This window comes from Anser anser (genome assembly GCF_964211835.1).
Source record: "Anser anser genome assembly, chromosome: 6".
Lineage (NCBI taxonomy): Eukaryota > Metazoa > Chordata > Aves > Anseriformes > Anatidae > Anser > Anser anser.
Genome location: NC_139726.1, coordinates 40,332,144 through 40,557,048, shown reverse-complemented (window position 1 = coordinate 40,557,048; position 224,905 = coordinate 40,332,144). Strand labels below are relative to the sequence as shown.

General features: G+C 39.0%; 12 protein-coding genes and 1 long non-coding RNA gene across 59 annotated transcripts; 5 read left to right on the top strand and 8 right to left on the bottom strand.

Moving 5' to 3' along the window:
• Window positions 1-1,639: 1,639 nt before the first annotated feature.
• On the bottom strand, window positions 1,640-11,261 carry LOC310901935 (caspase-8-like). 2 transcript variants are annotated; one of them, XM_083842640.1, is made up of 9 exons: window positions 11,181-11,261; window positions 7,238-8,009; window positions 6,530-6,635; window positions 5,371-5,509; window positions 5,215-5,271; window positions 4,808-4,875; window positions 4,167-4,302; window positions 2,841-3,342; window positions 1,640-2,544 (listed from the first exon to the last, which is right to left on the bottom strand). In XM_083842640.1, the coding sequence occupies exons 2-9, from the start codon at window positions 7,540-7,542 to the stop codon at window positions 2,409-2,411; spliced, it is 1,449 nt and encodes a 482-aa protein (XP_083698766.1). In that variant the 5' UTR covers window positions 7,543-8,009; window positions 11,181-11,261; the 3' UTR covers window positions 1,640-2,408. The 2 variants fall into 2 exon arrangements, with proteins under 2 accessions (XP_083698766.1, XP_083698765.1); XM_083842639.1 differs by lacking the exon at window positions 11,181-11,261 and adding an exon at window positions 9,984-11,009.
• Window positions 11,262-12,562: 1,301 nt separating this feature from the next.
• LOC310901936 (caspase-8-like) lies at window positions 12,563-25,452 on the bottom strand. Of its 5 annotated transcripts, none has more exons than XM_083842644.1 (9): window positions 25,318-25,393; window positions 21,148-21,182; window positions 19,853-20,182; window positions 19,509-19,614; window positions 18,370-18,508; window positions 16,754-16,842; window positions 16,055-16,166; window positions 14,407-14,896; window positions 12,563-13,785 (listed from the first exon to the last, which is right to left on the bottom strand). In XM_083842644.1, exons 3-9 carry the CDS (start codon window positions 20,161-20,163, stop codon window positions 13,635-13,637), a joined length of 1,398 nt encoding a protein of 465 aa, XP_083698770.1. In that variant the 5' UTR covers window positions 20,164-20,182; window positions 21,148-21,182; window positions 25,318-25,393; the 3' UTR covers window positions 12,563-13,634. The 5 variants fall into 5 exon arrangements, with proteins under 5 accessions (XP_083698770.1, XP_083698768.1, XP_083698771.1 ...); XM_083842642.1 differs by lacking the exon at window positions 25,318-25,393 and adding an exon at window positions 22,040-23,749; XM_083842645.1 differs by lacking the exon at window positions 21,148-21,182 and having other exon boundaries at window positions 25,318-25,452.
• On the bottom strand, window positions 24,506-36,436 carry CASP10 (caspase 10). 2 transcript variants are annotated; one of them, XM_083842626.1, is made up of 11 exons: window positions 36,318-36,436; window positions 33,364-33,797; window positions 33,127-33,226; window positions 32,686-32,821; window positions 31,795-31,883; window positions 30,615-30,651; window positions 30,106-30,177; window positions 28,907-28,995; window positions 27,337-27,448; window positions 26,097-26,601; window positions 24,506-25,587 (listed from the first exon to the last, which is right to left on the bottom strand). In XM_083842626.1, exons 2-11 carry the CDS (start codon window positions 33,675-33,677, stop codon window positions 25,425-25,427), a joined length of 1,617 nt encoding a protein of 538 aa, XP_083698752.1. In that variant the 5' UTR covers window positions 33,678-33,797; window positions 36,318-36,436; the 3' UTR covers window positions 24,506-25,424. The 2 variants fall into 2 exon arrangements, with proteins under 2 accessions (XP_083698752.1, XP_083698751.1); XM_083842625.1 differs by having other exon boundaries at window positions 36,081-36,395.
• Window positions 36,437-41,400: 4,964 nt separating this feature from the next.
• Window positions 41,401-60,059, bottom strand: CFLAR (CASP8 and FADD like apoptosis regulator). 12 transcript variants are annotated; one of them, XM_083842631.1, is made up of 11 exons: window positions 59,102-60,059; window positions 56,105-56,248; window positions 53,680-54,111; window positions 52,741-52,846; window positions 51,396-51,531; window positions 51,131-51,228; window positions 50,001-50,052; window positions 49,281-49,330; window positions 48,033-48,111; window positions 43,151-43,664; window positions 41,401-42,230 (listed from the first exon to the last, which is right to left on the bottom strand). In XM_083842631.1, exons 3-11 carry the CDS (start codon window positions 53,973-53,975, stop codon window positions 42,092-42,094), a joined length of 1,470 nt encoding a protein of 489 aa, XP_083698757.1. In that variant the 5' UTR covers window positions 53,976-54,111; window positions 56,105-56,248; window positions 59,102-60,059; the 3' UTR covers window positions 41,401-42,091. The 12 variants fall into 12 exon arrangements, with proteins under 12 accessions (XP_083698757.1, XP_083698753.1, XP_083698755.1 ...); XM_083842627.1 differs by having other exon boundaries at window positions 59,162-60,059; XM_083842629.1 differs by having other exon boundaries at window positions 53,909-54,111; window positions 59,162-60,059.
• LOC310901945 lies at window positions 59,624-60,646 on the top strand. Its single transcript, XR_014586324.1, has 2 exons — window positions 59,624-59,758; window positions 60,053-60,646. It is a non-coding gene; the product is annotated as an uncharacterized lncRNA (long non-coding RNA).
• A 1,800-nt stretch (window positions 60,647-62,446) lies between these two features.
• NDUFB3 (NADH:ubiquinone oxidoreductase subunit B3) lies at window positions 62,447-68,042 on the bottom strand. 2 transcript variants are annotated; one of them, XM_083842679.1, is made up of 3 exons: window positions 67,912-68,042; window positions 64,570-64,705; window positions 62,447-62,709 (listed from the first exon to the last, which is right to left on the bottom strand). In XM_083842679.1, exons 2-3 carry the CDS (start codon window positions 64,701-64,703, stop codon window positions 62,553-62,555), a joined length of 291 nt encoding a protein of 96 aa, XP_083698805.1. In that variant the 5' UTR covers window positions 64,704-64,705; window positions 67,912-68,042; the 3' UTR covers window positions 62,447-62,552. The 2 variants fall into 2 exon arrangements, with proteins under 2 accessions (XP_083698805.1, XP_083698806.1); XM_083842680.1 differs by having other exon boundaries at window positions 67,916-68,033.
• On the top strand, window positions 68,024-125,537 carry HYCC2 (hyccin PI4KA lipid kinase complex subunit 2). Of its 11 annotated transcripts, none has more exons than XM_083842596.1 (16): window positions 68,089-68,162; window positions 68,581-68,624; window positions 71,624-71,800; window positions 72,105-72,280; window positions 89,172-89,273; window positions 92,533-92,611; window positions 93,626-93,727; window positions 99,382-99,561; window positions 101,503-101,583; window positions 102,169-102,284; window positions 103,135-103,230; window positions 106,090-106,206; window positions 106,901-106,988; window positions 111,393-111,552; window positions 112,736-112,903; window positions 117,530-125,537. In XM_083842596.1, the coding sequence occupies exons 6-16, from the start codon at window positions 92,561-92,563 to the stop codon at window positions 118,132-118,134; spliced, it is 1,764 nt and encodes a 587-aa protein (XP_083698722.1). In that variant the 5' UTR covers window positions 68,089-68,162; window positions 68,581-68,624; window positions 71,624-71,800; window positions 72,105-72,280; window positions 89,172-89,273; window positions 92,533-92,560; the 3' UTR covers window positions 118,135-125,537. The 11 variants fall into 11 exon arrangements, with proteins under 11 accessions (XP_083698724.1, XP_083698714.1, XP_083698715.1 ...); XM_083842594.1 differs by lacking the exon at window positions 68,089-68,162 and adding an exon at window positions 68,169-68,420 and having other exon boundaries at window positions 71,624-71,772; XM_083842593.1 differs by lacking the exon at window positions 68,089-68,162 and adding an exon at window positions 68,169-68,420.
• A 143-nt stretch (window positions 125,538-125,680) lies between these two features.
• Window positions 125,681-145,962, top strand: ORC2 (origin recognition complex subunit 2). Of its 3 annotated transcripts, XM_083842623.1 has the most exons (17): window positions 125,681-126,080; window positions 126,602-126,696; window positions 126,966-127,106; window positions 127,393-127,479; window positions 127,964-128,053; window positions 128,815-128,846; window positions 130,115-130,172; window positions 131,056-131,237; window positions 131,844-131,942; window positions 133,611-133,720; window positions 135,793-135,925; window positions 136,348-136,444; window positions 138,134-138,280; window positions 138,949-139,120; window positions 139,425-139,486; window positions 140,262-140,380; window positions 141,021-142,147. In XM_083842623.1, exons 2-17 carry the CDS (start codon window positions 126,621-126,623, stop codon window positions 141,105-141,107), a joined length of 1,692 nt encoding a protein of 563 aa, XP_083698749.1. In that variant the 5' UTR covers window positions 125,681-126,080; window positions 126,602-126,620; the 3' UTR covers window positions 141,108-142,147. The 3 variants fall into 3 exon arrangements, with proteins under 3 accessions (XP_083698749.1, XP_083698750.1, XP_083698748.1); XM_083842624.1 differs by lacking the exons at window positions 126,602-126,696; window positions 141,021-142,147 and adding an exon at window positions 145,823-145,962; XM_083842622.1 differs by lacking the exon at window positions 126,602-126,696.
• NIF3L1 (NGG1 interacting factor 3 like 1) lies at window positions 143,393-150,010 on the bottom strand. 5 transcript variants are annotated; one of them, XM_083842661.1, is made up of 7 exons: window positions 149,881-150,010; window positions 149,312-149,743; window positions 148,420-148,585; window positions 147,860-147,986; window positions 147,340-147,478; window positions 145,865-145,948; window positions 143,393-144,904 (listed from the first exon to the last, which is right to left on the bottom strand). In XM_083842661.1, exons 2-7 carry the CDS (start codon window positions 149,733-149,735, stop codon window positions 144,720-144,722), a joined length of 1,125 nt encoding a protein of 374 aa, XP_083698787.1. In that variant the 5' UTR covers window positions 149,736-149,743; window positions 149,881-150,010; the 3' UTR covers window positions 143,393-144,719. The 5 variants fall into 5 exon arrangements, with proteins under 5 accessions (XP_083698787.1, XP_083698791.1, XP_083698789.1 ...); XM_083842665.1 differs by having other exon boundaries at window positions 143,393-144,020; XM_083842663.1 differs by having other exon boundaries at window positions 143,393-143,731.
• PPIL3 (peptidylprolyl isomerase like 3) lies at window positions 149,888-157,181 on the top strand. 7 transcript variants are annotated; one of them, XM_083842666.1, is made up of 7 exons: window positions 149,888-149,979; window positions 150,886-150,933; window positions 152,163-152,237; window positions 153,743-153,836; window positions 154,459-154,526; window positions 154,983-155,101; window positions 156,768-157,181. In XM_083842666.1, exons 2-7 carry the CDS (start codon window positions 150,931-150,933, stop codon window positions 156,892-156,894), a joined length of 486 nt encoding a protein of 161 aa, XP_083698792.1. In that variant the 5' UTR covers window positions 149,888-149,979; window positions 150,886-150,930; the 3' UTR covers window positions 156,895-157,181. The 7 variants fall into 7 exon arrangements, with proteins under 7 accessions (XP_083698792.1, XP_083698796.1, XP_083698798.1 ...); XM_083842670.1 differs by having other exon boundaries at window positions 149,927-149,945; XM_083842672.1 differs by having other exon boundaries at window positions 149,937-149,979; window positions 152,163-152,311.
• A 168-nt stretch (window positions 157,182-157,349) lies between these two features.
• Window positions 157,350-171,989, top strand: CLK1 (CDC like kinase 1). 3 transcript variants are annotated; one of them, XM_083842586.1, is made up of 13 exons: window positions 160,006-160,428; window positions 161,674-161,831; window positions 162,031-162,262; window positions 163,332-163,422; window positions 163,844-163,910; window positions 165,490-165,606; window positions 166,464-166,630; window positions 166,704-166,798; window positions 166,898-167,027; window positions 167,384-167,466; window positions 167,961-168,040; window positions 171,425-171,515; window positions 171,602-171,989. In XM_083842586.1, the coding sequence occupies exons 1-13, from the start codon at window positions 160,021-160,023 to the stop codon at window positions 171,815-171,817; spliced, it is 1,935 nt and encodes a 644-aa protein (XP_083698712.1). In that variant the 5' UTR covers window positions 160,006-160,020; the 3' UTR covers window positions 171,818-171,989. The 3 variants fall into 3 exon arrangements, with proteins under 3 accessions (XP_083698713.1, XP_083698712.1, XP_083698711.1); XM_083842585.1 differs by having other exon boundaries at window positions 161,668-161,831; XM_083842587.1 differs by lacking the exons at window positions 160,006-160,428; window positions 162,031-162,262; window positions 163,332-163,422 and adding exons at window positions 157,350-157,470; window positions 159,353-159,498 and having other exon boundaries at window positions 161,668-161,831.
• A 201-nt stretch (window positions 171,990-172,190) lies between these two features.
• On the bottom strand, window positions 172,191-181,825 carry BZW1 (basic leucine zipper and W2 domains 1). Of its 2 annotated transcripts, none has more exons than XM_083842647.1 (12): window positions 181,513-181,825; window positions 181,043-181,113; window positions 179,047-179,223; window positions 177,262-177,356; window positions 176,945-177,010; window positions 176,559-176,694; window positions 175,866-175,975; window positions 175,579-175,749; window positions 175,143-175,289; window positions 174,656-174,794; window positions 173,727-173,849; window positions 172,191-173,480 (listed from the first exon to the last, which is right to left on the bottom strand). In XM_083842647.1, exons 2-12 carry the CDS (start codon window positions 181,101-181,103, stop codon window positions 173,449-173,451), a joined length of 1,257 nt encoding a protein of 418 aa, XP_083698773.1. In that variant the 5' UTR covers window positions 181,104-181,113; window positions 181,513-181,825; the 3' UTR covers window positions 172,191-173,448. The 2 variants fall into 2 exon arrangements, with proteins under 2 accessions (XP_083698773.1, XP_083698772.1); XM_083842646.1 differs by having other exon boundaries at window positions 181,517-181,669.
• Window positions 181,826-181,961: 136 nt separating this feature from the next.
• Window positions 181,962-196,031, bottom strand: LOC310901941 (aldehyde oxidase 1-like). 4 transcript variants are annotated; one of them, XM_083842676.1, is made up of 4 exons: window positions 193,055-196,031; window positions 189,540-189,716; window positions 187,394-187,419; window positions 181,962-183,286 (listed from the first exon to the last, which is right to left on the bottom strand). In XM_083842676.1, exons 2-4 carry the CDS (start codon window positions 189,711-189,713, stop codon window positions 183,217-183,219), a joined length of 270 nt encoding a protein of 89 aa, XP_083698802.1. In that variant the 5' UTR covers window positions 189,714-189,716; window positions 193,055-196,031; the 3' UTR covers window positions 181,962-183,216. The 4 variants fall into 4 exon arrangements, with proteins under 4 accessions (XP_083698802.1, XP_083698801.1, XP_083698799.1 ...); XM_083842675.1 differs by having other exon boundaries at window positions 189,540-196,031; XM_083842673.1 differs by lacking the exon at window positions 189,540-189,716 and having other exon boundaries at window positions 193,030-196,031.
• Between the last annotated feature and the right edge of the window lie 28,874 nt (window positions 196,032-224,905).

Sequence of the window (224,905 nt, the reverse complement as noted above, 5' to 3'; positions counted from 1 at the left end):
TATAAAGAAAAAAACCTGCTTTTTTCCCTTCCTTTTCCACAAAGAAAGCAAAATATCTACTGCAGAAGAGAAGCATCAAGCAGAACATTACATCAGTTGAAGAAAAACACCAGATAACTGCTCCTTGATGAAAATGTTATCCTGAGGCAAGTACAGAATTAGTGAGCAGAGACCTACGATAGTTAGCATGAAGTTAAAATACTCTAAAATCTGTAAATGTTTATTTTGCTGTGCGTGCTCTGGCCTATCAATGGCTGTACACTTGTCACTGCCTGGTGTGCCATCACAGTGGCAGGAGTGCCTCTAAGACCACACAATGTGTGTGCCTCAGCAACATGCACAGGCCCTTTGAAGCCTGTCCAGTGGTTGTCATCTAGCTTTACGTATTTACTACCATACCAGAAGCATTAGAAGTAGAGGTGATTTCCTTTTTCCTTCACGTGAGTAAGTGTAGTGAATAATTAGTCTGTGGAGCTGCAAGGATTCGTCGTGAATTAGCTAGATGGCAGTTGCTTTATAGCAGGAGACTAATTGTGGAAAAGATTGAAAACTTACAGACTTGACTTCTAAGTGAAGAATTGCTAACTGGATTCATTACTCGTTACATGAGGAGATTCATAGTAAGACCTTGGTTATGGCACGCATTAATCTTGCTGGAAATTTCACCCCTATTTTTACACCATGAAATCCTGAGTAACTATCTCCCTCAGCATAGCCAACTGTTTGCATTTGCTGTATCTTTTCCTTTTGATTCCCAAGGAAAAAGTTTCCTTTGTGAGCATGCTGTCAGTCAGACTCCTGAATTCAGAATCTCTTGGCTCACTTAAATTTTGTCCATATGTATAATCCATAGGACTAAAGAAGATCCAGCTTCACCTCTAAGGGAAAGGGAACAGTGTGAGTTCAGTAATTTGACTGTACCTGATCCCCACTGGGCTGATCTACAGTGTGACAAGCAGGGTAGTTAGAGTAGCAGGGGAGGTAGGGAGTCCAGGGTTCCAGCACAGAACTGGAAGTTGCTGAAGAACACAGGCATGATGAAGAGCACAGGTAAAGTGCTGAAAAGTACATGTGGATGAAAATCCACATTAACCAGGTCACATTAATTATTTTGCTAACAGAATAATATGCTTGTTTGCTTATAGTTTCTATTCAAGAAAAATAATTTGTTGGCTTCTCTTGGATTACATCTTTTTAGACATTTCCAAATAGCTTGTATGTAGAAGCTCGTCTATTAGTCCTTGCTTCAGCACAACTTTCAAGGGTTTCATGATGACTCCCTAAACAAGTATTAACAAGTATCTGGGAAAATTACTCCCAGAATTTGGAAGTTACTCCCAAATTTTCCTGCTTCTGTAACTGCTTGCTGCATTTGCCATTTAAGGTTCTCATTTTTATCAGTCAAGTATCACTCTACCCTTATCCTTACAGACACAAACTGTTAGCAAAGAACGAAGAAATATTCAGTACAGGAGACCAGGGAAGGACTTAGGCTCCTAAAATAGTCCCACTGAAGAGTTATCTGTTCAGCTAAATCATCACCTACGTTGATACAATTACTAACACTGAAATCTGTAACAAGGATGTAACTGAATGAACATCTCATGTGAAAAAAAAGTCAAAATCCGACAAAATAAAAGGAGTAAAAAAGCTTTAGCTTTTACTCAAAGCTTGTGAAAAATCCCTGTTCTGTGCACATACTAATCACAGAGGTAATATAGGCAATATAATGTTTCTAAAGAGCTGTTCACTTATCTAGTAAATTCTTCTTTTTCTACGCCTACAACTGTGACTCAAAGGTCAGCAAGGTAAGTGAACATCTTCAAGCATAAAGCTGCACCTGTGTAATTGATTTGAATGTAAAGATGTTAGGGGTAGAGAATACTCTGAAATGCAGGTCACAACTATGAACTGCTAAGTATGCTGGAGGACAAGTTCTTGACTTTTTCTTAAGGAATACCAAGACTCTAAACGATTTAAAGGGGGGGGGAAGAAAGTAACAAAACACACTGATGTGTGTATCCTGTAGAATCAGCAGCCCCCCCTTTTATTTTAGGAAAGTCAGTATAAAATACACAAGGCTTTATAACTGTTGTCTTCTTAAACTTGCATTTGCAATATATCTTAATAAAGAAACAGCAATTGTGGTACAGCTGAAAGGACCCTGAGTGTATTTTATGCTAGCTAACTACAAATTCAAGACCAGGTGAGATGCTCTCAGGTATAAAGTGTCATACAAATTAATACTAAGTTCTTAAGACTTTTGCTCCTTGTCTATTATCAATAAAAACATTTGCATTTGTGCTACCAGTAGACACTGAAAGTCTGTTATATTTAACCAAATTCTTAGCTGATACCACCTGTTTAAGGCTGCTGCAGCTCCTCTTGCTCTGCTGTTCTTTCTCAATTTAGTTGACAGGAAAGATGAGCTTTTTCCTCAGAGTGAAACTGGGCTGTGGCATCTGCTTCGCTGCATTCTGTTTGTCAATCTTTCTGCTCACCTCTTGATTCACGGCTGTCAGGATGGTGAGAATATCTTCTCCTCTGCAAAAATACATATTGTATTATAGCAGCATTTAACATCAGAAAACATACTGCATTCTCATATATCATAACCTATGCGAGTGCTAACAGCTTCAGTTTTAAAGAGGCTTCAAAGCAGTTAGGTAAGCCGCTTCAAACAATATAAATGGTGTTACTCTGTTCTAAATTGCTGTTGTCACTCTGAGCAAGCACTGCCACTGCATATCATCTACCACTGCACTCAAATCAAACTCTTGTAATTCAGAATTTAAAAAAATACAGTGTTGCCACAAAGTAGTTTATGGAAATACAGTTACCGAGGACAGCTGTTCTCCAAGTGCTGGCATAGTGACTGTATGTACCAGCTCCCCTGGCTTGAGCTTCTGTAGGAAACATAGTCTTGCAAGGTAGCCATGCCCAAGAGGAAGTCTGCCTCCGAGGGGATGCACTCGAGCTGAAATCTTGCATCTGTTTCTAGAGAAGAATCTTGCTCTCCAGAATCTGTTTCAATGGTTACACCTTTCTGGCGAGCATCACCTTGGCATGCCTGAACAAAGAAGACTTTTGGTTTTCCAGCAAGTGAGTGACAATTCTGCCCAGTGAAAGAAGTGGTCAGTTCCTGGATAGGTACTTCCTGTCCATCAACACCATATATAATGCCTTTTTTTCCATGAGAGAGAACACAGCAAACAAAACAGTCTTTGTCATTGTGATCTTTGCACCGGTAGATGTTCACAATCTTACGGATTTCTTCTGCAGTGAGGTCTTTATATTCTTCTATCTTAAAATGAAGGGTGCTGAAGACTTTGCTCAGAGCAGCTAGAAAGTAAACAGAAGGGTGATTAAAGCAGTCTTATAAAAACTGGACTCTTTTTGCAAATTATGTTTCTAGAGGAAGCCATTTATTTTAAATCCTGCTATACTACTATCCAGGTAGTTATACTCCTGCTCTGAAAATAATCTAGAAGTCTAATCACTAATCATATTTGTATCAAATTCCCTTAGCCCTCATTACAAGCCTTCCTTGTGATTTTGCTGTTTAGTATTGTCTTTGTATGGAAAAGTGCAGAACTAGCTGTTATCTCCCCAGCCAACTTTCAAAGCTAGTTTTTTCCTCTCACAACAGGTGTCAAACATTGCTATTGCTTTCCCCGAGAGTGGAGGCATTACATTTTTGGGTAATACCTGTGTCACAGAAGATTACTTGCACTCTGACTCTTGAATTAAGTTAAGAGTTCAATTCTATCAGCGAAGTCCTGCTGATGGATTTTATCTCTTGGTCTAGATAGCGCAAATATGCCCATTTCGAGGATCCTAGGACCTGCAATGAGCTACGCTACTCTTGCAGGACAGCCTGCTAAAATCAGGGCCACTGAATAGTGACATAAAAGAGTCCCTAAACTCCATGCCACCCACAAAACTTTTTTGTTTCCCTTTAAGCTGGATGTTAACTGAAATCCAAATTCTGGTTCTGCAGATTTTAGAAGTAGTATGCAACTCAGTCACTACAAGAAAAGTAGACTAGAAATGGAAGCTTGAACTTCAAACACCTAGTGCAGAATACGAAGTATTTCCTATTTTTAAGTCAGTCTACTCTCCCTGAAGTGAAGATATGCAAAGTCATCTTTTAATGTTCACTGTACCTGCATCCACATCTGTCCCATTCCGATCATTCATCTTTTTGAGTTCTGGGACTTCTTTCCTGGCTTTTGCAAAATTGTGATTATTCAGGATCAGGCATACTCCACGGGGTCGGCTGGTCATTTTGTAAGCTTCAAGCTGTTGGAAAGAGACTGCTTATGACTGCTTCTCAGCCCTTGCTTGTGGCACAGAGGGGTAAGGAGGCAACTGGCCTCACTGGGCAGCTCTCCCTGCACAGCTTTGCTCCCAGGATGTGGCAATTTGCTGCTCCACCGCCTCTGGGAGTCTTTGGTGCTGCACAACAGCACCCTGTCCCTCCAAGCCTTCATCATCATGCTCGGCCCACAAAGGGTGCTGCATTCACCCACTTTTCCAGGCCCAGTCATCCACCTACTGCATACTTCCTGGTATAACAAACTTGGCTTACCTTGCTACTTTACAAATGTTTTTTTTGTTGTTGTTTTAACACTGCAGCAGGTTCTGCCCATGACTTAGTATCAAAATAAGGGACACTACAGAGTGCATTTTTATTTTTCTAGACTGCGCCTTTAACAGGCTGTGCATATAAGAACTGTTTGCCTCCCAAAGGAATGATCTCTTCTGAGACAAAATTATGACATTTTTAAGACACGTACTGACTTACCTGGGAAAACTGATCACAACTGCCAGGAGAATCGTGTGCCACACATGACGCCCGCAATCTGGGACAGGCTGAATACACATAAAGAAAGTATGCGTAAGTAGAGAACATAACATTAGAGAAATAATTGAATCTCTGTTCCTATTCTCTATTCACAAGTACTTCCAAGAGTTAAACTGTTCTCTGAAAATACTGAACTGTGGTTGAATGACTGTTCTTGTTAGCTATAAACCACACCAAGAAAAATCACCTAAAAGGGAGTTAAAAGTACTGTGATGAGTTAGTAAACAGTTGCATATCTGATCACTTTTCCGAGAGGCACATGTGTAAAGAAGTGAGATGCAAGTGATGTAGAGGGTCCAAAAGCTAGAGAAAAGCAGAAGATTCGTTTTGGAAGGAGTTTCACTTACCTTCAGGGACTCCTGGGCTGCTCCTCTGTCCTTCTGTTACAAGCATCTCTTCTTCACCTGAAAAGCATTCATTATTAGTCCTGTAAGATACCTACGTGTCACTTCAAGAATAAAACTTGTGGGAAAGAGGCCTTGTTTTGTTTTGATTTAGTTTACCAAATTGGTTTAATTCATATTCTTCAATTTTCTTCAACAGGCTCTTGTCAATTTTTTCACAAAGAGTCTTCAGGACAGTAAGGTTGTCTTCTCCCAAAATCCCCTTCTTCTCCATCTCAGTGAAAACGTCGAGCATTGTCTGGGCAATCAGAAAGGTAGTTTGCTCTTAGGGCACATCCATGCTGCTACTGGGAAGGAAGCTGCAGCATGTGCATGTGCACCCAAGCCAGCCTGAATAAAAGCATCTTTTCAACATGCGTATTTCCCTCACACTGCTCAGAAATGCTGAGATCTAATCCAGGAGAGCTAATGGTGATCACACAGGAGGAAAAAAAAGTATCACTTTTATGACACCTTTCATTCAGCTGACTTACAGTGGCAATTTTTTGCACTCAGCTGAAACACAAGCATCACGCTAGTGACCAACTTCAGGCAGTGGCAACAATGGGTATAACCATGCAAGTACGGTATAAAGAGTTCTCTGAAGCAAGAGGGAACCTAAGGGACAGGAGCTCTTGCCTAACAGTGAGTGGCAGAGCACAGTGGTCACCCCATGGATTTACTATAACAGCTAACCACTCATTGGTCACAGTTTTTACTCTAAGAAAGAGGTAAGATTTTAAAAGAGTTGTCATTAGGCAGTCAGAATTGCAGGCTGATATAGTGTAACAGCAGCTGGATCTCTGTAAGTTAACTCCAAGCTCTTGGGTCTTAGCTCAGACAAGGATCTGCTGCCTAGATCTGTATTTTGAGTTTGGAAATAAACAGAACCAAAACATGAAGTAATAGCCACAGTGGGTGATTCTCTATGTTTGATACTGGCTTAGAAAGCAGCCAAAACAAAATCAGTCGGAAAAGATTAGTGAATGAGCTCAGCAGCCTTCTACGGATCAAAGCCACTGAGTCTCCCAGTCCCACGTGGAGCCTGGGCATGAAGGTGTCAAGCCTGTCCCAGGGCTGGCCCATGTCCTCTGGGCTGTAGGACTACTGCTAGAGCTACACGTTAATACTAGCACAGAACAAAAAGGGTCACCCTTTTCCTTATGGTCTTTTCAGTTTTAGTGACACTCATTCCCCACAGAGCAACCCAAATGCTACAATGCATTATAGTAATAATTTAAAAAAAAAAAAAAAAGAAAAGGATTAAAGCAATTCTTACAGTTTCAGGGCTTAGCTTGCATTTTGGTAATTCTTTCCCCAAAAGAAATTTGAAACACTTCATCTCCTCTTTTGTGATGTTTTCTGACAGCTGATAGAGCAGGTACCTAGAAAGAGCAGTGGAGGACATTGTTTCACCATGTTCCCTAGCACGCTCCTTAGCGCAGTTTGGCACGGTACTGTTCAACTGTCCCCTTAGTCTCCTCTGTGCTGCCTTCTCAAGCACATGGGCCCCTTTCTTCCTTTTTAGCGTGAGGGGATCTCAGTAACAGAACAGCCAAAAATCAAACCATTTCCAGCTGTAATTAAAAAGATCTGTGTTTTCCTAAAATCAAAACTGCACTGAGACTTTCTAGTACTGAGTACAGAGACAGTCACAGCCAGTCACTTACTACAGCCCACAGCCCTTGGGGGGGTAGGGGGGGGAAAGACCGTGATAAGCTGTGAACTATTTCAGAAAGGTGCAGCTTCGTTTTCTCCCTTCTAGGGGATAGAAATTTCTATTTTCTCTACTGCTTATACCTGCTTTCCCCTGGAAAGACGCAGGAGCTTGTGTATTTCCAAACCTTAGCCTGGTGTTCAACTCATCTGTAAAAAACTTACACTGACCCACCTGAGGTCAGTGGATCCCAGAGAGCAAGCTCCAGGGCCAGGCTCAGCCCACCACCACCCCAGGCCACCCGGTGAACCCATGCCACTAGCCACTCACCTGAACGGTGACACCCGTGCCCTGCCTGGGATCTGAAGCTCCCTCTCCATCACCTCTCGGCTGGAGCCCAGCTGGGCAGCCAAGAGGTCCATCCGATTGATCCGGTAGAGCAGCTCCCGCAGGAAGGCCAGGTCCCCTGCCTCGATCATGCCTTTCTCCAGCAGCGCCTGGAAGAAGGCCTTGGGCTCCTCAATGGCTTCCTGCTTCCTCACAGGGACGTGCTCCAAGCTGAGAAACTTCATAGCCGCCAGCTCAGCCCTGTCCAGCGCCTCGCTGATAGCATAGAGCTGTCTGGAGAACTCCATGGCCCAGTCAGGCCCAGGCCACAACCACTTCCTCACCACCGGCCTTCTCACCACTGCTGCTGTGCTTCCGTCTGCCACCGGGCATGGGAGGGAGGTGGCGCGTGGGCCACTGGGAGCTGTAGTTCTTTCTGGATTCCTAACTAGAAACTCCCCAGTTTAACTTAAAAGCTGTGTGCCTGCCAGAGAGGAGCTCTCTCAGACACACCTGAGGCCCACTCTGTTTGCAGTTATGGAGCACTATTTAAAAAGATAGAAACATTCTGAGGAAGCAGAAAATCCCTACCATACACTTGGCACAACTAGGTGGAGAGCGCAGGGTCTGGTTACCATCCACCAGAACTGACCTCCCATGAGCTCATCTCCTTGGGTGTCACTGCTGGGCAAGCTCTTCCCTTCAGCCTGGGAGCCACCATACCTCAGATTTCTTTTTCTTCCGTTGTCACGAAATACTAATACATCCCTCTTTACTGTTAGAAAACAAACAAAAACAAAAAACCAATACCAAATAGGTCTTCTTTTTCCAGCAGAAAAAGGATGTTTTCATACAACTTCAAACGTGTACTACTGACAGGAAAAGTGACTTTTACATAGCATGACTGATTTCATACTACATGCATAACACAACATGCTGCACACTGTTTCATATTAAAGCTGCCCCCTGCTTGTTTGAATTCTTCTCTTTTTGCTTCATAGAATTCATACATCCTCTCAGTGAAATCAGTAAGTGGAAATTGGTGGGGGAAGCAAATGAGAGCTCTACCTGCATTTTCAAGTACTTCATAAAAAAATACATGTTGAGCCCACTTGAAAACTAATTGCAGGAGTGACACTTCAGTGGTTAAAAATACAAAGATGAGTTTGCCAATAAAATATTTTCCCAAGCCATGCCATTATCTTCACATGTCTGAAGATATTTCTGAGATGAAAGAGTACATTCTTGAAAAAAAAAAATGAACTTGTGCAGGTCAGAAGCTCCCTCTGCCTGGGCATTTGCTGCAATCATACCTCTCTAATTTAAGGGCACTAACAATTCATCACCATTTTAACATGAACAGAAAGAAGCTCAGAATGCCACAAATGAACTTTCTCTTCACGAGCTGTTCCTAGGACACTGACAGGAAATACACACACACAGTTCAGGTGGTCAACTCTATACCCTAACAGGCACTGGCTGTTGAACCAGCTTCCCTCCGAGCCCTGAGGACTTTTAGCAACACACTTATAGGAGCACAGCACGATGGGGTGAGACCTTAAAATGCTACATAACCTCTGTTACATCTTCTGTAGCGTAGAGGGTATTTCGCAACAACGGAAGGGAGGAGATTTTATTAGATGGATTTTCATCCTTCTGAAATTGAACATTAACACCTTATCAGGAGAGCCACCCTCAAGCATCCACAGTCCCCAAAGAAATAAACAAGGTGTCAAACAAGATATGCACTGATTTAAAAACAGACAGACACCACACCACCCCACTCCCCCTAAAAAAAGGAAAAACATGTTTGGCAATATATTAAGCAGAAATATTTACATTATTATCGTAGAAGTCATTTATCAATGTACAAAGCACTACGCAAGATACTTGATTACAATATGTGTACAAGTTGGGTCACAGGTGGAAGTAACCTGAATGCAGCAAGATATTTTTATAACAGCCTATGAGCTAACATGCCCTCAAGTCATGTTAAAACAAGCTCTTTCTAGTAAATAGACTACAGGAGGTATGGATCCTTCTCTTTGCACTGATATGCCAGAACAAAGCAGGCCTAAACACAAAGTGGCTAGAGGAATATAAAACTAATGTAAAAGACCTAAGCCAAGCTCAGAAGCAATGTCCAGAATAACTTTCCATCTAGCTAGAAACGTATGACAGTTTGGAACCACAAAGCCCAGTCACATCAGGGGGCTGGGGAATTCCTGTAGCTGTCAATAATAGAACAGACAGAGCAATAAGTAAAGGCACGACTACAGAAAGGAAATACAGAAATGAGTATCTGGGAATTCCCAAAGATCTTAACTATATTTTTTAGCACACTGCACAAAAGCCACTTCAAACTAAACATGCTGTTATCTGTTCATAATTTGACACATCTCGAGCTGAAAAAAAAAGGCAGATCTGAGTAATTCCAGAGAACGTGTTCCCAAATTAGTTAGTAGGTCAGAATTAAAAAAGGCAGCAAGCACAGGCTGAACACTGAACATTTCCTGAGAAAAATCTAGCTCTGAACTCTCAGCTGCACAGCTGGATCTCCTAAATGTTGTGGATTTTATTTCCACTTCTCCTTAGACTTCAAGTCCCTGATCTTACGGACAACAGACACAGACAGCAGTTAAATCTAAAACAAAACAATCAAAACTCCCCAGTAGATTAACTAACTTTACACCACTTTGAAAACTTAAGAGCAAACCTTTATAGAGGTAGTGGGAAAACACATACTTACAGAAGCCCATGCAGTGGTAGAAAGCAGGCCATGATCTGAACACAGGCAGGCTCCGCACACGTACCACTAACCCATCCCAATAGTGGCAGATTACCAGGTGACCCTAAAATCTTTACAGCAGAGACAATGATAAACTTCCCATGGAAGGGGGGTGTACACAGCTCTCTGGGAAACTGATGTTAAACTGAACAAATAGGTAAGGAGATGCAAATTAAGAGGGCAGAGATTCATGCCTCCGAATAACATAGTTTCCGCATTCTGTCGTCTCCTACTCTTCTAAGCATTTCCCCTTTCAAACAACGTCACTCTGATCTTGCCTGCTTGCAACTTAAGCCTACAGGGTTTTAACTCATCAGCCTTGCTTTCCTGCCAACCTTCTGAGCCCACTTCCTGGTGTTAACGCTTCTACTGGCTGAAAGCAAAATACAGAGTTGTGTGCCAGTATTGTTTCAGCACAAAAGTCTGCCTCCCAGACAGGAGGTGAAGAAAAGGGAGGACAGACTGAATAATTATAGCTGAGTGCCTTCAGAAAGGAGACGTAATTGCCCCTCACCATTCTCCAAGTTGTGCTACAGAGGAAAAACAGTCAGAAAGCTGCAGAGCCTTCAAATTTCCTTCTTACCTTTCAGTTCGGGGGGGGGGGACAACAAATACATAGAAGAACATATCATCCACCCGGCTGCAGGCCTGTATGAGCATATTTTGCTCAACCCAAGAAGGAAAGTAGTTTTGTTGATCAGTGCATGAGTCACATAAAAATTCACAGCATAGCTGCTTCCTGAAATTACTTGTAACAATAATTGACAGACAGCCTCACCACAAACATGGCAAAGGAATTAACTAGATTATATCTGAGCCACAATCCAAGGATGGTATGAATCAAGGCTCCTAATTCTTCTTGCTGGGCCTGGATAGTGTGTCCAAGAACAGACAACGACCATTATTCTCTGCCACTACTCCTCATCTGTTTGTCCACGGTCACTTCTTTTCCCACTATCAATACATTAGTTTCCAACACATTTCCCCCCCCCCTTCATCCCGACCTCACTGCCCTTGCCCCTTCCCTGTTTAAAAAAAACATTGCAACAGTCTGTAGCACAAGCCAATGTTAAAAAAACATAGTTACACTTAAGTCTTCATTGCAATTATGTTTTTTGTACAAGCTAGTATTTATATCGTAAAGAAAGCTGAACTTACCTCAACACTGCGGAGACTGAAGGGTATCCTCAGTTTTAGAGGAGACAGCTGCACCAGTGAGTCATCAGGTTGCCTGAGACAAAGAACAATGTCTTCCTGAGCTAGCCAGACTAGCATAGAGAGGGGATTGTATGCGGCTAAGCCCAACACAAAGTATAAAAACTGCACAAGTGATTAAACAAACTGAAGAGAACAATGGGATTGAGTTGGTTCAAGCCACATATTCCTTCCTATCAACTAGAGACAGCCAGTGTCATAGCAGTGAGCATGTGGAGACTGGTGATGAGAATCTCACATTTGTATTGTATTCAACTTCAACTGTATAGTGCAACTGCTGTGTTATTTTCATGTTGTGATTTCAGTATATTGTTGTATCATTCAAAAAACCCATGTAACACCAAATATAACAAATAGGTAAATTTGATATTAGACATTAAACCCTCCTCATGTGGAGAGGGTTATTTTTTCACAGAAAAATATGAAGAAATGGAAATACCATGGATTCACAACTTAACTAACACCAGTGATATTTTCTCTCAATTGTACTGGAACAGCTGCCACCTTCCAGCAAGTTTCTCCCAGAGGAAGCAGTGATTTTATTTAAACAACATTTCCATGTCATAAAACAGCATTTACAAACTAACTTCATATTAAGGTCTCATTTATGAAAATGCTATAAAAATGTAATTAAATTGTTGCTGCATTTTTCCTAGATGGTTAACCAAATGTCATCCGTAGAGCTGTATCATAACATCTTCTATTAGCATTTGCCACAAACAGCACTCTCATTTACGTTGTGCTAGTAACGCCTATTTATGAAGCCTGTATGAACAGAGCTTTGACTCGAAGAACTGACATTCTCCCTTTTACTTGGAAGGTGAAAACCGGTAACTGAAGCAAAATGCTCCACATATTCTGTGGAATTAGAAATAAATAAAATTCTCACTTCTGGAAGACAAGCAGTAACGAATAAAGAACCATTGCATTACGTTTAAACACAGATCTCCAAAAAACACAAACTAAAAAAAAGCAGAAGTTACATATTGCCTCATATCCATCCTTTACCTTGTTACAAAGCTTAGAAGGGATGTGGCTGTTAGACTCCTGGGCAGCTCCCACACACCATGTACACATTGCTGAAGATGCAAGGTAAGCACATGGCATCAGCTGCCATTATCATGAATGTCCTGAATTTAATTTACTCTTTTCTACCATCTTTAATGAAAGGATAATGAAAGGATATCAATATGCCACACTCTCAGGGTGGCTGCCATTGCATGAGAGCAAAAGTAACTTCTTCAGCTGAAGAAGTTTGTTGTGTTTGTTGCACTGACTGTCCCTCAGTCAGCTCCTCTAAGAGAGAAACACACCACAACCAAGGGTGATGTGACAACCATCAGTATTTATTCCAACAGAGATTAAGAGCCCACAGGAAGTACAGACAGTTGCCAGGAGGGGACAGCATCTCAGAACTGTGCATCTAATGGAGTGGCACCTTCCTTCCAGTGGTCATCAGCCCTCCAAAACAGACTGCTCCCTAAGTGCTCTGTGAAGTAAAACAATTAGAATCCTTACTATTAAAAATCCTAACCAGCAGTGCTGTTCAGCCAAGTAAATTAGTAACGTAAGTAAGTCAAGTAAATTAGTAACGTAAAGCAAAACAAAATACTTGGAGGAAAACAATCAGACTTGTATCATCATCGTTTTTTTTTGGTCCTTCTGGACAGGGACATTATTTTCTGTGAATAACTATACAGTTTCCAGAAGAACTATACAGTTTCCAGAATTAGGCAATTACTCACTTCTGGGTACTTCCTTACATGATACAGTTACAACTTCACACAAGGTCTCTGAGAAGGGATCTGGTGCTCTGAATATACCTGGATTTCAAGGTCTTATTCTCTTTTAACAACAGATACAGAAACAATAGGTTAGAAATTTAGGTTAGAAATTAGGAGACATTTCTTCTCAGAAAGGGTAGTCAGGCATTGGAACATGTTGCCCCAGGAAGTGGTGGCATCACCATCCCTGGGGGTGTTCAAGGAAAGGGTTGGACCTGGTGCTTAGGGACATGGTTTAGTGGGTGACATTGGTAGTAGGGTGATGGTTGGACCAGATGATCTTGAAGGTCTTTTCCAACCTTAATGATTCTATGAACCTATGATTTTATGGTAGTTCTATTGGCAATTCCCCTAATACTTAAAAATCATACTGCTTGGAAATGCCTTCTCACTTGAAAGCAGGGCTGAAGTGATCCCAACTCCACTGCCTGAGCAGACTGCTAGTGATCCAAGTTCCAGAAGATTCATTAAACATGGGATCTGAAAAATTTGGGTCACACGGCCCCTTGCAGGACTGGGACTAACTACACAGATCTAGACAATTTCAGTTGCAACTTCTCTTGAATTCCCTGTGGAAGCCCATTCCAGAAGTTATTCTTAATCAAGTATATTCTTATTTTTCTGTTGACTGGCACTGTGGAATCTGGAAGATAAACTGCTTCCGCAGGGTTGATGTTATCTTTGGCATCTGCTTCCATCCATTTAATACTTTTCTTCCCACTTCCTTGTTCACTTCTGTCAGGATGGTTACAATATCCTTGCGGCTTGAACAAAAACAAAGAAAAGTTACATTAAAATACACAGTACTTGCTGCTAGGCCAAGGAGTTGATCTATGTTTGCTTCAGTGAAGTGAGATCTCAGGGAAGACTAGTATCTTCCCTTCACCTTGCCTGTCACTGAAATTGCACATGCCACTGTGAAACCACAGAATTCAGTACATCTGGGAGAATAAAAGCAACCTCCATGTAGGATCACTATACAAACAAACACACAGTCCTCTACTTTGGCTGCAGTCAGAATAGCACACTGAAATGAAACAGAACCTGATTTATGCATTCCCCAAGCCCTTTGAACATAATGAGAAAGTGATATCTGGAGAAAAAAAAAATCTATCTTCTAAATCAACTTTATGAGAGAGGCAACAATGAAAATTATGATTAAAGAATACTGATCTTCTGCCTGTGTATTCAACCAACAAACTGGCCTCTTATCAGGTGTCACTAGAAGAAAAATCCCTTATTACTCAAAAAATGTTAAAAAACATGCACATACATGAACACATTTATTTATTTGTAATGTTCCAGCATCGCACTCCTGAATCTACACCTGGATTAAGAATAGTACTTACAGCTGAATCTACACCTGGATTACAAATAGTACTTACAGTGGGCAAAGTAACTTCATCTTGTCACAGAGGCATTGAATGTAAACACTGCCAGTCTTTATACAGCGGTAGCACTCAAAGTCTTCCACAGTAGCCATGCCAACCAGAACATCAGCCTGGTCAGGAATGGAAGGCAGAGGGATAGCATCCATCTCGAGATGGCCAGAACAGTCTTCTTTTACTGTGACAGCTGGATGACCTACAGAGCCTTGGCAAGCCTGGATGAAAAACAGCTTGGGTTTGCCAGCAAGTGAAGGACAATTAGATCCACTGAAGCAGGTGAGTAAATCTTTAATATTTACGAACTCATGATCAGTGCCTTTTATTTTGTCTTTTTCACCATGTGAAAGAATGAAGCAAACAAAACAGTCCATGTTGCTATGGTCTTTTTTGCTGTACTCTTTAACTGTCTCATATATTTCTTTTGCTTTTAGATCCATGTGCTCAACTGTCTCAAACTGAAGCCACTTGAAGACCCTCTTCAGAGCCTCTGGGAAAGAAAGTCAGAAGGCACTTGGTAAACATAAACAGTGAAAAGGAAGATGCTGAAACATCAGGCTCTGTGTGGTAGAACAGGTATCACCAAAAGTGTTCAGATCCCACCAATAAATTCACTTGACTGCCTCTTAGCCTGCCAAGTCTAATTAGAAAATCACAAATGCCTAACTTATTTATTTATCTTTTAAATACAACTGGGTTCAACAACACGCTATCTAAAACAAACGCAGGTTTCAGATTATCCAATTAATCAGTACAGTTTAGTGAAGCTTACTTTTATTTAAGTAGTCTTTAACTGAACATTGCATAGAGATCTCAGATGGATAAGAACAACCCTTAGAAAGTTAAGGAAGACATAACTCTTCAGAATGATGATTTCTGCCATTCTTAAATGAAGTAGATGCCTCACTCTGTGAGACTGATTGACGCAGCAAGAATGAAGGCAGGGTAACCTGCTAACATGCTAGCAAGGACAGAGTACTACACAGACTTCCCAGCAAATATTGATTTAAGTGTTATGTAGGTGGAAAGTATCTGGGAAGCAAGAAACATGTAGACAGGCTGGATGGAGTTAAAAACAGTGATGTGTGCTTTCATGAAGCAGATTTTTAGTTTATTAAGATAAACAAATGACACTTGCAGGAAGACAGGCTTGAAGGAAATTTATAAAGCAGTAAAATAACTGCATTTATTTGAGCATTGTTGCAAACAAATGCCCATACTGACTAAACTGGAATGCTTTCTCAGCTGGCAACATGTCCAAGCTATACCCTCCAATCAGTAAGTTATGCAAACAAAACATTACAAGAATTTAAGGACTTAAAAGTGTTACTCTATGATAGGTAAAAATTAAAAGCAACCAAGAAGTGAAAAGGTAGATCATCAATCCCTCCTTCACTTTTCAGTAAATCTGACCAGTTAAGATGATGCTTTTTCACCTACAACAGCAAGATCTTCCTTCTTAAAGCCATCAGCTAAATTGTTGGAAGTGGTTTATTTTGAATTTCTACAGTTCTACGGTAGTTGTCACTCCAGTTACTCTGGAAGCAAAGGAAAGTGAAAGTGATCATTCTATAGGAAAGATTAGATAATTCTTTCAGAAGGTAATAAAAAAGAACACACTAGGAATTGGATTTAAAAAAATACTTACTTCCATCTTCTATTGTTCCTTCTCTGCTTTCACATGGATTTTTAAAATTGTGGTTATTAAGAATCACACAGTAGCCATGGGGGTTATTTTCCATCTTATATGATTCCACAAGCTGTAGAAACAAAGAAACCAGATTAAAAAAAGCAGTGCCAAACACCCTAAATCATGAGGGCAAAGGTACAAGAAAATAAAAAAGCTCAAAAGTACAAGTCAGCCCAGAGGGAAGGAAGTTGCTGGCTCTTCGTGAAACCCTCCTCTCTCTTTGTGGTTAGGATATGATTTTAGAATAGGAGAAAGTGAGTGTCCAGAAACACAAATTTGCACATGTGGAGGATAAGTTCCTGAACTGTACCATTCACTCAGAGTCCTGACTTTCTAGTGAGGTAGCAGATGCTGCAGGACCCTTCCCATCTATCCAGGATACTCCCGGACTGTCCTGGTTTTCATTATTTTTAAAACTGTTTTTCTTCCCATGACAGCTACTCTTTCCTTTCTTGTCTAAAAGGTTGCTGACAGCCAGGTCCTCACCAAAGGACAAGGCTTGATCTTGTTTTGAAAACAGGAATTCTTTCCAGGCCAACATATAAAGCCAGAATCCCTCCCTTTTAGCTCTTCCACCTGCTTAGTCTTAAAAAATTATGCTCCCTGCTCCCACCTGTTGGGCAAATACTTTAAAGGCAATCTTGAAGTATTCCTCACCAGGTGTGGTGTCCCACCCTCTGCTCCTTGTCCTGCTGGATGCAGAGACACACAGATTGGATAGCTGAGTTTTTCCTTAGAACCATTTTCTAAGAGGAAAATAAAAAGAACATTTTAGGAGTAAAAGGATAAATCTTCCACTTTGCATATTTCAAAACCAAAAAAAGAAAAGCTCAAGGAGTGAGGTGGAAGGTTTTTTTCACTATCACTGGTGAGGCTGGGCCATGAATGGGTTCCAGTATTGCAAACTGCCCGACAGTGAAGCCGTGCAGAGTGTCCCTTGGAACAAATGATACATTTGTGTTAAGACTGCGCAGCCCTAACCAGACATTCCCAAAATTACAGTTATTAAGTAAAAGCGGACCTCTGCGCTTGAGCACACACAGAAACTTGAGACTGGAGATGGCATATGCTGCATTCTCACAGTGACTGTACCTTGTTCCATTTCTTCTCTGTTCTTTTAGTGGTAGCAAGAGCCACATAACAGAAGTCTGAATGTGATGATCACCCCAAGCAAGCTATCCCTTAGCATCTCTACTATGGGATATATAAGTCAAAGAGGAGACCCATTTTTGTAGTACAGCCAGCTCATTTACTTCTGAGGCCCCTTCTCCAGAGGACTTTGTTTGGGTGGACACAGCAAAGAGACAGAACACCAGCATAACGAAGATCTCCTCAAAACACTAAAACACTGCTTTGAATACAACTGCCAGAAATAAGAGAAGAAATCAAACCCATAAGTCTGCACAGGGAAATAAAATCACAATACCCCTTTTACAAGTTACATAGATGTGCTCTTTTTCTGCTTATCAAGGGGGACAAAACATACCAATACTACTAAAAAGCCACTCCCCTGACACAGGGCTTGTTTATGCTAGCCTTCCTTGACAATTTTCTTTTGCTTTTGTAGCAACACAAGCATAAGCCAGCAGCAAAAAGATACGCCACAGGGAAAATAGTCGGTAACTCCATGGTTATATAGACATGTCTAAGGAAACACACATCCTGAGTCAACTGAAAAGAGGTTCTGGGGAAACATTTAGTAGATTCCCGTTTTGATGGTTGACACACCTTGTGTCCCAAAGAGTAAGGCCTGTATATGGTGTCACAAGCCACCACCTCAGCTGCAACAGCCCAGATATGAAAGTTCTTGACATTTCACATCTGATATAGAATGCTAATAGTTAAATTTTAGCCAAGTACCTGGTCTCCAGTGACTTCTCCTTCAAATAAGAAAAAAGAGCGTGCTAACAGAAAACAATGCTCAGAACCTCCCAAAACAAGTTTCCTCAAGCCCATTGTCTTTCTTTTTCAGCAGCTGAAAAGCTATAGTCCAAAACCAGCACTGCACTGCTTCCTTTGCACTTAAAGCAAAGATAAAGGAGAGGTAGACCACTTACAAAGGGCAGGATGTATTTCACAGAGAAGTACAAGAAGATATGATGTGATAGTGAAGAGGCAGAGAATATTGGAAACCACAGGTACCAAGACCTGTTCTGCCTATCCCAAGATATTGTAAGATGTCTCTTATCTCTGGACTCCTAAGATCCCAAGGATCGAGCCACAAAAAAATCACAAAACAGTTCTACTCTTAAACAGCTGATTAAATAGTTTACCTTTTGTTTTTTCTTCATAGATATCAATTCTTTTTTTTAGGTCAGCTCTAAATCCCTTTAATATATCCTTCAGAATTCTCAAGTCATCTTCTTTAATTATTCCATTTCTTTCCATTTCCACTAAGACATTCAACATTGACTGGTAAAACAAAAACACAGAATCCACTCATACAGTGACCTTCAATAACTGCAGTACCTGGCACTTCTGCAAAGAACAGAAGACGACATCTTCATTCCCAGAGACCTAAAGACCTAAGCTAAAGACCAATTTATTTTTGCTCCAAACTTCATTAACTGGAGAAACACATCACTAGAGTAAAGACTGGATTGGTAGAAATTGCCTACGGCTAAGTTATTCTGCTGTGTTTCAAAGTGCAAAGCACTTATGCAGTTAATTATATGACATCTTGTTGTGCCTCTGCATTCAGATGAATTGCTGTAAGCCACTTAGCTGCATGTTCTAATGCAGGAAATGTCTTCAGGGATGACTTTGTTTTTTAAAGCTGTTTAGTTCACCAAGTTGCAGGTAAATCCGCTAATTCTGCAGTAGGTGCCACAACACAAATAGAACTTTTAAGGAAGCTTCTTGGTAATACCAAGTGCCTTCATAGCACTGTTTGTTGTTTACAAAACGGATATTAAACTAGCTCACCAAACCTCCTAATCCTTCTGTGGGGAAGTTAACAAAATACTACTACATCAAATTACAATGAAGAAAAAAAATGTACCCAGTGACACACAAAAATTAGTGCTGGAACTCATGTTAGAACTCAATTTTCTATCTCCAAAACATTGTTTTTCTTCCAGCAAACATTACTTTTATTAGATACAGCGTGTGCACAAATGTCTTATAAATGCCAAGCAAAGAAGAAAGTAAGAGCATGATGAATTTTGCATGAAGAAAAGATAGGGAGACAGGTGGTGGAGGCTAAATGAGAAGAAGAGAGCAAAAAGGTCAGCGAAAAGATAAACTAAGAAAAAAGGGTCCTTTCTGTCACAGAGCACCTGTCAGCTAATATCAGAAATCTTTAAACAACAGAATTTTAGTGACAGCACACTGCTCTCTCCTTCCTCCCGTCTTACAAGTGGCAGACTCTGAGCTAGCCTTGCAAGAAACTTATCGAGGTCACTTTGCCTACAGCATTATCCTGGAGCTTGTTCTTTGGTATCTGTTTTTGCAGCAGGAATTTCACGCTGTTGACATCTTCTGGAGTTAAGTCCTCTGCAATTCCATACAGCAGCTGTCTGGCAATAAAGGATAGAAAAAGACTGATTAAGGAAGTTAGGAGAAGTAAACATGACAACTACACATTTGAACTTAGAAATGTGAAATGTGTCTCAAAACTCACAAGGGCAGGAAGTCATGCTGTAATAAATTCAATTATTCTGGGATATTCGTAAGATAACACTACAGAGAACAAGACAGCACACAACAGAACTGTCGTACATTTTGCATGCAAAGGTTTACTAATACTGTGCATACCTGTACGTTGACACCTTTGCCCTGCCTGGGATCTGAAGCTCCCTCTCCATCTCCTCTCGGCTGGAGCCCAGCTGGCCAGTCAAGAGGTCTATCCGATTGATCCGGTAGAGCAGCTCCTTCAAGAAGGACAGGTCCCCTACTTTGATCATGTCTTTCTCCTGAAGAACTTCAAAGAAAGCCTTGGGCTCCTTAATAGCTTCTTGTTTCCTCACAGGGACATGCTCCAAGCTGAGAAACTTCAGAGCCCCCAGTTCATCTGTGGCCAAAGCCTCAGAAATGTCAAAAAGAAGTTTGCGGAAGTCTGTACTCATTTCACGTCAGGATTTGGATCTAAACACAGAGAAAATTTAATTTGGTTTGTCAGTAACAGTAGTGAAACACCACGAATATAAAAGGTGTCATGTCATGTAGAATAGTCCAAAATAAATATATATAATCAAAAATACTTCAGTAGACAGATGCTGTCCTGCCACCATAACTTTGACACTTTTTTCTCTTGGTTCTCTGGACTTAATGGAGAGCATTGAAAACTGTGCATAAGTGAAATTGACAGAGAAAGTCACAGATTCTTCTTGCTTCCTATAGTGTGTCTCCACACCTGGATATACTGATGTATCAGATAAACAATCCTGGCAGGCTGCTGCCATTTCTTTTGGAGGTTTGACTCCATTTGAGAGCAACAGCCACTTACAGTCTGAAATACAGACTATGCAGTAAATAAGACTGCAAGGTTTTGCACCATAACAAAGATAAAGGTTTTACAGCCTACATGAGCAGAACTTCCCTAAGATAGCTGCCTTCTACTTTTCTTATACACTGCTTCTGACGTTGGTCAGTGTAACCAAAGCACCTCTCCCTGCTTTTGTTTATCTTCATAAAGTAAAATCTAATTTCAATCGGTAATGTTCAAATCAAATACAGATCATCACATCAACGTTTTCAAAAAGACCAGGGGAATTCTCGTCAGCAGTTCTGTTTCACTGAACATCAAATATCATCCTCCTTCTCCACCACTCACCACTCTATCAGCTTTAAAAATATTAAACTTGGCTTATGTAGCCAACTTTTGAGCACAATAGAAAATCAAAAAATAATTTCAAACCTGCAAAATTTTTGCGATTAGTATAGATGTGCCATCTACACAGTGTTTAAGCCTGTCTGTAAATACAGGAGCACACTAAGACAATGTTTAGCTGTGGTGTCTTCTTCCACTTCACTAAAATAAAGACACAACTGATAAAACAAGCAAACTGTTTCTTTTACACCATAAATAATAATAATTTTACTACACTTACATTGGAAGACAGGCTGGAGGACTGCTGAAACAACTCTGAAAAAAGTGAAAGACAACCATAGTTTCTGAAGTTCCAGGAAAAGTACTTGCTTTTGTACTATGGCCTGTATTGTCACATGACTTACAATAAGTAAGTTATATCAAAGCAATAAGCTGTGATCGTTATGCAGCAGTTTCTTTCTCCACTTACCACTGTTCCGGTTTCAGGAAATTATTACAGGGGTTGTAGGAAAAAACTGTAAACAAACCACAGAAGCAACCAGGTTTGCTTTTGTTTTAAGGGGACACACTAAGCAGCACAGCCAGGAACTCCTGGTATACGGCACAGCTCAGTACATTATGATTACTTACAAATCCCAATTAAAAGATGGTGGAGAGGCATGAATCAATTACATCTTCCCATTTAAAAATATCTCAGTCCCACTATCCTGCTGTGTCACTAGATCTTCCACATTCTAGCTCCATTCTCCAAAGTACAGCTCCAGCTCACCCAGCCTACTTTTAACAAGTCAAATATCAGTACCAGATTCAGTAGCAGTACTTGATGAATACAGGAAACCGAAAGGATAAACATCCCTTTGAAACATACTTTCCTGTTCACAAAATAATTTTAGTAATATTTAACTTTTGGCATTTTCACCCTCTTTATGCATAGAACTCTGCCTTCAATGGTAAAGTTCACAGTATGATTTGCTGGTCACCAGTATTCTCCTTGCAGCAGCAGACATATGAATAGTCAGCTACCAAACCTCTCTGTCCACGTCTGAAGCTCAAACTCAAGCATTATGAAGAGAGAGAGTTAGGAGAGCAGAAATATATTCAAATTTTGCAATTAAAACTACCTTCATTGATTTCAACCTATCTACCTTTATAAACTCAAAATTATAACATACCCTTCAACAGAATGAGGTATTCAAACTCCTTCCAAAAGGCACATGCTAATAACAGTTCAGAAAACGTGTCTGAGATTCACTGGCATGAGTCTTCCTTTTATCCAAAGGTTGGGAACAGCATCACAAGTGCTATCTGATCTTCAGGTCCCGAATGGTTCTGTCTCCAAGTCATCCCATGCCTCACTCTCTCTTCCTTTACTAGTTGTTCCGTGTCTTAACTGAACCAAGACTCCAGTTGCAGGTTTAAAGAGGAAACATGCTGTGATCACTACTGTGTGAAAAAGATCTGCAGACAAGACCAGGCCTGAGATGGCTCTTTCCAGACAGAGGCTTCTCCCGTCATGCAGCTGTTTCAGGGACAAGCCCTCCTGGCACTGTTCTTCCTGTTTGTCTTTACTGTTTCACTTCCTATTTCTTCCTCTATTGTCCTTCCCCAAACTATTCCTGTTCCTTTTTTAGTCTTTAGTCCCTTCAACTTCCCACAGCTCCCCTGCACCCGTTTTGTTCCTGTGGCTTCCCATAGAACTGTCTCAATGATCCAGCCAATTCTTTGTACAGCAGCCTACCAAAAATCCAGCACTCCCAGAAAGGCTGGCCTAGAGGAAGCAAAAATGCTGAGGCTACTGACTACTTAGCAACTGTAGTGACTGGCTGCTACTGGCAAAAGCCAGGATAAACAGCTCCTACAAAAATAAATAAATAAATAAATAAATCAGTATGGATAGGACTTGTGAATGTTACAAACTCTCATTTAAGATCATGATTTTCCAAAGACGCATCTTCCCCACAGGAAGACTCATTTTACACTACTTCCACTTCAATCTGTCTAAACAGGAATTGCACAAGTGACAACCCTTCTTTAATTCTGTAGGTGACAAGCATGCATATGTACACATGCTTCTGTATGCATCATCAAGTCCTTAAAGAAACCAACCACTTTTTGTTGGATTAGGCTGATTTCTTTGTAGCACAAGCTCTATATTCCTAGAGAGACACTGAAAGAGTACAACATGGACAGCAAGCAGTGATTAACATCTAAGCTGAGGGAACAGTGGGTGTTTTTTACCCAAGACTTTCAGACTGCTGTCTCACACCACAGGAGATCACGTGAAAACTTTAAAAACCTTGCTGAATGGCAGCTGTGGTTACAGTGCTAAGCCTTTCCTGCCTGCAGGCTTGTCCTGACAAAGTGCCACTGGGTGCACCCAAGTATTACAGCGTGCAGCCATATAATCACAAACCTCAACACAAACAAGCACAATTTTCACACTGGATACTACAAATCACGATACAGTAACCTGTGTGTGAACAAGCCTTATTATGAGCGAGGGAGACTTCACCAGTCTTTTATACTTCACAGTGTGGATCCCTCTCCCCAGGGAACTCATGGCAGAAGTCAGCTTAAACTCTTCCTGGCTGCGTTTATCCACCTACCGTTTAACTGGAGACTACTCATGCGGAGGTTCCTACAGAGAGAGCAAGAGAACATGATGATGTTCTCTGTCTAGCAAAATTAAGAATGAAACCAAGATCCCCCAAAACAAGGTCAAGATTGTTGTGTTTACTCTGTATTGATAAAATTCAATTGTTACCTAAACATACAAAAGAAGAGTGCACCAAGTCTGAATAGCAATTTTGAGCCAGACACTTCAATCTGTTAAGTTTGTTATATGTTCTACTAACAGACAAAACATTTTCTGTCTGTGGCACAAGTGTGACTTCAAGTGTACTTCAAGTGTAGCAGCGACAATAATTCATATGATATAGGATGCTACGGGTCACACACCTGTCAATTCATCATGATAAAAAGTAACTGACATGTTTTGGCAGATTGGCTGTATTTTAATGCTTTGGATGATGCAAAACTCCCTTCCTAAAAATCTTTTATACTGCAAACTAAAAATTGCTTCCAATAGCACTCAACTGTGCTATCTCAAATCTTAACCCTAAGTTTCAAGCTATTTTATGGCTAGCAAATGTAGAAAAAAATCAGTGTTTTGCTGAAACAAAGTTTCACTTCAGCTTAAACCCTGAAGCAGTTAAAATCCCATTGATTCATGCAGCCCAACAAAGCTAGAACACAAGGGAATGGCACAAAGCTGTGCTGGGAAGGTTCAGACTAGGTATTAGAAAGAATTTCTTTATCATGGTCAAACACTAGAGCAGAATTCCTAGACAGGCGGTTGATGCCGCATGCCTGTCAGTGTTCAATAGGCATTTGGACAATGCCCTCAGCTATATGCTTTAACTTTTGCTTAGCCCTGAAGTGGTCAGCCAGGTAAACAAGATGATCTTTGAAGGTCTCTTCCAACCAAACTATTCTATTCTATTGTATTCTTAAGTGCAGCAGGCAGGCAGAAACAAGGATAAACGTTAGCCCATTGCAAATGTTTTGTCTACCCAAGCTCTTAAAAAATATATATACATTTAATTCAGTAACAAAGAGGAGGACACAGATACACATAGTATCATAACAGAATAACATTATATTATTTCAGTTAATGCTAAAAAGTGCTGTTAAAAGCTTAATCAAGAAGGCAGCTTGTGTCCTTATACAGCTTTATTTTAGACCTTAAAATGAGAAATCAGAAAATGTAATGCTTTAAGTTAATCAATCTGATGAACATATGTAGATACACAGCTGAGTGCCATTATTTCACAGTGCATACCTGGTCTACCCTAACTTATTCCAAGAAGTGATGGAGAAGTGACAGTTCACAAGTTTTCACAGAGGGAGTTCTATAGCATTTTGGCTATACTCAATTTTGGAAACATACCACTGTACATGAGGTTCATGTTAGCTATTACATGGCATCAGTGAGCACTGCTGAACAAATTGCTGATTTCAAGAGTTACCTGCTTCTCCATAATGTTAAAAGTAATTTAAATTAGAGATGAACAAAATCCTTCTCTGTCTACTACTACTTAACCTTTCTCCTCTTATTCCCTCCTTTGTCCTTCTCTGTGAACAAAACTAGTGGTTTTAGAGGTAGGTTTAAAAATTGTTAGCATGCAAAATAAAACATGATGAGCCTAAACCTAACATCCTGGTTTAGATATATAAAGAATATATAGAAAGCTACACGTAACCCTTATGCTGACAGACGTACGCTTTTGTGTCTGCAGGCACAAAAATGTTTAACATGATAGAAACATGCTTCTCCCAACCTTGAAAACTCTGTGTATACATATGTTATTTAAATAGCTAGCACATGGATTGTATTAACTGTGTATCCTCACAGTTTCTTTTGGGGGAAAAAAGAAAAAAGAGGCCTTGCCTTGACACTAACAGCTCCTGAGAAGTCTGAGTAACTGCCTTAAACAGGCAGTGCAGTGAATTGCATTTAAATGAGATGTGATGACAAAAGTATGTATTTAAAAAGCCTCAATATTGCTGTGAAGGAGGAGGGTCTTTAGGTATAGGGAATATAAATTTTCTTCTTAAGGTATAAGCTGGCTGAGGCATCTGCTTCTTTGTCCCCCAGCGGTCAACACGCCTGCCCACATCTTCATTAACTTCTGTAAGAATGGACAAAATATCTTCACCCCTGCAGCCAAAAGGAAAGGAAAAAATAAGAAGAAAAAGATTTAATTATGAGCAGATGGTATTGTTTCTCCGTGTAACATCTCTCTGATCATCTAGAAGCTATAGTACAAACTTTTATAACATAAAAAGAAAAAACATCCTTTTCTCCAAATTTCCCTTCTTTTGATCTCATTTGAGTTCAAGCCTTGCTTGATTCAACTAGTAATGTAAAAGGATGTTACAATATTTTTATCTAAGAAACAGATGGCTAACAGAATATAGGTTGGAGATTCAGAGGTTTTGAGGTGGATTTTTTTTTTTTTTACAGTAAGCTCCACATCGTCCCAATAGTCTCTATGGTACTAGAGGTGTTAATGTAAATTTATCAAAGATGAGCGAACAAATCATCAGTTTAACTAATTTTGTCCATGGGCTGTTCCTATTTGAATATGACTTCAGAGAGAAAAAAGAAAAGGAGTGGGGAAGTTCCTCCCATATTTTCGAAGAAGAGCTAAGTAATTAAGTATTTACCTTGGTACCAACAACTGCAGCTTGCTGCACAGGGCCTGAATATACCAAGTACCCTGTTGAACATGCCGGAAAGAGGCATATCCATCAATTGTGGCCATGCCTAGGAGGAAGTCTGCCTCTTCAGGAATACTCTCAGAAGGAGAAAGGCTCTGTTGCGTAGAAGAGAAGTCAGGAATTCGTGCATCAGCTTCAACATAGACTGGACGCTGTATCTCTTTACCCTGGCAAGCTTGGATAAAGAATAATTTGGGTTTTTCAGCTAGCTGTGGACACTGTTTGGCAGTGAAGTAGGACATGATCATGCGGATTGATACAAGCTCTCCATCTTTCCCATAGATTGCTCCTGACTCTCCATGAGATAGAATACAACAAATGAAACAGTCCCTATCCTTGTGATCTTTCAATTGCTGCCACATTTCCATGAGTTCTTTAATCTGCTCAGACGTCTGATCTATGTAAGTCTTCACATCCAGACCAAGCCATGTGAATACTCTCTCTAGCTCCTCTGTAATTATTCAAAGAAAAAAGAAAAAATGAGGCAGTAGAAAACTATTTTAAGGTCACCATGCAAGCTAATCTTAACTGTGAAAGACCTCACACCCTGATACTTCTGCAGATTCATCCTTACACTAGTATCAAATAAAGGTTAACTGAGTAAGATGGCATCAGTTCAAACACTGTCACTGAATCTTTCCAGACAAGCTTCAGAACATACAATGACATTATAAAATGACACACTAAGTGAGCTCACAAATGAAACCTGAAAATATTAGGAATCCCCCCAGAGTTTCAGATTAGAAACTCTTTCAAAACCTTCCTCAGATCATTATTTCCAACTGCAGTTTTGACTATTATAGAGTTTAATAAACAAAAGATAAATAGAATGAATAGAATAAAAGAGTATGCATAGAGTTGATTAAAGAATTTTGCATTATATTATACAAAAATGTTGGTTTAGTTTTAATTCTTTTTTTACGGTTATAGATAAAGACTAAATAAAAAGGGATTCTAAAAATGATTTAAGAATGATCCAACTGTATGAGAAATTCAGTGGTTACTCAGCCTTTAGTTCTTCCCCCCAAGATATACAAGTGACATAATTTAACAAAATCAAAAATTTTACTGTTTAAAAATACTTACTAAAACATACACAATAACATCCAGAGCAGTACCAGACAAATCAACTTGCATGGTGAAATACAGAAACTAACCCTCCAAAAATCTCACTTCAGGAACTTACCAGCATCTTTAGAAGAACCCTTCCTCTCTTGAAGAACCCCATCAAATGTAACATTATTAATAACAATACAAAATCCTCTCTTTGGGCCATCCATTTTGTAACTTGATATCTTCTGTAGAAAGGAGAAGAAAAAAAGCTTACAGCCTCACCAAACTTCTTCAACACTTCAGTGATGGATGTGTAAGCTCTAGTAACTATTTCCTTAACATGTCTCAAAATTGGCATCCAAAAAATCATAGACACCTAGGACTCTGGCTTATTTTTGGAAAGCTGGAACTCAATGGTGCCTCTGCGTGCATGATGTTAGACACATGTGTTGAGTTTTTGAGTGGTAGTGAATACCTAGAGCAGGTGGTTCATACTGATCCACTGGAAAGGGATGCAAACAGAACAGAGATCATGGATGTGCACAAACCTGCCACACTAGCAGTTTTGCTAAGACTTAAAAGTTACCTCCCCCTTTTAAAAAAGCATGTTTTAAAAACTGAGAAGTCACCGAAATTACAAGTACCACCCCTTCAATTCCAACCTCAGGTTAAAATCATAACGTTCCACCACTTCAGTTCCTCTCTGTTCACTAGAAAGGACAACTGAGAATATGTGGGTATGTGCAGTTTAGTAGGAAAAAAACGAAGGCAGTACTCTATCAGCTACTTCAACAGCAGCAAACAGTACTTTGGCTACAGCAGCCTGAACATCAGTTGATGAAAAGATACATTATGGCACAGAACTGCAAGAAATTAAATCACAGAATCATCTAGGTTGGAAGAGACCTCCAAGATCACCGAGTCCAACCTATGACCTAACACTAACAAGTCCTCCACTAAACCATATCACTAAGGGCTACATCTAAATGTCTTTTAAAGACCTCCAGGGATGGTGACTCGACCACCTCCCTGGACAGCCCATTCCAATGCCTAACAACCCTTTCGGTAAAGAAGGCCTTCCTCATATCCAACCTAAACCTCCCCTGGCACAACTTTAGCCCATTCTCCCTCGTCCTGTCACCAGGCACGTGGGAGAATAGACCAATCCCCACCTTGCCACAGCCTCCTTTAAGGTACCTATAGAGTGCGATAAGGTCACCCCTGAGCTTCCTCTTCTCCAGACTGAACAACCCCAGCTCCCTCAGCCGCCCCTCATAAGACTTGTTCTCCAGACCCCTCATCAGCTTCGTTGCCCTTCTCTGGACTCATGTATATAAATGGATATAAACAAATGCAACAACTTGCTCCCTCAATATCTGTGCTTATCAGAAGGAAAAAGACGGAGGGAGAATTCATTACGCTGCTGTACAAGAGTACACACAAGTCTTCTAAGAAGGTATCTCACAAAAGGGATCTTTCCTTCTAAACCATGACCCCTGGTTTATCGAGGAAGATTGCTACATGCCTGTAATAGCTTACTGAACACACTTGCCTTCTTTTAACCTTCTTACAAAGTCTTTGCAACAAACTTCATAAGACACATAGAAATCTCACATGTTCTTGCATGATAAATGCCATTAGAGGGATGAAGACCTCATGCACCTACATATTCACAAAGAAGGATTTAAGAGATTATCTCAAACCTTGGATTCATTTTCTACATTGCTGAATTCTCTAGGCAGATCCAGGTTCATTTTAGACAAGCTTTGTGTAAGAGTAGCCGCTTTGTTATCTAGGGAAAAAACAGTATAAATATTAATGAGGAGAAATCTACTATTAGTGTATGTAGCCAAAAGGAGTATAACTACAGTACAACAATTTTATTATTTCAAATATTGTTACATTGAAAGGAATAACTCTTCTGTATGAGATAACATTGTCATGTACAAAGGATCTATTCTGGACGTGTCTCCAGTTATTTTTATTACATATACTTTCGTGACAAAAGCAAGGTTTCCATTTGTACTTGTTTTATGGAACAAAGATATCTAGGCTACAAGGACAGACTCTACCTGAGACAGTCCAATGAATTTTTCATTTGTAAATAACTAGAAATAAACTGCATTGTAAGTTGGATCTATGATGTTACTACTGAAGCTCCCATTATAGATTTTTTTTCTGTTCCTGAGTCACTCATAATACCTCTCAGATAGACTTTCAAGGGTACCTCGACAGACAGTGGAAGTTGAAAAGAACAAACGTTGTGCTGTGATACATTACAACATCTGTTGTGGAGTCACAAAGATGGATGTAAACTATCTCCTGTTCTTTGTAAGGAATCTTTTCAGAGATCTAATCCAAAATATAACTTTACTTATGGCAACTTTATTTACTTTTCCTTCCGAATACCCTAAAACTATCCCCTCCTCTTGTACAAATCATATGCTACTTAACGCACTCAAAACATCCCTCTCCACTGTGCAACACCTAACAACTCCTTGAACTGGTAATCTAGTAACTTCACTTACTCCAGCAAGCTACTGGAAGATGTGCAAACCATACATGTTATGCTCTCTCTAGTGAATAAAGGTGCCAGGAACAAAAGCCATTTTTTTGTTTGCCTGTTTCTGTCCTCAGACCTTTTATTTTCTGCTTAGTTAAACAGTCGTTCTGCAAATGCCTGGAAGAGTGGGCATAGATCTTCCTGATATCTTCCTTTAGTGAGGGAACTGGAATGGAGAGACAAGAAGTCCAAGGCTCTTTCTCACTTCCTCTATAAGGATCCAAGAGGTATGGCAGAAAGGACTACAATAAATGGTGTCGTCCTTTTAAACAATATACTAGATTCCAGACAGTGCGGAATAAAAATAGTTTAATACTAAAACTTTAAGAGAAGACAAACCTTGCCTGCTGGGTATGGAGTGCACATTTCCAACATGCTCCCAAAGGCTCTGAGGTTCTTCAGCATAATGATCTGTATTTAAAGCAAAAGAAATCCAAGGTAAAGTCCTGCACACAAATAATTAACATTTCAATTTTATAGTCATAGTGTCCCCTTCTCTTGTCCTTTCAGACATATTTAAATAGAACACTTGTTTTTAATTCTTGGGAAACAATCTTTTTTCTACTAATCAGACCAGCCCTTATTTCACTTAGGAAAAAACACGTTTGATAGTTTCTAGTAAATGACTAACAAGGTACACAGGATTTGCCAATTTTCATTTCTCCCATTTATATAAGAACAGGAATCCTTCAAATCTACCAGTGCAGAAAGCAAAAGACCCTTTGAAAGGAGATAGCAAGATAAGCGTGTTGCATTAAACCAAATGCTAAAAATTTACTAGAGTAAATAAAAGCATATAACTTTAAACATAAAGGTATCAAGAAACAGATGTTTTCAGCAAGTCTTACCGTTGACATTAGAACTGACAGATCTGATTGAAGTCTCCTGTTTTTTGAGTGGGGGAAACAACATGTTAAAAATCATCATATATATATTTTCATAGTGATTTTAGCAAAATTGGATTAATAAACACCAAAGTTTTCTAAGTAGTGGGTAGGAAAAATACTGAATTCCTACAAGTGGCAAGGCATTTAATAATGAAATTACAAAAGACTTCTCCACTTAGTGCAAATCTCATGGAGCTACAAACAACAGTACTTTCTCTTAAGGATAAAGGGAAACAGCAAATAATTTTCTTTTACTTCCAAATGATTTCTAAATATAGGGGTAGGCATTCACTGCAAACAAAATAACGGTCCAACATGGTCCCATATTAATTTTCTTGGATAGTAAATTGTTCAAATTTTTTTGAATCTATCTTTTCTTAATAAAGCTACATTAATTTTCTTACCATGCTAAGTGCCATGCATGAAAGCTTTCCCAAATCCTCTTCACAAGTAGAGCAACTGTAACTCAAAGCTGCAATAATGCAAGCCCTTCATGATACTAAATAGGCCATTTTCCTTATCTCTTGTCTACCAGAATATCTACTTCTGGGAAGTATTGCCAAAACGTTCATTGGCTTTCCTCATTTAGAATTGGGATAGAACTACTTCCATTCCTCTCCTTTTCCCTCCAAGAGAGAGATTGGTTATATCCCAGATAAGTTAGGTTTCCTAACCTGATTCATCATCCAGCTGCAAGAAGGACCTAACTGACTAAGGACTGGTACATAGAGAAAATGGGATGACTTCCTTTAGAAGCAGCGGTCTGAACTGATTATCAAAATATGGTGTTAACTACTAGAGATAGTTTAGTGACAATCAGCCAAAACTTTAGAAATCCTCACTGACTGACCTGTTCTATAGAAGGCGCCTTTACACTCTCCCTCACTCATCTCTCTTCGCAATACTGCTTTTTCCCCAGTTGTACATGAACAACAGTAGTATTTCAAATTCCACTATTTGATGTTATATGCAGCTATATTTCTTACATGCTAAACAAATATGCTTTTTCCCTTCCAAAATCAAGTGGGAAGATTTAGTGAAAGATCTCACAGGCAGTATGGTTTCAAAATAAAGACACAGAAAAAAAAATGAAACACCACCACCACTAAAACTCTGGTAGACAGCGTGTGCTCCAGTGTACCTGTGGGAAATTCAGTGCTCTGATGCCTACAGTGTGAGACACTGAAGATTCCTTGACTGGCAGAGTATTCTCCTGCTGAGGCAGAGACACTAAAAAGAGCAAAAAGAGACAGTAAATGAGAGAAATCAAGTGCCTTTTAGTTAAACGACCATGAATCTGCACATCAAGGCAAATGCAGATCTATACTTAGTGAAAGGTGCATTAAAATATAAAGCAACTTTGAAACACACTCAGGAAATAGGGGGGACTGGAATTCATGAAGTGCTGAGCGCCCTTGCACCTACTGGGGAGACAGCTTCATACTTCCCAGATTTTTTTTTTTCCCAGTGCTAAAATAAAATGAAATAGAACCTTTTCCCCAATATGTTTATAGTCACTCCGCAGGACATTAAATGAAGGAATATTAGAAACCACAGCATAACCCCTGAGAACGTGAATTACACATTTAATAATAAAGTTTACTAGGAATCAGACAAACATGCACACGACTTGCCTTTCCATCTTACTAGCAGACAACTGCCTTATTGTAGTATACATTTATATATCACAAAGTGCCTTTTACAGGACAGTCATCATCATCTCAATGCTATTCATGTGGAAACTGAGGAGTGTGGTGTAACTATAAATGGATTTTTAGTTTCCCAGCCTGTTCTGTATGTGCTGGACTGCTCTGTGTGGCCTCAGATTTTCAAGCACATCCCTACCCAAGGATATTGCAGTAATGCAAGTTAGGGACCATTATGCCAAACTTGTGCGTGAAGATACTTGGATAATCCCACTCTAGTTCCTGCTCCAGCAATGCACACATAGAACCTTGAGGTTCAGTTGTTAAGACCCTTGTAGAGCTTTCTGCATTTTAGCAAACCTATTCCCTGACTCTGAGTATCTCACCTTTTGCCCTTCTGTAGCTGTTAACTGTTTCCAGGAGATCAGGTGAAACATTCATACAGACTTCCTCCAGCATCTGTACATTGTTTTCAGTTAATAGGCCCTGTTTTTCCAATAAAATCAGCAATTCTAGAGCAGACTGACAAAGAGAATGAAATATATTTATCGTTCTTTAGAACTTAAAACCTTTTGCCTCAGCCCTGTCTGACTGAAAAAAATCATATCATCTGCTTTGCCTCCTACCAACACGGTCTTAGCAGTCAATTTTACATCACAGGAAGAAGGAGCTTCCTCCTTGCTAACCATATAAATAATTGACCTAATTGCAGATCGTGCCCTGTTCTGTCAAAGACTTTTCTCTTTATGTTTTTCCTCCCATTCCACCTCCACCCCAACATTCATTCCCTCCCTGCCATATATACATTTAGCTTTCTTCTCACATACAGTAGTTCTACGTCGCTTTGGGAGACGGTTTCTCAGGAGGAATACAATTTCCTGCAACATCTCATTGGTAATGTTCTCTGACAATTCATACAGCATCTGCCTGTAACAGAGACGCAGTGAGACAAAAGCAGAAAAGATGGTATAGAAACTAAAAGCAAACAGAGAATTTAAAGGAAAGAGAAACAGCACGGTACAGATGGCAGTAATAAAGAGAACAAAATCCCACTGCAAAGTTACCTGTATGGAGACACTCTTCCCTTCTCATGCAGACATTCTTGCACTTTCTCCTTGGTATAGCCAAGTTTATGGAGCAAGAAATGACATTTAATTCTGTATAAGAGTTCAGCTAGCAGGAAAGTATCTTCCTCATTAAGGTAATCTTCAGCCATAAGAAGCTGAAAGATATCCACTGCGGACTGTACATTTTCCAGTTTTTTGAAGGGGATCAAATCAGTACAGAGAAATTTTAAAGCTGCTACATCTTCAGCCCCCAGATTTCCATCAATGAGCAGAAGCTGCTGACGGAACTGCAAGTTGACACCATCCCCCATGTTGCTGGAGCTGACAGTCTCTCTGCTTGAAAGTTGAAATCAAATGTTGGTAACACTTGGATCTTCAACAATCCTTGTAGCGAGATTTCATCCAACAGCTGTTTTAAAGACCTGAATTCTCTGCAAAAGATAGTTTCCTTTTAAATCAACTTGAAACTTCCTTCTACAAACAAAACTACAGAGAGCAGAGTTGGGAGATGCTCTGAACAATCCAGTCTAACTTTGGCATTAGCCCTGTGCTGAGCAGAAACCTGGGCTAGATGATCTCAAGAGGCCCCTTCCAATCTAAGTTTTTAAAATTTCTTTCAGTCATCTTTAACATTTAGAGCTTTGCTTCTCTCCATTATTGGTGGGTGAGAAGAGTCCCTGCAGTAACATATTACAATTCTCAGTGGAAAGAGTGCAGTGGTAAAATCACTGATATTCCTTGATCTGCAGTCTGAAGGCTCACGCTTCTGTGGCTGTGGCAGGAAGGTGTTCCTCTGTTCCAAATACGGCACTGAGCTGAAGCCGTGGAATATCCATCCACTCCCAATCATATTCTGCCATCAAACTCTGTTTTGCATTTGGCATAGAAAGACCTAAAGCCTCCCTTATGTAAATGTCAAATAAAATGTAGTAGCACTCAATCTAAATAGGCTCTGTAGAAGCAACTCAATCCTACTGAGGTTTAATAGACACTCATCACCCTTCCACCACACCAACTTCTGTGTAACTTAGGTGATTCTTTTCTGTCTGTATAGGTTACATAGGGAAACTTGTTTAAGAAAGTGCTTCAGTGCCTTCTGCCCTAACAGGCAAGTCCTTAGTCTTTGTTCAGAGCAGCTGGAATTAGCAAAGCTAATGAGGGAGCACAAGAAAAAAAACAAATCAGGGAAGTGGAGTGGGGAAAGAACATCCAAATTCAAAGCCTTGGAAGCATCTGGGAGGACAGCTCAGCAAACCACAAACACTATCGTACCATGTTGGGGGCACAGAAAAGAGATTGCTGCAGTTTTGTGTTCAGGGACAGGTAGAAAATATAATCCCCAAATCTTAGCACCCAGCTAGGATACAAGCACCATATCACATTTCAGACAAGTAGTTTGACTGAAGGCTGGAATTCCGCATGCTGTCCTGTCCCTTGTCAGGAGTCACAGCCCATGTAAAAAGAAAAAGCTCAGACTGCTTTTTCCTGTATTCAACCTTACTCTCCCACGGTTCAATAACTGTTCTTCACATTCCTTCTTTCCTCCTATTAAGCCCTATAGGTTGTGAAACCCTCTTCACTTAAGAAACAAGCTGCCACCAGAAGTTTTGGATCTTAGTTATCTATACACGGAAACTGTAAATTGTGTGTAAACACTTCACAGTAAATCAGACTTCAATCAATTTAGCTAAGCTACTGCTAAACCCTGTCCAGATGCTTTAATCAACTAAATCTAGCAGCATAACTTAGGCTAAATTGATTCTTGCCTAAACCAACAAGTGTATATATATACCAGGTTCAAACTATTCAGAATTTGGAACCAATGATTTCAACTAAACTAAAAAATCATAGCTTTAGTAGAACAGAGTCGAGTGGTGTATAGGACGTGTGCGCAATCAATCAGCAAACAGAACTGAAGCAAGATCCAGAACAAATTTGTTCATCTACCTTTAAAATAGTATTTAAGTATTTGTTGCTGTCACTCTTGAAGTGACTCTACACTCCAAACCTTTCCTGCTTTAAGTTCTGAATATCCTCAAGACCACTTAATGTGAGCTGCATTTAGCAGCTGTCTATAACCTATTTTTTTCCCCCCTCTGTATTGAAGGCAGATTGGGCTGGTCCTCCCTCCCTTCTAGCACCACTATGAGATGAGATATTATCAGCTTACTGCCTGAACCATTGTTCAGTTTACAGCTATTGTGTTTTTAGAACTCTCTACCACTTTATATCTTTTATGAGTCATTTATAAAACGTTGTGACTTGTAAAGCAAAGAAAGAAAACAAGAAAGCAATTCCTATTCCACTAAAAACAAAACACAAAATCCCCCCGATGTTAAAGGCATGCCGGGGCCAGAACCTCCCCACCCCTAAGGTTTGTCATGGCTCACACTAACGTTTTCAGCTAGAGCTAGAAGTGCAGAAGAAACGACACAGAAAGGTGGTAAATCTGCATCTCTAATTTATGCTTTGAGATATATCCAGAGGGAAGGAAAATCACATAAAATAAACTACGAGGTTAATCAAGTTACTATTTTTTCCTCTAATGTTTTACTGATTGGGGCACTGCCGGACTTAACAAGAATACAGAAACACGGACCGCAGGCTCAGCCCACAGCCCCATAAACAATGGGAGTATTCAGCTCCCAGTGGTAGCTGCACAATACCGGGAAGGAGGAGCATTTTTTTTTCCATTTCGGTCACTCCTGTCTTACCTTTTAAACAACCCCCGCGCCCGTCCCCTCTGCCGGCTGCTACCCTCCCTGTGCGCGGTGCTCAGCGCTGCCTGCCCGATTTCCCGGCCGGCCACGGCCCCGTCCCCGTCCCGCGCCCAAGTGCTGAGTCACCGCGCCGGGCCTTGGCGGGGCAAGGCGCGGAGCCTTAAGCCTTGCGGCCGCCAGGAATCGGCAGCAGTGCTGGAAAGCGGGACAAAATCGACCTAGGAGACGCACCCCTTTGGAGCACGTCCCCCCCGCGCAACACCGCTGCCTGCTCGCATGCGCCCCGCAGGCATCGGCCGAGCGGCCGGCGGCCCTTCCTTTCTTTTGCTTCGCTCTCCCCTCCCCTCCCCTCGGGGCGGGGAGGCCGCACGCCAAGCCACGCAGCCCAGGGCCCTGCCAGCAGCCGACCTCGGGGCTCGCCAACTTCCTACCCCTGCCTCCCCAGCCGAGGAGGGGGGAAAAAAAGAAAAAACAAAAAAAAAAAAGAAGCGAGCTGTAACTCTTACTTTAAAACGGCTGGCTACCAAAGGTGAAAACAGTAAGTTCATAAGAAAATAATGGGGGGGTTGGATGGGAAAGATGGGACAGGACCGGTTTTTTCACTGAGCAGCAGCTTGAGACCTTTGCCTGGGGAAAGGGTGCCTCAATGCAGGCTGTGTGCTGGGCCGCCTCCGCTGCTGCCTTGCTGCATCAAGGGGAGGAGGGGAAGGGGCCCTGCCCAGTGCAGCCTTCTCAGCTCTTTCCGCAACTCCTGTGACACCAGCGTCACCCTACACCCCTAGGTCAACGCATCTGTGTGGGATGAGGCCCATGTGTGAGCTGCTCATGCACGTAGCTGCTGTGAGCACACAGACAAGCACTGCATTATTTCTTGAAGCTCTCCATCCTTGATACACCCAGCTCCTTTTTACAGAACTGTAGCAATAGGACAGCCAAATTTAGCAAGCCGCAAAGGTCTACATGTGAGTCAGCCACGAATTTCAAGAGTTACTTTGGTCTGGAGAGACAGAAATACTCAATCAGATGCAGGAATTTTCTTCTGAAAAATCAGATCTAAACCCAACATTTTTAATTTAGTAGTAACAGCCAATTTTGCTAAATTGTGACACTGTTTTAGTAATGGCACTGCTTCAGACCAGCTTTCTTAAGTTTTCTACACATTAAGAACTGAAAATACACTCTCAGAGTAATACTAATTAAGAAATACAGCATGTATAAAAACAGACACAATCCATGAAAAATTCCTAGAAGACTTTCAATGTCTTACTAACATAGAAGCTTAAAAAAAATAATACCATATTAACCAGAGACAAAAACAGTCAAATAATTCAGTACGGGAGATACAGTTTAAATGGAACATGAGACAGACAGCAGACAGACTACACATCATCATCCACACAGCAGTTTCTCAGCAACACCATACTGCATGTCAGAAATTTAAAGCCATGGATACCAGAAAAAATTCTCAGTAAGTGTCATAAAAAGCTTCTCTGACTTGGATATCTGTAATGGGGGGTCACCGTTACTTTGTATACAGAGTTGAAAGGGAATATAAAACATACAGAATGCTGCATCCTCAGCTGCGAACAGTGTTAACTTCCTCTTAAATGTAACTTTTTTTCTCAATCCTGAGTTGGCATACACTGTAATTCATGTAACAGTACAAAGTAAACTGCATTTATGGCTCAGTCATATCAGTGTAGGTGGCTGAGAAAAGTCATGTTACTACTTAAGTCCAGAGTAAAACATCAAAAAGTCTCCTGCTTCATCGTTATATCTTCTGAAACAATGGAAATGCATCATCTATATTCACCAATTCTCTTTTCCATGTTCCAATATATACAGCACACACAGAAGTACAAGGAATTTCCTTCTCAGCTATCAAGAAACTGGAACTGAAACTATGCCATGGAGCAGTGAGGCTGACAGCCTTGTTCCACACAGTAACAATGTAGGAGCAGAGGCGGCGTGGTTTGCTTTCCCTTGTTCAACAGCAGGTTCAAAACACTAGATGTTTTGGTAGCCCATGACCATGAAATTCCACTAGCATATCACTTTTTATGGTCCTGTGCTAACAGCTTAAAACCAGAATTAATTTATCCCCTTTTTCTTTAGCTAATGAATTGACATTTCATTCAACCTACCCATCTGCAATGCATGTACAGCTTGATGCCACCCACGCCCTGCATCCACTCACTTTCCAGACTTCAATATTAGATGCACCTTGCAGAAAAAACAAAGAGTTCCTACCACGTATATGGGGGAGTACAAAAATCTACAGGAGAACTGACAGACAATAAACAATATCACAAAATTCCTGCATGTCAGTAAGTAATTACTTCGATGTTACTTTTCACTACCCACTCTTCACTCTTGAATGAGATGTCAAGGCAATAAATACTACTTAGATGAATGATTACAGAATGACTACTGCTATGGATTAAGAAACTACTGAAGGTCAAGACACCAGAGTAAAAATTCAGCATCTGACACCCATGAATGCTGCATGAAACACAAATCCCCACAACTTTTTGGTCATTAAAGTGTTGTGATTGCTTCTGGTCTGAGTGGCCAAATGCAAAGTGACTCCTTTCCTTTTTTACTGCAAGGATTATTTACAAGGGTCTCTACAGTTTTCAAAACAGTACTTCTTTATTTCCTAAGAAAGTGGATATGGACTTTACTTTGTTATACGCGAAAATAAAGAGCATGTACATGTCTATCCCCAACAGAAACCTACATTGTCACAAAACTCTCAGAAACAGAATATATCCTATTGCTACTATTTTAGTAAGTAGTAAATTCAGTAGTATTTAGTAGTTAGGCTTAGCATCACTCAAACAACCCATAAAAAAAAAGAAAAAAGTTGCCAAATCCTGTAAGGATATCCACTGTTATTCTTACTTCCTTTCTCCCTTTTCTCCTGTTATCTTCTTTCTCCTTCCAATATTCACGCTGTATTTCTCCTCCAAATCTTCTTTTCCCTATTTTTTCTTCTCTTGGTTCTCCCTACCATTCCCCTTCTTGTTTCTGCTTGAACTTTCAGTATTTCTTTCCCTTATCTCTCTGCCTCCTCTTGGTTCCGTTCTCCCTGTATTTAGCATCTATAAGGTAGCAGAAGTGCTCATCATATGTAAAGGCTAGTAAGGAAAATGGGAAAATAATTTCTGAGAGGAATCACATTTATTAACATCACATACACATATATCACAACTAAGAATCACACCTTATTTCTACAGCCACAGAAGGGTCTGTATTTGTTTCATACCATTTGCTTCATTTACCAGCCACTATAGGAATTCTTAAGATTGCAGATCTGTCATTTGATAATCCTTCTCTTACCCTCTCAAAGATCAGCAAGGTAGAGTTTCAAAATTACACGTGTGCTATACAGTATTGTATGCTAGCCAGTTATGAAATATTCAGTTAAAAATGAATTCTATTCTTACTATTTATCACATACAAGCTGTACGTTCTCTACTTGTGTCTGTGTGTATAATACAGAAGAACATAGTTTTAAGACAAACTACCATTAAAGAGAGAAGCAATATGGAATTAGTGTATGGAAAGAACCAGTTTAACAGACCCTTTCTTACAAATTAGAAACTGAAAGGAAGAATTGACCTTTCCCATCACCGCTATGATGTGTTTATTTCCAGATCTATAACATCATGAAATTTGATTTAATACTTTTTACATTAATGCTTATAGAGAACAAGCTTCTAGAGAATCTCTGGATTTTGAAAAAGTTGATTTACTACCATTTTTCCTCTTATGCTTATGCCTTAGAATTACATAAAATTATGGTAACAAATAATACACGTACCCATAATTTCAGATACAATTTTGGGTTACATTTCCCAATTCAAAGCTGTTAAAAAGTTTCCATATACTTTAATTAACAAAGACACTATAGCTTATGAAGGGGAAAGAGAAAAGTATGGTGTGCATAGGCTTGTAATACAGCCAAAGTATTTTTCTGATTTGTGCAAAAAATTATCACAACTGTGAATTCACTTTCTATAGTTAACATGTAAATAAAACAAAATACAAAATTAAAAAAGACACCACCTTAAGATTTAATTGTAATGATATAAAACGTACTTTATATACATTATACAAAATTAATATATTAATATAAATAAATACATATAGTGATCTTAATGTTTTGTATGGATGACTAAAGAAAGATTGTAAGGTAAAGCCTATTCAGTGTGTTTCTCTTCCTGGTACATTCTAAAGATCTTCATCAACCAGCAGTTTAGGAAACCAAGTTTCAGAAAGAAACTGAGCCTACCTCACATAACAAGGAAAAAGGTTCCTGTGTGCTTACAAGACTTAGATATCTCTTCTGCCAAATAAAAGTGATTTTTATTTTCAATTATAGAAGCTACCTGAAAACTATTTTGATTTTTTTTCCTAAATATAAGAAGACTGTTTAAAAAAATAAGATATTAAAAACAATGTCAAGCCAACATCCAGAAGTACAGCATAATATTGAGGGATTAAAAAAAGTCACTGCTATCAGAGTAAGTTTAGTGTCCATGGCTACCATAGTTAGTAACAACATACTACTGCTAGCTACCTTTTAGACCTGGTCTATGCTGAAAAACGTTGCTGGTAAAGTGATATATAAAAAGCACACCTGCTTTTTGCTCAAATAAAATGCAGATGCACTAGCAACTAAACCTTTTTGCCATATTTTTGCTCAAGGAACTAGCATACATATGGTGTAATTACACTAGAAATAAAGGAAGGCATACCAAAGCCTTGAATTTTATTTTTTTCTGCATAGGAGACTATAATATAGTATTAAAAGTTTGCAATTAGCCTGTTTAAGTAGGGAAGAGAATGCCATAGATCTATCCACAATGAATTTCAATACAACACATCCAGGTTTTACTGTTATATAGCAAGCAGGTCAACTGAACTCTTCATGTAAAGCACCTACTCCACTGGAGAAAAAAAAATTACAATTTGCACTCCTACCTTTTCCAGAAGGATGAGGGCAACTTGAAAAAATAAATCAGTTGAAGACAACGTATCCTTTTCCATAAGCAAAAGCAACGTGTGTGAGGAGTGGTAAACCTAATTTAATTTGGTCTTAACAGGCAATGTTTGCTACGTTTTGGTTCAAATGTGAACAACGGTGTACTTTTACAACTATGCCTGGTGCCAAACATGTGAAATATGCTTCAGCTTCTACAGAGCATCTGCCACAATCTCCCCCCCCTTTTTTTTAAAAACTGCACAGACAACCATAAAACCCTGCCACACGTAGACTCATTTTTGCATCAGTGGAAAACAGCACAAATCATGTCAGACTGTCTGATTTATTAACATACAACTCTTGTATGCTGTGGACAGTAGTGATGACACAGGGTTATGAGTGAATCACAGCTTCTAATACTCCAGACAGATAGAATCCAAATTATTTAAAAGACCATCCCTCTCTTCCTTATGTTTTGCTAAAGTCTGTGGAGGCACACAAGTCAGAACTTGTTACCAAAGACCTGGTGTTGCTGGGTAGGCATCCTCTCCTGTCATATTTTTCATTATTAAGTGCTGTGAATAAGTACCTGGTCAATTTTTGAAATTTAGCATGCAAACTGTTAATGTTTTGCACTGGCTTGGTTGTTTTAAGCAACAAAATATGAGCCTAGATCATTGCACTGATACCAGGTATGCTAAAATACAAACAATAAAAACACAAAACCCTAGAAAACCCAACTGTACAGTTTAGAGCTCTTTATACACTGTTTACCTGTTGCACTTGCTTGTATGGTCTGTTGCTGGTCTATGCAATAGCTGTCATTATTATCCAATCTTTCAGAGCCCTTTGTATTAAAATATAAAACCTAGTGCCTTAACAACCCAAAATGCTTCTAAATCACTGGGTTTAGAAGCAACAGGCACTTCAGATACATATGCAATTAAAGTGTGGGTGAAAGTGGATCACGGTAAGCATTTCTCAGCTACTTCAAACATATTCTTTCCAATAGTGGTTAAGTGGGAGAAAGAAAAAGTTTTTTCCTCAGTGTGTGCTGGAGCAGAAGTGAATATTGTTGGCTTGGGTCTGTGGTCTTATTCCATTCATAGACTTCTCTGTTCAGTTCCGTATGGATATCTAATATAGACAGTTTCCTGCAGCAACAAAAGTAAAAGCTTTTTATTAGACAAGGAAGCAAGAATTTTAAGAATTCACAAGTTAGAAGATAACTATAGACTTGGCAAGGAGAAAGTTTCTTTATTGCAGATGTTACACCTTTAAAACACGAAGCTGAATATGCATTTTGGAAATGTTATATCCCAAATCACCATTGTCACAATGCTTATGCTGACATGATCATCTGTGATTTCTCTACAAGGATTTGTGAAAAGATCTAGATCTTAACCTGCAACTACATTGAAAAGCAGTTGTTAGCTCCCTGTTAAATCAGTTATACAAAGAAAATCACTGTTGCTAAAGTTATGTATCTGATTTTTGCTCAGATCTTTTTTGATAATCTCTTTAGATAGACTAACATCTTCTGATAGTTTTAATTCAAGATTATAAATTGGCAATCTTGTGGCTTCCTAAAGCATGGGTGAATTGTATCTAAACGAAGGACAAAATCCTCCCCTCTCAACTGCCTTTTTCCTAAACAAACACTGACTTCTTAATTTGCAAGCAAATCCATTCTTAATGATTTAAGAGGCAATTCTCAATTTGACAGAAGCCTGGTGCGCACTTCATATTTTGGAAAAAGGAAGATTTCAAATCCTGCCTAAAGCACTAAACACTAGAGTAATGATAGACATTACCCAGGACAGGTTCTTTCTTTCTCACTCTACAAGCCTCCATGCCATAACACACCTATTTTATTCTCCAGAATCAGAAGCTTCACTCCCACTCTAGACTACATTCCTGTGACATTGTTCCAGGACCAGGTACGCTTGTCCTTTTAACATATGATACATCACAAAGGTACTTCGCAAGACCAGAAACGTTAAATTTCATCCTCTCTCTTTCCCTAGGACAGTAGGCTGCGCTAGAAAAAGTTTTTTCCCTATGTTTTATTTACCTTTTATGAGGATTACGGAGTAGCTCAGCCAGACAACGCAGATAATACGAGGATGAAGTCGGAGATTTTTCTATTGTAGACACATCCACCTTGCACTGACTCCAAAAGATGTCTGCTACTTGGGGAATAGTGAGTTTCAAAGGAATTTTTGCATTAGCAATCATTTTATCATCATTTCCATCTATTTCCAACAGACTAGTACATTCTTGCTCATTTTCGGGAACAATATAGCTCTGAATAAAGAAGAGCTTTGGTTTTCCTCGGAGTTCAGGACATGAGTCTGCCAAAAAGTATTTCTTTATTTGTTCCAAAGGGAATCCAGTAGAAGTCTCGTCTGTACAGAAGATGCTCTGAGGACTTCCACGGCTGACCAATATGCAAATGAAGCTGTCACAATTCCTGTGCTTCTGTAACCCTGCAACTTCAAGCAACGTTTTATTCATGGCATCCGTATCTAAATGTCTGTGGCAACGAACATCATAGCCTAAGCCTCTAAAGGTCTCTTCCAGCACATCTGAAAAAACCAAGATGTGATTAAATCACAGCATATCAAGACTCAGTCGCAACTACCCGGAAGAATTACAGTATTTACAGTATTTCAGTACTGGAAATAGGATGTTTATTTCATCACAATAATTCAAAAATCAGGAGTACTTGATGTTGATTGCACAGTACATTACATACACAGTGCTATATGCATGTTGTCTTTAACATGAGTTAGGCACATCCTGACAGCAAATACACTTATGTAGTGTGTAATTTGTTCCTAATTCTAGAGTTTTTTTGTGTTTTCATTTATAGCCAATATCCCAGGTTCCTAGGATTTAAAATATCAAGCAAGAGAAGACATTAGAAAATGCTTCACATAGAACATTCTCAAAATCGTGAAGAGTGCACCGTATAGCATGGGAAGTTTGTTTCACCTTTTTAACTTTCAAAAATTACTCTGAATGGTTATTACAGATGCACAGAACTGGATTAAGAAAAACAGATGCTCCCTTTCATCAGTCAAAAAGGAGCCTTCTGCAGTCACTTATGCTTACTATTATATAAAATCAAATTAAAAGTCATTGAGTTCCAGGTGGAAAACTGTAACAAGTATGTTACAGTAACAGAATGGCATTTTCAGGAATAAAATGCTCAACTATGAACTTTTTCAAATATATTAGAAATTAAAACTGTAGGCAGCCAAAAAAGAACAAGATTAAATCTACTGTAACTGTGTTAAACTTGTGCTGCAGGAAAGTATAATATGCTTTGAATAACTACTTTGGATGTTTATTAATATGGGAGTGAAACCAGATGCAAGTTGGTTAAAACCACATGTATCTAACTACACATTCAGAGAACCACAAGTTATTACTATGACTTGTAACTGGAGCATCATATCTTTAATATAAACCACATATACATCACCTATGCACAGTTTCTGATAATAATGACAGGAAATAACAAGTACCACTTTTATGCAAAATGCCTTACAGGCACGAGAAACTAGACTGTTCCTCGACTTCAAATGTTTAATGATCCCTAATTAGCAAAGGCTATTTCAGAGGTAACTGGCAGCAAAGCAGGAGTTGCACTACCACACTGTTCTCCTCAAGAAACACACAGTGAAAACATAGAACACATCTCTTAACTTACCTCGGTAAAATACAGGGTAGATACAAACTCTGCATCATAGCAAGGTAATGAACAGGAACTACTGGGTTTTGTTCCAGTTCTGTTAGTTTGATAAAATATTTGTAAAATACTTCCAAATCAAAATAAACGTCTGGGATATTTTTGAAGTTGAAAGGAAAATACACTTTATTTTAGACAAAAAAAATATGCTGTGAAAATTCAGGTGGAAGACAGGATCAACTGCAAAGGTATTTACCCTGGAGTAACTCAGTACCGTTTAGGAGTTATATACTTGATGAAGCACTTTATCCATTAGAGGGCAGTAGTACATAGGCAAAACAACAGTGCTCTTCCTCCGATTTAGTTACCTCACTAGTGCTCTCAAACTGAGAAAGATAGAAGCCTTGGTATGTAACTTTAGACCACACATACACCGTGTCACAATTAAAAATAATACACCCAATAAACTGTTAGAGCTGATATCTTTGTTTAACAATGAATCAGAAGTTATACATGGTAAACGTTTGAGATACAGCAGTTTTACCTTGAGACGAGACAAAACAAGGGATTACATGTAGCAGCATCCCTAGATCAACAATCATTCCCCAATATACCACCAGCGACTTTTGAGAATTTTTGAGGATTTTCCCCAATCTATGTAAAAAAATAACCTTCTCTCCTTTTGTTTACAACATAAGGATAAAAACTAATTTCTAAATGGAAATGAAAAGAGTAGCCAATGACGATTTAAAAAACAGCAAGGAGTATTTTGGTTTCAACTTTTATCAACATCTGATGAATTCACGTTGTTTGTACTGGGCATTTTCAATTTTGTGATCCTTGCTCCTACATCATTTATCATTAGTTCAGCTTCCTCATATTAAATCCTGCGATAGTTACAGACTCCGATGCATACCACAGATACAACTCCAAACTTCCCCCTTGCCCTCTTCTCTCTCTTTGATATTTTCAGGCTTCAGAAGTGACTCCAGAAGTCTCAAGTAGTTAATGCATTTCTAGAAATTCCTTTAAACAATGTCATACGCCTTGCACCTCATCTGAATCTCACTAGAACAGTAATGTATTTCAGTGAAGTCTTGCTTTCTACCACATTAAAATGCTGATGATGGACTGGCAACATTTAAAATCTGAGACACGAACATGGCTTAATTCCTTCTGCATGCAATGCAGACATGTATGGAGACTGAGGCACATCAAGACTTGGTTTGGGTAGTTTTGAGACAACAGCAGCAAAGCCATGATTTAAAGGTAAACTTGGCATGCCAGATGCTGAATATGTGGCCTATTTTTATCATTTCCAGTCAGCAGGATCTTCCTCCTTCACATTTATACTTCCTTTACTTGAGCAAGTACTGAAGTGCCTATACAAGCACAAGAACAGCACATTTTATTTCTCATTTGTGAGCATTTTTCTATTTCATAGCAATTACTGCAAAGGAGACTACACAGTACATTGCATGTGAAAAAAATCTGTGCCTTCAGAGGAAGGGGAGACCTAAATTCATTTATGTCTGACTGTGAACTGACACAGTTCTTTCTTCACCTCCTGTTTTCTGAAGTGTATGTGCCCTGTCTACTTCTATGTTGCTTCATTTAAAAACTCAGGACTGGCATAATGAAATACTCCTATTTAATAACTCAGCTCAGCACATGCTCACATCCCATTAGAGAAATTTAAAGAGGCGATTTTGCAAACAAGGCAATTTTTAAATTTCCTATGTCTTCTTAAGCTCCCTACAGTGATATTTCTCAAGCAGTACTTTTTTTTGTATTTACTTTTAAGAAAAAGAACTCTAAGTAATTATTTTGGTACTGGACCAGACTATACCATGCTGCCTTCCAGATTAAGGGTGCATTAAGTTTTTTGAATCAAAAAGTCTATTCACTAAAGCTACCATGAAAGTGAGAACAGGGGAGAAGAACAGAAGCAGGCAATAGGACAGAACAAAATTTTTGATCTCAAGAGCCCCAACCCAACCTTTCATTTCTTCGCAAGAAATGTTTTCTTTTTTTCTTTCTTTTCCACTTGGGGCAAAGTCAGCATAACTTTTTTTTTTTTTTTGAGAGTAGAAGTGAAGAATTATATTAGATTGAACAACTTAGTTTCTACACATTTTTGTTCTCCCCTCCCCCCTTTTGCAAAAGAGGTAATTTATAAACTTGCTGGGATAGGCAGAAAAACAAATCTCAAAGGATGTTTCCCAGTTGCATGTAAGTGGGTTCAGTGCCTTCCCTTGTCTCCATGCATGGCAGGATTGTGAGCCTGTTTAGCTCCTGATACCCTACGGGCAAATTATTATTTTAAATAGTTTACCTAAAATACTATTATCAAGCAGACAGTAAAATTTTACTTTGTGTTTGTGTTCTGCACCCACTTCTCTTCAATAACTGCAACAATAATAGCAATTGGTCTGTCTGCTTGGAACATTAGTTATAAGAAAGTGAAAAGATATGCCCACAAACCCCCCTCCCCTACATCTCCTACTGTAACCTATTAAAAATAATCTGCAAACATTCTCTCAATTTTTATTTTTGGCTTCATTGTGTTCCAATGACCTAGAGAGGGAGTTTTTTTTGGGAGGGTGAGGATGTGGGAAGGGTACAGTTGTTGCTTATGCGAGGATCTTATTTTTGGATTCTCCAAAGGAGATCACAAAAATTCATTTTAACCATAGCACTGACTACCTTGAATTCTAGATACGTTTTTTTTTTTCCCTTTTTTTTTCCCCTAAACTAATTTGGGAGGAAAGAAAAAAATGCACAAATTTCCCTCCCCTCTAAAATTATGGTAACAGTTTCAGTTAAACTGTACAAGATGTAACAGAGGAGTAGGTGCATTATTAATAAAGGAGCACATCAGCTATTCGAAATCTGTGGCGTCCAATATGATTACTCTTCAAGTCAGTAACAGTTTTGTTTTCGCTGAATGGTGGGAAACATCATCTTTATCATCTCTGCCGCTAACTTGCTGTATGACTGTAGCTTAAGTATTCTATTGGTCTCTCTGGACATCATTTTTTCCCCCCTTTCTATTCCCTTATAAGTTCTTTCATTTAGATATTCTCAGGTTGGGCCTTCCAACTCTCTGCTTTAGTTAATCTATCAATTACAGTAAGTCTTCTATCTTAGACAACATCACTCGTGCTTGACTGGAAAAGATATATCATATTCTTTGTACTAAATTGTTACAATTATCTGAGAATAATAGGATAAGGAACTTCAATTTCCAGAAACTTACCCGTGTCATTACCAATACAATCTATGATCAGGCATATTCCTAAAGGTTGACTTTGCATTCTGTACTGATCGTTGAACACCTGAGGAAAGTGAAAGACAAGTACCAAGTTACTATGTCACTCCCTCAAGCTACAGACTTGATTCTTTTGTCAAATTTAACCACCTCTGACCTATTCAATCACATTTTGTTAATTTTCCACAGAGTAGCTAGCAGAAGCCTACCTACTAGAATTTAATGTTTTACCTATGCAACAAAAATTCAGGAGACACAGATTCATGGTTTTTCCCTATTTCATGCACAGGCTTAACTTCTGTATTCTTCTAGTATTCAATCTTATTACATTAATGGTCCATAAACAAAGATTAAGACTGGACCACGAATGAGAGAAGGAAGTTTGAGAGTAAACTTGAATTCTGAATAGACCTTCAAATGGTGAAGGAAAAAAAAAGCTGGATGGGGCGGAGGGGCTTTTTAAATACCTGGTGTATGAAAGCAATGATCCTTCTATAGTCCTTCCAAATTAATTTCTTTAAGTGTAACCACTACTAAGATGCTGGGAGCTATAAGCTTCGTATTGCCAACATGACAGTGACAAATGCGACAAACGTAGAGAACTTCTGTGTTCTTTAGGTGTGAAACAGCCATTGCTCATCAGAACAACAATTTCCTTATTTTATTAGTGTAACAGCACGAAGCCTCCTCATTCCCCAAAAACCTGCAGTGACTCTACACAATCCATCTCTCCTTAAACAGATAATTTGCTATAGGTAACTCCCTGCTCCTGACATATAGCAAAGCTAGCAAAAACCACTACTAATAATCCTTACTATCCTTACTACTAATACACAAAGCACATCTTTCTCCTATCTGGAGAGCAAGGGCATAAAAAAGAATTAAAGAACAAAACTGACCACACAGAAAGAAGCCCTGTCATTTCTAATGCGAGAGGTCTGATTTCAAACAGATTTTGACTTAGTCTCTGCTCATGAATATGCAGTTCCTTGTGCACATGCTTTTTGCACGGTTGCTTGCAGTATTATCTTGTATCAGCAAGTATTTTATATTAAAACTATATTCTGCAAAAGCAATTCAAAGAACCTCTTTATCACCAAGGAAGATATGGATGTACACACTGTTCCTGTTACATGCAGTTATAGGAAATCTCAAATGAAACCTGAAGAGAACTGAGGTAAATACCTACAGAGGTTTTTATTACATTTGCATATATACATATGCATAAGCACTTACCTTATGAGATGCTGGTCCTGATTCTTGAATGGACATGTGGACTGGTTCTTCTGTGGTTAAAACATACAGAAGTAATCTCAATGTATAGGTAATGGTAATACTACTTTGACTGCAGTTCAGTTAAAAAGAAACCTATCTAGTTTGGTCAGGTTCTCTCTCATCTAGACCTCAGTTTCTGTGTATGGTACTGAAGTTAATAAAAGTAACAAAAATGTTCACTTCTGACATGTTACTTGGATTGCACTCTACATTACTTGTGACTAGGAGGAAGAAAAAAAAAAACAAGCAAACACAATCTCTCTCCTATGCTGAGAAGTCAGTCAGCTATTCTTTTAAAAGTCAACGCACACACACGGTATTTGCTGGACAACTTCCTGGCTTCATCAAAACTTAATGAGCACAGATGCACTACACTGGCTTCCAGAGTTGGCCAGACAACCTCTTCCATAATTTTAATTAATAAACTATTTATTCAGTTAAAAAGTTGTGGAGGTGGACGGCATCAACAATTCCGAGGAAGTTTTAAAATCTGGCAGCACAAGCAAAACAAATACAAGAACAAATAATAAGACAATGCCCAGTTTGTAGAGGTACCAAATACCTTCTGCTTCTGGTGACATCAATTGGTTTAGTCACAGCTATCAAAAAACTGCCATTCTTTCAATAAATGAAATTAACTGTCTCTTTTAGATTAGCAAAGATTAGGTAAGATGCTCTTACCTTGAAAAAAGCTTTGTCCATTTTGTGATTTTTCTTTGTTCGTGTTCTTGATCTAAAACGAAGGAAGTGGTATATTTTCATTGTCTTTCAAGAACAAATAATTATATCTTCCAAAAGTACAACCCAGTAATATTTATCTTCCTCAATAAAAGAATTACATATTTTGTGTTCACATCTATCTGCTATTTAGAATTACAAAACAACAATTAAAAAAAATAGGAAAGAAAAATCAAAATCCTTTGTCTTTAAAAAGTTACCAGTTTTCTAGGAACAGCAAAGAAAGTTTATTCCCTACAGTAGTATAATAAATCATAAAGAAAAGTCTGAAGATATGAATTTTGTTTCCTATATAGCAGGAAGGAGGAACTTTCACCAAAATCAAGAGGAAATTAAAATAGTATTATCACAATATAGAAAGTCAATGTATACTCTTTCCCGTTAGTAGTTTGGAAAACAATGCTGTTCTTTGTTAGTAAAAAGAAATTGCATCAATATTGTTTTGTATTTAAGCTTTATACATATATATTTATTAGATGTATTTCAGAAAACATTTCTATGCAAGGCTGAAGACTTCAAGAAAGGTCATGTTATTACAACATCAGATCTAACCCAAACATAAAAAGTACTGCACACAATAGGATTTGATTCAAAGTAATTGGGTGGATGACTTTTGGTATGTTGACGGACTTTGGTTAAAATTAGATTAAAACAAACACAACATCTGAAAAGCTCTCATTAAAAAGTAAGTTGTAACCTTCTGCTAACAAAATTTAAAAGCTATTTTCCCTGGATTTTGCGAAGTCTGCAAGTACGAAGAAGAATACTGTGTTCTGCAAAGAACAGTCGAAACCCCAAAGTAGTAGAAAGAGCTTTTAAGATATAGATTTCATATTCCCAACGAATAGGAAAAGAAAAAAATCACAGAAGCTCCCTAAAGGAGATCTTTCCCAGTGTCAAAAAATATAAATCAGGCCTCAGACCCAGCAAACAACAGGAACCAGAGAAATAAACCAAATAATGTTCTTGTCACTAGCAATCTCTCATTCCTTAGGCTCTGCAGAGATGAATCCCCTTTCAATGTCTAGCAATACTTAGAAATAAAAGATCTGTCTGATTTATTGTATACTTACCTCTGAATTGTAAGGAGGATCAATCAGACTGAGATTAGGGAGAGATGCCTGAAGTGCATTTACATACACTGGCTGAGAATGAACGGAGGACATAAAAGCTGAAAATTTAACAGAAACACACAGAGAAATACACTGTGATATATTAACTGTTTGAAAAGCCTAAACCCCTGAAACATGCAAATACTCTGCCTTGTAATTTCATCTTTAGTAAGAGCACATCTGATCCTTATTACCAAGACTAACCAATGCAAAAATATCATTTTACCTTCTTGTTTGTACTTCTTAATCTTCTTAATCAGGTCTATCCTGTGAATACTTTGGAAACACTCTTCTATCAGATCCAACTGATTAGGAGCCACCAAATTTAGTTTCTCTAAGTCGATCACTAGAGCTAAAAAACTCTGTAAGAGCAACAGAAAAACAAACTGTTGTCATAGAATATCCTGAATTGGAAGGAACCCACAAAGAGTATCAAGTCCAACTCCTGACTCCACAGAGGACCACCCAGAAATCAAACTATTTCTGAGAACATTGTCCAAACACCTCTTGAATGCCGGTGGGCTTAGTACTGTGATCACTTCCCTGGGGAGCCTGTTCCAGCACCTGACCAGGTGGTAAAGAACCTTTTGCTAATATCCAACCTGAACCTGCTCTGACGCAGCTCCATGCCATTCTCCCAAGTCCTAATATATCTCAGTAATTTGTTCTCTATCACTAAAAAGAAATCCAGAAAACAATGTGGGCAGGTGGTAAAGGTTGTAATATTCAGGAGCTAGACACATTACTGCTTAAACACTAAGGGATTATCTGGAAAAAATATCAAGAATTCTTAGTATTATCACAGGAGTGATAAAAATTAAAAAGTGACATTATTAAAAGCAATTCTAAGTTTTTGAGTAAACAGTTTCGCATTTCCTTGTTACTATGTAGCCAGACACATGGGAATGTCACCTCATATGCCACAAAGTAATAGGTAAGAAAAGCTTTGGGGAATTTGCAGGTATTCTCCCCTTCTTTGGTAAAAACTAACCAACTAACGAACCAAACAATATAAACCACCCTCAGAAAAAGATGACAGAAGTCTTCCGTGTTCTGTGCACAGTGGTCAAGCTTTCTGAATCTCCTCTACTGAATCTGTGCTTTCTCAGGGCACTCAGAACAAATATTGTAAGTACAAGCATATAGAGAATGACATTATTATTAAATTAAAATTATTCTTTTGTAAATGAAACAGAACAGGAGAGCACAAACATAGTAAGTGCTGTAATAAATCAAGATACATTTAATACTATTATTGGTTTGAAATTCTACATATTTGAACTTTCAGATCAGTAACACTGAAGAAAGGTTTTTTTGCCTTCTCCCTGTGAAGTTCACACTAACACCATTCACTACAGAAACTCTTCACTGTTCTCTCCATTTCTTTAGCTTATTTTCTTGCATTAAAAAAAAAAAAACAAGGAATGAAATAAAAGCAACTACTCCTTCCACACTTGACCTCTATCTACTCCTGCCTCACTACCCCTTGTAGTACAGTCTCTTCTAGCTACTTTGCTTTTTACTTCAATCTCTTACTGCTTAAGAAGAGAAGAGCAGAAGAAAGATGTTACCTTATCTTTTGCCAATTTCATACGTGGTACATAATCTCTGAGTAGAAAAACAAGAGAACCCACTTCTTCTTTTTCCAGATTCTCATTAATCTCTACCATTAGTACCCTGAAATAAAGTTGAGACATTACTAAAGGTTTAGCTTTCAGCAAAATCCTACCCTTGTTTAACTATCCAAGTTTTCCTACATTCCAGTGGGAATGTACTATTCCCAACTAAACAACAGGAAAAGAGCCTATCCTGCTCCAAGATCCAATTATAAGATACTTACTCTTGCCTGTCAGCACTTGTGTTAACTCAGACTGACTGCTGGGGAAACAGAAGTCTCCTTAATATTTCAACAGAGATGAAGTGAGAGAATATAAGACAACATAACATATCTTTGACTTTTTTTTAACCTAGCAGTTATGCCGCCTTTTTTTTTTTTTTATCTCCATGTCAACACAGAAAAATCTTCCTTATGATTACATACATTTATTTCTGAAGTCTCTCAAGGGAGATCACTGGACCTCCTTCATGTAAGCCTCTTAAAACTAAAGAGAAGAGAGCAGTAAGAGATAAGTCACCTGAAAAAAGATGTATCATGAGGCTATGTGCACAAAGCAAACTAGAAAAGAAAATATCACTAATTAATGGTGTTCCTATAAAGCATCATTTCTATCTACTAATCTAGAACTATACAAACATTATGATTTTCATTGATTAACATATACAAATTGCGTAAAGATAGATGCTTCTAATGCCATTACTTTTAACAAGTTACTAAGGCTTGCTTTAGGGATTAAACTAGACATTCTTTTCATTTTAACTCTTGTATGATGTGCATTTCTGCCTTTTTTTTTTTTAAACCTTCAAGACATTGTAAAACAAGCAAACCAAGAAGTGCACAAACACATGAATTTTTAAAATAACAGAGTAGCTTTATAATCTGAAATAGATACCTGTAATCGGGGACAAGTCCGGGACTCCTGGCAAGGTTAAATTCCACTGTTATTTTCTCAGTCTTCAAGATCCTTCTCAGCAAATCAAACCTCTTAACCCTGTACAGCAGCTCAGACAATCCAAGAAGAGATAGTTTCTCCCTCTCATTCAAAGCCATCAAAAGCTCTCTCAGGTCAGCAGTAGCCAAGTCAGGAACAAGGTCTCGGCAAAGGAAAACCATTATCTCACCTTCTTCTTTATCCAATTCTTCTTCAATTTGGTGAATAAGAACAGCTGGCACTTGGCACTTGGTCATCACTTTGTCACTGTCCCTTTAGAAGTGCCAGCCTTCTGTCTTTTAAACAGAAAGCCAACATGACATGAAGTCCATGTCTACCACAGCACTTATCTGGTGTTCAGTCACAACTGGATGCATTTTTACATAAGTAGTTCTGTGGAAGAGAATTAAAACTCTCTAAAATCAGCAATCTACACAAGATCACTGCTAACTCTCCTATCTGACATACTTCAATTACAACTAAAAGGCCAACTTAGTCTATACAGACCTCTCGTTCTCAAGGGGTTCTCCCAGCTGTTCATTACAGAACAAAAAGTAGTTGGTAGGTCATGCTGGTAAGAGAAAATTGAAGTTCTTTTTACAGTAAAATTACCTTAATTCAAGCCTGTAAATTCCATAGGAAGTGAAACAAAAGTCATCAGCTTGCTGATGAGCGTAAGTATTTCAACTGCTTCTGGAAATAAGAGTTAAGTTCTACTGCAATATAAGTCTAAAGCTCTGACCCCTTTCCAACAACCCACCACCCTCCTGCCCACCATTACCTTTTCTGCACCGGAAGTCTTAAGACATTTTTCAGGAAGTGTTTTGAGAGCTAAGAGGTAGTGTAACCACACATTGTAGACAAGATGATAAAAACACCAACAAGCAAACCACATATAAAAACAATGTTATCAAGTAGACACTTTGCCTTAAATGAAGCCAAAATAAAATAAATATTCACAATGTAATATACTTACACATTAATTATGTTTAAATACAGGAATGGATGGATTGTCTTAGTATCACTTAAAGCGATTCCAACTCTGAATAAGTTAATGGAGTTCTAAGGGTTCCCCCAGCACTCTCCATGCTCAAAAATGTCAAAGAACCAACTGCACAGAGAAAAAAATCCAACCTTCTGTATGCAAAGTGGTTAACTCTGAAGGTATAGTTAAGCCACAGGCCACCTTTTTCTTCATGTGACATTTGTGTTTTATCATACTAAAAACTGAAATGAAAATTCAAAACAAGAAAGAAAAACCACCCTTGTGATTAACAAAATAACTAGGGTGCTATGCTCAGTTTCCACTGCCACCAACTACGGAAATTCTATCCTTCTCTGATCCCCATTACCTACACAGAGAAAGGTGAAATGAGCAATCTGAAGATAAATCTTAATCCTTAAAAGGAGTCCAGTAACTACACTGCGCAGTTTTGTGTAAACCATTCTGTAAAACAAAAGCCAGTATGGCTTCAAAGACTAATACACTGTAAGATGCTAAGACCTGGTTAACATTTTTAAAGCAGTTTCCTCCCTTTGTTACACATTTTGGAAGTCAAAATCAACGACATCACATATTGTGTCCATGCATTAAGTAGATTAGTTCACTTACAAGCATTTTTTTTTCCCAATGCTATTGAAATGAAAAAAACTCTATACTCTTACTTGACTTTCCCCAGAAAACATGTAAGAGCTGAGTTCAACTAAACCCATAGTATGGGTTCCACTACCCATTGAAAGAGCAAACCAAATTCAAGTTCCTAGGGCAAAGTCTCTCTTTATCTACACCTATCTTAGTGAGTTGTATTTTCTATGGAGTTCAGTGGACTGCAGTGGATTTTTCATACACTTACATAACACAGTGCAAATGAGACAGAATGTATTTGCAATAGTCCTCAAAATGTAACTGAGGCCACTTGGACTCATTTTCAGATGCACAGAGCATTCAAAAGCTACTGACAGTAACAAGGCTGCAGATACCCTCCTCCCATATGAAAGCATATCCCAGGTACATACAGCCAGGACTTTCAAAAGAGCTTGAGTAAGTCATATGTGTGACTCACTCTAACAGGAGATGGAAATGCCACTTCTTTTGGCCATTCCAGAAATCTCAGATAAACTATTTTTTTTAAACAACTCTAATTGATTATCTTTATCTAATCTTTTAAAAATATTAAAAAAAGAAAAGAGGTGTGCATGTGTGTGTGGAGGGGCGGTATTTCCTAGAGTTAGGATTTTAGACATGAAAAATTAATATTTGTATTATCTAAAAATAATCTGCCTTTAAAAAATACAATTTATTTTTGTGAGCTTCCATTATATAAATCACATCCTCATTATGAAAAAAAAACATTGATCAATACTTCCAGTGCTGAATCTCTCTTACCTGTTCACAATCCTATCCATAAGAACACTGAAAAACTGTCATTTGATTGTTGCTGTATCACTGATCCAGATCCAGCACACAATAGTTTGCAACCAGTATTTTCCAGTGATGGTCCATAAACAGTTGATTGTATCAGCTCATTTGCTGTTGGTCAGATATCAACATCACAAATTACTGCTACTTAGTTTTGTAAAGTGAAGGGAAAAAAAAAAAAAAAGAAGTAAAAATGAGCTAGGATCCCTCTTTCTTCTGCATAAATCCATTGATCCAGTGAACTAGGAATGATGCACCAAATACAAGGAATAACAACTGTGCATACATAATCATTGGCTAATAGCACTCACTCCCCCCATAAGGTTTTAAAGGGGCAATGACTTAAGAGCAAAACTATGTGTTTCAGTATCTGAAACAGAATTTGTAACTTTGCATCCAAAAACAATGTGTTTTGATAGCAGTAATACCACACTACTCAGATAAGCCTGATACATCCCATCTGCATACAGCTGAGGCAGATGAACTTCACCATAAGGGATGAAGGGCCTCATGCACCACCCTTCCATCTGATATGAATACTTTTGCAAACATCACTGTTACAGTTATGACAGCTGCAACAGAGACAAATAAAGAAAAAGAGGTATGCAATGACAATGTAATACCCAGAAGTCTGGCTTTCAATTTAGATCTCATGGGCAGTGTGCAAGAAGAGTTGCTGAATGTCAAAGAATATAAATTCTTTACAAGAAGGAGAGCGGAAAAAAATCAGCTTAGCTTCTCAAAAGGAAAAACAAAAGTTCATATTCATCAGAAATAAAGCCACCTCAGTAGATTGTGTGTTCTTGTGCACGTGATTTGCCAATATCACTGCAAGAAAATACTTAACATTTTTGTCTTTGGTGTTTCAATGCAAAGCTTATGAAGTGGGAAGATGGTTAAAAAAAATTACCAAGAGTACTACACACTCTTATTTTAAAAGAGATCCAGAATCATTCCAAACAGCTGAAGTCAAACACCACCACCAATACTAACAGTAACATTAGCGGTAGAATAAAGGCCTACACACGGAACAACAACAAATCTCTTTCTTTTCTGTACTTGAAGGAAACCCCCAGGCACAGTGAGGGAAAATAACTGAATGAAGGGACAGTTTTCACTAAGTCTAGCTATTTTAGCTCACTCTCGCCCCAATTTTTCAAGAGCTCTTCTGGGAAATACTTGCAAAGTCTCCATAGAGAAAACCACTGATTCTAGGGTGACTCATCAGTCCTCCTGTCCCCCAAAAAGGACTGAGAGAAAAACTCAAGGAGGTTAGTATCAAAGTGCACTTAAACATCAGATTTTGTTTTTCATTAACTTTGAGGCTTTCTTGAACAGAACTGATAATTTTAAAGTTGAATTGACACCTATGGATGAATTTCTCATGTACTGCACTGGAAAACACCTCTGTGACGGGTCTATTTGTCAAAGTTTGCACTGACTTTTGACTCTTGGTAAACAAGGTTTAAAATATTTTTTTTAAAGATAAACCTGAGACTATAAACAAACATATTTACTCCTTAGAGCACAAGGCATTACCATTCCACACTAGACAAACAAGACAGAAAAGCACCAGTATGTTAATCTGCTTCTACAAAGCTAATGAATTTAATTACACTCCTATTTCTGAACTTTTTCACATTGCCCACAATTCATACAGAACTGAACCAAAATCAGGTCCAGATTTCTTTTATTTCCCCCAAGATGCAGCAAATAACAACGTGCTAAAACTTCATACACAAAGACATGCAAGGATATACTAACTCCCTGCTGGCATTAACAACTGGAGATGTATACATTGCTCAAGCAATTTTACCCTTTGATGTTTAAAACCATGCTTAAACCTTTGCTCCCATGACTGCAACACAAATATTGCACAGCATACAAATACCAGTGTGATTAGCAAGGCAAAGCATAGCATCCTGTATTAATTATAATAATATAATATAATTATATTATAATATATTATATATTATATTATAATATAATATAATTATATCTATTATGCCTCAGATTAAGAGGGAAGGTTTTTCAAAAGAATTTGGGAACCATTTCATACTTTACACTTCGTCTACAGTGAGCCTATCACTTCAGACAGCATTTGTTTCTTTAACATTTCACAATAATCTCTACAGCAACAAAAACAGGATATAAAACATCTGTGGGCAGGGTTATTTGGGAAATGCTCTGTGTTTCTTCCACAAGATGAACTCATGTGGAAGCCACTACACAAGAGATGGAGAGTAGGAGGTTACTTTACTACAGCAGGTACTATAGCTACATTTAGTGCTTTCTCCGTTCTGCTTAGTTTGATGATGTAGAGGTGGTGAAAACACAGTATTAGCTGCCTTTTGAATCCGTATAATCTAACATTTTTCCATGTTAAATGATTCAGAGCATGCTCCATAACTTTAAAGTTTCCCTGCAAAAGAACAAGTACGAGATGGTAGGAGGTATCCAGGGAAAACAGGGAAATCCCACATTAACTTTCACATTTCTTATTACTGTATTAGGCTTAAGTAGTCATCAGTCTAAACTAGTAGTGATGATGCAAATTTCCATTTAATAATGGAGCAATTTAGCACCCCAGTCATCCTAATAAAAAAAAAAAAAACCACGACACACACACACAAAACGCGCACACACAAAAATCAAACTACCAACAAAAATAAAATTGGCTTTACCCTAGCGAGTTTATGCAGATTTTCTAACTACGTCAATTTAAATCACACTTCAAAAATAAAGAGAAAGGAGTCTCCGCTCTGCAAGGCAAAAAGGCAGTGTCGGGATTTCCTTTCTCCTCACGAGCAAGGACGGGCTCATGCCCCACTTGCTGCCAGCTCTCCACATCCGGCTCAGCCCGGCCGCCCGCCCGAAGGCCGGCCCTGTCCGCTCCCCAGAGAGCCCAGGCTTGGGCACGGGGGGAGGGCCCGATGCCGGAGGACAGTGGGTTGGGGCGCCTACCTTTAAGGCGCAGGCAGGAAAAAGTACGCAGGGAAAGCAAGAGATGAAGGTATAACGCACCCAAGCGCGCCCGGGATACCTCATCTACAGCAGCAGGACCAGGTTCAGCATTGGGAGGAGGAGGAGAAGGGGGGGAAGGGCGGTGCCCGCTTAGCAACGCGCTCCCCTATACCGGGCGTAGTTTCGAGTAGCGCGGCGAAGGAAATCCTGACTGCGTAGTATCGCCTTTCTTTCTCTTTCGCATTCGAGTTTCAGAGCATGACTTTTTCAAGGGCTTTTCACTCATGTTTCTTAAGATTATCAGCGACTACAGCCACCCCTCCGCGTAGATAGCAGCAGTCGCTGCTCAAGGCTGAGATCTCCCCTCACTGAGGAACGAAGACGCTAGTTTCAGTCACCATACCCTAATTATTCATCTGCCGAATCGTGTTCCTCAACCCTTACGATTTATCGTGATTCCAGCCATTTTGGAGCGAGCGAATGAAAAATTACGCTTTTGTTTTGCAGTAATTCTCAGGGCAGCAAACAGCTGCGCAAAAATCTGCCCACCCCAAAATGGCGGCCGAGCTGAAGCGAAAGGACACGTCACCTGCGCGCAGCCTCCGCCCTTACGCACAAAATGGCTTCCAGCTCCCCGGGGTGCGGAGGAAATTCTGCGTGCGTAGTATTGTCTTTCTCATTCGAGTTTCAGAGCGTGACTTTATTAAAGTGCTTTTTGCTCACGCTTCTTAAGGTTATTAGTGACTACAGCCACCCCTCCGCGTAGATGGCAGCAGTCACAGCTCAAGGCTGAGATCTCCCCTCGCTGGGGGACGAGGGCACTGGTTTCAGTCGTCATACCCTCATTATTCATCTGCCGAGCCGTGATCGTCAACTCTTACGATTTATCGTTACTGCAGCCATTTTGGGGCGAGGCGAACGAAAGATTACGCTTTTGGTTTTGTTTTGCAGTATTTCTCAGGGGAGCGAACAGAGTTGCGCAAAAACACCACCCCCCATACACCCTCCAAAAATGGCGGCCGAGCTGAACAGAAAGGAGACGTCACCTGCGCGCAGCCCCCGCCCTCACGCACAAAATGGCTTCCAGCTCGCTGAGGTGGGGGGGGTGACGGAAACGCTGTGACGAAAAGGGGCTGAGGGGATCTCGTAGTTTGTACGCGCATCGACCGCAGACGACTTAAGTAGATTTTCAGATGAGTAAGGTTTACCTCTATATTTTTCCGTCTGTGAGGCTGGCAGGAAATAGTCTATTGCCAGGAAAGGTTAGTATTATACATGTGAAATAACGATCTTCATAGGAGTAGAATGTGTATAATTATTAAGAGATTTGTATATTCTACAACATTGGCAAAATATGTTCATCCTAAATTAAGGCAACAGCCTAGGGCAGTGACTAAAATGCTGTCTGCCTATTAAATCACTGAATGATACTATCTTAATTCATAAATATATGAAAATTACATAGACTAGTTCAGTGTAACAGTGAACATGCTCAATATATCTATGTAAAATGTTGGTAATGTGGGAATAAAAATGTTCTTTTTGCACAGAGTTACATTGTTTAAAGGTAAGGAATGTGGTACGGAGATATGCTTGCAGTGGTAAGAAAACTTAGCAGACGACCTTGTAAAATGCAGACAACCAGACTCCTTAGAGCAATTAGGTGAAAATCACGGTGTCAAGTCAGATAAGTGAAGAAACATTACCATTTCAAACAGTAAAAAAGTCAAAAGAAATTTGAAAATTAACAGGCCAGCAACTGAAGGCCATGTATTGTCTCTGAAGCATCAGATTGGTTGTGAATCTGGATTACCTAGTCTATGGGGAAAGAGGGGAGGGTCCCAGTCATCCACAAATAAAGTATATAAACTGTACTGTGTGACTAGTAGGTGCGTGCGCTCCTGCCTGTGGGACACCCGCCATTGCAATCACGAATAAAATTGCTACTTCACTGAGATCCTTGCCTGAGCCTATGTTATTGACTACAGAGTGTTTCTCACAGTAATATACAATAAACTCTTAATAAACAAAATGATGTTTAAAAAAAGTTGTGGAGGAATGCATTAGTTTGTCAGCCAAACTAGATTTGTATCAGTGTATTTTACATCTTTTGGTCCAAATAAAGTAAGCAACACACCAATGAAAGAGCCTTGAACAATGTCATGCAGAGATGTAAAAACACTGAACAGTACAGCTGCCACAAAACCAGATGTTTATTGGTTCTAAAAATAAAACTGGTACAATTTCACTCAGAAAAGTTGTGTAAAAATACTTCTAAAAAAATTATATTTAAGCCCCCCCCTTTCTTTTTTTTTTTTTTAATAAACCTGCAATTTGTGACATTACTTCAAAAACCTTTCCAGTTTCTCCACAGTGAAAGTAACTATATAAGTATCTAGTGGTACTAAAAATTCATCACTTTTGCTTTTCTGCTTAATGACACAGATATCGTTGTCTGGATTGAAAACAGATAGTATACCCTCCTTTTCTTATGTTACTAAGGGCATAAGAAATATTTAAAATAGGATATCTACCCAGTGTTAATTCTGAACACTGCAGAGGACATTCTGCCAAAAAGCTGTTTTCTACTATATTTTTCACTCCAGGCATTCTAAAAACACTAGAAGCTGTTGTACGATGCAAGGAAAAAAAATGATGTTTAAAACAAAAAATATAAAAGAATAGGTATAAAAGAATCTGTACTAATGCAAACTTACAACTGAAATTGGATACCAGAAAAGTGAGTTCTCTTTTTTTCACATATTTAAATTATGCTAAAGTATATCTGAAGTCATACTAGGATAAGGTACAGTTAGCGCTGAGTGAAACGTACCCATTTGCTTAGTAAATATGGCAGAAAAGTAAGTTTTAATTTCTGGATATTACACAGAACAGGTTATTTTGGTGAGTAGTGTCTGCAAATTAGTTAATTCTTTAATATGTTTAAGTGTAAGGTTTGGTATTTTCATATACTTTTAGGCAGTGTTGGGTACTTTTTAAAGCTTTACGGTAATATTTTTATTTAGAGAGAAAAGTGGATAATAAGTTATACTTTTAAGAAATGATAAGTCATGCAAGACCACCAGCAAATAATAGCTATTACATCTTTAAGTAATACAATACAGTCTCTCTCTTAAAAGTAACACACATTCTTGATTCAATAGAATGCTGGCAGGGCTTTAAAGGACTGGGCTGACAGTTTCCCCTGTTCTTTAAAAGATGGTACAGCAAGCCCAAGAGCATGTGTGTATCTTGTTTTCTTTCTGCAGACAGAAGTTGAGGGAATTGCTCTGGCTACATTTTTTGATCCTTTCATAAAAGCATAATAAAACCAAAGAAACATGCTTTTTACCTGTGACATACTTTAATACGCATATTATAAGTACAGAATTGGCAATGGGCTTCTGTACATTTTAGTAATGAAAAAGCAGCAAGTTGTCATATTTGACCTTTAGTGATGGCCTCCATTCTTCTTTGGGGGAAACAGTGTATACTCAATGCCAAGAGCAACCACGAAAGCTGCAAATCCCCACTTGAGTCCTCTAGTAAAGATTTCCATTAAGGTGACAGGTTTTGCATAGCCACCCATATACCTCCAGACTTCATTACTAAAAGAGAAATAAAACCAAAAGAATAGAACAGGATCAGTGGAGCCACTGTGATAAATATAACAGAATATCTTTGGAAAAAAATCTTGATTCAACTTAGATATGCATTCAGACTGTAACATTTCTATCATTTAAGTACTGAGGTAACTGAAGTTAATGACATCAACTCTAAGCTGCTACACATATTAATCTACATGAGGTACAAATAACATAGACAAACAACACAATTCTAGTATGAGACTCATCTCCCCAAACTTGTTGCATATTTTCACTCTGAATCAAAATCAACCCACTGACTTGTAAGGGATAGAGTAACTACAAAGACTAGTCACGGTGCTATACAACATCTAGAATAATTCAATCTTGAAGGGTAAGTTTTTCCAGACATAGAAAACATCCCAGTGTGGAGACACTTCGTTATACAACACGATGCTTAACTATGTTAGGCAAAGTCAGAAAAGTCTACTAAAACTGATTTTATACAGATGAAAATAAGTTTTGCTAAAAAGTTAGAATATTTACAAAGCTGACCCTCTTGTCTCACTGTTCTTAACGCATTGTTATTCTAATGTTAGTCACTGCTGTGACTGACTACAGCCAACCACTAGATTATGCTGTGTAGTTCAACCAGCATAATCTACAGAAATCTATAGAAAAGAAACAGTCTCTAAGGACACCAAGTCTTTAAGAAAAAGGAAAAAACCCACATTTACATAGACACAAACAAAATCAGAACCATAATTTTGGTGGGAGATAGAGATTTTAACAAGGGGGTCAAGTATTTATGTTCACAGATCGTATTCTCTTGTGCAAATGGTTTCTGTGACTCAGGATGAAAGAATATTGGCATGGTGCAGTGTTTTCTAGTTGCTGTTACAGGATACTTATTGAAAAAGATGTAGGTTTCCACATGACATCTTTCACACAGCTTATTCCATATGGAATATGTACCTTAATGTACATTTGCTACAGAGATGGAAAAAAGTGCCATCAACCCCAAGCTCCTCCAGAGGTTATAGCATGCAAAAAGTTTTAAAGAGATTACTATTATCACTACAAGAAAGTGCTAACAGGTAAAGCCTCTTCTATGAATGCTCCCGGAGAAGTTGCTCATGTAGTTTTTCTTCTTACAGAAGAACTGGATTACACAGCGCAAAACAACTACTGTTTTATTCACCAAGATTGAAGAGCACTCAACCAAAATTTTACATAGTTTATGATGGGGGAACGCATATTAAACATTGTTTTATAGCTGCCTAAATGATCCAGAATTGCTCTAGCAGAAAAAGAGCAGGCATTCATTGTAGAACGGGACAACTGAGAGGTAAAAGTCTCATCTTCCATGATGTAAGTTTACCTTACCTTCCATGTTACATTCGTTTCTCAGCAAAATGAAATATATAGTTGAATCAAATTCCACATTGTGTGCTAATATATTTCTTCTTTTCAAATAAAGGCCTCCTGTTGTTTATGAGCAATCCTATTTCTAGAATATAAGTTCCACTGACAACATCTGAGCACACAAACTCTGCACTGAAAAAAGATAGCCTTACTCACATGTGCAAAACCTAACATAACTTAAGTGCTTTGGTGGATGAGGCCCTGGTCACTGTGCTTGATCTGTATCATCAGGAAACATCACAAAGTACAAGAGTGCCTGTCAAAAATGCAGAGGCTGGTCAAGGTAATGCAGCATGTGACCTCTGTGCAAAAGAGGGAAAGGCATAACTAAAATTCTAATTTACTTATTGTAGATGAATTTTCACAATTTTTACTAAAGAAGTGTTGTCTGCAATGTCAAAATCCAGTTGATGCCACAAGACAACATATCAAGATAATTTTTGAGGCTCTTGCACTTACCGAGCCCATGGATCCCTAAGACCACGTTTAGCCAGCCTTTTCTGGACATCCTCTAGTGGAGTACCCTCCACCTTCCACTGCCTGTAGTCGGGGAGTTCTGTTTGGCCATGGCCATGTTCACTTCCATGCGCCATACCTAAAAGAAAAGATTAGAAGTTTTTAGTTCTCAGGGAGTCCAGCTTATTCTCCACACACAAGGACCAATATCCTGTACAGGAAGAGTGGGGAGGTTACAAGAAATCCTACAAAACACTAGTTTCTGCTTTGTGAACAGTGCACCTTTGTTCAAAGAGCTAAGAGACTGTGTAGCATTTCAGAAGCTGGTGATAAAGAACAGTAAAGCAAACTGTGCTGGACTGTATTATTTCCCATATAGTAACAGTTTACTATTTTGTCTGAAAACCTGCATGGTTGGTTTATTTATTATCAGCAATAGCCACATGTCTAAAGGCAAGAGTCTTCATATAAAACCATTTCCAGAGAATTAACAGCAACATTATGTTATTTATGGATTTATTTTCTCCTAATAAAAAGACCATCAATATGGACCTTAAAATACATAGCATAGCATAACACAAACATCGCCCAGGAACATTAAGAAAATCAAACAACCTAGGAGGCTAAGATAATAGTTCATTCAAGTTTGATATCAGAGTGCCTATATACACGTCACATATAAATATTTCAGAATCATAGTTTAAATACTCCACATTGGACTTTTTTTTTTAATATGTCATTTAAGAAACTGCATTACAAGTTGAGACTTGTAATGACTAGCTTAGTTGAGACTATTTTACTGGCTTGAAAGATATTTTACTGGCTGAGTTGAGACTTCGTCTTAACTTGACTTGGCTTCAGACGAAGTCTCAACTCAGCCAGTAAAATATCTCTCAAGTCAGTAAAACAGTATCTCAAGTTGAGACTTGTAATGATTGTAATGAATGGCTTAGTTGAGACTAGCCAGTAAAATATCCTTATCTGCATATTTAGAATTTGAAAGTGTGATGGAGATTGAGAGGTATCAAACTAACTCCATAACTAGAAAACCCTAGATAGAATATAAAACCAAGTAATTTTAAGTTAGTGACCTATGTGCACATTTATAGAATACTGTTATATTATGGCTTATCCCAGCTCCTTTAAATAACTGGAATCCAAAGACGTCACAGAACTTGACTTACTCAAACAACGTAATTGAATGTACATACACTAATATGTCACAGTTCAATTTAAATTTTAAAAAATGCAGTAGAAGAAGATTCAGATGTAAATATAAAAGAATAGGGCATTATGGTAGACATTAAAATCACAGAATCATAGAATCCTTATCCAATGGTAGCTTGTTACAAGCATTTATGCATATATATATCAAATATTAAAACCATGCAGAACTACTAGCTTTAAATCCAGCCATAACAGCATATTAAACACTTAGAAAATGTTCACATTACAACAGAAATCAGATTTTAAATCCCCCGCACTCCACCATCTCTTTAGTAATAAGTTTGGTCAAACCTACTTGAAAAGAAAATATGAAAGTAGACTTTTCCAATTAAAGGCAGTATTTGTTTTAATAAAGTGGTGCAGATATTATGCACACTAGTTAAAAATGTTAAAAATGTTAACGTTTAACTGGTTAAAAACTAGTTGAAAATGGCAAGTTTTCCATTTTATAAACTGTAGTATTGTTTAAAGTTATTTCGATCTTAGCATAAAAGCAGTAGGGAAGACCAATGTGAGGTATGTAGTTAGGAACTGTTAACTTTCCATTCACATCCTTATTATCCACTGCAGAAAGAAACAAGAAAACAATGACTTAAATCTTAGACAGCTGATCTGGCTAACCAAACAAAGAATTAAGAACACTATGTAAGGCTGGGCAGTATTGTTACTGCAGCAGTATGTATTTTGTAGCCCAGGGCAATCCTTCAATCTTCAGTACTGACAGTGAAACTAGCGTTTCTCAGGTGCTAATACTAAACTAAGAATTAACTGGTGGCATCAGCTGAAACTTTAGAATAAGAATTTAATGTTGTTGACTCAAAATTTGAACACACACACACACACACCTAACAGAAAAAAAGATGGATAATCAATTAAAGCACCCCGTGATGAAACTATCTTGTTTCCTAGTATAAAGCATATGGACTGGAAGCTGTTTAAAGTCACATTTCTTAAAGCATTGTCAACATTTATACTGTATGAATACTCATCTTGTTTAAACATGGCACCTTTTTTTAAATTCATATTTTGATGTTCCATCTTCTTTAAAAGTAGGCAAGAATTGACTGATTTTGACATTTGCTTAAACGCATAGTCTTTAAAACTGCACTACAGATGCAGATACAACTACATTTAGAATTTTGTGTGTTCGAAGATTATGAGGTTTTTAGGGATGGTAATAGATATTAGCTTGGACAAGCTTACATTCTGTCTCTGTACAATACTATGGCCACTACTTATTCTTCAGAATCTAGAAAGAGCACAATTTTATTCATCTTTATGGAATATATGCTTCATCCTATTTTTTTTTTTTACAGTTATATGGGAAGAAGACATCTAATTTAGAAGTTTTAGGTGCACAGCTCCAAGCGCATGATAGACTTCACATTTTTTCCTGTGAGTTTTAAAGAAACAAACGTGCAGATTTGTTGAACTAGGAAAAACAACAGCTTGTTTGTATCAAATTACATTAACGTTGTTATACTGAAAGTGCTTTGAAGCCCTGATTTAAGTGACAGATTAAGAGATTTCCAAGGTATAAGTAATTCATTTGATTATCTAAGCAGGTATATTGTAGGTTAGAGTGTTGCTGCCTTGTAAGTTGTCACCACCACCGCTCATCAAGCAGCTATGTAAGTTTTCTTATACTAAGTAGTATCAGGAAAAAACAAGAAAATACTAGTTCTCATTAGAAAACTGATAAAGGCAGATGGGAACGTGAACATTTTCAGTGAGACCACGAAAGGCTAAAAGAAAATAATGTGAATTTCCCATCTTAACACATATCTAGTAGCGAAGAGCTAATGCAATGCTCCTCATTTTCAGGAAAATTAAAAACACAGCTTCAAAGCCTGTGACTCCTAAAGAGCCCTGGCTGTGGGGGCAAGAACGATGGAGCAGAAAATCTCAACGAGAGCTGTACCACAGCCTATTGCTAGCTACCCCCTACCCCCAAAACAAAACAAACAAAAACCCTCTCCTACAAATATTTTCCCTTTTCCCAGAAAGCGCTTTCTAGGCACACGCCTAGCCCCCAGCCCCACCAGCACGCCCGAGGGCGGGCAGCGGCGCGGGCCAGTGCCGGTACCCCCGCGATCCCCGCTGCCGGCCCCCCGGTACCTGCCCGCTCCGTGCCCGGCCGCCAGGACACAGCCACCCGGAAACGGAAGGCAACGGCTGATGCCGGTGCTGCAGAAACCGGGACCTGCCGCAAGAGTTCCGCGCGCTTCCCGTTCCGTTCCCTTCAGTTCCTGCCGGGCGAAAGGAGGGGGAAGCACGCAGCCAATCAGTGCGGGGCTTGTTGGGAGCGGAAGCAGCCCAATGGGCGGGCGCGTTGTTGAGTTGCGGGGTCGGTAGCGGCTGGAGGAGAGGTGAGGGGGTGGTGGGGCCGTTCTGCTCCGCTTAGGACCGGAGCTGTTGGGTGGCGGCGGGTGGGGCCTCGGCCGGGCCGATACTGAGCGCCCCCTTCCCTTTCCCTCCTACCTTGACCGTCAGCTGGTGCCGGCGCCCCGACAAGGACGGAAGCGCGCAGGAGCTGCGAGTGCGGGGGCGCGAACCGTCCCTACCGCCGCCGCTTTCTGAGGGGAGTGGGGCCGCCCCTGCCTCCTCCCGCAGGGCACCGCGCTTATGTAAGCCCCGGGCCCGCGCGCCCCCCGCCCGGCCGCTGCCCGCTCTCGGGGCTCTGCTCGTCGCGGGCAGGAGCTGGGGGATTGCTGGGGGTGCTCGTGAGCCCGCCCGGTGCCTGCCGCTGGATGCGTCCTAAAAGGGCATCGCTGTTTGTTTCCCTAGGAGAAGCGTGGAGGCTGCCTGAAATTCTGGAACTGCGCTGAAAGGTAACTGGAAGTTAAGGGTTTTCTTGAGACGTGCGTTTCCATTGAGGTTACTGCTTCGTTACATTCAGTGCCTGTTCCTGGAGAGCTCGGAGTTTGGCGTGTTGTGGCTATATAATTATGAAGTGTTGATTGCGTGACTATCTGAATAATTATTATTATTTTTTTTATGTATGCTTCGAGGTTGAGTACATTGTGCCCTTTATCTGGAAAGAAACTGATAAAGGCAACCACTCAGTCACTGACTTACAAAGGCTTACACCATTTCTGTATTCTAGATACTACTATAATGTAACTTCTTTATAGCATAACAGAAATGCCAGGATACTGATTTTTGACAAGCTTATAAGAATCAGAATAAACCCTGTTTTATAATATGGTATTGACAGAATTTTAGGACAGACTGCAGGTTTGATTTTCGTTTTTAGTATCTGATGAAAAGATGTTTCTGGGTTTCAGTTTTTTTTTATGGGGATATTGGGAGAGCACGAGAAGGGTTCCAGGAAGAATGCCATTATCGTGTTACTAACAGTGAAACTGTTCTAAATACTGTGCCATCTGTTTAATCCAGGCTGCCTCTGTCTGGTTTCAGCACTGAATGTTTTTCCCTGGGAGGTAAAGTCTGCAAGATACAATGTCAGAGTGAGAGGAGATGCGTTTGTTTTTTTATAACGTGTTGGAGGATGGAACTGGGGAAGGATTCTTTATCTGTTGGGTATCAGGGAGTTAAATCTCCATCACATGGACAATGATTTGTCTGATACCTGTGAAGTATTTCTCCTTTCTTCTAGTGGCAGAAAGCTACTGGCTATGTGCTCAGCATCTAGTGTTGCTGTGGAATGTTGATATTTTCCTCAGAAATATTTTTTAGTGATCTGTAAACACGTTAGATACCAAACAAAATAGTTTTCTTTTTGGTGGAAAAAGGTAAGGTCATGGCCTTGTGTTTTGTTTTGTTTGCTTGTTTTGTTTTTCATAGTGTATTTAAGTATGGCTTGATGATTTATCCATGAAGCCATACTTTACCAATATTGCCAAGCCTATCAGCTTCTATGTTCAGTACTGATCACAGCGGATTGACTTTGTGTGACCCATTGTAGTCAAACAGAATTATAGTGGAGGAGTACACTCTGCAAGATTCACCTCTAAATACACTGCAAATTTCAGGGTTGAACAAGGTTTTGGTATCTGTTTCCCCCCACCCAAGTACATAAAACCTCTTGATAGGACTAACTTTGTGCAGTTTATTGATTTGCTCTAGAGTGAGATTGCTTAATGTCTTGCTTCCTAAATTTCCTTTTCTTGCAGTATGTGCTGTACTCTTTCTTTCCAAAATAAAAGACTGCAGATATGGGGGATGTGATGTTTTGGGGATATAGGAAACTTTCTGAAGCTGTATCTTCACCAAATAAGTGAGTTTAGATAATTTAAAGGGACCTCAATGTCTTGTTATAGCCTGTTTTTGAGAAGTAAACTTCAATATAGTTACTCACTTGTTAAGGCTGGAACTATAGTGTAGACAAGGAGCTAATAAAGAAGAGAAATTTTTATCTTATGTAGAACATACTGGATATCCTTTAGGAAGAGAAGGTCATTGGGATTCTGTGTACAAATAATCAGTGCTTTTTATGGTTTATTCAGTTGCTTTTTTTTTTCTTTGCTACTATTCATGGTGGTGATAATTTCTGGAAATAAAGTGTTCTAGGATACAGTTACATTAGTGTCTATCCAGCCACGCTAGTTGTGATTAGCTGGGGTTCCTGCTTATGTTAGTAGGTTAGGGGAAGGTGGCAAGGCTTTCTTTATAGCTTTCAGAAACCTGTGTTTCCAGAACTTTTTGTTGATGTATGTTCTAGATTAACAGGTTCATTTTGGTACTATTCTTCTCTGCCTGTGCACACTAATGTTCTCCTTATCGGTGATCTGTACTGAGTTGGTATGCTCTTCCAGATTACTTTCTGGAGTAGAGAGCTGCATGACAGACAGTGACTTGAATTTTTTTCAACTTTGACATGACAAGAGGTGTGTTTTGTTTTTTTTCCACTTAATGTGTTAATACATACTTGAATTGCTTAAAACTAAATACTACGTATTTTTCTCCTGAAATTGCATGTTATTTTCTCAGGCTCTATGTTGGTTATTTATACTTCACTGGAAGCCTGTTTTTATTCAAATAGAATTATCATTCCTGCTTTAATTGCTGTAATGATTAAAAAGGTTTTTCCTTATTCCACCGTGGTTTCTTTAGATTTTTTTTTATTTTTTATTTTTTTTAAAAAGGCTATGAAAGGCGGGAAAGTAAGTTACCTTCTCAGGCTGCAGTAGAGCTAAATATTTCATGGATTGTATTATAATGTCAAACCACTGTTTCACTCCTCTTTAGGAGGAGTGATGTGCTCTTGCAACACTGTTAGTTTCTTTCTGTATTTTGGCAATCCAGAGATCATTCTTCACAGGAACAACTGTACTGGATTAATCTGCTATCCTATCTTGAAGTCTAAAGTTCTTGGATCCTGGTATGTGACAAGACCATTGTTTCAATCCTGCTTGTTCCCCAGGGCTAAGCAGTAGTTGGCAGCAGATGCTCTATTCTTATTCTTTTTTTCTAGGCAAGTGTATCAGGTTACTTCTTAGGTCAGCTCTCCCAGTCTCTCAGTGGGGATAATGTTTTGTGTAGCTTTTTCTTCCATGAATGTACCTAATTTTTTAAAACTCATGAGTCCGTGTATGGTTTTTGAATCAACAAGCATCACTATATATCTTGTGTTCTGTGAATAACTCATTCCTCTGTTCTGTTTTGAACCTGTTATCTGAGAACTTTATATGATACCCCTGTTTTCTGTAGGAGGAGGGACGGAATTGTTTGGTTATTTCCCAGACAGTTTGATATGAGTTTAGAATCTTTAAAATCAAGCTAATATGTTCAGTCAATACTTGCCTGGGCAGGAAAAGAATTTTAGCTTTCATTTTTTCATTTTCTTTCTTTGTTCCTTTGTGTAAAGATATAAACTAATATCTGGCAGTGAAGCTGAAGGCTTCCTCATCTGACTCCCAGTGAAGGCCATCTTTGCCGTAGGAATTACCATTTAGGAAGAAGTTCTCTGACTCCTGGGGAGAAAGTGATCTAACCAGACAGAGACAGTCATCAATCGTAGGTTTTGACTTGCTACTTCAGTCAGGTATTTTCATTTACAAATAGTATAGTTATAAGAAGTAATTTTTATTTAATGCTGTTTTTAGCTGTGCTTCCTTTGCAGTTGTTACCTTGTAGTAGATAAAATTTCATGCAGAATTTTGTTCAAGCAAACATTAACTTCTGAGTTGCATAATTTGCTCAGACATCTCATGTAGGCTCTAAAGGTAACTGTAAAACAGTGATGATGACTTTAGGAAATATTTGTAGGTGTTATGCATTATCTGACTAATCTTATTTTTCCTGAACCTTTCTTTTGCTGTCTTTTTTTTTTTTTTTTTTTTTGGCAGAAACCGAGATTCTTAAACAATGGAATCACTGGAGGGTTGAGGTTGGAAGGGACCTCTGGAGACCATGTAGTTCAACCCCTTTGTTCAAAGCAGGGCCTACTAGGGCAGGTTCCTCAGGACGTTGTCCCCTCAGTTTTTGAATATCTCCAAAGGCAGAGACTCCACAGGCTCTTTGGGTAACCTCTTCTAGTGTTTAAACCACCTCACTTTGAATAAGTTTATTTTCTTATGTTTAAATGGATTTTCTTATATTTCAGTATGTGTGCAGATAGATGCAAATATTTTGAGTGTGAAAGTGTTCTTAGTTTGTGCTTGTATCACTAAATGAAGGTAACCTAGTTAGTTGGTTGAACTTTTCTCTCTGTACCTTTCCTTGGATAATTCATGCTTTTATTAACTAGACAAATAATTTGAAATGTTTTTTTTTTTAACTTCAATCACAGAACATACATATGCGAGTGATTCTTTTCCCCCCCCCCCATAGAATTCTGACCTTAGTCCTTAAATTTGAAGCATGAGGTCAAGAGGTAGAGGGGCACTTCTGATGAAATAGAATGTTGTTATATAGTAAAACCAAATTCTCTATTGCCAGCACCACAGAGAAGAAAATGTATAAACATAGATCAGGATCGGGTGCTGGGCAAAATAATACACAGTCTGCAAACTGTTCCAACACATGCTGCAAGTTATCAATAATTAATAAAAGTTTTGTATTGTAAGGAGAATTACAGTGTGGCCATTAGTCATTCTTCTGTTAGCATTAAATCTTTTGTCAAATATAAAACACTACACCCGAATTCATTATGTATTCAGTTTTCCTTGGAGCCAAAAAACTTAGAAAAGGTATGTTACAGATGTTTATTGTATGGCATTTATGTTCATATATAGTGTCTTAGGAGTAATAAATTATGTGGTTATGTAACATTTGTTTAATAAATCATGTATCTACTTTTAAACTAATTTGCATCTTTTTATTTTGTGCCATTGTAGTGTAATCTAGGTATAATGCACTCTTCTGGTGTAGTAGGCTGAACTCTGTTACAGTGTTACTCTGCTGCCATGAGATATCCTTTTCCTCTAAAGTCCTATGTTTCTCATCTAGAATCTATTTGAAAATGCTTTGGGGAATAAAACTGACTTAGTTATCTACTTCAATAGAAATTTAACTAGAAGTCACAATTTGGGTGATTTGTAAAAGAACGGTCATTGTCAAGTCACCTTTTTGGTTTTTCTTTGATTTCTGCTCTGCAGGCAGTCTGGCTTGCTCCTGTTGGCCACTGCTTATGTCAGTTCTGCTGCTTTGACCTCTTAGTATTATTCTGTAGAGCAATATGTATACTATGGTTCGAAAGTATTAGTTTATTTTTGATTGGAATATAGAGAACAAGAGATATTTGGAAGATTGCACTGGGTAGTAAACTAAAATGTCTATTGCAGTGTTGAACTTTATTTTTCTCCCAGTATGGAATATTGGGAATTGCCAAATTTCCTGGCTACATAATGCTGTTCAGCACAAGACCTGATGGAGGTTGATGGAGCAGTTGAAACCTGTTACAACTTCCGTTACAAATTTCCTTTTTGCTCAGATGGGTTGGCATGTGTGTACTGTTTCTGAGAGTTCTGGTATCTGTTTCTTCTTTCTGTCTCCTTCAGTTTTGAGAATACCCTGAGCTTTAGAAGAGGCTGGAGACCAGCCCCTCTGCATGTTTGCCTCTGTTTGGAATAGGGCCACAAGGTAGAAAACTTGATTTAGAAAGTATATAGTATAACAGTAATAGTATAAGGGTAAGGGGAGGGTATGTTAGTATATTTTCAAACTCTTAATATTCTAATAACAGCAATGAGATAGACAGATGATTGGTAAAAATCCTTTTACTTCAATGAAATTACACAAGAAGCAATTGAGGAATCTGTTAAGTAATAATAATGTGCCCTTTTACATAGAAATGTAAAGCATGCTGATGAAGGATTTATTCTAGCAAAAGCTTCTATTCCTCTGTATGGGTAACAGTGGAGAACTTTCCATTGCTTTTTTAAAGACATTCAGTTGAGCCAGAACAGCCTGAGCTAAATATGGACACAGGAGACCAAGGAGAGTTTAGATCTGGAATGGAAAAATGACTAGTTCCTTATGTGCGTGGAGTTTTTTTTTTTTTTTTTAAGCTGTTTGCGTCTTGTTCTTGGCATACAGCAGGTCTTAGTCAAAATTACCGGGCTTCAAAAGTTTCTTTTAGATTGCTAATTATGTGCCCATTCTATTTCATAATTGTGATAGAGAAACCACGATATGTGGTGGTAACTTGATCTTGTCAACGTTGCACCTGTGCATTAGTTTCAAGTAGTAACATCCTTAAGTTTCTGGAATTTATTAAACTACATTTCTGGTAATTTTTTTGGAAGATAACAGAATGAGGTGTTGTTTTTGTCAGGCTTCATGCAAGCCATTCTTGTAGCTTAATGAACTGCAATAGACTGCAGCACTAATCTTTGCCTTGTCAGAGTAGCAAGAACTTCGCGCAAGTCTCTTAAGCAATAAAGTCTCTTAAACTAGTAAGTATTACCTATGGGAAAACAAGTAGAGCTGAGCATGTTGGGGTGGAAGCTAAATTGAATGAAAGAAGAAATACCTTAAAATATCAAAGTAATTTAAGCTAAGCGTTTATTAAACTGTGTTTCTGAGCTGTTTAATTTCATAGATGTTCTGTGACAGCAACTCTTCCTTTAAAACAAGATTTTCTTTATCTTCTCACCATAAACAGTGTTAGAACTTGAGAGAGCAAATACAAACTTTAAAATAATTTGCCCTGACTGTTAGCCCAGCCTGTTCAGCTGATTGCTGCAATGTGAATGGTTTAGGCACAGTTTCATGTCCAAGGGACAGGTTTGAGAAATGACTAAGAAAGGAGTCTGTTTTTCTGCATCACTGGTGAAAATACACACACGGTCATTCTTTGTACATACAGAAATGAAACTTTGTTGGTTCGTTAGTTGCTTCAGCCATAGAAGTGAGCAGATGCTTTTGGGACGTGCAGGTGTCACTGCACTGAACTCCTTACTTTGAGAGAGTGCTTTTTTTTTTTTCAAGTTCTGTGTATGTTAAATCCTTGCTAGCAACAGGCCTACTATGTTTTTTTTAGCAGTTAATTTTCAGAGTTTATATGGAAAAATCTAAAACTACTGTACCTATTTCCTTTTTAAATGAAGTTAAAATGTTGGCATTTTATGCCTGATTTTTAACTTGCCAAGTTAGCTCAAATAAAATCTCTGGAATTTAAAAACTAAAACCAACCAACCAAATCCAAAACTGTTGGAAATACTCCTGTAAATTCCATAATAATTTCTAAAAATTAACTGTATTTGTATTTTACTTTTTTTCCTAGCTACTTCAATGTTTATCTTGAGTAAAACTTACGATGCTAGAGCAGAGAAAAAAATGTGCAACTATGGAATTTCACAATTGTGCACAAATTCCTAATCAGGTTAAGGTTTGTGGATGTATTCCAGACTGAGTTAGGGGTCAGTGGGCTGTACTATTTGGCAATGATGCTGCTGAAATTGTGTAATCAAGTATTGTGCTGATTGGCACAGGGTGTTGTCGTCCCTCCACCTCCTCACCCTCGTCCCCATCTTTGTTTAGCAATGTATATTAACCAAATGTGCAAAGGTTGTGTTTGGTTTGTTTCCTTTTTGCCCTTTTTCTCAGACTTGAGGATATTGATCAATGCTAAAGACAAAACATTACTTAATGTGAGAAAAGTAGAAGAAAGTTCAAAGAAACTTGTGTAAAGATTAGGATGCCTCTAGATATTTATTTCATGTAATAAATTAAGACTTAAAAGTGTGCTGCAGAAAGCTTTAAAATGTTCTATTGGTCATTGAGAATATAGCTTTCCTTTTTTTGCCAGCTGCTGGAAAAGAACTTCTTTAGCACTGCTGCTTGTCCTTTTGCCAAAACGTTTTGTAGGAATGTTACCACATTTGGCTGGTGGAGATATGTGTGGGTATGACAGTCAACTGCTTATCTCTTCTACTAATGCTTCCATGATGATAACACACCAGACATTGTATTTGATACCTTATTTTAATACAAATTTTTTGATTTTTGTGAGATGTGGGAGAGAGGAGGGACAGATAAATCAACATTATTGTGCTGGTTAGGAAACCTAAATCACACTTTAAAGAGTTTTCAGCTTTAGCAAGTTTTGAGGTATTTCAAATTCATGTTCCAATAGGTAGGTTTTGATAGACAAAAATATTTTTTCCTGCATCTTTTGTCGTCATACAGAATTCCAGTAATAGTTATTTTATTGCTATTTCTGTGAACTATTGGGAAATTCTGCTTTAGTAACGTGTTGGCTTTGAATTGATTTGTAAGATTGTGATGACTATATTTTTCTCTATGTGAATGCAGACTGTACAGCGTTCTGAAATGTGGAATATTGCTATTAGTAAATTGTCTTTGTGTGCATTTGCCTTGTATCTATGAAAAATAAAAATAGTTTTTAGCATTTACTTCTTTATTGCTTGACAGTGTTTGAAGTTAGGATCTTTATTTCTTGGTTTTAGTTACTCAAGTGACACAGGACTGATTAGGAAACAAAATCATTAAAATATAGCTACAAAAGTTGTCTTATTATGCCAGTTGAATAGCTGGAAGATAAGGCAAAAAGCATAAGGATTTTTTCTGCCCCAACTATGAAACTCCTACTGCTCAGTGATAAGAAATGATTATTGCATAATCATATTAAGGACAAGTGTGTACATAATTATAAGTACCAGGGTACCGGGTATGGATTTGTACTTTGTTCAGAACAGTTTTCTCACACACTGAAGTACTCACACTTGGACTGTGTGAGTTGGACTTTTTGTTGGTGTTGTTGGTGTGTGCACCTTATCAACCTTACTTTTCAAGAGGTTGCTCAATGCTGTGCAGGTACATTGTCTGCATGCCAATAACCTCAGTGTTCCTAAACCTTCTGTCCGAGTTGCCTTTGAAAGAGTGTCCGTGCCTGTTTTGTGAATCATTATGTATGAAGGGTATTAGAGGAGTATATTCCTTGCAGCAAAAACGTATAACCAAAAAATCTCAGGTGCCTGGTGCTTGCATTTCAGTATGCGCTCACTATTCCTATCAACACAATTCCATAGGGAAATGGGACAGTGATGTATTTAAAAGGCTGTTTAATTAAAAACAGGCTTTGATTAAATTTTTTTCTGATGTATTTGAAGAGGATGAACTAAATTTGCTGTATAGCCAATATAATTAAAAAAAAAAAAAAGTGTAAGGTCAGAAATTTTACCTAGATGGGCAGCATGACTTACCAGTAGAAGAATAAGGAAACTGTGTATGTCGAGTATATTTCATATGGATACGTTTATATTTCAAGTGGATGTGCTATATAGAATTTGTTAAAGAAGACCCTTTTGCTTAATGTTTCAAAAAGTAGTAGTGTAACTCTTTGACATGTCTGCATTTAAGGCCATCTCTGGTCTTTTTCCAAAGGTGGATTTACTCAGGAAGACTTGAGGGAAGAAAAACATAATTCTACCATTGCTTTTGAAGACAGTTTTTAGCAGAACTATTTAGTATTACAAACAAAACCCCAGAGCTTCTCTGTGTATGAGTGAGGTTATGTAAAAATGGCTGAATTTTAGAACTTTGAGTCCTCAGTGAGCATTCCTGCTGTTGTGTTTTATGGATGCAAGAAAATGTATTTGAAAACTTAGAACGTTGTAAAATTGACAACTTGTAAAGAAATTCCATTTCTCCTTCCACACCAACCATAAACAGAAGGAACGTTACTCAGAAGCTAGCTGCATGAATTTTCAGTGCTGTTAAATCTAATTTTTGGTAATATCGAAAGACTCCTGCCTTCTGGAAGTATACTAGGACACTAGGATTTGACAAACCCTTTTGATTTTGTTCAGGCTATGTGTAGAAAATGTTCATGAAAATAGCAGGATGCACTTAATCTGCACTTAATCCCTCTCCCCTACTCCTCTTTTTCTCTTTTTCTCCATCTGCTCCTTTCTGCTCCTTTACGGAATTCACCAGTGGCTGATCTGGGGAATAGGGTTGTTTCAGTTGAAATCACACTCTTAATTGCTTAAGCTGCTTAGTGTGCTTAGTGTTTCATCAGAAACAACTTGTTTCCACAAGTTGTGGAAATCCTACCGCCTACCCCCCCCCCCCCGTATCGATCTACAGCTAAGATAAAAGAAATTGTTGCCTAACAGAGATCTTGTTGATGTAAATTATTTGTGCTAGGTTAAGATTACATTCCTAAAGAGACTGTATATAAAAAATTGCCCCAGAAAAAAAAGACTTAAATTTCTGGTTAAATAAACAAATAAATAAAAAGTCCCAGTACGCTAGTAACTTAGTGCTCCTCACTATTTAAAAATAAAAATAAAAAAATAAGCCACTTCACACTAAAAATATTAACCAGTTCTTTCCTAGGACCAGTCCATCTCTATCCTTTTCTAACATTAGTTTAAGAGTAAAAGAATAACGACTGTGTAAACACTGTGCATTGTGTTTAACTATTGAACAGTGAAGATTAATTATTAAACACATACCAAAGCAAAAGAGGAAACTTGTGTAGCTCTTGTACTGGTTTACATTTACTAGGGTTTTATTTCTCATACAGTTGCTTCACAGAGTTTATAATTCCATTGGATAGGCCACAGAATGACAGACCATAGTAAGCTGAATTTCAGAGTTTCATGAGAATTTTTATCAGATGATTACAACGGGCTGTGCTTTTTTTAGAGGCACTATTTCTTTGCCTGGTTTCCATGAAAGAGAGAGTCCATCAAAGACCATATAACCTCCAGCTCTGGAGGAATCCTGTTGAAGTTAATAGGTTTGGTCACTAGCATCAATTTATACAGGACAGTTACCTTAATCAATTGGGTCAATTGAGTGGATAGCTCATGTTAAGGTAGATCTTGATGGATCTGTGTTGTCCAGAATTAAGATGATCAGGAACATATCTTACTTATCACTTGTGGATTCTGTTTCATAAAATGAGATTATTCTTTTGTATTGGAATCAGACCAGTATTTTTCTTCTCATCTTGGGGATTGGTCTTTGCAGTTCTTAGACCCCCTCTCTAACTTTCAGAAAACTAATATAAGGCAGCTATACTCTGAGCAGTTTTGAGTCTGAAAGCTGAAGCATATCTTGTGTTTTTGGATTGTTGATGCTATGCTGCTCCACCTGAGAAGAGCAAGCAGCCTGTGTGTGTGTCTTAAATCCTCTTCATAGTTTACATGCAGGTTTTGATTGCCTCATGTAATCCATTGGGTCAAGTGGAAGATGTCTGTGCTGAATGATGTATCTGAGTTACACATAAGAAACTTACGTGAACATGCAATAAAGGAATATATCCTAATGCTTAGGAACATTTAACTGGCATTTTGAAACTGTATGTTGGAATTTTGTATTTTTAATGTCATAATACTATTCTTTAAATGATACATTATCTTAGCTATAATTGAAATAAATTTGTATTCACTTGTTTAACAGTTTATGGATATGTGTAGGTAAGTGTAATGATGGCGGGAGAATCTGACACTGCAGCTTCATTTACTTACATTCTACTTCATAGAGCTGAAAACTTTACCATCTGAAGTTGGAAATAATAGAATCTTTCAGCACAGGTAATGACAGGGGATCCTTTGTGTCAGCTCTCTTTGCGAATTTTTAGGGTAAAGGAAAGAAGCATAGGTAAATTAATTCATGAATGTGTAAGCTAAATTCTAGTTTGGGTAAATTGCGGTTGGAGGCAGACATTGCAGCAAGAAATATATGCTGGTATCTTAATGGTCTGAAATTGATAGAGCACTTCATTTTTGATGGCTGTTTTCATAATATAACATTAGTTTCTGTCAAGGGAGGATGGCATGGCTCAAAAATGGGAAGCTGCTTAGAAACAAGTTCATATTTCTTTCCTTTGTGGGCAAGATTGCTGTCTGTTTCAGCGTAATGTTTGCAGTCTTGTTCTAAAGTGTGTGTTGAGGCTTTTTGTCTTTTTGTTTTGTTTTTGTTCCCAAAGAAATTCTGTCTCAGGATTTAACTGATAATTGCTCATTTTTAGTACTTAGTACTGAGTGTCCCGTAACTGTGGTTTTGCAAGTGTAAGCCTGCTGTTATACATATAGCTTTTTCAGACTACGTTTTTACTGTGTGCTTCCTATCTTTTAGCAAAGTCTTTCTTGATTTAATTTACTTCATGAACCAAAACTCTGTACCAAGAAGTTGCTTAGGAGAGGTAGGGTTACACAAAAAGTAGTTTGCATGGAAATGTTTTCTTAAGTGAAGAAACTAATGAGTTGCAGACAAACTAGCATAGGAAGAGTTACTACATATGAACTAATGCAAAGGGAGGAAAGCCTGTATTGTTTAGTGTAGGATGGGTTATCGCACAGGATCCTGACAAGACAATGCTTTAGGTTTAGTGTAGCATGACTGTATGAAGTTGCTTCTAAGGAAACTGGTGCTGAGAGAATGTATAAGGTAACATTTCTATGGCTAACCTACATGTGGGTGTTATATATGCGTGTGTGTCCAGTCTTCATAATAGAATAATTAATACATGCGCTGCTGTGTTTAAGGCTGCAGGATAACTCCTTTTAATATATTGTTGTCACCAAAATCCCATAGGTAAAGCAGAGGGAGTACTTATACATGTCTCTTTCCACGTCCTAAGTTGTCTTAACTCTTCTCTTTTTCTGCTATATTCATTGCATGAACTCCTAAGAGAGATTTAGCTACAAATGTACAAGGTATGACTGTGGCTTTTTTCAGGTCCTTAGACTCTGTGAGACAAATAGGACTTAATTTTTAATTAATTTTTTCCTCTGGAAAAAATTCACCTGACTTCAGCTTTGCACAAAATTGCTCTGTGCAATGCAGTGAAAATGTTAGCTTTATAATCCTTTATTTTTTTTAAACTGTGCTATAAAGTGTCTTTTCATATTTTCATTCACACTGCCCTAATTGTTTGGCTTTCAGCATGCTACCAAAATTTTGCATCTGCAAAGCACAATTTCAGTGTAATAATTATTGATAGAGGGCTTGGCGGCACAGATTTCTGGTGCTTGAAAAGGCACAGTAGATGGTCTAGGTCTCAGAATGACTTGGAGGCTTTTGGGGACAGATGGGATGTGTCTTTTCTTTATACCTCTTTTGACAGCAACTGAAATTTATTTGACCCTTGTCACAAGAAACATCTCACCCTGTGGATGTATGGTATCATAAAAGTTTGCAAGAGTGTTGTCAATCTTTGGCCCTTTGGTGGTAGGGCTGCCTCGCATCATTTCCATATAACTGTCTTTGTTGCTGGTATCCGAAAAGCAATTCTTTTTAGCCTGGTTACCATTACTGAGTCAAAGGAAGTAATGTCTTATCGGAGTGTTTTGCATGACTAAGGCTTGCCTAATAAGACTTGCAATCTAAATCCCACATGTGGAATAAATATGTCAGTATTTATATTTTAATGTTGAGATGTATGTCGGTCTGCTTAAGCTGACAATTAAATTACCTAGAAAGAGTCTGTCTTCCAACTCCTTTTTTTATTAAAAAGAAGACTTGAACTGATGGTTTAAATTAATAACTGTCCAGAGAATGTTTTCTTTCTTTCTGTCCTCGTCAGTTTTATACCTTGCAGAAGTTTCCATTTCCCTCTGCTATGGAGTTGTTATGGCCAAGACAGTTCTGACAGATTGAGTGTACCTGTTTCTAATACCAGGTTGCGGTTGTGGTTCTGATTTGTTGATGACAACAGTTTTTGAATTTATTTTTGATGCCTTTATCAAAATGGCAGCATATATAAGTGTATATTAAAGATGATTGCTATAGAATATATTTATGTAGATGGATAGAATGGGATTGTAATGCTATCTGTGATTATGTGTTTATTATAATCATGCATATACTTTTAAATCAGTACCAGAAGTAATCTATGAACTTTTCTCATAGAAGCCTGTGGTTACCAAAATTGAACATTCTCACGTTTGCATTTAATGTCCTCATTATAAAAACTAGTCTTGTTTTCTATGGGGATCAAACCAGCCTTAGAGTCAATCCCTTTTCCAGTGTGGAAATCAGAGCATAACATAGCTGTTTAATATAGTCTAGCATGCAATCTGACTGCAGCTGGATGAAGATATTTATGCTTATATTCTGAGCAAATAAGGAATAAGGTGCTCCTAGGAGAATATTTTGTGAAGCATATCAGTTTAAGTACTAGCTTACACCATTAAGTTTTCTGCTTTATTCTTTTTGTACAAAAAAAAAAAAGTAATAATGTAGAACAGGTATTATAAATATGTATATAAATCTCTTCGTATTGCCCTCATGATATGCTATGGTGAGTCCCACTCTTACTATAAGGAACAGTATACAGGAGTCTAACATTTCTACCTTGTTACATTTTAATGTTTTATTTTGTATTATTCTGTTACAGAATTCCATTCTACCTTTTCTACCAGTTGGAATTAAGTTCTTTTAAGGCATGCAGTTCTTTTTTTCCCTTTGAATTGTAAAAATTACTTCTATATCTTTAATCTAAAGTTAGAAGTTATTTTTCACTATCGTTATCCTCATTACTTGCCTCTTAAACGCTTTTCTGCCTGATACATATTTTCTTTCAGGATGCTTGAATCAAATGTGGGCCAGTATTTCAAATAAGAGCATGCTATCAGTTTTGTATGCTCTGCTTACATATTTTCAGAACTACTTTGCACTGCTTTCGTGCTGTTAAAAACCTCGATTTCGTTTCTGGCAGCTTATAAATTCCTTAGCAGATGTTTTCATTAAGTGGTTGAATGTATTATCCAGTCTTTTTCCATTCAATCTTTTAAAACCCTGCATTCAGGAATAACGCAATGTGAGAAGTTCAAATTGCTTTCTGTTTTCTGCAGTTGTCAGCATGTTGCCCAGTTCCCTTTCTGTAGAGGTCATGTACAGTCTAGTAATGGGGTGACAGGAGAGGGGAGGATGTTTCCCGTGTAGTTCCAACCACTTTGTCATTTATTTTTCTTTCTTTTGCTTCCCAGAGTGTTAATTATATTAAACCAAGTGTTCTTATTATGAACCTAAGAACATTCTGGATCAAAGGAATAGAATGTTGATTTAGTTGAAAGTAAAGATCCTTTCTTGCTGCTTTCCATGCTACTTTCTTACAGATGTAGCAGGGAAAAGTCTTTCTTTAAATACACTTCTTTCCATGTTCAGTAATGAATTGTAGATATGAGAAGAGTGTATACATAACTTGGAAGAACAAGCTGTATTGATACTTGTGTTTTCTGTTCTTTTAGACCTGCTGTCAGTCAGTAAGGTTCTCTTGCAGGAGTGACAATGGAGAGACATCATGCCACTTAAACCTTTGTTCTTATTGTTGAGATTTCTCCCTTGTCCAGATTTTAATTGCATAATACTCTTGCCATAGACTTTGAGGTCAGAATTTACAACTTCGTTATTCATCGTGCAGCTGTGATTTAGTTACATTATGTGAATTGTGACGTCTAGTAAGTATATAATGGCAAGAAAGTGGACTTGTTCTTGAAATGTGTGTCCTGTTTATGTAACTGCACCCCATTACACCCTTTGTTTTGAAGCCTAAAATCCTAGATTCTTTAAAATAAATAAATTAAACAACAACAAAGCCCCCAGACACTGCATACTTGAATAATCATATCTTCTTAGGTGTCAACAATTACTAATATCTAACTGGTAGCACTTTTTTTTTTTTTTTTTAAATCCCCACTGTAATAGCTTGTTATTTCTCTTTTGCCAGTGTTGGCTCTGATTATTTGGCTAATTGTTTTTCTGTTGCAAATTGGTCTTGGTTAGTAGTTTAAATGTAGCCTGGTAAGTAATAATAAAAGGGTACTGGCTGTAAATACATTTTAAATGTAAGTGAAGCACATGCTCTCAGATGAGAGAAGTTGAATAAACCCTTTCTCATATATATATTGCTGTAGAATTCAAAAATTCTTGGATAGTTACCTGAGTTTTACATTTTATTGTTTCAGTAGCGTATTACTGTAATACGTTTTATTACAGATGTTGATATTTTCAAAGAAAATAATAGAGAGTGATGAATGAGTGGACTCTTCAAAATGGGAAACCCATGGTTTCATATTTTTAAATTATTTGTGTGTAGCATGAGCTAGTTTGGAGAATCCTTTTGCTTGGTACAATTCTGTTTAGATATCAACTGTAATTTGCAGAAGTACAATGCAAGGCTGTGACTTCCTTTGAGAGCAGCATTTTGTAGCTTCAATGTTAAATGTAAAGATTCCAGGTCTAATGATTCATCAGCTATATGTCTCATATTCTGCCATTTTGTACCAAATGAACCTGATCAGGATCGGATGATGGTGATTTTAAGTGCTTTTATGGCAATCTTTTCAGTAATTATTTTTTTGTACTTGGTTTTAACATTGAGAGACTGTGCTCCCAACTAGAACTCTACTGTTCAGTGCTTTAATATGATTTTAAACTTGCTTGCTTGTGTGGTATTTAAGGAATCTGAACAATCAGTCCTTATGTCAAAATATTTGAGTATATTTAATTATTACTGCTACTAATAGCTAAATTTCTGTTTAGTTATTATGGTTCCTGCATAAGAACTTTTGAGGGATAGTAGGGAAAAAAAAGTATTTAAAAGAAACATGAGAAATCTGTTACATTCACTGTATTTTGTTTGCTTTGGGAGAGACATGAACACTCTGGAAATGAAATTTGGTACTCTTATTTGAGGTTGCTTCAGCTTTGAATAAATATGCACAGGATTTAATGCTGTTGAACCAGTTTGTTTTAGAGACACACCCCTGTGGTACCTGATGTATTTAGTTCTTTTTCTCCAAAGGTTAGTTGGGGCACAGCAAACCAGGGAGTGAATGTAAGCATGAGGTGTGCTTTACAGATGCTCACATGAAAATCCCAGAGCAAGTCTGCATATCAGGCAGAGATAGTCACACAGTTGTTCTGCTTGTGTTCCTCTGTAGACAGTGTCCAAGTACATCAGGTGTAGCCTAGCTGGTGGGGTGCAGCCTGGTGAAGTGTCTGCCGCTCCACCAGGGCGGTTTGGCTCCAGGGTGGGCACAGCCACCAGGCACTGAGCTTTTGCTAAGTGCTCACATAGGGAGTCAGTGCTGTAATCCATATCCTGACTAACTTGAGTGTTTGTGCAAGTCCTTAAAAAGGTTTGTAACATCCATGTGGATAATTTGAAGGGAAGAGTTGACTTGTCCTAAAGCTGAACTAGGAAAGCAATCTTGGCTGAAATAGGTGTGGACTACTTCTGAAATGATACAGCAGAGCTGCTTGCTTACATCCTTTTCAAGTCACATGAGCAAAGCTGGCCTTAACTTCTGAAAAAATCTTTCAGGAGGGCTGCAAATGTACCCTTGGAGAAACAAATAGTTTGTGTTTACATTTTTCTGTAAATGTGGTGCAAGGGTGGCACTTAGGGTGCTTTTCATCCTGGAATATAGTTTATGCTATTGGTCTTTAATGTACATGCTGACAAAAATATTCTGAAAGCATCAGAACAGCTAGCTGTATTTATATAGGCAGCCACTCAAGGCAGCACAGGAAATCTTCACTGAGTGAAAGTGGATGGATCATACAGTAGAGTTGGCACAAAAAGATCTGTTGTGTTAAGCTGTTTTGCTGTGTTCTCCTAAGGTAAGAAAATAGACAAAAAGCACTATACAATATTCTTTTCTTCAGGCATGAGTAAAATCTTACTCCATCATATACAATAAGACATTGCACTGGGTTTTGTTTCTGTCAGTATTCTTCCAGGGCGTAGCACAAGCTCTGTCTTTCAGCAATTGTTTTCTAGACATCTGCTTTCCTAGGCAGCAGTTACAGCCTTGATTCTGAAGCTGGCTTACACTAGAAGAGGTCCCCAAACAGAGTTTGCTTGAAGGTCAGATGCATGGCCCAAACATTGGGACAGAAATATGTGGGATACTGGTGGGGAAGGTGGACTTTTCCTTTTCATGGTACATAGCTGCTAGGTGACTTTAACTATAATATGAAGTTGCACCTAAAGTTTGACACCAACACAAATTCAGTTTTTAACACGTCAACTGTGAGTTGACTTGTTTGACCACCAGCTATATGTGGATTTTCTGTAAGTTCATTTCTTAGGTAGGTTAGGTGTTATGCCATTAGAATGCTGTTTTTTACTTACTGTGATAGTAACATCGGGACCTTTATAACATTTACAGTAAGGCTTTTCTGAATTGTTTTTGTACCTCTTGGAATTTTTCATAGTTTCTTCAGATATGCCAGACTAAATTCTAACTCAGGAGAATTGCAGACCATGGTGGTTTTACCCTGCTGGGAAGCTAAACTCCAGCACAGCTGCTGTCTCACCCCCGATCCCTCCCCCCTAAAAAAAAAAGGAGGGCAGGGGGAGAGAGTATGCTGGAAAGAAGGGGGGAAAAAAAGGCTCATGGGTTGAGATAAGGATAATTTAAATAAAGGGAAAAGAAGGTGTGTGTTTGTGTGTGCAAGCAAAGGCTGCATGGAAACACGGAGGGAAGAAAAACAACTAATATTTGGCCATGTCCTGGGAAGCAGGGCCTCAATACATGGAGTGGTTGTTTGGGAGGACAGGTGTCTTCATAATGAGAACCTCATTCCTCTTTCCCTCCTTTTATTGCTGGGTGTGACACCATGTGGTAGAGATGCATCCCTTTGGGTGGTTTGGGTCAGCTACCCTGGTGATGTCCCCTCCCCACCTCTTGCCTACCCCCAGCCTGCTGGCTTTGGGGGGCTTTGGAGGGACTTTTGGTGCTGTGCCAGCACTGCTCAGCAATAGACACAACACTGGTGTGATACCAGTGTTGTTCTAGCTACAAGTGCAGAGCACAGTGACTTGCAGAAAACGGACTCCACAATCAATAAGATTGTAAAGTAGGTATGTTTATTCAGCGCTGGGCAGCACGGGGGTAGTCCCACCAAAGTCGTGCATGCCTGACGCAGCGATTTGCCATGGTTATATGCAGCAAAGAGTTACATATGCATGAAGTTTCACAATGTGCCTATACATATTCATAACCTGTCCCCGCTTCATATTAAAATTAGTTTGAAAGAGTAATTTCCATAAAGTCCTCCCATCTGCGCTTGCACAGTGTCTCCTGGTAGTGGTCGTTGGGGGTCGTGGGGATTAAGGTTGGCTACTCTTCCTCATCACTGCTAGTTGACCTCTTGTCTTTGCACAGACTCAGTTGCTCCTTGGCTCTTGTCCATCTGCAGGACCAGTTTCTACCAGCTTCTTAAGATAGGCTCCCACTCTTACTAGGAGACTGACATTAGTAAGGGGCCCAAGGCTTCTTGCTTTAGTTAATTTGCACAATGCACCATAGTTAGCAAGGACACTAAGTAGCATCCTAGTTTAATGCCGTCAGCGTTTTCTCTACTTCATAAGATTCTCTTAACTCCCTCACTCAACATCACTGTATGGGTTGCTGCAGGGAAGGTGAACTCCATCCCAGCCAGACCCAGTACACTGATACTTCATTCATTTCACTTTATTTGTAGTGTTCTTCTCTTATTCCAAACATGTAGATCTTTACTGGCCTGATGCTTTTTTTTTCCTTGATAGCCTTGAGCACTTTGCTTCTGCAACAGTGAGCCTGCTCAGTATTCTCCTTGTGGTCTTGCTCTGAATGGTAGTGTTACAGGGTAAAGAATACTTAAAATATGCAATGCTACTCGGTCCTTAGTGTAGCTTTGTGTGCATTTTGCTCTCATATTGGAGCTGGGTTGCAGTTTCATACCTGTTGGTGTTCACTGGAGTGTAAACAAGCGTGTGTGGTTTTGGCTTATTTTTGTTCATTTTTAAAGCATAATTTTAATTCCCTCTTGCAAGGGTTCTCTAAGGAAATAGTTAACTTCACAGAGAGTTGATGTAATTTTTTGAGGTTTATGCAGCACTGGAGGAGAGCAGCAACATGCCTCCAGATTTTAACAGGGTCTTCCAAATGGAAGTAATTGTTTGGAGGGTGAGGGTGGCCATGAGTTACAGATGATAATAGTATCTGATTTAAGAATAGTTACTTACTGTGTTGTATATGTAAAGCAGTTTGAATCCCCACATTCCATTGTGAGGCTATGCAATTTAAAAAAATATATATCTTTTACTTAAATTTAATTCCCCAAACCCTGCAAACTGGTGAATAAAATATTTCATTTCAAGTAAAAGAATTTTTTAGTCTGATGTTCCGGTCAGGTCTGTGTGTATCTGTTTGTGCTGAGTCCTTTTGTTTACAGTGGAACACTGTACAGAAATAGAAGTTCCTTTGTCTGATTTGTTGCTATATACCTGTGGGGTCTTGCTCTGGGGCCAAGAAGACTTAGGTTCATACACAGAAAAAGTGATTTCTAACTTTTTACTGCAGCTTTGAAAAGGTTCCACCTGGTTACTTCACAGGTTATATACCTTTAGTTTTGACACTGGGGATAGCAGGTTAGGTATGATTGAACGTTATTCATTTACTTCACTTTCCTGACAGAGGTCTCCATATACTGAAATACTCTAATTTACTTACATTAGGCTCACCTGTGTGCCATTTACCTTATGCTCAGCATGAAGGGATCTTGCTCCTAAATGTGGACATTAGTGTAATGTATGATTTTTTGCAAAGCTATTGGAATTTTTGGTTCTGTAACAAATATGTATTAAGAACAGTAATAGTAAGGAAGAGCCTTTAATATATTCCAACTATGATTTGGACCTTTTTTTTAACAGACATCTTCTCTGAAGTCAGCATATTGATTCGGCTAATTTTTTAGAAAATTTTTGTTTATCTTGCATCTTTCTTGCACTGTTTTTCATAAGAAATAATGCTTCAGTTTTCCTTTGTAGTATGCATGGAGTACTATGTGCCGATAATATGTAAGGGCTTTCCATGTAGAAAAGACTTCCTTCTGGACTTAATATAGGCAATCCCTCCCTTTTTTTCCCCTCTGTTAAAATACTGAGGATTTGTTGTTGTTTTTGTATTTTTAATAGTAAATTGCTTTTTATCTTTCAGAAAACAGGGCAGTATTTGAAGTCTTGACAAATGCATCCCAGGCTGAAAAACTGCACTTCTCCTCCTCTTCCTCCTTTAGAAAACTGACTTCTTTAAAGAGAGGTAAAGTTGCGTGTTGCACTTCCTGTAGATTATATATTTTTTTTCTGGGCAAAGTGAACTGGATATGAACTTCTTCAGTAGCTTGTTTGGTAATGTTTTAAATTAACTTATATATACATCTCTCATTCTGATAACTGGTATCGTTTCCCCCTCTGTTGAAAGCCGTGTCTTCAGAAACCTTTGTTTGCAGAGATCTGTTTAATTGTTTTTTGTTATATTAAAGTATTATTTACCAATATTTCAGCTAAAGTAAGTCATCCATGTGCTACTTGAATTTAAATTAATCTAATGTTGTTACTTCTGAATCTGATATCTCTTAGGATATTTAAACATGCTTTAGAAATCTGAGGCAGATTCTTACACCCGGTCTCAATGACTTGCTAGCTGCCAAGGGCCCTACATGTACATGTAGTCTCATTTATACAAATTTGCATGACATGAACTATAGCTTCCCAACACAATTTTAATATTGCATTTCAATTCGTTTTCCGTTTATCAGATGTTGACCTGGTCTTAAATAAAAATTTTCCTTCAGAAATCAAAAGAAAAATGTTCTTTGACAAGAATGTGCGATTTCAATCATGTAGGCTGGCTATTTGAAATTCATCACAGGACTTCCATGGTGTAACTTGTATACTAAGCCCATAACTTTTGTTTGAGCCTAAATAATTTTCAAAGCACACCTGAGAGAAAATTGTAATAAGTAGATTTCACTTCATGTTTACTTGCCTTTTTCCTGTAAAATTTGCAACAAATTTTGCAAATAGTAACACTTCAGATACTCTTAACATTACTTGTATGTAGTTAATGAGTGAGTTTATGGAATTAAAGATAATAGTAATACCTTTTATCTTCTTATCATCTGGTTTTGGAAGTGTTTCTCTTTTTTCCCCATCCCAGGCTAAAAGGAAAAGGTGACTGTATTAAAGGGGGGGAAAGTTTTAATTATTATTTTATTTTTAAAGGGATGTTTTGAAGTTGTTAAACATTTGTAGTTTTTAGGAAAAAGTGATAAAGATACCTGACAATGTGTGACAGTTTTGTTACATGTAACTGTTATGTACCCGTATCAACTTTTTTTAAAAAAAGAAAGCAAACAAATCCGATCAAAGTATCTCTTAAAATAGGGTGTCCCTTTTTGTCTTGTTTCTGTTTAGGTAGTTGTTTAATTGCAGGTCCTGTCAAAACCAAACTTCTGATGAAACTGTAAGAGAATCACCACCTTCTTGTGTCTAATGTATCTTTAAAAAGCCCGTGTATTTTGCTGTCTCCTCAATTTACCCCTTTTCAGGTCACTATTCTTAATTACTTTGCTTTTTTGGGAAGGTTACCCAAGAATTACATGTTGAGATCTGTGGCCAGATGAGTTTAAAAGGCCTCAGAAAGTTCTGAGTAACTATTTCTCTGGCTCTCCTTTACTGTTTGGCTAGTAGATCAAAGATCCTGTCTGAGAGTTATGACAATAAATAGTTTTGAGCAAGGAGAATGATTTCAGTAATGCTAGTTTTTTTCATAGTTTTTAGCAGTAAGAAGTCCAGTAGATTGAAGATCTAAGCTAAGTCCATCTGAGTACTTAACAACTTCAATCCCGTTAAGATTTTTTTCAGTCACCTTATACTCAGGGTAAGAGCTTTAGTTCAGTCTCTACACTGTGACCCGTAAGCAACTGTTGAAAGGAGGCTCTTTAGTGCACACAGTGCTCAAAACTCTGTTAAGTTACTTGTATGATTGGCTGTATGTAACTCTGTAGTGAAGTTAACTATATGATTAGGAATGTAATGCAGTGTTTAAAAAACAAAACAAACAAAAAAACCCTGCTAGCTCATATATACACACAAGATAATTTTCTTCCAAAATACAGAGGTTGTACATTGTATCTTTTTTTTTGGTAACCTTACTCTTTTTGCTCTTTTCTTTTGTATCTTGAAGAAGGCTCTTCTCATTTCTTCATGTCTCGTCTTTTGCAAGCTATCAGAATTTTAAGGTGTATGTATACCATGTCAGAAACACAGTACTGAAAGTAATCTAAAGGATTTGGGAGAACTTTTATTATTTAACTGGGATAGTCAAATAAATCACCCAGCAAAGAATGTTGGAAGGGAATTTTATGTACTGAGAGTATAATGTCGTCATTGTTGCAGGTCATTTTTCTTCATCTTTCCTGTTTGCTGCTTGTTAGGTCTGAAGGTCTTCATGATGCTGGTGTCAGCTGATATAAGTATTACCACAGCTCTTCCTAGTATTCCTGCCAACACACATATGCACACTCTCCTGTACAAGACAATATGAAGGCTGTAGAAGATGCAAAGGCATGCTTTTGTTTTTCCATGTCTTCTGCCTCTCCTGTAGTTAGAACAGATTTTGCTAGATTTTTTACTTTTTCCTGAGTGAAATTGTATAATACTGTTGCTGCAAACTGAAGAAATTGATTTTTAACTTTCAAGCAAATTATACTTAAAAGAAATGTGGTTTGGACCCATTGTTTAATTTTTCAGATCTTATATATCATCAGGACACGCCATTTATGACAGGTCTCTCAACAGGTGGTTGTATAACTTCAAATGCAGGTTTTGGTATCTTATATTTGAATGTTTTCTTTTAATGAGAGAAGTTATGCAAAGGAAGTGAAGCCTGAGAAGATAAGGATGTGACTGAAATGATTTGAAAGCTTGCAGGCAATTTGTGAAAATTCAAAAGATGTTACAGTATTTCCATTATATTATAAAACGGAAAATAATACTAACAATTGTCCTTCGAAGTTTTCTTTTTGTTTTGTTTGCATATTTCTGAGCATTCCAGCGTATTTTTAGAAGGGCTAAATCTCGAAGCGTTTCTTTTAAGCTGCACAGTTCTCTTAAGAAAAAGCTTTAAGGAGTAAAGTTCTGCTGTTAGGATTTCTAATAACTGGTATTATGAAACCGTTTTACTTTGAGGTGTATCTAGAACTGTCATTACAATGTTCTGCATGGTTTGTTCCATGATGCTATTTATTTTGCTCCACTTGTCTTTTCTTTGTACTGTATTTGGTAAGGGAGCACGAATAGATGATGCATTTGCCTTAAATAATGTACATTTTGGCCTGAAGCACCGCATCCTTCTCTTTCCGCTTCCCTCATTCATGGGCAGTAGTTTTTTCTTTTTGTTGGATATTATATAAATGTACTGTGAAATTGTTGATAGCTTCTCATTGGGGTAGGATTTTACAAAACTAAGTTTTTCTGCCAGAAATCTTCTTTACTTTCTTTTCTCTCTTCTAAAGGTAAGAGAGAAGCTATAGAAGTAAGAAAATGTTGGGATCAGAACGAGGTGTGGTGGAAGAATGGCTGTCAGAATTCAAGGTGAGCTCAGAAGATGAATGATAGCTGTACCATTAGTAACATTTTAAATATTATATTTCAAGTTTTTATAATGAATGAAGCATGCAAAGGTCTATGTAAATACGTCAACTGGTACCTAATATACGATGCATAGTTCTAATAGCAGTTGATTTATATTAGTTGTTCTTGTAGCGCCAAACATTTGTCTTCTATAACAATGTGATTTTTAAAGCATATCTTACAGTGTAGATCAAGCTGACAGAATTTAACTGACAGCTGAATAATATTACCTAAATTTCTGATTGAGCAACTTCTTTATTTTGCCTTTAAAATCTTAGTAGAAATGTTTGGGGTTTTAAAAATATCAAATAAAATATTGGACTGTTTTTACATATAGTTTGCTTAAAATGAGTTGTTTTATCATGAAGAATCGGAAGTATTTTCAGCTATTTTGCTTGTTTATTATTAGGCTGAAATACAGGATAATGCATAAACAGGAAGACTGGATTTCATGCCTGTTATAAAATTAATGTTATTTAAATTAAGATTTAGTAATTCCTTACATCATATGTATGTAAAAATTCATTACATGGTGTTGTTCGAAACTTGTTGAGGAGCCAAGGATGCAAAATCTACAGATGCAATTCCTTGGTGGTGCTGTCTGTGCTCATTTTGCATTATCCATGCCTCTTGGTTAATCAATGCGAATTTTATTTAAGCCTTTGAAAAGTGCCTGTTAAATAAGGAATATCAAGAAAAGAGAGAATCCTCATTTCAAGCTGGATCAAATGATTTTTATAAAAGTTATTTGAAACTGCTTTTGAAGTTAACCCTGAATGTTGCTGTGTTGCCCCCAAATGCAGTTTGTCTGAGGAATTGGTACTGAATGAACTAGGTTACAAGTCTGGAAAACTTACTCAACTTCAGGAATTGTTCTTGATATTGGGGTGAGACTGAATGTTTTTGTGGAGATCTTTAATACTTGGAAGCATCAATTTAACAGGTTAATCCCCCCTTTTCTTTCTCCCCCTTTAGGCGTTACCTGAAACACAAATTTCCAGCTATGCAGCTACATTGCACCGAAAAAAACCATTGGTACCAGCTCTTTATAAAGTTATTCAAGACCCAAATAATGAGGTAGGACACTTAAATAAATAAAGGTTAACACTCATACAGCTCCTACAACTAAAAGTAGCGTAATTAAGAAGTGGAGATGGAAAGGAAGAATTGTCTTTCTGATGTGGTCTAACATTTGGTACTATCCCTCTTTTTACTTCTTCTATTTTGGCATTCACTTTAATGCTTTTCTGCTGAGATGCAACCTCCTCTGCTCCCAAAAATACAGTTGATGCCGTCTTCTAAATTTTACTTGCTACATCAGAGATAAAGTAGACCTTACAGTGAAACTCAGTAAGATCTATGTGCATCTTACTTGGTGGCTTATTACAATGGAGGATGGAATTAGTTTACTAAATCCTATATGCGATTAAAATAACCAGATTTTCTTTTGCTTATTACTAGTATTATGTTTGAGTAATTTGGTTTATACCACTGTAAACAAGAGCGGAACCAGGGCCCCAAAATGTAAATATGTATGTACAATAAAAAATTCTTACCCCCATCCATAATTCCTTTTGCACGATGTAAAACTATGCTTTCCATTCCATTGCCTTCTACTACGTGTGATTCTGGGAAAGTGTGTGAAATTTAACTTCTAAATAAATTGTGTAAGCATACCACTCTCTGCTGTGTAAACTGCTTTAGATAAAGTGCAGTGCTTCAAAATATTTATCATCCGAGATTTCTGGTATATTTGTAAATATAATGGCAAGTGTGCACAGCAAGGAAGCTTTTTATTTTCCTAAATATAATAAAAGTTCAGCTGCTTTTGGAAGCTGAATGCATGATTGAGCTTAAAAGATTACATAATTCTCATGTAATAAATAATGCTTCATAGGTGTCAACGTCACTGCAGTGTTACAAATAATTTGGATAGTGACCTTTTTCTTTGCACTGAAACTGCTGTTATTCTCTCCAACTTGAAGCCACCTTTGCTGCTGTTGTCCTTTATCATATGTATGTGAGTACATATACTTCTGACTCTGTAGATGCTGTCCTTTGCTCTGAGAATAAGCATTTGTTTATTTTTTTTTATGATGCAAAGAACCAGATTTGCAAAATAAGTATCTTAAGGACCTGAAGGTGAGTTTTAAATTACAGCACACAGATGCTTCTTGAAACTGCTGTTGCTGTTTGGGACTGATTCTGAACTCAAGTATAAGATACGCAATCCCAAACTCAAAGAAGTCTAACTTAAAGTTCTGCTTGTTAAGGCATTTTGTATTTCCTTGCCACATTTCTTTGAAACCTGCATGTATGAGGAGTATAACCTCACACAAAAACCACTCACAAAGGTATATAATAAATTTGTTACTCTGTGTAATTCTGTGGTAATACTTGGCTTTAAGTGAGATTTTTTTCAAGGACTTTATATAGGGTTTTATTCTTTTTAGAAAGATAACTGATTGCTTATGAAGATAAAGCTTATGTGGCAAACCATTACCATAGCCTTCTTGCTGGATTCTTTAACATGATGGACAAGTAATTTTTTTAGTACAACTTAATCATAAAGTTGACCTATGTTTAAAACTTCCTGAAAGGGGCTGCTGTTTAGGCGGACTTGAATTTTGCTAGAATCACAGTAGTATCTTGATAAGAATGGTATTATTCATTTAATGTGGATCTACCACGTTTAAGAACCAAAACAAGCAACTGTTTCTTTTTTGACACTGTCTACCAATTTCAGAGCTAAGAAATGAAGGCAAGCAAACTGTCAAGTTAAATACCATTGTTACTTTCTAGTTTTTATGGAATTCTCTGTTTTTCTTAATACAATAAAGATAGTTACTGGAATACAAGTTATATAAAGAGGAGAGAGTGATCTTGCTCATAAGTAGCTTGTTTAACTGAGTAATCTTTTTTTTTTTTCAAAATGTTTGCTTTCTAAAGCAAAGTGCTTTGGAAGTACTGTGTTTTAGATAGTTTCATAACTTTTTGAGTTGGTTTATGGTTATAGACATAAATGGTCTATAAGTTTTAAGCTAATGCAGTAGTGAAATTAAAGTATTGACTATTCATGTGTGGCTATTTTAGATTTAACCTGGAAAGCTCAGCTTGAAACAAAAATGAGATCACCTTTGCAATGCCAAGCAATTTCCAGACTTAGTACTCCTGAAATAACACCTAATTTCATCCTTCATGTTATACTTAAGCCTAAAATGAGCACGTTATTTTCTACTGTAATTGAATTCATCAAAAAGACAAGCATTTCCAATCTTTGTTATACATTTTATAACAAGTTATATTTAACTTTAATATATGATATGGTATGATTCTTAAAATTTGGCAACCTTGTAAAATAAGCCAAACTTTGAACCTATTAATTAGTCAACTTCCTTAAAACATGACTAGTGTGTATCTCTGTGAGGTGTAAAAAATGAAGTCTGCAAATTATTGCCACTTACTGTATCTATGTCAGTAAAAATATTATTTTTAATTGTTATGCTAATTGCTCTTTAACAGGAGAGCTCTTTTAATGCCTGGTTTTAGTTTGTCAGAAAAGAGAGATGATTGTTATGGTCTTTTTGGCTTCTATTTTTTCGGTTGACTGCTGCGCTACTCAGTCTACTTTAACATTGGACTGAAAGATCTTTGGGATTAAAAAAAGTGTGTGCCTGTTCATGTATGTATCCCCTACTGGTGACAAATGCTCTGTTTATCCAGTGTCTTCTGTAGTCAGAGAATTCGTTGGAAAAGGCTTTTTTTTTTTTTTTTTTGAAAAGCCAAGTAATTAGGTTGGAATAAAAGCATTTTATTCTTTATTTTAGTATCAGTTTTTGTGCTTTCAGGTGGAGTAAGATCATACTGTATTTTGATAGGAAAAATTTGTGGCTTTGTGGCTTTGAAAATATTTTTGTTGTAGCATTTCTGCTGTTTTAGCACAACTAATATGAAAACTACTAGAAATGAGCAGTATTTACATGCTTGCAGTACCAGTGACTGGATATTGCTGTATGTTTCTAGGCAGCGTGGTCTCACTTAAAAGACTAATTTTATGAAATTTTCATTTGAAAGAAAGTAGAATTAACTCAGTAACTAAGTAGAGCTAACTCTGGTAGAATCTAATCTGACTTCAGCTAAAATAAATTATTCGTTTCCACTGTTTAATGGGATTTGTATTAGACTGACTAATTTCAAAAAGGAAACAGCTTTGGGCGACCGTCATTTCTAATCTAACAGAAGCGCTATTTATAGCAATGCCACTGTATATATCTACTTTCTGGTAATACTTGTTTAGCTCATCTTGCACCTGTTATCTCCGTGCGGATGTGCTTGTATTTATTTCCATATTTCCTTTTTTTTAACACTATCTTTCTGTTTATACTTTCTTTTAAAGAAAGTATAAACATATAAAGTATAACATATAAATATGTAACATATAAAGTATACACATATTCAGTGATCTCTGAATTATTTATTAACCACTTTTTGTTTGACCATCTGAAATGTGCTAGGCTTTTCATAAAATGAGAATACATTTCTCTCTGAGGATTTGAACGTCTACTGTAACAGATGCTTTTAATAGCGTTACTTTTAGATAGGAATTTGCACTAAGTAAATATTAAGACAGTATACTTTTGCACCTTTAGAACATAAGGTGCTATACATGTGTGACATACTAGAATAAATATGCTAAATAAAAAAAGTTTGCTGCACTTAATAAGGCAATGCTGTCAAAATGTTCGCAGTAGAAGATTTACTGGCTTTTAATTTCACTTAGATCCCAAATAAAAAATGACATATTAAGGTATATTACATACATGGCTTGTAAGAATCTTTGTGCTCCAAATTACTGGACTTCACTCATTCTGTCAGCATTCTGAGTGTCAGCTTTCTTCCCTCCCTCTCATGTGGAGTCTGCCTTTGCTCCTGTTGTAAAAACAGGCTTTTAGCTTAGAATAATTAGGCTGTCAATCAGAAGCCTTGTTACGCAAGGTGCTTACACCAAGCCTTGCATAAGAAGAGATTTGTCTGCTAGCAGTTTTATTTTACACAGATGTGATGTTATGGCTTATGTAATCAGTGGTTTAAAATAGCATGCTTCTTTGACCAGGATACTGTGCATTAGAAATGGAACTGTGTTCATGTTTTCTTGGGCACTGTAAAGCTGATGCTCTCTTAAGGTAGCTATCTTGATAGAAATACTGTCAAATTTATGCTGGGTGTCTCTGAAGTACTAGAGTAAAATACCTAAGTCTAAATAAGTATACATGAAGTTTTACAGTCATACAGATTTATGGCCTTGCATGTTTCTTGAATTTCCAAGCTAAGCACTTGTAGAAATGGCTCTTCCTCTCTGCTGGTAGCAAGGGACTTGTTCAGAGTTTTTAAGAGGATGGTTCGCAACAAACCACAGAAGTCCTTCCTCATACAGCAGAACAAAGCAGTGACAATGAATTCTACAGGAAATTCTGGGTACTAAGATTTTGATGATTAGACAAATTAATTGAAGAGTGCATCAAAATCTAGGAAGCATGTCGCTTGTTCTCTGAAAGGCTTAACCTGCATAACCCTGGGGAGTGAGACTGTGTACTGAAAGAGGATTCATACATACAGTCTCTGATCTTTTGCTCTGCACTGGGTATTTCATATTTATGCCTTATTGTCTCACTAGTATGACTTCTATCATATTGGTCAAGTGATGTGTGTAATTTGATGTCTAATGTTTTCATGTGTGTATATGAGAGAGGCATAAAGCGTGTCTGTTTAGAAAGAGAATTATATGATATTCTGGCCTCTTTTCTTCTGACTGTGTAACTATTCTGTATGAATAGAGGCTCTTTAGGTTACATGGATACCTCAGTTTGTTGGACATTAAACCCCATGAACATTTTCCTTAGGTCAGATCATCCCATCTCCTAGCAACTTGGAAAATATATTGTTTGTAGATACTGTTCTCAGACTGTATCATCATTCCTCTCTGAATACATGTTGTGTTTTAGTAGTTCTTGACTCTGGTCTTAAAAACTTGTTTAGTTATGGGAAGGGGAGAGACAGTTTGACATGTGTTTGTGGTGGTGGTGTTGTTATTATTTTGTATGTTCACTAGCAGTTTTGTGGATGCATTCTAACTGTCGACTTAGCATTGTAGACTCTTAAAATGGCTGTTTTTTCTTGTGCTTACTGACTTGATAAGGGCCTTTTTTTGAAACCCAAAGGGCAGCTCAAGGCAGAAAAATGGTTTTGCATTGTATTGAATAAATGCACAGTGATTAGGTTTGAGATTAAAAAGTAGTTGCTAAGAACTTAATTCATATGTCTGTCAATAGACTGATCATTAGCAGTTGCTACTAATCTTCAACCTTTATACCTTTCTAAACCTTACAAATGTGCTATTAAAGTTTTATGGTGTGCATAGTTCAAGCCACAAGTCTGTCACACGCCTTTAATTGGTACCTGTGTACAAAATAATTCTCATACTGACAGCCCTAGAGGATAGTGTTCTCATTTCCCAGTACTGCTTACTTGTTCTCCTTGGGAACAAGTACTTACTACTTATAGATCTCCTTAAAAGAAATACAAATTTGTTTTGGTTTGTTCATTTACTTGACATCAAGGAACATCTTCACTGGCTGCGATGGCTGCATTGCATATCCCTTATGTTTGCTATTGCATTCTGCCTTGTTAGAGAAGCCTAATGTTAATTTATTACCCTTTTTGCCTTTTCACAGCTCCTGGAGCCTGTTTGCCACCAGCTCTTTGAACTATATCGCAGTTCTGAAGTTCGGCTAAAGAGGTTCACATTGCAGTTTTTGCCAGAGTTGATCTGGGTGTATCTGCGTCTTACTGCCAGCAGGGATAGGCAAAGTAATGGTTGCATTGAAGCATTGCTGCTTGGTATTTACAACTTGGTAAGTGAGGATGGATGAGGAAAGGTTTGATCTGAAGTTTTCCATCACTGACCAGTAGGAATAAAGTAAAATATTAGAAGAAAATAATTAAAATTATAATATGGTTGCATGAAAACATACTTAATCTATATAAAAAAGTATAGTTTACTTAAGTTTTAGTAAAAAAATGTGTTTGCAAAGACATTCTTTATTGTTTGTAAATCCCTGTGGGACAGACATTTTAACTAAAAAGGATTATCTCATGGACTTTCTTAGTGTTACATACGTGTAAGAACATGTAAGAAAATGAAGTATTCCTCTTTAGTGGTGAAACATACAGCTTTCTACAGACCTGATAGTCAAGCATATGTTTGGTCAATCTTCCTGTGTCGCCTTCCCCCCCACACTACCCCAGCTTACTCTGAATAGGTCTTTAAGTGCAGTTTGAAGCTGAACCTACTGTGCATGTTCGCACTTAAATACATGCATGTCTACAGTTCAGGCAGATAGTTTTCTTGAGTGGAAATATGATTTTAAGAATTAGTAAAAGTAACTGTAGAAGATTAGGTTTGGCTGTTGGTTCTAACAGTTGTTTTTTTTATATCCTTACCTTATCCTGGAAATGTTTACTCATATTATGAGACTAACAAATTTGGAAATACTGCAAAGATAGGCATTCTCTGATGGGAATTTCCATTTTATCTAACTTGAAAGCATATTACACTGAAACATTGCCCTTCTCTCTACTATTATAGTGAACCACTCCTTTTAACTGTACCCATGATGAGACTGAAATTCTTTAAAAAATAAATAAAAAGTTCTTGCTATGTGTCTAGATCAGCTCAAACAACTGGAATGGAAAATCCAATTATTTTAGATTTATTCTGATAGAAAAAAAAAAGGAAATGGCTTGCTAATTGGTGGTACTGTTTGCTGGGTTGAATATTTGTCTTTGACATCAGTTTTCTCATAGAGGTCCCTTTGTAGTTCCTTTGAAACTCATGTTGGTGATAAATGTTATTTAAGGACAGTAATTTCTTCATTCTCTCCAAATTCAGAAAGAGGCCTCAAAATGAACAGTAGCTACCTCTAAGTTTTTTTTCTTTGGTTCAGTTGTTACTGCTTTGCACATCTACTGATACTGAAGGAGTGAAGTTACTTTGTCAATCTATGGAAAGTGAAAGACAGTGATAAATCTTTTTCATTCTGCTAAATTACATCAGTTCTCTTCCTACTGTGACTCTTAAAGCCTACTCTGAGTGCTGTGCTACCTTGGACTAGGTTCTCGTGTAATCTTGAATGACTAGCTCATTGTAGTTTACAGTTCAGAGTGAAAAGGCAGGGTTGTAGACTCCTTTTTGGTACAACCTTATGTAATTGCTCTTAGAGTACTGGCTTTACAAATTGCTGGGTTTGCTTATATAGTAGCCTAGCAACTATAAAATCTGATCACTTTGAAAGCCTTTTGAGAAAACACTGTATATTTCTTACTGATAGAATGACTGAAGAGGCTTTGCTAGTCCCCTTGATTTCACCTTCTCTCTGCGGTGCATTTATTATGAAGTGCTGGCCATTGTCAGAAAGTGACTCATCAGCTCTTATGTGTCTGTATCTTTCAAGCTTAAAGTTTAGCTTTGCTCCACAACGCAATTCTATTATAAATAAATGTTATAATGTAAAGGTGGGCTAGAGAAGCTTTTAGTTCTTGCTTTTTGATGAAGTCACCATGATCTAGGAGCCAATGATGTTTTTAACTGACGTCTGTGATAGAGGTCTTTTCCATTTTTAAAATGTGTATAGATCTGCTGATACTCTGCAAACACAGACTTTAAAGTGTTAACAGTCTTATTAGATCAGAGCAACTAACTTCGTACTTTTTAAATACCTTTCAAGAGTTCTGTAAGTTTCCATGTCCTGACTTAATTTTTTTTGTTGCTTGTTTTTGTTTGTTTTTAAATGCAGGAAATTGCTGACAAAGATGGAAACAACAAAGTTTTATCTTTCACCATCCCTTCATTATCTAAACCCTCCATATATCATGAGGTAAGAGAACTGCTATGGTAAATTAGACCTGGATCTATTAGAGCAATGAAAACCGCATCCATTTGATGCAACAGACCATTTTAAGTGCACCCTGTTGCACTGTGTTTTTGATGTCACTGTCTTGCAGCAATTAATGTAATCCAATTCAATAATAGCAATAGTGAAGTAATGTAAATGTTGAAAAAATGTTTGCTGACAGTGCCCATTTTGAACAGAGGTTAATTGTGTTGTAGTTGCAGATGGGTTGCTTCTTAAGTGTTATGATAAGAGAAGTCTATTTCCTCATTAATACAGCTTGAATTTGGAATCATGTTTTTCTTTCTCTACGGTTACTGTACAAGAGGTCTGTGCAATTAGATGGCTATGCAACAATCAAAATCGAAAAATAGTCTCACCACCTCTATCTGATTTCGTTATCATAAATGCAGTAATGTTTTTAGATTTACTGTATTCTGAAATAATTTTCTTTTTTATAGATCACAAGATAAGTGTATATTTTGGCTTGGGTGGTTAGGAGTTTTAATGCTTTTGGAGACCTTTTACTTATGGTTTTCTTACTATCCCTCTCCCATCACCTACTTCTAGCCTTCTACAATTGGATCCATGGCTTTAACTGAAGGAGCTCTCTGTCAGCATGATCTCATCAGGGTAGTTTACAGTGATCTTCATCCTCAAAGAGAAACCTTCACAGCACAGAACCGGTAGGTATCAGATGTATTATAACATTCAAGGTGCTTCGCTAAGCAGTCAACAAGTCCTTAAACATTAAGACCAAATAGGTTGTATTTGGTCCTTTCTCAACATTTAGTGCTTGGAAATAAAGCTAGAGAGCAAGTTAGTAGTCTTGAGGTATATTTTTGTTTTTGCTTCCAACTTCATGTGCTCTTACTATTAATTTAGATGTGAGTAACTTCTTTGTCATTGCTGTGTCTGTTAGGAGTATCTTTGGGTTTATTCCTGTCAACTCAAATGTTCCTGGAAGTGTTTTAAAAAAAAAAATCAACTCTCGCTTGAAACTGGGACTGCTTTTTCCACAGGAAAAGGGAAATGAAGCTGAGTGCACAGATAGAACTAGGGATAAGTGATATCAGAAGCTGGATTTCCTGTTTCTGCTGCCTGAGGACATGGAAGATTGGGAGTCTACTCATCATTAGTCACTGTAGCCAGGATTTTTAGCCAGGTCCCTTGCATGTTGAAGAGCAGACTGAGCTGTGTGACTAGCTGTTTCAATGCCCTGCTGTTCTAGTGACTCTCAGCTTTACCTGTGTTTAAAGCTAGCTCTGGAAAAAATGATAAAAAAAAAAAAAATTTAAAAGCGTTACAGATTTGTCCAGCTCTGTAGCTCTTTGTCCAAATTTTATGCTATATGCTCTTCCCGCTGTAATTCTTACATAGGCTAATGGTTTTCAGTAATAACAATTTAAAGTGAACCTTTAATGTCCCATTTCAAGTTAGTGAATTATAATGGGAGAGGTTTTCAGGATTTGCGTGTTTACTTCTGACACACTTTCCTGTGAGGCAATTTTGAGACTGAGTTTTGTTTCTTTTCAGGTTCGAGGTGCTGAGCTTTCTCATGCTGTGCTACAATTCTGCTATTGTCTATATGCCTGCCTCTTCTTACCAATCACTTTGTAGGATGGGTTCCAGGTGAGACATTTGCCTTTGTAGTTTTGCAGGGCAAATCTAGATTTCTAAATATTACTCCAGCAAAAAAGAATGAATTTACTTGTATTTAATAACCTAAAACATGTAATTTCTAGTCAGTCCTGCTGCAACTTAATTGCAGATTTGAGGCTATGCTTGGATGTAGATAAAACACGTAGATTATCTTACTGCTGCATTGGGTTTCATTCCAGTTACATAACTTTTCTGTTGCTGTTCTTTGAGGAAGAAAATAAGGTGTTTTTTTTTTTAAAAAACTTTGCTCACACTGATTTGTCTTTGTCTGAATGATAGGTAAATCTAATACTTTTCCGTATGATCAGCTTTAAAATCTTGTGAGGAATGCATCTAGCTTCCTCTGCTTCCAAATATAAACGTCTCTTGTTTCCGATAATGGTTTATATGAAGTGCTTAAACAATATCCTGGGCTTTAGTTTTGTTTATTTTTTCTTTTTTTTCCTTTCTTTCCACAGTGGGAATGACATTCCATTTTCTGGAGAATTCAGTACTGTGAATTCTCAAACTCTTATACATGTCCTTTACATAATCTCCTGCTTGGATAGTCTTAGAAGCATCTGGTTGGCAAAGATCACTGCTTTATGCTCTGAAAATCTGAAGTATTTCTGATACTCCCATCTGTCTGTTTCTATAAGCAATTTTGTCTAAAATGAGATAAATTCTCTTCCCTGCTATCCCCAAACAGAGCGATCTCTTTAAGCATGTTTGATTTTAGCTTGTTTGCTTCAGCACAATACTGTCATAAAAGGAAAACATTACGTGCAATTCAGTTGCACGGCAAAAAAGGATCAGGCAAGTTTCTGATAATGTGTTTTCTCTAGTAATGCACACATAAAGTTAATTAAGATGATAGTCTGTTTTCCTTCCTCTAATTTCTGATGGCAATGGTTTAATTCTTGGTGTACTTCCATCGTCTTCATTTGAATTATGGCTGTGCTGAATTTGGCAAGTGTGTTCAATTTCCCTACATTTGAAAATCAGATCTATTCTTTTGAGTAGAGAGTAGAGGGAACATTTTATAGGCTAGGGATTTTTTTTATTGTTTGGAACAGTGCAGCAGCCACAATAGTTTGGATGCAACAAACCATTTACAACAATGAGATTATTTTATGATGAATTGAGTAAAAGTTGCACGTTTTTGTCTTCTGTGTTATGTGGTCACAGTTGTGTAACATGCACATTAAAGGAATCCATTTTCAACTTGAGTTATTGAGTTGTAGTCATTTTCCTTAATTTTCTAAATACAACTTCCAGAACTGTATTCATTTAGCTAAAGCTATGCACATTGTTGCTCTTCTAAGCATGAATTATTGAAACTTTACTGTAAACTTCATTTTTAACTTGTATTCTGGTTATTACACTCACAGGTTCTATAATAGTTTATAATGTAGTTATTGGATGCCTAAAGCAGGAGTCACTTTGTTCCACAAAGAGCGGAGTAACCTGGAAACTGAAACTTCTGGGATCCTCCTTGTGTAACTGTGGAGCTTCTAAAAGCTTTTGTGCAGGTCTGCAGTGCAGCCTGCAGAATTATTGGGATACTTTGATCTATGCAGCTTGCCTCGGTGGAAAGAGTACACCAACCATATCAAGCTGGTAGTTGCTGTTCATTGTGGCACTATCTGCTTGTCACCTAGAAAGGAACTTGGGCCACAGTTTTTGTTACTGAGGCTGCAAAACATGTTTCAAAATAATAAATTGCATGGGTTTTAGATTAAAGATGATAGCTGGGAGATCCTTTAGGTATTAGCTTTTATTCTTTACCAGATGCATTTGCTCATCTTTGTTTGAAGAATCAAAAAACAAGTATAAGGTGTCATTTTCTGGAAAGAGCATTAACACATAAATACTTTTTTTGTGAGAGGTGTGTTGCTCCCCCCCTCCCCTGAAACCTCTTGGATTTTTTGGTGGCTAATTGGCATTTTCATTCACTGTTTTGATCAGTGTCAGTTTGTGTTCACAAAGTTCATGCAATCCCTTTTGGTAGTTTTAAAGAGGTAAACTAATCTAGGCATTACTGGATCATTGCGCTGCGTAGAAGTTACATGTTCAGATGTCTGATGGAAAACAGGTAATCAAATGCTGTGTTTTAGCATGTTTGTTGCTTTTAAGGCTTCATGCGTGTTATTTTCTTTTATGAGCAAAATCCTAAATAGGTTAGAGAAACAGTAAATGTACATTTAATGTATTAGTAGCCATGTATTGTTTCCATATTCCGCATATGAGTTTCAGGTATTAAAGTTCTGAATAAATTCATCTTATTTTTAAACTGTAGAGTCAGTGCTATGTAGTATAAAAAGCAGACACTTTGTCAAGGGCTAGAAGGCTGTTGGTTGGTTGGTTGGTTTTTTGTGGTTTGTTGTTTTTTTTAGAAGGCAGCTGAAAATAGCTCTCAAGAATACAATATCTGTGTTAACCAAAGGTAAAAGGTGATTGCATGCTGTCAGTATACATTAGATGGGGGATGACCTGTCTTTCTATACCACTGAACTGTTTCCTCTTAAGAAAATTAATTTAGGTTACTGAGTTTCTGGGAGAGCCTCGTATTTGGTGGCTGGCAGTAGAGAATGTCTTGCCTCATTTTGGTTATGATTTGAAGAAAACAGTTAATGGCTATATGGGAATAATACTCTGGATTATCAGCAAGTCGTTTCTTAAGACACTTTTAAAACTGTTCTAATGGTTGGAAGAGCAATATAAGTGTTCTACATTGTGTACTTAAATGTTGAAAAACAGATTTTAAAAATTAAAGGAAATCGCTTTGATGTAAAGATGTTTGTAATATTTCTGGGGTTAACATTTTGTTACAATGGTATGTTTCTTCAGGCTGTGTGTGAGTGGATTTCCACGGCAGCATGAGAAACGCTGGAAAGAACACTGTGGTAGAGTGATGTTGGACCCTGACTTCATGGTGCAGCTGCTCACAGGTGTCTATTATGCCATGTAAGTAGATATTATATTTTTTTTTGTAAAAGAAGAAATGGCTAGTTTTAGATGAATTAAAATAGCAGCGTTTGTTGTTTTATAATTGAAAAAAATGAATTGAACTCTTAGGACACAGGAATCTAACTCAAATTAGTATATTTCCCATTACTTGCTCAGTCAGCCAACTGGTAATTTGTGAGTATCTCTGTAAGCATTGGAGTAGGTGGTGAAACACCAGCAGTAGGTGCTGAAGTGAGTGAGGCTCCTGGCATCATCTTTTCCTAAGCTTCCACTACCTTCAGATAACCTTCTGTTCAAAAGCATAATGAGCTTGGCTGCCAGGGTAACTTGAAGTGCAGTCCTCTCGAATGTCGGTAGCTTCTGAGGTGGCAAAAATCTATTTCTGATTAAAATTGAGTCCTGCTAAGTATTGTAAACCTTTATATCTTGACCCATTTTTTTATTCTTTAAGTTTGTCCTGATTATGGTATCAACATTTTTTCACTTGGAGGTGTCAGGGAGCATCCTTTTTCGTTACAGCAACAAGAGTAATACAAAACTCTGTCCATACTTCTGAAAGAAATAGAGGGGCTGGGTGTGTATGCAGTTGATGAACTTTCCACATAAGAAGTGAAAAGCTGTATTTGGGCAGCAAAAAAAGACCAGTGAGTTCCAAAGATACGAAAGATAAATTCCTTTTTTTACTTTTTAGATATAATGGTCAATGGGATCTTGGCCAGGAGGTATTGGAGGACATAATTTACAGAGCACAGCTTGAACTTTACTCACAGCCTCTGTTGGTAAGAAAAAAAATCTATTGAAATTTATGGATTTGATTAGGAAGAATATGGATGCATTTCTGAAGCGGACTTGTAATGAAAGCATTTGTCGCTGTTTACTGCATTCCCAAACACAAGTGGTTGTTAACAGCTGGTGTTTTTAACATAGCTATTTATACCATGCTTTATCTGCTAGGGTGTTGGGGTCTTCTAGAGCTCATTAATGCAGAAAGCTAGGATTTTCTGATGTTGTACAGTTGGATCAAAATGTTTGTTGTTTTAGCACCAGCTACTAATGAGTGATTCAAAGAAGCTTAACTGAATGGTTGTATGTCATAGGACGTTGGTTGCAAAAAGGTATATTCTTTGCTTCTAGACCTTCAGAAGGGTTTAGAATGTTTTGTGGTTTAACTGATAACACAACAGAAAAAACAGCAACAGGATAGAGCTGAAAGTGCAGAGGAGTTTTATCTCCAGAGTCAGTGTTGGATTTTGATTGATTAAAGTCACACATTTTAATCTTTACCTCCTTTAGAGGAGCATCAATAGAATGGTTTTCTTATGATCAATTGTCTTTTTTACCCCCAGTTTTCACTAGAATTGTTGTCCCAGTCATAAAAAAAAGAGAAATGAAGCAGGGAAAGAGGTGAAACTAAGCTGGATGTAGGTCCATGTGGTTGGAGAGGATGAGGAGGTTGACAAAGGAAGTAGGAATGGAAGGTTTTTATTTTTTGTCAGATGTAGGAATGAGACTTAAAATAAGAAAGAATAGTAAAGAAAAGAAAACAAGTTGAACAGAATATTATCTCAGTTTCTCAGAATTGTGGCCAGAAGCCTTTGGTCCTCCTATAAACTACCAACAGTAGAATTTCAAGGCTTTTTTTATATAGCTGAGAAAGGAGTGGATTGGGAAAAGTCCTTTTTTTGTGGCAGTCTGACATGCCTCTCTCCTCCAATAAATTAAGTAAAATTATTCTCTTGATGAATTAATATTGGCTGTAAAAACTGATCTACAGGCTTTCTGAGAGTTCTGCATTTTAAATGGCTGGTATCCATTGAATTATTATAATAGCTGATTCCTTTTGGAAATGACTCATTGCTCCATCAGATGGAAAGTTTTAAATTAAATATTGAAACTGCTGAATGAGGCCACCCTATCAAAATGCAACATTTAAAAGGTGTGTAGGAGTATCTGGAACCTAATTCAATTGATGATAGGACAATTTTCAATCCTGATTGTTTAGGACTTTTTAAAATCAGTTTGTCTTTTGAGGTGACTTTTAATTGTAAGAATCTTCTGGAATGTCTGTTCTTACAAAGATACTTTTGCCACTCCAAGCTGTTGTTTGGCGATGTCATGGTATCACCAATTTTTTCCACTTGCACACTTGTCAGGTTTTCATGCATACATGTGCAGGCATATCTGTGTGTTTTCTTCTTGCCCTGATCTTTGCCTTGTTTCCCATCTTGTTTCACTGCAGTTTTTGAAAAGCAGCATTAATAAATTATCATTTCATATTAAAAAATGACCTGCATGTCTATGGCCCCATGCTGTATAACCAAACCATTTGACCTTTTCAAATACTGAGTCCTTTTACCTAGTAGTAGTCTCCAGGAGATGTATATGATTTAGCTACATAAAATTTTGTATTTTAAACTCTTGTAGTTACTGGCACCAAATAAAATATCATCTGTGCATCATCACATATATATTTAAAGTTTGGTCTCTTCCTAGGATTGCCTAAATTCTTTGAAGTCCATTTAATATTTAGGCAATCCTCCATGGTAGGATTATTTTTAGATATCTGTACTGAGGCTATTCATGTAATTATGAGAACACTATCAGTCATTACAATAAGAAACATCACACTCCCTGTGTTTGGGTATGTCTGTTGGAGAAATATTTTTGACAATATAGTAAATCCATGTTCTTATTTAAATAGGTTTATATTGCCTGTGGAATAAAAATAAATCCTGAAATAGCAGCATAAGGAATCTGTGAAGTGTCTGTGATATAGAAGCAGTCTCCCAAGCCATTTTTTCACCATTACCCAGAGACTGCCCTGGAAAGGGCAGGAATTAATGCAAGGGAAAAGTTTTTTCTGGTAGAAGAAAAGAATCTGTTAACAAATACTGGATATTGGTTTTATAGTCACGAACACTGGAAGTTTCTACAGTTGGAAACTAATCAAAGTGATTCAATATTATTGCTAAGGTAGGCTGCGCTTTAGGAGTGAGTAGCTCAGTTCCTGTCAAATAACGTCTTCCTCTGAACACGAAGCTTCTGCACTTGTTTCAGAAGGAAATTGTTTACTTCAGTGCAGAGATGCACAGGCGTTGTTAGCCTGGTCCATAGAGGCATGGATCAGTAAGTCCCTGTTGTAATAACACCTTTATCCAGTGTTTTTTTTATTATGTACTTACTGCTTTTATTGCATGTTCTTTTTGTCAGAGCTTATTTCTGGTGGGCAAGAGTGGCTATCTGGCATAAAACCAGTCCTCTTTTGTCATTGCCAGTTGCAGATGTGGCTTGCTAAATCTGAATTCTGCTGTTGGTTTGCTTTCCCACCTTTTAGTACAGGATTAGTGCCCGTTGTTGTTAGGGAGCCTAAAACATAATGAAAGCAATGTTTTTTTCCATCCTGAAGTATTGCAGATTTTATTTTTCTTTTTTTCCTGATGGAGAATGGCTGTGTTTCATTCAAACTGTCTGTTCGGATTGCTTTACTGTTGCATGAACTTCATTTCAATGTGATTCTTCTCAGTCCCCAGAAGTACGATTTGTGCTGTTAAAAAGGGCCAGCTCTTAAACAGCTCCTCAAGTAAAAGTGCTGTGTCACTTCTCTGGTTCTAGTGCAGAAATCTACTAATTTTCAGATTTTTAATGCTGTATACTGAGAAAGGTACTTGTCAAAAGAGGGTGAAACATTAGTAAAGGAGAGGATTGGAAGATAAACAACTGTATATGGTTGAACTTAATCTGCTTTGGGTCAGTACAGCAGAAATTAGTTTCTGAAGTCTTTTATGAAATCAAGGATGGGGTGAAACCAGTGAGTTTTGTACCACTGCAGGAGGACAGCATGGAAAAAGGCCTGTGTGTGAATAGGAGAGCAATTGTGCTGAGGCTGAGAGAATTGACTAGCAAAGGACAAATCAGAGGTGACTACCCATAGACTACCCAAATTATTGTGGCAGCTATTGGCAAGTAGAATTTTATAGAGATTAACCAGATACATTTTCCATGCTTGTTTTATTTTAAGTCTAGTTGTCTCTGACCTTATTTTACCTATTGTGTTCACCCTTAGAGGGGGACTAAGGAGCATGTAGCAAGTCAAATATTTGTGAAATATAAGAGATCTATGAATGAAGTTGACATGTCAAATTTAAAATGTTCTAAAGTTTTTAATGGTGGTTGGTTGTATGAAGTCAATAAGATTGGAAAATCAAGGTGAGTTCACTTGGACTTTTTTTCTGAAGTTTTAGAACATATTTTGTGTATAGCAGCTTTATTTTTGCTGAATACTGCACATGCCACGGAGACCTAAATTGCTTATCATGAGCTGCTACATGAGTTTACTTCTAGAACAATCTACTTGTAAACTAGGAAACATTAATTGAAAGATGCTTTAATAATAGTAAATCTGTAATCCAACAGAGCCTTTTACAGTAAATTTAAAGGTACAGTTAAAACATCAAAGCCAAAAGAGTTTTGTATCTCAAAGATGCAAAACAAAGCATCTGGTTTTATAATAAAAATTAGATCTGTATTACAATATTATATGTACAATACGTAGATCTATATTTTAATATTATATATATTACTCTATTACAATACAATATATTACTCTATTACAATTACAATAAAAATAAGATCTGTAAAGATCACTGTATTTTAATGATTTGACGCCCATTGCTTAGGTTGCAATTCTTTTAAAATCTTGCAGGAGTCTAATCCTTTTTTGGGGTGGTAGGGAATGAGGGGGAAAACGGGACATGAAAGGAGACCGGTCCTGTGTCTCCCATGTATGAGGCCACGTGCCATTTGTATTGGCTCAGCTTGTGATCATACTCGTCATACGACACAAGTGGTATTTTTCTTGTCATTTTGCAATCTTGTTTGGATGGAGAATTTCTGGTGTAGGTTGTTACCTCTCTCTGTACACAGGCAAACCTGGAACAAAGTGGATTACATCAAAAAGTAAAAGTAGAGAAAATTCAACTGTATTTTTGGGAATAGGCTTGTGATGAGTTTCCCAACTTAGTTACCAACTGTGAATCTTGGGGATGGGGCTATCCATCTGGATGGGATCTGGCATAATTGACGGTTCTTGGTTGTTTTCCTTTACTGGATCCAGCAAAGAGATCTAAAGCTGCCATTTGTGCAGTCAAGGATGGTAGTAGTACAGCATTTTATTTTCATCTTAGGTTGCAAATGCCATGAAGAACTCACTGCCCTTTGATGCTCCTGATGCATCACAAGAAGGCCAGAAGGTACTGAAAGTAGAAGTTACTCCAACAGTGCCGAGGATTTCTCGGACTGCCATTACAACAGCTTCTATCCGTCGTCACCGCTGGAGGAGAGAAGGTGAGCTTTCTTTGGTGACAGCAAATACTGTAGCATACTGTATTCATCATCATCACTGTTACCTGGCTTCTGAGTTTGAAAGTTTGCGGAACAGTTGGTTGTGGTTGTTTTTGTTTTTTTCTTTTGAAAAGTGATACTCCATAACAATGTATAGTATTTTACATTTTCAGAGCACTGCATGAACATGAAGGTTTGGGATGTTTTGTTTTGTTTTGATTTGGTGATAACCCCTGAGGTAGGTACTAAATAAATAAATGGAGAGGCTGGAAATAGTTCATTAAGACTTTTTTTCTCTGTGTAACACAGCATAAAATTGTAGTGGCAGAGTTTGGTTTATAATTTGACTTCTTTCTTTGATCCACTCTGAAACCTAGCTGCACACCATCATAAATAGCTGAGGGAATGAATGGTATTATTCAGACCTTGACAGGGTTCCAGTTACCTACAACCACTAAAGGCAATGGGAGATGGAAAAGCTGAACATTGTATTCCTAGCATCATATGGCCCACCTTACAGAGGGCATATATCATAAAATAGCTTTGGATAGTTTAGAATTACAGCTTATTTTTCTTCAGTGAATATTTAGATCATATAGAAGTGTGCTTGACTATATGAAGACCAGTAAATATGTAGTAATGTTTACTTTTATATGGTGAAATCTTCATGGTAGCTATAGCAAAAAGCTTGCTTTGAATTCATTTTGTCAAACCTACAGAACTTTGTCTCTGCATGTATTAAACAGATTTTAAAAAGCTGCATAAATGGCAGAAGGTAAAAAGTAGTATAACCTAAAAATAAACTGGGGGTACAAGAGTCTAAAAAACAAGTATTACATCTTTCCTTTGATACTTTTTTTTTCCTATATCGTGTGCCAAAGGATTTAATGACTTCTGGTCTTCAACTGAATCAGGATGTTCAGGACAAGAAGCAGCTGTCTTCTGTTTTCAGGACTCTGGGTCATGTTTGTCTTTACTGTAGTTGCCATTACATTCATTTTCAAGTCTCTGGTCTACAGCATAGCCCACTTGTCCCTTTCTGTGGATGTTCTCACAAACTTAACTAAACATGGGTAGTGTTTCGTTGTTTGTTCCATGTCTGCATAAATCTTCTATTTTCCCTGCCTGGGTTGGAATGCCAAGAAAGGAATAGAAAAGCACTAAAATGTTATATGTTGAATCCCAGATGGCTTTGACTTCTCAAACGAGGCTGACTCAAGCATACCTGGCTCACCGATCCAACACGGCTCCACAGACCTAGGGATCAAACGTGAGCAAGAGGGGGAGGTGCTGATGCGCAGGACCCCTGAGCATGGCTTCCTGGAGCCCACCTTGGCAGCAGCCACAACAGAGGGTAGGACAGAGATGAGGAGGCAGAAGTCAGTGAGGCAGTTGCTGGAGGAGGATCCTGGCTCCCTATCCCCAAGCAGAACTTCTTTCCATTCTAGTGTGTGTTTCCGCTATCCCAGGGTGTATTAGCTTCTCTTTGCAATACACGCATCCCCTATATACCTAACATCAGGTCAGGTACTACCTTTTGTTATCACGTGGGCTGGCCTGGGGCTTGCATCTGTGTGGTGAAAGACTGCTTGGCATGGCAAAAAAAATAAAATAAAAATGACAGGGGCAATAGCCAAGAGCTTTGGGATTGCTTGGAAACTTTCTATTACTGAGCATGTTTAATATTCAGAAGGAAAAAATGCACCAGATAAACATGAATCTAGTCCTGAAAAGTAGACAGTATAGAGTATAGCTGTATTTGGTTGGCTACAACTTAGTTCCAATAGTGTCTTGTTAGTCCATGTTTTTTTTAAATTTCCAAGAACAAAGACAAGCCTATCTAAGACGTTCACAACTGGTGATATTTTGATTTGCCAGTCATTCTTTAACTGAAGATTCATACACTTACTAGTTTACATGAATGACCTGGTTGCTCTAAAATCAGTTATCAAAAGAGAAAAGAAAAATCATGTGTTTTCAAGAATAAATCAGGTTGTCATGTTTCTGAACACTTGAGAAACAGTATTTGCTTTTTTGCTCGGTTTTTGCTGTAGAGCTTCGTATGCCTGCTCTGCAACCAGCAATAGTAGATAGAGTAGCTGGCAGATACTCACTTTACTTAAGTTCATCTATTAATGTTCTCATCTTTATTCCACGAAAACATGCAGTTGAGTGCTGAATTTGGATCATGAATTCTCTTCGGTGATGAGAATTAATTTCTTATAAATTTAACTTAACGTAATTTCAAGTGTTTTCCTATTTTAAGTCTCCTTTTCCATCTGAACAGTCTATCAAACAGTTTTGGTATTTCCAACAATTATAGGCCTATCAGTTGATCATAAACAAGATTTATTTGTGGATTTGGATAGGAGCTACATAGGCTTCAAAATTGTTCTTCTGGAGAACTTGGAGATTTAATGTAATGTTATCAGAGAATCCTTTCCCTTAATCAGAGGCGCTATCAAACAATAATTAAGACATCATGCTTTAGTAGAAGATAATTGCATAAAAATTTATAATCTGTTCCTTGGTGCATAGTGAGTTTGAGCATGCTCAGTAAATAAGTAGTCTTCTAACTTCATTGGTTCAGTTGGTCTTACTTCATTTTACTAAACTTTGCATGTGCATGACCTGAAGGATATGGAGAAGTCCTCAGCTGCAGAGAACCTTCTGGGAGAGACAGAAAGTAGGAAAGAAGTTGATGTGGCCTTCTAGTCTTAATTTGTTTCAACACCTATATCGAGATGTTACTGGAGAAGTCATAACTCCACGTGCTTTATTTCTGTTGAAATTGGTTGAATATACTTCACTTCTTTAAATGTTGGCGGTATATAACTATGTGCTTGGGCAAATTGAATTCTGCCAGTTGACAGCATGTGGGAGAAGGCCCAGGAATGGAGTTTGGATTGATTATCAGTATAGAATTGTGTGTAGACAGAGTGGTCTGTTGTATTATTGATGCTGACTTCACCAAGTTTTGGTTAGAAAATTTCCTCTCGTAAATATAATTTTGATATCAAATGATATAATGAGAATGCTGATCATTTTCATTGACTCTTCAAACTTCAGGTATGGAAAGTATAAATAGAATAAAGGTTTCTTTAAAGACTGTAATAAAATCCTTTTCAGATCAGTGTTTTGACCCAATAAATAAAAAAAGGCAGATTTCCAGAATGACTCAGTAATACCATACCAAGGTATTCTGCTTTTGGGTGGTGGCAGCTACCACTGTGCACTATTTTGAGACAGTGAAGAATGTTGTATCTCTGTCTACAGGGTTAATTATGTACTGGCATTAATTATGTATTCTTTGGAGAGAGATTTATTCTGATAAAGAAGAGTGAGAATCCAAAAGATGTGCTATAGTGCAATCAATGGGATTCCTGTTAGGTTGCACTGTCTCTTTCACTTCTGGACTTATAGTAGAGAGTGCTTGGGAGGAGTAGGCTTTTAGGTTCTTTTTGTTAAATCATCTTATTGGTCTACTGGAAACAAACAAATAAACCTCTATGACTTCATCCTGTTTTTCCCCCAAACAGAGTATGCAAAGATTGAAATATTTTTGTTTCTGAGGATAGCTTTTAGAGGAAAAATAACATGTATTGCAAAAAGAGTGTGTTTGCTGAATTTTTTCAGTCATACTGAGAACTTTGTAGCTACATGGATTTGACTAGACAGAAATTCTCTTGCATGTTGTATTCTCTATCTTCTTCATTTTTGAGCACTGCTGAGCTGCTTGGGCCTTTCTATAGTTGCAGCATCCAAAAGCTTGCAACAACCCCTCTCAGTCTTATTTTTTAAAATCTGTGGATGAAATGCCACTTTTTCTGTGTGACTCAGGGCTTCAGTGTCCCTGACTGGGAACATAAGTTTTAGCATTTTGTTACTGAGAAATGTTTTGACATGAACTGTGAGGAAGCATTGAAGAAGCAGCGTTCTTGTAATAATGAAAAGCTTAGCAGTATTGTCTGGAGAGATTATTTTGCAAGTTACACGTCTTTTGCTGGAATAAAAGGGATTGAGAGGGGACTTCAGCTGCTGCTACTGCTGCTTGTAACCAAACATGCTTTCATCCAGCTTTGCATGATTATGAAGAAACATAAATGCTGGTTTATTGAAAAAGTGCTCTTGCTTTTAGTATGTTCCAGTTACATTGTACTTGTATTAGCGTCTTTGATTATGCATGGAAAGGTTGGGGGGAATGGAGATGTGGTGGGTTTTGACTAAAGTATCTTGCTGTCTAATGTAAGAAAAGACATATATGTCTCAACGAGAAGATGATGATCTAGCTTGACCAAACAGAGTGGAGTAAAAGTATATGCATTTTAAATATGGATACAGGAAGTTAAAGCAAGTAAACTGTTCTTCACTTTAATAATGGCTGTTAAAGCCTAAAAAGCTTCTTTTTTTTCTAAGCTTAAAGGCTTTGCTGAGGAAGGAAGACGGTAGTAACATGAACCTTTATGCTTCTTAAAGGCTGAGTCTAGTAGAACTGAATAAAACTGCAGAATAATCTCACATTGCGTTGGTGTGAGAGAGGCCTGAGCATGATCTGATTTGGAGAAGGCTAAACATTGTAAACTGATACACAATAATGGTAATTCCAAGGCAAAGCTTCCTAAAAAGAAAAATAGTTTTAAAACCAAAAGAATACTAAAACCTTTCTGGTTTATTTTTGTTTTTGTATTTTTGCTTTACACTGGAGAAACATGAGGTTGGATCAGCCCATGTTCCTTCTGCACAGAGGAAGAAACACTGAAGACTTTGTGTCTGTTCTGCTTGCCATAATGTAAAATTCTCTGTAGCGCTCTGCTAGCAATCAGTATGAATGGACCAGGTTCTACTCAAATGTTAGGATCTGTGAGATCCTTGCCACTACTTTTACCCCATAAAACAAGAAACAAAGTATCAAACCCAAGATCCATTTTCAGTTTTGAAACTTAAATGCTGCTCAGTTTTCTACTGAAACAATAACTCCTGTTATTTGGAGTTTAGAAAAAGGACTGGAATTAAGATTTAAAACAAAAACAAACAAACAGAAACCACAACAAAGTCTTTGTTTACAGCCCTAATCAAATTATCAGACTGAAAACAAGGATTTAAGACGGAAGCTTGTCAGTCTTTTTTCTTTAAAATACCATTCCAAAGCACAAAGCCTCTTTTACAACTTGAAGTGTTTCAAAGGTTAAATTTCTTTTATGACAAGATTTTTTTTTCCTCTTAAAAATCTTGATCTGAGATTAAAGATAATGTGATGGAAGGACCTGGATAGGATTGCTGGAAACGCAGAGAGGATTGAGCTCTGGGAGAGAGAGAACTAGGAATTAGGTTACTCTCCAGTAGAAAGTATAGTCACATTGTTTTAAGTGCCAACTACACACAACAGAAGCCTTCTATCTCTGTTGGAGCATTGTTGCAGGCCTAGGAATTAACCTAATTCTGAAGCCTACCCAGTACAAACCAGAAGATTTCCTGGACGTGCTCGGATCTTGCCTCAAACTAAGATAAAAATAGTCTGAAAGGCTTTATATATATATATGTATATATATAGCCTATATATATTATATATATATATATATATACACACACACACATATATTTCACTTTTCTTTTTTAAAACAAAAAACACGTTGGCATCAGTACCTGCAGACAGAACTAAATTTAACTAAATGGGGCCTAATTCTTTTTCTGTGTTTATAGATATACTTTTGGAGATATTCTTGACTGATGAAAATGATGTAGAGGACAGGCAAATGAAGCTCAAGATGTACTTATTTTATTATCAGATTCGCTTATTCTGCTATATGACAGAAAGATTATTTACCAAGAATCAGGAATTTTTAAGCAAGTTGAAACCAGGTGGATCAGCAAATGACATTTGTTTTGACATTGTGTGTATCTTTGCATTCATGTAACCTGAATGCTTACTATGTGTTCTGATTGGTTTGAGGTTTTTTGGTTGTTCCCTTTTTATTAATAGATGCTGAAGGTGTAAATGGAAGAGAGGAATCTGTGAACCTTAATGATGCTGATGAAGGATTTTCATCAGGAGCTTCCCTCAGCAGCCAGTCAGTTGGGACCAAACCACAATCATCTGTATCTCAGAAGGGCAGCTTAAGGAAAACAGCAAGTGGATGTTCTGCTAAGGATAAAGAAACCTCTTCTGCAGCAAAATCCAATGAGAGCCCTCGAGATTCAGTAGCTCGGAAGCAGTACATACACCAATCCACTGACCTTGGTACAGATACAATTGAGATGACATCTACTAAGAAACACCTCAGCCTGCCTGCTGGGCAGGTGGTGCCAAAAGCCAACAGTTTGAGCCTGATCAGGACCGCCAGTGCTTCCTCCAGTAAATCATTTGACTACGTCAATGGCAGTCAAACAGGCTCCAGTGTTGGCATTGGTACAGAAGGTGTTACCAATCTAGCCACTGGCAACACCAATCGGTTTTCAACTATCAGCCTACAGGAGGACCGACTAGGCCAAGCTGGGGAAGGTAAAGATCTTTTCCCCCCAGGAGCTCCCTTGACAAAGCAGTCTCGATCTCCAAGTTTCAATATGCAGCTGATATCCCAGGTGTAACTTTATCTCCCTTCGTTAGGACTCCCTCTTTCCCCTAAATCCCCAGGCAAGTTCATCCTTAGGCAAAACAAGAACCATCATCCTGCAGTGTGAAAATACTGACTGTTGTGATCTTGTTTGATTTGGTCTAGCTATCATACCATATTACTGAAACAGCAATAATTCTTCCCTCACCTTCATTTCCCCCCCTTGTAAAGATGGTTGTGAAGCAGTATATAATGTACTGTATGCCTATTTCCATGCCTTCCTTTCTCCTTGGGTGACGTGCAATCCATCGTAGGCTGATCAGTCCCATTTCAACACTGTGAGACTGGAGACACCGACGGAAATGGTGAATGTGATCCCTATGAGATGATGCTTTGGCTCTGTTAAGAAATAGAAACGGGTTTGTTTTCTCAGTCTACAGTACTGCAAAGACTACTGGATCATGACTTTTCTTTCTCAGAACCAGGAGTGCCTCAGAGATTCTGATGTGACTTTGGACCTCTCTGAGTTTGTGCAATCAATTCTGGGGAGGGGATTGTCATTGCTGCTCCTGGCTGCTTACAGCACTTTTTCATTAAAATGAGGGTAGATTTTTCTTGCCTGCCCCCGGTCTCTCATCCCAGAAGCTTTTGATGTTCAGCAACTGAGACATGCGTATTAACAAGTTGTTTTCCCTCAGAGAGAGGATTGTAAGTAGATAATGTAGGTTACAATGCGCTTCTAATGGCGTTGTAGCCATATGTAACATTACATGTCTTCCCTTCCAGGACACAGGGTCATTCTGCATGTAGACTAAAATCTAGACAAGATCATGCTGTTAAAGCAATTTGGTTTGTAAATGGGAGGGAGACACTACTTTCCCAGGAACTAATGGCTAGCTTTGCTCCATTTTTGTTATTGGTGTTCTTGTTGTTGTTGTTTTTCTTGTGAGGTGGTGATCACTGAAATGAAAGGTGTATTCGGGTAAAGAGTATTTCTCAGGCTGCTTTCTATGGTGTCATGGATGTTAGACATCCCCAACTCTCTCAGCTACTTTCTCAGTGTCCCTAAATTCAATGATGGAGTCACTTTAAGAATCTTGCAGTCCAGACAGACCATCTTCTTAAGGGGCTGTCTCAGGGATAGAGACAATAGTTTGCTAGAAACACTGAAGCTTTAATGTGAAATGCTTATCTAGAAACACCATTTGCACAAAGGGGTACTGATAGTCTTTTTTTCCAGAAGGATCACACTTCATTGCCTTGGTATATCTAATATGTTAGGTTTTTTTAATTGTTATTTTAGTGGATAGGCCCCTTCTCTAGAAAATGCAAAACTCATGTCATTGAGCCAAGCCTTGAATGTATATGACTGGTGTGCAGTGGTGACTGGCTGGTACTTATGCTACAGAACACTGCATGGAAGCACATTTCTGATTACATAGGAAAATGTTTGTCATCCCCTCTCTCTCTCTCTGGATTGCTAGAGAGCAAAGGGGAAAGTTCATCCTGTATTCTTAAGTAATGTATGGTATCCTGGAAGTTTACAAATTGTAAATGCACAGAAAAGAGTTACAATCTTCACATGGGCACTTTGGTTTCACTGTGAAGAGTAAACATAAGCTGTTAAAAATAGCAGGTTATCTTTGAATGACAGATAGAAATTCGGGACAATAACATGGTGTAACATTGCTGGTATTTTTTTTTTTTGCTTTTGAGCCTCTTTCAGATGGAACTTTTTTTTCAAATTTGCATTAAAATTCATTTAAATATTTGACATGTTTTTGTGCTTTGACAAGTCACTTTGACAGTCTAGTCTTCAGATCTCACATTCATAAGGAATTGAATTAAATGGCAGCTGGACTGATGCAGAAATTTAGTTAGAGTAAATAGAGTCATCAGAAAGAAAGCCTTACTGTTTCAAAATTGAAGTTAATCTTTAAAGGCCACCAGAGATAGAACTAAGGTAAAGGTGAGATTAAATTGAGGGATTTTCTGTAAGAATGTCAAAAGCTATATATGATTTGACTCTGCTTAATTTATTTTGTCAAGTTTTGCTGGTGGAGACAATTGGCAGGTCACGGTTGTGTAGAAATTCACTTGCTAGTTTGTTTCCTAAAAGTGCAAATTTGTTTTGTAGAGACCATCATAAAGGGAATTTTGTTTAAGACCCATCATGGTAAATTGATAAGGACCAAATGGTTAGCTTAAATCTTTGGGAAAGAAAAGGTTAGGATTATCAGCTGTATTTTGAAGAATTACTATACTTTATTATGCCTCTGCCTTTAAAAAATGGGATTGCTCATTAGCAAGGTTCTCTAGTTTCTGATTTTACCATTATAAACATTCCTACAGATGTTTTAGGACACTTAAATTGGGTCAAATTTCACGAAACAATTTTTTATACCCTTATGGGTGGGGTTCCACACAATTAAACTATTTCAGGAAAGTGAGACACCCCACTGACTCCAGATGGGGAAGTCAAATGTACATGTATAAATTTGTAGTTAAATCTTTAGTCAAATTATAATTTAAAATATTTTTGCAGTTCTTAGTGTTGATGATGTGCCTTTTGTTATATTTAAATGCATTGTATTTTGTTTTCTTCTTGTGTTCCTACCTGCACGAAGCTTTAAAAAGAGTTCAAATTTATCCCTATCAAAAACTATATATAGTTTTTGCTATGTGCTACATCCATAGCTTATCAAAATTACCATTGAGTGCAGTGTTTTATTTGTGGGAGCTTTTGTCGTTCTTCAGACATGTGCTGATCAACATGTCTTACAAAATGAGTCATCACTTACATCTACAAAACAGCTGAAATAACAGGCTTTGCCAGTGCTGTTTATCACGTTTATCTTTAATGTTTCTACACGTTTCAAACTATGCCAAGGTGTGTCAAGATTGTAATGAAACTTTATACAGTGATGCCCAGTACACTTGAAAGTATTCTGGCAGTAATAAAATTAGCAATGTCTAGGATGTGGGCTGAGAGAATGATGTGTTCTTTATGATAATGTGTTAAATACTAAAAGTACAAAACATGCTCAAATGTTCTCATACCTGTGACAAATATCTAGACTTAAACATCTTTATCCTGAATTCACTCAGCTGTGTCTTGTTTTAGAACATTTGGTACTCAACCTGAGACATTAGATTTAGATTTCTGCACCATTTCAGCGCAGCTGCAGCATCATACAAGAAGGTCAAAAAGCAGAACACTACTTCTTTTTTCCCCTGTGCATGTGCACGTGTGCACATACTTTTAATTCTTAGGTGAAGAAGTCTGAGGGTTATATATAGATGTATATACACATGTAAGTAGGGATAAATTAATTATCCCTTGATAAAGTTTTTACCATATTATGCTGCCATTTTGCCACTCATTTTTCTTGGGCTTAATAAGAAAATACAAAACGTTGGGGTTGCTGACTCAACCCCATTGATTAGCCTTTTCAGGGGTTTATTTTGAGCTGCTTTTGGTTGAATGTTGAGCCTCTTTTTGTTTTCATCCTGCGGGCAGCAAAACGGTGAGGTAAAAATGCCTATAACAATGAATGTTGCAAGATGAAGTTTTAAATGGCTTTATTATTCTTTTGATTTGGAGACTTTTTATGTCACTGTCTGTTTTAAGTGCAGATTTCTTTGAACACCCTTTCTGATGTGAATTTGAGAAAAATTTTAACAGCCTGCTTCATTCTGTAATGCTGAACGTTGTTGCAGCCAGTAAGCATTAGATGTAGTACTTGTAGTGTGCAAGCGTGTTGGTCTCCATTACTTAAATCTAAAATTTCCAACATACTCCTGCTAGCTTTGACATAATTAAATTCATCTGTTTTGACAGCAAAAGAGTGAGGGAAAAAAAAACAAATTCTGACAACGTATTTATTTGCACTACCTATGAATACTGGAGTTTACAGGGACAGGTTTTTTTCTCACCATGTGAGGTTTACTTGTGTGTCGGTAGGTACATACATTTGTCACGTGTTGACAATCAATTGCCTCAACTGTGTCTATACTGTATGTAAATATGAACATATTTTTCAAGATTAAGGGGGAAACCTGCACCTTAATGGTGGTAAAGCTGCTCAGTAGTAAGGTGGCCCCAACTCTTGCCCCTTTCTGTCTCCAGATAGTATGTGGTTTGTTTTACTTCTTTAATGAACATTATTAGTGTTCCTGGAAAATTATAGCTCCAGGGAGCTTTTCCTCAACATTTAATGTATAACATGTTCAGAGAATTGTATTTTGAAAAATTAGTTTTGGAGTAGATTATTTTATGCCATGGTTGAATTTTAACCTAAGAGTTTAAACTTTTCCTATTTTATCATGAACCAATAACCGTCTCTTTTAAGTGTTCAGGTGTTTTGATTTTGCTCACAAAGCAGAAATTTTTGTTTGGCTAGGCTTACAAATTTAAATTAACTTGAAGAGCAAGTAGGAACCAAGTATAACTTTTTGAATAAAATTCTAAAAATCAAGCACTACAAACTTGATACTATACTCATAATCCTGGAGGAGGTGTGGAAAACCATAATTGAACATGCTTGAATGGAATGGATGTGCTGCATAGTGAACCAAAAGATGTTTCTGATGTTTGTAAATCTGATGGTCTCATCCTTAAATTCTGCAATTCTGTCATTGCCAAAGATATTGCTACCATGGCATGCTTAATATAGCACTTAAAACCATTAGCTACATCTCATTGTAACATCCATTTACATCATTGGAATAGCTTGTGTTGGAATGGTAAACATGTTTGTTTTTTTTTAATGGCTTGTTTAGGATGATAAAGTTACAAAACTTTATTCCTTTCCAAGCATCATAAGCAGAGGACTGATCTGAATGTACTTGTATTTCATTCTTGTTTGATATCAAAATGTTCAACATTTTATATTTTTTCCAGTATTTTAAATGTTGTTTATTTCTAGTATATGGGCCTTAATTTCTCTTTTTCTTATTAAATTAAGAGAAATTTTTCTTAACTTTTTGAACTAATATTAATTTGTTGTCCCACTGTCACTTGAGTAAACTTAACTATGGAAAGCTTTTTTGTAGATGATTTAGAGGAACAGATACCAGCATGAGTGTTGTGTTAGTGAATGCATACATCAATCTGTCAAATTTGCATGTCATGACCAGCTGAAGAGCTAAAAATACTCACCTGCCTCTTATACAGTGATGGAAAACAGTGGAGAGCTGTGAGCAACTTGGTTCATTAATAGTTTATGAAAGAAAGCAGTAAATGGGTTTTGCAAGACTGGTATGTGTGATGATTTCCACTTAGTTACTATAAAATTTTATTTTAAAATAAGTCTTGGAACAAGCTTTCAAAACATAGCAGGTAGCTATTTCAGGTAAACTTTTCTCATAAGTTTGGCAAGTGTCAAGGCCTGCTGTCATTGATACATTAGAAGTTCAGAAGCAAACTATAGAAGTCTAAGGTACCTCACAGCTGCCAGGAATGGATTTAGTAAAAATCTGTCCCATGTTATATGACTTTATTAGAGATTTAATGTAAAAAATTACAATAATTTCTGCTTTTGTTATTTCATCTATTTTCTTTAGGGTAGAAAAACACATGATTTTTTTACTGTGGTCATCAGATTTTACAAGACGTAATATTTGGGGGACCAGATGAATTCAAAAACGGGTCCATAAATTATCTGTTCTATCATAAAGGATTACTAAGCTATTCCTCTGAGGAGCTGCTAGTGACAACACATGTACAGTAAAAACTTTGTGTCTGTACAGTGAAACCTTGGCCTACATTTTAGCTTCTTCATGACGGGCAAAGTGATTAATCAAGTTGTATTAAACAATTATTTGTTTGTGAGCTCCCAGTGTTTTATAGACAGTAACACGTAAGCGATTTAGAGCAGAGTGTCTTTGCATTTTGATAGTCTTTAAATTACTTCAAATTTTGACTCTTGAAAAGGTGATTAATTACCCATTAAAATGTGGTATAGATTTCACAGAGGTTTTTGATTTTGGAAAAGTGATTAGGGAAGATTTCTGATTTGTTTGTGATTACTTTCTAGTAAAGTGACCATGTGCTGCTTTGTTACGGAATGAATCTTTCTTTTAGGTTGGTAGTGGATCCTGTCCTGTGTGTTTGAGTCCTCATCCTTCCCAGAACAGATCACAAAACAGACAAATTAGTATGACTGAAGCAACCTTTTCAAAGAAAAATTGTTCTAAAAATAAATAGGACTTAAGAATGACAAATACTGGCTGTTGACATTGTTCTTTCTGTTTAAGTGGTTCCTATTGTGTTAGAACTTTCATGCTGTTAGTTTATGAAAAATTCAAGTATTAGAAACTTTATGAAGTATACAGTAGATGTGAGTTAGCAATCACTCAAGATAAACCACTTCTCAAAGTATTAATAGATTGCTAGTACTGGGGTGCGTCTGTGTTTTTTGTAAGCCAGTGTTCAATGATTACTTTGAAATAAGACTTTTTACTGTTTACTTGCAGAAGGTGCATACTTTTAGGATGGATGTTACTAGCTGGTTATTTATGAAGAAATACCATATGATTAAATAGAATTGAGTCATATAATTTTTTTTCCATATCAATGATTCCAGGAAAAAGCTAATAAAGATTTTTAATAATTAAATCAGATACATTTTAGATTTACTAGAGTGGCTTTTATTTGCTATAAAACTAAATCGAGGTACCCCATGCTGCATTTTTAAAATTTGTAATTCTTCTATTTTACAACGAATCTTTTTTGCTCTGTATTGTCCTTGTAAGAATACAGGATATGCTGTCAATTTTACTAGCAAAAAGAAACATTCTGCAAGGGTTAAAAGATTATTTTCTTACTTTTTCCTGTCATACCAGGTTTGTTTCTCTGAACTAAGGTTTCTGAGGATTTTTACTACTTTATGTAATCTTATCTCTGTCATAGAAGGAGCATAAGCAGCAAGTAGCCCACTTCTTGCGGACAAATAGGCTGGACAAAAGGGCATGGATTAGTAGCGCAAGTCCCTCTTCACCAGGGTAGGTAGCCCTGTGTGTTGGTGTGAACCCCAGGCGTTCAGGATGCGGTACTGGTGAGGGACTAAACCAAACAGGTTTTTAGTAACCACGACCTCTGCTGTGTGGTATGATGTCCTTTAACCTGGGACCAGGTAAAATCTTCATTCTTAGACCTGAAGATGGCACGTATCAAAGATCATGTTATTGGTGCATGTAAGCCATTATCTTACCTGTCTTACTGAACTGGTTAATGCTGTTGACTGTTGTTGAAATGTGAAATGTAGTTACTATTGACTCTGTAAATACCCGCCAGAGATGAAATATAATTATTTTAAATCATTGTAAATAGAGATGTATAAAACTCGACGCAATCTGCAATGCAGAAAAAATTATATATATATATATATAAAAATATATAAAGATGTTAAATAAATATCGTGCTGTTTCTGAACAGAGCTGTGTAGGGTGCCAGTTGACTTTTATTTATGTATGTATTTGTAACTTGGATGCGCGTTGGGCACGTCAGCTGAGGCTGGGGGCGGTGGCTTCGCGTCGCCACGGCAACTCCGGGCGGCCCAGCGCGTGGCTGGCAGCGGAAGTTCCGCCCGCTCCCCTCTCCCGCCGGTGGCAGGCGGGCCTGGGGAGAAGAGGGGCGCGGGTTGGCAGAGACGTACGTCAGTCAGCACCGCGCTGCGGCCCTCAGCGGTGGGGCGGCCCTCAGGGAGGGCGGCGGGTTCGGGCCCGCGCGGTGCGTAAGCGCGTTTCCGCCTCCCCTCAGCCGCCTCAGGGGCAGTGGGCAGCCCGCGGGTAGCCGCCAGGGCCGCGGGGGGTAGGGGCCCGGCCCTCGTGGGGGCGGCTGTGAGGCCCGGGTGGCCGCGGCTGGGGGTGCCCGCGGGGCGCCCGCCATGAGCCAGGCGGAGCGCAAGGGCGGTGCCGCCCTGCAAGTCAAGTTCGTGCCCGACGAGGCGGTCCTGAGGCACATCGCCGACGACGCAGGTACGGGGGGGGGGAACCGAAAAGCCTGGGGCGGCTGCTGGCAGCCCAGGGCCCGCCACCGCCTCCGCTTTCTCCTCCCTCTGCCTCTTCCGCCGTTTGTGCCTGCCCCGGCACGTGGAGGGGGCGGGTGCTGTTAGCTGCGACTGGAGGGGAGCACTGGTGCCTCCATAGAGACGTGGGTGTAACGGCCTGCGAGAGCGGCGCGCATCGCCTGGCTCGCTTCCCGCCCCGCCGAGCTTCAGCAGGCCCCGAGAACCACCTCAGAACGGGGCGTGAGGCGGCCGCCACGGGGAGTTGTGGCTGCAGTTCTGACCGCTTGTAAAGGCTGGAGTCTTAGTCTGCAAAATGCTCAAAACTTGCTTGCACAAGGCGCAGAGCACTCTGAGCCAATGTTGCCGTTGCTCGTGTTTCGAGCAAGGAGGTCAGATAGACAGTGTCCAGAGGTGTCTCAGCCTAAATTCCTCTGTGAGCATACTGGCAGTCTGCAGGCTCGGTCTTTTAGACTTGCTCCGTTTTCCTAGGGAAGAGAGGGGATGCTAAATGTCACCTTCTTCACGTGGCGATTGGAACTACTTCTGTGTGTGTCCCTGCCATTTCTCCCAATCTGTGGAAGCAGGTGTGTGTCGAAATGGGGATCACGTCCTCACAATTGACTTCAATGTCTAGCCACAGAAGGTAAAGCCTTTACCACAAAAGGTAAAGGTGCCCCTAATTGCTTTATGGTCAGCTGACCTCCATGGCACAGACCATCTCTTCTTTTACCAGGAAATCTTTTCTTTGTATTTATATGTGCTTTGCACAACGGTGTCTTGGTCTGTTAAAGGGGTGGCTGCATGCTACTGCAATCGAAATCATAGAAAGTAAAAGCTTTTATAACAATTGTAGGTATTAAAGTACGAAAAGACAAAACTCCACTGACAGTCAATGTGAAGAGATTTGTGAAGAAGCTCGATAATCTCTCAGATGATGAAGCTCAAGAGTTCCTGGAAGAGGACTATGTTGCTGCTCTAGGCATATGTGCTCAAGGTATTGGCTGGGAAAACCTAACACAGCTGTTACTTCAGGAGATTCTTTTAGTGTTAAAAACCTGTACAATGCTTATGAAATTGTTCTTGAAGGCTCTTAGTTCTAGATATGCTGGTGGTAACAAGTAGAGGAGAAGATAATGATTTCTAGGATTCTTTTTAATGGTGCTTATAACACCTGCAGTGTAAAGAGGTCTTTGAACTCCATAGTATTGTATTCCATCTTTCTTGGGTTGGAAATGTACCAGTGCTTTTAAAGTGGTTTCAGGTAATATTTCTGTTTCTAGATTCAATGGAAAATGGCTCAAGCGTAGGTGGTGGTGAAGTTTACTCATTCCAAACTCCCAAATGCTCCAACAAAATGGCAGAGCTGGGTACGTTTTCCTCTTTCCTTGTTGTTCTGGCTGGTGGTCTTTTTGAGTACCCCTGTGAACATGATCTGACTCTTCTGTTCACTCAAAAGATATGTTTGCACTATTACTGTGGCATTTATCTGACTCTGAATCAGTCTTCCTCAGAAACAAAAGCTTAGCACTAGGGCAAAGCAAAGGCATGGTGGGGATAAGAGGTACATATAATGAATAAATACATAAGAGAAAGTAGAAGTTTCTTAATGCTGGGAGAAGTATTTGTATGTATGTGCCAAAGGATGGCAGGCATTTTGTGTGTGTATCTTAGAAGGATGTATAAGAGTAACTCGATGCATAGCAAAGAGTTTTAAAAAAAAAAAAAAGGTAGTATTAGCTTTGTGTGGAAGGGGATTTCTCTTACATAAACTGTGTTTGCTAGGCTAACTGTTGGCTAAGAAGAAGTTCTGTACCTGACATGTGAAACTTCTTTCCCCTCCATACCCTACAGCCTCTGAATTAGCACAGACACCAGGACAGAGTGTTGCATCTGATCACTCTGAGTGCCCTGAGAAGACAACCAAAACCCCTCAAAGCAGCAGTAAGTTCTGTGATGCTTTGGGAAACTGAAGCTGAGTGAATAGGTGTTATGTTCATCTTTGTGTGGTAAAGCAGATGCTTGAGCCTCAGATTCTGTCATGCCTGAGAATTCTGGGCAGTTCAAATTTGTAGGCTGAATTTGCATGGCATCTTGTTCACCTGGCTGTTGCAGCTTATGTTCTGTCCTGCTGGTATAGATAAAACAGTAATTTCTCTCTCATCTGTTGCTGTCACACTTAACCATTTCCTCCGTGTTCAACACAGATGCTTGCTTGCACTTGAGTTTTGAGCTAAGCTGGTGTGTTGAGTGCCAAATGGGTTGTGGGTGGGATTGCATGTGTGTTCACATGTAACTTTGCAATTTATGATTTAGTTTTCAAGCACCTAATGCTGTAGGGAGAAATAAAGGTGCAAGGAGTCAGTGTGATCAAGATTGGCAAGAGCACGTTACTTTGTACTCAGAAATGGAGTCTGATGTGCTTGGGTGGGAACATTTAGCTCCTTTTTATCAACCTGTTCTGCTGAGGGCCTCCCAGAGCTGTGACCAGAATTAAAAGCTGCCTTCTGTGAAAATAATATTGACTAACTTTGATATCTCATTATTTACCTGTGGGGAACTAAGAGCTTCCCCCATACCACTCACGGAGCTGATACTCTGGTGCAGCGTACCTTTGAATAGTGGATGCCTATTTTTCTAATGGAGCATCCTGTGCTGCTGTTGAAAATACGCAGTATTCTGTTATGCTGTTTCTTGTCTTGCAGAACATTCAAGTTCAAACAAAGTTCAGCAGAAGGTGAGTGATGACTTTTTTTTTTTTAATTCACTTTAGTGCTTGAACTAGCCAGTTACTACAGTTCTGGAAATTATGGATCTTGAAAAACCTCACCCACATTATTATAGGTGTGTCTCTGTCTCTGCTAATGCAAGTGGGCAGGGGTAGCTCAAGTGAGAACCAGAACTACCATTAATCAAGTCTATAGGATTTAGAGTCAGTGTGCAGATCACTGGGTTTAACAACTTAATTAGTATGGATGGAGATTATTTCTGTGCATTACACAAATGAGGATGTTAAACAATCTCTTAATATGCAGTTAAACTCATAGCTTTCCATTTCTCATTAAAGGATGGAACAACCCTAATCATAAGGATAGCAGTGCTGTTAGAACAAGAATTCAAGAACTGTGATGCTGTTCAGTTTCTTCAGTTATCATTGGTTTATTTTAAAAAGAAACGAACACACAAATTGTGATATTGGGGGAGATATCTTGACAGTTGATGTCTCCTTTTGTGATGCTACAGACACATACAGTCTACACCTGTCAGCTGTGGTTATAGAGAGAGTGCTGTGAAACAGCTGGCTTTCTAAAACATCATAGCATCGTTTTAGAAATGTGTGCAGAGCTTTTCCTTTGTAAGGTTCCCAGATGGGAGATGCCCATAAGAGTTGTTGGTTTGGGATGCCATATTCACTCCTTGATGATACCACATCACTTTGGATTGTTGCAAACTTGATCTGGTGTCTGTCAGGCGTGTGCTTTGTACATGTTTAAGGAAGACATGCCACCGCAACTTGGTGACCTTGGGCAGCTCAGATTCCATTTTCTGTACTCCTTTTGGGTTTAATATTCTGAGTGGGAGTTTTTATGGTGGGCTTCAAAATGACCCTGTGTAGACATTGTGATGCGGAAGATGACTGCTCAGGGGAGCAGAAGCATTTCCAATTCCTCCTTTCTTCAGTCTGACTCTTCTGAAGGGGCCAAAGTTAGCATCTTGGTTGGAGATTTCAGTTTTCTACACTCCACCTCAGGACGTTAATTGAAAGAATTAAGCCCTTTTTGCATCCTGATCCTACCTCTCTCTAATTGTGAATGGCAAGATAAGAACTCTACAGACTTATTGCCTCTGCTCTCCCAGTTTCTTGTGGGCTGTAATAGCTTGGAAATTAAGCCTGATTCTATGCTTTGCTTAGCAAAGGGCTCTTTTGGGAAGGTATATGTGACTTCTTCTAATGCCATTTTTGTTGTTAATTAATAATGTTAATTAATAATGTTGTTGTTACAGAGTAAAAAGAATGATTTTGTGTCTACCACACCTTACAGACTACGCAAAAGGCTAGCAGGTAAAGATAAACCTCTGTAGTCAGCTCCTATAGTCAGCGAAGCACTGTGTTCAGAGGACAGTGCTTCACCTGCATATGATCTTCTGCCTGTAGCAGTGGACTGACTGAAACAGCCTGATTCATCCTGTATAGTGTATAGAAACGTCCCCAGGGAAGCCTGTGCCGACCTTTTCCATACAGAAGTTTGCTACGTAGGAATGGGGTGGAGGATTTAGAAGCACCTAGTTGCTGAGCTTCAGAGACATGATCAGAAGAGGAAAAATTTTGAGTAATCTTAACCTGTGCTGACACGTCAGTTTGGTACAATTGCTTGAACTAAATCATAAAACTTTCTGTTGATGGCTGGGACATTTGTGGCAAATTATTTTTAATAACTGGCTGGCTATATGTGCTCAGAATGAGTGCAGAGGAGAGCTCAGTGTGTGACAATTCACATTCATTTTCTTCCTGTGTTGAAAGACCATGACTGAGACAGATTCTGTCTGTGTTCTTCAATCAACATCGTTGAGAGAGGTGTTTTACAAAACCTTTCTTACAGGGTGTGAACCAGAAGATACCCAGCTTGCATGATTGGCATTTGGGAAAACTGATATAGAGGTGCTAAGAAAAATAGGGAAATACATTATCTACTTTTAGTCAGTTTTTAGGGTAGAATTATATTTCTTAACAGAGCTTTACTAAACAATTTCTGCATTGAAAACGGAACGAAATGGCTGTGTGTGTTTGTAGTCCCTGTAAGCATTGATGTTACTTTTCTATGAAATACATTTAGGAATCATATGCTTGAAAAACACCTAGAGAATGTATGTGAGAGATAGATGGTGCAAAACGTGTTCTGTGTAAGAATTCACTGGTAGCTTTTAACCTTAAATTTATCCTTCAGCTCCAGATGCTTACTTAGAAAGTGAAAGTGAATATTCTGCTTCCTGCTCAGAGGAGGAGGACGATGAAGAAACCCAGAAAGAAGTCAGCACTGTTTTATCAAGTCAAAAGACACCAGCAAAAGCTAAGGTTGCATCTACACCTCCTTCCAGAAAAAAAGTAACCAAAAAAAAGGACAAGATGGTGAGTGTGCAGAAAATGTACTCCTGAGCCAGCAAGAGTGAAAGGATGTTTATTAACAATAAGCTGTCAGTGACCGCACCTAGGGAAGAACTGCTAGATTCATTTCAAATTAAACCAGCTGGGTTGGCTTTTGCTGTATTTCTGAGCAATCCCTGTTAGGGATCATGTGAGCCTATGGGCTAATCCAGTCTGTATTCTCAGCAGCTACAGAATGAGATGTTCTAAGATGTCTGTGAAACAGGAGACCTAAGAAATGATGAAGAAATTGACTCCTGTAGCACCAAAAGAATCACACTTTACTTTCTGGCTTGGTGTTCAGCTTTGTCATCTTATTTCCCTCCAGCACCAGGGATCCCCCCCTGTATTATTGCTGTGTTCTGCTCCCTCTGAATATCTTCTCTCTTTTTATCTCTGGTAAAGAACCATCTGAATGTTTAGCTTTGGCAGAATGCTGCCGTAGAAACCATGTTTACAAATGTCTTCTGGATTTCTGTTCATTCTTGCTCTGTGTCTCATACTGACTGTCTTCAGACATGTTTGTGGGTACAAAGGAAGAGGGGTAACTTGTTAGCAGAGGTGTGGCTGATTCTTGCTGTCCATTTTTAGAGCAACCTGGTGGTGGAATACTTTGAAGCTCACAGTAGTTCCAAAGTGCTCACTTCGGATCGAACACTGCAGAAGTTACGGAAGAGAAGATTGAATCAGGTACGCTTCAGAGTGAATCGCACAACTCACAGAGCTTTTGATTTATTTGGTAAAGATCTCTCCCATCAAAATTGCCTGACGTTGCTATTTTCACTTTCTATCTCTGCTGATGATGTTCTTGGTGGTAATACTGATTTATGCAGGGGTTAGGTAGCGTTTCAAGCATTGTGTCTCCCTTATGCCTTCCTGCTCTAAGCAGGGACAGTGGCAGTGGGCTATTGCCCAGTTGTTGGGACCTGAGACAGTAGGGAAAATGCAGGGAGAAAGTTGAAAGCTGCAGTTATGAGAACAGGTTAAAACTTGATTTCTGGGGAGGAGAAGAGGGAAAAGCAGAGTTGTAGGGACCTACACTAAAAACTATCATCAAACCAATGTTTTGTCAACGAAATGCTATGGGGAATTATAAGTGGTCTTGATTATGTGTAGAAGAGATGGAGAGAACCCTTTTCATCTGTGCATTACTGGGTTGATCCCTGTACAGGATTGGGGCAGCTTTAAATGTTGTCACCTAGTTTGTGAAGTGCACTTTGTTCCCTTCCAGTTCCTAGAAGACAGAATCTGTCTAATTGTGGTGACTGAATTACTACATTTTTTTCCATATGCCACTTCTACAGCCAGTTTGAAGTAAGCAGTTGTATCTTAGAGAGACAGGTATGCACAGACAGGAACCAGGGAAGCATGTAAAACATGCGAATTGCTCTCGTGTCTGTGCACCCATATGGGTTTTTAAAAGATGGCATATATGCAAATTGCCTGATGCCTAGTATTGTCTAGAATTGCTAACCAGAGAAACATCTGGATTTTTAACAAGTTCTTTCATAACAGCTCCAGACCAAAATCAAGGCTTTCAGTATTAAATCTACTGCTGGCGCCAAAGAAAGTGAAGGTTTAGCAGTTCTGTCTCTCAGTGCTTTATGTTTGGTATACTGCGGCTGCCTTTTGTGCTCTTTCCAGAGTAAGCTGTCTTCTACTGCAGGGGAGTGGAAAGCAAAGCTGTTAAAATTGAATAGAAAGGGAAGCCAATGTAGATCTGATGTCACTTGTCATGCTACTGTGCTGTTTAAACACCAACATCCCAGCACATCTTTAAAGCTGAATTAATCCTTTGATTCTTGATATTTTGAAATAACACTTTCTCTACAGTTGTGATTTTCTTCCTCTGCTGTATTTGTTTTGTATTTTGCTTTTCTATGATTATGTTTATGAGCATTCTGTTACAAACACAAACATGAACCATTGCTAACATGTTGATTGAGGTCCTTGTTCCTGTGAACTTAGTTATGGTGTTGGTATCTCCCTAGTACTGTGCTTGATGCTGTTTTAAGTTTTAAGCATGTCCATTATTTCCATAGTGGTGTTCCCATACTCAGCAGGAGGAGATAAACATGGTGCAGTAGTGGCACAGACATGATTTCCAGTCCTTGTCTGGCTGCCATTTCCCATACAAAGGTCATTTACTCTCTGCTTTGTTTCTTCAGTAGCAAAACTGTTTTTAGAGTCCTCAAAGGGGGTGTACATGGAGAAACATAAGTTGAGTGCACCGTTGGTGAAAACCATTCTAACCTCTAGCCAGAAAACATACTAGAGGGGCATTTGTAAAGACTCCAAGCATATGTTCTATTTTTCTCAGCTTTGAATTACTGTTATGTTACATCTTTCTCAACACAGCAAACACTGCATGACCTTCTGGAAAAGTCTCCCCTTGCCTATGCTGCTGAAATTGAAGAGCTAAACCAGCAATATGAGTCCCTGTTTTCCAAGTGGATGTTGCAATTACAGTAAGTATACAGTGAGAGCCACTGAAGAGACCTAGCAAACAGGCATTGCCATAAACTTACCCTCATATCAACAACATCCCGGGGATGAGATAAGGAATTTTTTTTTTATTTTGATTGCTCTAATTTAAAATTAAGTGACATTATTTTGCATAAAATTTTCTGTAGACCAAATCATATCTGACTAACTTCTTGAACTGAAGTGAATCACTGAATGATTTGAGTTGGAAGGGACCTTAAAGATCATCTGGTTCTAACCCCCCTGCCATGAGCAGGGACACCTCCTGCTAGACCCGCTTGCTCAAAGCCCCATCCAACCTGGCCTTGCACACTTTCAGGGATGGGACATCCACAGCTTCTCTGTTTCAGTGCCTCCCTACCCTCATAATAAAGTATTTCTTCCTAATGTCTAATTTAAATGTACCCTCTTTTAGTTTAAAACCATTACCACTTGTACTATTGCTGTACTCCCTGATGAAGAGTCTCTTCTCCATCTTTCTTGTAGGTCCCCTCTGAGTACTGGAAGGCCACTATAAGGTGTCCCCAGTGCCGCCTTTTCTCTATGCTCTCTCTGTCTTCATAGATAGGAGAGGTGCTCCAGCTCTTTGATCATCTTCATGGCCCTCCTCTGGACTCACTGCAACAGGTCCATGTCTTTCTTTTCTGGAGGCCCCAGAGCTGAACACAGCACTTCAGGTTCAGTCTCATGAGAGCAGAGTAGAGGAGGAGAATCACCTCCCTCAACCTGCTGGCCATGCTTATTCTGATGCAGATTTCATTATTTTGATGAAATGAGGTTACATTCTGCCTCACTAGTTTGTTCCTCTGTAAACCAAGATAGAGGGCATTTACAAATAGGGAACATGAATGATGAGAAATGTGGCATTTCTGAACAGCTGGTTATGCTTTCAACAGTATAGTTGGTAGTGAGTAGCCCGCTGTCAGTTTCTTCAGCATGTGGCTATCCTCAGTGGTGTAGCAGTAAACTCTGAGTTTCTATAGTACCTAATGGTCTAGGTAAGAAGAAACCTTAATGCTGTTGAAAATGTTAGCATTAATTTTATGTGGGTTTGCATGTATCTTGGAGGAAGGGAGAAAAGAGTAAGCAAGAAATTAAACGGGGAAGTACAGAGAACTGTGAGACTCTAAAGTGTCTTAGAGAAGACAAGCCACGAACTCTGAAATTAAGTACTGAGGCAGGAGCAGATGCTCATGAGGAGAAAGCCCTTTGCAAGGGAGTGGATTGTAAGAGAATTTGTGTTCCATGGGGAGTGACAGAGCATATGAAAAGCCTTGAAAGTTGGAGACTTGCTGGAGGAGGAGTTCTCTGTGACTCAGTGACCTGGAAAAATGCTTAGAGTTGTATGTGGCAGGGTAAAAGGAACAAATCCATACACAATATTGAAGTCAGTGACAGTTGTTCAACACCTTACCTTTGTCCAGTGCTGTTTGAGCAACCTGACTCTTATTTCTGGTGAATATGATGTTTTTCCTGCTCCTCCAAACAAAGTAAAGATTTGTGAATTCCTACCATGTTCTTTTTATGCTTTTTCTATGTAATAATCAGGATAAGGAAGGGATATGAGAATAAATAGATTTTGCGGTAAAATTGTGCCGGTGGATAATAGTAGAAAATCACCTTGCAGGCTTTTTTTTTTTTTTAACTTGTAGTGACTGTGACCCCTAGTAAACATTTAATATAATCACATGGTGAGGGAGTAAATGTGAATGTTTGTTAGTCTTTGTTAGTTTGAAGATGCAGTTCTAGTCTCATACTCTTGGACAGTACCATTTTCTTCCATAGATGTTTTGCTAAATTTGTGGTCCTCTAGTCTGCTAAAACACTCCTTTAACTAGGATGCACGTGCCGCATTTTGGATATCTTGCAGATAACCTTATGTGTCAGCTGTGAGCTGAAGGTAAGCCTGGAGTTGACAAATTCCTTAAAAATGTGACAATTTTAGAGGCAAGATTGCAATCAATCATTTTGCTTAATGAAAATGTGAATGTATAAACCTAAAAATGGACTTTTACTTTTTTTTTTTGATTCAGTGTATTTGCTCACTTCCCTGCAGCTTGGGTTTCAACATCGTGCTTTACGGACTGGGCTCAAAGCATGATTTGTTAGAGAAGTTTCGCATCTCTATGCTCCAGGATTCCGTTCACCTTGTAGTTAATGGATACTTCCCTAGCATCACTGTGAGATCTGTAAGTGTAAGAAAAAGCTCATATGTTTACCTAATCATCCTGCGTTACAGATACCTCTAAAATCTTTCAATGTAAAACATTAAGGAGAGCTGCTTGCATTTTATAGCAGTAGACTCTTAAATGAAGAGCAGTTCCTTTTTTTTTTTTTTAAGATTTTAAAGAAATGAGCCCATGCGTTTTTGAAGGAATTGCTATGATTCTCATCAGTAATATATTCATCTGTCTGAAATGTTATTTTATGTCACTGTTTTGAAAAAGAGTAGCAATTTTTGGCTTACATTGACTGGGGAATTTTATGGTAAAAATCAGAGTATCTCTATCATGACAGTAAAGGGCTAACTTTCAGATATTCTGCACTAGGTTCTTCAGTGCCAGAGCCCTTCAGAAGGGGCAGTGGGTGACTCTGCTATTTTATGTTTCAGATTCTCAACTCCATCACAGAAGAGGTACTGGACCATATAGGGACCTTTCGCAGCCCCCTTGACCAACTTGAATTCATCATTAAAAGGTTTAAAGAAGGTAAAATGACTGATTTTTGTACATAAAAACAGCAGAGTTTGCTTACTGGTAGGAGGGCCTGGACATTTTCTCTGCTCACAGTTTTCATATATGCTATTACAGTTTTAGTCTACTGTAGCTAGTGTTTTCTAGTCTTGAAGTTTATGCTACTTCTGAAAATGTGCACCAGGATCATGTGCACATGATCCCAATCTGTTATCTTTGTCAGTGTTTAACACACTAAGTTCTGTGGAAAGAGGAGGAGGAGGATGTGAGCATTCTGGCAAGTCAGAGGCTACTCAGCCCTTTAGCAAGCTGAAATGCTCATGTTTCTTGCATTTAGCATGATGCCTTTGTGCTTTACTCATATGGTGTCTCTGTAGCCATGTGTTCCCTGGTGGAAGACAGGATAGGTAAATTCCAGTTATATGAGGGAACATGGTTCTGTGTGGCTGCTTGAGGACCTAATACAAACCTTGCTGAGATGAACAGAACAAAGAGTTGGAATGACAGCTGCTGATGGATACCAAGTCCCTTGAGCCCCTTGGGAAAATCATCCCCTGGGGCGGGTGTCTTTCCATAAATTTCATTATAGGCAGGATTAATGCTTAAATGTACATGATTTAGTGCATTTGTCATGTAAACTTAATATATGCATGTATGGATGTTAAGATGAAATAAAGGACAGCAACGTCAAACAAGCAGGTTAAAAATGGTTTCAAAATGCCAAGTTAAATGGGCACTGCCACACTGAGTGCTTGATGAATTCTCTTTGTTTGTAGGTTGTATTGCTTATTTCTATATGGAAAATTGCCATGTAATCTTAATTGTACAGGGCTTTGGTGGTGTTTAAATGTTTTCTCCATCCCTATCTTAGTGGTTTTGGTGGGACTGAGCGAAAAAGACTGATTAATGGCAGTACCCTTTTGAAGCTACATAAATCGGTTTCATGTACTACACTATAGCTGATCTGACAGGGAGTCTGAGGAACTTCTGGTTTCCAGTGATAGCCAAGTATGTATTAATTTGCACAAAAACTAGCTACTCTTCCTTAATTATTTCTGGACTCAGGAAACAGTTGTTCCCTAGGGATGACTACAGCAGCAACAAGCTAAGTTGGGAATCTTAATGTCTACTGTTTGTATTATCCAAGCTCAGTCTTTGTAACTTTCTTTGAGGGTTCAGTGGGAAAGAATTCTAATGAATTCAGTAGGCTTTGGATCCAGTCTTGAATAGAATAGATGTGTTTTCATTGTTTGAGGAAGGGCTTAAGGATCCTAGTCATGCAACTTAAAAGCAGCTGAACAAACTGTGCTTAGACTTCCCTCCTAACGTATGTTTGAATGACCCTGAATCACAGGAATCACTGAAAACTGAAAAAAAATGAATCACTGAAAACCATAGGTGACTCCTGGAAGGGCACTGGGCAAGTAGAAAGTTTTTTAAGATTAAAAACTTTAGATGCAGAAAGAATAGTAGCTGTGATGAGAACTGCAATACAGTGAATTGAGAGAGAGCCGCTCAGCTGCTCAGAAACACCAAGTATGGGACAGGGATCAATGTAAGCTGTACAAGGGAAGTTATTTGATAATGGAGTGGTGAATGTGAAGCGTGGTGGAACATATTTGTCCTAGGCTGCACTGGGAAGGGGAAACCACTTTGTGTGCAGTTTCTTTGATTGGTTCTCTGCTGTTTTTCGTGACCTTACAGATTCATCTTTGGAGCTCTATGTCCTTATTCATAACCTGGACAGCCAGATGTTGAGAGGAGAAAGAAGTCAACAGATCCTTGCACAGTTGTCCTCTCTGCCTAGCGTTTACCTCATCGCCTCTATTGATCACATCAATGCTCCCCTCAGTGAGTCCCCTTGGGCCTGATGTAGCAAAAAGAGAAGAATCTGCATTCTACTTCGGGGCTGCTGAATGTGTTTCATAAGCTCATGTATTACTCTTGATGTGCAAAATAGACCTGGTGATGTATGTATGGTTGTAGCAGCTAGAAGCCCTGATTGGGACTGTGGCCTTGTTGAAGCAAAACTGTATAAAGATACTGAAAACTACCAGTCTTTCTGATTGCTATATATATATAATATATATTATTATTATATATATATACATATATATATATATATATATATATATATATGAAAAAAAAGAAAAAAGACTCCAGGCTTCTGTCACCCTTTGACTTAGGGACTTACTGAAATGGAGATTGAATGTTATGGTTGTCACTGCATCTAAACAATTTTATCGGCCAGAAATTCTTTGCACACTGCTGATTCTGGAATGATTTGAAGCATATCCATGAAGCTGGTATGAAAAGGGAATGTATACAAATGTTCTGTTGCAGAGAATTGTCTTGCCTGAACTGTGACTATCTGGGTGCATGTACTGCAAATTTCATAAGCATGCATTGTTTTCTCAAATATTGTAGTAGATCTTAGTACATTTTAATATTGCTTATTTAATGCCTGAGAAAAGCTAAACCTACTAATTCTGTCTGCTTTTTCTTTCCTCTCTGTCTAGTGTGGGATCAAGCAAAGCAAAGCCTCTACAATTGGCTTTGGTATGAGACAACCACCTTTAGTCCTTATGTGGAAGAAACGTCTTATGAAAATTCACTGTTAGTACAGCAATCTGGATCTTTGGCTTTGAGTTCCCTAACGCATGTCCTGTGCAGTCTCACAATGAATGCCAGGTAAGGCACTGTTACACTTCACAACAGCACCTACTGAGGATCCAGTCCATAGTAGGTTACTCTGGTCTTTACGTATGGTCTGTTACGTATACACCTAGCAGGAGGCAATCCCTGTTTTCTGACAATGTTTTTCAAGATTAAAAGGATGGGACCTGGTTTCCATGTGATCGTTTACTTTAAATGAACAGTTTGGATAGCAAGCTTTACCCAATGACTAGATGCATGCACCAAATCCTGGTCATGAGGGAAATATAATATTTGCCTTTCTTTTTTCCTGTTGTCCTCCCCATCTCCTTTCACTTAGGGGGATATTCAGACTGCTTGCCCAGTACCAGCTGGAGAACAAGGACAACCCATCTTACCCAGGTACATACAGACCATTTCTCATCTGTTTGGATTGGAGTGGTGGTGTTGCAAGCTCGGTCACAGTGGCACTGGCTTTGGATATGCAGGTTACATCATCAGCAACAGAAGAGCTGTAACTGTTGGTTCAGTGAATCTTAGCGGTATAGACTATCTTTCTAGTGGTGCTGAATCTCACCCTAAGAAGAAATCAAGAGTGGCTGGATCCTAAGGATCTCCTCTTACTGTTGTCTACTTTCAAGTTTAGGCATTATTGAGACCATTCAGGGCAGACTGGAGTTAAAAAATAAAATAAAATCAGGGAAGAACATGAATTTGCACAATACTAGCACCTAATAAACTAGGGGAAAAGAGGATATTCAGTTCCTATGCTGCTCCTAGATGACCTCTGTGTACCTGCTTTCTAGGATATATGTGGAATACGCTGTCATTGTCTCTAACAGATGCTGCAGAGGATATGAGCAGTATGTTAATTGTTCAGAAAGACAGAAGTAAGATAGAGTTGGAAACTGAAAGGTGCACTATGCTGAGAAGTGCATTTAAGGTCCTATTAAAATTCTGTTAGGCAGACAGGGTGACTGGAATGTTAAATCTTATTTTTTTGTTGATTACTGAAATATTAGCTTTGTTGTGTACTTAAAGTGAGGATGGTGCTGTAGCCATTGTGGTGTAAGCCAAAGCAATATTTGTAGGTGGAGATAACATGTATTGTTAGACCTGGAAACATGGGACAAACTTACCACTTCAGTTTCTCATTCTTGCCCTTTTCTGTCTCCAGGCCTCTCTTTCCAAGACTTCTACCAGCAGTGTCGGGAGGCTTTCCTTGTAAACAGTGACCTGACACTCAGGGCACAGTTGACAGAATTCAGGGACCACAAGCTCATCCGGACCAAACGGGTGAGTCAGGGGAAGAAGATAATTATGGGAATTCAGCTATCTTAAACAAAACACTGCTTGCTTCCTTGGAAGTATTCCTAAGACACAAGTCTGCAGCTCACAGTGAGGCTGTATTGTTCGAAGCACCTGGGGACTAGCAAAGGCTGAAATTGTGTAATTGCAGCTCTTTCCATGACTCCAATCTGTGAACACCCTTCACGTGGATAGGGGGCTGTAAAAATGTGTTGTGGTTTGGTTACTCTGCAACCTACAGGCCTTTGTGGAACTCAACTTCCTGAAGACCTTGAGAAGTAATGGATTCTGGAGGCTGCCAATCTGCTTCACATAGCTACCTATATTTGCATGTTAGAAGAGTACAGGCTAGCCCTAGCACTGCTATACTGCCTCATTATTAGATGTGGGAGCAAAGGTTGAGGAGCTATGTAGTGACAGAATAGCACAGCCCACCAGAAGCTTTGAGTTTTCTCAGTGTTTGTACATTTCCAATGTTGCTCTAGGGAAGTATTCCTGGTTTTAGAAATGTTGTTGTGAATGCTGGCCAGCTCTCACCCCAGCTGCAAGTACATGTCAGCATAGCAGTGCTATCTAGTGGCTTGCATTGCACTGGTGTTAACAGAATGTGTTGCATGTCTGTTCTCAGGGAGCTGATGGTGTGGAGTACTTATTAATTCCTGTAGATGACAGTGCCTTGACCGACTTCTTAGAGAAAGAGGATGAAGATGTATAACGTCTGTCTGTTCCCAAAACATCTACGGCAATTGCTCTCAAGGGCTGCTGGAGAGGGGCATATACTCAGATCTCTCTTTCCAGCCCCAAAACTGCTGGACTACTTACCGAAATGTAATAATTGTAATGAACAGTGCTTCTTGTTCAGCTATTTCAGGTAGTTTGGAATGATGACTTCTGTAAGCAAGGTATTTCTTGCTCTGAAGTTAGATTTGTCTGCTTTGTCTCTTAACTCAGATGATACCTTTGTATCTATGTAGGCAACCATACAGTCAGGAAAACTAACTCTGTGCCTTCTGCTCATTACCTCACTAGACATGAGGGTTTGGCTGGAGCAGTTCACATGGGAAGTGCAAACCACCAGATGGTCAGAGCTTTAGTTTGTATTCGTGATGCAATTTTTCTCAACTGAGTGCTTTCTGGTACTCCTTTACCAATTAGACAAGACTGCTTCCAGTGTGTAAAGAAGTAAAGATTTATAATGCTAAGAGACCTGCCTTGACTGCACAAGGAAGAGAATATGAGTGGGACAGGGATACTGTGGGTAACTTATTAAATTCTGGCGATAGAACTGAAGGACTTTCCCAAGCTAGAATTCTTTTATAAGCAGATTTAGGTGATCAAAATTGCCATGGACTCAAGTCGTTGCCTCTTGGTGAGGTTGAGAAAATCCAGCCTCTTTCATCTGCTTTCCAATTTGCAATCCAGGAATGTGAAGAGGCTGTGAAGCTTGTTTATTTTTAAAAAGCTTGATTGTATATATGTATTTTTTACATCAGGAGTGTCCATTGAGGAGGCCTTAAATGCCACTTAAAAGCTCTCCCTTTTTGTAGCCCTTAGAGGTTGGGAGACTGCTGAAGTTTTGCAGCTTTTCTTCATTGTATTTCTCAGGTATGTGGGAGTAAAGTCCTATAGTTCCATCAACTGTAGTCTGCCAGCCAGACTTCAGGGACTCATTATGTCTAATACTTGGTAGCTGTGTTACAGCTCAATGTTGTAATAGTACATATCAACCAAATAAAGTACTTTATTAATTTTCATTAGATTGTCTCGTCTTCCACGAATGTTTTTATGTTATAGGAAGATAGAGATCTTTCTGGCAGTTATGCGAAAGCCTTGTTTTCATTATCATGTCAAATATCTGTGCAGAGCCTCATGCAGCATGCAGAAGACCTCAAACTAATTAGCAAAAGTATTTTATGGTCTTTTAAGATATCAAAATTACAAACAGTTTGCCTGCTTTTTAATGCCGGTATATAGCGTTAGAAAAGAACCAAAGCATCACATGGAATAATACTGTTACCTGTGTTCCAGGTGTTACCTGGTATATCCCTCACTGACAGAAGCCACAGGACAGAGGTTTACATCCTGACTTTGTTTTGTATTGGAAAACACAGGATATCTACTTATCCTACTGTCAACTAGGTTCTTCAGTGTAAGAACTATTTAACTTTGCTGGAGAGTCTGATGGGGGGAAAACTGGTACATGCTAGCAGTACTCTCCACCTTCCCTCTACAGAACATTTTCCAACTAACATCCTCTTTTGGTATTATGTGCATCTGTGTTTTACAGGCTGCCATTCCAAACTTAGCAAAACACATCAGATCCTGCCTGCTGCTACTTAGGCTACCATCAGAACCACTAAAACTGTGATCAAGGCATTGTGTCTTACCCAAGCTCTGTAAGTTAGGTTTAGAGTTCATGAACAAGTGCTCTGATTTATTAGTTAACGGTTTTGGTAGAGTATCATGCAAGTGATGCCCGTAGAAGTCAAAAACAAGTGCAGGAAATACCACCACTTATCTTATAAAAGGTTACCTTTGAATCAATTCTTGGCTGATACTGTGATGCAAGCATGAAAGCTAAAGAAAATAACTGTGAATTAATTCCTGTGGTTTTCTTGTTAAAGTATTTCAGCTTGATTTCAGATTGTCTGGATGACTATTCCACCTATGCATTGATTTTCTCCCTCTTGCATTCAGTGCATATACTAAGGATACTGGCTCTTTGGTATAGATCTGGTGGCATTTTTATCTTCTGTAGCAATTCTGGACTATTGTATTTGGAGGGATCAGTTGTACAGTTCCCTCCTTTATTTGGGGAAGAAGGAATTTCTTCCCGCTTCAATTCTCAGCTTAGTCAAAGGTCTTCATGGTATTGATAAGAATGATTGTTTTTTTTATATACCTTAGAAGACTGAACAAGTAATATATTCTTTAGATGAAGCAGGCTGGCTATTTCATGTTTTGAAGTTGTTTCATTGAACAAGAACACAAAACAAGATATAACAGGGGGCTTAAAATGCTTTAATGGTGATGTTACATTGTATTAAAATACACAATGTGGCAGAAAGCCTCTGATCACATCACATCACATCAGTGTTCTGGGGTCAGTGTCTAGGACCACTGGGAAAGTCTGAATAACAGAGCAGCTTCTTGACATTTCTCTTGGGCACTTCTAGTAGTACTCTACTAAGGAAGAGCATAGTCCTCAGTTACCTTCTTAGCTGAAAGAGGGAGATGTCTAAGTTACGGGGAAATATTTCCCAGATTTTTTCCATGATTTTAGTCTTCATGTGGTCTTCAAAGCCCTAGGGTTGTACAGGACTCCAATGCATCGAGTTGCTGTGTGCAGCACAGTAAAGACATTGCCAAATAAGCCAATTTTATTTATTCAACTTAAAAAGATGTAGTTTGTAAAGAAATCTTTACAAACTTGGGATGGAAGTATTTTCAGTTTGTTTAAATATTCTGCTGGTATGCACATAATCCAGAGTTGGTAAGATATTCAAAGGGTAGGTTTTTCTTTCAAAAAAAGAAAACACACACAAAAAACAAGCAAAAAAAAAAACACAATCCAAACTCCCCAGAGGTTACTGATGGTGGAAATGTTACTTGTTCACTTTTAGTAATCCTGTAATTAAGAGCCATATGTATAGAAGCTGTTTTTATTTAAAAAAAAAAAAAGTAACAGGTATATTAAATTAATTATAACATTAATAAGGGAGTTATAGCTTATTAAAAAACTTCCAAAGGTTTTTTAATTGAGGGTTCCTCTGTTAAAGAGCTTTAAAGCTGCATTAACGGTAGATTTTGCAATTGAATACTAGTATCAAATGCCTGAATTCTGCTCTGTATTTGCATATGAGCTGTGTCTTAATAAAACTGTTAATGCAAACCAGTGATCCATACCCTTTCATTAACTATTATCAAGAGCTTTACTAGCTAAAATGCCAGTGACTTGTACTGACATAACCACAGTAGGATGAAACTGCTCTGTAAGTTTGAAAAGTCAGGTTTTCATATTCTACCCAAACCAACCCTTGAGTGGTGTGGTTATCAAATATTTTAATAAGAGTATGTAGTAACAGTAACTTTATTCAAATGCAACCCAGTAATTGAGTAAATCATATTTGAGTAGCTAGAAACGAGCATTTATTAGGTATCTGACATAACATATATCCCAGACTTTGGGGGAACATATAATACAATCCTACACTGAACCAATCCAGAGCATCTTCATTAAACTTGCGTTTGGATAGGTCTGTGCAAAATAGTATGAAACTCTTGATTGTGTTCTCTCACCCCTTTTTTTCTTCTTTTCCTTTTCTTTTTATGCCACCTGGAGGGGATCTCTGTCTTTCTCAGACACAATTATGTTGATTTTGTTCTGTAGGTGGATAGTTAGCATGTCACCCAGCTCTGACAAAAAGCCTCTCTCTGTGTTACTGTGTTCACACAGAATAACACTTATTCCGTTGGCAACTGCATCCAGAATATCATGGTGGGACATCTCTCCTGCCATTTTGAGAAAGAAATGCCATGGTAGATTGCATACCGTTTCGGAAGCCGTTTCTTTGCAACGTATGCAGAATCGTAATTAAAAACTGGGAAGATGCAACAGCGGAAGTAGCCCATAAGGAGGGATGCAATGCCATCTGCTCAGTGTAAGAACATGGCACACTCCTACCCTAGTGTCCCTTGAAGGACTTTCAGCTGATGTCCCCAGTGCACAATTGAGCAAAACCACAGAAATTCCATGCCCTCTTTGAATAATAGTAGATTTTGCCACTTAGGGCAGGAAATAAGTGTGCAGAGTGGTTTGGAAGTGGACTGTCTAGGTGTCATGCATCTACTCAACGGGGTTGCTGTTGATGGAGGATAGCAACTGAAGAAGGCTTGTCAAGAAGCTGTGTGAGGGTCAGCTCTGCAGTGCTATGTATAAAGGAGGAGATGGGACATGCCTTGCCAAAGAACTTGCTTGAATTAAGTACTAGAGTGCAAGGCAGCCTTTGCATTGTGGAGCAAGCTGTAGGAAATACCTGTCACACTATCAGAAAAAAGACAATGGATTAAGTATCCGTTTGGCCAGATACACTATTATGGTCATTAAGTGGAAGATTATGTAGACTGTTACATTCCATCTTTCTTCAGGCAATTCTATAGGGAACTGAGGAAATACCTTGTTTCTTGCCAAAGGAGAAACACACTGAAGGTTGCAATAGACTTTTCCATCAAACACTGATTTTGAAATCATGTATGGTTAATAGTGTTTACTTGAAATAACCATCAGTGTGCCATACAGCCATCTGATCTATGTTACCTCTACTTCAGTGTTACTCTGCCATTTCAGTAACTGATCATTTCTCAGTTCTAACAGGCAATCTTTTTCTGGCCAAACCTTTCAACAGTCAACTCTTTCTTCTTTTTTCGTAGTGCCTATTTTTATAAAGATAATGAAACAACATAATCTCTTACCTGTGAGGTAGAGGTCAGCTTCCGTTCCCTTCAGGACACTGCTCCCAGAACCAGCACACAGAGCAGCTTTCTTCACTGGTGAATCTGCAGGATACAAGGTGCCACAATTAAACTTCTTTCTCTATGTTCAGCCTTTGCATCAGTATTGCTATTAAGTGTTTCACAATAACTACTACCTTGATTTTAGGGCCAATGTAAATTTGTTGGAGGAAGAGATGTGTTTGTCAGTTTGAAAGAGTCATAGGCCCATAGCATCTCTGACAGTAAGCAAAATCCCCTATGTACCAAGAAGATGCATAGAAATTTTTCTACAAGGGATTGTGAGAGTTAGTGGAAAACTCCAGCATGGAGACTTGTTGCTGGCTACTGCAGCTTAGCTCTTTCTAGTGAGGTGTTGTTGGTTGGGTTTCTGAACTCTTTAATTCGCTGCTACTTTTTCCAGGACTCTAAAGTTCGACTGTGTTTGTTTTCCAAACTAATGATGCCACTAAGGCAGCATCTTCCCTCTGATTTATAACTGGTTCCTAATTCTTAGCTTTCAGAAGGCCAATCTCATTGCAAACTGAGAGCTCCTCCACATCATAAAAAAATTGCCTGTTTGCTATGATTGCTGATTCCAACCTATTACATATGTGGTAGTGACAAGGAATTTAATTGTGCATATCTAGTATGTTCAGTACAAGAGATGGGGTGGGCAAAGAATTTTCAAATTCTATTAAGGTTTTACAGTATGTTGCCATGCAATTACTGTTGATTTGACTGGAATCAAACACTACAATCCCACACCACAATGACGGGTTTCAAAATAGGTTTGTTTTGTTTTTAGTGCAATTGATAGTATTAGGAAGCTTGTAACAAGACTTTTGTCTCATACAATGCAAAGAGTTTTCAACAAATTTGCTCTCACAAATTCTATTAGCTATGCGTCTTGGATAGGTAACTGGGATAAGAGGATACATGTTCCAGGATTTAGTAGTGACCACGCTTTGAGCTATGATAGTTTGCCTTCTCTGTCACCATTTATTTTTCATCAAAGCATGGATGGCTATATGTTCAGAAGGATACCACAAAGCACTTATTATTTTAAGGTGCTTTTAAATTTAACATTCAGTCACAAAAGGGATCATACAGTGAGGTAGTACACACTTGCATCTGATATCTTGGAGAGGGAAATCTTAGTCATTATAGGAATTATGAAAAAGTATGTCTCATACTCAGCTTGTGGTATCCCTCCTTCGCACTGACAACCAGCATAATACAGAATCGCCAGTCAGAAATACAGATGATGTTCTTGTTCCATGACTGTATCACAGAAAATCTAAAACACTGACTCTTGCCTTTAACAGCGCTTCATACTACTTGAAAATAAACCTATCCAAGGCAGCAATATTTTACACACCCATGCATACACTCACACTACTTGTATTCCTGGAATACTAGTTCAAAGGGGCAGTCTTACTGGCAGGTTTGTTTACCTAGTGTCTTGCCTGTTCCCAGGGCTAGGCGGATGTGGGGTAATTTTAGGTGACTTTTGATACGCTTGATGATGTCTGACAAGGAGGCTGGTTTACTCAGTGTGCATAGACGTCCCATTCCAGTATGTGGAAGAAGAGGCTGAGGAGAAAAGAAATTCAAATTACTGTGAGAAAGCTGACTCCAGAAGTTTACATTGCTTTCCCTAATGTACAAAAATGAGTATATTGGGCATTAAGGATGAATACCTCTGTACTTTATGAACAAACATGTATGTGATGTTCTTAAATGTAACATAATGACTAGCTTTTGGAACTTATGTTAGAATTAGTTCAGACCACGCAGCTATTTTCATTGTTTGGGAAAATGTCCATGGCTTCAAATCCCCAGAGGCTAGTATTTCAGAGCACGGGCAGGTAACATAGGAAACCTGTAATGCCAGTGAATGCTGGACTTAAGTTTTTAGGACAGTCAGCTCACACAAATAGTACATTCACTGGAAGTAATGCATGATTTTGTTACCTTCTGTAATATGAGAATCTCAGTCTTGTGATGAAGAAGGTTGTTCTGGGACAATAATGCCACCACCTCCAGCAGTGCTTTCTGAGAGCAGTTCAGACTGACTCGTGTTTGCTCCTTACCTTCAACCCTGAGGAAAGATGTGCTTGGTGTTTACTAAGAGACTGGATAAAATTTCAGCATTGTATTAGTAGAATATAAAGCTGTTCTACCACAGAGGGTATTCTACCAGAGATAAAGGGAAAAAAATAGACACCAGACATGGTAATAGTCTAGTGTAATCTACTTTCTTGGAGTAAACAGATACAAGAATTTAATTCAGCTGTCCTCATTAAACTTCTTGTAAACACTCCTCTTTACCATTTCTAATTCGTGTGATGCTACATGGAATTAGTTACCATGTAGTATAACATGGATTGATCAGAAGGGGATGATTATCCTGTAAGTTTCTGGATCTGTTGCTGAAAAAATAGCAGCAATGCACAGAGGAATGAAGTGGTTACAACAGTAAAATACAGTTCAAGCAACAGAAAAAACACAACATTAGAAAGTGGAGCAGATACCTGACAGGGAAAGTAGTGAGACAGAAGATCTCCTGGATGTCTTTGATTTTGGAGAGCACTGTCTCTACATGTTCAGCGGTGTCCGCACAAAATTCTACTCGGTGAGTGCCTTCAGTTGGATAGCTTGGAGAGGTTGATGGGTGCAGTGGGATGGAATTACAGGCACCTGAGAAAACAGCACCGGACTGCAGCTTTAGAGAGTTGGATGATGTAGCAGATACTGATTTAGCATATATCCAAAAGAGATGCAACTTTGAGAAAATTTTGCACTCAAATCTATTTTCCCTGACCAGAAATGAGGACTCTTTTCCTGTTGTCTCCATTAAGCACAGTCTATTTTAAGTGCAAAGAAGTTGATGGATATATATTATTTTTCATTCTTAATGCTGTTCAAGTTTTATCTTAAGGGTTTTACCAAAAAAAAAAAGTTTCTGGTTTGTAAAGCAGGCTCGGTAAGACAGTTATTTTCATTTATTAGCCACAACATAAAATAAAAATCTAAAAATTTCAGATACTTTAAGGCCTGTAGAAACAATGATATCTTGTACTTTATAAATTAAAGACAATGATTTAAAGTCAGCCGTCTACACTGTTTAACCAAGATAGACAATAAATATGCTGCACTAGTTCTGGCTATATCTAATAACACAGTCATGCATCTGGAAATTTCATCCAGTGTTTGTGTCTTGTATTCCTCACCAAGATGAATTTCCTCAAATATGGTATGGGTACTTAGAAGTACTATAATAACAATTTTTAAAAGTACTCAAATCATATTTGCAAGAACTAGAGGAAAAGAAAATGAGAAGGTCCCCCCATAGAATAATTTGATGAACATGGTGAATACTGATGAGTAATTTGAACCATTTTTTTGTTTTTAACAGAATCTCACCAAGTCCCTTTGTTAGCCAGTTATTGACGCCATGAGGTACGGCATCGTATGCCGTGTGTGGGGAGTAAATCCCGATTCTGTGCTCCAGAGCTCGGACCACCAGCCGTTCCTTCCAGGTCTTCCACGTTACTCGCTTGAGCGGCGTGAATATGGGGGGGTGGTAAGAAAGAATAAGGTCTGCTTTCTTCTGCACTGCCTCCTCCATTACCTCCTCGGTGAGGTCGTTAGTGAGGAACAGGGTCTTCACAGTGTGCGGTGGGCTTGGTTCCACCAGCAACCCCACATTGTCCCAGCTTTCAGCCAGGGAGAGGGAAGCAAAGTTGTTCAGGGCAGAAACGAGTTCCCCGAGATTCATAAGGGAGCGCGAAGGCAAGCGGCCCGCACCACGGATGCAAGACAGAGGTCGGCTCACCAGCTGCAACATGCGGGTACCTGCAGAGGGGGGGAGATGCCGGGGGTGAGCGCGGGTACTTGCCGGGCCGCGAAGGCAGAGCCTTCGGGCTCGGAGCGCCGCCCCGCTGCCTCACGGAGGTGCGGGCAGCCTCGAACCGCGCAGTTCCGCCGCTCACCTCACCCCGCAGCAGCTTGGGGCCGAGCCTGCGCCGGGCCCTGCCCCTTCCGTCGCGTGGCCGGGGTAGGGGTCGGCCTCTGCGCCGCGCCGGCGTGAGGTGCGGGGCGGAAGGGGCTGCGGGCCCTGCGTTCAGGCGGTAGCGGGGCGAGGCGGGAGCGACCCGGAAGGCTGAGGCGAGGGGCGTGGCCGTGGCTCTGCGGCGGTGGGGGTTCTATGGAAGCACCCTAAGTCCCCGGGATCGGAGCGCGGCCGTGCGGGTCAGGCGGGAGCCCAGGGCAGGGCCATGGGGTGCTTCACCGGGCCCTATGGGGGTCCTGGTCCCGCTGCTCCGCAGCTGGTGGCCGTCCCCAGCGGCCGTGGCGGCTGGCCCGGGCTCGCCGCGGGCGCCATGGTTACCTGAGATGGCCTGCCAAGGCAGGGAGCTGGCCTCTTTTTTTGCGTGTGGGGGGAGGTATGAAGGTAGAAGAAGTTGGCATGTAAAAGTCTGATTTTCACACAGCTGCGTCTTTATTATCGTAATTCCGAATGGTTTATGGGAAAGTCGTTATTAAGTTAAAAAAAAAAAAAAAAAACTTGGATCCTGTGCTTGGATGCAGGTGCCTGTCTGCTGGAGGCTCTGATGCCTGTCAGGTGGTGGCTTTGAGATCATGCTTCTATATAGATACTGGCATGTGTTTTTTCTCTATGAATCTGCGTTATTTATAAAACTATAACCTTTAGAAAAGGTGTAAGTATTTAGTATAAACTCATCTGAAGAAAGGCTTTTTTTTTTTGTGGCCTCCCCCCCACACACACTTTCTCTAAGCTTTTTTGTTGTTTCTGGTTCTTTATGTGCTGGGTGGTTGCATAATGCAAGTAAGACGTTAATCCACAGAGTCACTTGAATATTACTGTAAAACTATGGTGAAAAAGCTCATAATCACACAAACGTTTCAGAATCAGAAAGAACTGGAAAATGCTGGGGGAAAAAATGAACAAAACAAATTTCACGTTTTCTTTGCAGGCAATTGCTATATACAAAATTACCTCAGCGTTTTGGTGAGCAGACATGGTGAGAACAATAGCACTTTTTATATATTTTCATATTTTCTGAAATGTTCGCTTCTTGGAAAGTGAATAGCAGCTCTGCATCTCAAAGGATTATGTATTTTACTCTGATGCTGTGAAGAATCTCTAATGAAAAGTGCAGGTTTCCATCTAAGACTTCTACAAGATACGGTGAAAAGGGAAATGGGTTAATTTACAATTTCATCAGTCTAAAATATAATTAGACTTCAGCTCTAAGTTAGTAAATACTAATCCTAGTTTGGCTAATGCTTCATAATCCAGTTTGTTTCTTTTACCACAGAGACATTGTTCAAGTTGCAAGCTCATAGTCCTGCTTGAGTGCATGTAACATAGATACTTGTATACTTGTAAGTATACTTGCAAGTATAGATACTTGGAGGCTTTTGAAAGCTTAGCAGATCAGGAACTAGGTAGGACTATTTGTCTTAAACTGTATATGTACCTTTGTAACGTCTCCAAAGATATTGCAGACAACTATTTTCTCTGCTTTTATACTTCTGGAACAGTAGACCAGTATCATCATGATGCTGATTTTTATTAGTTTTTCTGTACAGTTATTCCTAGCATACCACTACAGTAATTGTTTTCACATAGCTCAGCGCTTTTTGTGGAAGCACTATAATATATATTGAGCCTATAGAGAGATGTATTTGCCTTGGTAGCTAGGTAACTGTCGTTTTAAATTTTATGAAAACTACATACAAATTCTTAAGAAAAGTGTGTGATTTTGTACAGTTACTTGTTTGTAAGGGCAGACTATATGTGGTGCCATTCAGAACTATCCTATCGCTCAAAAGGCTGTAATCGGGTAGTGCCCATCACTTGTTCCTCTGCTTGTAAACTAGTGAGGTATGTGCACCACAGTGTGGCCTCCTGAAGTAGATATTACCTCGATTCTTCAAATTTGCAGTGAAGTGACTGTGTAGGTCCAGTTCACAGATGAATAATGTGTCTCTGGATTGCAACAGTATGAATCAGAGGTTCTGCATTTCCATGGCAAACTTGATTTGTCCTAAAATTAAATGAAACTGGTGTTTTCTGGTGATGGCAAAAGGTTTGCGACAGCAGCCTTGCCTATGGCCAAATATTGAAACAATGGTTATATGCAGTGGGATTTTGCTCATGCTCTCGGTGGGACTGGAAAATAAAACTGAGTCTATTAGCTGTTAGCATTTAATTTCTGATTTAATTATTTTTGTTACTCTTGCTCAGGCTGTCACGCTGCACACTGATGTAGGAGATATTAAAATTGAATTGTTTTGTGAGCGAACACCAAAGACTTGTGAAGTAAGTCAAATAGCAGGAATGAGACTGTCTAGTGTTGAAGCAACGCATTAGAAATGGTGAAGACCACGGAGGAGGTGAAATGACTGTCCCAATTTATCTTTTAACATAATGGAATATTAACATTTTAAGCTGGTGTGGAACTTGTGCAGCGTATACTTGGGTGCTGTGTAATAGTGCCTAAAGGTTTGCTGCCTGTTTCTCACCAGATAAGGTTTGGCTAAGGGTTGATTGTCTCCAAGGTTTGGTGTATCCCAAAGTGCCGTTTGCCCTTTAGGTGAAACATGGGTTATGGCCTGTGATTCCCATATTTGCCTTGGTTTGCCTGCACTCAGTCAGATATGACTTTTTTTAAAAGTAAGAATCACTAGCTTAAATTGAAATCAGTTACTTTTATTGAAAAAAAAAAGAGTCTTGAAGCTATTGATTACAAAATTACAACACATTTACAAAATAAAAATGTTGAATGAAAATGATATTTATGATCATGTTTCAGTCCTCATGCTTGTTCCTCAAGTCAGATGGCCTTGTGCTGTAAAGCTTTATTTAAAATCCTTTGTGTCTGTGACAGTGTCAAAGGAGCAACTTCAGCATAATTTGAGTATGACTGTTCTGTGGCAATACTCTGTGGGATTCACCTAGTGATTCTTTAACCCGTCATAACCTTCTTCTATAGGAAACAAAAGAAATAGGAGCGCTAAACACAAACTGCAGTCTATTGAAATAGATATTGTAAAATACTTTTATTGTGTTTTTACAGCTGTTTTTCTTTTGGCGATAGGTGCCACACAGGACTTTTTAATCCATAGATAGTTTTAGCAGTCAGTATGTCAGAGTAACCTGTAAATTTATTTTTTCCTTCATGTTGTAATTCTGTAGTTCTAATGTTTCTTTAAGACAGATTAAGTACTATTTTAGTTTGAGGCTTTGAAATTTGATATCTCAGAGTTTTCCTGATCTCAGGTGCAAAACTTGCTTCCTTGATTCTGAACAGTCCATCTTTGAACTGAAGTGAAATTATCTTTCTCTAAAGGCATTTTCCATGCAAACTAATCGCCAGTACTTATCAGTAAGGATAAAGGTATCCAAATTATGTTTCATAAGCTATGTGAGGTGTAGAGATCCTTTCAAAGAAATGCATGTTCCTGCACAAAATGAAAGAAAATATTTATGAATCCCTCATCAGATCTGTCTCCTGGATCACGCTATCTGTGAACAGTTTCACCGTTGCCTTTTTCACTTCCATATAGCCTGTAGATAATTTTTATTGCATTTGGTACTGTTTATAACAATGACAAGCTCTGAAGAGGGAAGGAAGAGGCCTGAGTGTTATTTATATTTTTTAATAGTCAACAATAGTCAGGGACAGTGGACAAATGCCATTACATGGTCACAGTGCAAAGCAGAGGCAAAAGTGTTCTTAGTCTTGCCAATGCATTTTAGTAATATTTTAGTAACAGAGAACATTATTTCTGAATATTTTAATATGATTTGTTTCATTTCCTTAGAATTTCCTGGCTCTTTGTGCTAGTAACTACTACAATAGCTGCATATTTCACCGGAATATAAAGGGCTTCATGGTTCAGACAGGGGATCCATTAGGTAAATTCTTCTGTTAATGTCTCTCTATAGTAAAGTTATATAAAAGTAAAACAAAGTATCAAGAAATATAAATAAATTATAAATATCAATAATTATAGAAACAAAATGTTAAAAAAAAAAAAAGATTATTGTATTGTTAATAGAGGTTTTAATGATACGAGCTTACTGGAAAGTTTCCTGTGGTGAGGTTACAGAAGAGCATCCAGTTCTAAATAATGTAATGCAGTAATAAAGCATGCTGTAAATTTTGAGTTTTTTCAGCTCTTTCCACTAAATATGACTAGTAGCAGTTAACTATCGTGGTTTCTCTGTTTTTTTGGCTGGAAGGCTACACTGCCTCTAAAGCATTTGGGAAGATGTCCCAGATGCTGTTAACTGTTTAGGAGAATGTCTGATTCAACTGTGTGTCTGTTTGCAGTCATACTGAATTTAATTTGAGGATATATCAGTATTTTTATATAGAGTTCTGGCTCTGCTCAGTATCAAGCCATGAGAACAGGATCGCTGGCTCAAACAAAATAGAGTCTATCTGGGACCTTTGTTTTAAAATTTTATAATGGTACATCATTCCTGCATATCCCAGTCTGAAAATTATTAATATATTGCGGTTCTTCTTTGTCAGGTACTGGGAAAGGAGGTAACAGCATCTGGGGCAAGAAGTTTGAAGATGAATTCAGTGAATACCTAAAGGTATTTCTGTGCTCTCAATATGCAGTTATGTTTTCAGATGAATTTTCTTTACAGGTTGGAGAGTGATCAGTGTTGTGCTGGATTAAGTTACCTGTTTTGTAATTGTGAAATAAAGTATAATCCCAAAGGGAAGGGATAGAAAGCTCGTTATTAAAATAGAAACAGGCATTGTAATACTTAGCAAGTTAGATTTGAGGGTTATCATTACTGAGAACAGAAGCAGCAATTTTGAACAAAATATTTTTCATGCACTAAAGGCAAAGAAATAATTTTTTGATGTAAAAGCAAATTGGAGGAGCTAGTTGTTATAATGTGGGTTGTGATAGAATGTGGTATTAACAAGAATGGGTTTTAATAATGACATTGAGGCAGAGCAATAAGTCACTGAGCACTTGGTACAGGTTGATGTCCTGCTTTCACAGGCGGTTATTCATGTTGATTTTTTTTCTCTTTCAGCACAGTGTCCGTGGGGTGGTTTCAATGGCGAACAATGGCCCAAATACCAATGGATCACAGTTCTTCATCACTTACGGCAAGCAACCACACTTAGATATGAAGTACACTGTCTTTGGGAAGTGAGTGATCCAACCATTTGCCTCCTAGCCATAGAGTGTGATGGATCTGAATATTTCAGGGCAGATGCAGTACAAATTCAGAAACTTTGGGTTCTAAAGCTCTTTAAAATATTCAGTGTGTATATGTAAATGTATGCTCTTGCACTGTCACCAGAATTAGTTACCCTAAAGTGCTGCTCCATTTTTCTTAGTAGTAGGGAATGCAATTGAAATAGGCATATTAAAAATTACCTCAAGAATGGAGCTGGGTTGAGTTTTTTTGTTATAATTTTTTTTTTAAGCTAGTTGTTCCTGCTTGCCATTTTGTACTGTGCCCAAATGGGTGCATCCTAATTTTTAGCAAACTCAAAAATAACTGGATACACAGTTGTAGGGTTTATTGACAAGCAAGAGTCTGATCTGGAACTAGGATGGGTGCAGTACTGACATGGTCATACTTCTATTTAGATGGAACTTCCTGTTGAGCAGATAAAACTTGTGGAACTGGCACTTCGTAAAATTAGATTAGGTTATTTAAGATGTATCATCATTTTAAAACATTATGTTAATAGAAGCTGCTGATAATATACCATCCCTAAAGCAAATGTTTAATTTTTGAGTCTTTCAAATGCTGCTTTTTCTTTCTCAAAATCATGGTAATATCTTTTCTTTTGTTTGTTGTTAAGAAGTCTGTAGCATGTAAGTGAATCTTGTTGAGAAAAAGCTGTTTTTTTCAAAGACTTAAATATTCAAAGGAAACTGGTGAAAATTGAAAAATATTATTTCCTTCCACCTGCTTTGTGTATAGGCAGGTGGAAGGTATAGGCAGGTATAAGCATAGGTGTTCCTTTCATTTCTGAGTTTGTTTAGAAGTGATTGAAAGGGTTTTTTGGACATATTCCTTAGAAAAGAGCAGAGGCTCTGACAGATTAATTTTGCCAGATTTTCTGTGGCAGTTTAAGATACTCCTGACCCAGTTGCAGAATCAGGAGAACAGAATGTGTAGTCCATGCTCCAGCCCACAATTCAGCATCCAAGATTCAAAGAGCTGATGAATGTGACAGTGAATTGAACTGTGAATGGTATGTGTTTTCTGCAAAGTCCATTACTGGGAAATAAATTGCCAAGACTTACCCAAAAGGTGAGAGGTTTATTAGAATAATCCCTCTTACCACTTCTTCAGCCTGACTGGGCATCTGAAAGCCTAAACACAGTTGTGCCATTAGACTTACACAGTTATTGGTTCTTTCCAATCTTGTCTTTGTGCTGGAAGCTTAGTAATTATAATTGCACATTTGGAAGTTGATTTTCCAGCCATGGGATTTCAGTAATTCACAGTGAGGTTTGGTTTGGCTAGTATCTTGTCAGTCAGTTGACTGGTCAGTCCTGCCTGCAAGGAAGTGCAGCCAGGGTCTTCACAGAGATGTGGTTGGTAGAAAATACGATGTTGTCAGGTCAGTGGAAATTACTCGTTCTTTTATCAGAACCTGTTATGGATGATTAACATTTCCTTTCAAAATAGGTTATATGCCATATATAAAGTTTTGGCCGCCTTATTTGTATAATTTGCTTGCAGAGCCCTTGTACTGTGATACTTAGCTAACTGTGAAGTGTTTTGAGATACATCCATTTTGAAAGTTCAGTCACTATTAGAAGGAGATTCCTAGCAGTTCTGCTTTTCTTCCAGAGTTATTGATGGCTTGGAGACCCTGGATGAGCTGGAAAAGCTGCCTGTGAATGAGAAAACCTACCGACCTCTTAATGATGTTCGCATTAAAGATATTACAATTCATGCCAACCCTTTTGCTGTGTAGCCACAAATAGTCTTAATGCATTCTTTAGAGATTGGTCAGGTCGACTGCTGGGTGATTATGGTGTTTAGAGTGTCATTAAAAAGGGTTACTCAACCTTGATCGTACCTTTGGTCATTGAACGCAGGGTTCTCAGATATTGTGACATTGTTTGGGAGTTGTCATAAGGGAGTCTCGTGCTTCAGAAGACAGTTTTTCCAGAGTATATTCCTTGATTTTGACTTTTAAACTTTGCTTCTTGCACTTGTAAAACAAGAAAAGACTTTCAAAAATACATATATTTTTGCAAACCTTTGTTCTCTGCCTTGTCTTTCACTGTGATAACTGTGTTGAAACAATGGGCTTTGCTACAATTTCATAGTGTCAGTTTTCTGAAACTTTCCCATGTAAATTCTAATGTTCCTTACTTTACAGTTTTTTAGAAAATTCACTAAGATATGTAATTTTTTCCCCTAGGTGAAAGCAGTGTTACAGATAGAGGAAACTTTTCTTTGCTAGTGGATTAAAAACAACATTTAGAGGAGTTCTTGGTCTTGCACTGTCGTGTTGGAATGGTAACCTCTTCAGCCTCCCTGGAAGGTAGATCATAAACAATTGCTTTAGCCTCTGGCACAATACTCTTGGAATGAAAGAGTGAGTGTTTGTGTCTTTATATAGCTGTTGTTTGAAACTAGGTAACCATGGATTTACTATAACTTGTTTTTCATCACTTCATTGCACAAACAGTAGAGGGTAAACACAACAAAGAGTATTGACTGAAAGGTTATGGTCAGACTTCTAACCAAGAATATACTGATATACCCAAAATAATAAACGATACTATGGCCAAGATGATATTGAAGAACAAATAAGAGAGAGATGTTCTTTGGTCCTGTTTGAGACCAGATGTTGTTGGACTCAAATAAAAAAGTCTGCAAGAAGGTACAGAAATGTCTGGATATTGAGTGCACAGAAGGAAAAATAAAATACATACATATGTACGAATATGTGTATTACTGATCCAATGCTCAGTTCACTTAGTATAGTAAGCATAAAATAAACTGACTTAAGCAGGGAAAAGTGCAATTTGAATGCATCAGAAAAGCAGTTCTCCACCTTGGGTATGCTAGGCAAAGCAGTGTTCCTTCCCTGAAAACCTCCTTGTTGTAGATTTAAAAAATGCATTTTGGCATCAGTTTGTTTTATTGAAGCAGGAAAAATCAATTTGTTTCCACAGAGGTCCATTTTCTGGCTATAATACAGAGAGGGGAGAGTATAGATTTCCAGTTCCAACTGTATATGAGACACCCACAATTTCTGCATCCATCTCTCTGCCTTTTAAAATAAAGAGGTGAAATTATTTGCAAGAGAAAGGCAAAGGTATGCATGTACAGGCTTCTGAGGAGTTAACGAGCAAAGGCTTAGTGTCCACCAGAGTAGATCAGTACCCTCTCTTTGGGACAAAATTTCTGTATGCATGAATGAATGAGGAATACATCCATTCTGTTGCATCTCTTAGTATTGTTCTGGAGTTCAGGTGTGTGTTTAAGGAAAGAAAAAAAAAGACATTTGAAAGAGCCAAAATGTTGTCAGCAGAAGTCTTAAGAGATTATGTGCCTCTTTGGTATGTGGTATTGCGTAAAGCTCCTAGCCCTTGCTCCAGACTTCCTACATTTTACCCTACCACGTCAGTCAGTCAGGTAAAGGATTTCATTATTTTAGTTCTGTGCTCTTCCTGTCTTTTTCATGTTACCAGCACATAACAACAGCAAGTAGACAGAAGCAGGCAACTGCATGTTGGGCTGACACACTGCCACTACTGTTATGCAAGAAGAAATACATACTGAGAATTTGCCTACAGTGCAGAGGAACTATTAGTTAAATTAGAGGAATTAGTTCCTCTAATTTAAAATGCTGACATCTAGCACTGAACTCAGTAGAGTTTCAGGTCTGCTTTTTACCTCCACAAAAAGACTGATTTATAGAATGTGTGAAATACAGGAACAGCAAGCAATTTGCTCTCTGCATAATACATAAATTTAGATACTTTCTTTTTTATCTAAACTTGCATATTGAAAGGGGAGTGATCTCATGGGACAGATTTGCATCCTGTTTTGAGTCATATTATGCTTGTTTTCCTGTTCATGGTTCTGAACCTCTTCCATGGGAACTTGGAATACAACAGGAAAAATAATGGTGGGGTTGGTCCCATCCACTTCTGAAAGAAAGAGAGACACGAGTGGAAGTGTAATTTCTTGGGCTGGTTGATGGGTACAGCATATGTGCAGTTTAGTTCTTGCATACAGCTATAGGGTCAGTTGGGGAAAATTAAAAAAAAAAGACCTAAAAGCGAGGAGGGTCATTTATAAAGGCTTTGAAGTGTTTCAGAATGTTTAGTGCTTCCCAGAATAAAGGAATATCTGGGTTTAGAGAACTGATATGCATAGACTGTTGCAGCGTTTCAGGACTCCTTTATCCTTAGGTATGCTTTTCCCACATAAATGAGATGGCAGACAAGATGTTGGACAGCCGGCTGGGCTTTTGGAGAACTGAATTTCAAGTGTGGTACTGGATAGCTTTGCTGAGGTGGTGGCTGATGGGTGGTGGAGCTCGTGCCATGAGAACAAGGTGAGCAGAACCCAGGGGGAGGTGGGCTGTCTGGTACAACTGCTCCCCTATGCCCGCAGTGAGCAGGAAAGCAAGGCTTTGTTTTGTGGGAGGGTTTTTTTTTGTCCTGTGGGCATAGAAGGCTGATCTGTATGTTTAATGAGTTGTATTTATTTTGTTTTACAGTGGTTATTTATGTTCCACCGAGCCTTGAAAACATGACTAAAAACTAGTAAAAGATGCCATGACATAAAAAAAAGTGGTGGCCAACTATTTTGAAATGTTTTTAATGCCAATCATTTAGAGACAGCTGTAATTTGTTAGTCACCAGTGGTACTTTAAACTTGTGCTGCTTTAAAGCTGACTGGGTATGTGCATTAACAATTTGTCTGGGCATGTAGAGAGGCAAAAAAAAAAAAATCAGGCTTTTATTGCCAAGGAGCGAAAATGATGACATGTCAATGAAGAGTCACAAAAAGCAGCCTTCTGGTGGTCACTCTTAAAAGGGGGTTAGCTTTATTGTTTTCATCGTCGCGCTACGCGATGCTGAAAAGCCCTCGGCAGGAGCCCAGGGGAAGGTTTTTACACTGGGGCTACTTGCAGAGCCAGAATTTTCCACCTGGTGTCCCGGGACCTGCCGTGAAGCCACTGCCGGCGGGGCCTGGGCAGCAAGGGGGTCGGGGGGCTGCTGAGGGGGCGCTGTCGCCGGACCCGCCCTGCCTGGGCCCGGCCCGGCCCGGCCCGGCCCGCTCCGCCCCGCCGTGTGACGCCGCCGCGTTCCAGAAGGTTCCTTGGCAACGCCATTTTGTGGCGAGCTGCGGCGCGGTGGCGGTGCTGTGGTGGTGGTTCGCGGCAGCTCGGAGGAGGACGGCGGGTACCCCGAGCAGCACAGCGAGTACCCCCAGCAGCACAGCGGGTACCCCGAGCACGGCTGCACCCCGAGCTGCTGAGGTCGGGCGGGCAGGGCGCAGCGCTGCCGGGCGGCGGGGGGAAGCTGAAGGACGCGGGCGGGCTGCGGGATGGGACGGGACGGGGCGCGGCCTGTCTGCGGGCAGCCCCACCGCAGCTGCCCAGGGGCTGGGGGCGGCCCGGGGGACGCCGCCGCGGTGCGGGGACAGGGCGGCCTCCTGCCGGGGTGAGGGGCAGCCCGTGGCCGCGCGGTTTGGCTCGGCCCCGCCGACTCGGGTGGGCGCTGGGCCCCCGCCTCTTCTCGGCCGCCATGTTGTCTGCCCGCGCCTAGTGCCGCGCCCCGACAAAATGGCTGCGGCCGTCGCTCTTAGGGAGTGCTTCGCGGGTCCGAGCGGAGCCCCCAGCCTCGTCCTGCGGCAGGGACCCCGGGGGCGATGGCAGCCACCGAGTGTCCTGCGACAGGCGCCTCAGTCACCTGGGGGCGCCGAGCTGGCCGGGGGCGTCTGTCAGGCGTCAGCGACCTGCTGCGGTACACCGCCGCGTTTGCCCGAGCCGCATCTGGCGAGCCGTGACCCATTTACGATCGGACAATGAAGGAAAAGATGTTTGATAAGAGACTTACCTTTTTTAGAAAGCCAGTAATTAAATACCTAGTAGATGTATGGGTTTTACTGCCACTTCGAGTTAGCACTGGAAATACTCCAGGAATCTACAGAAAAGCATGGTAGAAGTTCATGACAGATTCTTTGAAATTTTGATAAAGCACAGTGGGCAATATTTCACACAGAATGGCCCAGGTTGGAAGGGACCTCTGAAGATCATCTAGTCCAACCCCCCTGCCAAGCAGGATCACCTAGAGCACATTGTGCACGGTGGCATCTAGGCAGGTTTTGAATATCTCCAGAGGAGACTACACAACCTCTCTGGGCAGCCTGTTCCAGTGCTTTGTATGCGTTTTTAAGTACACATAAGCTTTCCATTTTCCCAGTGCACACACCGTTTATTATAAACGAGGGTGCTTGAGTAGCTTTGCAGAAGTAACATTCTCAGTGTGTGTTTGGTACCTGGTCCACAGTGCTTTCATTTTTAAGAGGTAGCTTGTTGGGTTTTATTCACATACCAAAACAGTCATTTTGAAATTAATTTAATTTTAAAATGACGTGGAGAAAGGAGGGAAAAAATCAAAGTTGGGTAGTTGAGGAAAAATTGTCATTATACTTTCAGTTTGATAGTAATGGCTTGTCTGTGGAAGCTATTTCAAAGAGCAAAATACTTTTTCAGTTACAGATGCGGCATTCCAGGCAAACTAATTATCCTGACTGGGATGAAAAAGAAAGTTGGGATCGCAGAAGATGTGACAGTGGTCATAAGAGGAAGAGGAGGTCGTTCAGTGGTACACAGGAGAATAAGCACTTCAAACATGATCTTTCTAAACTTCCTGATAGGTAAATAACATTATGATTTCTGATACAAGTAGGGACATGATTCAAGATTCTACTATTCTGATCTGGTCATCAGATAACATACTCATTTTTTGAGTTGGAGATATTTCAAGATAGGTGTCTTACACCCTAAAACAAAAAGCTGTCTTGATAGAGATTCTGGAAGTTATGTAATTAGGTTTACTTAATCTTTTGTTTGTAGTAACTGTTCAGAATCCAAATCCATAAATGAGAGAGACCATCATGAACGACGCTATGTTGAAGAATACAGAAACGAATACAACCAAGGATATGATAATGGACATCATCACAGAGACCATGAAAGTGGTTATCACAACCATAGTAGCAAATCATCGGGATATAGTGGGAGGAGTAGTTACAAAAGGAAATACAGGACACATCACAGTGCCTGTCATCATCATCATCATTCACAGGTGGTATGACCAATTTTAACTTAGGATTTTGTATTTTAGGAAAATAATCTCTCATCTAGGCAGTAGTAATTGAGGGGGTTTGGGGAAGTCTGTCAATAATATTTATAGATTAGTTCTTTCATTTATATTAATAGATTTTTTTTGCTATTTTTTTTCCTGTTTAGTGAGAACATATGGTTTGTAGGTATGCTTGTGATACCAGAGAATATAGTCTTGCTATTTGTTCATTGGATATATTTGAGCCGATCAATGAATAAAAAACATAAATTGGAGTGCTTGAAATACAGGCATCACTTTCATGCCTTAAAAACTTACAATTACATCAACTATTTATTTGAGCCCTACCCAAAAATCCAAATACAAGCTTTCAAACTTGCTTTTGGATAAGTATCACTGAAATAGCAAGGATGTCAGATTTTTGCACTTTTTTTTGGTATTAAGATGTTTTAGGTCTCGGTAAAAGTCTGTAGAATCGGATAACTACGAAAACTGTCCAGTAGCAGGTTAGTTTTTCTGAACTTTGTCATATATTTAACTGTTAAAAAAGCTGAAGGTAGGATTTGTAGTTAATATCTTTAGCTGAGGCAGACAAAAGTAAATATATATGCTATTTTTGTGATTAAAAAGAATAAACACAAAACTGTGATTAAATATTTAGACCAGAGGTTTAAACTTATTTAAGATGGGTATTCTAGTTTGCTCACAAGGGTAATTTATATAAGATAATTATTAAATCTTTTTGCTATAAGAAGTGAGGGCACTGAAATCCTAAAGCAAAATTCAGTGAACCAATCTTTTAAAAGAAAAACAATTGTGTTGTAATTTTTTGTTGCCTTGCCACTTTGAGTATCTTATCTGAAAATCTGTTCCTTGCCATGTTTTTCTCCTGTAACATAAACTATGTGCCCTGTGAATTTCTGGGGACTGAATTTGAAATTGCTCCTGCCAACCGTTTGTGGCCTGGCGTGTATCTGAATGCCTGAATATCTCCCTGCTGAATGAATTTCGTATTCTGACCTGAATTGACTCGGGTTTATTGATTGGCTGGACGATCTTGGTGCCGTTCCAGAAGAGTCATCGAAGGAAAAGATCCAGGAGTGTAGAGGATGATGAGGAGGGTCACCTGATCTGTCAGAGTGGAGACGTACTAAGTGCAAGATGTATAGACTATTTTTCAAAACTTACTAACTTTTCAGATTGAGTAATTTCTTTTAGCATAAGATGTGAGGGGGCTTTGGAAGTCTTTTCTTTCTGTCTTTTTTTGTTTTGTTCTGTGGGGGGATTGTTATTCTTTTTCTGTAGAACTTAAATGCATTTCTTGTTTCTTTTTCCCCTTTTTCCCCCAAAAATAGTAAACGAAGTTAATGAACGTTCTAGAATGAGATCCCTGTAAATGTGCCTTGATGAGAGATGTCCAGTAACATCTCTCAAACTAGATGTTTACATTTTTAAAGTTGCACAGTCTAGAATAATCTTCAGTGATAGTATTTATTTTTTGTTGTTGTTTGTTTTTGTTTGCTTGTTTTTTTAATGGCTGAGTAACTTCACAACTTCTGCGATTGACAGTCCTTTTCTTTTTAGATGAGATTGTTGCTACTTTGGGTGAAGGTGCTTTTGGAAAAGTAGTGGAATGCATCGATCACAAAGCGTAAGTCTTTTCTAATAGATACCTGTAATTTTTCTTGCTGATACTGTCACAGTATGAGTATCATGAGGTGCTTTCAAATTGATTCTGGGAGTTTACTTTCTCATGTACTGCTCTGTGTATTTCGTTACATTTTGACATAACAAAACAATAGGGTTTTTTTGATTTATAAGTGGCATCAGCATGGGAATTATGAATGCTTTGTGGTTGGAATTGGAGATCAAACTGTTCGAGTTGTTAACTCAGCTTTCACCTTGGGGAAGGTTTCTTGCATGTTCCTTGGAGCGTACATGGTATGGTGTTAGAAAAGTTTTATTGTGTACCTTGAGGCAATGTAAGCACACGTTTGTGCTTAAATATAAAAAGATAAAAGTGAACAGTGCATTGGACAGAGGACTGTTGCGGTAAGCAGTTCCAGAAGGGGTCTGTGAAGATGTGTCACGATTCTTCATATATACTTGCACCAGCCCTAGTCCTGTGAGTTTTGGCATGGGGAGTCTTAGCCTGGCATTTGGGTCATCTGGGTCATCTCTCAGTGCTAGTTCTGCTCACCAAGCAGAGCCTTGAGTAATTGGCATTTCGCAGTTGCTACAACGCAATGCTGCGACTGTTTCTTATCAGCAAGGGAAACCGCATTCCCTTACATGAAGTCACTCGGTCCCTGGCATTTCTGTTTCCAGTCAGTTTAACCCATTATGCAGTTAGGCCTTCTTGCCGGATCATTTACTGCAGAAAAGTTGCAAAAGTTGCGAACTGTAGTTTCCCTTTTAGTGGCCAGGTAGCGTTCCTGTTGCTGTTCCCATATGTATGTTAGCACATCGTGGCAGAAGGAGCACCTTGACTTAACAGTTAGGCAGGACTGGTGGAGGTGCCATTGGGTGCATCTTCAGCCAGAGAACTTGTCCCTGGCAGAGGGTAAGGGGCTGACTGGCGAGTGGCCTAGACCTACTTGGGTGAAGGTGAGTCCCAGGCCCTGCACCTCCATGCTTCTGTTGAGTAGGGAGGAGGCCTGTGATACTTTGTGGCATATGTTCAAGTAATCATCTGCGGTGAAGCAGTGCCCTTTGGGTTCTAAGAGTATATTATAAATCAGTAATACATTTTTGTTTGATGGCAGTTTTTCTCTGTAAAATAGTATGAAACTAGGTTGGTTGTCTTCTGGTTAGTGTAGAAGGCATTTGATATCTCAGTTCAATTTTTGTTACTTAACTGAAGAAAACCTGTCATTTTTGACAGTCGTGTTGGGCTGCAAGAGGTAGAAGTTTCTGCAATAGCAGTCCAGCATACGTAAACACGATATGGGGTAAATCAGTATTCTAATCTTTAAGAATACCACCAACGTACAACGTATCAAGTAAGTTTAAAAAATGAATAGTTGATAAGAGACCAAGTTTTAGTTGTGCTTTTGTGTATATAATTTTTTTTCAATTGAAAGTCAGTATGTACTTAAAAATGCTTTCTTGTCTTGATAAGGTTCACCGATTAATTTTGTTATTAAACAATGTATATGATGGTAATTACTGAATACTCTTAGTTGAAACTACTTATTGTTCTAGTGACTGTTAAAACCTGTGTATTTCAGGGGAGGTAGACATGTAGCTGTGAAAATAGTAAAAAATGTTGATCGGTACTCCGAAGCAGCACGTTCAGAAATACAAGTACTGGAACATTTAAATGCATCAGATCCCAGCAATACATAGTAAGTATACAAAAAAGACTGTACGTTACTTTGGCATTAAAAATACTCTAATTTTCTATAGCGTGTGTGTTTTGGGAAAAAAAATTAAAACACAACAAAAACCCTACTTTCAGTACCGCAAACTCAAATTTACTAAATAGTAGCTTTGAGTATATTTTTTCCTAAATCATACCAGGTTTCTTCCTTTCTGTCTCAGAGAGCTTGAGGGCCCTTGCTGTTTCTTTTAAAGGCTGGTCTAATTCTTGCATGTGTGTGTACAGCTGTACACCAGCCACTCTGGTGGTGCAAGCTTTCATGCAGCCCAGGGCTGCCCAGCCTTGCCAGGCGCTAGCTGTTAGTTCTGGATTGGATTAAATTTTTACATGATCTTCCTCAGACCTGTGAGACTGACTTAAGAGTCTGCTGTAGTGAGAGCAGTTGTACTAATGCGTGAGCAGATTTATTATAAGTGGAAGTACTACCTCCCTTATAATGTTCTTGTTGTGTGGTTTAGAAGAGCTTAATCAGTTCTCCCAGGGCTGCTTTTTAAGTGCCATCGCAAGGGGTCTCAGTGCTTCCAGCAAGTTTTTTTGTCCTCCTGTTTCTAATTTCTCAGTTCAGGAAAAGTTTTGTATTCTGAACTTGGAGCATCTCACCTGGAACCAACATTTGTTAGGGTTTTTGATTGTTTTGAAGCTCTGCTACTTGAAGTAGGTTAGTGTACGCACAGGGGAATGTTAAACCTCTAAAAGGCCATAGTCGACTATGTCATACAATGTATACGTCAGCATTATGTAACTTAAGTGTTGAAATTCGTGCAATGTTAAGACGTGTAACGTCTTAAGTGTTGAATTCGTTGAATTTCCTGCTTTCTGCAGTCGCTGTGTCCAGATGTTAGAATGGTTTGAGCACCATGGACATGTCTGCATTGTTTTTGAGCTACTTGGACTCAGTACCTATGACTTCATTAAGGAAAATGGGTTTTTACCATTTAGACTGGACCACATCAGACAGATGGCATATCAGATATGCAAATCTGTGAATTGTAAGTATATTTCTTTTTTTAATTCGTTAAATTTTCTTCACAGACTTTGCTAACAACGATATTTATGTTGCAGTTTTGCATTTGAACAAACTGACACACACAGATCTCAAACCAGAAAATATTTTATTTGTGAAGTCCGATTATGTAGAAGAGTATAACCCCAAACTGGTAAGTTGCTGTCACCTTCCCTATTCCACCCCCCCCCCGCCCCCCCCAGCCTTCTGGGTTTATTTTGCCACTTGAATCCCATTGTCTGTTTAATTTCAGAAACGTGATGAGCGTACACTGAAAAATCCAGACATCAAAGTTGTAGACTTCGGGAGTGCAACATACGATGATGAGCATCACAGTACTTTGGTGTCTACAAGACATTACAGAGCTCCTGAAGTTATTCTAGGTCAGTAGAAGTCTTTTTAGTGCAAGAGGAACTGTGTGCTTTTTAATTCAACGCTGATAATTTTAAGCACTAACCATATATGCGAAAACTGACTAAAAAAAAAAAATAGGTCTTGTTTATAAATGTGCCTGGCTAGGCAGGTAAGCCTTGCTAGGTGGAGTACTACCTATTTTCATAGTGGAAATGAGCTTTGTGTAGTCCGTCATGTTGATAAGATTTCATCTGTAAGATTTTTAGTATGCTATTGAAAAGTGCTACCTTTTAACTAGAATTGTGCTCCTTAAATACAGCTTGCTCAAGCTGTTGAGCTGTTCGTAGTACAGTATAAAAATGAGCTTCTGAATTTTTTTTCACAGCACTGGGATGGGCACAGCCATGTGATGTTTGGAGCATTGGATGTATCCTCATAGAATACTACCTGGGATTCACTGTATTTCCGGTAGGTACCTGAACCTCAAAGAGATGCAGCACAACTTAGTAAATCCCTTTAGACATTGATTGAGTGGAATGGAGGGGGGGTGCAAAGTTGAGGAGAAGAGGAGCTTTCTTGGAAGAGGCTACAGGTTATATACAGTAAGCAGTATAGCCAGCTTGATGAAAGGGGATCCCACTCTACTGAGACTAACAAGGTTTCTTCTCAGAGCCATCTGGTATTACTCACGCATGCAAACTGCTTGTTCTGACAGTAGTGCTGGAAGGTGAAATTTATGAACCAAAAAAAAGGGCAAAGCAGGGTAAAAGGAAAACAAACAAAAAAGTACATTGTAACTCAGTTCAGGTAGCAGATAACTACAGGCTCTCTTTATTCATTAATCTGAAATTGATTATTGGTTGCAAGGTATATAGTCCAAAGCTGGAGGAGTGTTGGTTTGTGGTTCACGGTAACTTCCTCTAACAACGAAGGTAAACGTGGTGTTGTTCTTTTTCCTCCAGACCCATGACAGCAAAGAGCACCTGGCAATGATGGAGCGAATACTGGGGCCTTTGCCTAGTCACATGATACAGAAAACCAGGTAAGTACATTTTACCTTTATGACTTCATTTTTAAATTAAAATACTTAAAAGTTTGGTTTAACAGCAAATCTTAAGGGAAAAGACAAGGGACAGGACAAAAGGTAAAAGATACAAAAAAGGAAAAGGGAAAAGGAAAAGGGGAAAAAAAGGGAAAAGGCAGACAAAGGAAAAAGACAATGGAAAAGAGAAAAGGTAAAAGGAAATAAAAGGGAAAAGACAGACAAGGGAGAGGGGCAAGGGGAAAAGACAGAGAAGGGAAAATACAAGAAAAAAAATTGAAAAGAAAAAGACAGGAAAAGATGGACAAGACAGAAAAGGGAAAGAAAAGAAAGGGGAAAATAAAAGAGGGAAAAGAAAAAAAGGGAAAAGAGACGAGGTAAAAAATATGAAAAAGGAAAAGAAAACGAAAAAGGGAAAGGCAAGGGACAAAGACGGGACACGAGAGACAGGACAAGGGAGACAGACGGGATGAAAGAGACAGGGGACAAGAGACAGACAGGGGTCAAGACAGGAAAGGAGATGCAGACAGACAGGACAAGAGAGACGGACGGACGGGCGGGGCAAGAGGGAAAGCCAGCCAGCCAGGATAAGAGAGACAGAGAGGGGACCAGACAGGACAATGGAAAAATAGAAGTCATCCAAGGGAAAAGGAAAAAGATGAGGGAAAAGAGATGAAAAAGGAAACAAGAAAAGAAAGTGAAAAGAAAGAAATTATAAGACCAGGGAAAAGAAAAGGGAAAAAGACAAGTGACAAAGCAAGGAAAGAAGGTAAAAGATACAAAAAAGGAAAAGTAAAGGGAAAAGTAATAACGGACAAGCGAAAGGCAAGGGACAAAAGAAAACAGAAAAGTTAAAAGGGAAAAGAGAAGACGAAAGACTGACAAAAGACAAAGACGAGGGAAGAGACAAGAGAAAAGGTAAAAGATAAGGGAAAAGAGAGAAGGGAAAAGACAAGACAAAAAACGGAAAAGGCAAGAAAAGGAGGAAAAGAAAAAGGGAAAAAGGAGACAAGGGAAAAGGAAAATAAATGAAAAAGACAAGGATAAGACAATGGACAAGACAAGAAAACGTAAAAAAAGGAAAGAGGAAAGACGGACGAGACGAGGGAAAAGACGAGACAAAAGCAGAAAGACTGACAAAAGACAAAGACAAGGCAGACAAGAAAAGGGAAAAGACAGACAAGGGAAAACAAGAAAAAAGAAAAAGGAAAAGAGAAGACAAGGGAAAGGAAAAAGAAAAGAACGGGAAAAGACAAAAGACGAGGTGGCAAGGCAGAAAAGGTAAAAGATCAGACAAGCGACAAGATGAGAAAAGATGACAAAAGAGGAAAAGGAAAGAAAAGACAAGGGAAAGGTGAAAGAAAAGACAAAGGGAAAAGACAAGGGACGAGATAGAAAATGTAGAAGATAGAAAAAGGGAAAAGACAGACGACAGGACAGACAAGGGACAAGACAAAAAAGGTAAGAGAAAAGAAGAGGGAAAAGAAAAAGGGAAAGACAGACAAGGGAAAAGGGGAAAGACTGACCAAAGACAAGACAGACAAGGGAAGAGACGAGATAGAAAAGGAGAAAGGCAAAAGTCAGATGGGACAAGACGGACAAGGGACAAGACAAGAAAGAAAAAGATAAGAAAAGCGAAAAGACAAGGGACAAGACAAGACAGAAAAGGGAAAAGGGGGAAAGACTGTCAGAAGAAAGACAAGATGAGCCAGACAAGGGAAAAGAAAAAGATGAGGGAAAGGACAAGACAGATGGGAAGAGACAGACAAGGGAAGAGACAAGACATAAAAAGTAAAACATAAGAAAAGGGAAAAGAAAAAGGGAAAAGGTGGGTCAAGAAAAAAAGGTAAAGGATAAGGAAAGGGAGAAGAGGGAAAAGAAAGGAAAATACAAGGGACAAGAGAGAAAATGTAAAAGATACAAAAGAGGAAAAGGAAAGAAAAGGGAAAAAAGAGATGGACAAGGGAAAAGGTAAGGTAAAAGATACAAGAGAAGAGACAAAGGGAAAAGACAAAGACAAGTCATGTGGGAAAAGATTAGGATGAGGAAGAGACAACAGAAAAGGGAAAAGAAAGACGAGAGATGAGACAAGGGACAATAAAAGAAAATGTGAAAGATAAAAAAACGGAAAAGAGGAGGGACAAGATGAGGGAAGAGACATACGGGACAAGACAAAAAAAGGTAAAAGAGAAAAAAGAAAGGAAAAAGAATGCAAAAGACAAGAGAAAAGAAAAGAAAGGGAAAAGACAAGAAAGAAATGGTAGAAGAAACAGGAAAAGTAAAGAGAAAAGAAAAAAGGAAAAGAAAGGAGAAGATAAGCAAAAAAGAGAAATGAAAAGAAAGGTAAAAGACCAAGACAAGAAAGAAAAGGTAAAAGATACAAAAGAGGAAAAAGGAAAAGACAAGGGAAAAGTAAGGTGAAAGAGACAAGGGACAAGACAAGGGGAAAAGACAAAGTCATCATACATGGGAAAAGAATAGGATGAGCAAAAAGACGGACGAGACAAGACAGAAAAGTTAGAAGATGGGAAAAAGGTAAGAGAAAAGACCCAACAAGGGACAAGGCCACAGAGAAAAGGTGAAAGACAAGAAGGGAAAAGACGGACAAGAGAAATGCAAGGGAAAAGACATGAAAATGGAAAAGAAAAAAGGGAAAAGCTAAGGGACACAACAAGACAAAAAAGGTAATAAATAAGAAACGGGAAGAGAGAAAAGAGGGAAAAGTAAAGAAAGGAGAAGACAGACAAGGGAAAAGACAGGTGAAAAATACAAACGAGGAAAAGGAAAAGGGAAAAGAACTAGGGAAGAGAAGACAAAAGGTAAAAGATAGGAAAAGGGAAAGAAGGGAGAAGAAGGAAAAGGGGAAGACAGACAAGGGAAAGATGAGTGAAAAAGACAAGACAGACAAGTAACAAGGCAAGAAAGAAAAGGTAAAAAAAAGGAAAAGGAAAAAAGGAAAGAAAAGATGGACAAGAGAAAGGTAAGGGAAAAGAAAAAGGGAAAGACAAGGGAGAAGACAAGACAAAAGAAAAATGGGAGAAGAAAAGGCAGACGGGAAAAGGGGAAAGAAAGGAGGAAAAAAAGACGTCAGATGAGGGAAAAGAAAAAGATGAGGGAAAAGACAAGACAAAGAACAAGACATAAAAAGGTAAGAAAAAGGAATAGGAAAGAATGAGGAAAAGGGATGAGAGAAAAGAAAAAGGGGAAAAGACGGGAAAAAAGGAAAGGGAAAAGAAAAGAGAAGGGCAAACCGATGAACTTATGTTTAAAATGTGGAACATTCCCACGTAGGTATTTCCCATTCTGAGTAACGTGCTGATAAACATATTTGGGAGGGGGCAAACCAGAATTTTTGAGTAACAAATCATGATTCATTTGTTCAAGGAAACGCAAATATTTCCATCGTGACCAGCTGGATTGGGACGAACACAGTTCTGCTGGTAGATATGTCTCTAGACGCTGTAAGCCACTGAAGGTAAAATGACAGAAGGGAAAATGCTTTGGGAGAGGGGAGCTGTAATTATGAGATGAAAAAAAAAATTTTGTCTTTTATTCATGAAGGAATTCATGACATGCCAGGATTCTGACCATGAGAACCTCTTTGACCTCATACAAAAAATGTTGGAGTATGACCCAGCCAAACGCATTACTCTTGAAGAAGCACTAAAGCATCCGTTTTTCTTCCCCTTGAAACAAGAAAAAAGTGAGCTGTCTCCTATAGCTGAGCATGCTGATACAGATGGTATCAGTCCACCAAAGAAACATAAAAGATTTTAAATATTTATTGTGTACAGTTACTTTGTAAATGCCCTATTTTGTATTAATGCCTCTCTTTGGATACTTAAATTTAACTTAGCTGCTGACATAAAAGTTATTTAAGAAAAAGATGCTGATGAACTTGATTGTGTTTCCTTAATAAATAAAATCTCAATACATTTTTTTACATTAATACCTTGAAAGAGCACCATCCATTTTATGAAATAGACCTCTCCTAAAAAGGAAAAACAATATTACGTTTTTTTATTGAACTGTTCCTGGAATCATAAAACACCTAGGGAGAGGGGACAGTTCAAATCGTTTTACTGTTTTGTGTAACAAGTTTTTTTTGGGGGGGGGGGGGGAGGGCTAAGAACAGAGACAACCCTCTGCATTAAGTTTAAGGATGGCCTTTATTTGTTTTAAAAAAAAAACACTGAAGTTACAAGTTAAGGAAGATCACTTTAGTACTGAACAGATTGCACTGTCATCACCATTTCTTTTTTCACTTTAATAGGTGTACTCTGGTTATAAGTATTTCAGTTAATCCTGATTTTTTAGTTTACAACAGTGTATACTTAGCCTTTACCAGATCTTTCCTGAATTACAAGCTGTCCTGAGACTTGCCCTTAAGAAGTCAGACCAAGTTTTGGTAAGCAAAATAATCTTAACGTGTCAACTGCCAGCATAAAATAACCTCATTCTGGGGGGCAGGGTGCAGGGATAGGATTTTGTTCATCTTACCTTGCAGCAGTTGTACGTGTAACAAGGCACGCCCTTGCCCCAGCACTGTTAGCAGCTTCAGCCAGCACTCCAGAAAAATCTTTGACAGCTGCATTCAGGACAGCACTGTTTGCTTGTACTTGCAGGGAAGTTGCAAAGAGACTGACAAGTGCAAGAGCCCTAGAATTGATGCCCAGGTATAAGACAGCCTGACAAGCTGTGCTGTCCCTCAGGAACTTAGGCCACCAGCTATGCCAGCAGGCTCAGAGATGCCACTCTTCATACCCCACCATTGTTACAGGAGTTCACCACCTGAAGTTTCTATGCTGTAGAATACTGAGTGCCCAGAAGCAGGGCAGCTGCCTTTCCCAGTAGCTGGAGTAGAGTATTACTTTATGCTGGAAGTATAGTAAAAGAACTGACAAAGTCCTTGAGGAGATGGACAATCGAGGGTTATTTGAAGCATGTTGTATGGATTAAAGTATCACACCAAGTTACCACACAAGCCATGGCCTCTTCACATCAGAGGCTTCTTACATTTTAATTTGCAAACAGAACTGCCATAAATCTCGTTTACCAAATCATGTCTACTCAAATGCAGATAGATAGAAAACCCAAGGGGTAAAATGGATTTCATTGTGGAAGGCCTTAAATTACATTATTACAGTAGAAAATACAGGAGGTAGAACTATAACTGAAAGGACAAATGCAGGTTAGAGTCAAATCTGTAACTCCTGTAAGCTACTTAAAACATGGTTTTAAAAACTAAACCCAGTATTTCAATGACTATAGAAAACAGTTAAAAGAAATTTGCCATGAGCCCTTATATCATGCTTGATACAGGGAGGTAGGATGTAAGAATCAGAAGGACGTGAGACACGACGGTTATCTACAGCTCCTGTTTGCTTTACTGAGGACAGTTTCACAGGTCAGTCACCCTCTTCAGCTTCAGACTCCGACTCTGCAACAGAGAGAGGACCTCAACAGGCGGCCCCCAGGTCAGCTCCTCCCCAGTCACCTGTTGAGCCCCCTGTGTCCTGCACAACAGCTGCCAAACCACAGTGACTGCACCAGGGAGCTTTTCTAGCCAAGAGTGGGGACACTCCTCCCAGAGGATCAGTTAGCACCCCCCCCACCCCACAAAACAAAGCACTCTTAACACCTAGCATCCCAAAACGAAAAGGAAGAGTTTGTGAGGTTTGGTTACCTTCTTCAGCATTCTTGAGCCATTCAACAAACTTTTTCATTTGCTCTAGAAACACGCTCTTTCCTTTTGCAAGATGCGCATCTTTATACCACTTCAGGATGGGTTCTTCACTCAGAACTTCAGCTGTAAGATGTACAAGAGTACTGATCGTCAAATAACAGTTATCGAGAACCCCTAACTGGCAGCCTTTGATGCCTCCCCTAGAAATTCCACCAACACATATGTGTTCCTTGGGCACGGCTGGACATACTTCTGCTAGGAGAACCTCCTGTTTTAAAATTCTGAGAACCATGCATTTCAGCTAGGTTGCTGTTGGTCTTCTCAGCGTTGCATCTAACTATTTGAGATTCCATATGCAGGAAAACTTCACTCAACAGCTAAGAACACATATTTTTTTTAAAGTCCAAAGGACACCACAGGAACTGTTTTTAATTGTTTTACATTTTACAGATACGCTATAATCTTCAGTTTAACAAGTTTCCTCCTGTTCTGTGGTGTTCTACAAGTGCACAAGCATGTTTCTGAGTAATACCGTCTTAACAGCCATTTAACAGAGGCCCTATAGCACCCCAGAACACCTTGGTGGTCTTAGTCTCTGGCCATTTATGGTCTGTTCAGACAGAGAACTAGGAATAACACACAACTACAATCCTTCCGTAAGTTCTAAATGCCAAAGAGTCTTAAAATCCAAGTTCAGCTTTGGTCTAGTACACATCCTTCTTGTCTAGAGGAGTACTTCCCCATGTGCCAAAGACTGAAGCACCTACCTTTGCATTTTAGAGCTCCATGTTTGCAAACTGACAGTAGAAAATTCTTCAGCTAATGAAAAGCAGTGTCATAGCACTGATGTTCCCTAAAAGCCTTACCAGGATGGAACCATTCTGCAATCCAGGCTTAAAAAAAAAAGCAAAAATCTCACAGGGAGTTACCTTTATAGAACAGCACCACTATTTTCTGGAAGGCCTTCATGAAGTGAATGTTGTCATAACAATACTCCTGAATCTTCAACAGAAGAGTCAGCTCTGACTGACCTTGGGTAGTAAAGGCAGCAAGTAGAGGACTGTATTGCTGTAACAGGAATAACAAATTGGCACACACACACATAACATTCCTTAGCATTTATCGCCTGGCTAGACTGGTTTCACTCAGTTTTTATCAGCCACTGCTTAAAAATTTACAACCCACATACCAGGGAAGCAATTCCCACCCACCTCCCAGGAGCATTCCTGCAGAAGTCATACTGTTTATACCTCAACAACTACGACTACAACTCTACAGCTGCAAGGGAAAAAATTCCCCATCTAATGCTGTCTCTGAATTACGGTATTTGTAGGATTCAACTCACTTTAAGTGAAGCTTAAAAGGAAGCCCACGCCCTACCCAACAGATGCAAAAGCCCATGCTTGGTTACAATACCTTCAAGTGCTTAATGGCTTGCTCTGCTACCAGCTCCTCCTTTTTGTTCCACTCCACAGTGCTCATTACACTTGACCAGATTATGGCTATCACAGTCTGTTCTGAGATGTTGTTTTTCTTCATCTCCTCTTTTATGTACAAGATTATCTGCCAGACAAAATAGTCACCATGTAGGTCACATATGACACTAAGCTAAATTAAAACTTGGGTTCAGAAGCCTTCAGTGCAGCCAGATTCAGGACATTAAGGAAAACTACAGAACTAAACCACACTGGTACTAATTGTAATGGCTAGTGGGAACTAGGTGTCTAAGCTCAGTATTTAATTAGGCATATATCCTCTTCAGATTGGTATTAAATGCCATTGCATTTCACATAATTTGAGCTAAATTCCCACAGAAGGAAATCACATGTACACCTTGCCTACAAATACTTACATCCTTGAATGGATCTCCCCGTGACATCTGTTCCTGAAGTTCTTTCTGCAGTTCCTTCCGAGCTCCTATGGTTTGCTGGTTCCGAACGTACTCGGAAAGTTCTTTCAGTCCTGCTTCAGTGAAGTACTTGGAGAAGTGTTCAACACTTTGTTTGTTGGCTGGGAAGAGCTCCTGAAAACAAAGTTTACGACAACTCTTTCAAAAGAGAAACTTGTCAAGTACTTTACTGGTAAATGCTATTTACCAAACTGGCCTCGGAGCACATCAGTAGTTTTAGGGATACTCACCATCAGTCTGTTATCCATGTTTACTTTACGAAGACTGACAGCCACTGCATTAATATCTTTCTCATTTATCCATGACTTGAACAGCTTGACTGCAAAAGCTGCAGAAACACCTGTGCGACACAAACAGTAGTAGTAGTATTGAAATTTAAAACTAAAAGGGACCAAGTACAGGGCATCTACATTGTCACACCCCAGCCCAAAGCAGCAACAGTTGTGCTCAGAGGTAGCCCTTGCCCAGTCTGCAATACCTCTGTCCAAGGACACCACAGCTGCCAGCCTGCTGGACTTCTCTCACAATTGAGCATTGTAAAGGCTTCCCTGTACTAAGCTCAACTCTCCTTGCCGCAGTTTAGGAAGGAGCCTGAAGATGTAACACACTTTCTGCACCCTGAAAAATCCCTCTACAAAACACAGTAGTGCCTTGCAGGGCAACACTAGTGACTGCAGCCCTCAGTGTCATGCAGAGAAGTCCTATACAGAAGTTTCCCAAAACACTATTTTTCTAAAGTCTCAGCAAGACCTTCCAGACTGTGAGCTAGCATGTTTACCTTTGCTAATTCTGAAGTAAATCTATCACCAGATGAAGTTAGTGAGCTGCAGGAGTGTTACTGTAATCATAATTTCCACCTACTTATACTTTACGTTCTGTCTCCCATGATCCTTCCCCTAACAGAAGAGCTGGACAACACTTACCTTCTTTTACCAAATTCTCATTATAAAGACTGTTGAGAATCGATGCGTTAAGTGTCCCATTGGCTAGCAGAATACCCGTCAACATGGCCAGTTTGTTCCGCTCAGACTCTGAGAACCCTTTCAGGAACAGCAGCAACTACAAGAGGAAGAAGAACTGCTACCTCCAGGCTTGACACTTACTTTTGTTTCAGTCAAGCTACTCAACCAGCATCAGTGCTAGTACACTGGCAGCCTTCTCCACTAGTCATACAAGCTTGTTGTTATTCTGTCAACAAGATTCTGTCCTATTTTAATAATCTGTTGTATATTATAATTCTTCTGCATAGAATGATTAACTAGCAGAATTTAAAGGCTTTTCTTTCTGCCAATAAGGAACTACTCCATACCTTTTTGACTTCATCTTCAAAGCCTTTCTCCAGGTACTTGTAACGTCTGATTAGCTTGTTAAAAACCTGAAAAGAGATCGTGTGTCTGAATTGCTCTGAATTATCATTTAGTTAGAATTAAAAATCAAGCTCAGTACAGTTGGTTTGAACTCTTTTAGAGCACTTTAGCTTAGAAGAGTGCCATTTTACCAGGCACAAAGGCACAAGGCTTCTAAAAGCTGTAAATTTTTATCTTACCTGAACTTTCAGCTACAGAAACAGTTCATTTTTTGACCACTGAACAGTTTAACTTAAAATGTACTGATTTCAGAACTAACCTGAGCAAATGCTTGCATGGTTTCTAGGTCTTCTTGTGCTGCAAATACACAGACATCTGTGCGTGTCATGTCATCTGCCAGGGTACCACCTGGGGCTAAAGAAGGGTTTCAGTATTAGTGGTACAACTCCCTGGTAAGAATTCAAATACCTGTAATATGCAAAATGCATTGTCCTTTCATGATGAATGGAACCAGATCACTGGAGAAACAACCCCCACATTTCCATCTGCTCTACTGCTATAAGTGTACTGAACTCCAAATCAGTAGCTTAGATATGAATATATAAATATTCCAACCTCCTACTGCTAAATGGATTGCCAACACATCTTGTTTAAGGCCAGACAAGTTAATATGACCATACAGGCTCTTCTTCTCTTAAAGGAAAACACTAAAGCTGCTTATTCCTAGCAAATTTTTAGCATCTTCTGCAATAATGCTGGTTTCTATGTCAGTGTCCATACAATAACCAAGTAAGTCACAACAGTTTCTCATGCAGCCAGCTCTTCTAACATAAGCAAAAGAGTCTCTTGCCAAAACGAACATCACACAGTAACTTCGGTCTACATAACACAGTTCCAATTCATGACATTCAGATAAGCAGGTGTACTTCATGAAGTTAAACCATTTTGAAAGCCTTGTTTTTTGGCATTTGTTTGAGCTAGTAACCTAACAGTTCTACAGTATCAGTGGGAAGACCACCTGCACATGCAGCAAAGATGTTCTCCCAAAAACTCCACTGCAGAACTGCCATGCAGTCTGGCTGTAGCCCAGAATCAGTCATTTCCTTTTCGTCCCCTCTGCATTTAGGTCATTTGAATTCTATTTCTGTTACATTACAGAAAGTCTTCTGCAACTGCCAAATTTCTAATTTAAGTCCTGTCCCCCTCCCTGAACTATGGCGTAACAAATGCTACAATCTGAAACGTACTTTTTCAGGCTAAGCAGACAACAGAACTCTTCACACCCTGTATTCTACATGGTTCTCTGCCATTTGAATCCCTTCTCACTGAAGAGCAGGTAAGAAAGAAACAAATAGTCTAATAGTCTAAATCTAGAAGTACTGCATCTTTCTTAGCACTTTTCAACTCATTAAGCTTTATTTACTTCTTACCTGGTGGGTCAGCATCCCTTCTACTCTTTACACCAAGATACAGACATGAGTTTACAACACCGTTAGTCATCACATTTCACTTCCTCAGTTCTGTGTTTTCTGCCGACTTAGCTACCACCTCATTTCTCACTCTCACTAGAGCTTAAGCCCTCCCCTCACAATTGCCAACAACACAATTTAGAACAGCACTTCCAAAACTAAGCACATCTGATAATTCTGTAAACAATACTTTCCAGAATAACAGGGCACGGTGCACAAAACACAGGATCATGTCAGAATCTTACAGGGCAACACCACTGGCTTTGCAACCACAGAAGAGGCATTTGAACCAAGCATTCACCCATTTTTCATTAGCAGAAATTAACTCTGTTACACAAAGTTCCACTCTCAGCCAATATACCTTCCTTTAAACCAAGTTTTTATAGTCTATGCTTTCAAGGATGCAAACTAACTCAAGCAAAAGCATGGTACAGTATACAGAGTGCTTCTACAATAATCAGACTGCTTAGTTAGGCCCTAACATAACCACATGGTTTCCCACAGATAACTCAAACCCTGATCTACATATTCAATAAGCTCTTTAGAAGAGTTTTTTTTTTTACGGTGAAAGAAAACAGAAAGCTTTTATAAAAAGTAAATAAAGGTTTACAGCAGCCCCATCAAAGGGAACTTACCCAGCATTCCACCAGCCACCAGGATGTCAAAAAGTGTTTCTGCATAGCGACGATAGTCAAGTTTTGCACCAGAAGCATCAAGAAACTTTGCTACTGCCTCCAAGTCAGTGCCAGTTTCAGTTAAACCTTGAATAATACAGTCCTGGAACTGGGTAGGGTCAAACCTCTCTTTTTCATCTGCAAAGACAAAGACCAAGTGTTTCTTGAACTAAAGCCGGCACACGCATTTATTTGGTATTCAAACATGAGGAGTTTGTTCTTTTATAAAAACAAAAACAAATGCAGATACTGGCAAGCCTTAAGTTAAACAGAACTGAGATCATTCCAGTCTTCTGGAACAGTATTCCAGAAGACAACAGGCATTCCTAACACTAATAGTGACTTAAGAATCTAGCCTAAAATGCATTTAAATGGCCAACATGACAGTAATAAATGTTGGTGCTTTAACTTCCCTACTAATTCAATGGGTGGCACAAAGATATCAAAAGCTAAAACATTCCTTATTTACCTTTAACTGAATTTCTCAGTACTTTCACTAAGAAAAACAATATGAAATTATGCATTATAATTGCATGCCTATTCAGCATCTTTATTATTATTTTAAAGCAGAATACATTTTCACATTTGAGATAAATCACTTGATCAGTAGCCTTTTCACTACAGGAACAGCTAAAATGCAACAAACGTACCCACATAACTAATGGCCTTAAAATGAGAGAGGTCTTCAGTTCTGCTAATCTCACATGGTCTAAAATTTTGGGTAGACCTCTGCAGTGCCAGGAGTTGGACTTGATGATCCTTATGGGTCCCTTCCAACTCGGGATATTCTATGATTCTATGAATAAATTTGTCCTTAGACTATGCAAACCACGGGAAGAAAAGCTTCCAAAGAAAGAGCTCAGCTGCCAATCTTTACTAGCACACTGTCTGTAACATCTTAGCTAGTTTTGTTAGCATCTGTATGAACTATTTTGTAAGAAGCACATTAGTGCCCTTACATTCAATGCAAGTTTCAACATGTCTTTAACAGTTGGGTGAAAGTCTGAAAATACTGGATCAGTTATTTTCCAGGACAGATTTATGAAATTCATTTACTCAGAGTTGCCTGTGGTTCAATGCTTTCAAGAGACAAAAATCCAGGATGCTAGCATGTGATCTGTCAGACCGACCAAATCCCATTCTCTCAATTCAACAGTTTTTCAGATACTTTTACTTCAACATTAAAGTAAGTTCTCCAAGCTAACGTGTACTTCTGTACCTCTTCATTACTATTTCAGTGCTCCAAGCATTCTTACCATTGTCAGTTTGAACTGTAACACTGCCTGCATACTAATCAAACATGATCAAACAGAAATTGTAAGAACTGTCCTCACTTCCTCTTTAATGTAAAACAAGTAACTAAAAATGCCACATTACTCATTACGCCTCTTCAGTAAGTAACTCTGCTTGCTCGGGTAACCATACAAGATACAGACGCATGCACTTGCATATCTCAGTTCATTTTTGTTTGTCAGTTTTTAAATCAGGTACTCTTATAGAAATAAAAAGGCAATACAACTCTTTTCCAGCAGCTAACACTGAAATTCCCCCTAGGTTACATGTTCCCTAGATGAATGCAATACCTACAACAAGCCTGTGTTGGAGTTCCCCTGTGATTTTGGAGTACTGGGCGCTTATGCTTTCATGTGAAATACACTCATTTTAGGTCAAGAATAACTGCTTCCTAAGCCAACGTTATGACAATGCAGCTACATTGGGAAGGGAAGGGAAGGAAAAAGAAAAGGTTGTGCATAGAACATTCCAGCAACTGGAGTTGTGCACAGAACATTCCAGCACCTGGAGTCAGCATCGAGACTCTGTTCTGTTTGGTCTCCTTTATAAGCAGCGCGTAAATGCACTGCTTGGCGAGTGACAACCGCCTTTTCACCGGGAGCTCTGTACCGAAGGCGGCACGCAGGGCGCAGAGCCGGGGCCCGGCGGTGCACGCCCGGCTTACCTCTTTTTCTAGTTTTGAAACGCTGGCCCGATAGCGTCGGCTTCTGCTGCTTTTGATTCATAAAAGACGCCCTGTGCAGAAGCAGAGAAAGGCCCGGCTCAGCAGCTCGCCAGCGCCCCGCGCTGCCCCGGCTCCGTCGCCCACTCCCGGCCCGCCCCGCGCCGCCGCGCTGCCGCCCGGCCCCGCACGCGGCGCCGCCGCTCCTCCCGCCCGGCCTCCATTTTCTGCCCGCCGCAGGGCCACGGCCGGGCCTGCCCCATCTCGCCCGGCACGCTCCGGGCCTCCCCCCTTGGCGGGCCCCGCGACCAGTTCCTCGCCGCAGAGACAGCGGCCTCGCTACCGCCGCGCTGGGGGCACCGAGCGGCCCATGCCCACCCTCTAGCCCCCCGCGATCGGCGCCACCGTTACGGCCTCGCCCGGCCGGCCCCGATACGGCGGCGCCGCCCGCCCGCCCGCGGCCGGCTCCTCACCGACTTTAAGGCAGAGAGAAAACGCCCGAGCGGCCCGGAGCGGAGCTGCGGCGAGGAGCAGCGGCGGCGGCGGCTGGAACCCTGCGGGCGGAACCGACGCGAAAGGCGGGGGAGGGGCGCGCCCCGCCCGGGCCGGACCATGGCGCAGCGCCGCAGAGGGCGGCGGCACGGGGCGGTCCGGGTGGGCGGCAGGGACAAGGACGGGGGCCGCCTGCCCCCAGCGGCCGGCCCCGCGCTGCGGAGCCGCCGCCGCCTAACGCCGCCCGGCCCGCGGCGCCCCCTTCCCGCTGAGCGGGGCTGCCCGCGCCCCCCCTGCCCCGGCCGGCAGTAAGCGCGCCCGCTCCCCCCGCCCTCGTGATTCGCGTCACACGCGGGCAGGCGCCTGCTGCGGCCTCTCCACGACAGCGCGGCGAGTGGAACGGCGCAGCAGGTGGGGACCAGGCGAGCAGCGCGGGGCAGCGCCCCCTGGCGGGCGGGCAAGGCCCGGCACAGCCGCAGGAGCCGGCCACCAGAGCTGGGCAGGGCGCCCCCGTACAGCGGGTAGCCTCCACAGCAGCCGCGGCGCTGGAAGAGGCTACCCTGCAAAGCCGCCCTAAAAAAAACGGCAGTAGGCCGGCGGCACACAGCAGCCGCTGTCCGAGCGCTCGACTGTTCCCGTAAAAGTTGATGGCCAGGCAAGGAGCTGTTTATTTGCCCCCAGAACGTGCAGGGAGAGCTGTTTACCAGCGGTGCGACGGGTGCATTTCATAAATCTAGCAGCACTAACACGCAGTCTCTTTTCCAAGCTGCTAGAAAAGTTATGTAATTTGTTTTGGTCTTCGCTGAGGCAGGCTTTACATATTCAGCAGCAAATTGATCAAACGTGTAAAAACGGGAAGCCTGCCCAATCAGGCAAACAGCAGTAATGAGAATAACTAATGAGATACCAGCACAGTAGTTAAGACATTGAGGCTGAAAATAGGGCCCTATTAATAGCACAGGGAGGGTTGTGGCAGATTTCAATATTTGTAAGATTTCACTCAGAATTACTTGAGCAGAAATGTGGCTTTTGAAAGGAAAAATATCAGTCATAGTATCTTCTTTCCCACTCACCTGATTATTCGTTAAAAGCTGCAAAGCTCCCTGCCAAGGTAAACTGACTGTGGAGGGGCTGATGTCTTATAATTGATTAAAGCTTAGAAAAATCAGACTGGTAAAACAGCTTTATACAAAGCTTATGTCAAGCCATTATTCTTGATCATCCAAATAGAGAGTAGCAGGCAGAAAATCTGCTAGCCTTAATTTCAGATGGATTAAATATTCCAGTTTCAGATGTGACAAGCTGTTTTGTACAATTTACTCAATGCGTATATTAGAGTGATAAGAAAATCAGAAATGTTAATGATTACTGTGTTAAGTTCATGCCCAGAACTTCAGTTCTTTATCAGGATCTTGATTAACATTAGCAATAGGTGCCGTACAAATCTATATACAGTGTGTAAGTATATATATAAAAAGAGCAGACTATTCCAAAAAGGCACACTTACACCTATGTCAATTCAATACCTGCTGCACTATTAGTTCCTAAATTTACTATTACATGTCATATATGTCATAATTTCTTCTTTCCTCAGATCCTGATTATAATATCACCTTATAAAAAGTCCACGTATTCCAGTCTAGATAGACAAAATTATGGGTTAAAAGCTACTCACACATATGACTTCAAACCAGGTTTCTGAGTTCCAGGACTGCAGGCCTTGTCTTCCTTCTTATCTTCAGTCTGTAGACCAGTCTGTGTATTAGAAGACAGCATAAACAAAACCAGTATGTTAATATAAGGTTAAAAATCATATGCTGCTAAACACATGCAGCAACACTTAACTGGAGATGTCTGCAAGGCTGAATCTAACAGCATGCAACATGCTGTCCATGTTGATGCAGGACAGAAGAAGCAACTGTCACTCATTTGTTTGTTCCTCAAAATGGTGAACCAGTGAACTAACCCAGAGATCACAAGTTTCCCTCTACACCTCACACAGCTGCCAACCTTCCACCACGTGTAATGTATAATGTTCTCCTGGCTAAAACTCTTGAACTGTTAAGTTGCCAGGCGTATAAACAGAGCAAGTCATTATGCTCTATGAAGGGAACGTGGGATCACCTGCACAGCCATATCTTTAATTAATGTTGTTGCTAGCCCCCTTTCTTTTTTTTATCCCAAAAAAACATTTCCTTGGCTGTGAATCTTACATGTCTCATCTGGCCCAGCAAGGAGGCTGTCACACCTCCCAGCTACACTGAAAATATTCAGAAGAAAGCAAGGAGATGTATCATCCTTTTGTGCTCTTACACACTAAGTGACCTTTGAAAACCATATTCTGGCATATATCTACGTTTAGGAAAACAAATTCTTTACCTATTCATATAAGAGGTAGCAATTACACCTAAAGCCTGGAAAATAATAATCTTGGCTTTTATCTGTGACATTCTTTCATCCAAGCAGAACTGGCTAACTTGCATTTAATCCTGTTACTTTATCCAGTTGATTACCTTAAATTCAGGCTGTATCTTCAGCAAGGCTACTTACCTTCTGCTGTCTGTTTTTGCCTGGACTACAGGCATTGCACTGTCACCCAACCCAACATTCATTTATTTACACTACCCTCACAGGTAAAAACTAGGATAAAACTTGTAAAAAGCAAAATCAATATTTTGTTCATTCTACAAGACAAATACACTCAGGGTATACAACACAGACCCCTCCAGTAGCTGGCATTAGACACGTCTATCCATTCCCAGATCTAGATTCCCAGATTGGTGGCACCTGGACAAACAAGCCCCCAAGGCCCACGGCCCCATGCCAGTTGCTGGTACACAGACCTCCCCACGCACACTGCCATGCACACCCATGCACTATGGATTCCACTCAGGCAGCTGGTCAATCCAGCTCAATATTTGCTAGTGATAACACTGGTAGATGTACCCTTGCTCGCTCCAGTTGTTGGTACCACATGTACTCCTGTTGGTCTGATTTCAGTTTCTGGCACTTAGACCTCCAGACACACATACAGGTATGCAAAATGATGAGAGCCTCACCCAAAAAAATGCTTAGGCATGGAGTTTAATTAAAGACAGACTGTGCTGATCAGGCACAGGGTACAACCAGACAAGTGTGCTGGCCTGTTTACTCATATCAGCCTGTTTTACCTACTCTTCCTATGCTTTTTCCTCCCTAAACAACCTTGAGTCTCTTACCCTGCCTTTGAATCCTCCCATAATCACACCACTGTAAGTTTTGTACATATCCCCAGTGCTTTTCCCTGCGTCCCATATTAAATCCCACACTGTGTTACGCTGTAACCCTCCCAGGTCTGGGCAATGTTCTGGACAGCCTCTCCTGCAGAGTCACCACACTGGGCATCCCTGTGGCCCATGGGGGTAATAACCTCCCTGTGACAACCTCAAGAATAGCCAGGGTAGGGGCCTCCTTTCTCCAACAGGGTGTTCGGGGTTCCCCTGCCTGTCCTCATGCCTCTGGGCTCCTTGTTGGTTGTGGTGACAAGGCTTTTATCACACAACCTGAGCAAATACTCTGCAAATAGTATCTTTTAAGTATGTTTGGTACTTTGATTTTTGAAAAGAGAATTTTATTTATAGATGTAGGACAAAAGTGCTACAAAGCCTCCTGAATACGTCTGTTGCTATGAAATTCATTACTGCAACAGATTAATGGAAAAACACCATGCTCATCAAGTCACACATTTTGAATGTTAAGTCCAAACACTGGCCATTTTTACCGTCAATAGGAGCCAGATTTCATCTCACACCATTTTCATTGCTATTTTTTCCTTGAAACAGAATTGGTTAAAGAACAGTGTCACAAATAGCAGGACAGTGCCCTACAAGTATGCTTTTATTGAAGACAGACATATTTATGCAAATTCCAGTTAACAGCCCAATGAAATCCCCAAAATATCACATTTTAAAATACCCTGGGTGAGATGTCATTCAGAGGTAGGATTTTCGCCTTAATATTCGCAAGCAGTTTTCACTCATTTTATCCCAAGGCACTGATTGCTTTAGTACTCATTCTAAAATGAGAGCATTTGTCTAAATTACAATTAAATGAAAAGCCAAGATGATAAGTCACAGACTATGAATATCTCATTTTAAGGACAGGAGCACAAAGACATATTCAAGACCTGACTGCAGAAACTAAAGTCTTTCAGATTATGAAATTGCAAAGCATATTGCCAGTTGAGCTTTTTTTTTTTTTTTTAAGATGTATTGTCTCCATTTATGAAGAGAAATTAAAAGGAAAACTTTACCAACATATGCAATCCATTTTCTCATTACTTGCAATATTATTTTATTTGTAAAGGAATAAAAACTTGTACCACTACAGACTTAAATGGTGTATTTGATGCTGCGTGCAGGTTACACTCTTCTACAGTGTGCTAACTTAAGCCTGCAGTCTCACCATAAAAGTAAATGAAGTTAGCCTAGAGGTTTATGTTTATGTAACTGAGAGCAGGATCTGAACTAATACAATACCTGTAGATTTCCTACAGAGTTATGTTAGTGTTTTGGGTAAACAATGATATTGTTAAATGCATTACTACTATTACTTTTATTACTTTGAATTATCAAATGTGAAAGCAAAATATACATTTGTATGGATACCTATCCTGGGTCAGCTCAGCCCTGCCCAGACATCTCCTTTGTTCTCTCTGAAACATCTTTACACTTGCTTCTCAATCTCCTTTCCTTATGAGGACATACTCCATCAAGATTCGTGTAGCTTACCACTGCATCGCTTTAAAACCTCCTTTTCAAAATGACGTATTTCAGAGTGCCAGTAACACATTGTTTGGCACAGCTGAGTTAAACAATGAGACAATAAATCTGTTTTTCATGTCAAACTGTTCTACTGTCATTGCTTCCTCTGAGCCCTACTCCCCTCCAGCTTTTTCCTCTCAGTCACCTGCTGCATGTCTGCTACACACACCTGCTTATCATTGCAATGGGCAACCCCATTTCAAAATGAAATATTTCATTTAGGTAGGTAGACAACACCTCCTGTACCTGGTGCCCTCTCTTCCCCTACAAGTGAATGCATCAGCTGTATCCCACTTCACCATTTCACTGTACAGAAGGAGCAAAACTGTGGGTAAGGCAAAGGAGAGGAGGACTGAGCACTGACACTGCAGTGAGTAGACAGCAGTAATGTTATTCCAGCTCTGAGAGAGGTCAAAATTCATAGTGTTTCAGAGAGATCTCACGGTACAGAGCAGGTCTGAGATGGACTGCCAGGAAGCAAAAAGCAATACGAGACTATTAACTATGGTTACTATGGTAGTAATAACATATCATTTTCCAGAAAAAATTTAGCAATATGTACTCTTAGGATCTCTGATCTACTGTAATATTGATACATTGACCATCACCAATTTGTACAGTGTTTACTTCTCATCTTTGGGATTTTCATGTACTAGAAGAACAGAAAGAATAGATAATAACAGATGTGAATTTCAAACTGGATGCAGAAGTGGCAAGATGGTACTATTTGTGATCTGCTGTGTGTTCCAGATATTTTCAAAACCGCATGCAAATTCTTCAAAGTTCACAGTAACATCAGAATTATTCCAGTATAGCAAGGAGTAGTTCAGTTTAGAGAGAAATACATGTTTCAGAATTAGAGGTATCTTACTTGGCAGCACAGCAGAACTAGAGCTTGTATCTTGTTCTACAAATACAGTGGTGATGGGGTGTTAAGTATTACAGTTCTACTTCTTTCTTGCAGAAATGCTTTCAGTCAGTAAGTGGCTGAAGGAATCACCTGGTTATTTCATACTTAGAAAAGCAACATTAGCATATGTATCATTGGCCCATGGCTTACCGGGTTCCAGGTTTATCTTTTGGAATCTGAAAGAAAATGTAAATAAAACATAATTTTGCTAAGTGGAAAGAAAACTTTCTCTAACTGACAAATGCATGCTTCCTTTTCAACCATTTAAATGGCATTGCATGAACAAATCTATACTTTCTCATGTTATTAAGGGTTGTGAAATCAACCAACTTACCTGTAGTTGACTGTGGCATACTTGTATTTCAACAGTTAATTAACATATCTCTATAGTACAGGTGAGCTTACAGCCTGAAAGTTTCAGATTTCTTATAGGAGGAACTGACATATGAGGCTCCATTGTGCAACATGGTTTGATGGGACTGCATTAAATTGTAAAGGCCATGATGTCTGCAAGGAAATCCTACATTTCTGAGGGCATTTCTGGAGATGAAATATCAGCTCCTTTTGACAGGATAAAAACTGGCACTTTCATTTAAACTCCAAGTATTTGCACAACACCTAGACAACAAAGGTACTTGATTTTGATTATGACTTCTATTAATATGAGAAATTCTATCACTGTGAAAAACTTGATCAAGGGATATTGTGCACAGAAAGAAGCAAAAGTGGATGGTATGGAATTCACAGCCCCAACCTCCAGTAATGTTGAGGTCAGGATGTCTTTAGCTAGCTGCCACTGGAAGAGTGCCTGCAGGTTTGCCTGAGCCAACTTCAGTCCCTTTTCATAGAGAAATTTTCAGCCTGTGGTAAAACACTGTTGCTCAAACTCAACTCCAAGGGCTTTTTGATTAGGTTTCCAAAGAGGGTTTGATTTTTTTTATTTTTATAAAAGTGAAATATTGTACTGTATGGTACCACTTTTTAACTTGAAAACAGTACTGGAAATAGCTTTCTTGAGTACCAGAAGATTTTCAGATACCCAGAGAACATCTGAAAGTAGTTTCTGTGCAGTCCTGTGTTCCAACTTTATGCCAGAAGGGTGTCCCTCTTGTTTAGCACAGGCTACAGCCTTCTGGCTCGTCAGCTCTACCAAAAATAAGTTGGGTCAAAACACAGCAACACTAAATATGTTCTCAGTAGGGGAATGATTTAAGTTGAAAGATTAATTAAAGTATCTTGTCACAGTTTGGTCTGGTGTTTCCTATTTTCTATACCACAGAGTTCATTCGTCTAGTTCGCTTCTGACTGGACATGGATTGTGTCGGGAAAGGCTGCTAAAACCTTGCTATGTATCTGTCTGATAATTTCTCCCATGCTTTACTCCTTTCATTTTTTTTTATTTTTATTTTTTTTCCTTTGGCTTCTAAATAACCAGAAATTTTGGGCAAGTGACAATTAAGCAACACCAGATGTATCCACTTTTAGAATGCCAAAAGGATGAGTGCAGTGGAAAACCAGTTGAAGTGGCCTAAAGCTAGTAAGTCAGTAAAAAATTTGATCATTCCCATCTTCCCCTCCTTTGTGAAGAAACTCTTTTGAATGATCATCATTGGGTTGGACAGACAGAGGGATGAAAGTTGGCTACTACCTCAAAGTCTCACAAAAAGGAGGTACTCTCCAGCAGCTACTGTTCTGTCCTGCCAAATCCTAGCGAGAAAAGGACAAGATACAAGAACAAAAAGGTACTACTTTAGAAAGAAAGCAGAGGCAGAGTACACAGATGGCTATCCAAATAACTTCAGTGACTGTGGAGAAAATTTCCATAGAAGTGTACCATTGTGGGTCCTTACTTCATCTGTATGAGAAAGAAGATACTAGAAGATGAGGGTCTGTCAAAATCAGCTGGAGCTGGCATTGTATTGCTGTTCAAACTGGGGAGCTGTACAGTTCTCAAACCTACACATCAAATCTACAAAGTAATTACGGTACCTGATATAACATGCAAAATGCTTATTTTCTGCCTTAGTAAAAGCATGTAAACAGTTTGGAGTACCTAAAAGCCATTGTCCTACCTAGGCCTCATCATTTCAGTGTCCACTTCATTCCAGAAAACACAGAAGAGAGAGCATGACCCAAAGGTCAAGGTTGAGGGCTGTCATAAACCTAGCTGGAAGTAGATTGTAAAATGAGAAGAATCATTGCTAGCCTCTTTTTTTTTTTTTTTGATAATAATGATGACACAGAGAATGAGCTTATATGAAGGGAGCTGGAGAGTTTAGGCCTGTACAGTGAATACCTCTGTTACCATCTCAGTAAAGACATCATCACAGGCCATCCGAATCCGCTCAATGGTCAAGGGGCTGCTCCGTTTGAAGTCCATGGGCAGTCCTCTTGCTTTCCGTACAACAGCCACTGCATCACATCTTGCAAAAAACAATGAGCTGCCCAGGAAGAGTCCAGCTTCGCCCATGCCCTGTTAGAAGACAGGCTCAAAAACTCTGGACAGAGTTAATCTATCACATCTCCACCATAGTTATCTGAATTACACTGAATCACATCAGCTCAGTATTTGGCAAAGTCCAGCACATCCAGATTCAACATCTTTTCTTGCATCTCTGAAAATGTTCAAATCAGAAAAACATCAAGGCTGGATTTGCCTGGTGGGAACCATTTTAAAATTCACAGTGTAGCTACACTATCAAAAAAGCTGTATGCTGAGACTACAATTGTCACATTATAAAGCCATGAAATAACTCATGACTTCTCACAAACTACTTTTTCTGTATCAAAGTAATCAAACTGAGGAAGAAAGCCTCTCCTAGCCCCTCTTGCTGGATGAAGTTTGTGCCATCCAAGTCTGAAAATAAATGTGTCCTTTTTCTATATATTTTCTTCATGTAGAAGAGGGTTTTTTTATTCATTTATATCAGGTAAGGATGTAAGCAATTGGAGTGGACTTTCTTCTGGAAATTCCCATTACTTTATCATACTTACTCTAGATTCAAAGCTGTAACAGTGGCAATTCTCGTCTTTTAGTAGCTGGAGGCCTACACACCCCTCTAATTCACCTTTAATTTTGAGGTCCTTAAGTTTTTGCTTTTGCTTTGAGGCTACAAATTGGGTGCCTCCTCAGAGAATAACATACCCTTAAAACACAAAGATTGGTGCTCTGCCATGGCTAGTGGAAGAACTAGGCTCTCTTCCTGTAGGTTTTCTGTGTGATTCTAGAAAGTCACATAATCTCTCATTCATCTCATTGACTTCTCCACCTTTGAAAAGGATCATAGGATTTCCTCCTTCCATCCTTTTTCCTATCAGGCAGTTTAAACTCTTCTGCATGGACTCTCATTTTCAATGCATAGCACAGCAGCTAAGTACAAAAAGGTTTCAATTTTGGTTAGGGCTTTTAAGTGCTACTCTAATGCCAATAAATCACGGGAAGAAAGTTAGTCCATAATCTCAGAACAACAGTGTTTCACCATTTAAGTACAATTTGTTCCACAGCTGAAACTGGAATAACTTTGGGGAAAAAAATGTCTACCATACCCTACAGCCACTTAAGGTTTTGCAGCAGAAACACCTGGTGAGCTTGAAAACAGTGAGTTTGGCATGTTTACCTTGGATGAATAGATAGCAATTCAGTTGTGTGAATTTGGAATTAAATAGACGCAGAACTGCTCAGGAATGTCACAGATGGTAGGGATTTTATATGTATCTTGGCCAAGAGTGAGCTGGGGAAATGTAGATTTCTTCTGATGTATAAAGACCAACTCCCTGAATAAAGGCCCCTTCAATCCACACAAAGAAAGAGGTATACTTTTACAAAAGTCATTTTAGTCATTTCAGAACATAAATATATATGTAGAGAGAACAGGACTTTTTAAGATTACACATGAACTTTCCTTCAAAAGTAGAAGTTAGCCAACGTAGACAAAAATAGGACCAAGCTGTCCTCATCTGACTTACACAAATATTTTCATTGGCTCAAGTTCTACTCTTCCTTATTCCTGGATAAACTCACTGTAACTAGTGCAGTAGCCTATGATTTGCTTTGGCAAAAAAGAGTTGAGTGAAATCCACTGGATTAAAGCTTATTGGTCACAGGAACGCCAATGAGAGGATATTTGCCCAGGGACTACCACATAAATAGTCTACTCAGTCTAATATTTTCTTATAAAGATTTGCAGATAGCTAATTAAATTTATTTTAGATGAAAAACCTGTCAGACACAAATAGCTGATAGGTTGGCTATGAAGAGAATACCACAGGACAACCTAAAGTAGGAAGGAATAGCTAATGAGTAGACCTCTGGGCTATCACAGTAGTGAGGTAAACACTGGTGCAAGATGAACATAGCATTTAACTGCTAAGAAAGAGTGATTTGACAGATTTGGCAATCCTTGAATGTGCAAAATGAACATAAACAATTAGGCAAAGGGCAAGTATACAAGGATGAGCCTGTAGTAGGATAAATAAACAGGATAAGAAAGGCTTTTGCATTTAGGTCATATTCTTAGGAGTGTTTCTTTTGACTCTGCAAAGAAATGACATACTTTGTGCATTTCTGAGTTCAACACTACTTTCTCATTTACAAACTATTAGTGAGTGACACTGCTTTTGTCACTATTCAGTTTGTCTGCAGATGTAGCTAGTTGAATCTATAATACAAGGATATAAGAGACATGTCCTTGTCCATTTTTTCCACAATATTTGAATTTCTTAATACAGCTGAAGTCAACAGTGCCCTGCAGCTAGCTAAGAGTTAGCCCTCAGTCAGCAATTCTGGGGTAGAGTAAACTGATCAGGAAAAAGTCACAAGGAGGTTCAGGGTCCTAATCCTACAAGGCATTTCCAAATGAGGTCTGTTGGATCCGTTTGTGTGCTGCATCTTATATGACCTTGAAAAGGTTGAATAGAAACAGTTTTATACTTCCTGCAACATATTGACAAAGTGGCACCTCTGATGACAAGAGATCAAAAGATTAACAACTGTCTTTTCTTGAAATAGCCTGTAGCTGAAAGGCTGATGCTCCGCTTGTGAGCTTCACTGATCTTTAAGAAGTATACTCATTATTAAAGAAAGAAAATTAAAAATTTGTTTTGATATTTTTTATCACATTTGAAGAAAAAATAAAACTTTAAAAAATCATTTAAAGAAAATGGAGGCCTAAGTGAAAGCTTTACATTTCCTTGTGCCCTGGACAGGCCCTTAGGAAGGGACACGTTGCAAAAGGCGCTCTCTAAAGCTGGCCAGATTTACTAAGACATTGTGTTGCACTACTTGTTTTTCCACTATTTCTTCCTCTTCTCTTCCAGTTTACTTCAGGCAGGGAAGCCCCTTCCTCCTTCTGGAACAATGGCAGGTTTCACATTACACCCATGGTTTCATCACAATTTAATAGTAAGAAAAAGAGAGAGAGATTCACCCAGTCTTCCCATTTGCCATTAGGATTGTCTCTTCAGATAGGATCTAGATGCTTCACAGAATCATAGAATCATTTAGGTTGGAAGAGACCTCCAAGATCACCTAGTCCAACCTATGACCTAACACGAACAAGTCCTCCACTAAACCATATCACTAAGTGCTACATCTAAACGTCTTTTAAAGACCTCCAGGGATGGTGACTCAACCACTTCCCTGGGCGGACCATTCCAACACCTAACAACAACAACCCTTTCAGTAAAGAAGTTCTTCCTAATATCCAACCTAAACCTCCCCTGGTGCAACTTTACCCATTCCCCCTCGTCCTATCACCGGGCACGTGGGAGAATAGACCAATCCCCACCTTGCTGCAGCCTCCTTTCAGGTACCTGTAGAGAGCGATAAGGTCTCCCCTGAGCCTCCTCTTCTCCAGGCTAAACAACCCCAGTTCCCTCAGCTGCTCCTTGTAAGACTTGTTCTCCAGACCCCTCACGAGCTTTGTTGCCCTTCTCTGGGCACGCTCCAGGGCCTTGATGTCCTTCTTGTAGTGAGGGGCCCAAAACTGAACACAGTACTCGAGGTGCGGCCTCACCAGAGCCGAGTACAGGGGCACAATCACTTCCCTAGACCTGCTGGCCACACTGTTTCTGATGCAAGCCAGGGCGCTGTTGGCCTTCTTGGCCACCTGAGCACACTGCTGGCTCATATTCAGCTGCCTATCAACCAATAATCCCAGGTCCTTCTCTGCCAGGCAGCTTTCCAGCCACCCATCTCCCAGCCTGTAGCACTGGATGGAGTTATTGTGCAGCAGCAGAGGAGCGCCTCCAGCTACCGGTCCCACAGCATCTCGCCCAGGTGCAGGGAGCGCAGCCCCTCCGCAGCATGACTTCCTGATTATTTCTAAACAATCCTAGATTTTTTATGCATGTTTCCACTGTCTTTGGCCGATTTCCACTTTCCCAGGTGATAAGTTGTTCCTTAGTTTCTTACTGTGCCCATATCAATGGTGCAACACAAAAAGCAATGTAACTTTCCAAGACTCGTTTTGGAGAATTAGAAAGCAGGTATTCTTTATTAACAGCGATGGGTATGTGGGGGATAATTCCGCCGAACACGTACACCTAAGCAAGACAAGGAGTACTTATTTATGGTACAGTGATATGCATATTCATGCAATTCACAAGAAAGGGGCAGGATTTATGTTAATGGTTTCTCAGACCTAATTATCATATTGTCCCTCCTACTGTCGTAGGCACAGTAACCTCTGGTGGTCGCACTTTGGGGGCTTTCTGCTGAAGGCTCATAGTTTTCTTCATCTTGTACTTCTCGCCTTTCCATTTTGCACATGCTCAGTCATTGTTTAACTGCTTCAGCAGTTTTGATCTTTTATAAACTCAGCTAACTTAATTAAGTTCTACTTGGGGCCCCGTGTTCCTTCTTCAGCCTGGACTTTGTGGTTAGAGCTGAGTCTTCTAAGTGCAGGCCTCTGCCTGCACTTATTCCTGCATCAGTCAGCAGGGGGGGGACTGAACACAGACCTCTCCTGCTGCCCATGCCGCAAATTGGTTTGGGGATGTCTGCTCTTGATGGGGAACAGCTGTGGGTGGCGGGTCTCCAATTAAGACTTGGGGATGAGAAGTCATTTGGGGGATAAGTCATCATGGGAATGGGAAACTGTTGGGGATGGGAGCAGCCACAAAGGTGACCTGGCCCAACTGGGAAAAAGGCTGACAGCAAAAGTCTTCTAAAAGCCTGGCAGAAGAGAATGCCTGCCAGCTGGGGAACTGGGCCTAGCAACCTGGAGTATCCTTGGAAGGCACTGCTGGCCTCCTGCAAGTGCAGCGTAAGGATACCTAAGAACCAGAAACTTCCTGAAGATACCACTACCAAGGGCAAAAGCAAGGAACTGTAAGAGGTACAGACTGTCTGAGAAGGAGGAATTGCTCCAGGAAAGGTGCCATTCTCAGAGACTGGGAAGCAGTGGTGTCTATCAGTGCTATGTAATATAAGAGACACAAAACAATTTTCCTAATCGTATGCCAAGGCACATTTACATATATTCCACTTTCTGTGCTTTTTTTCCTCATTACAAGCACATTTATTTACAAAAACATTCTTTAACTCTGAATCCAGGATCTTTGCAACATTATTTCTTTCAAAACACGGACTTCATCACTTAGTATTCTTATATACACATACTCACATTGGGTTGCACACTGGACAGCATTTGTAGCACTTTTAAAAAAAAAGATGCACATGAATTGAGTACTCTTTCCTTGGGTTGTTTATAGATAGCACAGGTAGCACACACCACCTACTAGACTTTTCCAGCATTTTTCAGTACAGGCCCATTTTCAGTTGATTGTAATTTTGTCATAATTTAAACATAGTTTAACTATGAAAAAATTACACATCTGGTGTGTGCCTTAGGCTGAGGATTATGTTCTTTTGTTTTCAAAAGGTAAAATGCTTCAACTGTTTCTTACAAGGCTTGAGAAAACTGGCTTTGATTAACCATCTGCATCGGTCTTAGAACTTGATGCACCTCAGGCATATCCTCCACCTTTTCTACAAGTCTCCATAGGTACATGACTACCTTACAAGCCTGGGGGAGAGGGGGTAAGTATACTATGCAGCCTCACAATAGAGGCTCTAGCTACTTGTAAAATAAATAAACCCTAAATTTTCCACAAAGTTTGTATCTATGCTGAAAAGGACTTGCTCTGCAACTGCTGATGATCGTGCTTGTACCAAGCACTTCCAAAGGATTTGACAAGCACCCTCAATAGGAAGAAAGCTAGGCACCACAAAACCAAATCTACCTGCTGTTTTCAAAGCAATACAAGCTCTTTCTTAGTGAATTTGTTAAATATTCTTTCAACATGTTCTGTTTTACCCTTACTTGGTAACAACTCAAAGAAAGGCTGACTTGGGTTATCAAATTCATTCTGAATGCCATTACACTCTTCGTTTAGTTGCAATACCTTTCCTCTGCTAACTGCCAGCTACAAAGCAGCACTTTTTGCAAATACTTGCATTGGCATCTGTTCTAGCCTAACTGAAATGTTCATACACTAGGCAATCATGGAAACCATAAAAAAAATATGACAAAGGGCCTAATTCCCTTCCTATTTTGATTTACTAGATAGAAAGCCACTGGTTTGAATGATTTTCTTCTGAAATAAATGAAAGTATAATTGGTCCTAAAGCATTCAAGTGGATAAGAGCATTTCAGTTTGATTATTAAAAAGTACCTGAAATATAACTTATGCTAAATTTTCATTTTAATTTTGTTTAAATGCTCAGAATAAAGTGAAGATAGATCCATACATTTCTTTAACTTCAAACTAAAAAGAAAAAAATTGTAGAACCGATACAGTAAAGAAGAAAAAAGCAACCCTTTTTAACTGTGTTCTATAATTTACCTTACTTTAAACTGTGCATAAAAAAAAAGCTATCAAGAAAGACTTTGATATAAAGGAGTTGGTGCTTTTTGAAAGCTGCTCAAAAATAAAAAATGAAGTTACAAAACCTTAGAGGGGAATTCATTATTTAACAGAACAGATGATCGTGTGAAAAAATGGTAATAAGTCTAACCTCTACTTCGCTTGCATTGACTTCTGTTCCAACTGATCCTGCTGTATATTTGCCATTAGATACAGTTGTTGTGCTTGTTTTGCAGAAGTGTGTATATGACAGTGGAATCTTCAGTTCACAACTGGCAATCTTTAAAAAAAAGTAAACAAAAAGATATCTAGTCACACTTTCAAGTGGTAGTTTCAGGCTGGAAAAAAAAAAGCATTGCCATTCATCTCTCTGTATATATGTGCACAGAGAAAAGACCTAATTTAATTCAACAGTAAAACTACAAGTAGGACAATGCTGAAGTCTTCCTTAGCAATTATTCTGTAAATCAAATAATTATTAAATTCAGATATTAGAAGATAGGATAAAATAACACAATGCAATACTATGTGTTTTGCCATTAATGAGTTAGTATCTTAGTCTCTTAGATCAGGTTTTAGTTGCATACAGAAATTTTTCAATCAGGTTTTAAGAACAGTTAATTGCTCTTCCTCATGGATTTTCAAATCTTATGTTTATGTTTTCCTTTCTAGCTCATTTGAAATGGCTTTGTTAGTTTGTGTTCCCACTTCACTGTTTTTCACAGTGTTCTAATATTCAGCTTGTTTTGAAGGAATGGTCTCATTTTAGCTCCAAAATTATCTATTTAGCATACGGTTTTGTTTGTCACTATTTACACCAGAATGCATAAAAATGGTCTGCTGTTATCATCAGTGTCGTATATACTACAAAGTTAAATTTTCAGCACTTCGTCTCCCTCTGCAAAAAAAATGTTGGATCCTTTTGGCATATATTGTCTGTGCCTTAGCTATCCTAATATCAGTGATGGATCCCATGAAGATGTTCAGCTCATATCCAGACCTTGAAAGATCACTTTGTTTATAGCTTATATTTTTCCCAAGTTTTGTTTTCATCAGTAACTCAAAAGTAACTATCCAACATTAAACTTGGCTTTCTTATACCTATAGAATTTTTCTGTTGCACTTCTTAGTACCGTTCATCTTTTTGGCTGTTATCTTTCTTGTTGTATTTTTTTTTACTCTCAGATGGTAACTAACTAACCTGTTAACATCTTAGTGTGAATTTCTAGATGCAGTTCAATTCCAACATGAATGACTAGTACAGACCCATCTATCTATCTATCTATCTATATATATATAGCCTAAAGAGAAGACACAGAAACATAGTGATTTTCTTACCACACTGAACAAAGGTGCATAAGAAAAAGAACAAGGCGAAGAGATTTATTTTGCAAGAATTAGTATATTAAGAGCGAGTGGAAATTCTCCAGTAGTCTGACAATAACAAATTTCACTACTCTAGGTGGACTCTAAATGAGCTAGTAGTTATTAACATGAGTTCTGCAAGGATCACAGTAATTCATTCAAATAACAGAAAAGCACATCTTTCTTCTTCTTAAGTTGGGTGACCACATACATGCTGTCTCTAGTTGTAATATATTTGCAACCCCAGATACTATTCCCTGCTCGTCCTCAGTAAGAGAAGAACAGAGCAGACTTTGAACTTGGTTCAAAGGCATTTTGGACAGATGACAAGTTATCTCCTAATATGAACATCTACAGAACTTTTCTTTTAAAACAGAGTAGCAGAATTGTAGTGTAGCGTTGCCTTTTGAAACCAAGGGATTACTCCTAACCTTTTTTGTTTGCATGTATCCACACAGGGAAGTAATAAAACTGATGTTCACAGTATATAATTTTGATGGAGCAATGACAACTCCTTTTCCATTCTCTCTTGTAGGCTGTCAAGAAGCTTAGAACCTGATTCACTTTCTGTTTGTACTTTGATGCAGCCCTGTGCCAGTAAATAGCTATCTTAAATAGGGGAAATGCAAAAAGCAGAAGGAAATGGAAGTAATGAACTTTCATTCACGGGTAAAAGCAGGAACAAATAACTTCCAAAGGAATGGTGATGAAAGAAATCAATCCCCTATAAGCAACCCAAACCCATGAAGGAACAAGTGGATATGAAAGAGAATTAGAGATTCTATAATGAGACATTTTGGTGCAGTGTGCAATCAGATCCCGACACTCAGAGAGCAAACACGGGAGCCCAAGAGGTGTTGTGAAATACAGTGCCTCTGAAACATTTTTTATTTTTTTTTTAAGTAATTTTACATTGAGAAATAATGGTCATGTGATCTTGTTGGTGCCAAATTGTGACATTTGCAATCAGGTAACATTTTGCTGATGTCAGGCAGTCTCACCTCACAGAGACCAGAGTAAACAATAAATCTATTCTCTAAGATTTAGATCTAGATTTTGGAAAGTCAGCACAATGCCTGAGCTTTATTTTGAAGAGTTGTGAACTGTAACTGTAATTTATGCCTTTTATTGATCTTCTGTATCAAGTGAATTGTGATCCCTACATTCAATGTTTATTTACCATGAGAACATTGTTGAATGAAATATATGAATCTCTCTCTGATCTCTTCATCTATGAATTTGTCCAGAAATAATCAAGAGATGCAACAAAGAAATTGAGCTATGAACCACGTGGATTTACTTTTTCATGCATTTGTTCTTCATAAACAAATTATAGTATTTGTTTGAACCTGAAACCAATTTGAAAGAATTTTTGGTTCAAGGCATGAATTAAAAATAACAAAATCAAACAAACAAACAATAACAAACTTAAAAAACTACCAAAGCCTTGAAAAATTTTCCCAGAAAAAGATTATCTTGAGCAGTAAGAAATTCCAGTAGCAGGGTTTAACTTATTACATAGCAGAGACTAGGGAAGTGATTGTGCCCCTGTACTCGGCTCTGGTGAGGCCGCACCTCGAGTACTGTGTTCAGTTTTGGGCCCCTCACTACAGGAAGGACATGGACGTGCTCGAGCGAGTCCAGAGAAGGGCGACCAAGCTGGTGAGGGGTCTGGAGAACAAGTCTTACGAGGAGCGGCTGAGGGAGCTGGGCTTGTTCAGCCTGGAGAAGAGGAGGCTCAGGGGCGACCTTATCGCTCTCTACAGTTACCTGAAAGGAGGCTGTAGAGAGGTGGGGGTTGGTCTGTTCTCCCGCGTGCCTGGTGACAGGACGAGGGGGAATGGGCTAAAGTTGTGCCAGGGGAGTTTTAGGTTGGATGTTAGGAAGTACTTCTTTACCGAAAGGGTTATTAAGCATTGGAACGGGCTGCCCAGGGAGGTGGTGGAGTCACCATCCCTGGAGGTCTTTAAAAGACGTTTAGATGTAGAGCTTAGCGATATGGTTTAGTGGAGTACTTAGTGTTAGGTCGAAGGTTGGACTCGATGATCTTGAGTTCTCTTCCAACCTAGAAATCTGTGATACTGTGTGATACTGTGACTATTTAAATTATAGGAGTGGTCATTTCCCTCACTATGGACTAGATTATGGAAGGTTCCAAGTTCCACATTTTGACAGTTAATGATTTAGCTTTTTGCTGGGTTAAGATAGCACGCTGGGAATCAGAAACCCAGGTTTCTGTGAGGTGAATATTCTTATACTGAGTTAGCATTTATGAAGAGGTCAGCTGCATACAGTGATCTTTCTGAAAGGGAGTACATATACCTCAGTGGATGATATTTTATGTTAGTCTAGCAAGTAAGAATTTTTTTCTTTTTCTCTTTCACTACTGCCTGTAGAGATTATGCTTCCTGGTTTTGGAGAGAAAAATAGAGATCTAAGATCGTAAAAGCACCATTTTGAAGAGGTTACCTCATGAAAATACTTCACATTAAATCCAACAGAAAACTTGGGCAATGGCAATCCCTTTCTTTTTCCAGTAATTTTTCTTGTTCAACTCTTCTGCCATTGCTTTCTGGCTGTAGTTGTCAGGCTTGTCCAAACATTCTTTCCAACATTTCCACAGATTCTCCGCATCAAACTCTTCTTTGAAGCCTGTTAGGTTATCTCCTTTGTACATGTGTATTTCCCTAATCTAAACAGTAAGCAAATTTACATGGTGCTGTAAATGCATTGTCCACTTTCAACACAATGTACTCAATCACCCGCAATAAGAGATTATAGTTGTTCAAATGGATCCATTTGCTTTAAAGAGACAGTGAAAGCTGTGAAAGACACTCAAGACACCAACAAGATATAATTGCTTTAAGGTGGAGTACAACTATACTCAGGAGGCCTGAAAGCTCTCCTTTTTTTACACTGATGTAAGTAAACTGCCTTTAAATCAAAGAAATTGCATATAAATCATAGGAATTGCAATAGTACTACTGAAGAAAAAAAATCAAACCTTCAGTTTCAGGGGAAATTAATGAATAAATTTATCATAATAGGCTGCCTAATAAAACCTCTTGTATCTCTGTCCTCATTGAACAGATCTGATTTTTTTATGTCCTGAATTTTCAATGTCCAATATCACCTGACAGGAAATACTGTATTTCCTTTATGGTATTTTCTAAGCCATATCTGGGTCACAGATGTATTTCTATTTTAGGCAGGTAAGAGCTGCATCTAACAAGAACAGGTGTACTGTTAAGAGAAATAAATTGGAACAAACAGCTATTATTTTCTTTTTGTGACCAGTTCTGTCATTGTGTTATCAGTGAAGAACTTACAAACTCAGACTCATCTTTTGAAAAGCCATAATTTAGATAGCACTGAAAATCTGCAGCTATAATTCTACCAACATTCACGAATCCAACCTGTAATACTGCAACCATTGCATGAGAGGTCTTTCCTCTCATGTAGTTCAAGCTGCTCTTTATAAATAAGCTAACCAATTAACAAATACAGCCTGACATTCAGACTACAGAACACAAGGGATTTTTTGCCACCAAATTGGAAAAAAAGACCTGCATGGATTTCTGTCTAAAGGATGGCATCAGTTTGGATCTGAATACACAAACCAAGAGCAAAATACTTATAAAAGCCACAAATCACCAGAATGCCTCAGATGCCCACAAAGCTATTCTCCCACCTAGACACTGACTATACTTTTACTCACACAGAATCTGAAAATATTGTTCAGCACTGTTTTCCGCATGAACAGAGACCATAAGGAGGATGACAAGATCAATAAAATCACTAAACAAAATATTAACTATGATTATGCTTACTCTGCTTTCTGAAGATACGGTAATCACCTTTCATCCTGATAATTTCATCACCTAGACAGCAGAATAAAATGAATAAATGGTGCATATATTTGTCTTATTATATGTTCAGAAACATGCATCAAATTTAATTTTAGTTTTGATTTCTTTTTCTTTAAAAAAGTTATATATGGTTTTATATTTTAATGCTTTATCTCACAGTATTTAAATTGGAACAATCACAGAAAACTGTAAAATAACTGGGAACCGAACTGTTAACTGATGTAAACTGATGGAGCTCCATCAGGATCAAGAATAGCACTATAAAAGATGATTAACATTATTGCTTGCTAAGTCCTATTATATCTGCCTGGCTAAGATGAGTGGTGTTTGCAAGGGATTGGGTTTTGCTTAAACTAGTTAAGCAATTCATAGACTTTCATGCAGTTTTTGCAGTTACTGCATTCAGGTAAAGGAAAGGTTAGGGCTGTCCACCAGTGATTAACAGATTGGTATTTCTTTCAAGGGCAAAACAGACTGCATACCTGGTCCTAAAGTAAACATTAAAAACTCTACTTCTGTTACAGTCTACCCATGCAGATTGCAGAGATATTACATATATATGGCCAAACTCCTAGTGGCGGCAGTAAATCAGTCCATTCTATGTTTGAGTTTCTTATTAACCTACCATGTATTAATTTAGGTTGATTTAGCAGATTTTATTTTATTTGGCTACAAAAACAAGGCAGGGGTACAGATCTTTTCAGGGACTTGCCTTCAGCTTTTCAACAGGAAGATGCAAGCTCCATGAAGCATGCACGTGACATGGCAAGGAAGCCAGAGTAAAGGAGAACTATGGCACAATGGGCTGATGTAAGCACACCTACTTATTAGGATTAAAAACACTTTCACTGAATATCTAAATGAAAAGTCCTGGATAAGGCTGGGATTTCTGAAGATCAGCCCTAAGAGAAACTGCATGAACACCATTTTTTGACTATCAGATAGTAAGTGAATTCCATTGCCAGAAGCCCAGATAATTTTCAAGTCTTAATCCAAGATTTACTGTCAAAGAGATAAGAAAGATCATGTCTTCAAGCCAACCTCCCAGGCAGGGTTCAGGTCTGATGTTCCTTTTTACTTCAGTCATGTCATCTCTGGTTTGTTTTAGTTAAATCCTTCATTTGATTAGTTAGATTAACTTACCTGTTGGCTGCCACTGCTGCAATTACAGCAAAGAGTGAAGGCTTGGTAATCTTGGCACCAAATGCTCCACCAACATGTTTCACATAGCACATAATTTTATTGGACTGGAGGTTTAAAGCTGAAGCCACTAATTCCTGCAAAAGTGAAAGTCCAGGATTTTGTTAAGAATTGTCACATACAAAAGTACATTAAAAATGCCTATTTTCCATGGCTAACCATATTTGAGAAGCTAACAGGCTTAAGAATGCTGAGCAGAAAACTGGAGTTGCTGTAGATACAAAAAAATAAAAAAAAGGCTTTCAAACAAGCAGAGATGCTAATGAAAGCACTATCCAGTCTTTAAAGAATAGTGGAAATGGAACAATAGCTCCATAAACTAGTTTGACTTTTTGATGCCAGATGTGATATATTCTATATAGAATGGTAAAGTTCATCTGCAGCTGGATATAAAGCATCCACTGGTATATCAAACTGAATGGAACAGAGCGATTGTTTACAGCACAGTAGAGAGTTAAGTTAAAATGCTGACAGACCACTGCATTCTGAAAATTTTTCCTTTGACAGTGCTGCCAGAAATGCAAATAGAGGTTTAACTTGTAGGGCTGACAGGGAAAGTGTAAAAAATGCAAGCCAGTAATTAACTGCAAAAGCTAATACTAAACATGTAGAAATCACATACATTCTTTGAAACTGTTATTTTCTACGGAGCTGCAATTAAATTCTGCTGTCAGCTAGGACTTCTTAACTTTTTTCCACATTATTGCATATAATTCATACAGCCAGTATACCTAACACATAATTAGTCTTTTCTCAGTGAGATTAAAGTCAAATTATTTATCTAAGACACCCTTTGTCCATCCCATAGTAATATTGCTCATTTGTGCCTGCACTGGATTAGATAATGCAAATAGCATCCTGTTCAGGAGAATTACTGTTACATTCAGCTTCATCATTAGTAGTGAGGCCTCTGATTTTCATTAAAAAAAACATTCAAGTCAATTAATCTGAATTGGGAACAGTATTAGTGAGTTTAAAAAGAAGCGCAGAAGACTGAAAGTAACTCCAGACGTAGTTCAGCTTTAAAGTTATTTAGGAAGGTAAGAAACATGTGTCTTTAATACTTCGTTTATCTGTACGTCTTTTGCACGCTGAGTTGACAAATCATTCCGTTATCCTCCACTCTTGGAATAACAAGCACACTATTTGTGTTTCCAGGTAAAAGGTTTCCTGTTCTCCCAGGTGCAATTCACCTATTACGTATGTAATTATAGGAAAATCTAAGCTGCATTTCAAATGAACTGGGAGAGAATTTATATTTTCCTGTATATATATGTATCGGGGGAAAAAGCATTCTCTCACAGAAGGAAAAATAAAGTTTAATTTCTTTCTGGTTTCTTTGTATCTCAGGTTTACAATTTTGGGGACCATTTGTTTAATAGGGGAAAATTATTCAATCACCTAAAGCTTGTATAGCGTTATTTCCCCAGGATAAGATCAAAATCTACTTAATATCTGATGCCTTTTATTCTTTAAGGAGGCAGTATCTCATCTGTTATAATATGATTATAATCTGTTCTCTTCTAAATCACTCTGTGAGGGAATGCTTTCCCTTTTTAGTTTCTTTTTTATCCTCTTTCCATCAGTATGCCCTTCTCCTTTTTCACTGTTTCTGCCCATTTCTATCCAACACTTTCCTTTTGTACAATTTTCTATTCAGAGGGGGGAATCCATCAGGACACCACAGCATAAAAACTAATTCTGTCAGTTCTGTGTGACCTTTCCTTTATGCCATCCTTAGGTCTGACAAAATTTCCCTAGCAGTTATTCCTAAAACACACATTCACACAGAAGTAGTAGGGATCAGAACTGAATCCACTAGAGGATGATACAATGTGATGAGGAATAGTTGGAAAAAGTCCAAAGGAAAAGAGAAAAAAATTATCAGAAATCATGAACTTGCATGGAGAGTTTGACAATATAGAGGAGGCTCAACCCAAAAAAATGCAGGAATACATGAATCTTGAAATTCATGGAAAGCTACCACAAAGAGGAAGAGAATAGCTTGTGCTACACACCCACGGAAGAGAGAACAAGTAGTAGTACTTAAGTTGCAGCAAATTCAGTTAGTCATGAGGATAATCTTTCTAATCATAGGAATGGTGAAGCACTGGGAAAAATTCCTAGCAGGGGATAGTTAAGCTTCATTAAATGTGACCATTTCATCTCCATTACTTCTTAAGGGGCAAAAAAATCACCAAGAGTAAGTTTAGTTGAGAATAGAAAACTGAATTCAGCTACCAGCTGGAAGATAGATTCTGAACTAGCATGACTCCCCTCCCTTGCCTGACGCACTGCATGCATGAACTACCTTCTAGGATTTAAGCTAACTGATGAAATAATTTCTCAATATCTCCTTTTTCTATTTTCCTTTCTTCAGTAATGTATGCATTGTGTTTTATTGCATGCTACAGCAAGAAACAAAAACAAAACATGCTAATTGTAATTGTCATATGATTTTTATATAGCACAATCTTTAATCATTTGCATGATTCTTTTTTTCAGATGGACAGATGGTTGCAGCTAAGTATTAGAAAGACCAGGACAGTTGTTCCCCTTTCATTATCAGAGAGCTTCTGTTTTTTATTTTTCATTGTTCATCTCATTTTGTCATTCCCCTAGATTAGAAATACTTAATACCTGTTAATGGCATTCAGAGCCCTTGAAAATATTTTAGAATCAGATTGCTTGCTACTGAAAATGTGCCAGACTTGAAGCTTTTCAGAACTTGGGTGTAGGATGTGTGATTCCAGAGCCTCTGCAAACATAAGCTCTCAAATTTAATTCTATGCTGATCTACTCCTGCTGGGAATTTGGCTCCCACCAGCTCCCTTAATGCTTTATGAATATTTGTTTTGCAATCTCAACCTAAATCTACAAATTTCAGTCTCTAATATACTGGATGAATAGGTACCTAACGAGATTTTTTTTACGTTTCTAAAAATAAAACTTTGGAGGACTTTTATAAACTTTTTACATTTCATCTTTGGAAACAAACTCACATCTCAAGCCAATAAATAAATAAATAAAATAAAAATCCAAAGCCTGGCAAATATCTGCACAAGGAGGTGAGTAGTGAATGAGGTGACTTAAGAGATCTATCAAACAAGGAAGAGGAGATGGATTGTTACCTCAATGGCCAGAATTGGCTCCAGATGGCTTCATAAACTATCTTCACCTTTTTAGCTCCACACTTTGCCTGAGTCAGTGACTCTGCAACCACAGCACAGATTATCTGTCCAATGCAAATCATCTGTCACACACCAATGTACATTACCCAAGGGGGGGGGGGGGGGGGGAGGAGGGAGGAGGGGGGAAGTAGTGGTTATGTTTCTCTACAGGGATGGAACATTCTGTTTTGTGGAAATAGGTTATGCTCCAATGCCACTATTTATATTCTGCTCAAAGAATACTATTCCAGGGCAGACTTAACTTCATTAGATTAGAAATGCTATTGGCATCCTTCACCTGCTGCAACATCTCCAGCATGAAAAATGCTGCTGACATCAGTGATCAGAAACATTTTCCCTGTGGCTGTCCTGAGGTGGCCAGATGCTATGTCAAGTAAAACCCCACCTGGCTGAGACTGCTTTCCTTGTCTATTCTCAGAAATGAGTGAAACTCATACAAGAAAGAATAGAGGGGTAAGAGCAACACACTAAGAATTATGCTTGTGCCACTGCAAATACCAGGCAGCAGTGTCACCTGTGATGCAGACAGCATGAGGCCTGGGACATTTTGTATGGTCACATTGGCTGCCCAGATCCCATATATTTCAGTACTTGAAAAACTCCATTCCTTTTTTTTTTTTTTTCTTCTTCCCTTTATATAACTGAAGCAAAAGGTCCAGGCACTCCTCCAAATCAAGAAATACCTTGTCTTCTGCATATGTTTGCTCATCATTGCCATTTTGCCCTGGAACATCTTTTACTGTCATCAGCCACTCCTGGCACCTGAAAGGCCTCTGATGTCTCAAGTGATCTGGAAAGTAGAGCGCACACATAAATGACCATCATACACTGTACAAATCTCTCTAGTATATGTAATTTCACAAACTTCAGGACAGAAAAATAATCCACTTGGTATTCTCCCCACAAATCTTTACATAGAGAAGAAATTGGAAAAGTATTGATTAGCATATTGCGAAAAAAATTAAAAGTATGAGCATCTGTGTGTGTACTGCATAAACAGCTCTTTAAATTCTAGTCCCAGTATCTTCAGAATTTAAGAACATATTTACTTCCTACATTTTCTGAACTAAAAGGGGTGAATGCATTAATACAGACTCTTCTGTCCATATCTGACATTATTTAAAGCACATGGTAAGGGCATTCTTAACTCATTTGTAATGCATACCTCATTATATGGCCAAATCAGACACTAAAAATAGAGAATACTCTAAACAACCGTTTGTGTATATAGTTTTTTCATACTTACATAATCTTTGCATGGGCTTTAATACTGGTGACCACAGCCAGCAAAAGTTCTCTTTCCACTGGATGAATATCATCAACGTAAACTGCTTCACCAGTGGCATGCTTAATATCAGACTGGTTCATGATGGGACATCCCACAGGATTTTGTGGAGTCTGTCCAGGGTCAACATCCTGCAAACAGGAACATGTCATCTTCAAAACAGCACAGTAATTATAAAGACTTACAAACATTTTCTGTGATCATTTTGTGATACAATCCATGTGAAAATGGTCTAGATTTTATGACAATATTAATGGGAAACATTAGAAAGTATTAATTCCAGTTTTAGTTTGTGCTCTATTGGCACTGAAGTGTTCTGCCTGAGGTCAAAGAAATATATTGCATTAGATACCATGCAAATCTCTAGTAAATGGCAGACTCTTCCACAGAAAGATTGCAACAAATAAATGGGCAAAAAATAAAAATCTAGATACAGAGATTTAAAAGGGACAAAACTACATGTTCACACAGTGGAACTATGGCAAACAGAGCTAAAACCTTCTGAATCTTAGCTAGCCTGTCTGCTGGGTCCGTATTGCTTCTGATAGCATCCCAAGCAAGCCACACTCCCAGACTTCAGCTTCAACACTGCTTTAAACAAATCATGTTTCACATTGTTTACTTTGGAGAAAATATATCTGAAATCACGGCTATACTCAGAGATCTCTAAATTCTTCTTGTCCATCTTCCTAAGGAGACAGGTAAATTTGTATTCTGGACAGTGCTTACTAGAATAAAAAACAGCTTCATCCAGGTTTCTGCTAATTAGATCCCCATCAAATCCCTCTAATACTTCAAAGAGCCTGGAGTTGAAAGTACTTCAGTCATACTTAATGAAAATACAGCTTTGGTACTCTCTGTTCTTGAGTTTCTGATAACTCGCATCAGCTTGAAACAGACTATTGTCGGGGACAGGAAAAGTCTTCCAACATCTGTGCTTTTTTGGGGGGGGCTTTTACTGAGTAGAAAGTCCTCTGTAAAACACGTCTTCTCAAAAAAGTTAATCTCTCAAAAGCGAACAGTACAAATTCTTGGCTGAAGCTGAAAGTTTTTGGTGAAAAACTGATACTAAGCAAAATTTTTTATTTTTTATTTTTTGATTTTGCAACAAAACAAAGATATGGGTGAAATTTCTTGATGAAATTTTGGATATTTTTAAACTGAAATCTTCTACTCAGCAAACATTATCATGTGCCAGCTGCATGTCCTTTTCATACTGTCATAAGATAGTGTGTGGCAGTTACAACATAAACCTCACCTGATAGAATTGGACACCCTGGGGAACACCCCTTTGTAGCATTCCCAAAGCGTTCATCTTCTCCCGTGAAAGTTCAGCATACCTGGAGCGATACTGAAAGGAAGGTGATGTCAGAGCAGTATTGTCAGACCTTTATTTTTTAAAGTAAATCTTTTCCCCTCACATATTTTGAAATAAAGCATAGCACCTTTATCCTCCCCCTATCTCCCATTCCCAAATATTTAAAAAAGCAGAGATTTACTGCAGCCAGCATGCTTATGTGGATACACAGTTCTTGTCCAGTCCTTACCATCTGATGTAAACCATGTAACACTTCCGGGTAAAATCTGAATAGGAAGCTGACAAGCAAAGTTCATTTATATTCTGCTTTTCCACTCGGAGCTGTTGGAGGGAGAGAAATTTCCTTCAGAACCAGTTTGCAAGTTTCATTCAGCATCTCATCATTCCATTGCCTGGTAGAAGAATAGGTTAGCATGAACCCACACCTCTTAGAAATAAGAGACAGCTAAAACTATTGCGACATATGTTGGAAGTGGTAAGTAAATCAGAGTAAGTTATATCAAGAAATAACCTATTCAGGAGGACAGGTAAAAGAGACACTGTAAGAAACTGATGATGGCAGAATCCAACAGACACCATATATCACACCATAACTCCTGCTTTTTGCTTAATTACATTAAGACATCCATAGTACTTTTCTACTAGCTTCTCACAGGACTTTCTTACACTGAGTGTGGTTGAGCCAATGCCTCCATATAAAATAGTTCAATCTACAATTGTGTCTGTGCCTGGACTGAAGAGGACTTGCAATCCAGAATTCACTATGGACAAAGCATTTTTTCTGACGTTCAATGTGTCTGAAGGCTGAAATGAAGTCATCCTAATGGAAAAAAGGCAATAAAAATTCCATCAATGGCATAGATTGTCCTTGTTAAAGAAAACAGATCTATTATTCCTTGTAGTTGTTATCATTGTCCAAAAAAAAAAGCATCATTTTTAACAAACATTTGCTAGAATTAGTTTCTTCTTTTTTTTTGTTGTTGTTGTTTTTTGTTTTTTACCTTTCTTGAAGTATGAAGCGAATCATAGGGAAACATACTAAGAGAAGACATTGTTTGAGCTTATCTGCAAGTAAGAAAACATGCCAAAATCTTTTTTTTTTTTTTCTTTTCAGGAATGTAATGACTTCACAATGCTGGAAAAGCAGTTCTGGTATAAGCCACTTCATATATGGCTGGTATGTTTTTTAAATCAAATTCCAGTTCACCAAATAGTGGTTTCTGTTTCAGGACACAAAGGCCCCACTATACTAATGAAACTGATTTTGTGACTATTTTACACTCATAGATTATGTTTTATTCTAGCTACCATTATGGCATTTACAGAGGAAGGCACTAAAGAAAACTGTACTTTCTGTTGTCAGAAATCTTTTGTTTTGGTAACGGTTAAAACATATTTTAAAAGAACATGTAATAGTTTATTTCATAATCAGGGACAGACTACTCCTCTGAAGAGAGGTTATGAAGTGCCCTTTCTAGCCCCAGAAACAAAATCATATTCAGAGTCACAGAACTTTTAAAGTAGGGGTTAGCAGGTTAGATCTGTTACTGTGCATGTGATACCCCCATGACAATTGTAAAAAAACAGGATTACATGATGAACAGCGAGTGTACTTAGAGATGGAAAACCTTCTCAACAGGATTTACTTTGCTTTACTTGAACAACATTCACACCAACCTACCCAAAATCAAAACCAGCAACTGGCAGGAACAAGAGTGAGAACTGACAGATGGATTTCCATCTACACTGCTGTTCCTTCACTTCCTGTTGACAATTCTTGCAAAAAATAATAATAAAAAAGGGTCCGTATGCATTTTTGTTGTGTCAGCAGAATTGGCCAAAGAGACAGTTCAGCATGAAAGAGAGTGGCCAAAACAGCCTCCCACCTAGAATGGTGTTAATTCTGTATGGTGAGGCTGCTGGATCTCATGTGTTATTCATGTGACTGCTGACAGATAGTTTTCCTCCTCTTTGAAGTGATTTTCTGAGCTCACCAGCCATGCTATTGTCTGGAGTACCCTCCACGGGTGCTTTAGTTCTGTGGTATAACTTCTTATGGGACAATGCAGGTGGGATTTATTTCTTCTTTTACTCTATGGAGGGAACTAAACCTTTCCTCTTTCAGAACTAAAACCTCTAGTTTTTCATTTTCTCTTACAGTCTGTTTGTCTCTCTCGTCACTACTGAGGCTCAAAGTTTCTGTGTAGCAGAAGCACTGTTGCTGCTACCAGCATAGATTGTGCTGTTGCAGGTTTTGAGCTCATGGAATCTTTTATTTTTGATGGGAAACCTGGGATGGCTGACCAGCCTCTAAAAGGCTGTGAGTGCTCTTCCAGCTTGAGGCCATGTATGTTTACTATGCTGTATTGCAGTGGGCAGCTACTCTGGGGACAGACTGCAGATGTCAAGGTTGGCAGATACTCTGACAATTAGTCCTTCATTGACTTCAGTCACAATACACTTGCTTGTGGATAGGTCTTCCCCTACTTGCCCAGTAACTTTCCTCACATCCATTAGAGGAATATCTAACATGGTAACAATGACACCATTTCCTCCACCCCTAACCTCCTAAAGCCACACACTGTCACCTTTGCTCACAGCACTTTAGACTTTATTTTGTGAGTAGTCGCAATGATAGCTCAGGACTGTTCAGAGCAGAAATTGCTAATTAGTTAGTGGGAAGAGGCCAGAAATAAGCTTTATTTTTATTTTTACTTTTATTTATTTATTATTTTTTCTCGAGGCTCTCTGGCAATGTGACATTTCTCCTGGAAATACTCAGGAAGACCAAAGTTCTGCGTCTGAAAGTGACATGAGCACATTTGAGAGTGGGGGAAAAACAGTGAGAGGCCCAAAGAAGCAGATGATGATAGCTGCTTGGAGAAAGTGAGAGAGGTGATGCAGGGATGTCAGTGCTTTCTTATCTTTTTACAAAGAATAAGTAACCTGCACGTTTCAGTGCCACTGAAGATAATTTAAATATTTCTAATAACTTGATAGAATCATTTAGGTTGGAAAAGACCTCTTAGATCACCTGGTCCAACTGTCCATCTATCACCAATATTGCCCACTAAACCATGTCCCTAAACACCACATCTACCCTTTCCTTAAACACCTCCAGGGGCGGTGACTCCACCACGTTCTTGGGCAACCTGTTCCAATGTCTAACCACTCTTTCTGAGAAAAAAAAATTCCTAATATTCAACCTGAACCTTCCCTGGTGCAACGTGAGACCATTCCCTCTTGTCCTATTGCTAGTTACCTGAGAGAAGAGGGTAGTCACCCCCACCTCACCACAATTTCCTTTCAGGAAGCAATAAGGTCTCCCCTGAGCCTCCTCTTCTCCAGACTAAACAATCCCAGTACTCACCTGCTCTTCATCAGACTTCACTGGAACCTGAATGAAACCTCTCCAACACTGGTAAAATTTTATTTTAATTCAAGGTTGCAGAGAATGCTTCTATCATCTAGTATTTTGACTAGAATGTACAATTATTTTGGTCTTTTCCTGGATCCTATTTTAGGTATAATACAATATAACACTATACATCACAAAACACTTAAAGTAATTCAGAGAGGAAATCAAGGCTTTACCTTTGTAGAATATGGGATGATAACAGAGACAAAGACCTCCTTGGGCTTTATGTCTGCACGTTCACAGTCAGCAAGACACTGATCATTTAAGAGAACCTGTCATTTGCCACCTGTTGGAGAAAAATGTAATGAATGTGGAGCAAGAAGGAAACATTGAAATTTCACTGAATCTGTGCAAAACCATACACTATAACAAGAGTGTTGTGATAGACTGGACAACTAGGCTTCAAGTGAAAAATAATCGTGCAAACATGCAGCTATGAAAATTAACTGAAGATATGTGAAGTGCTTACATTTTCAGTAAGCATTGTTTTCAGTGGAAGATGGTAACAGCTGCAAATTTCTGCAATGACCTTTAAAGCATATAGCTTTAGACTGTAAAGTCCTTTGAGTGGAAGGGTTAATTTTTATCATACACATTAATTGCAATGTATTTCCCTACATGAATGCTATAGTCCTTCATTGAACATAAAATACCAAGTATATTATACTTTCTGGAAAATGTACATCTCAAAAATGCTATTAAGAGTCAGAAAATCAACAATATGGGTTTAAATATGGTTATTCTCTTTCTGCTCTCTTTCAAAAATTCTTAGACCATTAAATCATTAAAGCACAGTAAGCTTTTAAGAAATTATCAAGCACTGCAATGAGAATCAGCCCTGGACTTCTTTAGTTCAAAGATAGTAGAAATCATTGCCAGGATTTTCCAAAGTACCCCACAGATTTTATGTGACAAGGATAGGATTTGCTTGGGCTTGATTTACAGAAGTGTTATTTAAACATTTACATACAAGTACCAGTGACTTCAATAGAGGTTTCTAGGTACTAAGACATCAGCACAATGAACCAGTTTTTCTTAAAATGAGAGAGGAATAAACAACAAAAGGAAACATCTGTCTGATAAAGGGAACAACATAGCCGAAGGCAGTGTAGATAGACCTTTCTACCTGTTGCACCTGCCCCTTTCTCTTTCGTGAGGTTGATAAATGTTGTTTTCTTTTGCCCTGTGAAGCAGAAAGATGGCATTTTCTTCTGGCAGACACTTCTTGCCAATTAAAATGAGAGGCAAATACCAGGACAATGTTGTCTTCCATTCAGAAGCAAGTACCATTCTAATTCACCTAGGGAACATGCAGTAGCAGTGTTTCATCTGAAAATTGTTACCTATAGTCATATTCGCTGTTGCACTGTTCTGCCCATCTGTCAAAGACATTTGGCAGGAAGTCCAAAGCTTGCCATCTGATGCCAAGTAGAGAACAGATTTGTTGACTGATAAGATTGGGTTCAAGTCCCAGGTCAATCACCTGCTTACAGTGTGTCCTCCTAAAGACTTTAACAAGTATTTTTAGGCTTTCCCTTCTCACATGTAACAGATATCTGCATCATAACCCTATTTAATTCACTTAAAAGCCTGTTGGAAAAACTTATATTTGTTTTGTTCAATCTTAACTGAAGTTATATATTTGTACTTTTTAAATGCAATTTAATTTATTGTTTCCTTCAAAAGTCCTGTCTCATGATCTCCGTTGAGAGGGACCAGGTTTACTTTTCTGCCCAGTAAAAAAAGAGATGGCCAATTCGCTTAATTACAGGAAGAAATACAAGGTATTGAAATAAGGAAATTTTAAAGGAAAATTAGGGAAAGGTCAGAGAAGCCTCATACGTGATGGATATAAACAGCCGTGTGTCCAAAGTCAAGCTAAAGTATGATTGGCTGCAGGGTGTGCAGTACCTCACCAAAGAGCTCCACTTTTCTTATTTGCTCAGTCTTTCAATTTCTCTGCTTAACCAGTCAGCAGGGATACCAAAGGTTTCTCTGGTTACAATTCTCAAGATATTTGCTCCTTCTGACTAGCTTAGGACTCTCATATAACTTTTCTCATATAACTTTCTTATTTAACTTTCACAGAATTTTTCTGATGGTATTAACTATTCAGCTTTACAAGACATATCCCAGATTCACCCAGTTTTTCTCCACGTGTTTGTGACATTCATACAGATATGTCTGTAGTGTCACTTTATTTACTGCCACTGCTGAATACGTACCACCATGTTCCTGATCTACTCTCCAGCTACAGTTCTCAGCTGCTGCAAGAAAGCTTGGTAGATTTTTGTTTTCTCCTCTAGGAATTTAGGTATTGTCTCTGTAAGAATGTCTCTGAGCTGGGCCAGGCAACAGGCAGCTCCTATTACTAGCCCTGAAGCCAAGTGAGTTTAAACAGTGAAATCACAGTGCCAGGCTAAAAATGCAGTAGTTATATATCTGATAAGGCCTCTAAAGATTTGCTATTGTACACAGCTTTGGTCAGCAGGATGACGAAGATACATGAGAGTAAGATGCATTCCATATTACATGCAATAAGAACTGCAAATACCATTTGCTTATTCAGCAGTGGTTCCCAGTACATGTGTACGTGAAAAATACTACATTTTGTATTTGCACACACCAATACACAACTCTTTTTTTTTGTGTTGTGTATCCCTAAAGACATGAACAACAGTTAATTCGTTAGAATGAAGGTTGACAAAATTGTTGGAATTCTTCAAGAATGAGCCCTGGACAATTGGTCACACTTCCAGTAGTATTGGTGTAGCCACTACCATGGATTTTTACTGAACCCTGAAGTATGCAGAAAAATCTTCAAGTGCTGTGAAAAGCTTTTCATGAACAATGGGGCCATGTTTTAAAGTCAACTTCTATTGAGGTGTGCTTAAATGCAGTTGCACTGATATTAACATAATCGTTTGAAGATAATTATAATTCAGTAACTGCTGTAAATCATCGAACTAGGAGAACATAAGGAGAGAAAGAGTCAATTATGACAAAACTTTAATTTCTCTAATTTTTAATAGCGCAATTTCCCATTGAGAATACTCTGCATTTCATACTCTGCTACAGATGTAATGCCTCCAATCAGCAACGTGATGTACCTATTGGATTGGATCCTTAACTCAGCACTTTTGATATCAGCACATCTATAATTTCTACTAGCTAAGAATCAAGCCCAACCATTCCAAAAGAAATCTTGTGCTATTTTGGATTGAAAATCTACATTTAGCACTTTGTGTTGCAAATGAAACCACAGTCTAATCAAGGTTCTGCAAACTTTTAGACCAAGATGATGAATGGGAGCCCCTGGATAACCTGCCACCTCCATATCCTAACAATCCACCCCTGGCGGTGGCTCCCCCTCTGGTGGCTGTGGTATCTCCACCAGTACCACTGTTGCCCCTGCCTCTACCACCAACATCACCAGAATTAGACCGGCCTCCAGCTGCATGTACGAGAAGTAGGACTGCTGTATCTGAGGGAGCTTCTCTATATCCCTTAAGAGAGGTACCCCTCGGAGGCAATCAGGGAGGCATTGGGTTTGTGGCAGTCCCATTAAATACCACAGATGTAAGGAATTTCAAGAAAGAAATGGGGACCCTATTAGATGACCCCCTTGGAGCAGCTGAAAAATTGGATCAATTCCTAGGCCCCAATACTTATACCTGGGAAGAAATACAGTCCATTTTAGGGATCTTATTTACTGCCGAGGAAAGGGGAATGACTAGGCAAGCTGGAATGAGAATTTGGGAAAGACAGAATCAAGCAGGACCCCCGGGAGACCAAAAATGGCCAAATGTGGATCCCTATTGGGATCATCAACAACCCCAAGGAAGACAATATGAGGGATTTGAGAACATTAATCATACAGGGAATAAGGGAAGCGGTTCCCCGAGGGCAAAACATTAATAAAGCATTTAATGAACAACAAGGGAAAGATGAATCTCCAACAGAATGGTTGGAGAGATTAAGGAAAAGCCTACAAATGTATTCTGGAATTGACCCAAATACAGTGGCCGGAACTGCACTCCTTAGAACACAATTTGTAGGATAAATCCTGGGGGGACATAAGAAGGAAATTAGAAAAGCTGGAAGACTGGCAAGAGAGAGGATTAGAAGAATTACTTAGGAAAGCACAGAAAGTATATGTTAGGAGAGATGAGGAAAAACAAAAAGCAAAAGCTGAAATCTTTGTAGCAGCAGCAAGAGAAAGTCAGAAAAAGACCCCGTCTGGAGAGAGGAGGGAAAAAGGAACAGAGAGAACACCTAGGGGGCAGCCTTATCGAGAGAGATTCACAATTCCCGTCTGTTACTATTGCAACAAGAAGGGACATATTCAGAGGAACTGTCGTAAGCGGGAACAAGATGAGAAAATATTCAAAGAAGAATAGGGGTGTCAGGGGCTATATCTTCTGGGGACTTCAATATCAATGGAGCCCTTGATAAAACTATTAACTGGTCCCCATAAAGAGGAAGTTTTATTTTTAGTGGACACAGGGGCTGAAAAATCCACTATTCAAAAACTTCCAAAAAGAATAGAAGGGAAGAGTTATATGTCAGTAGCAGGGGCAAAAGGAGAGCCTTTTAAGGCTCTATCTTGAAAGATGTAGAAGTAGAAACAGAGGAGAAAATTTGTTTTAATGATTTACTTTTGCTCCCTGAAGCGGAATACAATTTATTAGGGAGGGATTTGATTTTGAGATTAAACTTGAGCATTCAAAGCCAAGGGGATAAATTGCAGATTAAATTATACACTTCAACACAAAAGGATGAAGAAGTCATTAACCCTTCAGTATGGTATAAGGAGGGGGAAACTGGAAAGATAGAAATGGACTCCATAAATGTTCAAATAATGGATCCACATTGTCCAATTAGAATCAAACAATACCCTATACCAATGGAGGGTTGAAAAGGATTAAAACCTGTAGTTGACAGACTTCTGGAAAAAGGAACTCTAGAACCATGTATGTCACCTCATAATACACCCATCCTCCCCGTAAAGAAATCGGATGGGTCATACAGGATGGTACAGGACCTGAGAGCTGTAAATCAGCGAACAATCACTAAATTCCCTGTGGTGGCAAATCCTTACACTTTACTAAGTCATATATCTCCCAGACATACTTGGTATAGTGTAATAGATTTGAAAGATGCTTTTGGGGCCTGCCCTCTGGATGAGGGATCCAGAGATTATTTTGCCTTTGAGTGGGAAGACCCCGAAACAGGATGAAAACAACAATTAAGATGGACTGTGCTACCACAGGGGTTCACAGAGTCACCAAATCTATTTGGACAAACTTTAGAGAAAGTCTTACAAGATTTCACATTACCCAGGGAGGTAAAATTATTGCAATATGTGGATGATCTGTTAGTAGCAGGAGAAACTGAAGAGGGAACCCGAGAAGCCACGATTAAATTATTAAATTTTCTAGGAGAAAAGGGATTAAAAGTGTCTCTATCAAAGTTACAGTTTGTGGAACAGGAAGTAAAATACTTAGGGCATTGGCTGAGTGAGGGAAGAAAGAAGTTAGATCCTGACAGGGTATCTGGGATCTTATCCTTAAGACCCCCACAAACTAAAAAGGAAATTCGGCAAATATTGGGATTATTAGGATATTGTAGACCATGGCTTGAAAGCTACAGTGAAAAGGTCAAATTCTTATATGAGAAATTAACTAATAACCAACTTAAGTGGTTCACAGAAGATGATCAGAAATTCGAGGAAATAAAAAGGGCATTAATACAAGCACTTGTATTGAGCCTCCCAGATCTGGAAAAACCTTTCTATCTCTTTGTGGACACATCAAACCAGACAGCATATGGAGTTCTTACTCAAGACTGGGCGGGGATTAAGAAACCTGTGGGGTATTGCTCTAAGTTACTTGATCCAGTAAGTAGAGGGTGGCCTGCTTGTCTCCAAGATTTGGTAGCTACAGCATTACTAATAGAAGAAGTTAGGAAGATTACCTTTAGTGCTCCTTTAAAGGTGTATACTCCACACAATGTCAGAAGTGTCTTACAACAGAAAGCGGAAAAATGGTTAACAGATAGCCAGATCCTAAAGTATGAAGCAATACTAATTGACTCCCTTGACTTAGAACTGAGGGTAACCTCTGCTCAGAATCCAGCAAAATTTTTGTTCGGAAAACCATTGGAGAAATTACAACATAACTGTTTAGAGGTAATTGAGACCCAGACTAAAGTGAGGCCAGATTTAAGGGATACTGAGTTGGAGAAAGGAGAAGCACTGTTTGTAGATGGCTCCTCCTGAGTAGTGGAAGGAAAAAGAAAATCAGGATATGCAATAATTAATAAGGACCTAGAACCTGTGGAATCAGGACCTTTGAGCCCATCATGGTCAGCTCAGGCTTGCGAGTTGTATGCCCTATGTAGGGCCCTGGAACTATTAAAGGGGAAAAGTGGGACTATATATGCAGATTCTAAATATGCATATGGGGTGGTCCATACTTTTGGAAAAATTTGGGAAGAAAGAGGTTTAATTAATACTCAAGGGAGGAATCTTATACATCAAGAATTAATAATAAAAATTTTAAGGGCATTAAGAGAACCAAAGGAGATAGCAGTGGTACATGTGAAAGGACACCAAAAGGGATTATATTACCGAACCAGAGGAAATTATCTAGCAGATAAAGAAGCCCAGGAAGCTGCCTTGAGGACTCAGGTCGCTAAAATTAAGATAATACGGGAGGAAGAAAGGCGAGAGGGAGGAGAAAAGAAGTTTACCCTTGAGGAACAAACAAAATTGGAGAAAATAGGGGCTAAGTTAGAACAAGGAAAATGGACACTGCCCGACGGGCAAGAGATATTGCCAAAAGCCTATGTGAGGCAAATATTGAAACATTTGCATGCACAAACACATTGGGGTACAAAGGCGTTAAGTGATCAGTTACTTAAACAATTTGGTTGCATTGGGATTTTTGAAATAGCAAAGCAAATTACACAAGGTTGTTTAACTTGTCAGAAGATAAATAAGAAAGTGTTTCGACAAGCAGCCACGGGAGAGAGAAAAACAGCTTATAGAGCTTTCAAGAAAGTACAAGTTGATTTCACTGAATTGCCCAAGGTAGGGAGGATAAAATATCTATTGGTAATAGTAGATCATTTAACACAATGGGTAGAAGCTTATCCCGTAGCACGAGCTACGGCACAAACGGTGGTAAAAATTTTATTAGAACACTTAATACCTAGATATGGGATAATCCAGTACATTGATTCTGACCAGGGCACACACTTTACTTCTAAAATAATAAAATTATGTCAATCATTAGGTATTCAGTGGGAATACCACACTCCGTGGCACCCACAAAGCTCAGGGAAAGTAGAAAGGATGAATCAAACAATAAAACAACAGTTGGCTAAGTTAATGATTGAGACACAAATGCCCTGGACAAAATGCTTACCATTGGCACTTTTAAACATAAGAACTAAACCACACAGTGAGACTGGATTATCACCATATGAAATGTTATATGGTATGCCTTATTCTCAAGGGATGCCCCTAGGGAACAATGTAGTTGAGGATCGTAGTATACAGAAATATATAATTACCATTGGAAGGAGATTACAAGAGCTAAGAGAAATTGGGATGATGGCTCAAACACCACCTTTAGGATTTGCTATTCATAAGATACAACCAGGAGACAAGGTCTTAATAAAAACCTGGAGAGAAGAATCATTGAACCCCCGATGGGAGGGACCATACCTTGTTTTACTTACTACTGAAACAGCTGTGAGAACAGCAGAAAGGGGTTGGACCCATGTATCCAGAATAAAAGGACCAAAAACTACAGAAGCTTGGAGGTCCACTCCTGGGGAACTGAAACTGAGACTAAAGAGGAACTAATATTCTGGCGATGAGGCTCTGCATGAATTAACGGCACCAGATAAAAAGGACAAGGCTGAAGGGAGGAAAGGGAGAAGGCAAGACCAGGGCAGGACCCTCCACTGCAGTGTGTATGGTCTACCGAGGGAGGCAACTCCTATGGGTATTGACCGCCAAGTGAGTGGGCCTCGACCGGACTTCTGCACCAAGGTCAGGTTGTCCTGAGAAAGGTAACATAAGAACCTTTTTTTTAAAAAAACCCACATAATTGTGATTAGTTTTCCAGGAGCTGGATCACCCCGAAAGGCTGAATGGTAACACAAGCTCAAATCAACTGAAAGCGGGCCCAACCCCTTGACTGAAGGCGTTTCCTACACCCTCAATATTGGACGGCGCAAAATGATAAGAAATGCTATACTTCCTGGTATTGTTTTTACAGGGGCAATTGAGCCACGGGCAAGAATGGAGGAATAACTCTTTCACTCTTGGGGAGGAAGTGGCCAAGGCCTTTAACCTTAGTAACTGCTGGATTTGTGGAGGACTGGGGGGAACTGAAAGTTGGCCCTGGGTAGCTGGCCCGGTCGAACCCAAGTGGTGTGTCAGTAATTTGAGTGAAGTTCATAATGGAACACAATTTTGGAAAGAGGAAGGAGGCCCATGGCAATTGCACTTGTCAGCTCGGGGTATATATTGCTTGAACAGAACAGGAATGGTAGCGGTAGGAAAAAGCATTTGCAATTGGACTCTGTCTCCTGGATATGATTGTACCGATCCTGGATGTAGACCTATAAACTGTACAGCACGTAGTGGGAGATGGAACACCACACATGTTCAGCTGAGAAACAGGATGGACTTGGCTGAAATGTTCATATAGGGAATTTTTTGGATCCGGATGTGAAACCGTGGCAAGAGCACAAGCGGGGGGGACAATTTGACGGCCAGATCTTGAGCTGTCAGTGTGGTAACACCACTAATGAACAGCATGTGGTATGGGTCTATCGCTGGAGATGGCAGGATGAGAATGGGAAGAATGGGAAGCGAGTGTTCTTTAAACATTTCTGGTCAGCTCATAATATGACAGGCCGCCAAAGAGAACTGAATTGTAACTGTAAGCGGAAACCCAACGCAGGAGCTTGGAAGTGCACATATACGAGTACAAATGGGGCAGACATTGTAACAGGACCACTCGGTAACAAGGACACACTGTATTTTCACGCTCCAAAGGGTAAAGAGGGATGGGATGGTCATTTTCCAAACGGGACGTGGGCCCTAAAGGGACATTATTGGGTGTGTGGCAAACACGCTTACAAGAGGCTACCCTGAAACTGGTCGGGAATATGCTATGTGGGGTACGTAAGACCCTTGTTTTTTTATTGTCACAAACACAAGGAAATCATTTAGGAATAAGATTATACGATGACCTGAACAGAATGAAATGATCTATTGATGCTTCCTTAGCTGGGTGTAGTGCCCAAAAATGGGGAGAGAATGAATGGCCTCCTGAAAGAATCATACAGCATTATGGACCAGCTACCTGGAACCCAAATGAGGTAGTATCGGGAGACTGAGAACCTATTTATAATTTAAACTGAATAATTAGGTTGCAAGCTGTCCTCGAAATTGTAACCAATCAAACAGCGATGGCTTTGGATCTTTTGGCTGATCAATCCACTCAGATGAGAAATGCTATCTTTCAACATGTAATGGTCTTAGACCATTTACTAGCAGAAGAAGGGGGAGTGTGTGGAAAACTGAACAATTCTAATTGTTGTTTACAAATTGATGATAATGGAAAAGTGGTTAAACAGATAACAAAGGAAATTAGGAAGTTAGCCCACGTCCCAGTACAAACTTGGAAGGGTATGGATTGAGATTTGTTTTCATGGCTGCCTGGTGGACCATGGGTTAAAAGGATGTTATTTTTATTTTTATGTGGTGTAATGATATTATTGTTTATACCTTGTATAGTACCTTGCTTTATGTTGTTGATACGCCGAATAATAAATAGTACCCAATTTGTGATGACTTCGGTAGAGAAGAAAGGTGATGTGTCAATAATGATGCTTAAGAAATGGACCCCCCCGAGAACCGACTGATGAAATCCAGTTGTTACTAGCAAAGGTTGAAGAAGAGACACGAATTGATAATATTAAAAAGAAGATGAGGGATTGTAAGGAATGGTCCAGCAATTCGTGTCAATAGAGGATTTGAAGGGTGAACATTGAGGCCTGGGTCTAAGGGATAAGAGAACAAAGGGGTTTTCATAAAAAAGAAAAGTGCTGTCTATTGCACGGGATGTTGCGCAAGTCTCTGACATCTGGCCCAGAGACTACCAAATAGGGAGAAAGGGGAAGCTGAAGGACGACTGAAGGACAAAGCCTAGGAGGAAGACTACGAGCCTTCATCATGAGTGACCCCCGAGGGACCACCGGAGACTGATACGCAGGCGCCCTTGGGAGGGTTCGGATTCTGGGAACCAATTATAACAACCCTGCCTTTTCTAGAAGTAGTAATGAATATGTATTAGCCTAGGAGCATAAAAACCAGCCGCCTGATGTTAAGAGTTAAGATTTTGAAATTTCTCTCAGATAACTTAATGCTTAATGGCAATTTTAAAACTCTTAGTCTTGAATTGAAACCATAAAACAATCCAATATCCCAATTCACAGTAAAGATAGAGTAAACTTAGGAATAGCCCACAAGTTCTTTTGGCAGAAGGTAGGATGCTATAAGGAAGACCAAAGACACAAAACGTTTACCTATGAATGAACTGTTGCTCCAGAATAACAACTTTCCAGTACTGAATATAAAGAGTAAACATCAAAGAAATGATGATCCAAAAAGCATTAAAAAACTTACCTTGCCATTCACAAAAAAGACAAGCTCATCTGATTGCTGTTCAGGACAAGCCATGCTGTTGCACTAAAGTCTGAAAAATAAAGTTTTACACAACGTGAGAAATTAATCAAATGCTATATGCCCCTAGCTTAGGTCACATGACTGACTGGGTCAACTAAGTTTGCTTTGTCTCCCACAGAATTTATTTTCAGACTGTGCATCCAATTACGTAGATGGGGAGGAGCCAGTGTAAGGTATGCAGTTTCTCAGCAATGAATGAATTTTAAGATGCTAATGCACCAAACTTTCTACTTCTATTCCCCACATCAACTCCTCTTTTGAGCTGAAATAATTTGGAAAGAATATGAGCCCCCCTAATCCTAACTCTGCAACCTACATGATAAAGTACTTACTCGTGAGGGGGGGTCTTCTGCATTTGAACTACAACTACTAGGCATCTTTTAATATTATCCAGCAATTGATGAATGTAGAAAGTGTAGGAATGCCTGAAGCTAGAACCCAGGACATGCAACATTACCACTTCTGTGGCGTGTCAAACGCTAATGTCCTGGTTCCAGTTAGGACAGAGTTAATTTTCCCTCATAGTAGCTGGTAGGGTGCTATGTTTTGGATTAGGATGAGAAGAGCGCTGATAACATGCTGATGTTTTAATTGTTGCAGAGCAGTGTTTACACCAGGCCAAGGACTTTTCGGCTTCTCGCTCTGTCCTGCCAGCGAGCAGGCTGGGGGTGCAGCAGGAGCTGGGAGGGGACAGACCCAGGACAGCTGACCCAAACTGGCCAAAGGGGTATTCCATACCATCTGACGTCATGCTAAACAAGATATAGGGGTGGCTGGCCGGGGTGGGGGGCCGGCTGCTCGGGGATAGGCTGGGCATCGGTCAGCGGGTGGTGAGCAATTGCATTGTGCATCACTTGTTTTCTTACACATTATTATTGTTAATACTATTATCATTATCACTATTATTATTATTATTGTTATTATTATATTCCTGTCTTAATAAACTGTCTTTATCTCAACTCACCGGCTTCACTTTCCCGTTTCTCTCCCCCATCCCAGAGAGGGAGGGGGGAGGGTGAGCGAACGGCTGTGTGGTGTTTAGCTGCCAGCCGGGTTAAACCACAACAGTCCTTTTGGCGCCCAACGTGGGGCACGAAGGGTTGAGATATCGACAAATCTGACCAGAGTGTGTTAAACTAAAATTGGTATAAGTATTGGACCTGCTTAATAGTTGCTAGTCACGATGTTGATTGCCTTAATCTCCAGTCTGCTGTACCTGTATTCCAAATTGAGTTTTATGGTGCGTTACTTTCTGTATGTGCTCCCTGTTGCACTGTTTATCCTTTCCGGGCCCTGGTTTAAGATTGTTATGGTACTGTGCGGTGTAACAATGGCTTATGAAATGATGAAATATCTGGTCACGACTTTAACCTGGTATTTGTACTCAGCACTGACGTCGACTCTATACTTTGGAACCCATATCTCGGAAACTATTAGCAATTACACCTATTGCCTGTTTTCGTTAGGGAGCCAATCTGTGAAGGGGACAGGGGAAGACATGTTTCCCTACCTGTTCACTCTCCCTTTCTCCTTCACCACCACCCTCTTATCCCCCGAGCTAGTTACGGTGGTTCTCCAAGATGTTGAATATCCTTGGGATACTCAGACCAGCCTGCTCTTGTTGTTATGTCTCCTGAATGCGCTTCAGGTTTTGTTGAGGGTTAAACAACTACTCAGGAATCTCATCCGGAGATCTGTCTTGAGGCGGGATAGTTGCGAGTGGCAGGGAGTGTGGGAGGATATGGGCAGGTTTCTAGAGCAGTGGTCACCTCCAGTGTTTTGGACATTCACCCCTGAACAACTGCAAAATCCTAAAAAGCTGGCAGAATGCTTGAAAAAAAGGTGTCATGACTCTGGCAGTTCCAAAGTGACACAAATCACTGTAGCGTGCTGGGGTCTGGCTTGTGCCTATCGAGCTGCAATTGATGCTACTAGCAACCTAGCTCCAGCTCCTGCAGCCGCTCCAGCTCCAGCTCCTGCAGCCGTTCCAGTTCCAGCTCCTGCAGCCGCTCCCGCTCCTGCAGCTACTCCAGCTCCAGCTCCTGCAGCCGCTCCAGCTCCAGCTCCTGCAGCCGTTCCGGCTCCTGCAGCCGCTCCAGCTCCAGCTCCTGCAGCCGCTCCAGCTCCTGCAGCCGCTCCAGCTCCAGCTCCTGCAGCCGTTCCGGCTCCTGCAGCCGCTCCAGCTCCAGCTCCTGCAGCCGCTCCAGCTCCAGCCCCTGCAGCCGCTCCAGCTCCTGCAGCTGCCCCAGCTCCTGCAGCTGCTCCCACTCCTGTGGCTGGGTCAGAGAAACGAGCTGTAGCAGTGCAAGTTGACCCCGCAGAGGGTATTCCAACCCCTGTGGCAGACCCTGCGTCTGGGTCAGAGAAACGAGCTGTA

What these genes read in the sequence shown, in the direction of transcription:
- HYCC2 (XM_083842588.1), top strand. Translation starts at nt 92,561, where the DNA reads ATGTTGGGATCAGAACGAGGTGTGGTGGAAGAATGGCTGTCAGAATTC. An exon ending in TTTACTCACAGCCTCTGTTG is followed by an intron (nt 106,989 to 111,392) that starts GTAAGAAAAAAA and finishes TTTTCATCTTAG; the next exon opens with GTTGCAAATGCCATGAAGAA. An exon ending in GGCAGCAGCCACAACAGAGG is followed by an intron (nt 112,904 to 117,529) that starts GTAGGACAGAGA and finishes TTTTATTAATAG; the next exon opens with ATGCTGAAGGTGTAAATGGA.
- CFLAR (XM_083842631.1), bottom strand. Translation starts at nt 53,975, where the DNA reads ATGACCAAGTGCCAAGTGCCAGCTGTTCTTATTCACCAAATTGAAGAA. An exon ending in GGACTTGTCCCCGATTACAG is followed by an intron (nt 52,847 to 53,679) that starts GTATCTATTTCA and finishes ACTTTATTTCAG; the next exon opens with GGTACTAATGGTAGAGATTA. An exon ending in TAAGAAGTACAAACAAGAAG is followed by an intron (nt 51,229 to 51,395) that starts GTAAAATGATAT and finishes TTAAATTTTCAG; the next exon opens with CTTTTATGTCCTCCGTTCAT.
- LOC310901941 (XM_083842673.1), bottom strand. Translation starts at nt 193,371, where the DNA reads ATGAGCCAGCAGTGTGCTCAGGTGGCCAAGAAGGCCAACAGCGCCCTG. An exon ending in TGAAAGGAGGCTGCAGCAAG is followed by an intron (nt 187,420 to 193,029) that starts GTGGGGATTGGT and finishes ATTTTCTTTCAG; the next exon opens with ATTCCAAAAGATAAACCTGG. An exon ending in AAAGATAAACCTGGAACCCG is followed by an intron (nt 183,287 to 187,393) that starts GTAAGCCATGGG and finishes TCTAATACACAG; the next exon opens with ACTGGTCTACAGACTGAAGA.
- NDUFB3 (XM_083842679.1), bottom strand. Translation starts at nt 64,703, where the DNA reads ATGGCGCATGGAAGTGAACATGGCCATGGCCAAACAGAACTCCCCGAC. An exon ending in CTTAGGGATCCATGGGCTCG is followed by an intron (nt 62,710 to 64,569) that starts GTAAGTGCAAGA and finishes TTTCTCTTTTAG; the next exon opens with TAATGAAGTCTGGAGGTATA.
- ORC2 (XM_083842622.1), top strand. Translation starts at nt 125,990, where the DNA reads ATGAGCCAGGCGGAGCGCAAGGGCGGTGCCGCCCTGCAAGTCAAGTTC. An exon ending in CAAACAAAGTTCAGCAGAAG is followed by an intron (nt 128,847 to 130,114) that starts GTGAGTGATGAC and finishes TTGTTGTTACAG; the next exon opens with AGTAAAAAGAATGATTTTGT. An exon ending in CCAAAAAAAAGGACAAGATG is followed by an intron (nt 131,238 to 131,843) that starts GTGAGTGTGCAG and finishes GTCCATTTTTAG; the next exon opens with AGCAACCTGGTGGTGGAATA.
- LOC310901936 (XM_083842645.1), bottom strand. Translation starts at nt 20,163, where the DNA reads ATGAGTACAGACTTCCGCAAACTTCTTTTTGACATTTCTGAGGCTTTG. An exon ending in ACAAGCTCCAGGATAATGCT is followed by an intron (nt 18,509 to 19,508) that starts GTAGGCAAAGTG and finishes TTGTTTTACCAG; the next exon opens with TCAATGTTGAATGTCTTAGT. An exon ending in CTATGAAGAAAAAACAAAAG is followed by an intron (nt 16,843 to 18,369) that starts GTAAACTATTTA and finishes TTTTCCTCTTAG; the next exon opens with AAAATGGTTCTAAGGAAAAA.
- NIF3L1 (XM_083842661.1), bottom strand. Translation starts at nt 149,735, where the DNA reads ATGTTGCAGCTGGTGAGCCGACCTCTGTCTTGCATCCGTGGTGCGGGC. An exon ending in CTGGCTAACAAAGGGACTTG is followed by an intron (nt 148,586 to 149,311) that starts GTGAGATTCTGT and finishes CTGTTTTCTCAG; the next exon opens with GTGCCTGTAATTCCATCCCA. An exon ending in AGATTCTCATATTACAGAAG is followed by an intron (nt 147,479 to 147,859) that starts GTAACAAAATCA and finishes TTTTCTCCTCAG; the next exon opens with CCTCTTCTTCCACATACTGG.
- CASP10 (XM_083842626.1), bottom strand. Translation starts at nt 33,677, where the DNA reads ATGGGGGATGGTGTCAACTTGCAGTTCCGTCAGCAGCTTCTGCTCATT. An exon ending in CAAAGCGACGTAGAACTACT is followed by an intron (nt 32,822 to 33,126) that starts GTATGTGAGAAG and finishes TCTCTTTGTCAG; the next exon opens with TCTGCTCTAGAATTGCTGAT. An exon ending in CAGCTACAGAAGGGCAAAAG is followed by an intron (nt 31,884 to 32,685) that starts GTGAGATACTCA and finishes TGCTCTTTTTAG; the next exon opens with TGTCTCTGCCTCAGCAGGAG.
- LOC310901935 (XM_083842640.1), bottom strand. Translation starts at nt 7,542, where the DNA reads ATGGAGTTCTCCAGACAGCTCTATGCTATCAGCGAGGCGCTGGACAGG. An exon ending in GCACGGGTGTCACCGTTCAG is followed by an intron (nt 6,636 to 7,237) that starts GTGAGTGGCTAG and finishes TGCTCTTTCTAG; the next exon opens with GTACCTGCTCTATCAGCTGT. An exon ending in TTGGAGAACAGCTGTCCTCG is followed by an intron (nt 2,545 to 2,840) that starts GTAACTGTATTT and finishes GTATTTTTGCAG; the next exon opens with AGGAGAAGATATTCTCACCA.
- BZW1 (XM_083842646.1), bottom strand. Translation starts at nt 181,653, where the DNA reads ATGGTCCGGCCCGGGCGGGGCGCGCCCCTCCCCCGCCTTTCGCGTCGG. An exon ending in AGTGGTGCTGTTCTATAAAG is followed by an intron (nt 173,850 to 174,655) that starts GTAACTCCCTGT and finishes TACATCTTACAG; the next exon opens with CTGAAGTTCTGAGTGAAGAA. An exon ending in GCTCAAGAATGCTGAAGAAG is followed by an intron (nt 173,481 to 173,726) that starts GTAACCAAACCT and finishes TCTCTGTTGCAG; the next exon opens with AGTCGGAGTCTGAAGCTGAA.
- CLK1 (XM_083842585.1), top strand. Translation starts at nt 160,021, where the DNA reads ATGCTGAAAAGCCCTCGGCAGGAGCCCAGGGGAAGGTTTTTACACTGG. An exon ending in CTTTCTAAACTTCCTGATAG is followed by an intron (nt 161,832 to 162,030) that starts GTAAATAACATT and finishes TTTTGTTTGTAG; the next exon opens with TAACTGTTCAGAATCCAAAT. An exon ending in TGGGATTCACTGTATTTCCG is followed by an intron (nt 167,467 to 167,960) that starts GTAGGTACCTGA and finishes TTTTTCCTCCAG; the next exon opens with ACCCATGACAGCAAAGAGCA.
- PPIL3 (XM_083842666.1), top strand. An exon ending in AATTCAGTGAATACCTAAAG is followed by an intron (nt 154,527 to 154,982) that starts GTATTTCTGTGC and finishes TTTCTCTTTCAG; the next exon opens with CACAGTGTCCGTGGGGTGGT. An exon ending in AAGTACACTGTCTTTGGGAA is followed by an intron (nt 155,102 to 156,767) that starts GTGAGTGATCCA and finishes CTTTTCTTCCAG; the next exon opens with AGTTATTGATGGCTTGGAGA.